Here is a 288,358-nt window from a genome sequence, read left to right on the forward strand (position 1 = left end):
GCCTGGATATATATACATATACATATAGCCAAAATATTGGAGGTTGCAGGAGGCAGAAATGGGTTTGGAACAGGAAATCAGTGCATGCTGAGAATTAACCCTGCGAGTCACAGACTCTGCTAGGGACCCCAAGACCTCCAGGACAAGACTTTCATCAGGTTAGAGTGGGTGGGGGCAGTATGGAGGTCAGGGAAGGGGACAGACTTTGAGGTCACACAGTGAGGAACCAGGCAGCCTGACTTAAAGACACCTGACATTTTCTCTAAAGAGAAAAACAGTTGGCAGAAGCTCTGGACGTCCCGGATGACGGGGACATCCCTGATGACGGCGGCTAGGCTCTAGAGCACTGCAGGCTTGAGAACAGGGCATTTGGCAGCCCCGAACCATCAGTCTACAGGAAAAGGTACCCTTATTTTTTTTAAATTTTATTTTATTAAATTTATTGGGGTGACAATTGTTAGTAAAATCACATAGATTACAGGTGTACAATTCTGTATTACATCATCTATAAATCCCACTGTGTGTTCATCACCCAGAGTCAGTTCTCCTTCCATCACCATATATTTGATCCCCCTTACCCTCATCTCCCACCCCCCACCCCCCTTACCCTCTGGTAACCAATAAACTATTGTCTGTGTCTATGAGTTTCTGTTTCTCATTTGTTTGTCTTGTTCTTTTGTTGTTTTTGGTTTATATACCACATATCAGTGAAATCACATGGTTCTCTGCTTTTTCTGTCTGACTTATTTCGCTCAGCATTACTCTCTCAAGGTCCATCCATGTTGTCACAAATGTTCCTATATCATCTTTTCTTACCGCCGAATAGTATTCCATTGTGTATATATACCACAACTTCTTTATCCATTCATCTATCGAAGGACATTTTGGTTGTTTCCATGTCTTGGCCACCGTAAACAAAGCTGCAATGAACATTGGAGCACACATGTCTTTATGTATAAATGTTTTCAGATTTTTTGGGTAGATACCCAGGAGAGGGATTGCTGGGTCACATGGTAATTCTATTCGTAATTTTTTGAGGAACCTCCACACTGCCTTCCGTAATGGCTGCACCAGTCTGCATTCCCACCAACAGTGTATGAGGGTTCCTTTTTCTCCACAGCCTCTCCAACACTTGTTACTATTTGTCTTGTTGATGATAGCCATTCTGACTGGGGTGAGGTGATATCTCATTGTGGTTTTGATTTGCATTTCTCTGATGATTAGTGATGTTGAGCATTTTTTCATATGTCTATTTGCCATTTGTATGTCCTCTTTGGAGAAATGTCTTTCCAGGTCCTCTGCCCATTTTTCAATTGGGTTGTTTGTTTTTTTGTTGTTGAGATGCATGAGTTCCTTGTATATTCTGGATACTAGCCCCTTATCGGAGGCACTGTTTGCAAAAACCTTCTCCCATTTAGTTGGTTGCCTCTTTATTTTGTCGATGGTTTCTTTTGCTATTCAGAAGCTTTTAAGTTTCATATAGTCCCATTCGTTTATTTTAGCTTTTACTTCCATTGCCTTTGGAGTCAAGTTCATAAAATGCTCTTTGAACCCAAGGTCCATAAGTTTAGTACCTATGTTTTCTTCTATGCAGTTTATTGTGTCAGGTCTTATGCTTAAGTCTTTGATCCATTTTGAATTAACTTTGGTACATGGTGACAAATAGCAGTCCAGTTTCATTCTTTTGCACGTGGCTCTCCAATTCTCCCAGCAGGAAAAGGTACCTTTATAACAGAGACTTTCAAATGCTTTTGACTGTGACCACAGTAAGAAACTCATCTTTACATCATGACCCAATTCACACATGCGTGTGAACGTGCTTGTATATGTGTGTGAAACTGAAGCAAGAATATCCTGAAGCAATATTTACCCTTGCTACCTAGGATGCACACTGATATTTTCATTCCACTTGTTTTCTTTTTGTAAATGTTAGACGTAACCCTTAAATTGATTTTATAAGCCACTAATGGGTCACACCCCACCGCTGCTGTAGAGATGTCAGCAGTGACTCTAGTGGCCCAGGCCTGCCTTTAGCCCCACTTCCATCTCCTCAGGCCCTCAGCCAGCCAGGCACAAGGGGTCTGAACACACACCAGTCCTGGGACAGAACTTTCTTTTCTCCATCTCAGCCCCTCTGGGCTCTCCCCTGGCCCGGGTCTGGCTCTAGTGTCCGTTTCCTCCCCTGGAAAGATCCCTGTACTCACCGAGGCAAGTGCCCACTATAGCATGTGGCCGAGAAGCCGCTGCTGCCCGAGCAGGAAGGAGGACGAGGACAGTCAAAGAGAAGTCTTGTCACTTCTGTGGGCAAGCCTGTCTGCTTTGTGACTGCACGAGCCAGTGGTTGCTAGGTTACCCCTTCCCCACAATTCCAGAACCACTCCCCAAAACCCCTCTCCTTACCCCCAACCAGCTCCTCTTACCCCTCCTGGAGGGGCAGGCAGGGCTCCCTGGAGACAGGCTCTCCCTCCAAGCTCCCTCCCTGCCTCCCATTCAGGGCTTTCAATGGGGAGCAAAGGAGGGTATGAGAGTCAGGGGCCAGTTTCAGACAGGCAGCGAGCAGCAGGCAGTGAGGGAAAAACTGGCAAAGAAGGTTGGTCGGGCTGGGTCCCATCTTTGTCAGCCCCCGCGGGCAGGAAGCCACCATGGAGCATCGTGGAGGGCTCTGCCTCTGGGCAGCCTGTTTCTGGGGATTGATTCATGGAGCGCTGTCTCTTAGAAGGAGGGGAGGGGGCCGCCAACATGACCCACAGCCTGCCTCCAGCCCTACTCTAGGTGATGGCTGGATGGGAAGATCCTGGGTTTTCACTGGGGCAGGGGATTCAAATGAATGCTGACATTCTCTAGATGTGTCCCCTTGGGTAAGTGGCCTGTACCGCCAGAGATGTGTAACAGTGGTAAGAATGCTTCGTTCAAATCCCAGATCTGCTAATTCCTAGCTTCAACCATGCACCTGATGCCTCTGAGCCCCAGTTCCTGTATCTCCGAAATGGAGATGATACTTGCCATTTAGTCTCACAGGATTGCTGGGAAGATTGAGTGACTTGATTTGGATGAAACTGTTTAGAACAGTGCGTGGCATCGAGTACAATCTCTTATTGTTATTACCTTCCCTGAGCCTGTAAAATGAGGTGCCCTCACTTACTACTGGGGTCCTTCTGAAGGACAAATGAGCTAATGGAAGTGAAGCACCTAGTCATATGCCTGGCACACGAAAGATGCTCCAAAATGATAATACTAATAATTATTACTGATATCTTGATGGAGGTAGGATTATCAAGAGGGATAGGTCCATAGCCTGAGAACTGCTTTGGGTAGTTAACTTTATTTGTCTGAGACTCAACATGGACACCTGTAAAATGGGGCTAAGGATGATGCTCTGTACACACAGCTGCAGTGAGATCAGGGCTGCGAGGGAGCTACCAGGTTCTGTAAGCTACGGAAAGGTTTGCACATAACGTGGTGCTTGATGCTGTCATGGAATGAGTCCTCTGGTCTCAAGACTGATGGGGGTGGGCCTATTCAAAGGTCTTCGTCCTCAGAACCCCTGGCTTCATATTAGTGGTATGATGCTTCTTGACACCGTGTCCTCCCTCTGGGGAGAAAGGAAAAGGAGGGCAGCTAGAGGCAAACCCAGTCCTTCACTGAGGGGTGAGGAGTCAAACCACGGTGGCGACTCACTGGGGAGTGGTCTGTGATCTTGGCCTTGCCCTAAATGCTTCTCCATCCATACATGTCAGAATGTTCCCCATTTAAGCTCTGGCTTCTCCTGGGCTTCTCAGCAGGAAGGAGGTGACCCCTTTGAAGCCATTCTGAAAACCCCTTTTTCCACGCTTCTGGGAATCCTGGTGACTATTATGATAAATAACACTATGTTTGAAAGAAGAGAGGGCTTTCTTCCCTCCTGACCAGCCCCTCCTGCTGCTTTGAGCTCACTTGGGGAGCTCCCACTGTTCCAGCTGACACAGCTGAGAGCAAAAGCCACTTTCACTTTCCCCATTGCACCTCTTAACCCTTCCACTATATTACTTAGACGGGACACCAGGTCTACGTGTGGGGGATACCTTAGGGAATGCCCTCGACAGTGGTTTGTAAAGTTTGTCAAAGAATTGCTGAGGATACCCTTTTGAAATCTTTTTTGGTGGAGCGTCAAAAAGAGCAGAGAGATTCGTTTGCCTGGAAATGATTTGAAGTACAGTCCTGCTGCCTGGGTCCCTCAGTTATAAGAGAAGCTATATAAAAAGTTATGGAGCACTTCCTGCGTGCCAGGCTCTGTGCTATGTTATCTCATTTAACCCTACAGACGAGGGAACTGATGATCAGAGAAGTCCTCAGTTATGTGTGTTGCAAATATGTTCTCATCTTTGTGGCTTGCTCTTCTGCATCCAAATGCAGTCTTTTGATGGAGAGAAATCCCTGCTTTTAACACAGCCCCATTTATTAATCTTGCCCTTAAAGATTAGTGGTGTTTGTGTCTTATTTAAGAGATCTTTGCTTACCCGAGGTTATCGCTTATATTATTTTGTAGAAGATTTACTGTTTTACTTGTCATATGTAGAAAGGATCAATCTGGAATTGATTTTTGTGTGTGGTGTAAAACGGGGGTCAAGAGCCATAGTTTTTTCTCATACAAATATCCATTTGACCCACTACCATTATTTAAAACTCTATCTGCATGCTGCTTCTCTGAAGGGTTATCTTAATCAAAATTCAGGAGTCCATATATGTGTGGGCCTGTCTCTGGACTCTCTGTGCTTTTCCAGTGCTCTTTTGTTTACCGTTCCACCAGTAACACACCATCTTAATAACTCTCATTTTAAAAACGTTTTGACATCAAGCGGTGTAAGACTTTGTCCAGAAAAACTCATTTTCTCCTCCACTATCAATATTTCTGACACCAGATACATGGGAGATTTTTCCATACCCAGCAATTCTCCATTTCACCAACTGGGTGTCCTATAAATTTAACTCAATTCTAACTCTATCTACCTGGAGATGGCATCACATCTCAGAGGTTAAGGGCCCAGTCCCACAAGACGGCCCCTACTTCAAACACCAGCTCTAAGTTCAGGTTGTCACCTGTACTTCTGACTGACCAGTTATAAATCAGGTTCCCATGGCCCCCTCCTCGGGTTCAATAATTTGCTAAAATGGCTCACAAAGCTCAGTTTGTTACAAAGGCTATAATAAAGGATACAGATGAAGAGGTACATAGGGCAAGGTCCAGAAAGGTCGCAAGTGCAAGAGCTTCTCTGTCCCTGTGGAACTGGGGTGCACTCTTCTAGCACATGGCTGCATTCACCAGTCTGAAAGCTCTCCAAGCCCCATCCTTCTGGGTTTTTATGTAGGCTTCATTATGTAGATGATGGATTAAATCATTGATCATTGGTTATTGATTCAACCTCCAGCCCCTCTCCCCTCCCTGGATGTGTGTGTGGGAGGGGGTTGAAAGGTTCCCCTGGCAACTAACTAAAAGCCACCTCATTAATGTAAATCCAGATATAGTTGAAAGGGGCTTATTATGAATAACAAAAGAGACATTTATCTCTCTAATCACTTAGGAAATTCCAAGGGTTTTAGGAGCTCTATGCTAGGAATAGGAATGAAGGCCAGCTATATATTTGTTATTGTAAAGCACAGACTTCCAGCTTTGTTTTTAAAGATTGTCTTTGTTATTCTAGTTGCTTTGTCTTTCCATATACATTTTAGAAAAACATCTGTATCTACAGAATTTTTTGCTGAGATTTTAATAGGAATCAAGTAAAACCTGGGTATCTATTTAAGGAGAATTGATATTTTTGCTATGTTGAGTCTTCTAGTCCATGAATATGGTATGTCTCTCCATATATTTAGATTTTCTTTGACTTCTTTTATCAGCATTATGCAATTTTTAGCATACGAACCCTGTACATGTTTTGTTAGATTTAAACCTAAGTATTTAAGGTTTTTTTTGAGCAATTGTGAATGGTTTTGTATTTTTAATTTCAGTGTTGATATGTGCATTACTGGTATATTGGTTTTTGTATGTTAGTTTTGCATCCTTCTACCTTGCTGAACTCACTTCTAGGAGATATGTTGTAGATTTCTTTGAATTTTCTATGTAGAAAATAATATCATCTATAAATAGGGACAGCTTCCTTCCTCCCTCCCTCCCTCCCTCCCCCCCTCCCTTCCTTTCTCTCTTTCTTTCCAGTCTTTCTCTCTTTTATTTCCTTTTCTTGTCTTGTTGCACTGGCTAGAACTTCTAATGCTATGTTGAATAAAGAGTGGTGAGAGAGGACATCCTTGCTTTGTTTCTGACCTTAGGGGACAAGCATACAGTCTTTAACCATTAAATATAATGTTAGTTGTAGGGTTTTTGCAGATGTCCTTTATCAAGTTGAGGGACTTCCCCTTTATTGTTACTTTTCTGAGAGTTTTTATCATAAATGTGTGTTGAATTTTGTCAAGTACTTTTTTTTTGCATCAATTGATATAATTTTTTCTTCTTTAGCTTGCTAACATGGTGGATTACATTGATTAATTTCGAATCTTGAAACAACCTTACATTTCTGGAATAAACCTCACTTGGTAATAGTGTATAATTCTTTTTATGTATTGCTGAATTATAATGTTTTGTTAAGAATTATTATATCCCTATTTTAGTCTGTAGTTTCTGTTTTTGTACTGTCATTGTTTGCTTTTGGTATCAGGTTAATACCAGCTTCATAAAATGAATTGGAAAGTGTTCTCTTCTATTTTTTGGAAAAGACTGTATGAAATTTATGTGATTTTTCTTTAAATGTTTGCTAGACTTTTCCAGTGAAACCATCTGGACCTGGAGATTTGGTTTTGGGGAGTTTCTAAATTATGAGGACAATTTCCTTAATACTTATAGGATTATACAAGTGATCCTTTTCATATTGGGTGAGTTGTAGTGGTTTGTGTTTTTAAGAAATCGGTCCATTTCTTCTAAATTTATGTGTGTAGAGTTTTCTCCCACTTATTTCAAATGTGCTCCTAATTGCTCATTGAGACATTTTTTTTTAATCATGAATGCTATAACATCTTTGTCAAATAATTATAACATCTCTGTCATTTTGCTGTTGGCATCTATTGTGATTTTCTGGGAATTTTTCCATGTCATCTGTATTTACAAATTTATACCATAGGCCATATGTCTGTATTATCTCTGGCGACTATAGTGATATCTTCCTTTTCATTGGGATATTGGACTAAATTTGTTCATTGATTCTTTCTCTCTCCTTGATTAATCTTACCAAGGGTTATTATTTTTATTAGATTTTTTTTCAAAGAAACAATTTTTAGTATTTTGGTCCTCTTATTTCCTTTCTTCCACTTTCTTTGGGTTTAAGTTGCTGTTTTCTAATAATTTCTTGAAATGGGTACTTAAGTCATGACTTTCAGTTTCCTTCTTTTCAAATATAATATACATTTAAGGCCATAGTAGCCGCATCCTACAAGTTTTTCAAATTTACATGAGATACATGCGACCTTTGTTTACCTTTAATTTGTGTTTCTTAAATGAGCGAGGTTGAACATCTTTTCGTTTGTTGAATTGCTGTTTGTATATATTTCTTGTGATCTCTGTTCATATCTTTTGCCCATTTTTCTGTTGGCTTGTTAGTCCTTATGGGCATATGAATTATATGTTAGATTATCCTTTTGTAATGTGAGTAATATAATTTTTTTTCCACATCATTGTTTTTCTTTTTACTTTGCCTATGCTGTAAACTCAGGTTTTAGATTCCTTTCCTGTTAAAATGCTGCTCTGTTGAGGGCTTCCCCATCTACTTTTGGAGTTCAGAGAGGGTAGCTCATTTTGACCCACTTTGCTTTATTGGGGCATGAAAATTTCTGTAGAACAGAGGCTAGAAACATAGGCTCTGAAGACACTCAGGCCTGCCATTCTTTAGATATATGACCTTGGATAACTTTTGATAACTTCTAAGCCTCAGTTTCCTCATCTGTAAAGTAGGAATAATAATTCTGCCAACCTTATGATGGTTAAATAAGATCGTACATATATATTAATCCAGCACAGTGCCTGGCCCATAATGAAGGCTTTGATGCATGGTATTATTTTTTATTTGTTTACCAAAATCAAGCAAACATTTATTGAATGGCTGCTGTATTATCCTGGTGCTGCTCCTCACCAGTGTAGAGGAGAAAATCCTATGATCACATGCCCCTTGGCTCACTGATGTCTTTTGTGTTTCATGCATGGAGCTCTGGATTGAGGCCAGTACCATTGGGTGCTTTGATGAAAGTTAGCTGCTCTGAGAGTTTGAGTCTCTGCCAGGCTCCTGGGTACACCTACCATGGCTTTGCCTGTGCCTCTATTGTCCCATAGTCTGTGTAACCAGTTTTCTGATGGTCTTTCAGAGAAGAGAAGAAGAAAGAAAGGGGGGTGACTAAAGACCCCATGTGGCCCACCCACCTGTCTCCCCTTGGATGATCAAAGTTACCTGGTTACATGTCATCTGAGAAGGAATCATAGCTCTGTAGCTGACAGGTATAGACTGGTCGACTAAGCCAGCACTCAAGAAGGTTGTCCAACTGGAAGAGCAGGCATCAGACAAGGGAAAAGAACCCTGGGTTCTCCAGGAAGGTCTACGGTATAGAACCAAACAAGCTTCCTACATTCATGACTTTTTGGCTTAAGCATCTCTTCTCTGACCCCCACCCCAATTTCTCCCCTCACACTCTTTTTTAACACCCAATCATTCTTACAAGTACATGTATCTCTCCTGCAAGCCTGTAAGCTCCAAGAGGTCAAAAGCTACACAGACTTGTTCATTACCAAGCACAGGGCCTTGCTCTGCATGGTGGTTACATGGGTGTGTTTGTTTTGTGCTAATTCATTGAGGTCCTGGTGCAATGCCTGGTGTCCAGTAAATAACCATTGAATGAATGAATGAATGAATGACGAGTCTTAGGTAGTTATCCAGGCCAGTCACCCACTACATGCCTAAATCCTCAAAATTCCTACCAAGTGTATGGCAGTCACCAACATAGCTCTAGTGGCAAAGCGCCCTCTACTGCCTAAGGCTGCCTGTTTGTTTTCTGTATAGTCTTGTTGGCTAGAAAGTTTTTCTTGGTATGGAGCCGAAATAAATCTCCTTGAGGCTTCCAGTCAGCATTCTTGTTCTATCCTTATGGTCAAATAAATCAAGCCTATGCCCTCTTTGTGATGACAACCCTTTAGACATTTGAAATCAGTTCTCATGTCTACCTCTTTTCCAAGCTAATCGCAAAATCATTGATTAGACACGTACTTGTTGAGTACCTACAACATGAAGTAGGCTAGAGAACACAGAGATGAAAAAACAATACCTGTCTTCAAGAGGTTACTGGTCTTGTGGGGATCCAAAGAAATCAAGATAGAATGTGGTAAGTGCCAGGGACGGTGGAGACCCAGGGGAAGGAGTGACCTAGCACAGCTGAGAGTCTTGGGGAAGGATCCACAAAGGAGTGGGCTCTAAGCAGACCAGGGAAGAGAGTATGTTCCAAGAAGAAGGGAAAGCACATGCAAAGGTCTGAGGATATAAGAGGCCATGCATGTTATGGGAGCGTAAGTAACTCCAAATGGCTGGGGAGACAGGAAGTCCCAGGTGGCTCAGAACACTTCAGTTTATGTCTGGTGTCCAGAAAATGTATTACATCCTCAGCCTCAAAAGTGTCCCAGGTTAGATGATAAATTATACGGTCACTCTAAGTAAGCCTGGGGCATAAAGTCTTAGGGTGCTGTGGAAATGGGAGAGATGAAGGTGGAGAGAGGCAGGGGCAGATCATGAGGAGCCTTGTGGGCCAAGTTCAAGAAGAGCATTCAGTTAACCAGGCTTTGTATGGTGTCTTCCCTTTGAGGTCATCTTCTTCAGATACAATCTAATTCATAGGTCAGTCATCTATTGATAGAGGATTGGTGCTATGGCTTATCATGTACAGAAGACTTACCAGGGAAGTGCTTTCCACATAGCCTGGGGAGCAGCCCAGACAATCTCTGCAGACCCTCATTCACGCGTGTCCTGTACTGTCTGCCACCAGGCCTTGGATTTGACTTGTTTTTACGGTTGTCAGGTTGTATCCTCAGACAACCTTGAGCAATCCCCTCGGGGCCTCCTGTTCCCAACTAGACACTTTGTAAAGCTTCACGTGGAGGAGGACAGCTGGGGTCAGGAGTAGGCCTACTAGTTATAAACAACTTGCTTTATAGGACTGGAATGACTTGTGTATTGGAGGGACTTGGGAGAATATTCAAATGAAGTGAGTTTAACAAGCTCTATGATGATGCGATAACCTGGGAATGTCGAGTTAGATGTTTGAATGGACAGCCAGTGGAAATGGTTTAAATATTTGAAATACTTGAATTACATTTAAAATATGTCTGAGTGAGTAGTTCCTCTCCAGGGCCCCCTACAACCTCTGTCCCTAAGTGGTAGGTGTTGGCTTGTACCCCAAAACTGAATGTGGCAGTCCCCTCAAACAAAGCCACAAGAACTAGATTCAGACTGCTTTTGCCCACCGGGAAGCCACTTGGCAATGGACCCTAGGGCTTCTGGAGGCTCCCCCATCCCAACCACTGCTCTGACTGCTCAGAGGAGACATGAGGCTGCTGAGGAATAGTCACGTCACCCTGCCCTTCCTGTTCCTCCTTTGTCAGCCTACTGCAGTTTGGGGCTAATTTGGGGCTCTAAGTGTATTGGTTTGCCAAGGCTGTTGTAATGAAGTACCATAAAGTAGGTAGCTTGAACTACAGCAAGGGACAGCCTCTCGGTTCTGGAGGCTAGGAGTCAGAGGTCAAGGTGTTGGCAGGACTGGTTCTTTCTGAGGGCTGAGAGGGAGAAGCTGTTCCATGCCTCTTCCCTAGACTGGTGGTTTCTTGGAAGTCTTTGGTGCTCTTTGACTTGTAAAAGCAACCCCCCATCTCTGCCTTCATCTTCGCATGGCTTTGTAAAGCTTCCCTGGAGGAGGGTAGCTGGGGTCAGAATGAGGGCTACTAGCTAGAATAAACAACTTCCTTGCTAGGACTGGAATGATTTATGTATTGGAGGGACTTCTCTCTGCGTTTCTGGCTGTGTCCAAATTTCCCCTTTTTACAAGGACAGCAGGTATACCGGATTAGGAGCCTGCTCTACTCCTGGATGGCCCCATCTTAACTAACTGTATCTCTAGTGACCCCATTTCCAAATAAGGCCACATTCTGAGATGCTGGGGGGTTAGCACTTCAACATAAGAATTGTTGGGGGACACAATTCAACCCATAACATGAGGGTAGATAGAAATAGCATCAGCGTGCATGCAACTGCTCTTTTGGTTAGTATTGCAACCAGCTCTACTTTTTGGGAAACGATCACGCCAGAAAGAATCCCATGATTAAAGCAGAGGTGTCCGAATCCTGCTATAACCAGTTAAAGGTACAGCCCACTAGGATGGGTTAGCTATGAACGTGACGTCTCCCCTGAGGCTCCTAGCTTGAAGGCACACACGAAAGCCTGCTAGCCAGGGTACAAGGTAGCCTGTGCTTCTGGGAATCTTGTTTTAATCTATTATCTCACTTTCCAAGAGTCCATCTTCTAAACATATGCCATTATTCTACCTTTGCACCAACTATCTTCATTCTTTGCCTAGATGAATATAAAAGCCTTGTAACTAGTCTGCCCACTTGGATCTTTTCCCAGCCATTCTCCATACTACACAGAGGGATTGTTTTATTAATGTGATACAATTGGCTCCTTGATGAAAACAAGCTCCATGGCTGCTTCTGCTCTTTGGATACAGATCAAAGTACTACATCCTGCAAGACCCTGAGGTCTCACACAGGAAGCTTACCATCTGCATCCAGTCCTTAGTTGCATTTGTTTAAAAAACAATTGAACTGGCAATGCTCTGTTTCTTGATCCGGGTGCTGAATACTGACGTTCACTCCGTGAATATTCATCAAGCTTGTCTATGGTATATTTCAGTATGAAAGAAAACTTCAAAACAATTGAATGAGTTGCCCAGAGTACCTTAATCATATTTCCGTTTCTGACCTTTTAGATCTCTTGACAATCACCATACAAGTAGAGTTATTTTTTCCCTCTATCTTGGGGAAAAAAGATGGCATTAACAAATTGGGGCGATTCAGCAAGTTATGTCACAGTCACAAGATAAATTATGCGGATTGCAACAGAAAAAACCACATGATTCTACAGTTTTTTGTTGTTGGTTTTTTTTTGCTCTTTTTTTGTCCAGAAATTATGCCGACTTGCTGTTTCCTGTGGCTAACTAAGAATAAAGAGGGATCCACATGTTGCCTCTGCCACTCAGTGCCCAGGTCAATAGGTGTGACTGGTGTCAGCACTCTGCGTCATTTCTGCTCTTGAGAGAACTTCATTCCTTTCTGAAGCAACAGCTGTCTTCTCAACAGAGCTTGGGCAAGCAGGAGGTTGTGGGCAACCCCTCTGTGTCTGCCCCAAGAAAACAGGAATTCTGACAAGCTTGGGTGTGTGAAAGAAAGGGAGAGTTCTCTGCTGATGGTCGAAAGCATGGTTGGCAATATCTGAAGGTTGCTCCTATGGGACAGTGACAAGACATTCACTGGGTTCTGTCTCTTGGGGTGCTAAAACTCTTCCCATTGTCTAACATAAAGAACTAAAGTAGTCCTAGCAAAGAGAATGAAAATAATCCCTGACTCTGGCAGGCTCCTAGGACATCACAATTTTAAACAATTTGAGAGATTTTACCAAAAAGTCTGGATTCTTGACTTGGTTTGAAAATTTGAAATGTGGGGCCTACCCCTCTCATTTCAATTCTATTTAAAATTGAAGCACCTGTGACATCCTGCCCCAGGCCTACACTTTCTATTTCCTACACTCCGCTCTGCTTCTGCTTCTTCTATAGCCCTTGGCACCTTCTAATTTACCATATAGTTTACTTAATACATTTATCTATCTCCTTCTACTCGAATATAAATTGTATGAGGGCAGGGATCTGTTTGCTCAGTGATACATCCCCCTCCCAGGATATTGCAACCTAGCATTCAAGAGTTGAATGAATGAATGAATGAATGAATGAGCCTGATGCTTGCATTCCCAAATGATAGCAGTCACATTACCTGCCTGGGCCCCTGAAGGACGTGCATTTGCACACCTGCCCTACGCATCTGTCCCTACTAACCTGCACTCCAGCTTCTCTCTCCCCTCCCCTTTACTCTTCTCTCTCAAGCCACACTGGCCTTTCTGTGCCGACCACTGGGCCTTGACATATACCGTTCCCTCAGCCAGAACACTCTTCCTGCCTCTCTCTGCCTGGTTGACTCCTGCTCATCCTGCACTCTCAGCTCAAACTGTCCTTGGTCTCTCTGCCTAGGTCACCTCCCCTGAGCATGGAGAACAACTGCTCTTAGCCTTTTCAAAACCTACTAGAGAAAATTCCTCTAATTATATTTTTAGAGACATAAAAGGTATTCATCCCCTTGTAGACATGAATGCCCACTCCTCCTACCCTGACCCCCAAGCTCAGGATAAAGGTGTGCCCAGCTATCTAAAGCCCAGCCTCTCTGAGTGAGTCAGTCCAGAAACCAGTTCTGCAGAGCCAGGCAAGGGATTGCCATGGGCCAAAGTTTGTAATTACGCCCTTGGTCCTCTGTTTACCCAGGACTTACATTGCACTGGGCCTTTTTATTGCATCCCATCTGTGTCAACACTTCTAGGGGAGGGAGTGAGGAAGCCTGGCCTCCTACAGGGTTCTGGCAACACCACTCATCTTCCAAGCAGAGCCAGGATGACGCCTTCCCCAACCAAATAATCTCGTGATAGAAGGCCCTTCCTGGGAACCTGGGGGCAGAGAGGTAAAGTTTCCAAACAGGCTTCTGAGAAGTATGACCCAAGTGGGGCATAGAGAAAGCTGGAGAGCAGCTTTTTCTCTATACCCAGTTTTGAGGTGAAGAAAGTGAGACCCAGAGAGGGTAAAGGGTACAAGAAAAAGCGACATAGTACATGAGTCCCAAAACCAGCACAAGAACCCATAGCTTTTCCTACATTTTCTGGGCCTGGGCTTTTGGGGCTGGAATGTCAGGAATTCTGGGTTTAGTCTGCACTGGCTGTGGGACCAAACATTGACATTGGTGAGAATGGATGGACTTTTACCTGAGGGGTGTACAAAATACAGATGTCTGGGCCACATTTCTCATTTACTAGGTCTGTAGGAGAGCACTGACGTGTGGATTTTGAAAAGCTCTTTGGAGATTCTGGTGCTCAATGCTAGATGGGACGTACAGGTCTGGATGACACTGAAGTCCCTTCTAGCTTGACAGATAGTCAGCTGCAGACGGTAAAATGAGGCGTGTGCTAGAGTGTGTTCTTAGTATTAGTCCACAACAGCAGGTCTCAGGGGGGCAGTTAGACTCCCTGGGAGGCATCCTGAAAATAGTTGAAGTTTTGGTTGTCATGACGATGGGAGTAGTTCCTCTGGCATTCAGTGATGGATGCTAGATGTCTGGTAATGCCGACATTGAAAGGGCAGCCCCTCATAATGAAGAATTGTCCTGAGTCCTGCACATCTTTGAATGTCCTGCCAGAACATTCATGTAGGTGAAAGGTCAGTTCATAGTTACACAAGTCAAAAACTCCATTTCACTTTACATACAAGAAGTAGATTTCTTTAAAAACATGGTTTTATTTATATACTCTTCCTGGAGTGCCACTACCATGTTGAAAGTTGCATGTCTAAAGTTGTCCTTCATTTTGTTTGGAATTTTATCAACTCTTAATCCACCATTTTGGAAAATCACGTCACCCATGGCAATACTGCTCACAAAGTAATTGTGTCACCAAGACAACACCTCTCTCCTGGGCTGCGTATGTAGCTTTCCCATTCATAGTGATTATATGTAAAGATCCTAATTTAGCCCTTATTTGAAAATGTCAAATATAAAGGAAAAGTGACAGCAATTTTCAAATATTGCCATCTCTTCAATCCATCGTAAGCTCATGCATCTGTCAACTTCATGTAAGATTTTATTTTCATGACTTTCACTTTTAAAGTTAGGACATTCTATTGCATTGTAAAAGAATTATACGTGTAGGTAGGTGCACTCCCTGTTTATAACAAATATATGTTGCAATTCCATAAACAGTGGGTGTTGGGTCTGGTTGGTTTGGGACTTACTGATTAGCAAACAACAAACCCTGCAGGAAACACAGTAGGTAGAGCTGTAGCTCTCAAACAAGTCTTGCAAAGGGCTAGGGTGCCTTAGATGGGGCAAGGGACGCATTGGAAGGATGAACCAACTTGTCAGAATCAGGTCCCAGAATCAGGGGAATGAAATCAGACCTACAGAAACAAGGTGAGAGGGCTAGGCTTGGGTGAGCAGGTCACAGAACCCAGCTTGGAATCTCATCTGAACTCACCTTGGACATGGGAGGAGGTTCTTGAGTGCCTACTGTACATTGGAACCTGTAATTGCCAGCACAGTCCTAGGGTGGATGCTCTTAGCCCTTGTTTTACAACCAAGGAGACCCAGGCTCTAACAGTTAAACTAACTTGCCTGAGGTCGCCTGATCTCTGAGTGGAGGCTTGTCCACCTGCCTTCAAAGCTGCTTTGTGGTCGCAGGCCCCAGCGGGGTTCCTTCTGGGCAAGAAAGTTTGTATTTGTTTGTTTTTTGATAAGCAGTGGCTCTCTGTTTTTGATGCTTTGCTAGGAGTGATTGTGCAGCCTGGATAGCAATGGGGGTTTCCTCGGGAAAGGTGGGGCTTCCTTGGGAAATAACCCTTGGTCTCTGAGGACTTGGCCACTCTGACCTTTGGCTGAGTTGGCACTGGAGACATACACCTCAGTGACACACTGCACCTTGCTATTCATCCCAGATGGCCACCTCAGGGCACACACTCCCTGCTGTGGGTGCTCCCATATCTGGCTGGCCCTCAGCTTCTTCTTTCCCGGGTGGCCAGTTCTACTGTGATCAACCCAGCCTGCTGCTGTTGGCTGGTTTCCTGCCCCTCTTGGGCAGAGCATTCTAGGCTCCATGAGTGGAAGTCCTGCAGGGGGCTTTCCTGTGGGCCATTCCTTTCCAGGAGGGGTTCAGAAGCTGCAACCCCACCTAAGATCTGCCCATAGCCCTGCCCTGAGGTGAACTTCCATGAAGGTCCCCAGTTGAGTAGGGGGTGTCACGGATAGGAATGGAGGCATGGGGGGTAGCGTGCTCGGGCTTTTTAAGAGTGTGCTCTCATGTATGGGGGAGGTGTGTTACTAACTCCACTCTGGATAGCTGCCATGTGAAGCAGAACAAGATTTGCCGGCATGAATTGTTTTAAAAATTGGTAGAAACAAGCACTGCAGTGAGACCCTTTCAGGCTAAATTAAAGAGGCCACATAGGGGAAAAAATTCCAGACCATCTTCCTCTGCCTGCCTCCCCTCACAACCCCCAAGCTTTCTGTCTTCAGCAGGAATTTCAGTCTCTCACTGGTTCCCCATAGGTATTCCAGTTCCTTCCAATCATTTGTTATCCTGGAATGCACCAAAGGCCAATTGGGGAGCATTAGTTCTCCTCATCCCCCGTGCCTTCTCTTCATCAGCTTCTTTAAACCATCTCAAACAAACACACAATCTTAATAAAAACACTGAGCTTTCTCTCTGAAAGCGGGGTGCCCAGGGAAATACTTCTCAGACTTTACAGTGTATAAATATTACCCAGGGATCTTGTTAAAACGTAGATTCAGATTTAGTAGGTCTGGAATGGGGCTCCAAGACCCCGCATTTCTAGCAAGCTCCCAGGTGATGCAGTACTGCTCCCCAGGAAACCACACTCTGAGCATGGAAGCCCAGGCAGCCCCGTCTCTGCCTCCTCTCAACCCGCTAAGCCCCTCCTTCTTAGAACTTCTGAAGTCCCTACTGCAGGAATCTCTGGGAGGACAGGGAAAGGATGTTGACACGTGCCCTCTCCTTAGCTAACACCTGCTTTTTCGAATCCCTCTTCTCTTTGAACTATATAAGTCTCTCTTTTATTTATAACCCCTTTGCTCTCTTCTCTCTTGCTTTCTCCCAAGGGCCCACCAATACAGCTAGGACATGTAAGACTCATAGGCAGTGGGAATTTTGTTTCATTTTGGTAAAATGTGATTCCTCTGTGAAGGCTGAAGTTTTCTCCCATAATCCTCGTGCATCCTTTGTCTCTGGCCACTTCTCTTCTAATCCCTGATCATGCTGCAGTCAGAGGGAGAGTGGGCCAAAGGAGCAGCGTAGCCTGAAGGCACACACACACCCCACATGGCTTCTGGGCTCTGCCAGAAACTGTCAGGAGTCACGTCGCTCTCTGGGCCTGGATTTCTTTATGCTTATACTATGGGGTTGAGCTGAAGGCCCCTCTGTGTCTAACATTCTTTGATTCTCATTAATCAACCAGCACATTTTAGGTTCTCTGTACAAAATCTGAAGCCTTAATTACCCACCCAAACTCCACCCCATCCTCCTGTGTGTCTTTGGGATGATCATTGACCTTCTCTGGGCCTTAGTGCCCTTGTTTACAAGTTGAGTGATGATGAGAGTCACCTGATCTGGGCAAGTTGGGACATAAATGGGGCCTTGGATATAAAGGTGCCTGACATAGTTCTTGGCAAAGTAAGTGTCTTAGTCAGCTTGGGTGCTATAACAAAATACCATAGACCGTGTGGCTTAAACAACAGACATTTATTCATCACCGTTCTGCAGCCTGGGAAGTCCGAGATCCAGGTGTTGGCAGATTTGGTTTTCAGTAAGGACCTCCTTCTGGCTTGCAAAGGGTCCCCATTTCATTGCATGCTCATGTGACTCCTCTGAGTGTGTGAGTGTGTGTGTGTGTGTGTGTGTGTGTGTGTGTGTGTGTGTGTGTGGAGAGAGAGAGAGAGAGAGCGAGAGAGCGCATGCGCTACTATGGTGTCTCTTCCTTTTCTTGTAAGGACACTAATCCCATTATGGGTGCACGATCTTCATGACCTCATCTAAATCTAATTACTTCCCAAAGACCCCACTATCATATTGGGAGTTAGGGCCTCACCATATGAATTTGAGGGAGGTGGGGGAGGGACAAACATTCAGTCCATCACAGGAAGGATTAGTCAGTGTGGCTGAATTGCTTCATTCATCTCGGAAGAATCAACAGACTGCCGGCCATGTGTTTGCAGCAGTGAAGTTGTATTGCAGAAATGTAGGGAGGACTCAGACATGGACCCTGCTCTCTAGTCAGCTGGCATAGAGATTCTAGATTAAAGGGGGGGAGGTGGCAGCTAACATGGAGACTAGGGAGAGCAGCGACTAGGAGCTGAAATAAAACTAAAGCAGAGGTGGAGGATGGAGAGTGGGGAGGACATGCCTGAAATCCCAACGTCTCTCTTGATGAGTAGGCATTGGCAGGTGGCCCCAGAATATTTTTTGACTCTTCAATACTGAGAATGCACGCCTTTGGAGGAACAGCAGTAAGAGGACTAAGAATATGGAATGTCAGTGCTTGGTTCTGGGGCTCTGGATAGAGATGTCTGGGACTTTTGATGGGGTGGGCGTGAGGGTGAGAAAGCCCAGAGATAAACTGCTTGACTCCTTCAGGGTCTTAAGCATTCTGGTGGGAAATTGGAAGGTGCCGAAGGAATTTCATCCTAGATAAGGATAATTGTGGTAGTAATGATGATACCCTAGGTAAGTGTCATGACAACATTTTGCAAGGGGATGGAATTGGTACCCTCATCAGTGTCACTTTTGTTAGGATTTCAAGATTCCATCTAGGTATCATTTTTGAAAAATCTATTGAAAACATTCTGTGTGCAGATCACCGGTCAGCTACATGTAACTACACCGCTTTCTGCTTGTACTGAATTAGTGACATGACGACACGGGCAAGTCATGAAAAATGTATTTGAGATTTATTTCACCTGAAAAGGAAGGGTGAGCTTTGTGATCTTGGTGGGCACTTTCACGTAAATTTATGAGATGATTCCCAACATTGTTCATGAAAATAAAGCAGTTTTGGTAGCATTTTTGCCCAACACCTTGTAGGGCTTCAGAACAAGTCACCCCAAGATGTGCCTCTGCGGTACGAGGATTATTTTGAGCTAAAAGCAACTGAGGCTCTGCAAGCTCAAGAGAAACATCTGCCCCTCCCCACCCCCACTATCTAAAAGAATTTAAATTAGGGGCCAGGCCCATGATAAGAGTTATCACCAGAAGTAACTTTTCCTGACCTACCTATATGGCAGGGCAAACTTCTAATTGCTGAACCTGTGCTCTCCCTGCAGTTACTTCCTGAAGCCCCCAGGTGGCTTACCTCAGCCTTAGCTCAGAATGTCACATATACCTCATTTCCCCCTTTCTGTCCCTGAACCTCTCATGAATGTGGGGATCCCCGACTCTCATGTGTGGGGGGTTCCCATGCATATGTATGTAACTGTATTTGATCATTTTCTCTTGCTAACCTGTCTCATATTTATTAGATTATTAGACCAGCTGAAAAAACTTTGAGGGTGGAAGAAAGTTTCTTCCTCCCCACAACCTGTAGTCTCTATTCTCCATTTTTGTGGGGGAAGGGGAGAGATGGGTGGTAGATCCATTAAGGGAATTTCCATGTGCCTTTTCTTTGGGCATCACTGTCCTTGATGGAAGTCTCCAGGTAAAAGACAAAGGACAAATCCGTGGGTCACTCATTAAAATCCCAAAGGCCTCCTCTAGAGTCCCATCTTGGGTAGTTTATTTAGATCAGTTTGTAGTGCTCTGCAGGCCAACTCTCTCAGGGGTTACAAGTGACCATGTGTGGCCAGTAAGTTGGTTTTTAAAAAGGCAGCCTCAAGCTGAAGCTGCTGTCTTGGGACGGCAGTTAAACCTTCCCAAGAAGGCCAGGGTGCCGGCCCCTGCCTGGCCAGCAGGCGACGCGCACGCGCCATGGACCCCAGGGAGAGGCGTGCGTGCGGCTGGCAGCGGGGCCGCGCACGCAGGGGCCTGGGAGCCATTTCCGGGCGGGGAGGGGCGGTACCTCCCGGGAGGGGCGGGGCCGCCCGCGGTCCGACCTCTAATCTCAGCCGCGGCAGCGGCAGGGGGAGCCCGATCCCCGCCACTCACTAGTGGGTCTTGTGGTGAAGAGGAGTCTGGCGGGGCGAGAGCGTCCGACGGGAGAAGCGGGGAAGCTGGTTCCGGGCTGAGGAGGTGGAGGGGGTCACGGCTACGGAGGAGGGCGGAGGGTCGGGGCTGGGGAGGAGGACGTCGGGTTTCGGGTGGGAGGAGAGTGGGGACTGAGTGGGGAGCGGGTCCTGGCGCGCGAAACGAGAGGAGGGTCCCGACTGGGGGCGGGAGGGTGGTCCTGGGTGGGAGGAGTGAGGAGAGGAGGAAGGGCCGGGCGGGACTGGGGGGCTAGCAGATGCGGGGCAAGATCGGGTTCGGGCAGAAGGTGGGGGCGCTGACCACTCGAGGTCTGAGTGAGTGCAAGGTTCGCGAGTGGATGGGGGTGGGGGGCGCCCGGGCCGAGAGGGAGCGGGATCTGAAACTCTACTCCCCGGACGGAGTAGCAGTGGGTTGGGGCCGGCAGGATTTGCTGATCCTTCCCCAAAGGGGGGGGAGGGATGAAGTCGAGAGCGAGGCCAGCCTGTTTCTAAAGGGAGCCCAGTGAAGGCTGGACCCTGGCAGTGGGCGGCCTTTAGCGTTCGATTCTCCGCGGGGTTGGATTGAATGGGCTGGGCTACGGGGCTCCAGGCCCTCGTCCGGGGAGGGTTGGGCGTCGCCGCTGGTATTCACCTGGGGGCATTGCTTTGTGGGAGGCTGGGTCTGGATTCATTCGGTCTGCTGTAGGAGGGAAGCGTAATGCCAGCAGGGTTCTGATTCGCTGGTTTGGGGTGCTGGGGGTGGGATGTGATAGCTGGGAGTGAAATCCGAGCTCTCAAAAGAGGGAGAGAACCATTTCTTGATTCTGTGGCGAATCTAGGCGGCCAACGCGATAGTTTTAGAAGAGAAGTAAACAAACCTGGTTCCGTTTTTCAGAGGGGAGGCCCTGAGAGTGCAGCTGGAAGTGGAAGATGCCCAGTACGGACCTTCTGATGTTGGTGAGTCTTTTCCACACATCCTCCGTGTTGTAAGGTACTTGTGCCTTAGGTTTTATTTTTAGTCCAAAGGATCTGAGTGTGTAGATTTCACCTCTGATGCTTGCCTGCTGAGCATTTCTGGCACCTTTACTTTGGGCTTAATGATTAAGAATGGATACATGAGTTAAATATATGAATATATGTGTTTAGTATACGTGAAGAAGAATCTTTTTCAAAATTATTGCAGTTGGTTTTAATCTCTCACTTCCCATACTACCTGAGCAGTTTTAAAACTTGTATTACATTTTGTCTGAGTCTATCATATTTTAGTTTATAAGTGTTTGTCTCCCAGACTAAATTCCCAGGAAGACAGATATCATGTTTTATTTGTATAGAGATGAACAAACATCTACCCTGGTGCTCGGTATATAGTAAGTGATTAACAAATGCTTGTTGAATTGAAGTAGTTTGAATTAAAGTTCTTTTGTTGTGCTGAGGAGTATACCTGCTTTGGTAGAGGCTGTTTTCCCCTCTCCTGCTGAGATCTTCCTGTGATATTTTTTTCAACCGAGCAGGGAGAATAGCATTTACTTGAGTGTTTACCAAAATGATGTTTTATTCTTGGGACATTTATGATTCCATAGAGGCACTTTCATGTGAGAATTGTGGGGAGCCCAGGGCTTTCAAATAGCTATATAAAAAAGTGTCCGCGTTTAGTTTTTTAGAAGTAACTTCTCTGAGTCTGATGTCTTCTTTGTGCAAAAACATTGATATAAAACCAATTTCTTTTCCTCCCTTTATCTCACTAGTCCAGAGAGTTGGTAGCTGTCACTGGGAAATTGGCAAAAACTAATAATAGTGAGGTTTTCTTATACTAGGTGCTGACTTCCTGCAGTGGCAAAACCTGTAAGGCCTGCGGGAGGGATAAAGATGGAAACTTAAGTTGTGATTAGTTCTGGTTTGAGGTGGGGAGCAAGGATGATTTTAGAGACACAGATAAATACTTGGTTTATCCACAGATCCTGATGAAGATTTTACCTACAATAGTGTCTTGCCTCAAATTTCATGTATTATCAATGGGTAATAAATTGCTTTATGTAATTTTTTTTTTTTAAAGATTTTATTGGGGAAGGGGAACAGGACTTTAGTGGGGAACAGTGTGGACTTCCAAGACTCCTTCCTAAGTGAAGCTGTTGTCCCCTCAATCCCAGCTGTGGAGGGCGCCACCCAGCCTCAAGTTGTTGTCCTTTCAGTCCTAGTTGCAGGGGGTGCTGCCCACCATCCCTTGAGGGACTTGAGGAATCGAATTGGCAACCTTGTGGTTGAGAGCCCACGCTCCAACCAACTGAGCCATCCAGGAGGCAGCTCAGCTCAAGGTACCCTATTCAATCTTAGTTGCAGGGGGCGGAGCCCACCATCCCTTGCGGGACTTTGAACCAGCAATCTGTGGTTGAGAGCCCACTGGCCCCCGTGGCAATCGAGCCGGCAGCCCCTGGAGTCAGGAGCACGGAGCTCCAACCACCTGAGCCACTGGGCCGGCCCTCGCTTTATGTAATTTTAAATTCTTACTACAAGAGTAATATGTTAGAAAAATAGGAAATTATAAATAAGCAAAAGGAAGCAACCCCCTAATAATTCCACTACTCAGGGATAACCACTGTTAGTACCTTGGAGGGTTAATGCAGAATGATTTGTAGCAATTGGCAATTTCCGTGTTCTCTAATAGATCAGTATGTTTCTATAAATTAAGATTTCAGTATGTAAATAGGATGGATATACCTCTGTGCCCTGAGATGTGCTTAGTACTTCTTGGGCTTGTGGGTTCCCTTTAACAGTCTGAGCAGTGAGTGCTTTAACTCAGTATTTCTCTAGCTGTTGCCACTACTTTTCACTTCCTCATTTGATTAGAATGTTTAGGGGTGTTGGCTTTTTGTTGGTGTAAGGAATTAATTCACATGGCAAAGAACTGGTCCTCGAGAATCATCCCTCTCTGAAGACACCATACATGTTGGTTGAGGTGCTTTCACTGGAAAAGTTGGCATTCCTTCCCAGACTGTATTGTGCTATTTGAGGCTAAATGGTAAAAAACCGGTGAACCAGAACTGGGTTTTCAGTGGGGGCACTCAACTGTTATGACCTGAGTTCAACGTATTTCTCTATCTAATTTATATGATGTGTAAGATATGTTCTTGGCCCTCGAACTGGGAAAAAAGAATCCCAGTGAATAAAAAAATAACTTCCATGCAGGGAAGTGTATAGTAGAGTTTCAAAATTAGAAGCAATCTTAGAAATCCTATGATGCAACTTCTTATTTATATTGTACATGAATGCTTTTTAGAGTATTTCTGATAAATGGATATCCAGCCATCCATTCTCTCTGCTGGGGGAATAAGATGGTCATAAGCTAAGACAAAATACAGGGTGGATTCAGGAATAGTAATATAATTCTGATAGCTAACATTTATTGAGCATATATTACATGTTAGGAGCAGAAATAGATACTCAACATACTCAGTTAATTTTCACAAAAATCCTTTGGAAAATATACTGGCATCCTCCTTTTATAGTTGAAAAACTAGACTTAGTTAGAGAGGGTACCACAGCCATGAAGTGGTGAAGCCACGTATTAACGATAGCTCTACCCTCTAGGGGACACTTTGGAAATGTGTGTTTGTATGTGTGCATATGTTTGTTTTCTATAGTCTTGTCTGAAAACATATTTTATTATACAAATCTTCTTGTTTATTTTCTTTTACATTGCACTTAGGGCATTATATTGAAATTTTAAGTTACGTCTATGGGTACAATATTATAATCTTTGAATTTCATTTTAGCATAATAAAGGGGCATTATAAAATATTATAAAAAGGGGGCATTGGGTTTGATAAGGTTGAAAACCACTTGTGTGGATGTTAAGAAAATAAAACTTGAAGATCCACTGGAGTCCATATGTGATAAACCTTGTGTTCCAGAATAAGGGGCTTGGGCTATCAGCCCTTAGTGTGATACTGCCCTTAATTTTGCCCTCATTTGATTAGGGTGGTTTGCCTGCCTTTTTCCATTTGCTCACACATGACATGTCATGGGCTGCAGTATTTTTCCACCAATGTCTCAGAGAGAATAAAATGAGTGCGTGCATTCATCTGAGAATTGCCATGCTTTCTGAGGGAATTCAAGTCAGGCAAGTTTTCATCACTCTTTCTCCACTTTGATAACCATTCTTTTCATCTGTAGTCTCTTCCTCCTTAAGCTGGGGTTGCAAGTGGCCCAATACTTGTAACTATTAAGAGGGTACTTTATAAAGCTCAGTCTACTCCTTAGGCAGCTTTTCTTTTTTTCCATCCAAATGAGGGAATCAAGGTTACCATTTGCACCATGGTAGGATGGTTGGGGTTTCAGTAATAATTGTTTATCTAGGGCTGAGGTTCTCCACCAGGGGTGATTTTGCCCCTCAGGGACATTTGGCAATGTCTGGAGATATTTTTGATTGCTACACTTGAGGAGTGCTACAGGTCAGGGATGCAATTAAACACTACCGGGCATGCAGTGTCCCACAATGAAGAATTTTCTGGCCTAAAATGGTAGTAGTGCCCAGGTTGAGAAACCCTGGTGTAGGGTTCCTTAACCTAGGAGTAGATAATGGTGTCTGTATAGCCCAGGCAGTCAGATGGGTGGTGGAATGAGTCTTTTCTTTGAGTTTAATGGGTCTGCTGTAGTGTTACTTGGGGTTATTTTGCCCATGGATCAAGTCCTGCTGCTTTGGCATATATATTGGAGAGTGTACAGCATGGTCTTCTAGTAGAGTAACATTCTTACTTTCCTTTGCAACATTTCTGCAGCACTTCTTGATTTGGACATGGTAAGCCTGTCTCCGTTTTGTTTTTCAGGTTCAAAACTTGAATCTTTCCAGATCTTAGAACTTTATCTTTGATCCCTGAATCTTTTTTAGGGATGCTTTCTTTATGAATCTCAGCTGGAATTTAAGCAGTAAACTGAAAGATCGACATGAAAAACTCACTTCTGTTGTTTGAATCTGGTGTCTTATTTGTAGGCTTGTCATTGGGACTGATAGGGCGTATAAAATTTTGTTAACAATTAGAGTGGCCATTGTAGGATAATCACTGTTTTTGGCATTGTTTCAATCTTATAAATAAAGCAAAACTATAATAACAAGTATGATAATTTCTGCAGCCTTTAGTCTGAAGGAAATGGGAGTTATAAATAGGTAACCCCCAAATCCCACTATTTGGCTTGGCTTTGCAGCAAGCAGCCTTTGTGTCAGAAATTTTTAGTAACATTTACCTTCTTAATTAGGCTTTGTCCAATCTAATATTGCATACAGTTTGAAAGTGGGAATCAGCCTGGGATTAAGAATTTTCCATAGGGAATTGATTTGTAGTGAATCAGTCCATATTTGGAAACGTACTGAAGAACCCAATTACTGAGAGAGAAACCAAGCTGTGGGGTAAGGGGAGATAGGAGCCATCTGGGAAGGCAGAAAGTGGTTTGTTGAGTTTATCGGTTATCTCCTGGCACACTCCAACGGTGTGATTGAGGAGATGCAGGGGCTCTTTACAAAGCTGGGTAGGGTTAAGGAAGACCAACGGGATGATGAAACATCTCAGGGCTAAGAGCCATTATCGCTCTTAGGCCTGAAGGAACCAGTAAGGGGAGTAATTTCTGGAACCTTGACAGAGCTTAGCTTAAGGAGAGGGTAACCTATAGAAACGTAGCCACTGCCAAGCAGTGGTCTAGCAGGAAGGGAATCAAGAGGAATAAATGCCTCAGACTCTTTCTTTTCCTACCCTCTGTTCTCATGCTAGAGCCTCTTATTGATCAAACCCAACTGGAAAGCAGAGGAAGAGGAAGCCTGGGTGATGATAATTCATAGGAGGTAGCCCCGTGAGACACACAGCAGAGGCAGAGAAGGTTGGTGGAGGCCCTAGAGGCGCGAAGGTCCTTCAGCATGCTGAAGTCAAGGTCACGTTGGTTCTGAAAGGCACAGCGAGAAGAGAGTATCTGAGCAGGTCTGGAATATTACAGAAAAGGAATGTTCTCACTGATAACAGAAGGCTCGCTTCAGAGGCAGTGTTGCCACAGCTTTGGCAAGCCCAGAGCTGCTTTGTTCCTGTTGTAGCCTCAGAATCATAATTGCCTTTAGAAACCCTGCAGTCCGGCTTCCCTTGCTGTGTGCGGTGGGGATCCCTGCTACAGTGCCCTGCCAGGAGTGGGTGTGGAATACTTTCTCAGGGAGTTCTTTCCATTGTTGGACAGCTTTAATTGTTAGAAAGTTTTTTTATTTGTCCAGATCACTGAATATATCAGTTCTGATTAGGTTTGGCTGTATGTAAAAGAGAAATTTAAAGTAATAGACATTTTTAAAACAGGAACATCTATTTGTCTGAAGTAAGCGAAATCCAGAGTAGGCAGTTTGTGACAGATATGGCCATTCCTAGGTCTTCGAGGACGTTCCACCACTCGTAGTGCATCCCCGCCTGGTCCAGGCTAGCTGCTTTGAGCTGGAGCTGTCAGGTTCATGTTTCATTCATCGCGAAGCGGAAAGAAAAGAAGGCAGGCTTGCCCCCCTTCTTAGCTAAAAATGTTTTCATATGAAATTATACAGAAAGTATATGAAGCACGTGTCTACATTTTAAAGAATAATAAAACAGTCACCTACCTACCACCCAGGGTAAGAAATAGAACATTTATCCCCCATCCCTTGTGCTCCACACATATTACATCTCCTTGCCTCCATTCTAGGGGTAACTGCTATCCTTTGTTGTTTGAAAAAAAATGTGTTACCACCTATGGATGCGACCCTAAATTTACTTTTATTTATTTTTAACTTGGTATAAATGGATTTGTATAGTTTTTTTGTGATTTTCCTATTGCTGAATATTTGTGAGATGCATTCGTGTTGCTGCATGTAGTTTAGTGTTTTCATTTTCATGGCAGTGTGGTGATGCACTATATGACTACCACGATTTATTTCTCCATTCCACTGATGGTGGACATTTGGGTTGTTCCGATTTTGAACATTACCCAGTATGAACTTCCTTGTATATGACAGGTGATCACAAATATAAGAATTTTTCTGGGGTTTATTCCTAGGAGTGGAATTGTTGGATTGTAAAGGGTGTCCATTCTTAACATTACTAGATAATGCCTAACTTTTCTAAATAGGTTGATGCAATTTATACTCCTAGCAACAGTATATGAGAGTTCTTGTTCCTACACAGCTGGACAAACTTGATATTTATAAGGCTTTTTATTTTTTGTCAGTTTGGTAGGAATGAAATCTAATTGCCCTGTGCATTTCCCTGATTACTGATGTGTCCTTTTAAACGTTTATTGACTATTTGGATTTCCAGTTTTGTGGGTTCCTCTTCAAGTCTTATGCCTTATCAAATATTTTTCTGTTTCTCCTGGTAGTTCTATTGAATTTTTTGTATATATTCTGAGATTTTGTTACTAGGTTCATACAGGTTTAAAATTGTTACATGTTACCTAGTAAGTTGTGCTTTTTATCTAATAATGGTTTTTGACTTAAAATAATACAGCTACATGAGCTTTTTGTTATGAAATAGTCCAACTAATTGTTTGATGAATGAATGACCTGCCTGTTACACAGGCAGAAACTGCAGAACAGTTCTAGCCCATTGTTCCAGGGCACTGTTATTATATGTGTCCTGTTATTCCATGAAGTGAATAAATCACTTTTGAATAAAAGAAAATAACATTTTTTTGAGGTATAACTTGTGTAAAGTAAAGGGCACAAATCTTAACTGTACGGGTCAGTAAATATTTGCATGTGGATATACGGTACCCAGTGCCCCAGTCAAGACTGAAAAATGCCGTGTCCCAGCAAGCTCCTCAGATCCCTCCCAATTGATAACCACCAAAAGTTACCAATCTCATTGTCAGCTAGTTTTGCTGATTTTTGAACTTTTTATAACTGGAAACATACAGTATATTTTTTATGTGACTGTCCCTTTTGTGTTCAACATTTTGTCTGTGAAATTCAGCCATGCTCTTACGTAGCAATAGTTTTTTAAATTATTGCAGTGTAGTTTTACAATGCATAAAATATCACAACTTATTCATTCTATAGTTGAACATTTCTGTTTCCAGTGTTTGGCTGTTGTGAAAGACACTCCTGCATTCTTGAACATGTCTTTTCGTAACTATAAACAGGATTGCTAGTCATAAGGCATACTGCCAGACAGGTTTCCAAGTGGTTGTACCAATTTACACTCATAGGGTTTTTAGCTTTGGGCAACAAATCTTAAATTTCTGCACACCAAACATGAGAGAGAGCTTTGAGAATTCTTTCCTGAAGTAGCACAGGCCCTTTTAAAATGTGAAATGACCTTTTTTCCTGTAATTTCCCCGGAGAGTAAGAACCTCCTGTATTCTTGTTTATCTAGTCTAAGCTATGAGGTCTAATAGAAAAATACAGTGACTGTTTAAATAAAAAAAAGTATTACAATGAGAGACACATTGCCCATTAATCCCCCTCAAAATGCTCCCCCTCACTTCAAACACACTTATCCCATCGTTCTTGCCACTCTCTGAAGCAGCTCTGGAAGCCCTCTTTTGTGAGTGTCTTTACTTCATCCTCCATCATGACAGCACTCCATGTCACATATTGCTTCTGGTATGGCAATTTCTGTCAAATAAAAACATTACGGTGTGTCCTCATCCACCTTATTCACTGGATGTGGCACCGTGTGGCTTCTGGCTCTTCCCCAAAGTCAAAGTGACCATGAAAGGTAAACCTTTGGAATAGATTCAGGACATGGAAGCAGCCACAACAGCGCAACTAAAGACACTCATGAAAGAGGATTTCCAGAACTGCGTCAGGAAGTGGCAAGAATGATGGGATAAGTGTGTTCCAAGCACGGGGGAGTATTTTGAGGGGGATTAATGGCAATGTGTCTTTTACTGTAATCAATTTCTTTTTAATTTAAACATTCACCGTATTTTTTTTATCATACCTCCTCACATTAATAAACGTTTGATGGAAACAAAGCAACCCTGGTTCTTTTTGAGTATTCTCAAGGCTCTGTTAAGGGCAGAATTTAGATTTGTAAAATGCCATTTTTAACAGTTAATTTCAAGACTAAAATCATAAATTTCTGGAACTCTTTGGAATCTAAGTAGGTATTGTGGTAAACTTACACTTTGCTCTCTGGAGACCCTCTCTGGAGAGTTTTTCCAAAAGCAATGCATTGATCGTATCTTGAGTTCCAATCTTAATGGTACTGAGTCTTTGACAGTTGAGGCAAATAGAAAATTCTGTTTTCAAACTCTTAATAGGAAGGAATCTCAGAAAACTATGAGAATGCCGTGGTGTACCTGCTCCTTGTAGCTAGGGTGGAAGAAAGCCTAGGATTACGTGTTAGAAATCTCCAACCCTTTTTGATCAACTCAAGATTTCAAATGGTTTCCCAAGAGTCATGGCTATAGCAGTCAACAGCAATCTATCTGGGTGACTGAAATCAGGTTTGTGATCTGTAATTTATAAGTAGGTAGCTGATGTACTCTGTTTTGTAGGTAGGTCAAGGGTCACTTACAGCCTTCTGATGGGATAGAGTTTTGAAGGTAGTATTGACTTAACACCTGTCTAACAAAACTCAGGAGCAGCTCCCACTTGACATGTATTTTATTACCATCATCTGTAAGAAAATACAACATAGGCATAAATCAAACTACTGAAAACCTCTCCCAGCTCTACCTTTGTGACTGGGACATTGCAAAGGTTGTTTCCCTCGCTGCTTATTGAAGAGGAAAGGAAAATGTTTCTCATCAGAGAATTCAGATTCATTAACTATTTAGTGTTTCTTATCTTACGCTGTCATTTCCTTGTTACCTTACCTCATTTAATATTCACAACAACCCTGTGAGTGGATGGTGTCTTTTATCTTGTGAACTTATTGTTGAATGATAACAATGGTATCTGTTTTTCCAGATGAGCAAAATCAGCTGCATAGAAGTTCCATAACTAGTGAAGGTCACACAGCTTCTAAAGGAGAGCTAAAATTAGACTCTCAGCCTTTGATTACCAGTCCAGACTTCCTCGGACACCACAGCTGCCTATAGAACAGCATTCACACTACTCAGAGTCCCCAGGAGTAGTGATGAGTTGTCAGTTCAGGACAATACTCAGAAATGACTGTCCTTTTCACGTATCCTGGGTAGTGGCTTGAGTATGTGCTTATGAATTGCCAGAGGAAAACATAGTGTGTTTAAAAAGTTTCATCATTTTAGCACTTAGTTATTCTGTGTATAGACTCCTCAAAATACATGCCTTTAAACAATAATCTAGACGCTCTTTGTCTAGATTATATATAATTGTGCTTCAGATTTCTACGTTATTAGATACTTTTGGTTGCTTTATTTGAGTCCAAAGCTTTACTTTCTGGAATTGCAAAGTTTCTGCTGTCTGGCCCATTTGGAAACTATTTTCAGAAAGGCATTTATTTATTTTTTTAAAGAAAGCCTGTGAATCCAAACAACCCTAGGTAGTTGGTATTCGCTGAGAGAATACTTGGTGCCCATAAATGGAATTGCTCCATCATAATGCTTTTGTTTTTTAAAGTATACAATTCAGTGTTTTTTAGTATATACACGGAGTTGTGCAACTGTCAACCACAGTCAATTTTAGAGCATTTTCAGAAGAAGCCCCATACTTACTAGCAGTCACTTCCTTATGTCCTCCCAATCCCCTAGCCCTTAGCAAACATTAAACAATTTTTGTCTATAGATTTCCTTATTCAGAACATTTCATATAACTGGAATCATAGAGTATGTGGTTTTTGTGATTGGCTTTTTAATCGTGTTTTCAAGGTTCATCCGTGTTGCAGCATACATCAGGACTTCCTTTCTTTTATTACAGTCATAAGGGTTTTCCTGGAGAATTTTAAGGAGTGGGTATATCCAGTAGTGTTTCTGTTTTGTTCTTACCTACACGGTACACGGAGCACAGGGATCTTGGGTTTACTTTACAAATAATAGAGCAGTTTGCCATACTAAGGCTACCTCTAGGATTCGTTTTAGGGAAGGGATTATTATGCGGAATACGGACCTCAATGACTGGCCTTCAGGATGTCTTGAACCTTTTTTAATTTACAAGATTTTATGTTTCCAAGCGTATTTTTTGGTGCGGACGTTTAGGGGATTGAGAAGATGTAGCTTTTGTTGAAAGATAATTTTCAAATAAAGGTAAAATCATGACAATCATACAGATTAAAACGTACACACATTAAAGATTTTGTTTTGCTCAGAGTGAGGAATCCAGGAAGATGTTATAATTGGTTTAAAGGAGATGTCCAAAGAACAGACACATTTATAGATCAGGAATATAAAATGAATATGAAATGCAGGCAACATTAGTTGTTTCCATAGTGGAGGAGGGACGTCATTTGAACCTCTACTGGACATGGCAGATTTTGCCTTTTTATAGGTGAAGATTAGTTTGTATTGCTATCGATTATAACTTTCAGAGTTGTAAAATAACTTCTGTATAATCATAATCAAATAACCCAGAGGAAGGTCCTAGATGAAGCATTATTTTCCATTGGAAGTGCACATTTTTTCTTGCACTTTCAACAGGTTATCAAAAAAGTCTGAAACTCTTCCAAACGTTAGTTTTAAATTTAGAGTCTTACTGCAGTTTTAAAAAATAGGTCCTTTTTGACTAGATTTTGAAGGTAGAATTTCCAAAGGGTGTTTATGTCAGTTGAGGGTCAGTCAGAGAACCAGGGATAGACAGGTCTGTAGTTTAGACTTTTGAACAGGGTTACATGTTAGAAATCGCCAGAGAAGTAGCCTTTGCAACTTACTTAGGTTACACTTCTCAGGATATATTCAATAGTTCTCATCTCTAATAGCAGCATGACTACTGAAGAAGAAATTTCTAGAAAATACTTATAATTTGGAAAGTCTACGTATCTTAACTCAGTGACAGAGGTAGATAATCCTATTAAGATAAGGATGGACAGCGAAAAGCTCAGATGACTTCTTCCCTAATTGTGGTATGCTCAGAAAAGTCAAGACAGAATTCTTTATGCGAGAAGAATATGGGATTATTTCCGCTAGACCTTGCTGACTATCCAAGGAGTTTTCATTTCTAGTCTTCAGTATAATGAACTTCTCTGTGCATATGCACAGTAAGTCATTTAGCAAGTTATTGTTAGAGACTCTGGGAGTTCATAGCAAATTTGGCAACATTACATGTTCAAGTTTACATAGTACTTTTCCCACACATCTTACCTATTTGCCTTAGGCTGAGAAAGTATTTACCAAGAAAACCCATAATTGCCCTTACTTCTACATCCCTCAGCCTGTTCCTCTGTTTATTGAACTTAGTTTTATGCTTTTTAGTCTTCTCTACTAGTTAAAGCTCCCCGTAGTGCCTTTCTTGACGTATTTCAGAAGAGAGGTGCTCACAGTTACTAGTTCACAAAATCAGCATCCGTCTTCACTTGATGCCTTGACCACAAGTAAATAAATAAAAAAATTTTTGATGATTGTTTGGCATAGTTTAGGACTGCCAGCTTTTATAAGCTCAGAAGCTTTGATTTTCCATGAGTGCACTCCCAATGACTGGAGGAGAATTGCATGTCTGTTTCCTTCCTGAAGCCAAAATTTTATCACCGTGATGCTAAGATGCTGTGCCTGAGTAGTCCAATGTCAAGTGTAGAGCAGTTAGACTGATCTGTGCTTCTGGAATACTACTGAGTGTGTGTATGTCTGACGCTTGAGACCTGGCTGGAAGGGAACTTGGGGACCGTTGAGCTTTTTGAGAGGAACTTCTCAGACACTGGAGCTCCTGACTCATGCAGTGGAATTTTGGGGAAGTAAATGGTTTGCTCTTTATCGTGCCTAAGAAGTGATGATTCATCCCTTCAAACATTTCTGTGTCATAGTCTCTACTGGTTGGTTGGAAGGCTGTCTGGTTTTGTTGCTCAATTCTTACTTCAGTGACCCAAGGGAGTTTTGCCTTTGGGCTTGTGATCTGTTTTTGCTGATGAACTTGAATGCCTTTTGGGGCTCTAACGACAATAGTGTTTTCTTACCTGTTTACTTTGTACTTTGAAGTTCTGCAGATTGTGATATGAAAGAAAATCAGATTCAATTCGCTTTGTTTTCTGTGTTTTCAGGGCAGAAGTAGAGTAAGAATAAATAATGAACTCTTTGGATCACTTCTGTGTTTTAACTTTACTCCCTAAGCTGAGTCTGAGTCTTTACAGTAAGGTAATGGGTGAGCTGCGTAAAACAGGTTTTTCTTTTCCTCAACAGCCCAGTCCTGCTTTAAAGGTCAGATTTCTGCCTCTTCTGGAAAAGCTGCGGGTTGAATCATGCAGTTGTGTTAGAGGTGAAGAAAGTGAAAGGAAGAGGAAAACAAACTCTTTTTTGCAGCATTGCAGGGGGGAAGATTTGGTTTTCATTAGTATCTGGCCAAAGGGTAAATATTAGCCAGGAACAATGAGTTGATCTCGTTGGTGGATGTGGCTGGGCCCTGAACATAACACTTCTAGGAAAGCTTGGCGATGTCTTTATCCCACCTGTCAAAGATGGACAGCCACTAAGTTAGGTGATTGGGTTTCAGTAGCATATTAAGTCAGCTATTGGGTGATTATAAAAGAAGGGGATGGTGAGAAAAGGGGGCACGTTATAATGTAGAGAAATGGTTCTTAACCAGGAAAGCCTAGCAGAATCACGTGGGGGCGCTTTTCCCAAAACATTTCTGCACTCCACTCCTTACTCACGGAACCTTTGGGTAGGGTATTCTCAGGAAAGCTCCTTGGATGATTTTGATGCACTCCACTGGTTTAATGGAAAGAGCGTTGAACAAGAAGTTAGATTCTGATGGAGACTGCGTCTCCTTTGAACCCAGGGAAGGCACATTTTAGTATTAGTCTTTGAGCCTCAGTTTCTTCATGATTGAAAAGGATTGGACCAGGTGGTCTCTACAGTTCCCTGGAACAGCAAGGTTTTACAATTTTGAAGACAACTCTCCTGTAGTACTTTGCAAACCAGTTCCTTTTCAGCCTTTCTTTTGGAAGCCGGTAATAGTGTATGTCTGTCTCCAGCTGAAAGAAGAATGAGGTTTGCAGTTTGAGAAATAGCATTGAATGGCAGTTCACACCCCAGAAGTGCTTGTCATTTGTAGGACAGTGTTCAGACAATTGGGCAATGTCGTCTTTCTTAGTTGGAAGAGTAGTGAACCTGTGGCTCTTAATTTGGCTCCTGGAATAAACTAGATGACATACTATGAGAATTGCCTGTTTTGAACCTGTTGGTGTTTTGATTGTTTGCGCCACTGATAGTTTGGTTCGGGAATCCTGGGCCGTGGAACATGTAGTGGGAAAAACAATGCATTTTGAACCAGAAGGTTTGAGTCCTGGCTCTGCCAAGTCTGGGCTGCGCGACCTTTGAGCATGAGTGTCTGTATCTGTGAAGAATGGAGAGTGGTCATGAACGGACGTTTAGCCTCCCTTTCAGCTCTGATGGCCTGTGATGTGATGTGTCTCGTGAGCTCATCGGAGGGGTGCCGATGTGTGCAGAGTCTGATTCTAGATAACTCTGCAGGCTTTGTGCCATGATAGAAGGATGAGCTCTATGTGAGGAAGTAACTTTTCCCAGAATCCTGCTTTTCAGGGACTCTCCAGTGCTGTTATTTGGCATTACTGTTTTGAATTTTTCCTGTATGAGTAACAGACTTACACTCGGAACCCAGGTGTGTGTTGTGGCCACCAGTCCACATCTCGCCAAACAGGAAGTTGGAGAGGTATGAGTTGTTATTGCAGCTGAAGGGAACTAGCTTGTGTGCACTGTACTTTTGACCACACGCCATTAGAAGACGTGGTGCTGTATAATACGCAGCTGCGCAAACTTACTACCTTTTCTTTGGCAGGGAATCTGTGTGTTGGTGGCAGTTCAGAAATTATTAGTAGAGTGGATCAGTTACAGAGGGAATGTTTTTCTTTGATATTGAGACTGCTTGTTTTTTAATGTGAGAGGAGCACGAAGGAGAAAGTACTTTGGGCTGCTTTGTTGGTTCCTCTGCTTGGCTTTACAGCTCTTTGGTAGTCTTGTTTTAGGTCTTACTCCTCCCGTTATGTTTAGATATTTATAATGTCTTGAAGCCCTGAGAGATGGCTCCAGACATCTTGTAATTCAGCTCTGAGTGTGAAATTCTGGATTTTCATCCCGACTGCCACTTACTGCTCAGTTTGCCGTGGAACTTGTCACTTAACCTTAACTTCAGTTTTTCCCACCTATAAAGGGAATGTTCATTCTTAACTAAGAACCTGGTGAGGTTATAAAAGTACAAAGAAAATAACGTGAAAGATGTTTCAAATTTCAAGCTTTGTAAATATTACCATGTATCCTCTAAAATAAAAAAGGCTTTTACGTTCTTCACCTTTTCCCGTGCATGTGTGTTGTGGACCCTTTGGCCTTCTCTTGCTCAGTGAGTTCTAGTCCCTCTGTAATACCAAGTGGTCACCTAATCTTGGAGCTTTAAAGGCAAGAGAGCATTTTAAGTGCAACAAACTGGTGAACTCTCATCTTCGGAAAACAGTGCCATGCATATTGTGGGCACTCAGGAAATAACTGTCAGTGACAGAAACCCTTAATTTCACTAAGCTTGTCGGTGGCAGTGGCAGCATTGTAGGCAGATCTCTTCTTAGCTCTAGGGGCTGCCTGAGTGGAGATGCCATTGTTCTTGAAGAAAACAAACACAGATGGTTAGCCCTTGTTACATAATGGAAAAAGGATTGTTAGGATTTGTATTAGCTCCAAGGAAAGGAGCACCGTCCAGTGTGGGGCTGGAAATGTCTGCCAGATGGCTTTCTCTGTTAGTGATCCTCGTTTTGAGACTGTTTCTTCTGGTATAAATTGGTCATTAAGAAATTTAATGGAGGAAAAATATCACCGCCTAACTGGCAGTTGGTGAAGTGCAATTCTAGTTCTCAAAGAAGTTTTTATTGGGGGCGGAGAGGAGGTGTGAAGAGTGCTGCTGTTGGGAGTTTGCTTACAGAATCTTGTTTTTGGAGTGATTTAGGGACTGAGTTTATTATTGCGGGTAGCTGTGGGCTAGCACCGACAGGAAAGGAACTTGGGACTGAAGAATTCTGAATCTCTGTTGACTTAGATACTTCTTCACATCATAATCCTGGCCTCGCAAAATTGTTAAGAGAATAAGTCATAAGTATAAAAAGCACTGAGATTGTATAAAGTGGGCAATAACCTTGGTGTTCACCCCCTTCACTGCAGTAGACACCCACATTCTACATTGAAGGAAGCCAGGAGTAAATTCACTCTGAGGCACTGGTTTGAAACCTGAAGGTCATGGTCCTTTTAGAAGGGCGCAGAATCAATTTAGTGGGGTCAAGTATTTGCAAAAAGGAGGAGGGACTAGAAAAGAAATATAAGTGCATCACAAGTAGTAAGGTGTCAAGTATCACTTTGGTAACTTTTGGTTTGGATTCATATCTTTCTGTTATGTTTACTAGATTGTGCTGTAAAATACGTTTCTATGGGACTGGGTTGGAGAAGTTGGAAACTCATGGGCCTAATGAGCTACATGCCTCAAATTGGCAGAATTTGTGGGCTTCGCTGTTGTGTTACATTCATGAAAGAGTCTTGGTCCCTTGGAGTGATTTGGGCACCAAAAGAGTTAGTTATGTTTCAAAATAGTTGGGTACCAAACCCCTATCAATTCTAGCAGCTGCCTTTTGTCTAATATTGATGAGGATTATTGAGTTTTGATGTCTTTTAGGCATCAGCTAACACCTAAAGCATTAGATTGGAAATGGAATGAACAAGAAGAGAAATGCTGGTAGTTTAGTCACCATTATTTGACAGTGGCTTCTTAAAGTAATTACTATTTTGAATCTTCATAATACTAAGGATAAGCTTGTTTTTTCATTTAGTAATATACTTTCAAAAGATTTATTGTATTCTTTACTAACATTTTGTATACATAATTGGGCAAAGTGTTTTGTTTTTTTGTTTTTTCTCTAGAGGAATACATTTCCAATTTCATAACAAAGTGTGAAGGAAGGAATGCTTTAATTGTAGAAATTTTACCAAGGGCTAGAGAGATAAACACCCACACACCTACAGACATATATACACAATTTATTTTGTGCCTATTATTCTGTGTCCCTTCTAGATAAAGAACTGGTGGCACAGATTGGTGCAGTAATTTGCCAGGAGTTACACAGTAAGCTACCGTGTTTCCCCAAAAATAAGACCTAGCCCGAAAATAAGCCCCAGTTAAGATCTCAGCCAGATGGACGCATTTAGTAAGTTATGACGATGTTCCAGAAGAAGATGACATGACTGTAATTGAATAAATGTGGATTGTTGTACATGAAAAAAATAAGACATCCCCTGAAAATAAGCCCTAATGGAGCAAAAATTAATATAAGACCCGGTCTTAGTTTTGGGAAAACACGTTAGTAGCCTTCAAAGGTGACTACTCATAGTTCTTATATTTTGAGAGACACAATATGTAGATTAAGTTGAAATAAACAGAAGCCTAAGTATTGTAATTATAAATATATATGCAGGTGTATGTAGACAAAAATGTATCACTGAACAAAAAGGCATGGTGGGAAATATAATTAAGTTCTTGTTCCGTCTCTATCTAGATGTTTATTAGGAGTCATGACCTAGTTATATAATTTAGTTTGTTATGAATTGTACCACATATTCAAAGTAGATTCTGCCAAGAACATAAATTGTGAAAAGAAAACTCTTAGGATGGCACTGTTAAGTGATTCTCTGCCTATGAACATTGAGAATGAAGAATTGGAAGAGTACTAAGTACTGAGTGAGTCAGAAGACTTGGGTTCCTCATCTTTGACACAAGCCTGTGTGTATAAGCTGAGGCAGGCCATTTCACTTTGGGGGCTCTGTAAAGTGAAAATGTGGGCTTGATTTCTGAAGTTCCCTTTAGCATTTAGGCTGTCTGTTTCCCATGGGCTGGTGTATTGCATCAGGACCCGGCCTGGGGTTTGTGCTGTTTGCAAGGCCCCAAGGAGCTGCTTCGTTCTTTTTTTCCAAGGAGATAACATACGTTACCCCACAGAGCCCTATAATGCAATGAGCTGTCAGCGTTGTCAGGTGCTGCTTCATTGGGGACTGAGCCTAGATTGTTTGTAGTAACCTTGGAGGACCTTGGAGGAACTAGTTCTGTGACCAAGTAGTTGCCTACTCAAAAAGCTTGCTGGGACCCATCTAAGTACAGTATCATTCTTTGGAGGAAGAGAATATAGAACTGTATCTCCTTAAGGAAATATTTTCAGGGACTTTGAACTCAAGGGCTCCCCTTATCTTCTTGAGGCAATTACCAAGAAAATACATTCTTGCTGAGTATAATTTTATAAATGTTAGCAAGGAGTGCCTTCATATCTTAATAGGCTTTTAAACAATGAGATTAGTTTGCCTTTGCTGATTCTTTGCTCTCTCCCTAATACTGGTTATATTACCTTTTGGTTCAGTGCTGTGAAGAGTGGACAATATCTACAGTCATCTTTTGACATTGGTAAAAGTAACCTCTGTTTTCTGGGTGAATTGGGAGTTAGAATCACCAGAGGAAGAGCTGATCTGAATGATTGTTCTGTCATCTCATTCATACACACTCCTTAACCATTTGGTTTGATCGCAACTTAAATGCTAGAAAATTCTTTATAATGATGGAAATCACGCCATATGTTTGATGATGGTAGATTCCTCTGGTCTTTCTTCAAGTCTTGACCAGCACTGCCACAGCCACGGCCACTGCCATGGCCACTGGTGTGCAGGGTTGAGGTTGTTGATAGCAACATGGGCTCTGGGGACTGGCCACCAAGCGCTAGGCAGGGGTTATAGATGAGCTGCGTTTCCATGAATAGCCCTCTAGGGAGCCCAGAGCTTGCCTAATGTTAATTACCTTATACGGCAGCCTAATTGCTAAGAGGATAAATGTTTTCAGCAAACATTTGCCGAGCACCTGTCCTCCTCCTAAACATTCATGCTCTTACTAGAACATTGCATGTAGATGTCCTACAGGAGCATAACTCAAACCAGTATCATTATCTTTTTCTCAGAACCTCTTCTGCCTTCTTCTGTTCACCTTCCTCTTCTGTTCTATTGTGATTAATTGTGACACCACTTACTTAGTCTTTCAAGCTTGAACTTGAAAATTTGGAATTATCTGTACTCTTCTGACTGCATACTTCCCATATCTAATAAGTTATCACACCCTGTTTATTCCACTCCCCAGAAAGTTTTCAAATCCATACTGCTTTTTGTCCCCAGTGTCATACTGCCTGAGGTCAACCCCTGTTTATTTCTCCCCTGGACTGTTTCAACAATCCTCTTAATTAAAATTTTTGTTTCTCATCTACGTCCTCCTTCTAGCCATCTCCCACCAATTTATCTTTAAAAACAAATGAAAAACCCACCCGTTTTGTTGTTGTTACTTTGCAATTTGCTTTTCTTTTTTTTAACTCAACATTATATTCTGGAAAATTTCCCATGTAGTTCATTTAGCTTTATATTCTTTTCAGTGCTGCATAGTATGGGTACATAAAATGTGTGTATTACAGTTTATGTAACCACTCCTCCATGGACATTTTTATTATTTATGTTTTTCTTTTGTTGATACAAAGAATACCGGAGTGAACATATCTCTGAACACACATGCAAGTATATAAATACCAAAAAGTGGAATTTCTGGGTCATTTAAAATACAAAGAACTCGGACAAACCACTTTTACAAAAAGTGCGTATTGATTGATATTCCCTATCTCCATGCTTTTTTTCTCAAGGACATTTTTAAGCTGGACTTAGTGAACTTCTCCCAGCCTCAGTGCTCTAACTGACGTATTTGCTCATTGACTTGATCACTGTCCATGTTTTTACTCAGTACAAATTGTGTGCTAAGCACTCCCCTGCCTGTTGAGACTTGGTACCGGTGAGACAGAGAAGGTCCCTGCCCTGGTCTAGCTTACCCTCTTACCACACAGAACTTTTTGCCATTCCCAGACTCTTTCTGTGCATTTGCAGCTACTTCTCTTGTCTTCCTGGAATGGCTCTTTTTCCTTTAACTTTTCTGCCTGGAGAATTTTCTTTGATCATTCTTTTACGCTTTTAACCAGCTTAGATTTTTCCTCTGTTGTATCTCCCTCATCTCCTCGTAGGTAGAGTTAGGCCTTTCTCACTGGTCTCTCTTAGCACTTCATTCACATCCTTTCTATAGCGTTGATCCTGAAGTGTTTTAATGATTTGTTCATACACGTGTGTCTGTGTATGCATGTGTGTGTAATGCATGCACACATACACACATAGACCTCTCCCATTAGATTATAAGCCCAGTACGGGCAAGAGCTTATGCGATTTACCTTAATGCTCCCCCTGCTTAATGTCTTAAACACTGGAGATGCTTAATAAATGTTGACTAAGTGAATGAATAACTAGCGCATGAAATTATTCTGTACAGGGCACTTTGGGGGCTTGTAAAGATGACTAAGATCTATCTTCAAGGACTAACCATGTGGGTAGGGAGATAAGACACAGATGAGTAGACTGCAAGGGGCATTGTGATAAGCTCCGAGCAGAGGTACAATGATTGCTTGAGCATTTAATAAGAGAGATGAATTCTCCTGAGTGGGGTATTCTGGTAGGTTATCAGAGGACAGGGTTTTTTTCTTACTGGTGCCAGATACTGTCAGGGACACACATAGTGATAAGATGTGGTCCCTGGCTTTAAGAGTTGTGTAGTTAAATATTAAATAGGGCCTTAGAGCAGTCATTGGCAGATCGGTCCTGCTGTGGCTTTTGTGCAGCCCAGGAGTTAAGAATGGTGTTTTACAATTTAAAGGTTGTTTTTATAAAAATAACATTTTGGATATGTGAAATTATATCAAATTTTAGTACCTATAACTACATTTTGTTGGAACACGGCCACTGTTTCTTTCCCCACTATCTGTGACTACGTTTATGCTGCAACAGCAGTTGAGTAGTTGTAATGGGGACTCTTTGGCCTAAAGTGTTTACTCTCTGGCCTTTTACAGAAACAGTCTGCTGACCCCTGGGTTAGAGGATGGGAAAGATTCGAATAAAGTCAGGGAGAAGAGAAAGACATATTGAGAGGTAGGGTTTCCGGGTGGGAATTCCTGCCCATTCTAGGGAATTTTTTTCCCACTTTCCCATTCCTGAATCTTAAGAAAAGTTGGTCGGGAAATGGGGAAAATTGGCTCCTTGAACCCAGATGATTGGTAGTATTGGCCGTCACGTTGTGGAAATGATTGATCGTGGAGAACGGAAAACAGATTGTATCTCGGGATTTGGGAACGGGAAAGCGAAAAAAATTCCCAAGAACGGTCCCGCCTGGAAACCCTATTGAGAGGCTTAGTTTGAGTTAAGAGAGTGCGACAGTGAATACTGTACATATAGAAGCTTTAGAGCTGAAATGATGTAGCTTAACCTTTTGTTTCACACAATAGGCAGATGATCAAAAATCTTGTCAAAGTCCACGTGACTCAGTAGGGGCAGTGTACCTGGAATGACTGGAACAGAAGCTTTGAGGACCTTAGAGGATGATGAGATTATTGCTGGGGTAGGCCTAGATCATGACCGTCCTTGCCCTAGAGAAATGAAATTTGGAGAATAAACTAAGAATGGACTTCATTCTCTCTCTGACTATAACATTTCTTTTATCTCTTATATTTCTAGAAGACCTTTGAGCCCTACTTCGAGATTTTGGAAGTATATTCTACAAAGGCCAAGAACTACGTAAATGGGCATTGCACCAACTATGAGCCCTGGCAGCTAATTGCATGGAGTGTCCTGTCGACGCTGCTGGTAGTCTGGGTATATGAATTTGTCTTCCAGCCAGAGAGTAAGTATACTGTCCCCTCTGTAAAGGTATAGTGGAGGTTCATTAGCTTTGGAACTCGTGGTTGACCGATTGGACTAATTTCTTGTCTTTTGGTTTCGTTCTGATTTTTAAAAATCTGTTTAAATGGAAGCGGGGACATTGTCTTCTGACTGGGAAAGTTATACTAGGACTCTTGTGTAACTACCTCTGCTTATGCAGATTTTTCTGGATTTGTAGCTTACATAAAAACTCCCAAGAAATTAGCCATTGTTAAGTATCCACTGATATCTCTGAGTGTGGCTTAAACCTTCTTCAGTTTTAGTTTCTTGCCTAGAACGTAATTGTGTCACCTGAAGTTCCCCAAGCAGGAATTTATTGTTTTCATTTCTGGCCATCCTTTCAAGATTATGTGAAATGGAAACAGCACTCACACAGTGATCATTTAAATGTCTGCCACGTGCCAGACACTGTGGTAGGCATCCTAGGATATCTATACAAGCAACAGAGGTCCCTGTCTTCTTGAAGTTGAACTTTCAATGTCAGGGGACAGTATACTTTGAGCTTTTTTGGTAGTGCCTCAGGGAGCTAGAGTGACATGGGGAAGAGGAGGCCACTTCTAAGAGTGCATTAGATGAGAAGTCTATTAGCAATCAGTTTGTAAATCCTCCATCCTTCCTAAGATCCTGCCCCCCCCCCCCCCACACACACACACATACCCAGTTGCATGTTACCTCCCTGTAAATTACTTTCCCTCCGCAGGCTGTGCTTGGTAAGTAAATGGTAGGAGTGGCGGTGGGTGTTCTGTAACACTCCCCTGTACCCCTTCCCTCTTCATTCTTACTAGTAGGGCATCCAACTTAACTTCCTTGGGATAAGAAACCCAATAACATTGAAGAGATTTGCTTGTCGTTTCTCATTTGTTTAAAATTTCCATAACTATTTGCTTCTCTGATAACATCTGTTTGAAGGATCTCTTTAACTGTTATTTTTTTTTCTGCTTTTCTTCCTCTTCCCCCAGGAAAGTTAACTTAGAAGCTAGATTCTATTTTATCTGTACCATCCAGATAGCCATCCAGCCATTCCAGTAACACTATGTAGTAAACATTGCACTTAATTAAAGTGGAAATGAGACATGACTGCCCCTGTCTAAATTTCAGTTCACTCCAGCTTCCAAAACCCTGTCCTCGGTTTCAGCTCTGAGTCTGCGCAGGATTTCCTCATTAACTCCAACAAATTAGACTAATTAACACTTCTGCTGCATCTGCTCTGTGGTTTAGAAATGGACACAACCCTTCTCTTTCTGCTCAGGCTTGTTCTTTTCCTGGGAAGCTTTAGATTCAATGCTGCCCACCATCCTCTCCTTCCAGGTGAAGTGACCTAATCCAGAGCACTCTAAGGCGTAGCAATAAATGCACTTTTTTTCATTCTGTATTTATTGTGATAAGATATATAACACAATTTACCATTTCACCCATTTTAAGTGTACAGGTCAGTGACATTAAGTACATTCCCATTGTTGTGCACCCACCACCACCATCCATCTCTGGAGCTTTTTCATCACCCTAAACTGAAACTCTGTACCCATTAAACAGTAAGTCCCCATTGCCCCCACCACCCCTCTCCCGACAGCCACCATTCTATGGACTTTTCCTTTTAAGGTAGTACATTTGTGAAACCAGGTTAAGGTTAGAGATCTTGAGATTTATATTTCATTGCTATGATTAGTATTAGCTTTAGGTGTTTACTTCTGTTTCCAGTTCTGCAGCCCGTGGTGCCCTTGTGCATTTTGCTCCATTGGTAGAAGCACAGCCCTCTTGGTCTGGTACTTAGACTGCCTTTCGTGTTCCAAAAAGAATGTGCTGGCCTCTGAGCATCCTATGGGAAAATTAATAGTAGCTGTGTGTAAATGGGATGTGCCTTCTAAATCTTTGTGAGCTGAACTCCAAGCCATTTCAGTTGTTTTCTTTCTAATAACATACAGTTTCTTATTACAAAAGTAGTACATGTTCATTATAGAAAGTCAGTCATATAGATAAGCCATAAGAACAAAATTAAAATTTTGCTACCTAGAGATAGCCACTATTTATGTGTCTGTATTCCTTTCTGTATCCTAATCAGACTGAACCATACCAAATGTAGTTTTTATAGGTCAAACATTGTTTCGTATAGTTTAACACATATATACACAACACACTCCTTATTTTGTAACTTCCAGCTTGAATTTTAGGCACATATAAAAATGTCTTCCCTCCAGACATTGGGGGTCATTTTGACAGAAGTGCCATTTTTTTCAGCACCTCCCTCATGTAGAGGTATTCTACATATCACTGAACAATTGAGTTACTTTTAGTATATTGCTCTAGAGGAGTCTAAAGTATGGACTAGTGATAAATTTTGCTGATTTTGAAACTGAATACTCTTCAGGGAAGATGATAATTCTGGAACACGGGATGATTCCAGGGTAAATAAGAACTGGAAAAAGCAGAAAGATGGGGATGGGAGGATGGGCAGGGGTGAGCTGCTCTGTAAGGTGTTCTTTCTTCCTTAATTCTGCTCTGCTCTGTATCAGCTCAAATCGTTACAACTTGGTGTTGGTTTTAACTGGTATTGTCCATTGTTCACAACAGAAATCAGTTACGTGGTAGGAGGGGATGATAAACTCGCCCAGTTTCCAGCCATAGCAAAACGCTTATGTTGCCTCCTCCTAATACAATGGGCATAATAATACCTGCCTTACCTTGTCATAGGGTAATATGAGGATCAAGTGGCATAATTTGAGAGGAATTTGTGAACAACATGCATTGTTGTTCTTACACTGGCATTTCCTGTTTGATTGCCTTAACACGTCCTAATTACTTTTCCTTCTGTACCTCTGGGAACTTTTACTTTTGAGATCATCTTTTTGGGTCATGACCACATGATCTTATCAGTTTTAATTTCTCCGTCTCTGATCCTGTATTCTGTTCTTTTAACCCTGTACAATTTTATCCCACCACTTTCACCAAATTAGTCTATTCTTTTGTCCTCTACCCGGTCACTTCTGGAGACCTGACTCAACTTGCTGATTTTTTTAGATCTCTTTCTACCTCATTAATTATTTCACCTATTAAATAAGAAAGTGGTTCTGAATCTTTACAGCTTTAACATTGTTAAAAACGCAGTTGACTCTTGAACAATATGGAGGTTAGGGGTGCTGACCACCAGCACAGTTGGAAATCCATGTATAACTTTTGACTCCCTCAAAACTTAACTGCAGTCCCTCGATATCCACAGGAGATTGGTTCCAGGACCCACCGCAGATTAGCAGAATCCGTGGGTGCTCAAGTCCCTATGTAAAATGGCATAGAATGATGTGTACAGTCGGTCCTCTTCATCTGCACATTCCCAACTGCAGATCAAAAATACTGTTTTTGATCCGCGGTTGGTTGAATCCGCTGATGCAAAAACCAGGTACATGGAAGGCTGTAGATTTATTGAAAAAAATTCGCGTATAAGCAGACCTATACAGCTCAAACCCATGTTGTTCAAGGGTCAACTTTAGTCAACTAATAGGCAGCTTAACTATCCAATACTACATTATACTCATTTGATGAACTGTTAAAATATGTGAGAAGAATGTACAATATTGTACATACTATGAGATCTCAGCTATGTATCACAGTGTGTAGAACATAAGGCTGAAAGGAAATACTCCAAAATTTAAACAAAAAAGTAAGCACAAACAAGTGGTTTCAATCCTTTTGTCTTTATATTCAGTCTGTCTTAGTTACCTTGTCTGTCCCAGACATTTACATTCTTGACTACAGGTGGGCACTGTCGGGTGAGATAGAAAGGCAGGGATGCAGCCTAAGCAAAAACCACCAGGAAAGATGCAAAGCATCATGTAATGAACACCAGCAGGAGGTGCAGACATGTTCTGGGGTTGTTTGGAGATGCTCCTGGTGGCCCGAGACATCGGATGCCCAGCTCTCCCAGGAATGCAGTAAAAATTCATACTCAGTTCAGGCCTTGGCTGAAAGCTAGGTCTTACACACATTTGGGATAGCTGGAAATTCCTGCTGTGTACCTGAAGCAGCGTGTAGCCCTGGGAGCCGAGGACTCAAAAAACAGAGACTTCATTTCAATCCCTGCTCCGTCACGGATTTGATCTGTGGTCTTGAACAAGTTATTAATGCTTTGGTCCTTTGTAGCCTTTGGATAGTATGTAGTACCTTCTATGCCAACCTCAAAATCTTGTTGTCAGTGTCAGTTGAAATATATTGAATGTGAATTCATTAAAGATGGAACAATCTATTTTGATGCCGTGCATTTATAATTATTGTAATTGACAGGATCAGAATTCCGTATTTGTCCAGTGGGCTGCCTGACTGACGGGCGTCTGATGGGTGTCCGTGATATTGAAGGCTTTTTTAGGTCCAGAAAGTGTTGTTAGGATGAGAGACCAGAGCCTAGATCCTGAAAAAAAGCACGGGTTGTTCATTTGTTTTGGGGGAGGGAAGAGAAATGTGGGGCATCTGGAAACCTTGGAGAGGTAAAGAACTCTGAAACACGTGTGCCATTTGACCTAGCAATTCTGTTTCTGGGAATTTATCCTGTAGGTATTCTTATGTATGCAGTATGGTGTGTGTTGCAAGATTATTTATTTCAGCATGGTTTGTAATTTCAAATATTAGGGACAACCTAAGTGTCAATCAGGAAAGGGCAGGTTAAATAGATTATGGTACATCCGTGTAATGAAATACTCTGTAGCTATAAAATGAATGAGGAAGCACTGATCTTTAAGAGAATATTCCTAAACAGAAAAGCAAGGTCTAGTACAGTGTTAGGGTATGCTACTTGTGCGTGAAAGGAGAGACAAATAAGAATAAATTTTTATTCTTGTGTATATGCATAAAGAGATTCTAGAAGGCTGTTACAGTAGTTAGTTTACCTGGGGGAAGGATGAGAGTCTGGGGCTAGATGAGAGAGAAACTTATAACTCTGTGTGTGTGTGTGTGTGTGTGTGTGTGTGTGTGTGTGTTTTACTTTTTGAACCATGATGTATTCTTTATTTTAAAAATTAAATTTAAAAGGTTTTTTGTTTGTTTGTTTGTTTGTTTGTTTGTTTTAAAGGAAAGAAACTCTACCTTTGTGATCTGAAAGCAATTGAGATTGCGGAGGACATTTTTGAATAGTTCATACATTATGACTAGCTTGTCACATCCGTGGATGTTTATTTGGTTAATAGAACCATTTGTTTCTTCTAGGTTTATGGTCAAGGTTTAAAAAGAGATGCTTTAAGCTCATCCGGAAGATGCCAATTATTGGTCGAAAGGTAAGTGGAACCTGTGTAGATCTGCTTCCTCTATCGCACCCCAATGGTGATATCGCTTTCTATTTACTGAACTCACTATTCTCAAGTCGTGTGTGTGTGTGTGTGTGTGTGTGTGTGTGTGTGTGTGTGTGTGTGATTTTTTTGTCCCCCACCTCCTAGGAACATTTGACAATGTTTGGAGACGTTTTTGGTTATCACAACTGGAGGGGAATGCTGTTGACATCTAGTGAATAGTGGCCAGGGATACTGCTAAACATCCTACAGTGTACAGGTGTGCCCCCTACAACAGAGAATTATCTGGCTCAATATGTCAGAAGCGCCAAGACTGAGAAACCTGACTTAAGGCTTTTTCCAACACAGGTGAGCAGAGGAGAAAGGAGATGTCTGTTAGAAAGAATTTGAAGTTAGAAAACCTGACAGAAGTAACACGGTGCTTTGGAGCAGTATTTGCCTGGGCTGAATTTAGATGTTTATCCAGGATAAACCATGTAAACCACGCTTACATGGCTTAGAACAGGGCTGGCAAACCTTTTCTGGGCAGGGCCGGATATGAAACATTTTAGGCCTTGTAGGCCATACCGTGTCTGTCACTCCTCAGCTCTGCCCTTGAGGAGGGATTGCAGAGATGGGACCATAGGTAAAGGAGTGAGCCTGGCTATGTTCCAGTGAAACTTTTTAATTAAAAATAGGTGTAGGCCAGATTTGGGCTGTAGTTTGCTGATCTCAGGTTTAGACACTTAGATAATAGAGCTATTCTCTTGCTCTTTGTACCTATCCATAGTCTAGTATGTTCCATTCACTGTATCCTCTGGACCCTCACCCATGCTGAGGATAAGACAGTCACCTCTGTACTCTTCCCACAGATTCTTTATCGCAGATGAAGATAAACAGGGCAGGCCCCACTGCAAGCTTTCAGGCAGCAAATGAGCCCTGGGTGTCTTCAGTTCCCCCAGTACCCTGCCCCACCCCTCAGCTTTCCTTCAAGCTTTTTTTTTTTTTTTTACTTTTGGCTTTCAATTCCCTTTCCCCTTTCCTGACCAAACCAGAAAAGATGTCAGTTATATTTCAGCCTTTAACTGAAATCCATTTAGACTACTGCGCTAATTCTCCCAAACTATGTATTTTTGGGTTCATTTCCTTTGGGGAAGTGGAAGTCATAACTGGGGTGGAGAAGAGGCGTGCATGAGAGTGGATAGGTAGGCTTTTATTTGACCCCAAATTATATTAAGCCCTAAAATGAAATCCTTATAGAGTAAGGGGTAGGGGATAGGGAAGATAGAAAGAATGGACCGGAGCACAGAGGATAATAGCATTTCCCCTTATCAGCCCCTGTATTTTTTCTGCCCTTATTCTTCACACTTTGCTCCTTCGATTTCAGATTTCGAGACAATGCTAGGGTTCCAGAACCCATTCTGTTCTCTTATTATAAAATAACAGAGTTGGAAGGGACTCAGAAACGATATAATCACCTTTAATTTTTTAGAAGCAGATTTTGAGGCTCAGCGACAAAAAGTTATTTGTTTTTGCGTGAGCATGTGTGCACTCCTCTCTCATTCATTCACTTACATTCACTTGTGCAGCCCTGCTCTCTTGAGCACTTGCTCAGTGTCAAGTACTATTCTGGGTGCTGGGGATGTAGTGGTGACCAAGACCAAGTACTTCCTCGGGGGCATTTAGATTTTAGTAGGACAGACAGAAAATGAACAACTAAACAAATACATAAGAATTTCATTTTGAAATAAATGCTGTGAAGAAATTAAAATGTGATAGAAGTGCCGAGGTGAGAATTAAGGGTGGGAAGTACTTGGCTCTGCTTTCTCAGAGCCCTCTCATTATCATTTTTTTCTGTTTTATTTTATTACAACAGCTCAGTCTGCATGGAAGCTCAGCTTTCCTAGTTTGTTCCTGTTGCATGGTCACCCTTTATGTAATGTAATTCTTTATTTACAACTTGGGAAATATCGTCACGCTCATCACATGCCCGGACATTGCCCAACAGTGTGGATTCTGCTACCTGCCAGGGCCTTCCCATGAGCCCGTTGGAAACATGTTTTAAAGGAGTGGCTTTCCCTGTGGTTTCACCGAGGGCCACATCTAAGATCCACAGCTAGAGATGAGAAACTAAATGTCTGGAGTGAGATCATGTGTAGATATCACTATAACACACACAAACTGACATGTAGCCACTCTTCCCCAAACCTAGCAGCCAAGCATCTCATTACAAATAGCAGCCCCGGCCACCCTACCTCCTTACTCTGCTGTTTCCACCCCCAGCACTTTTCATTACCTGACTTTTATTTTCTGTCTCTACTACTAAAGAAAAGCTTCATGAGAACAGGAATTGTTTTCACTGTGTACTGCCTCAGTTTGTGTTGTTCCCTATGTATTCCTGGCCCACAGGTGGTTCAACAAATATTTATTGAGTGAGTGAACGAAGGAAAGAAAATGCTTCAGAAGCTGTTGCTATGAGGCTGGAAAAGAAATAACTAGTTATTTCTCTGTGATAAATTATGTAGCAGAAAGGATCTTAGCTCCTCCTAGCACTTCAGGCTGTCTACAGCCTGCAGAGATAGAATGCAGTCTTCCTGGCACTTCCCAGGATGTGTCAAGCTTATATGTGGGGAGCCGTGCAGAGTCCTGATTCCTGCGCATGCTTTCGGAAGGAGCTCATCACTTGCACAGCACCAGAATCCCCTTTACTGCTGCTTGGCCTGTTTTCTGCCTGGCTATTGTTCATGGCTCTAGTGTGTGTCTCGTAGCACACACACTGTAACTGCTGCCAGGGCAGGAACAAAGTCCAAATACTGCCCTCAGAGCAATGCTGACATTAGCAAATCAAACCAAGTAAAGCAGTGGTGATCTCGACATGGCAGAGGAAAGGGCGGGGAAAATTGAGTGCATTTTTGACCTTTAGAGAGCAAGTTGACTTTTCAGACTTCTAAGAAAATGTTGCACATGCTGGGAAATAGCTGAACAGTCAAACTGTCACCATGTCTCTCTAAGGAAAAATACCACCCTTGTTCTGTCGCACTTGTACGGTGGTGCTCAGGCTTTGGCAGCCGACTTGGTGTCATAACTGGTTCGTCTACTGTCTGTACTGTATTCTTCCATTCTTTGTTAACTTTGTCTGTCTTATCTTTGTAGATCCAAGATGCATTGAACAAGGCCAAGGATGATATTAACAAGAACTTGTCATTTCTGAAAGTGGACAAAGAGTATGTGAAAGTTCTGCCCTCCCAAGGTCTGAGCTCGTCTGCAGTTCTGGAGAAGCTCAAGGAGTACAGCTCGATGGGTATGGTTCTCGGCAACACGCTACCTGCTTCATTACCTGGCTGGGCTGTCGTTTAATGTTTGTGGGGGTGAAGAACAGTCCGTCACTGGTACTCATACACTCTGCAGGGCCCACTTCCTGTCTCGAAGGCTGAATTTCATATTTTAAAAATTATATTTAGATTTATCCATCCTTCATTCATAAAGCAAACATATCTCAGACAGTAGAACTTGGTTCCATTTCCTTTGGTAAGGTTCCATTTCCTGAATAAAACAGATACATTTGTTTTCTAAAAAGAGAATATGTGTAATAAAAATGAAGCATAGCTCCATTACAGAAATTGTGAGATCCTGCATAAAGTCACAGAAGAAAATAAAATGTCACTATAATTACCTCATCAAAAGATAAACACAGATGATGACGTGTGTGTATTTGTGTGTGTATGTGTATCAGAATGTTAATAGTGTGTTGTATAATACACAAACACACACACACACACACACACACGTACACACGAAGGATAAATGCACCAAGTAGCTTAATGTTTAAAGAGTACAGCCCATGGAATCAGCCTGGATTCACATCCTGGTTTGTCCACTTAAAATATGACCTTGGGTGAGTTACGTAATTTCTCTATGCCTCAATTTTTGTCTCTCTACAATGAGGATAATAATAATACTTAACTTGAAAGGATGATTATAGAAATTAAATGAGATCATGCATGTAAATGTATAAGACCACGCATATAGTAAGTGCTCAATAAATGTTAACTATTAACACAGATGCATGTTTGTTACAGCTTAAGGTCATGTTACAAATATGTTTTTAAAGTAGGCTTTTTAGTTTAGCATAATTTCAGATTTATAGAAAATTTGCAAAGATAATACAGAGATTTCCCATATATCCCTTGCCCAGCTTCTGATATTGACATCTAAAATAACCATGGTACCTTTGTAAAAACTAAAACATTAACATTGGTGCAGCACTATTAACTGAAGCACAAATTCTTTTCCTATTTCACCAGTTTTTCCACTCATGTCCGTTTTTATGTTCTAGGATTCAACCTAGGATACTACGTTGCATTTCAACAGATGCATTTTAAAATGTCTGATTGACACGTGTTGAGTTTTTGACATTGGCTGGTACAAAGACACAGTCCAGGATTTTATAGGTGGTATACAGCAGGGATTAGTACTGAGACCTGTATGAAGGATTTCTGTGATTCTGAGTGCTGGCTTATGCCACCATGTTTCCTCCCCTTCCATTTTTAAGTCACTGTCCATTGCCATACTGTGTAGCACCAGTAAAAGAACAGGAAATGAAACCATGTATTCTACTTGTGAGAGTGGTGATCTCTGGTCTGAAGACATGCCTGGTACAGAGCAGTGTCCTCTCAGGAAAGAGGGAAAGTCAGCTGGCTGCAGGCCAGAGTTTGGCAGATTGTGAGAGATTGAGAGATGAGTCTGGATAGTCACTACTCAGTCCTGCTCTCTTGTTGGAGCTGAAGATCTTTGCTTTGCAGAGCCAGGGCTATAGTTTTCAGTCAGTGTGTTCCTGCATTTGCTTTCTCACTACCACTTTCATTAGGGCACAGCCACGTGGTAGCAAAAGGACCTGAGATACCCCCATTCTCAGATATGTTGGTGTAACATAGACTCTCAGACAGGAAGGAGAAAGTCTGACCTTACATTCCAGTCAGGAGCCTTTCCCCGGGGCTTTGTCCTGGTGCTGACAGTGTACCTGATCCGGAATGCTGCAGCGTATGTTGTTGGAAGCAGGTGACTAATTCTGTGTGGGTTTCCAGGCTCGTCTGAAGGAGGGGCCCCTGAGACTCCGATGTCTCGTTGTGGCTTGTCTAGTCATGGATTCGGTTCCCTGATTCCAGCCCTGATATTGAAATTTCACTTTTGTGTTGCTCTTCTCTGCCAACTCTGCTCATAACAATTCCCACACTAATTCTGACTGGATCGCAAGGGGGAGACGAAGGAAGCATTGCAAGAAAAAGGTCGAGCTACCATACAGAGAACAGGAAATGAGTATATAAATAGAGGGAAATTTTTCCGCTGTTAGCAGGCAGCTGGGGATGAGGACAGCATTATTATTGGACTGTCTTTATTCTATTTGGCTGCGGTGGGTACCTTTTCCATACTGTTGTTGATCGTAGTTGATCACCTCTCACCTTTATTTTGCTACAACAGCTCTATGGGAACGCCTTCTTTCTTGATGTAATATAAGGACGTCTTTGGATTTCCACTCAAACTTTTTTTTGTCTTTTGTATTCAGAGGGGTTTCTTCACATTTCTGCTATACTAGAACCTGCCTTCCCAAGTCTCTGCTCACTGACCCAGTGGCCTTAACTCTCTCTACAGATGTCATGTGGCAAGAAGGGCGAGCCTCCGGCGCGGTGTACAGCGGGGAGGAGAAGCTCACCGAGCTCCTCGTGAAGGTGAATGCGCAGTGCTCGAAGGGGGTGTGTGTGGTCTGTGCCAGTTTAGGGTACCTCGTTGTTTCTCCTTAACTTTTGTCATTTTAAAATTACTTAAGAAATGTTTACTGTTAAAATACAACTAAAGAAGCCTAGAAAGTTTCTCTTCAGCCAAGCAGCTGAATATGTGTAATAGTGTCAAAGACATCTTCCATCTGTAATAAGTTAAATACCACTTATGTTTCCAGGCTGTAGGCACCCTGTGTAGAAAGAAGGTTACCAGGGAAGATAGTCCCATCATTTGAGATTATTAATGATGAGACATATTTTGTTTGATAAGAGACAAGGGATAGAAACTTGGCCATCATTTCCTGTACTGCCTGAGTCTCAAATCAGATGATCTGAGAATGAGTGGGGGTCTCACTTGTAATTAAGATAACTCTCATTTTTTATTGATTTTAGAATTGCCTTTAGCACTTTTCATTTCTAGTCAAACTTATTTTTGGAGTCCCACTTTGTCATATAAAATTAGCATTGACTGATGGTCTCTGAAGTCTTTGTGTTCGATTATTATAATCATGAGACTGCTCATACCTTACTAACTATTCCAGGTCTTGCTCAGCTGTGTTTTGACTTAATGCTCCGATCTTACTTCTGTGCTTAAAAATCCTTCACTGGCTTCCCATTCATTATGTACGGGATAAAACGCAAGCTGCTTATTTGTGTACCAGAAAATACAAGTCCCTTCCTGACTCAGCTCCCACCTAATTTTTTTTTCAATCACTCCTATTATGACTTTCCCATGTAAACATTGATTTCCGTCTTTTCTCTTGACAGAGTACACCTTGCTGTTAGGTTGTTTTCCTTTCTCTCCTTCATTCCTCCCATTCTGAATGATGAATGTTCCATGAAGCAGACAACTCCAGACCACTCAGGATGTTCATTATTCCCTCTTTGAAGGCCCCTTCCCTCATGTACACACATCTGGCGTTGCACTTTCAATAGTGGCTTTGCCAGCCACTCTTCTAAGTGCTTTGCATGCGTTTGCTTATCGCTAGAACCCTTATCAGATCAGTGCCGTAATTATCTCCTGTAGCATATGAGGAAACAGCCTCAGAGAGGTCATTTGACCTAAGATTACACAGCTAGAAGTGACAGGCAAAGCTAAGACTTCAAACTGGATCTGATTAGCATTGTAGTCTGTGCTTTTAACCACATTTATACCTCTTTTCTTACCACCTTGTAAAATTTACTTGCATGTATGTCTCCACTACATTTTGATCTTCTTTAGGTTAGGGAACATATCTTACCCATTTTTCCAGATTCTAATGTTGTACCAAATACCTAGAAACTTTTGTTTAGTGTATGATGCTTTGTCCTATGCAGTGCAGTTGTCTTACTTCATACCTGCTTACATGTCTTTGCAGGCTTATGGAGATTTTGCATGGAGCAATCCGCTGCATCCAGATATCTTCCCAGGACTGCGGAAGATAGAGGCAGAGATTGTGAGGATAGCTTGTTCCCTGTTTAATGGGGGACCAGATTCCTGTGGATGTGTAAGTATATGCAAGTGGCGTCCTATATTTTTTTTTAGCTTAAAATGTAAGAGTTTATTCAAATCATTTTACTTTTTTTAATTACACAAGTGATATGTGATTATTGTAGAAAGATCCAGATTAATAGCAATTTTAAAATACTAGTAATTTTGTAATCCATATAGTATCAACATTTTGGCATATGTTCTTCTAGATATTTTTTTCTCTTTAATTTTTTATTTTGAAAAACTTTAAACCTACATAAAGTTGCTAGGATAGTTTAAACAACACCCTAGGGTCACTAAATGTAAATATTTTGCCACATCTCTCTTTGCTCCTTTCTTCCTGTCCCTCTCTGTCATCCCCTCATTCCCTACCCATTTATCTATATGATTCTGTCGAACCATCTCATAATTTGTTGATACACTTCTCACATTTTACTTGAGCTGGAAGTTTACTTTCCAATTTTGCTTTAAGTCAAATCTCATTTCAGTGGGTTTAAGAACAAAGAATAAAGAGCGAGGAAGGACATCATTGTATTTAAAGACACACAGGAGGAGTCCTTGTTTCAACTATTTCCAGTAGATGTTTGTTTGTTTCCCTAAACTGTGATTAATAAACTTCCGTTTAGAGTTGTTACTACAAACTGATACTGTCTTCTGTAGAAAAAAACTAAATCTTAGCTTATGTAGGATCGATAGATTTAACCCAGGATGCTGTAATGGTAACTAGAGGTGCTAACCCTATCAGATACTTTTATAATCGTTATAAAGTCCGCAAATTTATTGAAGGGTCTATCCAAAGTCAAAAATATTGTATAGTTACTTTTTTGTTTTTTCCAGTAAGCAGTGTTGGTTTACTCTTACGTCGGCACCATTTCAGATATTCAGTAGCTAACAAAACTGGTATTCCTGGCATTCATTTTCCAAAAATAATTCCAAATTGTTAAAAACTGAACCAACCATAATCTAGCAATTGGGTTCCTTGATGGCATTTAGATGAACGGGATGATAGAGACGGGAGATGATGATATACTTACAGCATATAGGTATTCTCCTGTGCCATTAGACTATGAACTTTTAAGAGACCACAACCACAAAACAGTTAAACACAAAACAGTTTGACTTTATCCAGTAAAGTTGAAGGTACACATTTTATGACGCTGAAATTCTTCTACTCAGGATATATCACAGAAAAACTAGTACATTTGTGTATCAGGACAGATGTGTATTCATAGCAACATTGTTCATGAGAGCTAAAAACTGGAAATAATTCAAATGTCTATCAACAGTAGGGTGGATAAATTGTAGAATATTATGTGTGCTTCAATCCGTCACGGTTGTTAGCCAGCTTAATGCCCAAATTTCCGTACTGGCCAGTGGGAGCTTCTTAATTTCGGCTCCTAGGTCCTTTAGTGTGACCCAGTGTAGTCTTTGAAAGGTTCCTTTCTTCCTCCTCCTCTTTTTTTTTTGACAAAATTTTTTTTATTTGATGAAATATCCTGTGTTTACCTCATACATTTTCTGTTCCAGACCCAGAATCAGCCATTTGTCCAAGGAGCCCTGGTTCATTTAAAACTGTGTAAAATAGTTACGCGGTTCCTAAGTCAAATTTATGGAACAAGACAGAAGAAACAAAATTAACCAGAAAAAATCCAGAGAGACAAAAAATAGAAAGACAAAAGAGAGGTTAAGAAACATAAAGGGTAGAGTGAGAAGGGCTAACACACATTTAATTGGTGTTTAAAGCAGTTAGAAAACATAGATAACCTATAAAGGTGTAACTATTAGAACAACTGACAGTCTCAACAGCAACAATGGTAGGGCAGTTGGAGGTAGATGGAAGACTGGCTATTAGTTGATAACTTGAAGCTGTGTAATAAATACAGGGGTTTTATTAATTTCCTCTTTAGTTGTGTCTAATCTACATTTAGTTTTTCTGTTGGGTTTTTAAATTTCATGTACTGTGTTTTTTTTTAAGAATTGTTTTTTTTTTTGTGTGTGTGTGTGTGTGTTTTAAAACCTGCTTGGTTGTTCTTTATTGTCCCTTTCTTTGGCTTATATTAGTATTTTGTTTATTTAAATATATTGCACATCATTATTTTATATTCTCTGTCTGACAGGTCCATTACTCATGAGCCTGACTTTTTTGTTTCTGCTGGTTTCACTCATATTGTCTTATATCCTTATAGTTGTGATTTTTTTTTTTTTTTTTTTAAACTGGGAGCCACTCATTTTCCTGGGAACTTAACCTTGAGACCTAGGTTGAAGTTAAGTTCTTCCAGAGAAGATTTGTAATTACTTCAGCCAGCTGTTGGGGAATTTCTGGGAAGTGCTACCACAGTGGAACCCGTTTAAGTACAAGTCTCAGCTTGTGGTTTTGTGCTACAGAGGTAATGTGAATTCAGACCACAAACTCACATAAAAGCTGTCCTGTTACACATTCTTGAGAGATCTTATTTTTCTTTACCTGAGCATCAGGGTTGAGAAAAGCAATTTTTCTTGCTGTCCCCTTTTGTGCCAGTGGGATTGATTTCTTGTACCACCCAGAATGTGGGTTTTCAGCCATCTACCATGAGACTCCTTACTTGGAGCAGGCCCTGAATTTATCTCCGGTTCATTTGTCAGAGCGGGAGTTTGAGATCTCTGGGGGTTGGTTGATAGCAGCCCTCAGAGTTAAAGCCAGCTTTGGCACTCTCTTACCTTGTAGGATCCTTGATTTTGCTTTGTTTTGGGGTTCAGTATATTGTTTTATGTTAGCTCAGTGGTGGAGGTAAAAAAATATTTGTTTCATCAGGAGTTTTAGTTGTTTCAGGTAGGAGGGTTGCCCACGGTACATAATCTGTATTTCTGGAAATAGAAGTTCTGTAATTGCTTTTATACTTGAAAACCTCTTTCCCCCTGAATCTTCTCGTTTTTCCTAGGTTACCCAGCTGCTCCCTTAAACAATGTGATTTCACAGATTGCCAACCATTCCTGTCATTCACTGAATGCTTTTTGGTTGTCTACAACTAGCCAGATGGACACAGTTCTCCAAGTGTGGCGTGACATTGATCTTTCAGTCTCTGTCTTATTTATATGGGTTCACTAAACTTACCTTAAACCTTTCCTCTAAGTCAGTCTTTTTATTCTCAGCAGTGTTGGTTCTGTTCCTTGTTGTTTCTAATTATTTATTAGTTCTGTATTGGTGTTGTTTGGTACTCTGTTTTTTTTTTGTTTTTTTTGAAGTTTGCAGTTTCATTTTGTTGTTTCATTGTCTAGTCTTTTAACTCTTGTTTTCTTGAATTCATGTTCTTGTGATATTGTCCTGTAGTGACGGTTATGAGGAATTTCCTTTAGTTCCTTGGGTGGTTACCTTCAGAGCTGGGCTTTTATTTTGCACACTACTTTTTTTCTTTGTGTATGTCTACATAGTTACCGTGCCCTTTTCTTTCCTCTTGGCTCATGTGTGGTGGCTCTCTCTAGACATTCTCTTTGTTCTTGTTCTTGATGCAGAGTGGATGATTTCTTGTCTGAGAGTGTTTGGTTGGGGGCAGGGCTCAGCTAAAGCTTTGTTCCACCTGTATTAGAATATATCTAGATCTCATCTTCTGAGATTTGTTAAAAGCTATCTACCAGAGTTCACTGTCTAGTTGGAAGAGAATAATATACGCTTTGGGCTTTGATTATTTATTGAACCCATCCTGTATCCCTGAAGTATATACTTTCAAGTGTCAGTCCAGATGTTCTCGCTCCCCATTTTGCTTGTTTCTCCTTAGCCATCACGTCCACCACTCACTGATCTAAAGATCAGGAAAGAAGGAGACCCCCTCCACTTGCTCCTTTGAAGATTTGGGGGGAGTTAATGAGAAGTCTCAGGATTTCGCTGACTCACCCGGACAGTTTCCAGGGCTTGGAACTATGTTTTGTTCTCTGCTATGGCTTGGAAACTTCTGTTTCTTTTGTTTTCATTGCCACTAGTTGAAGTTTATTGCATTAGATTATCTCTCTTTCCTTGTTTGGTAGCTGTTATTGCAGGTTTTTACTATTTTTTTCTTCATTCTTACTGGTTTGGGGGGAGAGAAAAATCTGTGAAGTAGTTTTAGTCTTCTGTCTTAATGCAGAAGTCCCATACGAGGGTGTTTCTGTTTGCTTTTGCATTGGTACATTTAAACATGTTGCTCTCGTTAGGATCTTTTTAAGTGGGTGTGTCAGGGATCTGGAGGACAGAGTCTAAGAGCCCCAGTCTCTTCTAATACTTAGACTTTTATAAGGTAACTAATTACTTCTGGGATGATTTGAGTTTCTCCCCAGTCTCTCTCTCTGTCTCTGTCTCTATCTCTATCTCTTTCTGTCTCTGAGTCTCTCTTGATGAGCTGCTTTTGGTGAAGAAAGTTCAGAGTTCAGAGGTGGGAAATATGAAGACAAAGCCAAATGGCTGTATTGTTTTCAGACTATTCCCAATTAAGGTATTAAACTCTTCTCGTTCTTTGTTCTTTAACCTTCAACTTTCTTTCCTTTTATTAACTTCATTTGCCTCAGAATGGATGCGAGGTGACTTCATATACCAAAAGTGATTAGGTTGCCAAGGAAAATAGTCTTGGCTTACGCAAATGCCGTTAGGGCCAAACACCATTTAAAACAAATTTCCAGATAGGTCATGGTCTTACTCTTGTTTTCTGACATTCCTATTACATAGCAGAGTGAGAGTTTTTATATATGTTGAAAGAAGTTGTCTAACATAACAGGTAGTTGTTGAGGGCTCTATTTTCTTACTTCACAACTAAATTTTTGTTTTTCTTTGGGTGTGGTGAAAGGAAATGGGAGAATAGCATATTTAAACACAGAATTTGGGGATCAGAAATAAAAATTAGAAGTAGAATTTACGTGTTCCTGCTTTTACAGTCAGAAGTACACTGGGGTTTGCCCAACAAACGTGTTGATTTGAGCACTTACTGTACTAAAAATAGGACATGTGAAGTGAGTGAGTGAGTAGGGTTTGGAAATATTTTTGCTGAGGTCATCATTGGACCTTAGTAAGAGATAGACGCCCCGGAGACTGGGGTTTGCTGGTTCTTTCCAGACTTCCTTCACAGTGCGTTTGGCTCCTCATGTGACAGTCTGAGGTTTTATGCTGGACCACAGAGCATGCTGCTGATTGCAGAGCTGACCTCAACTGTACGCTTCGTCTTCTCCAGCATAGAAATGCGGAGACCGACAAACAAGTGTTCTGTGCCCATGTGTAATGCCTTACTTTGTGGATGATGGTTCTATGTTTCACGAAGACTTCCTGAATCAAAAAATGACTAACTTTTCTCAGCTGATCTTCCATATAACTCTGGACCACTGGCATTTTGTAGCTAATGCTATTTTTGTCCTATATGTGGATATTAGGACATTTTAGTTTCTACCCTCTCTCGTTCCATCTCATATTAAGCTACACTAAATACGAAAATGTAGAAAATTTTACTTATCAACCAATGCTAGAGGGTGACATTGGGTGACTCACTTTAGTAGCCTAGGGGCTCAGTTTTCTCACCTGTAAAATGAAAAAACTATATAAGATTGGATGAATCTTCAGAAATGATAAATCTAAGAAAATACCTGCCTACCTCAGTGCTATGGCTTTTTTTCTGTTCATTTTTTTAAATTATTCATTCTTAGATGTTATCAAAAGATAGCTAGATGGGTTAGTAATCATAGTTTACTAAAAGTCAAATCAGGCATTAAGAAATGTTCATTGAGGGGCTGTTAGGTGTCAGCTACTGGACAGGTGCCACGAATATTGTCACGAAGAGACTGGTACTCACCGTCATGAGTTTGTAATCCAGTGAGGACAGTAGGATGAATGAACTAACCTCTGCATCTTTTTGTTTCAACTCTGGTAAAGAAATTGGCCTGTATCAATTTCAGAGGGGCTAGATCTAGCTTCAGGAAAACATTTTATTTCATTTAAAAAACTAGGATTTTTGTTTTCATTTCAGACAAGTAAGATAACAGACTCTAAGTAGAGGCTTCTGCTTTCTTTTTTCAAACTTGTCAGAAGCCACAGGGTCACTTGGGAATGCCTAAATCGGTCATCTGATGTATAGTTTACTCGACTTGTAACTTCACAACTTTACATTCTTCAGTGGGCATTGAACACTTAAATCAAAGTCAGTCTTGATGCTTTTGAATGGAATAAAATATCCTATCGCATCTGCAATGGGATGAATTAATATGGAAATGGATTGTGCACAGATCTGGGAAGGTGTGCATTTGTCCAGACAGTGCAGAGCGTCTGCTCATTCTTAGTTAGTAGGTTTTACTCTTCTCCTGATCCAAGATTGGGCTTAGCCAACAAAGTGAAATTTTCCTCTGGAAGACATAGCATTGTCTCCTCTGTGGCATGTGAGACCGTGTCTGTTTCTGCACCAGACACAGCGACATGAGGATGGGAAACACGTGATGATAGCTCTCTCACTCCCTTTCACAGATGGTGTCTCTTCTTTTTTACAGGTGACCTCTGGGGGGACAGAAAGCATACTGATGGCCTGCAAAGCTTACCGGGATCTGGCCTTAGACAATGGGATCAAAATTCCAGAAATGTATGTGTGAGTGGCTGGGTTCCCCGGCCGCCTTAGATTTGTATGTTTGGAATACGCTGAATGAGACAGCCTGACAATCTGTTTTCTGCGTCTTTTTTGGCAATTCCAGCCCTCTTTCCTCCTGTGCTGTGCCCTTGACCCATGACTTCATATTCAGCAAACTCCTGAGTGGATCAGCGAGTTAATTTTTAAGATCATTCCCTGCTCCCCGTCCCCCACACACACTTCCAGTTTATACGTGGTACATACTGCAAGTAAGAATGAGAACCTTTTTCTCAAAGTGACAGAGTGACAGGACTCTATCTTTGAATTCTGTGATATTATAAATTACTTTCAGCCTTTGTTTATCTTAATTCAGTGCAAGTTTGTTAACTATAACAGGCGGCCTTGGGGTGCTCCCTAAGAAAATTTCAACCTGAAGGTTGTTTTCTGGGAGGAAAAATTTTAAGAATCTTTTTTGAGATTTACCCACATTGCCACCCCATGGTCATAATTTTGATACTTGGTTGCATTTTTTTCTCTAGACCCTCCTTGTACAGTGTGTTTATAGGACGTTTGGGTGAATGTTTTTGCTGCAAGTGTTGGTGACTAAGGGTTTTGTTGCACATGCTCTCAAGCTATGATTCATACTTAGCCTAAGAAAATAAATCAGGTCGCCATCTTTCTTCATACCTAAATCTTTAGTGCTTGGTACTTATTAAGTAATAGATTTTTCTGCCTTAAAAGGGAACAGATTAATTATAAAAGTGGAGCAAATGAGTGATGTCTGGAAGCAAATAATTATGACTCAGTTTCCTTTTTCAGTACTATTTGAAATGCTGCTTCCAAGTGTGTAGTGAAAATGGGGACTTTTTAGTTTGTCACAGGATCATTGTCTTTCATAGATGGAGGGACCACTGAGCTGATGCTCAGCTGCTGCTTTAACATCCCTGCTAAGCAATCGTACGTTTTCTCCTTGAACATGTGTCATGTCAGGAAGCTTTCTCCCCACTGAGGTACCTACCCTGTCTTTGGATAGGCAGCCGCTAGAAGGCTCCACTTTATGTTGATCTGATCCAAGTTTCCTGTCCTTTTCACACGTCAGCCCTAATTTATGCTTTGGATCCCTTGATGTGCGATTATTTCCGAGTTCTTTCTGTTGCCAAAATAATCTCCTAAATAATAGGGAAGTTTCTCTAGAATATCAGTTGACCTCTTTTTGTGCTTAAAAAGTAAATATAAACACTTTTTAAAATTTGAGGAAAAATAATTAGAGCTTTACCCCTGATGAGTTAAGTTGGCTGCTAACTGTGCTCCCTCCAGAATCCCGTTTTGATCTGAATTTCATTGTTCTCTTCTTCCCTGTCACTTAGTGTGGCCCCTCAGAGTGCCCATGCTGCGTTTGACAAAGCCGCCCATTATTTTGGGATGAAGATTATACGAGTTCCACTGAACAAAATGATGGAGGTGGATGTTCGGGTGAGTTCTTCTGAAGGGCCATTTTCTGCCTTGGGCTGCGAGAAGCAGGAAGTACCACCTGATGGACTGGTTTTCTAGTGTTGTGTGCAAATAGGCTCGAAATGCCTTTGCTTGTAGCAGCCACAGTTGCAAAAACTACCACTGGCAGTGGTGATTGATTGCAGCTTCTTCAGTCTTTTCGTCGATTCATGAATTCTAATAGGAAGATGGTCTAGTTCCTAACGGGAGCCTTGAAAGACCTGGGCTTTGTTTCAGCGCCATCCCTTTCTTTTCTCTGTTTGTAAAATGAGCATGGACTAACTTGCCCCAGGACTCTCACTGTGGTTCTGACTGGCATGAATTAGTACCATTGCCATTAGAATAATTTTTTTTCCAGAGGTGAACTGTTCCCATTTATTCACACTAGCATTATTCCTCCCATCTTTATTGAGGTATTTATTAACTAACATATTAATTCATTGACAAATAAAAAGTTGTATATATTTAAGGTATAGAACTTAGTATTTTCTGTAAGTATACATTGTGAAATAATCACAATCAATGTTTTAACATACACATCAACCTCATATATCACTATTTTCTTTTTTCTTTTTTTTCATGGTTAAAATACTGAAGACCAGCCTCTAGATCTCTAAGCAAATTTCAAGTATACAATGCGGTATTAACCGTACTGGTTAAATAGTCCCATGGCAGTACGTTAGCTCTCCAGAACTTATCTTGCATAACGGAAACTTGGTACCTCTTGACCAGCGTGTCCGCCTTTCCCTCATGTTCTAGTTCTTGGCACCCGCCATTCTACTCTTGCTTTTATGAGTTTGACTGTTTTAGATTCCACATATAAATGAGATCATGCAATCTTTGTCTTTCTGTCCCTGGCTTATTTCACTTAGCATAATGTCCTCCAGGTTCATCCATGTTGTCACATGGCATTTCTTTTTAAGGCTGAATAATATTCCTTCAGTAATTATTTTTATGCCTCGCATTTGTGTAGAAGAAGTTTCCAGTTTTCGGAGTGCTGTCAACGTCACATTTGAGCCTTAGGACAGCCCAAGGAGGTTGTAGAAACTATTAGTATCACAGTAGTTCCCAGATGAGGAAACAAACAGTGCATTGGTTTCCTCAAGGTTTCTCTGTGGTCTGTGGGGCGGGACTCACATTCGGCTGTTTTGCCTCATGGCCCTGTATTCTTTTACCTCCACAGTGATTTTGCTGTTTTTGTGTTGTGCTCTCACTCTGTTCCTCAGATGGGCCCATCTGGCCTTGTTTGTATTCTGCCACCTTGTTTGGGAGGCGGTCTTCTCCCAGGTTGGAGAGGGGAAGGAGGGCACTAGTGGAGCCGGAATTCCAAGTTAGCAGTCTCGATTAATCTTGGCAGTGGGAGAGAGAAGTGCGGAGTGGATGCTCATTTTCCCTTCAACCTTAAACCCCTAGGCAATGAGAAGAGCCATCTCCAGGAACACCGCCATGCTCGTCTGCTCTACGCCCCAGTTTCCTCACGGGGTGATAGATCCTGTCCCTGAAGTGGCCAAGGTACGAGAGAGAAATGGACTCCTTGGCAGTCAAATTAAGGTTTTAAAATAGACCCTCATGGTGCAGTACCGGGTAAATAGGAGCGATTCTGAGTTTGGATTTTAGCACAGTAGTGATGGCTAGCTCTCATCAGCCGTGTTTGGAGCCCCTGATGGTTAGCTTCTGCTATGGGGGAGGAGTAATAGAAGGGAGAAGAAGGCTTTGTTTAAGTTGGATGTTCTAAAGTAGGGCTGACATCTTGATTCAGATAGGGACACGACCAGCATGTTGGAGCGTGTCTGCCAGCCTGGTCCTCAACATGCTGCCCCGTGGCACCCCTCCCCACGCCCCCACCCACGGTTACTAAAGCAGGACCTTTTCCTTTTCTCCAGAGGCCGCCACAGTCAGGGCTACTCATTTCCCGCTTAATTCTACAATGAGTTTGAGGCCCTGCCTATTTAAATATAAAATAGATCCCACATTTCAGATGAATTATTGTGAGGGCTGAGTACATTTGAAAGATGAGCTTTTTTTATTAGGAATGTCGAAAATAGCCTGTTTTTTAAAACATGGGAGACATAGTACGTAATGGCCTGGTGGTTACAGCCCACCTTCCCGACCATGCCTTGTGAAGTTCTTGTTCTAGGGCTACAAATGAAATTTCCCATGGTCTTTATTTTTTGGAACTAGCTGGCTGTCAGATACAAAATACCTCTTCATGTAGACGCTTGTCTGGGGGGCTTCCTCATCGTCTTCATGGAGAAAGCAGGGTACCCACTGGAGCAGCCATTTGACTTCCGGGTGAAAGGTGTGACCAGCATTTCAGCGGACACCCACAAGGTGAGCTAAGGAAGAGGCCAAATGTTAATCAAAGTAGACAGTGGATTATTTTGACGATTATCAGCAAAATAAATTGATTAAAGCATTAGCTTCCCCTTAAAATGTAAAGTTAAGTCTGGCTCTTTGTTCTCACCAGGGCGGCTGATTGAGGTGACAAGGTGTGTAATGATAGAGGTGCCAAGCAATAGTGGAAAGGAACCTGTTATCTTTGTGTCTTATGGCTGAGAGAATTTCTGTATGTAACTGGGACCTGCTAGTATAGTGACCCTTATAAAAATGAGTTCCCCAAAGCCTTGAGATTATTTGGGGGAGGGTGGAGGTGAGGTTGATACTGGTATTCCTGAGAGAGGAGGTATGTTAATGTTGCAGCCCCGATGCGATGGGGGCTCCTGCACCCAAATGGCAGGAGAGGAGATTCCTTTTGAAAAAGGGAAGAACTTAATTCAGGAATGCTCAGCCTGTAATGTTTGAAATGTCCATGCCTGTCACCTGCTGTGGACTGAGGCAAAGTCTACGTCAGTTTATTTTAAAGCTGGAGTAAGTAGCTTCTAGATTCTGAGCACCATAATGTTCTTAAAACGGAGGTCTAACACTAAGCAGAAAAAGATGAGAAGGGAGTCAGATCGTGATTTTAGTTGTTCCAAGTGGCTTGAATTCCATCCTTTCCTGGCTTCCAGTGGAAATTTATCTTTGCTTCCATCCTGACAGATACCCCTCCCTTAATGTTTTAAATCAGGAAAACCACACGCTAGGTGAGAGGGGAGGGAAACCGATTAACTGGAGAAGTAGGCACTCTTCTTCCTGGGCCTCAGACTCCTCATCCCTGAAACAGAATCATCCCGTCAGTTCCCTCTAGCCTTTATTTAACATTCTAAGAGTGAATTTTTAATGTGAGTGGGGAACATGTCATAGAGAAACTGACACGTGAAGGAGAAATTTGCACGATGCGCGTTTCGGGCCAGGACACTCACCTGTCTGCCTCTTCCCCCCAGTATGGCTACGCCCCCAAAGGCTCCTCCGTGGTGTTGTACAGTGACAAGAAGTACAGGAGCTATCAGTTCTTCGTCGATCCAGACTGGCAGGGTGGCATCTACGCTTCCCCGACCATCGCGGGCTCACGGCCCGGTGGCATTAGTGCAGCCTGCTGGGCCGCCCTGATGCACTTCGGTGAGAGCGGCTATGTTGAAGCTACCAAACAGATCATCAAAACTGCTCGCTTCCTCAAGTCCGAGTATGTGTGGGAGATTGGGATTCTGCCTTGTCTCTTGCTTTGTCTGCTGGTGGGCTCAGGGCACCTGCCCGGCCCAGCACCCGTAGCCACAGCCCATTTGCTGTCTCCTGAGAGACCAGGGGCCTAGGGCAGCAGGTTAGGACTGTGGTGCTGGCCTGGGAGGATAAATGCCCTTGCTCTGCTGTGACTTGGAGGGTCTCATCGGGCCTTCACCTGTAGGCCATCGTGTCTGCAAGGATGTCTTAACAACTGGCAGCTCTTACCAAGTGCTAACACACAGTTCAATGGTTAGGACAGTGGTTCTCAAACTTGACCGTGCGTCCTGATCACCTCGAGGGCTCGTTAAAATGCTGATTGCTGGGCCCCACTCCTAGAATTCTGATGCAGTAGATCTGGAGTGGGGGTCTGGGGGTTTGCGTTTCTGGGGTGCTCCCAGTGCATACTGATGCTGTCAGTCTAGGAATCACACTTGGAGCATCACTGGAACAAGAAAAGAATTGGGGGTGGGGGTGATGAAATCTCCTTATGACAAGGCTAGAACTGGGCTGCGTGCTTTGTCTAGCTTATCTATTCACGTATTACCCACTTGTTTCTCTGTGTGTCACCAGTAGTGGGGAGGCTTTTTCAGAATCTTGAAGGTGAATGGAAGTGACCATGGGCATGTCTCATTTGAAAAAGGCCGGCATATAGTTCTGATATTCCCATCTGTTGAGAACTGCTGTACCATTTCTCACTTTAGGGATTTCCTATATGGCTTTTTTTAAAAAAAAGGATGGAGGGATTATTTTTACAGTATTTTCTGTTTAAAGTACATCTTTTATGCCTCAGGTGCCCCTCCATGTCAAATCATAATTTGGAGTTGGGCAGACAGGTTAGGAAGCAGTGATTCTGAGTCATTGAGTCTACATGGGGTTTGGGCCTTTGAATATTTGTAATGTTTAGGAACCACCGATCTCACTCTAGCCACCTCATTTTAGAAGATGAAAGCACTAAAGCCCCAAAAGATCAGATTGTATTACAAGGGAGACATTGGTTGATCAACGAGAATTCATGATCAGAGGAATAGTTATGTCTGAATTTCCTTTTTGTTCCTTTTCTTGTTTGTTTTAAGACTGGAAAATATCAAAGGCATCTTTGTTTTTGGGGATCCTCAAGTGTCAGTCATTGCTCTGGGCTCCCATGATTTTGACATCTACCGACTATTTAACCTGATGACTGCAAAGGGGTGGAACTTGAACCAGCTGCAGTTCCCATCCAGGTAAGCTTGCAAAAGCATCTTTCCCTTCCTTTGTCCATGACTTTTGAAGAACTCGGATAACAAGGTGACCGAGTATGGTGATTGACTGCTCGATCCCAGCACTATAGTGGCAACTATAGTAGCTATAAGATTTCTGCCTTGGAGTTACTCAATATCAAAGCAGGACCATTAGCTTTAAACTCGGGCAAAATTAGGTGGCAGCCTCTTGAGATCAGGGGTCGGTCATAAGACCCTCTGCACCCCCCACCCCCCCGCTCCCCCATCTCCACTATCTTTCTAGGCTCCGTACTCTCCGATCCGTCTGTCCCGTCATCAGATTGGTCTTATAAACCGGCTCGTTACCGGAGTGACATTTAGCTTAAAACCTTCTAGAGGGCTTCTGGTCATTCAGGCCTGCTACTGTCTTCTTCAGTATGCTTTTCTCACCTGATATTCCACGATGCCTTTAAATAAACACTCGACCCCAATAGAAGAGGTCTCTTCAGTGTCCTTCATGTGTTGGCACCATTGGCAATCCCATCTGGACAGTTTTTTCTTCACAATCCCTCTGTACCCCAATCTACCCCAAGGGAAATGAGGGTTTCTTTTTCGCTCTGACATCCTTCAAGCCCCCGATGGCCTTATCCCCATGAGGGTTTGTCGTCTAAGATAAAAGCATCCCGCTGGTGGTCACATGGGTGAAGTACTTGGGGTGGACAGTTTTGGAGGGGAGGGGTGGGACAGAGCAGCCAGTTGTTCTCCTTCTGTCAGGAGGGTTCTCGATCACGCCGAGACGCCCTTTGCCAGCCCATGCTTCACAACCCGTGTATTTGAGAGCCTTGATTCCCAGGGTTGGGTACAGCGTAGATGACGTATTTGTCACAATAACATGAAAAAGCAGCCGATGAATTCCTGTGTTTGGAGCTGCTTTATTTTGGGGTTTTTTTTCTTCTTCTTCCAAGGTTCACCTCTCTTTGTCTCTCTCTTCTCCCATAGTATTCACTTCTGCGTCACGTTAGTACATACCCGGAAGCGAGTAGCCATACAGTTCCTAAAGGACGTCCGGGAATCTGTCACTCAGATCATGAAGAACCCTAAAGCAAAGACCACAGGGATGGTAGGCACATGTGGGGCTTTTCCTTCCTGTGGAAGTTTAAGTGTTGTTGGGAGGGGCAATTTGAAAGAATCAGATGGCCCTGAGTCTGTTCCTGCCTCTGCCCCTTCGCCACAAATCTGTTTCCTTAGTGAATTAGAGCGGACGATCTCTGCCTCACCCATTCCTAGAGTTTTTTAGTCTGGAATCAGATATACTATATATATGAAGCATCTTGTAAATTTGAAAGTGCTCCACAGGGCCAGGCAGTAGTAGTGTCTATTTGAAAAGAAAAATTTGACACAGTAAAGGCAATAAACCTGTTTTTGCTGGAATTTCCTACAGCAAATCCCAGAGGATAGTTCCTTTGGGCAGAAAGGCAGACTGGCAAGTACCTGTGAAAAACTGACCACGTCAGCTCTCCTTCTGATAGAATGGAGCCTGGGGTGGGAGTGGAGTGGAGGAGAGGAAGACACGTGGAGGGCAAGGACAGGGCAGAGGGAGGTCATTTCCACTCCTGTACCCCTCGTCACTAATACCGATTCTTTGACTGGATTTGTAGGGTGCTATCTACGGCATGGCCCAGACCACCGTCGACAGGAACCAGGTCGCAGAATTGTCCTCGGTCTTCTTGGACAGCCTTTTCAGCACAGACAGTGTACCTCAGGGCAGCCACATGAATGGTTCTCCAAAACCCCGCTGAGCCCGGACCTTTTGTAGCCCCGAGGGGCTTCTGGCCTTCAGAAGGTTCTCGGAGTGTGGAACAGGCCATCCACAGTTTCAGCATCTGGTCTTGCTCCACGGAGCACGATGAGACAGACCACAGGACAACTCGGTCCTCAGGATTGTCGTTCCTCCTTTCACCATCCTTTTGTGGTTTTCAGTACGAAGACCCCGAAGGATTCCATTACGTTATTATTTTGCCCTTGTTCTAAATGTTATCCTAGGAATTGTTTTAACCATTTCCTTCTCTAACCTCTCTAGCTTTCAACTTCACTTAATCCTTGTGTGGCAGCTCTGACCTGTCCTGATTCCTTAGGGAAGCTGGGACACAGTTTATGAAATAGAAAAAGGTTTTCTTTGTTGTCTCAGGCAGATTGGCTGATCAGATAGGAAGCATTCATGTAACAAGTTTCCCTGGGTGGGTGTTAGATATACTCTAAGCAGGAGGCTTTTTCAGCCCCTTGCTCTTTGAGTAGGTTAGTAGTCTCTCTTAGGGTCACTTTTGTTGCGGTTTGTTTGACTTTTCCAGGACACAGATTGACCAGGCCGTTGTTGCTCTTATGCAGGAATAGAGTGGTCTGTTTACCAAGGCCGGGTGTGGAGGGGTCCACTGTCCTCTTCTTGCATACAGTCCCCATTTGATTCTTGGCTGCCACCGTCTTTGGGGATTCTTATTTGAAATTATGCTCCCCTTGGAGCATAATTGTTACCATGGACCAGAAGGGAATGCGATTCCCAGAGGATCTAGGACTTTCTGGCCCTAGTATTCAGAGCACACTGAGCCCTCGCCTGGGCTGGTGATACCAGAAACCAGAGCCTCTTACTATACTTTTCTGAGTATCAGAGTAGGATGAGCACCCAGATTCAAAAAGTTGTCACCAAAAGTTGGTGGTGGTCCTCCCTTCCCACACTGCTTTAAGCCAGCATGTATGAAAATATGTTTGCTTGAAGGAACCACTCAAAGCACCTTCACAAGTTGCCTTGATTTACCCTAAGTGGTGCAAGGAGGGTGTGAGAGAGCTCCCAAGGCAAGGAAAATTTTCTCTCTCCATGAGTGTGTTCTTCCTGCCTCTCCCCCCTTTATTCAACTCCCAAAGGTACTATGGCAATTTAGCCTCAGGTACTGGATGCTTCTCAGCCCTGGCTAGGATGAGAGAAACATTTTGGAATGGGAAACATGATGGTAAGTTTCAGTCAGAGGCCAGGGCCTGGGTTTTCTGCATAAGACTAGTTGCTCAGGGTGGTGCAGGGACAAGACCAAACCCTGCGCCCACTCCCGACCCTCTTCTCCCCGCGTGGGGCCCAGATCTAGGTTGAGCCGCTGTCCTGCCCTGATGACGACATATCCTGCGTGTGCCTTTTTCCTCCGCAGGGAGCAGTGGGGGGCTATTCCTGACCCAGGCCCAGGGGATCAGCCCCTGAGGTTTTTATTTGAGTAGGGGGATACTTAGGGTAAGTCAGGAGAAACGCCTCTGTTCCATTACCCTTCTCAGGGACTCCTGAATATTAAGCCTCTTCAGGCTGGTATCCTCTCGCCTCCCTCACTGGGTATGGTGGGGGCCGGGAGAGCCAAGACGACCAGATTTTTCCCGAAGCTCCTTAACCACTTTTGTCTGAAATGTTTCTTAGCACTGTATTTGCTACATAAAACTGTGACTGGCCATGTCATTGCAGGGCTGGTGTGTGTGTATGTGTGTGTGTGTTTACTCCTGTCAATTGTGGGTTCCAAGAGTGGTTGGTGTGTGTGTGTGTGTGTTACAGGGGGAGGCTGAGAGCCTTTGGGCATGGGAATTATATGTTCCCTCCAGCTGCTTAACTGGTGGGCACCTCCTGAGGGGGGCTGTGGTCAGAGCTGTGCATGGATTGTCTCTTGCGTCTCCAGTGCAGTCATTATGTTGGAGGAAGTCTAGAGACCCAGAACCACCCAGCAGGCACCACTGTGGTTTGTCAGCTGCTAAAGTGGAGAAGCGTGTGTCCTACAGTGTTCTGTTGCTTCCAGCGTTGCCCAGGACCTTCCCCTGTGCTGTAACAACATTGCTGCCGGTTGGTGGTGGTGGGGACTGGTTTTCAAAGGGACCTACTGTAGCCACTTTAATTTATGATCATGAGCCTTAGTTTGACCTAACATTTGTGAGCTTTCCATTCTGTGTGTGTCTGCACGTAGTAACACCCAGTCTGGCAGAGGTGGGCTGAATATCTTAATGATATCATGTTAGCAGGTGTCCCATTGGCCTCTGCAAAACCTGTACTGTCTTGTTTCTGCATTAGAAGTAAGTAGTCACGTGAATATACTGCCGTGTCACTTTTAATATTACCAGTTTTATACTTGGAAAATGGTACTTGCCTCCTTTAAATCTTTTCTGTCTTTAACTACCCCATTCCCATCTCAATGCTCCCTTCCTAATTGCAGCAATAATATCTTAAAAAGCAATTAAGTAATTAAATGTCCCAAATCTTAATAGTTGTGGATGGTTGCATTCATTTGATTATTTAGGCCCACACGTGCGATCCCAAATGGGGTGCTGGCAGCTCTTGAACTGGCTGCTGGTGAGAGATCGCCCCCTTGTGGTGAAATGGTTGTGTGTGACCACTGCTCTTAGGGCCAATAGTGGGACAGGAGTGGGTGAGCCTGTCTCCTGCCCAATTCCCAGCGCTTTCGTAGCTCCACCACCACTGATGTCACACCTGTTTTAAGGAGGTCTGGAACTCAGGTCTTTAGTTCCCCAGGGGCAGGGCCCTGCCTTATGTTTTCTGTCATCTTCATCCTCCATTTCTGCTTCCACCTTAGTGATGATTGAGCCATCTGTGGTAGTTTCCAGCCAGCTGGGCAGTGTGGCTCTAACCAAAGGGCACTGACTTCAAACCCTGCATTTGTTTTGGGACCTGATAGAACCTCTCAGAGCATCTTCGCACCTGTTACTGCCTTTGTCTTGTTCCATTATGACTTAAGAAGTGAGGAGTCTTCCCAAAGGGTTATTCAGGTTCCAAAGGCTGTCCTTCAGGTAACCAAGCTTTTCATTCTCGCTTGCAGCCCATTCAGACTTGCCAGAATCAACCTGAAAAATGCAGTCTTTGCTATGGTTTTCTGCCAAATGACTTAGTTTCCTGAGCACTACTTGCTTTGGGATAAACCCTAGAGAAAGAGGGGCCAGGATATGCTTGGTTAGGAGGCCTGGCCCATCCAATAAATGGTGTCTGGATGCTTATATATGCTCCTTACCGCTGTGAGCCCCTTTACCTTCTCTGTGGGTTCTTGGCAGCGACAGACCACTTAGAGCTAGACCCCGTAGCAACAGAAGTAAAGATGGAAGCCTAATTTGATAGCCACCAGCTAGAGCCTGGGTAAGCAAGTCAGGTGTTAGAGAGCCTTTTCTTGGAGTCTTAATTGCTTTCATTTTTCTTGTGCTTTCGTCTTTTTTCATAATCTCTCAATATCCCCTATAATTTCAATTGTTTGAATTAATTTTAGAATAAACATTCATTTCTAAAAAGTGTGGCTTGTGTCTCTGTCCCATGTAAAGTTGCTTCATATAACTGTAGTGCCCTCTAGGTTGGCCTTTTTCAACCCTTGATCCACGAGAGTAAACAGTTACATAACACATAGTCCATACTTCCATGTCTGGTGGCTTCTGTGCCCTAAAACAGTCATCAGGTCAAAAGCACATTTAGGAAAATTGAAGTCAGAAGTGGAGCAGATGGGGCAGCACTCTGAATCTTGTTGGTTTTCATATTCAGCCTTCCTGAGAACTTGCTCCTCACATAGGTGGTGACAATCCTAACTGGCAGGTAGGGTGGAAGGGGTCCTGCTCTAGTCCCTCTTAACTACAAACAATATGCTTATTTCTCAGCCACCAACGTCTGCCCCTTTTCTGGCCTTGGTTACAGGACCAACTCATGCAGGGTGACTGGGGTATGACATTGCCAGATGCCAAGTGCCCCTGGCATTTGCAAGTCAGCTTAGTGGCCGGGCAGCTACAGATGAGGGGTCGTAAGTGAGCACTCTTGCATAATGGCATACCTGGAATGCTATCTGGCATGTACCCAGGGGAGAGATGACTGCTCTCCGTGTCCCCTTCTCCCAGCCCTGGCACGTCAGTGGGAATATTCTGTTCTCCAGAGTTACTGGGTTGGAGGACCGATCCGCGAATCGCCTCAACTGCTCGGATGGTAAATAGCTCATCGTCACCCTTACAGTGTAAAAGCAGGCAAACCTGGAGACTGGCTAAATTTGTGAGTGCACAAACCATCAGGATTAGAAATCGCCCCACCTGATGTAGACCAAGAAGGTAATATGGTCCCAGGCTGCCATCCTGGTCGTGGGTCTCACCATGCATGTAACACAGGTGCCCTGCACACTTTTATCTGTGTCCATCGGGCCCCCTCAGCCATCTGTGCCTCAAGAACGCTTTTCAGGTCTTTGAGGCACAAGTCAAATGAAGCCTCCAGGTTCACCCTTCTTAATCACGTCCTGTTCTCTTAGCTCATCTCTCATCCTTGCATCGAGCGTCAGTTCATCCTGCCTAGTAATAGTTAAGCGTTTTCCTCTTTAATTCCGCTAGATGATAATGTACTCCTTGAAGGCGGGTGGTCTGGTCCCTTTTCCCCCTAGTGCCTCGCAGAGTTAAGTGTTTTAAATGAGTGCTTTAAATGCCTGTTGACTCCAATTTGGATTGGCCAGTGGAAAAGAAGATTCTAGAGCCCAAAGCCAAGGAAACAGTTTTATTTGAGGAATAAAAGCACAAATGTTTATCACAGGATGGGGTTGGCTTTAGGGTTCTGGTGTCTAAGATAAGATTTTGTCTTGTCTTAGACACAGCTTCTATCACAGCTTCTTGGGAAACAGAAAAGCAGCAAGACACAGCCTGGGAAGGAAATCATTCACTGTTGCTGGGAAAGAAGAAGATCTTCAAATTAGTGTACATTTAACAGAGCCCCAAGGATGGAGAGTGTGGTGCGGGGAAAAGGTGTCCATTCCTGGTGTTGGCAGTGACGCTGGCATCTCTTTCCACAGCAAGGACTCACCCCTTAATGGAGGCAGCAGGGTGGACTTGGCCATTTTGACTGCAGCAGCATTTGGGGGCTTTCCCTGCTCCCTCTCTGGGTTTCCAGTTCAGTCACCCCTTTCCTTGAAGAATTCAAAGAGGACAGGCTGGGTCTATGTCATGGACACGGCTACTTGCTCAATGAAGCTGGCCAGGTTTATGTCCCGTTCTGAAAGGCCTGCACATTCGTGGGTGCTCAGGGTGATGTGGACCTGAAAGAGAAGCGGAGGCTCGGGGCCAGCTGGTTCCACCGACGTAACCAACCTGCAAGCAGGACAGGCACCAGCCGCTGGGCGCAGCCACACCCAGGGCTCCGGGATACAGGCACACCTCATTTCATTGCACTGTGCACATAGTGCAATTGAAAGTAAGACCCTCCACTAGCAAAAAGGCACGACCCACTAAGGCTCAGATGATAGCACTTTTTAGCAATATTCTCTCATTAAAGTATTATAGCACCATGTAAACATACCATGCGCGGGGAAACCAAAAAATATGTGTGACTGGCTGTACTGCGGGACTGGTTTTATTGTGGTGGTCTCTGAGGTATGCCTGTAATAGCCAGTCACTACAATCTCCCCGAGGGGCTGCCTTCCAGACATGTTTTCATAACAACAGTGCCAAACAGTCTTCTACTACATCTCCAAAAACGATGGTGACTTCAGCTATAGGGCAAATGAAATACCCAAACATTAAGAGCAATCCAAAAGCGAAAAGCGAGACCAAAACAAACTCCAACTCCTAAACACTGTCCATTTACAAATCACCTTATCCAGCCTTAATGTTTTTACAGAGTCCAGGATAGCTCTTGGCACACGGCAGGCATTTAATGGCTGTTTCAGTTGATCCAGCAGACAATCTGACTTGTTTGCTGTACGTGGCTATTCTCTGTTCAGTTTTATTACTTTTTCATTCTATACATCCAGAAAGAGTTAAATCATGTAGAGCTAGTAACGATGAATATGTCTGATTCCCAAGGCCTTTCCTTCCTTGGGTTTTGCCTTCTTGACGTCTACTTAATGTTTAACTACAATTTATCTCACAATGTTTTAATTTGCATTTTTTTTTTTATGTGAGACCTAATATTTTCCAAGGGTGTTTATGTTGATTGCAGGAAAGAGATGAATGGAGCAGGAAGAGTGGACAGTCAGCCCACAGGTGAGGAGGGCCCAAGGGAAACCCAAGGAAGGGGTGACATTCTCAGAACTTGGACGGAGCCCAGCCCAATGGGCACAGCTCACTCACCTTGTTGTACACGTTAAACCATTCGGGATGGTGGTCCAGTTTCTCAGCCTGCAGGGCCACTCTTGTCATGAAGCCAAAAGCCTATTTAGTGAAATGAGACCCAGGTTAGTGTTTTGAGAGAGACGGGTGGATACCTTTTTATGGCCAGTGGAAAGCCTTGATGCAGGAGGATGGACAGACATCCTGTAAGGAGACTCCTCTAGCTTTGCGCATTCCGCCTGGCCTCCTGCCACTGGTTCTGGGGCTGGAGTTTGAGGAGGATTTCTGGAGTAGGAAGAAAATCCTGTTACTGCCATCACTAACAAAGTGGAAACACCAGACAGGTTTAGTCTAGGTCAGTCTTTTCACTATCTACTAAAATGTCTTCAGAAGTACATCTGCTTCCTAGTCGAGCTGTCTCTAAGGATTGTTTCTCAAAGTTCCAGGTGTGGAGAACCCAAGACCCATCTCTTCTCTCCAGTCCCCAAGGATGACACGTCCAGAGAAAGCTGGGTTAGCGTAGCGTCTGAGTGTCTTGGCTAACAGGACTTTAAGGGAGAGAACAAGTTCTAGAATGGAAGCCCCTCAGGCCCAGTCTCAGAAAACTGCCCCCCCACCCCCCCGCCCCGGTGCCATACCCTGTTAAAGTCTTTGAAATGGAACTGCTTGAAGATGGCGTCTCGGCCTTCCACCTCGTTCCACCCCACAGCCCTCAGGTTTGGCAGCAGCTGGTCCCTCTCCTCAGCACTTAGCCTGTGTGCTTTGCCAGCCTAGGAGAGGGAAAAAACAGAAGCCCAAGGGCACTTCTTAGTACAGGACAAAAAAGAGGGCCCCAGACCTTTCGGGGAATTGAGCCAGCTGCCACTGGCTCCTCTGGACTGGGTGACAGTCAAAGGGCAGCTGGCCCAAAGCTATAGACTGGGAGGTGTGGAGGGTGGCGCCCTGCCCTGGCTCATGCACTGATAGGTTCTGAGATTTTACATTCCACTCAAAAGAACAAAATCCTGAGGTGTAATGCACCTCATCAGGACTGAGGAGCAGTCCTCCCCCACCGCTGCCCCCAAAGCCTTACAGAGCCCTCTCTCCCCAAAAGCTAGTTCTCTTACATGAATGCAATAAAAGTAAAACCAAGCCCAGCTGTGTATGTATTAAATATGTATTAAAGCACAACCTTTCAGAAAGAGTACCCCTGACTGTCCAAGCTTCGTTTCCTGTTAGGGACCTTATGCAGTCCACTCCTGTGTCCCTACCGCCACTCAGGGTCAGGTGTATTGAAGTGAGCTGAAGCCGGGGCGGGGGTGGGCGGGGAATGACCACTGCTCTCCCCCCTCGTCAGTGAGAGCACAGGCACTGTTCTCAAAGTGCGTCTGTGCCTCCTTGCGGGGACCAGCAAAGCACCCAGCACTTCAAACACGTTCCAGTCGACTCTTAGCCACACTGCAGTTGACAGCCCCTGGCACTACCTGCCGGTGGGTACTCCATGGTGCTCCCATGCAGCCTCTGGTTCTCAGATGCCAGACTTAGGCTTCTCAGATTTCCACCTTTCCTGTCAGCCTGGGAAGCCCAAGCCACAGAGCTCTGTTAAAAGTGGAAGCAACTTGGCCAAGGGTGACTGGCAAAGTAGTGCCCCATCTATTTTTTTTACCTATTGTGCAGAGTGCCCTCAGGGTAGTCCAAATTGGCACAATTCAGGCCATAAGAGGAACCATCAGAGAACAGAAGGAAGCAAAAGTCAGTCCCATCCTCTGGGAGGATCCAAGTGTAGGTACTTAAGGGTTGCCAGAACGAGGCTCCTGAAATACAACTACCCACGGACAGAAACTGTGGAGTGCTCCATTGAAGACGAATCGAGGTCTGGGGAGACGATGAGAAGGAGGTTAATTTAGTTTTTATGAGGCAGCCCGCAGACTGGGTGCCATGGGTTGAGTGGCCAGATCTGGTTCAAACCCAGTTCTGCCATGCTGCAGCCAGGTGGCCCAGGGCACTTGTCTCCCTTGGCTTCATGGTAAAAGGGGATAAGAAATTCCACTTCGCATCAGCAAGAGGAGCTCACGGGACACTTCAGTAAGGGAATGTTATCTGCATTTTTAAAAGGAGACTTCCTGGGACAAGTAGGCATATGGGCCTTGCAGGTTTCGGTAGAATTGGAAAAGCATTGCAGCATTCTGACAAGTCAATCTTTTTCTCCTTCCTGAAAACGTGTGTTCTCTCTGGAAGATCTGACTTGGTCTGTCTCCTCTCCTAGGCTCTCAAAGGCTAGAGATGTCAATAGAGATCTGTGTCACACGCCCAACCCCATCTCCATTCCAGAGCTGGCCTTTTCTCAGTGGCTGATAAGCCGGCTCCACGTATCCAGGCAACCAGATGACCAGATGTCAGCCAAGGAATAGAGCCCACTGTTTAGTCCTTTGGTTCGGAAAGGAGTGGGTGGGTACTGGTGAGCTCCTGAGAAGCCACCCTTTCTCTTTAGAATCTTCTGGAACCCCCCAGGTCTCTCTGCCTGGGGATGAACTGACAAGCCCCTCAGATCTAGGATCAGAGAGGGGGCAGGGGTGGTGTTTGCTTAGTAAATCACAGGTCAGGCCTGCCTGGCCTTGATCTCTGGGGGTGTGCATGGAGAGGTTACTGATTACCCACGCCCTGCATCTCAGGGCCTCAGGGCACCTGACAGCCAGCCTCACTCACCACCTCTTCTCCCTCTAAGCTACAGCCTTCAAAATGCCTTCCCAGATAGCACTGCAGTCTGGACTGCTCCTAATGCTTTTGGGCCAGAAATGGGCTGTTAGGTCAAGCTTCCCTGGGTCTAGCCTACCTCCCCAGCTGCCCCCAGGGCTCACCTTCACCTCTCTGGCTGAGGGCGGGTGTGTGCGGTGTTGAAGGACAGGGCCTTAAACCCTCTTCAGGGGCAGCTTAGCCTGGAGGACGGCTGATCCTGAGCAATCACGTCCCCACTGCTGGGCGCAGGCCTCAAACTAGGCGCCAGGAGCTGGCTCGGAGGCCGGGGACAGCACAGGGTGCACAGAGGGCTTAGCCAGCCGGTGCCCAGAAGTGCGATAAACAGGCACACAGACAACACACAGATTCACTCCCCGCCGCGGGCGCGCGCGCACACACAGGTTGACCCCCACCCTCAATACAGAACAGAACCGTACCACCGAGGGGTCATTATCTGCGGGCTCACTATGCTGTCCCTCACCATCCCAGGCCTTGGTCCCACCGCCCCATCTTCCCATAGGGAGTTCACTAAGCCCCGCCCAAATCATTGTGGCGCGGAGGGGACGAGGGCCTGGGAACCGGGGGCAAGCCTGGCTGTTACCTGGACTTGCCACCGCCCTCTCCCGGCCTCAGCTTCTCCTGGGGCACAACCTGGGGTGGGAACGGGGCGGAGACCCCGATTCTCCGAATCCCGCGCGCGCTAGTCTGAGAGGGGCTCGGAAGAACCCTCCCTCTCGCTCCCGCTTCACCCTACCCAGCCCTGCCCTTGCAGCCGGCCTGGCCTGAACCCCACATTGTCCCCTTCCTCTCCTGGGGACCCACTGTGCGCCCGTTCGTAACGGCTCTGCGGCGATCGCGCTGCGCGATCCCCCCTCACCATGTCGGGGCGCGGTGCGGACGCGGGCGAGCAGCAGGTGGCGGCGGAGAGGGCGAGCTCGGCGCTGGGTGCACTGAGCGGCCGTCGGGCGGGGCCGCGCTCGGGCCGCCCCGGGGCGGGGAGCGCGGCCGGGGTGGGGCTGCGCCTGTAATCATTAACTTGGGCGCTAGGCCGCTGTTCCCTTCCAGCACTTTCTTCGGTGCCCTTGTTATGGGGAGCTCAGGGGTTAAGTACGCGGGATCCAAATGCAGACATGCATTTGAATCGTGCTCTGCCACTTGCAGCTGTGTGACCCTGGGCGCGAGATTATCTGTGTTAAAAACACCTATTGAGGTATTATTGATCGTCAATAAACTGCACATATTTAAAGTGTACAATTGGATGCATTTTGACATATGTATGCCCCCCTGCAACCATTACCACCATCAAGATCATGAACTATCCCTCACCCTAAAGTTTCCATCTGCCTCCTCAGATAACCATTGGTCTGCTTCCATCACCATAGATTAGATTGCATTTTCTAGAATTCTATGTGAATGGAAATCGCTTAGTACATACTCTTTTCTGTGGTTTCTTTCACTCAGCATAATTACTTTTTGAGGTTGAGCCAGGTCGTTGCATGTGTCAATGGTTCTTTCATGGCTTAAGTAAAACTTATTTGATAGTATTACATTGTATTGGATATAACACATATCACAATTTGTTTATTCACTTGTTAATGGACATTGGGTGGTTCCCAGTTTTTAAGCTGCTATGAACTTCCCGTACAAGTCTTTGCGTGGATAGATGCTTTCATTTTTCTTGGGTATATAAATAACTAGGAGTAGCTGGGCCAGGTCACATGGTAGATGTGTGTTTCTAACTTCTTAGGAAACTGCCAAAGCGGTCATACCATTGTACATCCCCACCAGCCTTGGGTGGGAGTTCCAGTTCCCACCACTCTCACAGACACACCAATACTTGGTAGGGTCAGTCTTTTTAATTTTAGTCGTTTTCGTTGGTGTGTAGTGGTCTCATTGTAGTTTTATTTTGAATTTCCTTAATCAATGATGATATTAAACACCTTTTCATGTGCTTACTATTTGCCATTGGTAAATCTGGTAAATTGCCTGTTCAAATTTCCTGTCCACTTTTTAAAAATTGAGTGTTTTCATATTTTTTTTATCTTTTTATTCTTTTAAGATTTTTATTAAAATATAGCTAACATACAACGTTATATTAGTTTCAGGTCTACACCATAGTTATTCAACATTTGCATACCTAAAGAAGTGATCACCATGGTAAGTCCAACAACCTTCTGACACCGTACCACGCTATCACAATATTATTGACTATATTCCCTATGCTGTACATTACATCCCCATGACTTATTTGTTTTATACCTGGAAATTTGGACCACTTATTCCCCTTCACCTTTCCCCCCCTTTTTTAGTTTTTGAATTACAGTTGACATTCAATATTATTTTATATTAATTTCAGGTGTAAAGCATGGTGGTTAGACATTTGTGTAATTTAAGAAGTGATCCCCCTTGACTAGTACCCATCTAGCACTATGCTATGTATTATCATATTATTGACTATATTCCCTGTGCTTTACTTTACATCCCATGACTATTTTGTAACTACCAGTTTGTACCTTTTAATCCCTTTACGTTTTTCACCCTGTCCCCAACCCCGCTTCCATCTATCACCCCAACAAATCTAGTACCCATCTGACACCATAGATAGTTATTACAATGTTATTGACTATACTCCTTATGCTGTACCCTACATCCCCATAACTACTTTTTAACAGCCAATTGGTACTTTTTAATCCCTTCCCCTTTTTCACGCACACCCCCAACCCCCTTCCCATCTGGCGACTATCAAAATGTTTTCTGTATCATGAGTTTGTTTCTGTTTGTTTATTTTGTACTTTAGATTCCACATATTGTGAAATCTCATTGCATCTGTCTGACACTCCACTCAGCACAATTCCCTCCAGATCCATCTATGCCACTGCAGATGGCAAGAACCCGTTCCCTTCTCCAGCCAAGCAATATTCCACTGTATATATATGTACCACCTCCTCTTTATCCATTCTTCCATCTGTGGACACCCAGGCTGCCTCCACATCTTGCCCTCTGTAAACAATGCTGCAATGAACATACGGATGCATATGTCTCCTCGAAGTAGCTTTTTGGGTTTCTTTGGATAAATATCCTGAAGTCGGATTACTGGGTCCTTCATTGTCTCTTCTTATAGCCTTTGTTTTAAAGCCTATTTTGTCTGGTGTAAGTATTGCTACGCCAGCTTTTTGTTTTGCTTTTTTCATTTCCATTTTCATGAATACCTATTTCCATCTTTTCAGTTTCAGTTTATGTGTGTCTTTCAACCTGAAGTGAGTCTCTTGTAGGCAGCATATATAAGGCTCTTGTTTTCTTATCCATTCAGCCTTCCTGTGTCTTTTGAGTGGAACATTGAATCCATTTACATTGAAAGTAATTGTTGATAAATATGTAGCTATTGCCATTTTTATTATTCATAATTTATATATATATTTTTTTCATCTTATAGAAGTCCCTCTAACATTCCTTGTAACACTGGTTTGGTGGTGATGAACTCCTTTAGCTTTTTCTTGTCTGGGAAGTTCTTTATCTGTCCTTCAATTCTAAATGATAGGTTTGCTGGGTAGAGTAATCTTGGTTGTAGGTCCTTACTTTTCATCACATTGAATATTTTGTGCCAATCCCTCTGGCCTGCAAAGTTTCTGTTGAGAAATCAGCTGACAGTCTCATAAGTCACTAGTTGACTTTCTCTTTCTGCTTTTAGGATTCTCTCTCTGTCTTTAACCTTTGTCGTTCTAATTATACTGTACCTTGGTGTGGGCCTGTTCGGGTTCATCTTGTTTGGGACTCTCTGCGCTTCCTGGACTTGTATGTCTATTTTCTTCACCATGTTAGGAAAATTTTCAGTCATTATTTCTTCAAATATGGTCTCAATTCCTTGCTTTAGCTCTTCTTCTTCTGGTGCCCCTAATATGCAAATGTTGCTATGCTTGATTTTTTTGGATTCTTTTTGCTGTTCCAATTGGGTGTTTTCTGCTACCTTGTCTTCCGAATCACTGATTTGATCCTCTGCTTCATCTAGTCTGTTGGTGATTCCTTCTAGTACATTCTTCATTTCAGTTATTGTATTCTTCACTTCTGACTGGTTCTTTTTTTTATGGTTTCTATGTCTTTTTTTTTTATGTTTGCAATCTGTTTGTTGAAGTTCTCACTAAGTTCCTTGAGCATCGTTATAACCATTGTTTTGAACTCTATCTGGTAGGCTGCTTGTCTCCATTTTGATTAGTTCTTTCTCTGGAGTTTTCTCCTACTCTTTCATTTGGGATGTGTTCCTTTGTTTCCTCAGTTTGGCTGCTTCTCTTTGTTTGTTTCTATGTATTATGTAGATCTGCTATGTCCCCCAGTCTTGGCCAGGTGGCCTTGTGTAGTAGGTTTCCTGTGGGGCCCAGTGGCACAGTCTCCCTGGTCACCTGTACCAGGTGCTCCAAGAGGGTCCCTTGTGTGGGTTGTGTGTGCCCTCCTGTTATAGTTGAGGTTTGGTTGCTATTGGCATGCCAGTGGTTGGGATTGACCCTCAGGCTGATTGGGTGTGAAGTTTTGCCATGTCCACAGCTTACAGGCTGCTGTGGGTGGGGGTAGGCTTACCCCACTAAGTGGGATTCACCCTAGTGGGCTCTGGTACCTGTTGAGACCACCCTTTGGGTGTACCACTTGTGGGACTAAATGGGTGGTGTTCTGCTGTGGTCTGAAGCCAACCTCCAAATATGTTGGTTCTGGGGCTTCTTGTGAGGGGCTCCAATGTAGGCCCAGATCATCTACTGCCTGTGACCAGCTGAGGACTACTTGGTAAGAGCTACAAAGAGATCTGTGGGTTTTTGCTGCCTGTGATAACCCTGGAGATGCATGGGAGAGGTCATGCTTCTAACCAAGGATGTCTGCTACCAGTACCAGGCCTGGGGTAGCTCCACAAAATGTCAGGACACCCCGAGCCTGCTGCCACCTGCCAGCTCCTTTAAGGTTCAGTCACTGATAAAGCCTCAAGTGCTAATCAAGTTGGGTGAGGCAGGGTCTCAGGGACTCACAAGAGTGGAAAGAGTTGTGGTCACCAGGTTAGTGTAAATTCTGGTTTGGTGCCAGCGCTTAACCTGAAACTTCTCAGCAAAAGTCTCAGAGCAGGGCGGCCAATTGGCTCAGTTGGTTAGAGCACAGTGCTCATATCACCCAGCTCGCCGGTTCGATTCCCACATGTGCCAGTGAGCTACGCCCTCCACAACTAGATTGAAAACAACGACTTGACTTGGAGCTGATGGGTCCTGGAAAAATACACTGTTCCCCAATATTCCCCAATTAAAAATAAAATACTGTATTGTAATCATTAAAAAAAAAAGTCTCAGAGCACATTGAGGCCAATTGCTGCCTGCCCCGGGTCTGTCAGACTCTGATAGTTTTCCAAGAAAGAGTGCAATGTGGGTGCACTCTTGGAAAAAGTGTCTTCAGCATTGGGGGTGTTGGGTGGAGTGGGGTCCCAGCTGAGTCAGCAGGGTGGAACTGCCGAGCTCACCAGACCAATCAGATTCAGGTTTGGCCGTAAGCGTAGGGGGAGGGCTTAACACAGGAAAAATGGTTCCTGCCTGCTGGCTGCATGGGAGAAGGACCACACACAGGGAAAATGGTGATTGTTCTCCGGCCCTCAGCTCGAAGCCACGTATGTCTCAAACACCCCTGAGTTACTGTCTCTTCGCTGGAGCCCAAGGTGAGTGCCTGGGAGTGAGAAAGTTTGTGCATGGGCCCTTTAAGAGGACGCCTGGGTTTCCCAACACCTTCCATCTCATCCCACACAGATGGTCAGAATCCCCACTGTTTTTCACAGCCAGGTGTTGTAGTGGCTCCTTTTCCCCACGCGAGTATTCTGGGCTGGGGAGACTTGTGTGGGGCTGGGGTCCCTCCCTCCTCTGGGGGGAACCTCCACGGCCAAGATATCTCTCCTGATTCTCAACTGCCACACAGAGGTTTGGGGTTAGCTAGTTCTGCGTCTCCGCCCCTCTTGCCAGTCTTGACGTGGCTTCTTTATATCCTTAGTTATAAAACTACTGTTCAGACAGAATTCAGATGGTTCTCCAGGTTGATTGTTCTATAATTTAGCTGTAATTTTAATTTGTTCACAGAAGGAAGCAGGCACAGTGTTTATCTACTCTGCCATCTTGGATCTTCCCCCTCTTATTGGGTTCTCAGAGCTCTTTATTTTGGATACAAGCACCTTATCACATATATGATTTGCAAGTATCTCTTTGCATTCTCAGTCTTTCAAAGAGCAAACCTTAATTTTGATGAAACTCAATTCATCAAATATTTCTTTTATGGATTGATATTTTGGTGTTGTAACTAAGAAATCTTTGCCTGACCCAAGATCACAATGATTTCCTTTTATGTTTTCTTACTATGTTTTTTTCCTATATTTTATAGTTTTTGGTTTTACATTTAGGTCAATCCATATAGTTAATTTTTTACATGCTTTGAGTTATGGATCCAAATTAACTTTTTGCATAAATATTAAATTATTATTTTCTCTACTGAATTGCCCTTGTACTTTTATTTTAAAAATATCAGTGCACCGTGTATGTGTGGGTTTATTTGTGGATTCTCTATTCTGTTCTATTGATCTATTTCTCCATCTGATGTCTTGATTACTGTACATTTATAAGGCTGAAAGTCAGGTAATATAAGTCTTGTAACATTAAAACAACTTGTTTTTGTATTAGCCTTTATCCCTACATTCCACTTTTATTCCTCTCCTTCCAGTAATGACCTTTCTCATGTGTTAATATGTATTTTTTACACGTGTTCTTGCAAAAATATGTCATTGTTTCATCTCTATGTATTTTTATTTTTTTAATAAATGGTACTGTGTGCCATATCTCATTCCCTTTCTTTCAACACAGAAGTTAGTGGACAATTAATATTCATCCATATTGCTATATGTAGCCTTCCTCTGTAGCTTCTAACTCTCGCTTAGCATTCTGTGGTAAGAAGCCACTGTAATTTGTTGTTCTCCCAGTGATGGACATTTGGGTTTCTTCCAACTTCCCATACTATCACCACCACCACCCCAAGCACAACCCCAAGTGTGTGTGACACTTGCCCCCCCCCACCCCCACACACACACAAGTGATGCTACAGTGAACATCTCAACTCAGCTCCCTGACCTGTGGGAAGTTTCTTAAACAACTGTGATGATACAGGCATATCCTATAAATGCAGGAATTCCTTCATGGGTATGTATCCCTAAATAGTTCCAGACGCTGCTTAGAATGGCTGCACCAATCCTCATCTTACTTGCAATGTGTGAGGGTTCTTGTTTTCCTGTGTTCTTCACACATAGACAGCCACACTTGTCATTATCTAGCTTTTTAATATTTGCCCAGTTAATAGGTATAAAATGATAGCTCACTGTTTGACTTTACATTTTGCTGGTTACTAATCATCCTGAGCACCTCTTCATATGCTCCTTGGCATTTGGGACTTACTGTTTGTAAATTGCTTTTTAATATCCTTTGCAAATTTTTTAGAATTTACAGTGCTCTTTTTTATTAGGTTGGTGCAAAAGTAATTGCAGTTTAAAAGGTTACAAATAATTGCAAAAAACCACAATTACTTTTGCACCAACCTAATAGTTGACTTACAGGAGTTTATATCTAGACATTAATTGCTTGTCAGTTTTAGATATTACAAATATCTCCTTCCATTCAGCTATCTGTATGCTAACTTCTTTCATGGGGTCCTTTGTTGGTAGAAATCTTATATTTTAGTGTAATAAGATTTATTTTTTTCTCTACTTTGTAATTTAGTGCTGCTAAAGATTTATTTGATAAGTCCCTCCCACCCCTGTCACAAAAATATTCTCCCCTTTATTCTGCTAAATTTATAGTTAGATAAATTTAAGACTTATATGTGACAGGTTCCCCCAACCTCCCTTTTTTTAAAGATCTTTTTTTAAAAATTAGTTTCAGGTGTACAAAACAATGTAATAGACATTTATACCCCTCACAAAGTGATAACCCCCTCCCCCAATCTACTACCCCTCTGACATTGTATAATACATAGCCGTTACATTTCCACTGTCTCTATTCCTTATGCTGTACTCCACTTCCTGTGACTATATACATATATATATATATATATATATTAAATTATAATTGACATTCATTATTATTCAGCTTCAGCTTCAGGTGTATAGTGCAGAGGTCAGGCACCTATACCGTCCATGAAGTGGTCTCCTAATAAGACACGTGTCCATTGGATACCCTACAAAATCTTTACAACATTATTGATTATATTCCCCACACTGTCCTTCATATCCCTGTGGCTATATTGTGGTTACTGATTGTGCTTTCCAATCCCCTCACCTTCTCCCTCATCCCTACCCCCCCTCCCATCTAGCAACCCTCAGTTTTTCCTCTGTATCTCTGATACTGTTTCTGATTAGTCTGTTCATTTATTCTATTCTTTAGATTCCACATATAAGTGAGATCATATGGTATTTGTCTTTCTCCATCTGACTTATTTCAATTTACATAATATTCTCTAGGTCCATCCATGTTGTTGCAAATGATGATTTCTTTCTTCTTTATGGCTGCATAATACTCCTTTGTATAAACGTACCACAGTTTCTTAATCCAGTCGTCTACCAGTGGGCATTTTGGTTGTTTCCATGTCTTGGCTATTGTATATAGCACTGCAATAAACATAGGGATGCATACATTTTTCGAGTTAGTGTTTTGGATTTCTCTGGATAGATACCTAGGAGTGGAATTGCTGGGTCATAAGGTAGTTCAATTTCCAGTTTTTTGAGATACCTCCATACTGTTTTCCATAGTGGCTGCACCAATCTGCATTCCCACCAACAGTGCACAAGCATTCCCTTTTCTCCACATCCGCGCCAGCACTCGTTGTTTGTTGATTTATTGATGATAGCGATTCTGACTGGAGTGAGGTGGTATCTCATTGTGGTTTTTATTTGCATTTCTCTGATGGTTAGTGAGGTTGAGCATTTTTTCATATGTCTGTTTGCCATCTGTATGTCCTCTTCAGAAAAATGTCTCTTCATGTCCTCTGCCCATTTTTTAATTAGGTTGTTTGTTTTTTTGGTGTTGAGTTGAATGAGCTTTTTATAAATTTTGGATATTAACCCCTTATCAGATATATCATTGACAAATATCTTCTTCCATTCAGTAGGATGCCTTTTTATTTCATTGATAGTTTCTTTTGCTGTGAAAAAACTTTTTAGTTTGATGTAATCCCATATGTTTTTTTTTCTCTTACTTCCCTTGCCCGAGGGGATATATCAGTAAAAATATTACCAAGGGTAATGTCTGCAAACTTTCTTCCGATAGGAGTTTTATGGTTTCAGATCTTACATTTAAGTCTTTAAGCCATTTTGAATTTATTTTTATATATGGTGTAAGGAGGTGGTACAGTTTCAGTTTTTGCATGTGTCTGTCCCAGTTTCCCAGCACCATTTATTGAATAGATTGTCTTTACCCCAATGTAAACTCTTGCTTCCGTTGTCCTAGATTAAATGACCACATAGGAATGAATTCATTTCTGGGCTCTCTATTCTGTTTCATTGATCTATGTGTCTGTTTTTATGCCAGTACCATGCTGTTTTGATTACTATAGGCTTGTAGCATAATTTGATGTCAGGTATCGTGATACCTCTCACTTTGTTCTTATTTCTCAAGCTTGCTGAGGCTATCTGGGGTTTTTTATGGTTACATATAAATTTTAGGATTATATGTTCTATTTTTGTGAAAAATGTCCTTGGTAGTTTGATAGGAATTGAGTTGAATCTGTATGTTGCCTTTGGCAGTATTGACATTTTAACTGTATTATTTCTTCCTATCCATGAACATGGTATGTGTTTCCATCTATTTGTATCTTCTTTAATTTCTCTCTTCAGTGTCTAATAATTTTCTGAGTGCAGGTGTTTTACTTCTTTGGTTAAATTTATTCCTAAGTATTTCATAGTTTTTGAAGCAATTGTAAATGGGACTGTTTTCTTAATTTCTCCTTCTGATAGTTTATTATTGGTGTATACAAATGCAACTGATTTCTGAATATTAATTTTGTATTGTGATACTTTACTAAATTCATTTACCAGTTCTAATCGTTTTTTGGTTGAAAGGTCCCCTTTTGTATTCAGTGTTAGCCAAGATGTTAGCTGGTCTCCAAAGATGGCCCTCCAGGGCCGGCCCAGTGGCTCAGGCGGTTGGAGCTCCATGCTTCTAACTCCAAAGGCTGCTGGTTCGATTGCCACATGGGCCAGTGGGCTCCCACCACAAGGTTGCCAGTTCAACTCCTCGAATCCCGCAAGGGATGGTGGGCAGCGCCCCCTGCAATTAAGATTGAACACGGCACCTTGAGCTGAGCTGCCTCTTGGATGGCTCAGTTGGTTGGAGCACAGGCTCTCAACCACAAGGTTGCCAGTTCAATTCCTCGAGTCCCGCAAGGGATGGTGGGCTGCGCCCCCTGCAGCTGGCAACGGCAACTGGACTTGAGGCTGAATGGCACCCTTCATGACTGGGATTGAGGGAACGACAACTTGACTTGGAAAAAAAAAGTCCTGGAAGTGCACGCTGTTTCCCAATAAAGTCCTGTTTCCTTTCCCAATAAAATCTTAAAAAAAAAAAAAAAAAAAAAGATGGCCCTCCAGTGAACCTTGACTCCCAGTACTCAAGTTATGGCTTCTGCTAATCTGCCAGGCAAGGAAGTGGGGTTTCTTGGAGAACGTAGTCCTGCAGAGACCAGGCAACCCATGGAATGCTGAGAAATAGTACACTTTAATTTTTTTTTATAAGATTTTATTGGGGAAGGGGAATAAGACTTTATTGGGGAACAGTGTGTACTTCAGGCCTTTTTTTCCAAGTCAAGTTGTTGTCCTTTCAATCTTAGTTGTGGAGGGTGCAGGTCAGCTTCAAGTTGTTGTCCTTTCAGTCTTAGTTGTGGAGGGTGCAGCTCAGCTCCAAGTCCAGTTGCCGTTTCTAGTTGCAGGGGGCACAGCCCACCATCCCTTGCGGGACTCGAGGAATTGAACTGGCAACCTTGTGGTTGAGAGGACATGCTCCAACCAACTGAGCCATCCAGGAGCTCAGCGGCAGCTCAGCTCAAGGTGCCGTGTTCAATTTTAGTTGCAGGGGGAGCTGCCCACCATCCCTTGCGGAACTCGAGGAGTCAAACTGGCAACCTTGTGGTTGAGAGGACGTGCTCCAACCAACTGAGCCATCCGGGAGGCAGCTCAGCTCAAGGTGCTGTGTTCAATCTTAGTTTCAGGGGGCAGAGCCCACCATCCCTTGCGGGACTCCGGGAATTGAACTGGCAACCTTGTGGTTGAGAGCCCACTGGCCCATATGGGAATCGAACTGGCAGCCTTCGGAGTTAGGAGCATGGAGCTCTAACCGCCTGAGGCACCGGGCTGGCCCCAGTACACTTTAATTTTAAACCACCACATTTTGAGTTGGTTTGTTATGTGGCAATAGATAATAGGACAAACAGATTCCTGAACAAAAATTGGTACCTGGAAGTGGAGTGTTAAGACCAACTTAAAACATAGTATTAGCTTGCGAATGGTGGTGGGTAGCTGGTAGAAGACAGAAGTGTTTTAACATAGTAAGAAGGATTTCAGTCCAGGATGTAGAAAGCTGCAGAGTGTTGCTCCCGCACTGACAATGAGAAAAGCCTGGATATACTACAAAATCACCACCTTTCTTCATCTTGCCAATGCGCTGAGGTCACAGGGCAACCAACTAGCCTGAATTCGAAGGGAGGGAGGACTCTCCAAGAGAGACAAGATGTTCAGACTGGTTCACCTGCACCAGTGCTCAGGGAAGGAGGGGGAAGACACACAGAGCGGGTAAGAAGCAATCTAAATTGTTAACACATTGTTGGAAGCCAGGTGTGTGCTGGCACGTCAGTCTGGAATGGCTGGGAGCGTTTGCACATACCAACAGCTTTTATTTATGGACCTACAGTGAGTGCTCAGAAGAAAAGAGTGGGATAAGGGAGAGAGATGGGAATGAGATCCCCTCAGCCAAGAAGGGGTAGGCGGGGATTGGCTGCTGCTGCTGGAAAAGTGCCAAACCCCACCTTCCACTCTAGACCCTTGTCTTAAAGAAGCAAAAGCCCTAAGTCACTAGGAGAGGGCCAACAAAACCTGTCACTCCCAGGGCCCAGATCAAGACCCATCTTTTCTGGTAGGAGCAAAAAATCCCTCTGCCATGGGGGAGGTGTGGGAACCAGTTCTGGGTCAGGGAGCCTATACCAATATCATTAGAAGCCAGCTACCTCTGGGGAGGAGTGGGAAACTCCTTACAAGACCCCCCACAGATAGAAGGCAGTCTGGGCGATGGGCAGAAGCACTGAGCAAACTCCAGCAGAGAGCCCACCCCTCCACCACCTCCAACCTAGCATTTAGCTGCAACAATCGCAGTCTTTTTACCAACAGAGAAGGGCAAGAGTATGGAAGGACTGTAAAAACATTCCACCTGACAATACCATGTGCTGAGGAGGACGTGGGATCCCTGGAACTCTCATACATTGCTGGTGGAAAAACAGAATGGGTCAGCCCCTTGGAAAATAATTTGGCAATTTCTTTTGAAGTTAAACATACAATTATCTTATGAATCAGCAAGCCCACTCCAAGAGAAACGAAAGCATGTCCACACAAAAACCTGTATGCAAATATGTATGACAGCTGTGTTTGGAAATAATCAAAATATCCATCAATAGATGAATGAATAAACAAAGGTAGTCCATTCAGACACTGGAATACTACCCAGCAACATAAAGAAACGAACTGCTGACTCATGCAACAACATGGAGGAGTCTCAAAAGCACATGCCGAGTGACAAAAGCCACACTCAAAAGCTTTCCAAAAATGATTTTTTCAAAAAGATGAAATTGTCTGCTTATAAATATTACACATCTGATGATTGGAAGCATTTTCCAGAGTAGATATGGGTTCTGTACACATCGAGCTTTGTTTCTCCTCCATTACCCACCTGCTTCTCTGCCAGGGACCATAAGACATAGTCATACCCCTTCCAACTTCTTCTGACCCTGCACCTTTAGGTCACAATGCTGGGTGAGTCAGTACAGAGGGAGGTGGAACTATATCTGGAAGGGATTCTTATAACCACCATGGCTAGTAATAATTAACCTAGGCATGGATATGGCCAAGAATCACGTTCATGTATCCCTCTAAATCCAAATTAAGTATCCCCAACTCAGCGTGCCCGGAGCCTGATCCCCAAACTTGCCCAACAATTTACTCTAACAAACCAACCTGAGGGATGTGACGTAGGGAAAGATGGAGTGACATAAGACAAGGGTTTAACCTATTGCTGGCCAGGGACCCCACCCAGTTCCTGACCACCCTTTCTGTTTCTCTTTCCTCAGTACTTCATTTCTCTTCTTTCTCATGATCCTGAAGGATGAAAAATGGCACCTCTGAATCCCCTGGGCATCTGGCACTCTGCCCTGTACTTCATAGCCTCTCAGCAAATGTTTCCTAAATTCATGTACTGAGTTTTTTATTTTTCCTTTCTTTCTTTTTTTTGTGTGTGTGGCTGAGATGGCTACTGAACAAAATATATATTGTATTCTAGAAGTACTGTCTAACAGTGACAACTCTGAGACTTACATTTATGTAGCACTCATTTTTTTTTTTTCCAGATCCTAGGCTAAGGATCTAAAATGAAAAAAGCAAAAAAAAAAAAAAAAGCACAAAAAAATAACAACAAGGAAGCACCTTTTTCTAAATTATAGAAAGAACTCATGCTCATAGTAATAATGTTAAAAATAACAACAACAACAAAGAGCAGGATGAAATGATTGGGCACGAAATGTTAAAATAACCGCCTTCCCCACCCTGGTCTGCAGCCACCTCGTCACCACACAGACATGACCACAGGAATGGGACGCAGGCTGCTCTGAGGTCCAGCTGCTCCACTTGCCTAATTGTGGGATCTTGAGCCAGGTACTTAACCTGTTGGAGCTTCAATTTCCTCAACTGTAAAATGGGGATAATAGTTGCCTTGTAGGGTTTATGTAAGGACGAGATGTTCCATGTTAAGTGCTTGGGAGAGTTTCCATGTCTCTATTGCCTTCTAATATTTTGACAGTTGGTAAAAAGTGTTCAGATTATTCATTTCTCAGGAGTTTACTTTGGCTCATCTGGTGAAATACAACAACAACACTTATTTTATTTTTCAAGTGGATAAACGATCATTTCATACTATTTAATACCTTGACCTCCAGCCCCACGCTGAAGGTCACCTGCACACAGTTTCTCTTCCCACTTGATGCCCGCCTCTGCCTGAGGGCTGTCTCTGCCCACAGAAATGAGCTCTGTTCCAGACGGACTGCAAGTGAGAGGGAGTTAATAGTCCACACTCAACCAGTAGAGCTGGGCTTAGCGGATAAATATCTGCTTCCTTGCCCCTTGTGGAATGATTCTGGAGTGTTCTACACAGCCCCCAGCCCTGGGGGACCAGCTGCGCTGCTCTCAGTGACGGCTTGCTCACTAACACACATGTTCTTGGCTTTCCTCTCACTAACCTGTCTGCTATCTTCCTCTATTTTTCTTAATTCAGGCTGTCTTTTTCTTGTTGATTTATAGGATAATAGCCCCTCATTTATTCCATATGTGTAAGTATTTTCTTTGAATCTCATTTGCCTCTTAGCTTAGTGGCATAGGGACATGTTTAATTTATAGATGGTCAAATACGTCTGCCTTTTCCTTTATGGTTTCCGGATTCCATGTCTTGCTTAGAAAGGACTTCCTCACCCCAAGGTGAAAAAAGATTGGTGTCTATTGCCTTCTAATACTTTGACAGTTGGTAAAAAAGTTCCGATTATTACTTGCTCTGGAATTTACTTTTGGACATCATATGCGATAAAACAGCAACAGTTGGCATTTTATTTTCCAAGTGGATAGACAGTCATCCCACACTACTTTAAAAAACACCTTGGCTAGTCCATCTTTCCCCCTCCAATCTGAGTGCCACTTTTGTATTACGCCAAATTCCCATAATCCCCATGGCTTGCTTTCTACGTTCTTTGTTCTGTCCCTTTGATCCATCAACTCCACCCTGCTTTAATTACTCTAGCTTTATAGTGTGTTTTAATACCTGGTAGGTCAAGTCTCATCTCATTTGTCTTCTTTTTCAAAATGTTCTTGGCTATTCTTGCTTGTTTACTCTTTCAGGTGAGCTTTGAAATCAGCTTGTCAAGTTCTATAAAAACCTCTTTAGGATTCTGATTGGGAATGCATTGAATTTATAGATGTAATTTGGGAGGAATTGACACCTTTGCATTATTGAGTCTTCCCAGCGTGGGGCATGATATATCACTCCATTTATTCAGGCCTCCTTTATGTCCTTCAGCGAAGTTTTGTTTATTGTGTTCCTCACACAGGACCTGGACATTTCTCATTAAGTCGATTCTTTTATAGTCTAGGTTGGCCATGGTGAATGGAATATTTTCCCCATCACATTTCTAATTGGCTATTGCTGAATATATAGGAGAGGTGTGAATTTTGATGGTACTTCGTCTCCAGTCACGTTGATAAACTCTCTATTCAGTTCTAATATTTTCCATGGATTAGAAGAACTTTGAATCAGCCATGCCTGTCCCACAGAGGATGGGCCCCCCCCTCAAAAGCAGGGAGCTCTGCGATCCCTGGGAGGCAGGAGGTGATTGCACCGACCCCGGTAAGCCTGCTGTAGGACTGCTGCGTGGGGCTGAGCTTTTGACCAGATGGTCCTTTGATTCCTTCCAAGTAGAAGCTTCTACAAGTTCATAATTCTGGTTCCTGTGTCGGTTTTCATGCACTTTCTCCCCAATTGCGTGTAGTCAAGGGCAACTGCCCTTCCCTCCTTTCCTTCCTCATCTGTACTTGTTTAACTTCCACATGCCAAGTGCTGTGCCAAGTGCCAGGAAGGCAGGAAAAGAGAGCTATTGAGATGATAGTTGCAGGTATAAATGCTTCACATCTTTGGGATGAAATAGTGTCCCTTAAAATATTCTCAAATTAAATTAGAATGTGGTAGAGACCCTCCCCCCAAAATGGCTGGACGGGCAATATATATTCTGGGGGTTCATCCTCCACCCCACCTTCCTAGGCAGTTCATGAACCTCCAAAGTTTGCACAGTCCCACAGGAAGGCTTCCCATTTCAGTGAGGCAAGAGTCCTGCTTCTGCGCCTGGATGCTGTCCTACGTTTCCCACAGAGCGTGCCCCTGCTGGGCCCTGGCCTTTGCTCTGCTGCCGATGCTTCTGCTCCAGCAACCAGCCTTCTCTGAGGCTGCCCCAAAGGAGAGACCCTTTCCCCCGGCAACCAACGCTGCTTCTCCCAGGTCCTTGCAGCAGTCTCCAAGGGCTCGTGGCCCCAGAGCCGGCGGTGAAACTGCCCACCTCTGGCCCTCTTCCGTGTCCCCCAATCCCAGACTGCTGCTTCCCTCCTCCACTCCCAACACAAATGGCTCTTTCCCACCCGCCTTTTCCAAAAGTACCATGATCACCGATACCAAGGGTCTGGAGCAGTGGTTCTCACCCAGGGTGGTGGTGATGGCAGTGATTTTGTCCCCCAGGGGACAGTTGGTCTTTCACCATCACGTCCCCGGGGCTTAACTCAGTGCCTGGCTCAGACAGACACTCACTAAATGTTATTGAATGAAACGAGGCCTGAAAGACAGCTTAAGACCCACTCAAGGGCCCTGAGAACACTAGACGGTGGCCACTGGTTTTCAGGAGGAGGTATCTCCTGAGGGGGAATGCCTCCAGTCACAGGGCACTTACTGCCTTAAGTCCACTGCATTCTGGGACGGCTCTGGCCATCTGCACAGAAGTTCTAGGTGATGGGTGAGGGGTAGGTCAGACACATACAGCTGTCTGAAGACCACGTGTGACGGGTGGCTACCGTATCAGACAGCAGAGCTCTGGACATTAGAAATAGAAAATTCTAGTTTCTTCCTTAGAGGAGCAAAAATGACCATCTCTACCTTTCTCATGAGTCAGGCTTCCTTCCCAAGGATAGAAGGGAAATTTGGCAACAGTGGAAGAAACCAAACACACAAGTGCAGTTCTTAATGGGTCTCTGCCATACCGAGACCCAATGTCTTCTCTCAAGGACCCTCTAGTCTAGGGAAGGAGATGGGCACAGTACTGTTAACCTAAAAATAAAAGGCCTTTCAAAGTGAGAGGCAACAAGCATTTATTTGAGATAAAAAAAAGAATAGCTATTGGGGAACCACTGATTCCGGCAAAAACCCAAATAGCGTTTGGACGAGGAGACAAAGGCAAGGGGTATTTATGAGAAAGGAAAGGGGAACAATGACATCAATAGAAGGAAGGCATTTCTACTGGTGCAGATAAGCTAGCACAGTGATGCTAATTCTAAAGAATGTTTTTAATTTTCAGTCTGGAAGTCCTCAGTCCAGTAGTTATAATATCTGCTTTCTTGTTATTCTTGCAAACAGTTGTTTAGGACGCAGTGTTGCTTTAGGCCCAGTCCAAAGGTTATTTTGCACTGTTTTGACATTCCAAAGGTTTGAGATATGCAAGGCAATGCCTTTGGGATCGCAGCTCTGGCTGCATTTTAAAGTGGCTCCATTTGTTATTATTATTATTTTTTACACCACTGATACAGGTGACAAATGCTATCATAGAGGCATGTGGCTGGGCTGTAACAGTGTGACACAGAGTAAATCTACATTCAGAGGACAGTGGTGTCCACAAGGAGGGGATGTTTGGTGTATGCTTTGAAGATTCACTAGCTGGCCAGACAGAAACAGGGTGCATGTGTGGGGGTATGAGCACTCCAGGCAGAGAGGGGGTCTGAGCAAAGGTCGAGTGGCCTGAGTGAGGAGGCCTGTTCCTAAGGCCTCAGTGGGCTGCCATGGCAGCCTTGTCAGAGCTGGGCCTGGAGGGGTCGGGAGAGGCTGATGATGACAGGCTCTGCATGTTTCTGGGGCAAGCTTCCCCTAGTGAGCCTAGTTCGGAGCTCTGCCTAATAGCCTGGGTGAGAGGATGGGGAAATGGTGGACTTGGATGGAGGTATGCCCAGAGGGATCCAGTTTTGCTTCCAGCCTTCCCTGCAATGCATCTTTCCACCAACAGGGGGCAGGGCAACCTCAGGAAACGATACCCATTTTTGGGACTTAGGCTGCCAGATGGAGTCCTGTGTTAGGTGAGACCTTGTAATACTCAGTGGATATTTCCTGAGCTTCAGGCTTCGTGCTGGGCTCTGGGAAGTGACACTGACTGGAGAGTCTGGTTGCACGGCAGTCCCGGATTTCGAGCGTCAGGTATAAGGGTAGGGTTGCTGGGACCGTGAGAGGTACGGTGGGGCTGTGGGCTCGGCTCACAGAGGCCCCCCACCCCGTGGTGCTAAGGAGCTCCATCCTGGGGAAGCACGAGCAGACAGAGTTCTTTAAAAAGAAAAAAACCCAAACACACTGTTCATTGTTCATTTGAAAATTTTCAAATGTACACCAAAGTATGCCGTATAACGAACCCGTGTGCCCGCCAGCTATGACCCGATTCTGCAGTGTTTTCACCCATTCTCCCTCTACAGTTTAAAAACTTCTTATTACAGATTTCACACACACACACACACGCACACACACACACACACACGCACACACACACGCACGCACACATACACGCACTCACACACACACACACGTGCACACACGCACACACACACAAGTCGGAAGCTATATAATGACCCTCACAGACCCACCACTTAGCTCGACAGTGAACAATTTGCCAAGTTTGTGTCAGCTTCAGCCTGACCCCTCCTCTCGCCCTCAGATTATTTGGAAGCAAGTCACATGTCAGTTCATATATAAATATTTTAAGATGTAGCTCGAAAAGTTAGGGACTCTTAAAAACACACGCAATCACATTAGCATGAGCACCTGAACAAAGTTAGCAGCTCTTCTTTGATTTCAACCCATATCCAGGACTGACAGGTTCTTAAGCCCAGGAATGTCGGGATCAGATTAGCATTTCAGGAAGGCCACCTAGGCAGAGGAAGAAATGGAGGGGCCAGGCTTTGGGAGAAGAGTAGCCAGAACTTGAACTTGGCTAAGGCAGAGCTGTGAAGGCAGGAGCAAAGCTTCCCAAGTGCCAGACATGACACACCTCGTCTTAATGAAACCTCACAAAGGTCCTGTGAAGGAGGCTTTGTTATGTCCCTGTTTACAGCTGAGACTGGCCCCGAGGTGGAATTGCTCAGAGAGACATACCGTGTTTCCCCGAAAATAAGACCCAGCCAGACCATCAGCTCTAATGCGTCTTTTGGAGCAAAAATTAATATAAGACCCGGTCTTATATTGTGTTATAATATTGTATTGTATTATATTTGTATTGTATTATATTTGTATTGTATTGTATCTTGTATTGTATTATAATTGTATTATAATACAATACAATACCAAGTCTTATATTAATTGCTCCAAAAGACACATTAGTGCTGATGGTCCTGCTGGGTCTTATTTTCGGGGAAACACAGTAGCTGCTTTTGGTTGATCTTGTAATATGCCTATAGAAACTGATTGAACTTTCCCCATCCTTCACTTCCCTGCTCCCTACCCCACCAAATCTCCTGTGTGTGACAGAGGAATCAGAACGGGTGACAGAGGGCTGGCAAGTGCTCGTCATGTCTCACTGGAGCCTCCCTGTTCCCAGGCAGCAGGCCTGGGAAGGGTTTGCCGTTTAGGCCAGTAACATAGACCTTCTACTTGTTCAAATTACAGGTCAGGAGCTGGGCATGGAGGAGGGAGCTTCTGGGCTGGGAGTCAGTGAGCCCACAGCCCAGCTCAGGCCCAGTTTGGGTGATGTGGTAAAGGTTTGGGGCTCTTTCTGGGCCCCAGTTTCTCCAGCTGTGCAACGAGGTGGCAGTATCTGCCTCATGGAGTGGCTGTGAGTCTCCAGGGAGATCCTCTTTGCAAACTCACTGGGCAGCTCTGAAATGCTGTGCCTGGACATGGGGAGAATCACGGCTGAGATCAAATCCGTTCTTCCTTCTCCCCCCAACGTTGGGCCACATCCCCCTGGAGATCCTCTATAGTGGCCCTCTGGGGCATGTTTCTCAGGAGGAGGCTTTGGGGTCCTCCTCTCCGCATTAGCTCCCTCTCCTCATCTTTCTCAATAATGAATCACTCTTCCCCTCCAGCCCCGCCCATGGAACAGTTCCCTCTAGTCCCAGGCCTGCCCTGCCTCCGCTGCCTCCGAGGCGAGCCCATCCGTTTTCATTAACCAGGGATTTTGGCTGCCAGCACGGCCTGGAGCTGAGGCCTGGGAGGAGCCTGCCCTCCCCGTCTGAGCCTCCCCAGGCCTAGGAACCCTGGGCTGGAGCTCTGAGACCAGTAGCTTGGAAGGAAGATGAACACATCCTAATTGGTGTCTCTCTGTAGCCCAGTGACCTGGGCAGGCTGGGCGATCAATGTTTATTGACGTCTGAATCAGGCTCCTGTACACCAAAACCAGCTGGAGCGGTGGCGGCTGCTCCTTCAGGAGCTTTGGTTGTGGCTGCCCTGGGGCCAGAGGGACTTTCAGGGAGGACATTAGCGTAGTCCTTTATTCGACAGATGAGTAGACAGATGACCCAAGGTGAGGGTCTTGCCCAAGGTCACTGCCAGCTGTGGCATGGTGGGCCAGGGCCCTGGTTTCCTGCCTTACCCCTGGGTCCTTCCTTGGGCAGAAGGCCACCTAGACATGCGAGGGGCTGGGCAGGGCTGTCCCCACCCCCACCCCTTACCCAAAGGTCCCAGAGGGGCTCTGCTGGGCTGGACCTGCTGGCAGACCTCAGGCTCTTAGAGACCTCAGCAACCTGAGAACCAGAGGGAAGCTTAGGGCTCGCCCAGCCCAGTCCCATCCTCATCTGGCAATTGTGGAAATGGAGGTACGGGAGGGGCACCATCTGCCCTGTCACTCAGTCACTGAGGAGCTCCTGTCAGTCCAGGTCACCTGTTGTTCCTCACCCTCCTTCAGGACCGCCCATGAGCCAAGGGAGGGAGACGCTCCCCCTGCTGCTCCTGGCTCTGTCCCCTACCCTGGCCCCTGCCGGAAGGACTAACAGGACAGGGCCTTCCTCCTTCTGTCGTATTAGACCGACCTCAGTGCTTCTCCCACAGGAGCCTCCACAGCTTAGCTAGTGCTGCCCTGGTTGGGGCCCTGGAGTCCGGACACCTGCATTTGAGTTCTCTCCCTGCTCATTACTGTGTGATCGTGAGTAAGTCACTTTACTTCTCTGAGGCTCCATGTCCTCACCTGCTCAATGGTAACGATTCCATCCGTCCCGTCTTCGTCAAATGTGGTTAAATCTGAAAGAAAACACTGGACAAGTGTCAGGAGTGGGCCTGTCCTGAGATGGCCAGAGAGAGGCCAAGAGAATCAGTGAGTGTCCAGAACATGTGTGGGTCCTTCCTGGGCCCCAGAAGGCTTGACTACTGACTCCAAATCTCTTGCTGATTTGCTGTGTGGCCCTGGGCAAGTGGTCTAACCTCTCTGTGCCTCATAAAAACATGGAGATAAATGCTTCTCCATGCTGTGGTATTGACCTCCTGCAATAAGGGGAAGCTAAATGGAAAAGCTTTAAGATCCTTGGAAGAAAGGCTGTCTATAAACGTAAGGGATTATTAACAACATCCAATAATCATGCTGCCTACTAACAAAAGTAATGACACCCTAAGTTTGTGCAGGGAAACCAGCCCTGTCAGCACGGGGCTGCCCCTAGCTGGGCTTCCTCTCAGGCTCTGAGGGCTAATAACCCTCCATGTTTGTTAATATGGGGCTTTGCCTCTGCAAACCAACCACTAATTAGTTCCTGCATGGGTGTGCCCAGGAGGTAGGCAGGAAGGACATGGGGTGATGAGACAACTGAAGCTGAGAAGGGGGGTCTACCTGGCCACCCAGCCGGTTTGGGGTGGGGCTGGGCTGGGAACAGAAAGCTCTCCTGGTTCTCAGCACCTACTTCAGCTGCTGTGAGCAGGGGGGCAGGTAGCTTGCCCTCTTTGGGCCTCAGTTTCCCTACCAGAGCTGCCAGTGCAGGAAGGTGGTGCAGTGTCATGGGATGTGTGGCCAGATCACACTTGTTCGCTTGTTCACCCACCCTTTCCTCCTGCCGTCCTTGATGCTGGGTGCTGGCACAGGTGGGGCACTCAGTGTGCCCCTGTGTCTTTAATCCTGAGCCTAGGGAAGCCCACGGCGTCCCCTGTGTTGTGAAATTCCCTTGTGGTGCCCAGGAGTCGTCAGTAGGCCTGTCAGGGACTCTGAGCCTCAGTTTCCTCACCTGTACAGTGGGACTGTAATCCCCACCCTGCCAGGTCCGGGTGCCCAGACCCCAGGCTCAGTCAACCAGCTGAGCATGGCGTGGGTGGGGGTTATTTTCTGGAAGCCGTTCCAGGCCCTGGGCCGGCCTGAAGGATGGTCCTCAGCCTGGCGTCACTGCCTGGGTGGGGAGAGATGTAGCCGCCCCTGTGCAGTCCCTGTTCTCCTCCTCGCTGAGGCCTGCGGGACGGTCCTCCTGCCCCCTAGCTCCTTTACCTCCATCTCTTTAAACGACTGCTCTCATTCTGTCTCCCTTTCACCACACAACCTATTTTTAACTTTGGTGTTGGGGGAGGGGAGGACAGGCGCCGGGTGTTGGTTTTTCCTTTGTCTCATTTATTTCTGCCGGCCCTCCTCTGGGGAATCGCTAGTCCATTCTGCCCACCCTGCAGCCCTCCTGTCCCACCTTTCCTCCCCTGCTCCTCTCATCTTCCTGCTTGCGGCTCTCTGTCCTCGTCCCTCGTCTCCTTCTCTCACTGCTGCCCTCTCCTAGGTGCTGCGCCTCCCCCACCCCCACTATCCCTGTCCGGAATGGTTTCACTCTGTGGTAGTCGTCCTTCTTGACCACTGGTGGCTAATCTAGTGGACTCTCTGTGGTCGCAGTGACCACTCCCTTCTCTGGAAGCCTGACCTTTTCTTGGTGTCTGAGACGTGGACCTCTTCTGGGTCTCCTCCCTTCTTTCTAGACGAGCCTTTGTGGTGCCCCTCCATCTCTCCCATTGGTACTGGTGAAAGCCCCGGAAGCAGGCAGCTCTGGGGTGTCGGCCCCGCCCCCTTCCACCTTCTTTGGCTACCAACATGCGGATTTTCTCTCCCCTTCATTCTTCAGAGGTATTTCTTGGCGGACCCAGATCCCAGGGGCTCCAGCACCACCCAGAGAGCACTTGTAGGTGTGTGTGTGGTGGGAGATGCTGCCTGGAGGTGGGTGGAACCGCCCTCAGCAGCACCTCCTAGTCTAGAATTTCGGGGGTTCCAGGGGACATTCTGGGAAAGCCTGAGCGCCCACCGTCAGCCTGGGCCTACTCAGCTTCCCTAATGGCAAACGTGTGCTTGTCTGGGCCCCTGCCTGGGACCTCTGCTGGCCAAAGCTCCACCTTGGTTTTCCTGGATCCTCACCTCCCTGAACTTCTTGGTCCTTCGTGGGATTGACAGGATGCTAGGGCAGGAGGGCTTTTGGAGATTCTCTGGCTCTACCATTTAAACTTACAGAGAAGCCCAGAGAGGTTAAGCAACTTGCTTGAAGCCACAAAGTAGGTTTGAAGCAGGCTAGGCCAGGACAATGGCTTTGTGATGGCCTTTCCTGGGTTCTTCTCACCTGGCTGAGGCCTCACATCAAATCAAAGAGCTCTGGCTCCAAGGCCCATGAGTTCTGCAGGGGTGGACCGTGGGACCTCTCCAACCCAAGGCTCTAGACTCCTCTGTCCGACTCTGCTGGGGTCTCCCCAGCCTGGTCCTAATCTGCCCGTCCAGCTCTGCTAATGCTCCCCGTTCGCGTAGGCCCACCTCAAACCTTGACTCCCTTCCTCCTGCCTGGAGGGCCCTCTCCTCTTGCTGGTGGGGCAGCCATCTCTGCAAAGCCTTCCCTGACTCCACCCCGCGAGGCTGCCTTCTGACCTCGTCCTCGCCTTTGACTTCTCGTTTGGTGCCTGTTGTGGGGTGGCCCTTGGTCTTGGGGAGCATGTCCCCACCTCAGGACTAGTTCATACGCACCTTGAGGGATGGATTCCCAACACGGGCTGCACTGCTAGCCTAGGTCACCCAGCTTTCTGGGCTCTGTGCAACGGAGATAAAAAAGCCCATGGGTTTTGGTATCAGGCAGACTTGGGTTTGAACTGCAGCCTGGCTGGGGTAGTCTCTCTGTGCCTCCGTTTCCTTGCATGTAAAATGAGATGATTAAAAGCTACCGTGGATATTTAAGGATGACTTGGGATAACATATGGAAAGTGCCTGGGACAGGACATGCATGAATCAGCAGCTTTCACTGACCGTCTGAGCTGCCTCTGCCCTCCCCTCCTTGCTGGAGAGTCTGGCTCAGGGCTGAGCAGCTGGGAGATGTTTAAAACCCAGGTGTTGAAATGTGGGGAAATAGTGGGAGGAGGCTGCCTGGGCGGTCTCTGTGGGGAGACAGGGAGAGTTTTTGTCAGCTCACAACTGCGCTCAGAAACACTGATTCAGCACTCACTTCCCAGTGGGAAACTCTGCAGGGCTGGGAGGCTGGGGGTGCAGAGAGGAGGGGGGAGGCGGTGGGGGGAATGAGGGAAAGAAGACAGAGACAAAGAGGGATAGAGACGGAAGGAGAGGAGATCAGACATACACAAAGAGACCTGAAGGAGAGACTATGGAGAATGAAACAGACAAAAAGAGGGAAATTCAGAGAGTTTAGAGAAGTAGACAGCAAGTTTAGGAAATGGGGGTGGGGGGAGAGCAAGAGAGTGAGAGTGAGAGTGAGAGGTATGCAGGCCAGGCCCCCTGTGTCCTGACTTGAGTGACTCTGCAGGGCAAGTGGGGAAACTTACTTTTGAGTGAGGGACTTTGGGACTGTCGTTTGCTTGGTCAAAGGCCATGCCCACTTGTCACCCTCCTGAGTGACGACAAGAGGACCTGCAGCTCACAGCCAGCAGGCGAGGAGTGGGCTGTGGCCTCACTTATGGGGGCTCTGAGGACCCTCGATCTCCATGACAAGCAGGGCTGCCAGCCCCTGAGGGGGACCATCCCTGCTGGGGCCGTGTCCACTGGCATTCAGAGAACATCTCAGATGCTGGAGCCCTGGTGGCAGGGCCCAGAAGGGCAGGGCAGGGACATTTGTGAACTTGCATTCAGGTCAATAGGCCTTGAGCTAATGAAGTAGCAGGAGGAGGGTATGTGACCAAATGTCTGAGCGTCTCTGGGATGTCCCCTCATCATGCCACTGCTTTGGTTTGGATGCCTCCAGGGTCAGGCAGCTCCCCACCCTGAGAAAGTCTGCTCCGTTGCTCAGTCTTTGCCAGCCTGACACTTTCACTCGGGCCTTGGCCGTGGTGTGTGTGAGTGTGTGTGTGTGTGTGTGTACACATGCGCTCACACGTGTGCTGGGGTAAGCTGTAAGCCACATGTGAGGCCACAGCGTTGCCTGTAGGGAGAGAATTCTAGAAAGTTTTCTCTGCACCCTGAAAGGGAGTAAAGGTGTTTCTCTTTGAGTCCCTTATTTGCTTTCAGGCCCTACTTCCCCAGAGACTTCTGATGAATTCATTCATACTGAGATGCTAGGAAATTACTTTATAACTTTCTCTAAAGAGAGCAGTTTTTAATCCAAATCACTTATGGTGGAATGACAGGCAGCAGGGAGCTGGCAGGAAGAGATTTAGAGGGGAGGGAACTCTCTCTGCCTCCCATTCCCCACTAGAATCTCTTTGTCTTGTCTTAATTGGAGGTTCTTGGCAGATGGGGGCCATTTCCTCTGTGTTACCCCCAATCAGGGGTCAGTGACACCCCCCAACCCCACCTTGCCTATGAGTGACGGGGATGGAACAGTAAATACAGCCTTTGTACCCATGAGCCTCATCACCAAGCAAGACCCAACTAAGGTATGAGTCCTGGCTGTGAGTGGCTTGCTGTGCAACCTTGGGTAAGTCATTGCCCTCTCTGGGCCTCCATTACCCATCTGGGAAAGGTAAGGTTTGGCCCATATGGTCCTTGAGGTGTCCCCCAGCTGTGTTGGTCTGAGGTCCTGGGCCTTTGACCCTCCTCAGGTTGCCCATCAGCACCCGGGCTAGACTCGGAGGGCAGCAGGACAAGGCCGATGGACACCAGATGACCCAGTGGCCCGAGGCCAGCCAGACAGCTGGACTCCTCCATCTGGAGATAATGGGAGAATTCTTATTGCTGGACGCCTGTAGACTCTCTTGTCCAGCTCCCTCGGTGACAAGTGGAGAAACCAAGGCCCGGGTAGAGGGATGGCTTGCCGGAGTCCCTCAGCAGGTTATCATTAGGTAGGAACTATAGACAGGTCTCCTGACATTCTGTGCAGCTGTTTGGGTCTTGGGGGGGAAATCCTGGTGGGCTCCCTTGTAAAGGTGAGAGCTAAAGTAGGCTCTGAAGGGAAGTGTGAGTGGAGAATTGCCTTCCAGGGAGGAGACTCCAGGGCACAGAAAGGGGTTAGATTGTGCACCTGTCCTTGGCCTGTGTGCCTCCTGCATCCTGGAGCTCTCGAAGCCTGGGCACGGGCCAGTGTCTGAGCTGGCTGATCTTCACTTGGTCCCTGTTGTGCAGTGATGGAGGACACCTCTCTCTGTGGCATGGGGTACCCCTGGGCAAGTGGCTGGACTGGGCTGGACATGGCTATAAATCACCCACGAAGTTGAGCTGACAGAGATGGTTTATGCATCCCAGGCACCTACTCTGCAACCCAGCATGGGCAGAACGAGGTTGCAGATTTTCTTGTCACCTGGGAGGTTAATGGGTATGGCCAGAGCCACCTTGCTCACCTCAGGCCACTCCAGGTCTTCCCCAGGCTGTGGAGAGAATGCAGAAGGCGACGGGGCTATAGGCTCAATCAACCAACTTGTGGAGAAGAGGGGGCTAGCCTCTGGCTTTGGGGACCCCTCCCACGTTCCACTCTGCCTCCCTCTCCTCCCCTTCACATCCCTCCCCTCTGGCCGCTGACCCCACTGTCCTGGAATATGCTGTGTGGATTTTCCTCTCCAGATCTCTACTCACACTGCTCCTGCCACCAGAAACACCCTCTCCTTTCTCTTCAACTATCCAGTTTCTTCTTTTAAAGCCAAGGTGAAGATTTCTGTCCCCCAGGAAGCCTCCTGAGACCTCTGGGGGCAGGGGAGCCCCATTTTGCTTGCTAATTCCAGAGATCAGGCTGGGGGACACCTGGAGCACAGTGACAGAAGGACCAGGGAGGCTGCATCCAGCTCAGCTGGAAAGAATGGCATGATTGATTAGTGATGTCTGCCAGGGTCACGGAAGGGGAGACTGTAGTGCCTTATGTTTGCCTTCCCTGCTGAGGCATCTGGGCTATGTGGCCATGTATCTTAACATCTTTATGTGGGTTGATGCTAAACTTCTCTCATTTCTTTATCCCTTGTCTGCTGAGGGGAGACATAGCCTCCTGATGACGGGCACCCTGTCCATGTTTCCTCTGTGCCCCTCATGACACTGGGCATGTGTGAAGCCTAGTCAGATGGAGGGGCAGTGGGTAAAATGCTGTCACTTTCCCTGGAGTTTGGAACCTGGGTCATAGGGCTTCAGAATCATTTACGGAGGAGGGAACTGGGGGACCCAAAGGGAAGCATTTCCTCAAGGTCCCGAGGGAGTGAGTCCTGGGAAGGTCTCTCCAGGGGACTAGAGGTGGCTGTGTTGCTCAAGGGCATTTTTTAGACCAGAGGAGCAGAGCCAGCATCCAGCCTGGCATCAAGCATCCCTATGCTGCCTCCCTATATCCTCTGGCCCCACAAAGGCTCCTGGTTTTCCCATCTGAGGCTCTGAGAGCATTCATTAATGCATCATCCTCCCACACGTGGGATCCATATCTGTCATTACCTCCATTTTACAGATGGGAAAACGGAGGGAGCTCAGGGATCCTGGGGCTCACCCAGCAGGTATCTCTGGCTCTGAACATAGGATGTCGCAGCTCAGGCCTAGCTCTAGGCTTGTCGAAGAGTCAGGTCTCCCCTTATAGACCCTGGTGCAGAGAGCATCTAAGCTAGAAAGTCATTTACACATTATCTATTCTGAGCCTTTTGTGATCCAGAGGCCATAGAAAGGGCCAGGGGCTGGCCCCAGGCCACACAGCCTACCCAGCGGACAAGCTTCCGGTTAACCAGGTCTCCCAAAAAATGCAGAACAGAGGGTGAGCTGGGCTGCTTTTCTGGGCCCTTGTGGGGCCCCACCCTGAAGAAAGGGACCCTGCAGGACTTCTATTCTGGTAGCCTGCCCTGGCCAGCATGGCCCTAGTACATGCCTTTCTTTTCCACCAAATCAGACATTTTGACTTCCCACCCATCCTGTGAGAGGAAGGAAAGCAAGACCACAGAGTGGGAGGCTGTGCAGTGTGAGGGCCCTGGTACAGGCCTGGGGACCTGCAGGAGGAGCTGCAGGCTGATGGGGGAGGCTTGGAAGTTTCCCCTTGAGCCCCAGCTGCCTCCTTCCCAAAATGAAGTGGGATCAGGGCATCAGTACAGTCTGTCCAGCTTCAAGTTCTCACTATGGTGTAAATGACTGATAGTAAAACATTTCCTGAAGCCATGTTGGCAGGAAGCGGGAAGGAGAGCCTGAAGATGGGAACAGGACAACAGGGGTGCTGCAGATAGAGTCATGGTGTGGTCTAGAGAAGGGGTCTGGGGGTCGGGACACCCAGCCTGCTTCGGAGCCCCTGCCAGGTTGGCTTTCCTCTTCTCTCTCCTTCCCCTCTGTCTCTCCTTCTCCCCTCCTTTTGTTTTCCTGCTGCAGCTGTTAATTCAGCCCCCTCTGCATGGAGCACCGTAAAGAGTTGGCCCTCAGCCAGATTTGCATTGGTGGTTTATTGATTTAATTAAGCCAGGGCTGTGAACAGTGCCCCCTCCTTGGTGTGAGGGGCTGGGCCGGGCATTCAAAGGGCAGCTGGCTAGCATTAAGGACCCAGGAGGTGCTGACATGGGGGCCCCCTGTTTCAGGGATCTGTGGTTCCTGTGACCTTCATCCTTCCGTCTCTCTTGGACTCTATCAGAAGTGACATTGCAAGTGGCAGTGACAGCTTAATTAAGCCCGGAGCCTCTGCCAGGGAGAGGGGGCTTCAGGGGACTGTGGGCACAGGGAAACCTGGCCCTGCTCGCCTGGAACCCACCTCAGCAACACCTCCTCCTACAGGTGCATGCCCCCCTCGCCCCCCCAAGCCGCGGTGCTCAGGGAAGGCTGTCCTTTTGTCCTTAACAACAGAGCCGCAGTTGAGGAGGCCTGTGGCGTGCTCTCCGTGCCCACTCTTGCCTGGCATCTCCAGATGCCATCGTGGAGCCGGCAGTTGCTGTGTCTGCAGAAGAGGCAGGGGTGACTTTGGGTAATCGCTGCACACTCCCTGCCCCCTCCAAGACCAGGGAGAACTGTCCTGGGAGATAGAGATTTGGGCTACGTACCACCCTATGGGCTGTGTGGCCTGCCTCCCAGCTGCCCTCTCTGGTCTTTCTGGATATCAGTAAGGGTTGGGTCAGCACCAAGTTCCCTTCTAGTTCCACAGTTGGTTGCTGGTTCCTCTCCTGCCCGGGGGGAGATGTTCTTATGCTATGGAGAGCTAGGCACTGGGCTGGGGGGATTCTCACACCTCTAGGGTCAGCCAGGCTTCACGTCAGCTCTGCAAAGAGGGCAATCTCATCTCTACCTTAGAAATGAGCAACTCAGAGAATTTGAGTGACCTGCCTCAGGTCACACAGCTCTTAAGTGGCAAAGTTTGGTTTGAGCCCAGCTGGTTCTAGGAGAGTTGACAGTGGTGTTGATGGAGTTCTCTGGTTTCCTCCCCACAATAGCAGCACATCAGCCTCTCCAGTCAGCCACAAGGCACCTCCCTCCTCCCCAGAGCTAAGAAAGAAAGAAAGAAAGAAAGAGAGACAGAGAGAGGGGGTGGGGGGGAAGGAAAAGGAAAAAGAAAAAAGAAAAGGTTTGCCTCCAGGGTAATGAAGATGACCTGGGGGGATGACAGGCAGTCTTTGGCCCCATCTTTTGGAGAGGAGATTGGACGCCCAGGTTAGTGGTGCTGAGCTGGAGTTGACCACACTTCCCACAGGGAGCCAGGAGGCTGGGCGAGGAGGGTGTAACACTGCAGACGGGCTCGGTGCAGGGGACATACCTTGGTGGCTCAGTGCCCGACAGAGCTGGCAAAGTCCGTGAGGCCCATTGCCCAGATGAGAACACTGAAGCCCAGTGTCACAGAGTCTGGGTGGGGGTCTCTCTGGGAGAGTCCAGCCTGGCCTTCTGCTGACCCTCGCCCCTTTACACTCCTAGCTGCCTGGACTCAGGTGGAACTGCTCTGGTGCAGGAGGACAGGGACCTGCCCCACAAACTTGTCAGCAGCATCTATCTTGTAAGTTCACAGCTGCTGGCAAACATCTGCTGTCGCCCACTTCCGCACCACTTGCCTCTGCGCCTGTCCCTGCCCCTGCCCCCACCCCACCTCATCCTCTCTCTCTCTCTCTCTCTCTCTCTCCTCCTTACTGATCCTTTTCCCTCCTTCTCTCGTTCTCTGGGCCTCTCAGAATTTGTCGTCTGTGCCCCATCCACTGGGCAGTACCAACCCTCCATGCCCAGGACCCAGGGCAGTTGACAGGCTGTGCTTAGGGTCTGCACTCTGGGCCTTTGCCATCCCTGGCTGACCGCTGTGAGCACCCATCCCCTCATCTGTATATGGGAGTACCAGTCCTCCCCTTCGAGGACCATTGTGGGGGGAGTAAGGGCCTAGGACAGGGCTTGGCAACTTCCAATCTCCCTCTGTTCCATATCCATGTTCAGAATTACTGCCACCCTCATCCAACCCACCCCTTCCCAACCTGTATGCGCCCAGGGCTCCTGGGCAGCCCCGAGAAGGTATAGATTCCCAATTTTCCCAACGTGCTTCTGCCCAGGTGGCTTCACCCATGCTGCATCCCTTCCAAGTTTTCCCTGCCAAATGGTCATCCACCTCTGGTGTGTCATGATTAATAACAGGGTGGGGTGACAGATTGGGGTCCTGGTACTATCATTCAGCTCTCAAAGCCTTAGTTTGCACATCTGTAAAATTGGAAAAATAGGCCTCCTTCACAGGCTTGATGAGCGAGCTCGTGGAAATCCTTCGGCACAGGGCCTTCCACAGGTGACAGAGGGCTCAACAAATGGGGCTGCCTATTCTGGTTGAACCCTGCCGGGCTCAGGAGCTCACCCCTCTGGGGCTGCTCAGTGTTGGGACGGAATCGCAGGGGTGCCCATTCTAGATGACACCTTGGAGTGTCACTTCCTCCCCTTCTCTCACCTCCCCGAAGCCTCCCCCACCTGCCCACACCCCTGACACGTTCCTCCGGTTTCCTGTAGCGTCACTGGCTGAGCCCACACCTGGCACCTGTTTCCTGCTGGTTTGCTCATTCTCTCTCACCTGGGATGTTGCAAAGCCTCCGAGTGAGCAGTTGTCTTGCCCCTCCGTTGCCCTCTCCACTCCATGTTCCGTCTTCTCTGAAGGGATTACAAACGTGTATTTGTTGAAGTATTTCTTAGTATAAAGTGCTGAAATCTTAGGTGTGTAGGTCAATGGATTTCTACATGGATATCCACCCATGTAAATGCCTCATGGATCAAGACACAGAACAATTCCCACAGTCCAGGAGATTCCCTTGTGCCCCTTTCCAGTCAATAATCTCCCCGAGGTAACTGCTCTTCAGACTTTAATTCCCAAAGTTAATTTCATCTACCTTTGAGCTTCATTTAAGTGGAGGCAAACAGCATACGAGTATATTCATTTCTGCTGCCTTGTTCATTGAGCATCATGTCTTTGAGAATCATCCACACATTTGCATGGGTCGGTCGTTTGTTATTTTTCAGTGCTGTGGAGTATTTCATGGAAAGAATGGTTTATTTATCCACTCGACAGTAGCTGGGCATTAGAGTTCTTTTCAGTTTGGGGTTCTTATGAAGAAAGCTGTGATGACCGTTTTTGTACATGTCTTTTGGTGATCATTGGCTTTCATTTCTCGTGGGATAACACCTGTGAGCGGAATGTCGGCATCACAACACAGGCATGTGTTGAGTTTCAGTAAATGCTGGGAAACAGTTTCCCAAGTGGCTGAACCAATTAACACTCGCACCAGTAACGTGCGAGACGGCTGGTAGCTCCACAGTCTCGTCAACACTGGGACTCGGCATTGCTTCTTGATTTTAGTCCTGTGGTGAGAGTCTAATGGTATCTCATTGGGGTTTTCATTTGCGTTTGTTTCCGTAGCAACTGGTGATGCTGAGAACTTGTCACAAGCTTATTGGACAGCTGGAGATCATCTTTCGTAGAGTGCGCATTCAGGCCTTGTGCCACTGCCTTTTATTAGGTTGCCTGTTTTCTTCTTGATTTGGGGTAGTTTTTCTTTTTTCCCTTTTTACATATTCTGAATTCGATTCATCTCTTGATGTATGGGTAGTGTGTGTGTGTGTGTGTGTGTGTGTGTGTGTGTGTGTGTGTGTTTAATCTTTGTCACTCACTTTCCAACCCTCTCACTGCCTAAATGGACAGTAAGGTTTCCCACCCTGGGGCTTTGAACACGGGTGCCCTCTGGCAGGTGGCATCTCCCTCTCTTCTCCATTTCACCAGGGTTTGCTTTTCAAGACCAAAATCAAACTCCACCTTCCCTCCTGCTTCCTGCTGCGTTAGTAGTATTCCGTGTGTCTTGCATGTGTCAGAGCACTCCTAGCCCACTGGGTGCAATAAACGTATGCTGAGGGGGCACCTCGGCTTCTGAAAGCACCTCTGGGGAAGATGGCCTCTTCTTTGTCACAGCTTCCCTGTACCTCACACACTGCTGGTTCTCAACCCACTCTTGTGGTGGATTTTCAAAGGTAGGGTTGAGGCGTGGCCCAGCTTGCTTGGGAGAGTCCCAATTTACACCTACTGATACAGCATGACTATTTATAGCCCCTCCTGGAGGCCCTGAGGGGAGGGAAGCAGGAGAGGGTGCCAGGGAGCTCATTGGAAAGAGAGCATTCATTTCAGGGACAGACCTGGGTCCACAGCTGACCCGCCTCCAACATGCTGTGCTCTCCTCTCTAATGCCTCAGTTTCCTCTTCTGTAAAATGGAGACACTAAATCTTTCTTCACCCACATCTCACTCACCAGGTGTTATAAGGAAAAATGAGATAGCAGAGGAGCATGTGACAGAAGCGTGAGGCAGATACACAAAGAAGCCACTCCTGTCCACTGGGGAGCCTCTGCCTGGGGTGGGGGTGGTGGTCGGGGAGAAGTCAGGCACACTTGCCCCGCTAGGTCCAGTATGAGAACAGAGGGCCCCGGGAGAGGGGCACTGAGGATGCTCAGAGGAGGGAGCTGCATGTCCCCATGGGGGAAACCTGGCTGAATGCTAACATCTGCTAAACCCGGGTGGTGGCTAAATGTCCTTTTCCGCATGTTCAAAATATTTCATAATTTAACATGTTTTAATTAAGAAGTAAAAGTGTAGATTGGGCTCTTCTGATGCTCCCAGTTACCTGTGAGGAGTCACCCTCCGGTTGCTCCTTCAGGCATCCTGTACGATCCGGCTGGGCCCTGTGGAGGGCTGACCCTGGGCTGCACGGAGGACTCAGCGTTGACAAAGGACGACACACGACCAGCTGGCTGGGGACAGGTGTGCAAAGGATGGAGGAAGAGTGACTCAGTGCCTGGGGCTTTGCTGGGGGTGGGTGCCAGGCCTGGGCAGGGGGTGGAAGTGGGGAGTGATGACAGTGAGCGTGCTGACTTCCAGAGGTGACACTGGCCTCCTCAGCGCCCTCATGGTACAGATGGGGAAACTGACACCCAGAGGGCAGAAAAACAGGACTCCGTCAAAGTCATGCAGAAAATTCTTGAGGCCAGATCTCCCCACTGATTTCACTTCCCACTTGTCCCATGCTGGCCAGGGGACGGCAAGCACTTTTCTGGGTTCCCTTCATATTTCAGAAGCCTGAAGCTGCCTAGTTAACCCCCGTGCTTGGGCTGATGTCTGCGTCTCGGACCTGGGCTCCAAGCATGGAGTCCTGGGGCGTCCCCAGAAACTCCCTGAAGGCTGAGTGGGCAGCTCTGGTGCTGAGCTGGCTTACCTGGCTCATTGAGTCAATTATGTGCATCTCTTTCCAACTCTAAGTTCGGTGACTGGAAGTTGGTAGCCTGAAATCTGCCCGGTGGGAGTATTTACACCACAGAAATGAGAAAAAGCCACAAAGCAGAGCTTTTCCCTGGACCCAGAGTGTTGAATCTTTACTAGCACACCAGTGGCTGGGTCCCATCCCCCTTCAATCACAGAAGCTCAACCTCATCTGTTTTATGTGTTGGGTTCTTGGGGGATTTTATTTGAAGGAGTGTTCTACTGCTTGAAAATTATTGAAAAATTATTGTTTGGGACCAATCTATTTGTTTCAATCTATCTCGGGTGTACCAAGTCATCAAACCTATGTCTTGTGGACTCACCCGGCCTTACCTTTGTGATCTGGGCTATCCTGAGCTGACAGGAATTCCACGTGAACCCAAGTATTCTAGGCTACCTGGGCTCTGGGCTAACCTTGGCTAACGTGTGTGTTCTGGATTAATGGGTGAGTCTGGGCTAATCTCTGAGCTAGTCCTAGGCTAGCCGGGGCTAATGTACCCATCCTGAGATAATGTGTAGATTCCGGACTACACTAGGCCCCTGTTCTAGGCTGATCTGAAAGACCTGGGGAGCTCCCCTGCCCCTCCCCAGGAGAGAAGGACATGGAGGAGAGCTCTGGTCTTAGCGCCCTCCTAGTTCTTCAGTGGTAGGTGGTAGGAAAGACGCCCTCAGTTCCCTTCTGATTAGCGAGAACAGCCAGAAGCTACCAGACAACTGGGAGCTCCTTCAGGAGCAAGCACCTCGGACGGTCTCAGTGCGTTCGCAGCCAGCCTCCTCCTGGGCTCAGGGAGGAGGAGGACCCAACCAGCTCTTGCCCGGGTCAGGCAGGGCTGGGCTGGGCAGGTGAGGGGCAAGGGGGTCACTGTGGATTCTGGGGCAGAGCCCAGACAGGAGGAAGGCTCCCTGCCCTTCCTGATTCTTCCTGCAGAAGGGAGGCGGGCGCTTGTGTAAGATTTGGCTCCACACCCAGCCCTACCAGACCTGGCCTTCGTACACATCCCCGTGCCGGCCAACGTCACCCCCATCCATCCATGTGTTTGGGGGATGGAGGATCATCTACCTACCTGGCAGATGAGGCAACTGAGGCGCTGAGAGATGAAGGGCCACGATGGAAGTCCTGGTGCCCCAGCTCTGATGCCAGCGCTTCCCAGACTCCATGTCAGCTCTCAGAATCGCCATCCGAGTGCCCTCCTCTGCCCTTGGTCCATCATCTGCTGCCTCCCCAGGGGGCACTGAGGCAAGAACTACTGTATCCCCCACTGCTCCTAACCCCTGGTAGCCTCCCCTCTGCCCAGACGCCTGATTTCTTGGGGATCTGCTGGGCCTGCTGGGGAAAGTGTTCCCTCCAAAATGTGTGCCTTGTGGGAGCAGCCACAGCGTGATGGATGGATGCAGGGGCCGTGGCATTACTAGCCTCATTCCCACTGAGATGGCCAGTGCTGACCTCAATGTCCTGCCTGTAGCCTCAGTTAGGGACACTCCCCAGGCCCCTTCCCCATCTGGCCACATCTGGCCTTCCCATCTTGCTCTGCCCCCAGCAGTCAAACCTGACTCACTCCATCTGTCTTTTAGTACCAGTTCCTGAGCCTCTCCTGATGGAAGGTGCTGAGCATGCCAGGCAGGTGCATCCCTGTCTTCCTGCAACTTGCTCCTCCTGAACCTGGCAAACGTTACTCCTGCCATCCTCTCTATGTGCAAGACTCTCTCCCCATCCCCTCTTCCAGGGAGTCCTCCCTGATTCCCTATAATCCCCTGGGACACCCCAGACCCCTTGAAACCTGCTCCCTCACTCTCTGGGTGCCCTTGTAGCAACCCCAGACCACTTTAGTGCACGTGAGAGATGGGCCCACTTCTGCCTAGCAGGACAGCTGGGGCCTTTGATCCATCCCGCCTCTGGGAAGGCCAGCGCTGCCATCAAGGCCAGAGCAACGGCCCTTCTCTTGTGTTGTCTGGGCTGGCTGGGGCTGACACAGGGGTCTCTATACCCACCATGTGGACAGCATGGGGTGGCACTTGGGGACTCTGAGCCTCGGGTTTATGGGTGGGCTTTGGGATTTTTGCACCCAAGTCACCAGTCTGACTTAATGTTTCTGTTTCTGGTGTCTCACATGCCTCTCATTGTGCCTGTCTGGCCAGAATTCGGGATGGATGGGTAAGATGTATGGAAGGACCCAGGGTCCTGAAGGATGGGCCTGTTGTAGTCCCTTCTACACCCAGAGGAGGGGCTCCTAGGGACCTCAGATAAAACCCTGACCGCTTCCTAGGGCTGCAAGGATGGAAGGCTCTGTCCCTGCCTGACCCTTCAGTCTCAGCTCCCACTGCACGCCCACCTGTGGGCCCCTCCTGCACCCCCAGGCTGCTCCCAGTACTGCCCTCTCCCTGAGTCTTTTCCCTCCACCTCTCCTACCCCCACCCTCTCTTCATCCAGGTAACCCAGACACATCTTTGAGAGCGCTGATTGCATGCCCCTTCCTCAGGGGAGGCTTTTCTGCGCCTCAGACCACGTTGGTTCCACCTGCTGTTTGCTTTTGTGACTCCCTCCACTTCTGCTGTGTAGCAGCAATCTTGATTCCAGTGAAATAATGAGCTGTGTCTCGTTGGCTGTTCAATATCCGCCTCCATACACAGTCCCCTCCCCTGCCATGGAAGCTACACCACAGTAGGTGCCTGTCCATGAATGAATGAATGAATGAATGAATGAATGAATGAATGAATGAATGCATGAGACGAGACTGCAAGGGGTGACAAGAGTGGAAGCAGGAAGGCCAACCAGGAGGCCTGTGTAGTCGTCCAGTGGGGTGGCAGTGGGCTGGGTGGCCTTACATGGTGAACATGGATGGTTGGCCCTTTTCGGGCTAGGGGTCAGTGGTGGGGCTGGTGAGAATTGGTGAAATTTCAGGCTGATATTGAAGGCAGCACCAAAAGGCTATTCTGGTGGATTGGATGTGGGATGTGTGAGAAAGAGATTTTTGGCCTGAACAAATGGAGAGGTGGAGAGGCCACTGAGCTGGGAAGTGTGGGAGGAGCAGGTTTTGGAGGGCAGCCGGGGTCTCAGATCCACCCATTTTCAGTGTGAGTCTCCTCATGGCGCCAAGTAGAGGTGTCTGGTGGACTGTGGCAGGTGTGCATCTGGAGTTCAGGGGAGAGACTTGCGCCAGAGGATACATTTTGGGGTCAGTGGTGGATAGATGGGGTTTAAAGGTCTGAAAATAGATGGGCTTATCAGGGCCATGCATGTGGGCAAAGCAGTTCTCAAGGCCGGCTCCCCAGGCCCACTGACTTTAGGAGTCCAGGGCACAAGGAGATGGGAGCAGCCTCAGGGCAGATCAAGGGCAGGAGGCACAGTGGCCCCAGAGCTTGAGGGGCCTGGTGGGAAGGAGGGTTCTGGAAGGTTCCAGAAGAAAGTCTGGGAAATGAAATTTGGGTTGTATGGTAGAGGGCTCTGAACGTCAGCACAGAGAGGACTTGTTTCATCCCAGGGCAATAGGGAACTACTGAAGGTTGGTGAGCAAAAGACAGACATGACAGGGCGGGCCTCAGGGGCCCCCTGGCTATGAATAGAATAGAGGGGGGCCTGGAGGTGGGGACTAGGCTACGCCATGCTGGGGTCTAGACATGGATTTAGGGTTTTGGGTGCCCTTTGGTTTCAGTTTCCTATCCTGTCAAGTGGGTAACAATCCTAACCTTGCATAAGGAGGCTGTTTTGTGGGGGCACTGACCTGCCCCATCTTCTCTTGGAGCCACAGGATGCCATTCTGATACAGGCCGCTAGGTGGCAGCCATCCCCCAGCAGCCCTACCCATAGCCCCAGACAGGGCTCCAGAATTTCCCACGAGGGGACGAGGTTCAGTGCTGCCCCATCACAACCTGCAGTTTCTTGGTGGAATCTTCTTTCCTTATCCACCCACTAGGTCCAGTCTAGGCAGAGATCTCAGGGACCTCAGGCCCCAGAAGGGAGGCCATGAATGAGAAACTCACCATACACACTGCCTCTGTGGGGACCTCCTTCTGGGGCAGGTCTGTGCCAGGCATGGGGCACAGGGGACACCCTGTGTAGGGTTACTAGATATGGCAGTAAATATAATGTTGGGGATATAATTATGCTAACAATTATTCATCATTAATGTGAAATTCAATTTTATCTGGCAACCCTGACCCTGTGGTGTTTGCCCTCATGGGGTGCAAGAGCAGTCCCTCACACATCTGCATTGAACACAAGGTGCGGGTCCAGGCTGTCGGGGCTGAGGGCTGGACCCAGTTCCCCTGGACACTGTCCGTCCATCCATCCGTCCGTCCGTCCTTCCATCTGTCCGATTCACTCCCTGAGGACTAGCTAGGCTCTGTAGAGACCACCAGTCACTGTCCTCACATTCTCACGCTTCCAGGTCCAGCTCACCTGGCTTCTCTCTGGAGCCTTTGCAGAGCCTGGTAGGAGAGCCAGATGGAATCCACAGCTCCTTCTGCTCTGAGGGCTGTGCCCACCATGGTGCTTTGTGGTGGATACATACAGTCTACTCACTCCCTTGCTGGGCCAGGGGTGCCCAGAGGGCCAGGGTGGCTCAGTGTCCCCAAGAGTGTCAGCAATTGCACCTTTACCAGGTAGTTGTCTGCATGAGCGGGAGCAGGAAGGGCAGGGAAGAGGAAGAGAGAAACAAGGGCTGAGAGAGAACGGCACTGTGGGCAAGGTCCAGAGGAGAGGGCTCTCCATGTGGAGACATCACCCGTCTTTCCTCACCTGCTCAGGGCACGTGGGGCTCAGGACCCAGAAGGCCAGCTCAGGGATGCCTTCTGGAGACCAGCTAGCCTCATCTCTAACTCCCCAGATACTAGACTTGGAAACTGAGCCCCTGAGAGTGACAGTGAATGACCCAAGGACACACAGTATTCTACTCTCTGTGTGAGCATATTGCCCTGTGTCCTCCAGGCTCTGGTCTGCCTTCGCTCTGTGAGGCACCTCGTGTCCCGCAGGGTCCTCAGCAGGTCCTAAACTGGGCTATCTGCAGTGCTGCAGCCTGATACAGCCCTGGGCCTGAAGATACGGCCTCATCTGCCCTCTTCTCCAGGTAGAAGATTCATGAGGCAGGTGAGTTCTTTTAAAGGAACCTGCAGTCTTTTTATCACCTTGATGGCTACAATGGGTTTTGTTTCTGGGAGTTATCTGTAAGACTTTAATTAAATCAGGAACTCAGGCCCCGCCAGCTTCCTCGCTGCTTATCAGCTTCTTAAGGCCGTGATTCATTACCCAGGATTATTTTTTTTCATCCCTGAAATAATCTTTAAGGGCCTTCTATCAGGGAGATTAAAGCCATAAGTCATACATGCCCACGTGGACGCTTTGTTTTCTCTGCACAGGGGTGGTGCAGAGCCACTGCGCTGCTCTGGCCTCCTTGCCAGCCAGTCGCCACTCGCCACTCGCCACTCTGGCCCTCTGCTGCCTGGGCTTGGAGGAGGAGCCAGTCTTCAGGCAGGACTCCTGGCTGGGCGGAGCTTTGGCTAGAGCTGTGGGTGCTGGAGTAGCCTGGGTGAGTGGGGCGTGGGAGAGAAGGAACCCAGCGTCAGGTTTCTCCTTTCACCAGAGACACCTGATGTCCTGGATTAGCAAGACCAGGCCTGTCACATACCCTCCCTCCACGCTCACCAAAAAAAAAAGTACAAATACAAAAGGAAAGGGGGCGGGGGAGAGAGAGAGACAGACAGAGACTCAGCTCCCCACTAGAACTGCTACTTGGTTTTTCTGTTATGCTTCCTTTGCTTTATGGTTTTGTCCCTTCCTGCATTTTCAGGTGTTTATTGGCCCCTACTCTGGGTCACTCTCTATTCTGGGTGCCAGGCAGAGCAAGACAGACAAGACGACTTTTAGGATCACAGACAAGTGGTGAGCAATGATACCACTTTTATTTCTCTCTCTCCCATTTTTTTTTTTATCTCTGCCTCCCCCTCTCTGTCCCTCTGTATTTCACTGGGTCTCAAATTAGAGAAGCAAGGCCTTCTATTTCAATGGGAGGTGGGATTGCTTATTGGAGATAGTGGCTTTGAATTGTTCACTGTGAATCTCCCCGGGGCCAGATTCCTTGGGTGCAGGGTGGTGTCAATCCAGGCACCCAAACCCTTGAGGATTAATGAAGCCCCCAGTTCAGCCTCTAATGGGGACAAGGATGAGCAGGGACAGGAGTGTGGCCTGCCCAGGGGAGGCAGCAACGGGGATTCAGGTCAGGCTGCAGAGAGCTTGGGCCTGGAGCGTAACGTGCCCTGCTCTGGCTCCTAAGCACTAAACCCTACACCTCAAGTGCCTGTCTCATCTCTTTTTGGGGTGAAATAGGAGGTGCTGTGACTCAGCTCTTGACTTGACTCTTTCCAACTACACCCTGTGCTCACTGCCACAGTGCCCGTGGCTTTGGAGATGTCACTGTGTTTGTGCCATGTTGCTTTGCATCATAGGTGCTGATAGGGCCAGCAGGCTCCCTCGGATTGCGGCTGATGTGTGTACATGGGGGGCAGTCAGGGGATGTCGTCGGGGAAGGCTCATGGGGAGGTCCCAGGTGAGTCTGAACTGGGCCTCCGCATTGCACTGCACGTATGGGATGGTGAGGCCAGGAGCTGTCCCAGGCACCCATGGGCATGAGTTGATCTGCAAGGGGAGTGAGTATGGGAAGAAGAAATTGCACGCGTGGTTGTGGGGGGACAGAGATAGGGTAAAGGGATCCTGGGAGCTGAGAACCTGGAGTGAGATTTGGCCCCTGTCCCCTAGCGTGGCGCCTGCAGATGACTCTGCACCAGCACATGCCTTTCCTTCCTTTTCTTGAATGCGTCTTCTTCTTTTCCACCTCTGTGCCTTCGCACAGGCTGTTTCCTGACTCCCTCCACCCCTACATCGCCTGGAGTCGTCCCTCGTCTCAGCTTATACCACATTGCCCCATGAGGCCAGGTCCCTATCCATGCCCTCCCAGGACCGTGCACGATTCCTGGAGTTGATTTGGGCAGTGACTTGGTGGGACAGACTCACCTTCAGGGCTGTCAGCGCCCAGGTCAGGGCTGTAGCTTTGGGTCACGGCTGGGTCCCTCTGCCTGGCAGGAAGCAGACACTCAATGAAAAATCGAGTTCAGACAAGGATGATGGGCCGCAGTGAAGGGACTGGAGACGTGGCGCTCCCAAGAGGGCCTGCTTCACGTCCCTGGTCCCCGAGCATGGCCCAGACCTGGGGAGACACGCACCCTCCAACCCTCTGTGTCTGCCAGAGCAGAGGAGCAGCCAGATTGGCCCCAGGAAAGGATCGGGACTCTCACCCCAACTCCTTTCTCATGGGGCCACAGGAGTAGACTGGGCCCAAAGCTATGGGGGAGACACGTTCTGTTCCCGGGCCTCCAGATCTTCCTGTGGTGGGCGGGACTATGGTTACGCAGGTGAGGTGGTGCTACCTGCGGGCTGGCACAACTGTGACCTCCTTTACAGCACAGGCTGGCCAGGCCAGCAGATATTTATACTTGTATTGATTTGTGTCACACACGATGACTTCGTTTTCTGAAACAAAACTCAGAAATACATTCAGAATTTTTCAAATCCAGGTCAGGCTGAATTTTTGTAACATCTGCTCGAGAGAGAGAGAGAGAGAGAGAGAGAGAGAGAGAGAGAGAGAGAGAGAGAGAGAGAGAGAGAGAGAGAGAACATGCATGTGCGTACGAAAAGCCCCTGGACTTTATTGAGTTTTGGAGGCTATGGGCTGACCTATGGTTCATCCAGGAGCTGGGGGTGAAAGCCGACCACAGAGAGGAAATTAACTTGTGATGTCTGAGAGGGCAAAGGTCTTTCCTTACACCAAGAGCTCCTGCTTATTGAGCACTCAGCATGCCTTCTGTGGAAAGTGTTATGTGTACATTGCTTCTGACCCTTGCAACAACCTTGTATGTGTGTGGAGGTCATTGTTACTCTCCCATTTTACAGATGAAGGAGCAAAGGCCAGGGTGCTTCATTCACTCAGTCATGTATTCATCAAAATCTTTATGGTTGGGCCCACTGTGTGCTGGGCCTGTGTGGGGAAGAGAGGGAGCCAGCCAGAAACTCACCCCAGCTGGGGTTATACCAGGTCTTTTGCTCTGTTGCACGCTTTTCCTTGCCCTGCATTCTCCTGTTCGGAGGTGGGCACCTTACCAGTGCTTGGTAAGAGCCAGAAGATGGACTGAGTTAACAAACCAAGGAGATGACAATGCGGGGGATGGGATCCTGGGGGCCGAGCTGGACCCACGCTTGGAGGCAGAGCCACTTGGGCTGCCCTGAGATGCTTGGAATCCAGCCTGATCTGGTCCCAACCCTGAGCCATCTCTTGCAGGCTCCACCCAACAAAATCGGTTTCATATCTGCGACCCCACTGTACTCCGTGATTCTAGGAGGGAGGTGCTTTTATTCTCTCTCCCATTGTCAGCTGATGAGACTGAGCTGTGACTTTCTCTGCCCTGTGGGGGTTTCTGTGCCAACATTTGGCCAAAGCGTCCTTGACCTGGGCAGGAAAGCAAAGGCAGCAGAGGCGTGTAGCTGGGAGAGCAAGCTTTGGGAGTCATTGTCTAGGCGTTGAAGCCTCAGCTGTTCTGAGCCTCTGTTTCCTCATCTGTACATGAGCTAATGAGAGCTCCTTCCCATAGTTCTTGCGAGGGCGAAGTGAGATGGTGTGTGTAAAGCCCTGGTACGACACCAGCGCGGCGTGGGTCTGGGTAAAAGGTGACAGCGAGGAGAAGAGTGAACTGGGGGAGACACGACCTCTCCCTTTCTCCAGAAAAGAACCTAAGAAGCATGGGGAAAGGGCCCTGACAGCTTTGGGTCCCATTTTTCCCACCTTAGAGGCAGAGGCCTCTGGCGTCACGTGCTAGACCAGGAGTTAGGGAGGAGGGTGTGTGACCTCAGTCGGGTCACCTCCTTCAGCCTTACTTTCCTGCTTTATGAAATGGGACAAGCTGAGCTGCTGTTGTCCGCCATTCCAGGGCCTCCCAGCACTCGGACAATGTCATAGAAGTGAAAGCTCTCTGAAAAGTTCCCGGCAATGCTCAAGTCAGAGCAAGACTAGCATTTCCAGGACTATTAGTAATTTACTCTGTTTTACTTCTCAAGTGATAAAGAAGAAACTCCTGCCAGAGGAAGCATCCAGCCTGAAATGATTCATCTCCTCTCTGTGAGGTCCTTGCAGGCTCTACGGCATCATTGCAATTGCCTCTGCACTTCAGGTCCCTCTGCGCCAAGGATCTGCTCTTTGGTTGTCCTTTGCCCTTTGAGACCCTGGAATCCAGTGCAATGGCTCCTGGAAGCCGTGATGCTGCCACCTTGCTGGGTGACTGCTCTAACCTCAGAGCTTTTGTCAAATGGCTGGGGTTGTTGGGAGGGTCCATGGATGGACATAAGGGCTGGTAGGCAGCGCACAGTGGGTGCTTAAGAAATAGCACGTTCCCCCCTTTTTTAACTCCCCCGTCCAAAGCCTTCCCCTTTTCGAATATCAGCCTCCTTATCTGTAGGATGAGGGGGTCAGAATTTGAAAGGATGGCAAAGCATGAGACCGTACTTTGGGGTCACCCCACACTCCCCAAGGCCAATGGCAGACATCACTAATCACCTGGAAGCAGCATCGGGATCCTTCTTAACCCAAGATCTAGGGAAGCTCAATTAATCAGTTCATGGAGGTCTTGAACTTCTAACAGATGAGATTCTAAGGGCCAGAACAGTCTAGATGTTGGAAGGCTCAAGGATTCTACGTGGGGAGAGGATCGAAAGCTTACTGTGTGAGAAGTGGAAGAAGAGGGGGAAGAGGAGGAGAAGGGGGAGGAGGAAGACGATAATCACCACAGATGCATAAGCCTTGTTTCCAGAGCATCCCTGTCATGCGGGGTGTCAGGCGGGGTCTCTGCTCCCGCTCCCCACATAAGAACGCAGGACATGGCGAGGCCAAAAAGGAACACCCACGGAGCCATAGGTAGGGGAGTCATACCACTATACTCTCACTGGAGGCTGGATCCACACTGTCCGCAAACCGCCATCCACGCTTGCCAGCCCAGCCGCCATCTTCTTGCTAGCCCCCGTTCTTCCTCTTCTCTGCTAGCGTAGCCACAGCAGTTATACTAGTGGCCAATGGCTCACTGGTTACAGCTGACGGCCAACCAGCCACAGCTGATGGCCATGCAATCACAGTTGATGGCCATTTACTACCTGAGCCAACACCTGTCTATGTGAGGCCGAGAGCCTGGAAACTGCTTTTTGGGGTTCTGTCCCTACACTCCCTCTGTGCCAGGCCTCGAGCCGGGGTACATACCTGTGATTTTACTAATCCTCACAGCCACCTGCATTCCCATGTTATTCCCAGGCATCCCACCTGCCTGGCAGGGAAGGCGGGAGCCTGAAACACCGTGGCTGGGTCGCCAAAGGTTGCACAGCCAGACAGGAGCCAAACTGGGAGGACCCCCATCTGCTCCTGCTGGATTTACCCAGGCCATTAGCCAGGACCCTGCCATCCAATGAATTCTATAATTTGTAAACGCAGCTGAGTGGCTTTTACAGAGGAATGTCGGGAAGTGATTAAAAAAAAAAAAATCTCCTATAGATGTACAGAGCAGCTGAGTGCCAGCATCTTGCCCCCCTCCTGCTTTCTCCAGGAGCCACATGTGATAGAGAGGAGGCCCAAGAAGGTTTTTGTGGCTGACAGCCAGGCCTTTCCTCGGCTTTTACAAAGCAGGTTTACAGCGTGGAGGAGACTGGGATGCAGGGCAGGAGGGGGAGGGCTCCTCTGTCTAGGGCTCAGGCAGGAGTAAGACAGACTGGCAGGTGAAGCCTGCAGAGGACAGCCCTGCCCTTCTTGCAGGGGCTGCATGCCCACCTACCCATACCTGGGGCCGCTGAGGGCTGGGGGCATCGCAGGAGCGGGGCCAGAAACCCCTGTCTGTGTCCTGGTTTTCCTGCAGACATGCAGTGTGACCTGAGACAAGTTACTCCCCCGCTCTGGGCCTCGGTTTTCCTCAGTGGCTGGCCCTTCTTACAAGAGGCTGGATTAGGGCAGTGGTTCTCAACCCTGATGGAGCATCAGGACAGACGAGGGTGCTCTGAACAAAAGCTCTGCCCACCCTGACCCTCAGGGATCTGAGGCCGGATGTGGGTGGGGCCTGGTGAGGGTTCCACTGTGCCCTTGATGGGCAGCCTGGAGGATGTCTGGGGGCTGTGGCCCAGGGGGCTGTGAGTACAGGGGACTGCGGGGCCGTCTGGGTGCCACCCCAACACGTCTGGCTCCCAGAGTCACCTGTGACCCAGGTATAGTGGGGGCAGGGAGGTGTGTTCAGCCCTCTGGGTGCATTGTGACAGACACAGAAGTGTGCTCAGCATCAAAGGCTGTCAGCTGAGTGTGTGGCAGCACGGGGGGGGGGGGGGGGGGGGGGAGGGGGGCGGGGGGGCGAGGGGGGTAGGGATCGGGAACCAGCTCCTTTTCCTCTTTCCCCAAGTTGAATCCACTGCCAAGTCCCACAGGGTTTACCTCCTAGGTAGTCTCGAGTCTGTACTTCTCTCCATGACTTCTGTCATGACCCTTCTCTTGGCACTGTGACCTCTCTCTGGATGCTCGCAGTTGCCCCCCCTGACCCTACCTTTATCCCTGCCTCCCCGTGTTGTCTTTTTTCCCCTACAGTGGCCAGAGTGAGTGTTTTCCTCCAAACCAGGTCCTGTCAAACCCCAAAGTTTTCTGTTGCTTTGAAGGTGCTCTCCCCACCCACCCTGCCTCCAAGCCCCCACGGTTCTCCCTTCCCTTGAGGCCTCTCTTTCCCCTTTACCTGATTTAGGGAGACACTGAGCCCAGAGATGCTACGAGGGCCTCACGGCCTCCAGACCTCCCCTCATCTCCAAAAGTGCAGTTTGTGACACTGTGTTGTATGTGCAGGAGACTGGCAGCCCCGTGAGGTCACGGATGGTACTTGTCTGATGCAGCTCTGTATCCCAGCGTCCAGAACAGGCTCAGCACACAGTAGGTGCTCAGTTAACATGTGAGATTGCAGAAGGAGGCAGCTGCGGTGAGGGGACTTGCAGACAGAGAGGCTGGCTGTCACCGGGAGCCCTGGGCGAGTGTGGAGCAGAGAGGGGTGTGAGGACAGCGGAGGGTAGTGGGCTGTGACATGCACCCTGCAGGCCACTGTCTGCTTGTCATCAGCACCTCCAGGCTGAACAAAGAGGAGGGGCCTTGAAATCGCTTGCTGGAGAAGACATGCCCAAGGTGCCCCAGGGAGTGTGATCTCAGTCTTCAAGTGTCTGAAGAGCAGTGACCTGGAAGAAAGAGGAGGCTTGCATGTCCTGGATGCTCTTGGGGTGGGATAAAGGCAGAGGAAGGGGCAGGGTAGAAGCAGCCGCAGGAAGGCAGCTGTCAGCCTGCTCTAAGAACTTTCTAGCACTTAGACGTGCTCCATAACAAACAAGCTGCCTAACTGTGGTGGTGAGCTCCCGGGAGGTGGGGGCATTCAAGCAGAGGCTGGTAAGAATGAGCTGCGGAGGGAGGCAGGGAAGCTGGATGGTCTCTAAGACTTTTCCTCACCGTCTTGGGTTCAAGCCTGACCCCGACATCCAGGGAGACCACCGGGAGAGTCTGCCAGGGGGTTAGAGTAAGGTGCCCAATTGTCCTGGTTTGCTCCGGACAAAGGGGTTTCCCAGGATGTGGGATGTCAGTTTGAGAACTAGGAAAGTCTTGGGCAAACTGGGATGAGATGGTCGTCCTACTAAAGAGTGTCTTGTAGGAATGTACCCCTCCCAAGCTAATATGGCTCTGGTCCTCTCAATGAACTCCAAGGCTGGCAGACATGCTCTAGAAGCACCCCGTCCCTGGGAATGTAGCCTGCCTGGCTGGGAGAAGCAGACATGGGGCCCCTGGGCCAGGAATTCTCCTGATGTTAGGCCCGGCCAGGCCAGCTAGAGGCCTTTCTCACTTGCTTCCCTTCTCTGGGAACATGAGTGCAATAGGTGATTGGAGAGGCAGTGCCTATAGTTTTCTATCACCCTCTGACATAGAAGCCTCAACCCTGCTTTCTTCTCCCTGGCACAAGGCCAGCTTCTAGCCTGTTCTTACTGCTTATGGGGGCAGGGTGGGGAGGGGGCAGAGGTGGCAGGAAGGAGAGCCCTCTTTCTTGGGTAGGTAGGCAGAGGAACAAGGAGACAGCCCTCCACCAGTTCCCCACGTGTTGCCTGCCCCAGCCAGGCCCAGCTGTGCTTTGTCACCCCGCCTGCTTCTTCCCGCCTCAGCTTCCCCACTCTTTAGCACGGAGGGATGGAGAGGGCTGATGAGTGGGGTGTGCCAAAGTGGGAGGCTCGTCCTGCTCAAGGCTGCTCTTCACAGTGAAAGGGCAGACAGAGTGTGGAAGCCCCTGCACCCCTTTGAAGCACAGGCATCGGTCCTCACAGGGGCATGGCTGGGCTCCCAAGGTTCATCACTGTTGGTTTTCAGCCTCAGGTGCTGTCTGTCACTCAGCAGAGCTGGGGCTGGGGTGAGGGGCAGATGGCCCAAGGAAAGCACAGCATCAAGCTTAGGAGCCAGGAAACTCAGGTCCTGTTCCACCCGTACCGCTATCCTTGGGCAAACCACAGCCCCTCTCTGAGCCGCGGGGTCCTCACAGGCCCTCCCTTCCTGCCATTTGCTGTGTGGCTCAGATGGCAGAATGTGTAGCTCTGACATCTCAGACAAAAGCAGGGGCTGACTCTTCCCATGAAAACCCTAACACAGGGCTAGTTCTTGCTCAGTTTACCAAGGGACCGGGCCTCCAGTCTTGCTATTTTTCATATACTCCCTGAGCAATATACACATTTCCTCATGACTTCTACAGCCCAGTGTGCACATGTGCAAACGCACCCCCCCCACACCTTCATCCACACATACACACCTTCAAACATCCCATGCACCTCATGCCCCCCATGCCTTCACATCCTCAAGCACACACGTACACACACCTCTACTTCCAGAAAATTGCTGGAGAGGCTTGCCCTGGAGCCCTGGCAAGACTCCGAGACTTTGGGGAGCAGCAGGTGGGGGAGGCAGGTCAGCTGGGCACCGGTGCTATAGGTGAGGAGCTGAGAGGATCCTTCCAGCCTCGGCCCCAGGCAGTCACCTGCCTTCTCCTCCTGCACAGCTTGGTTCTGGGTAGTGACTCAGTGCTCCCTGCTCCACATCCCTGACACTGAGCTTTCGGCCTGTATAAAATGCAGGAGGAAATGAGGTGGAGAGAGTGGAGGTGATTGGCCCAAGGTCACGCAGAAACCAGGAAGAAACCAGATCTCCCCAGAGAGGCTGTGAGATGCACTAGAAACAGCGAGCCTCCATCCGGAGCCGGCTTTGTGCCTGCCCTGCCTGGCCCTTTCCACCCTTGGCCTCAGCCACCCTTGCTGGGCCTTGGTTCCCTCCTTTGCCAACAATGGAGCCTGGCCGAGCCATGCCTCTCAGCCTTTTCCCACACCCCCAGAGATTTCTTCAGCTTTACCCCCAGCTGGCCCATACGCCTGTGTTGTACTTGGGTGTGGGCTGGGCGGGCTCCTGGGTACGGGGACCAGAAGGTAATCCTGACTGGCCCTCCCCGAGAGTCCCCATGCTGCATGGCCCCCCAACGCCCGTCTCGTCTCCTTGGGCAGCCTGTCTCCTCAGTTCTCTTCCCCCACAGAGGGCCTGGGTCACAGAGGGAGGAAGCCACCATGAGGCACTCAGGGCCCCAGAGGGCCATGGCACAAAAAGGTTTCACAGGAACCTGTAGGAAGAAGGCTTTTCTTCCTCCTGAAGCACTAGAATATTTTATTCATGAAGGCCATAAGATATAGGGGCTCACTGGCAGGAAAGTCAGGTGGAGCCAGGGGCCTGCCGCTCAGGGGAGGGGGCCTGCCTTCCTCCCCTGCACCGTCTCCTGGGTCTGCCTCTCCCTCTGTTTCCTGCTCATCCTCCTCGCTCTGGACTCTGGCTCTAGTTCTGACCATGTCCTCCGTCCAAATCCCAAAGAGGCCTGTCTGACGGCCTCCACCCCACTGGGCAGAGCCCTTGCTGCCAGGCCACATGCTCTGCCCCAGGCTGCCTGGGGGGTCACGTGTTCATCCTGGTCCAATCAGCACTGTCTGGAGGGTGTGGTAGGACCATTACAGCTAGATGGGCCATGGGCCTGGCAAGGACTCTGAGTGACGGCCGTACATGGGGACATTGTGCAAGGCTTCCAGGAAGAGGGCAGTCAGGGGTTGATCGTGAAGGAGAGACAGGGTTTCAAAGAGCGGTGCTCATTCTGTTCATGGCTCAGGGGTTGCTAGACATGTAGATTGGAGAATGGCCTGCCTAGAGGGTCTTTGTAACCATGGCATGCATTAGAGTGAGTGCAGGGTGAGAAGGGGTTGAGGGTACAAATAAATCAGCGGGAGGTCTGCACTGAAGAGTGGAATGGGAGCCAGAGCTACCGCCTGGGAGAAGAGTCACTTGGGAGTTAAAGGAAGATTGGAATAGACTGTGCTTCCCCAAAGCAAAGAGGGGTGTCTGGCAACATCAGCTTCTATAAGGGGCCCAGGGTGACAAATGGGAGGCTGGTCGTGAGCCTGGTCAAGCAGCTTCTGTGGTGTGTGTGTGCATGGCACAATTGCAGGGGTGAGGAGTGAGGGGAAAGTGAGGTGTGGAGACAGCAGGCTGAGACTTCTTTGAGGGGTCATGGGGGAGAAGGGCCCTACCCCCGCATGCTTTGTGTACCTGTGATGAATGACAGTGGAGCTGCTCAGCCTGGCTCTCCTGGGGGACGCAGCAGGGGCAACACAGGAGCCAACAATGTGAGCAGCTGCTACCACAGCTCCCGTGCAAGGTCACGCTGTGTTAACAGGTGACATCTGTCCTACTCTGCTCAGACCATGGCCCAAGAGACATGGTCTTGGACAGGCATCAATAAATTGCCATGTGTCTCCTGGAGAGGAGTGGGTGGTGCTGGGCCACAAGAACCAGGCCAGGGGCAGGGTGACTGAAAGAATTCTGGAGTTGGACTTGGAGGGAATATGCTGGTTGTTCTTAAATGTCTGAAGTTCTGTCCCTAGAAAGAAGAATTCTACTTGCCCTGGGTGACTCCTGAAGACAGAGCTAGCTCCAGAGATGGGGAGGCACAAGAGGCAACTTTCAGCTCAAATGAGGAGAAGTTTCTAGGTCACTGCTGACCCCCATGGCTGTTTGAGGTGCAGGGACAGGTGAGAGAGCCCTCTCACTGGCAGTCATGCAAGCAAAAAATGGTGCTTTGTCACAGGTCTTGCATATCCAAGGTACCCAAAGCACATATGGTCCCAAGGACACCCAACAAATGTGTGACACGATCCCTACTCTTGGAGGCTGATGGTAGTATCTGGGAAACTTGACTCAAACAAAGCACACAGAGGGAACTACGGCAGGGGAACAAGGCGTCCTAGGGCAGTTCCACCTTTCTGGAAGAGCTTGGGCCCAGTTGAAGCTACCCTGCAGTGGCACAGGCTGTTTCGGGGACAACGAGCAGCCTGTCCTTGGAGGAATACAACTGAGACCAGATAACCTTGAGCAGGGGTGCAGGAAAAAGGATTCCAGCGTTTGGTATGAGGAGGGGTTGGGTGTGAACAAATGACCTCTGCGATTCCTTCGAGTCCAGAGTTCCTTGGCAGAGAAAAACCCGCAGAACTCTTAGCGGCACACAAGGTTACTGAGGACGGAGCAGAGATCCCAATATAGCTGGCAGGAGGAAGGTGGCAGCGGGCGAGGGAAAGTAGGTCCCCTGAACAAATGAGGTGGGGCACGAAATTAACGAGGCTGGAAAAGGCTGAGCTCAGGGACTCATTTTTAAAAACTGTCTTTTAGCAAGAAAAACGAGGAAAAGAAATGTGGGCAATGGTGGTATATAATGGAGATTGTGAATTCATCTATCGAGTGCCAGCCAATTGGTCAGGGAGAGGGGTCTCATGGAGGGCAAGGAAGAGATGCAGATGAGTGGGTCTGAGGTGACCCCTACAAGTCATGCAGAGCAGAGAGGAGATGGTGATAGAATGTAGGTGACAGCAAGGGGGGTGACCACCTCCTGCCCACACCTGGAAGGCTCTCTATGCTGGCCTGTTAGCTGGGCCATTCTGTCCCCTGCCTGCCCTTACGCACTGTCCCTGACTAGCTTATACACTAACTTATCCTACCCCCGGCCTCCGATCACACTTCTCTTCCCCCAGCATGCCACTTTTCTCCTCTCCAATAGGGCTCTTGTCCTAGATGACCTCCAAGTGTCCTTCTGCTCAGACACTCTGTGGCCCCTTGAATGGTGAGCATAGAGGCTGCCTGAATCAGCCCAAGGATGATTGGTTGCCTTCACCCATGTCTGTCTGGGAAGAGTAGATGCTGGTGCTTGGGTGCCTCCAGGCCTTGCTCACCCTGCTCTGCCCCAGGGCAGTTGGCCGTGTCCGTGCCTGCTCCCTTGGCCTGGCCTGGGGCTCCCTGAGGAAAGAGGCTCTGATGCATTCCATTCTGATCTGACACCATGGGCAGAGGGCATGCTGGCTGGCTGGCTGGGTGGGTGGTGGAAAGCGGCGTGGGTGGGTAGATGAATGGATGGTTGGATGGATGGATGGATCTATTCTATCTGACCACTTGTATGTCATCCAGCAAAGGGCATAGGTGGATGTGGTAGAACAATTTTGTCCTTCACTGGGTAGGGAAGGTGGAGGAAGAGGAGAAGGGGGAGACAGAAGAGATACGGGAAGAGACAGAAGAGGAATCTGATGCTTCAAGCTCAGACCTGAGATGTTGGGTCACTGAAGAAGAAGACGCCCTTTCTGCCCCTCCCAGGGCAAGGCCCCTTGGCTCTCGCCATTGGCTTTTGCCAGGAGGCGACTGAGCTCTAGGAGCAGAGGCCAAGAGGGGACCTAACTGTGAGACTTTTAGGTGGGGCTCTCAGCCAGGGGTTCCCCAGATCTGGTGGTGGTGGTGGGGATGGCTCAGGGAGTCCGTCTGGAGTCAGAAGAGGTGGTAGGGCCTGCATCTGAAACTCTGAGCTTCTGTGCTGCTGCCTGTGTGGGGATTGCTGCCACCAGCCTGTGCTTCAGCCCAGAGGAGAGGCCCTTGAAGCCCTGGGGGGCAGAGTCGTCTCAAGTCCCAAGCACCCTGCTCTTGTGGCTCCAGCAGGCTCCAAAGCCCCAAAAGCTCCACAGCCCAACACTGCTGTGGCCGTGGGTCTTGGTGTGAGGCAGCTCAGAGCTGAACTGTGCCCCTCCAGGTACTGGCGCCCACCTCAGCTCAGGCTTAGGAAGATGGGGAGAGAGCTGGAACCCAGGAACTGGGGTGCGAGGCCCCAAATGAGTTCTCACCCACAGGGCCCTGGCTGCAGAGGCCCTGCCCAAGCACCCAGCCTGCCTCTGCTCGGGCCTCTGGGATGCTGCATTTGCACGCCCACTTTGGAAAAGCCTAAATGGTGTCATGGCCAGGCCTTGAGTGTCCCCACACCCTGCCCCACCCACCCAGTCAGAGCCGCTGGTCCCACCCTCATGGTGTAGACCAGGCCTGGAGGCCCAGAGAGGGGAGGGGAATTATCCAAGTTCACACAGCACAGGAGAGGGGCAGGAAGGACAAACAGAGCCGCTACTATCTTGAGTTTTTTTCAAGGCAGTGCCATGGCTCTCCTGGGACAGCCTCACTTCTCTAAAACCCCGTCCCCTTCCTCTTTAGGCAATCCCCACGAGCCACTCTCTTCTCCAAGTATAGGTGGGAGCGTGGGGTGGGGGTTGGTTAGGATGATGCTGAGCTAAATCGTGCCAATTGCCAGTGTCCCCCAGGCTTGGTCAGGAGGCAGTTTGAGAATGTAGGACAGACAGGTCTCTGCTCCTACTGTGCTGGCCCTCAAGAAACTCAGCTTCCTAGAAGCCCCTGACACATCCTCCTCCTACCTAGGCTGTGGAGGTGGAAGTGGTGGGGGCAGAAAGGACCCTTGGAGGCTGCCTCTTATCTGGCCAGGGTTCCCAGGAGCCCAGGCTGTCCTACCTGCTGTGCTGTGACCTGGGGAGGGTCCTCCGGCTCCCTCTCCCAGCCCTGCCAGCCGGGCTCGCTCTTCCTAGCCCGCTCTGTGGTCCTGCCCAGGCGACAAGACCCTGGAAGAGGGGCAGCCAGTTGAACTCCTCAGGAACTGTCAGCAGGGCCCCAGAGGACAGGGGACGGGAGGTACCACAGAGGCTACAGAGCCCCTCCTCCAGGAAGGAAGATGGGAACCTGGGGGGTCTTGGGGAGCCTGAGATCCAGCAGCCATTTCACACTTTGCCTGTTAATTACCAGATTGATTTCAGATCGCAGTCTCCAGGAGGACCCAAAAATCAATCCCCTCCCCTCCCTTCTTCCCTGCTCCGACTCAGGAGTTATTCTTAAAGCCGCAGCAGCTCTCCCAGCTGCTTTGCTAAACCTCTTGTTGGAGAATAGGCTTCGGGTTCCAAAGCCTGCCCAGGGCCCTCTGTGGGCTGAAGGGAAGTGTGATTGGAGGGTTAGTTATTAAGACGGCTCTTATTCCCAGATCTCCCTCCTACCAAGATGCCCTGACGTTCGTAATTCCACCATTAGGAAGTCATTCCTTTGGATGTCTACTATCCCAGCTTCCACCATATGGAGGCACAGGAGAAGGGACACTTGTTAGGGCTGTCATGTTCCAGTTCCCTGTGAATGGAGGCACTGGAGGTCTCGGGACATCAGGGGAGCCCTGTGTGAGGGCTGGGGAGGAGGGGAAGTTCCAGGGCTAGGGCAAGGGGAGCGACAGCCTCGGCTGACTGGGTCCTCAGTTCACTTTCCCAAGGCGCTCTGATGGAAAGCCCAGAGAAGGCTGCACTCAGGCCTGGACCCTGCTGATGGCCGCAGGTAGAGGGGGTCACCAGGAACCAGGCGAGTACAGGCGACTGGGGACAGATGGATGTGCCAAGGAGGCGCATTTCAACTTGGGAGGAGAACCCTTCCTCAGATGGAGCCATGTCACGATGTCTGCCGTGGGTGGAGTAGTGCTCCATCCCTTGAAGCATACAAGCCGACGTTGAGGACCAGCTAAAGAGGAGGCTGTGGAGGGGTTTGGGTGAGGAACGTCAGGTACCCTGAATTCACTTCCCACTCTGGAGGCTGTGTCTCAGGGACTCTGGGCTGGAAAGCTGGGGGAATTACCAATGGCTGAGCACCCACTGTGTCCCCAGCCCTGAGCCAAGAACAAGCACAGTCTCTAACGTCACTGCAGCCTTGTGAGGGCACTATGAACTCCATTTCCTAGACAGGGACCCTGCAGCGCACAAGGTTGGATGACTCGTCCAAGGTCCGCGAGCTGCTCACACACAACTGCGACGCAACTATGGGTCCTGCTGCTTCCAGGCAGAAGGGTCCAGGCTCTGACTGGAATTGCTTCACGTTTGAGGAGGCTTCTAGGAAGTCAGGAGAGCTGGAGTGGGTGTATGTGGAGGGTGGGCCCTGAGGAAAGGGGACCCTGAGCTCCGGCACCCCGGACGCCAAGGAGGCAAGGCAGTAGGTTTCTATGCCCCGTTGATGTAGCAGGCCAGGTAGACGCAGCCCTGGGCCTTCCTGGCGTCCTGCCGGGGCTCAGAGCCCTGCGGTGGGAGTGGGCCGGTGGCAGTTCCTCTGTGTTCCCAGCCGGCTTCTGCTCACAGCTACTCCTTCATGGCTTTAGAAATGCGGTCTCTGAGCAGGGTCACTGTGGGGCAACCTTGTACTTGGGGACATGATGACATTGTTGCTCAGCCCCTCCCCACGTGCACCTGACGACTAACGCAGCGCTCTGTGTTCCCACAGCCACCAAGGGCCTCTTTCCTCGTAGCATCACAGACGGAAAGAGAGATCCGGGGGCCTCCCCTCACCCCGTGCCCATTGCAGGAGGGCTCCCTGAGGTCAGCTTCCCCCCATCCCACTCCACGTTCTCCTTTCGTGATGTTTCATCACTTTGCCAGCCTGGGGTGTGTGTGTGTGTGCGTGCGCGTTTGGGGAGGAAATGAAGCAGTAACTGAAATGTTTCATGCAGTTTCCTGAAAAAAAACTCTTACCTGTGCCCAGCCTGGAATCCCCAGGAGAGCGGGGGCCATGTCTGCTTTGACTCCCCACAGTGGGCCTGGCATGTGGTGGGTACTCAGTAAATATGTGGTGAGTGAATGAATGGCTGAGTGACTAAGTTAGAACTCCTGCTCCCCTGGCTCAGAAAGCGAGGACAGTGAACTCTTTGTCCTCCCGGAGAGAGACTGTCTCAGTCCTTGCTCGGCCACAGCTGGGCTGTGTGGCCCTTGGTGAGTTGGTTGATGTCTCTGTGCTTAGATCCCTGGGAATGGCGCTAACGGTGGAGAATGACTAATGCCATGCAAGTGTTGGGAGGGATAGAGTGGGTAGGAGGGTGCTGCCTTTGGTGGAAGGTGCCTGCAGTGTGAACCGCAGGGGCCGTGGGGGCTTGTCGGCTTCCCCCCAGGAGACGCTGACACAGGGGAGGGTGCAGGGTGGTCCTGCGGGACTGGGGAGGAGGACGTCGCAGGTCTGGCACAAAGACCGAGGGTACCAGAGCGGGCTGGATTGGGGGCTTGGCTAAGGGTTGGGGTCAGGGGCTGGCTCTGGTGATAGCTGGGGGCTCACACTGGATCCTGAATGAAAACCTTGGTTAGGGCCCAGGCGGAGCTGGGCCGAGTTCTCAGACAGGATGAGGGTGGGGTCGGCATGTGTCTGCTCCCAGGACTTCAACCCAGGGCTGCATCACAGGCTCCCTCAGGTGAGGGTCAGCCTGGGGCTCCGGGAAATTTCCTCTGATGGGAGTCAGTGGGAACAGCTGTGCTGTCCTGGCCTCATTTGCTGTAAGTACCACTCAGCTGAGAGGATACTGGAGGCTTTCTGAGGGTGCCGAACTTAGAGATATCCTCCTTGTCCCAAAGTGTCCTCGAGGAACCTCAGGGCTGCCCAGAGACTCACGGACCATTTTCCTCTATGTGTGTGGTGAGGGGGCGTTCAGGAGAATGCCCAGCTAACGCTGACTCCCTAGTGACCGAAGGGGGTGTCATCTTCATTTCTCACATGTGTACAGCACCTTATAGTTCATAAAACCCCTGCCTATCAATAAACAGGCATGGCAAGAGATGACGCCCATTTTATAGATGAGGAAAACAGAGGTCCAGGAAAGCTAAAAAGCTTGCCAATGACCACGCAGGAGGTAGAGGCAAGGAGGCAAAGTTGGGAAAAGTCTCTGACCCCACCTGGTGAGCCACCACATAGCTGCCTGACTGCTGTCCAGTACTGGGTGCCCCCATCCCCAGGCACACACACCCATGGCACCCCTGCCCATTGATGCTCTCCAAGCCAAGCCAAGCCTTCCCTGCAGCCATTGCCAAGTCTGTCCAAGTTGCGTCAGTCATCAGCAAGTCACATGGCTGACATCACGACCACATAAAATTAATTTATTTAGTGAAGGAAGGTGTTAATTAAGAGTTCTCATTTATTATGTCTTTGCAGACAGCTCTCGGGGGCTTCTGAGTTGTCAGTGCTGGTGACAGCAAAAGCTAATGGTATCACAAGTTATTAATAGGATGATTTTAGAAGGGGAGGGGCAGGAGCTAGGGAGAAGGCTGGGAGAGGGGAGAGGAGGGTCCCCTACTTCCTTTTCCATTAGTGGGCTCCCTCTGCAGTCAATACCATTGCAGACCTTCTCTGGGGATCTGGGGTTCTCTGCTAGGCCCTGTTGTGTTCAGATATGTTGGTGGAGACACACTTACACTGAGAAGGTGTGTGGATTGTGGTTCTGGGAGGAGTCAGTCCCACATGACCAGTGCCCATTCCCACCCCACAGCAGCCCATGTTCCCACGTGCCCAGTATCTGCCTTGAGGAGTGTTTGTTCTCACACAAGGGGGGTTTTCTTTGCTTGCTTGGCCCTTTCTCCCAACCCTGAGCATCTTGGGGTCCAGAGAGTGACTAAGTCAGCTCTGGATCCCCAAAACCTAGCACAGAGCCTGGGGCACGGTGCGAGGTCAGTAGACATTTGTAGGATGAATGGGGGGTTATTCTGTCCCCAACCAGTCTCCTTGAGGTCCAGGGAGGAGACTGTGGGAGAGACACTGCCCCAGCCCCCCAGCCCCTCGTGGGTCCCTCAACCTTGCAGCCCACACCTGGAGACAGGATAGACTTTTACTGCTGAAGGTGGGGGCACATGTGCAGGTATGGGCAGCCAGGTATGGGTGAGGCTTGCCAGGGCTGTAGTAGTGGTTGGGGAGCCTTTGGTGAACTCTGCACAAGGACCCACCGTGGGGACCGACACAAGTCCCCTCTAACACCCGGTGTGTTCCGTGTCTCCCATAGGCCACACAATCACTTCTGGAGAGCACCACCTACGTTCACGGCATGCGCTGGGCTCTTTTGTGGTTATCATTGAATGCTTGCAGAGCCCCTGGGAGGGAGCTGGTCATCTTCTCCCCTCTTACAGTTGGGAAAACTGAAGTTCACATGGGGAAACAGGGGCTGCATACCTTGCTCCAGGTCCCAGGTGGGTCTAAATCTAAAGGGGTGCTCTTTCCAGAACATCAGGCCTTCTCCATAGATCGCCTGGCTGGGAGCGTACAGGTGCGACTGTAGTTTAGATGTTGGCTGACTGACCAGGGCAGAAGGGAAGCGGGACATAGCCCCCCACATGACTCACTGGGCCCAGCTATTGGATGACGGGAGAGTGGCAGGGACACGCTAGAAGACCATCACAGAACCACCCACAGCCTGCACCAGGGGGTCCAGAAGCTGCAGCCTGAACTGTCTCCTCCCCGATCTTCCTCCTCTTCTCTCACAGGCAACTGTCATCATTCAGCACACATTTAGTAGGAGGCTGGCCTGACAGCTAAAGAGGAGTGAGACCAGCCCTCACTCTTAAGGAGCTCAGCACTTAGGGAAGAGGTGGCCTCATAGATAGAGAAGCCCCTCCATGAAGCACAAGCTCAGTCCGTGAGGCTCCCTGGGCAGGAGGGGTCCCTTCCCTGAAGGAGGTGCTCGGGAAGGACTTCCCCAGGGGAAGTGACCCTTGAGCGTAGTCTGGAAAGAGTCATAGATGTTCACCAGGTAGAGGGGTGGGCCTGTGCGGTAGGCCTGGCAGGTGGAGGAAGCTGTGTGGGCGGGCCTGGAGTGTGAAACTACCTTACACTGAAGCCCAATGGGACTGTGGCCCTGGAGGGAGTCACACATGACCAGTGGGAAGAGGGGTGCATTTTTCGCCAACTTAGAGACTCTGGGTATCATCTGGAGGGCACTGGGGAGCCATCAGGAGATTTGAACAGGAAAATGGCATTTGCACCCTGATTGGATCACCCTGCCGCTTTCCTGCTTGGGCTACTGAGGACACGGCTGAAAGGGGGATGATTCCTCCAGAAGCCGAGCCTGAAATGTATGTAAGTGTGGGAACACTAGTGGGGAAAGAAAGGCAATGGGGCCATTATCAAGCCAGTTATCACAGGGGGTGAGCCCTGCTGGGAGCTCTGAGAGCGGGAGTAGAATAGGCTCTGGTGCTGAACCACCCGCGAGTGAGGGAGCTAGGGTGTTTGTCCACCAACTCCCGTTAGCCCTCAGTTGAAGGCTGCTCCCAGGAGGTGTTAATTCATTGGCATTTCTGGTCTTCCCTACAAAGTCAGCAACGGGGACACCAGCAGTCAGAAAAAAATCCTCAGGCAAACAAAGGAAGGTGCTGGCCGTTGGGCCAGGGTGCTGTCGTGGTAAGGGTGGGGGGATATGAACGGAGCACCGACAGCGTCTGCGGCAGTGACTAAGCAGGAAGAGCTTCCCAGAAAGGAGAGCAGAGGTCAGTTCCCATTAAGCCTCCATCATCGACCACCTGGTTGAACAGACCCTGGGGTCAGCTGCTGTCCGTGTGCCTCAACCTGGGAGCTGGACCTCAAGACGGGAGGGAGGGAAATACAGATCTGAGGTCAAGTGCTGATTGCTACTTACAAACTGTCCTTGGGCAAATTACTTAACACCCTTGAACTTCATTCTTCTGCTCTGAAAAAGGGGAAATAATAGTACCTAGACCGTGGGATTGTTGTTATCAATAAGCAAACTAACACATGGGAAATGTTTAGCTCAGTGCCTTGACTATGTTATGTGCCCAATAAATGTTTAGTATAATTATTATTCCAGTGATATATACAAAAGAGAGAAGCAACACATAGGCTTACAGAAAACACACACATCTTACCAGCCCAGAGTAATTTTCAGTGGCCCATGGTGTCCTTGAGAGTTAAAGGACAGACTGGTAACATTTCTGGACTTCGTGAGCTCAAATCGAACCACCGACAAGTGACTTTATATATCTCTTCGCGTAGATACTGCCTGTGACAATAACTTCTTTGTCTATGACACCTGTCTCCCCAAGGTCTCAAAGATCAGCTTCAGACATTGTCTTGTCATCATTTTACCATCCTCAGACTGTCCCTGATTCAGATTTTGAAGATGTGGAGCAGAGGAAGGGACACTAGGCAAGGACTCTGGATTCTAAATCAGGCTCCAGAATGCACGTCAGATTCCTCATATGGAATGTGGGGATACAACCACATCATCTCTGTCTCCTCCTAGGATTGTTTGCGAATCCAATACAATCATGGGGGGGAGGGGGGACCATCATGAATGTGGAACTACTTTGAAAACTGTAAATCACCATCCAAAGTCTTCACCAGTGGCAAAGAGCTGGGGCTAGAGCCAGGTGACTTGATTCCTGGCCCCATGGCTCTTTCCAAGGGTCTAAGTAATTGTGGCCACTGGAGAAGCCATAGATGTCATTATGTCACATCAAGGATGACTCAGCTGGGCCTCTGGGGTAGGCAGCCTGAGAAGAAGAAAGGGTACCTGGGGAACTCTGGTCCTTGGAAGGGAGGTTCTCAGCTGGCTCCTGGGAGGTGGCAGAGGCAGAGGCAGAGGCAGAGGAGCACGGGATTGGCAGATGTAAAACCAGGAGGTGGGTGGTCATCTGAGAAGCATTCTAACCAGTTGGGGACAGGTTTCCTTATTTCCTTATGGATACAGGGGCATTTAAGCATGTAGCTAAAGAACCTATCCACATCCAGTCGGTGAAGCCTGGGAAGCCGACCAGGTTGGCAATACCAGTGGTCTGCGGAGGCCATATAGCTTCCACTTACCCCTCACTATAGACTGACCCACTCTAGGATCAGTTTGGATCTAGCTCTTGATTCCAGCCAGAGTGAATCCAGACCTATCCCATCCCCACGGGGCTTGGTATTCGTCAATGCAAAGTCAGACTGGGCTGGAGGCCCAGGAAAAGGGACCTCTGCTCACAACAGAGATCTGGATCTGGAACCTCATAACTCAGGGAACCATTTTCAGTGTTGCCCAGAGAAGAAAAATCATGGCCCTAATTGGGCAGAGACAGGAAAGAGTGCATAGCCCAGCTTGGGATGTCTGGGTGGGATGTATTTTCTCGAAGAGGGAGGCCAACAATTTCCCACAATGCCATTGTCACCCAGTGTGAGCTCCCTCGGCTCCATAAAATGTACCAAAATGGACAAATCCCCACATCCTTCCTGGACCGCCTTTAAAGCAATGGCCCTTGTGGGGCTGGTTTCTACCTTGGGGGGCATTTCTTTGTGACTTCTTGATTGGAGAGATCCAAGATATAGATCTTAAGTGCTATTTAGAACCCTTCAGCTGCCCAGGAAAGTCCTTCACTGGGGATCCCAGGTCTCAGACAAAATTAGTTCAGGGCCATGGAAGGCAGTATTGAGAAGTTCTTGTTTAGGTTCAAGTGCTAGTTTCAATTTTAATCTATTTTCTGGGACCCAGTAAAACTGGTTCGCTGGGGCCTCATTTCATTTTTCAAAGCAAAAACTTAATTGATAAAGGATTGGTTTAGTTTGTGGTTTAACTAGAAATCTTTAGATTTTTGGCTTTTCCAGTTTTCCTTCAATGGCTCACATTCACTGAATCCAAAATATGCTTTGTTAACTAAGATATTTTGAGGTGGCAAGTTCAGAAAGACAAAGGTCATGACAGCCAGAGATTGGGGGCAGGGAAACCTGGGAGAGGAGATTCAGGAATTTAGTAGGAGAGGCAAACAAAGTATTGGTAAGAGACAGTGAAAGCTGGGTCATCCAGCGGGCGGGAGGAAGGGAGAGGTGAGAGTCAAGAGGAAAAAGAGAAAAGAAAGGGAAGAGCAGAAAAGAGAAAGGAGGGAGATACCTGAGTAAGAGGCGGGGACAAAACATGAGAGAGAGGGAGGTAGATGAGGAAGCTGAGGCAGGGGAGGTGAGGTGGATGGAAATTGGGAGCAGAGTGGAGACCCCAAGCTCTGGAGTCCTTTCCTCCACTAAGCATCTGTACAGCAGATAGATACAGTACAGCTGGGCTTTTTTCTCTTCTTAATTGACATCTTTGAATCTGTCCCTGCTTGACAAATCAGGCCATTTATTATTAGTGATGACAGGGATAAATATCACAGGCATTCATTTTACATCTGGGCCCCCTGATAATAGAAATCAACACACCAACTCCTCTCCGCGTTGCTCCCTCAGCCCCTCCCTAAGGCTTCCCAGCAGGGAAACTGGGTGGCGGGAGCTGTCCTTGGCTTGTGTGGTGCTGAAAGTACCTACAAACCCCCTTGGAGTGGAAGCTGCGTAGGTAGGAACTGTCCATGACCTGAGTGGTGCTGAAAGCCACGACACCACACCCTATCTCAGGCTCCAAGCGGGAAGCTTTGTGGCTCTGATCTGTACACAACCTGTGTACAGTTGAAAGCATCTACTGGCCCCAGAGGGAACAGAGATCCCAGGACTGGAGTAGCAGAAGTACCACTGCATAGAACACAATTACTCAGCCATGGAGTGAAGAGAGGCTTAAATTTACTGTACCTGACCCTGATTCTAAAAACCCTGCATGACTTTAGGCATTTCCCTTCCCCTTTCTGGGTCTCAGGCTTCCCACCTGCAACATGAAGCATTGGATTAGATGTTCTCTGAGGGCCCTCCCATCTCTAGCCCTTTCTGTTACCAAAAGGCTTTTATAGATTCTCTCTGCTTATAGGATCAAGTTCTAAATTCCTTAACCAGGCCCTGAAGACCCTCTGATCCCTCTCCACTTCCTCACACTATCCTCATCCAGCCAGAAGAAGCTTCTCTCCAGTCCCAGACACATTCTTATTTTTCTCCCCTAAGACTTTCCCCCACCTTCTCACTGCCTGACTCTCCTCTGACTCTCTTCATTTCTAATCTCTTAGAAAGCTGATTGTCTGGGCCCCTCCTTGAACAACAATGGTTTTATACTCAGTGTGATTCCAGCTTCTTGTGCCAGTGTTTTGAGAGCAGGCCTAAGTCTTATATGTCTTTGCAGGGTTGGGTGGTGCTGACTCAGGGCTCAGTGGCTTGCCAGTTTCTCACGACTGCATGTATGGGACATGGGATTGTACTGTGGTATTTTGACCCATCTAGCTCTTATAATACAACCACTTTTGGCTCTTTCAAGATTATCAGTAAAGGAAGAATTACTTCAAGAGGAGCTGAGCTGAGGCTTGTGGCCCCTTCTCTGAGACGGAATCCTTTTGGGGCTCCCACTCCATGATGGAATTGGTGGCCATCATCACATTCATGTAGACACAGAGCCCTGCCTCGCTTCCCTTTGGAGTGTCTGAGACAGGCCAGATGGGTATATACGCTTCCATCTCCCTGTTTCCTCAGAGCCTCTGTGAGTTGATCCAACACCCACATTGTATAGTCACCTGGCTTCCTCAGCTTCAATTTTAGGGACCTTTCAGGGAGCTTCCCATCCACTCACCCTCTTGGAGCTCAGACTGCTCTCTGGAGAGCTTTCTCTCTGGACCTCAACCTTAGAAGATCCAACGTGATTTTATTAATGGACACGGAAGAGTTTCCTGCACATTGTTACAATTCAGATGAGTTGCTTCTCCCTCTGCTCTCTGAACTGCATTTATTGGAGTGAACAAGGAAGTGGGGGAGGCGGTAACTTTATTTTCTCTATTAAACCCATAGGGAACTCAAAATGGCTCAGAGGTGGGTGTTACCTGTCCCCTCTCTATCTCAGCAGGGACGGCAGGATCATTTCTTGGGGGCCTAGAAGAATCCTTGGGCAGAAACTTCTCTCCTTCCTGGGCCTGTTATCAGCCCAGACACCGAGGCATACCTTGGCTTCAACTCTGCCCTCTGCCCACTGCTTGGTAGAGCTCCTGAAGCCATAGCTGCTAACTAGAAGTTCCAAAATGGGGAGCATTTTTCAAGAAGTGGTTTAAAGAGTGAGAGCCACATTTATTAACTGCTTTGGTTGTGGCTCACAAACCTGAGCCATGCACTCAGGTCCTACAGACGGTGAGGGCTACAGAGCACTTCCTTTCCCCCAGATACACTGGGATCTTCTTATAACCCCAGAGTTCTCCCATGAAACCTCATAATATCAGCGATCAAAGGGCGTGGAGGTGATCTAGCTTCTAGATCAACTCCTTCATTTCAAGGCTTAGGAAGGGGAAACCAGTTGCCTGGGGTCACACTGCAGAGAAAGGAGCATTTCCATCTTGGCTCCAGCCTCCTGCTCTTCCTCCTGCTACTAGAGGTGTTTGCATCGTGGCAGACTTGTGGAGGCAGAAGTACCTCAGTAACACCTCTAATGGTGGGACTCCAGGAATGGTGATGGGTGGTGAGGGAGCTGTCAGGGATGTATTCCAGAGGGGCTGGTGCCTCCTGCCTTGCAGAGAAGGTGTGTGACCTCAGATGAGAGAACTGCACAGGGAGCAGAGCTTCAGGATGGCCCTCTAGAGACTGCCCTTAGGGCTCTGAGCCCTCCCAGGCTAATGGCAGTGGGAGGGTTTCAACTGTCTCTGCACCAGGGGACGATGGCTCAGGAGGAGCTAATGAAGCTGTATTCCTACAGACACGTTGAGACAGTGACAGATGGCTCGTGGGGAGAAGGCAGGTGTTGGCACATGGCCCATTGGGTAAGGTAGAGAACAGCATGTCCCTCAATATGACTGTGGGTCACGGTGGCTGCTGGGCCCCCAGGGAGGGAGTGTGTAAGTTATAGGGTGCAGTGACAAAGATCTCAGGGAGAGCCAGTGCCTCCCTAGCCCCCTTTATGTGACAGGCAGATGGAATATCAAAGTTAGGAAGGATATAGCAAGCATATAGTCCAGCCCGCTCATTGTCTAAGAGGAGATGTACAGGCCCAGAGAGGGGTAGTAAATTAACCAAGGTCACACAGTAAGCTGGGAAAGAGATTCCTGAAAAGGTCCTAAGTGGTCCAGGAGAGGGAGAAGAAAAAGATGTGTATCATTGTATCACTGTCCTCACCTGTTTGGGGGGTGGGGAAGGGTATGGTTCCAACTTCTTGCCTAGCATTCAAGGCCTTGACATTCTGTCCGCACCTTCTCTTCCTCTCTGCTCTGCCTCCCAGGCTATCTGCCTACCTCCCCCAACTTCAGCCTTAGTTCACGCCCCATCAGGGCAGTCTGTCTTCCAAGCCTCTTCCTGATAATCCTTAGGAAGCATTAGCCCAGAACCCCTTTATAGTCACATACTCTGCTCAGCATTTTAAACTAACGCCTGCACAAGGTTCCCACCTACATGGTGTTCCATCAATCCCCTCTATCACTATTTGGGGAGAATCCCCCCAAAGCACTTTCTATTCCATGGCAGCCATTCCTGAAGTTATTGGAAGTGCCTCTACTAGAGATGTCAGAACACTGTTTTCCTTGTGTGGGGGAAGAAGTTGGGACCAAGAGGGAGAGAGGGATAGAAGGAGAAAAGGGCAAGCGAGTTCCTGGTCTCTCTAGAGCAGTTTCGTCCCAGTCCTGCACTCTGAGATCTGCACGGCCCACTGGTCTGGGTGGTCAGTCTGGCCGAGGGTGGGCCTGTGGGATTTGGCAGAAGAGGCCCCTGATGTGGTTGCCCCCTTCACCTCTGTTAGGGGTGCCTAACCATTCAAAGTGCTCTTGTGGTCATTACTAGCTCACCTGACAGGTGCTGTCTCAGCCCTGGGAGGTGGGCTAGGAATTATTAGCTCAATTGCCCAGATGAGAACACTGAAGTCCAGGGAGGGAAATGACTAGTCCAGGGGGATAAGTGGGTTAGTGGCATTGATTCACTTATTCATAGAATAAATATTTATTGAGCACCTACTATGGACAAGCCCTGTGCTAGGTGCTGGGAATATGAAAGGGAACACAGCAGACATGGTCCCTGCCTTCTAGGGCCTTGCAGAGACCCGGTTCCTGCATTGCTGGGTCTCTGGCCTCTGGAGGGACAAGCATTGATAAGAGCACTGTGTTGAGAGCCTGGCCCTGAAACTCAACGTCTAGATTTCTACTTCAGAGCTTTCCTCCTCCTCCTGGGACTTTCTCTCGAACTCATCTACAGCATCCTGTAGGACTTCACCACAACTTCGCTGCTCTGGAGTGTCCTTTGACCCCTTCCCAGGGCTCTGTCTTCAGCTCCCCACCTGCCCAAGCACTACGATCCATGATTGACCATCAGCATGAAATAAAATGGAAGAGCAGAGAGGAAAATTTTGACCCCGACAGCCTCTTGCATAAGGGATGGGAAGTAAAGGCCCTCACTTCCCTCCAATTTCCTGCTGCCTCCGGCAGATAAATGGAGACCTCCAGCCAATACAGGGTCAGATCTCCTAGGGTTTGGGAAATGGAAGAGCCCTTGTCTGGGTGCCACCGAAACCGCCTCTCTCCCACCCTTACTTTGTCCTCCTCATCTTCAGCCCACCAAAGGCAAATTTGTCTTGCAAAGTGGCATCATTATAAACGCATCAGCCTCCTCTGGACGTCTGCACCCATTCCCGTCAGCCTATCCAGGCTCAATTACATCTGAGGCTGTCTGGGGTAATTAAGTGACATTAGGACACAACCCCCGCTGTAATGCAGTGTTCAAAGCCCTGGGCTCCTGAGTCCTGGGAGGCGGCAGCCACCAAGACCGCCGTCTGCCTAATGCACCGCGCTGTGATTGCGGCTAATTACTCCAAAGACAGGCCTCATTAGTGGTGAATTCGGTCTGGAAGGTGGGGTGCAGGCTGCCTCCCCCTCCTTCCCTGACCCACCAGGTCACAGCTTGGCTTCCCCTCGCCCTCTGCAGGCCCAGCTTGTCTTGTTCTGCTATTCCGGTGGGATTAGAATTGGGTAAAGGCACTCCCAAAAGAGGGCTCCAGGGACCTTTAAGAACTTTCTGACTGCTTTATTCGATGAGTAGGACCTGGGCCTTAGAGTGGGTTACTAACTTGCCCAAGGTCACACAGCACAAGCGATATGTGCCATTTCTCCTAACCTGCTAGGCTTGGAGAGGTGGGGATGGACCAAACAGAACTATGCATGACCAGGACCCATTTGGATCCAGAGCCTGTGGAAGAAAGGGCTCAGGAGTTCCCAGGACAATAGCAGAATGACTGCATTCTCCAAGAGGCCATGTTTTCCCTATCACTAGGCCTTTGTGACCCTTTTGCCTGGAATACTCTTCTCGTGATGCCCTCCACCTTTTACCTTGAGTCTGCTGACTGCTTTTACCTTCATATCTCACTTCCTCCAGGAAGCTCCCTAAACCTGAGCCTGACTTTAGTGTGCCTTGTACACACTCCCAGGATTCTCTCTACTTCCCTATCTCAGTGTGCTTCCCTCTGAATTGCCAATGCCTAATCGCTTGTGCACACCACACATGGCTATAAATCCACGAGGGGCAAGAACTGAGACTTTCTTGTGTGTGTTGGTCTCCCCCAGTGCCCAGCACACTGCCTAGCTCACAGATGGTCTCCGATAAGAATTAGTAAAAAGAAACTTAATGATTGATGGCTGCTGTATATTGACTAGCATGGCAATAACTGTCAGTGATCCCCATCCCTGGAGGTTTCTCATACTTCCCAACCTCTCTTACCATGACATGGCCCCCTCATACGACACGCTCCAACCAATGTAATGTGAGAAGAAGGGACATGCAGACTTCAGGGATAAGGCGAATCAATCTCTGGGGTCCCTTCCCCGAACTCTTTTCCCCTGTCGGCCACTTGGATGTGACCAGGATAATCTTGGAGCTACAAGCTGGTGGAACCACGTGGTGGAAGGAACCTGGATCTATGTGTCACTGCGTGGACCAAAGATATCCAGGAAAGCATCTGACTTGGATCAGATTTTGTATAAATGAGAAGTAAACATTCACTGTGTAAAGCCACTGAGATCTGGGGGCTGTTGGTTAGAGCAGCTGGTGAGAATCACTCTGGCTGATAGAAAGAGGTTGAACTTGGTAGGATGCAAACAGCGAATGACTTTTTTCCCAATCCCTGCCTTTCAACTTGCTCCTATCAAAGCTCCTTTCCCCGTTTCTTGATGACATCCATAGTTTTGGGTCACTATTGGTATTAATAAGAACCTTTTTAGTAATTAGGGTACACTCTCAGGGCCAGGCCAATTTCAGTCAAAGTTTCAGTCTCAGATTCTATTTAAAATTTCTCCCCCTCAGCTAAGGTCTGACCCATGACTTGGTGACTAAGAATGGAGACAGAGTCTGTTCTTTTTGTTTCTTTCACTTTCTGACTGTCCTCCTGCTGCTGGATCCTCAGGGTCAGGGAGGAGGAGGTAGAGGAATAAGAGGAAAAGGGACCTGGCCCTATGGTCACCCATTGCTGGTGACCTGGGTGTTGGGTTCTCAGAAGCTGGTGTTGGGGGCAGTGCTTTTGTGGGTCCTTTGGAGGTTCCAGTGGGCTTCCATGCTGCAGACCTCCCTGACGTGGGTGATGCAGGATGCAATTTTGGGTGGCCTCTTGTTATACCTTCCTTCTCCTCCCACCCCCATTTCTGCAACCAGTGGTTTGTCCCAAGCTCATCAGAACGTCACGCACACTTAATACAACAAATGGGAGTGCAGGCTGCCCACCAGTGCCTGGGAAGTAACAAATCCAAAAATGCTTGTAATGGTCTCTCTCTCCTTAGGGGCCCTGTGGAAGGAGGGAAGGGGTTTGAAAAACACATGGGGCTTGGAGTTCTGATGGCTACGGATTCACAACACTGAAGCCAAGGGGGATATTTTGTGTCACAAAAGAATTCTTGTAGGATTTGCTAACTTGGAGGTTGGTTAGGCAGAGCGGTCAGAGTGAGATAAATTAAAGCAATTCTCTGTAGCGTTTGCAGGCCATAGAGTCCCTGGAGAATATGAAAGCTTCTCCCTAGAAAGATGCATGAGAAGGCGTTGACCCTCCGTTGCTGGCTTTAAAGATGGAAGAAGGGGGCCATGAGCCAAGGAATGCAGGCGGCCTCTGGAAGGTGAAAGTAGCTGGCAAGGAAACGGGGACCTCAATTCTACCACCACATGGAACTGAGTGTTGCCTACAAGCTGAAGGCTCTTTGGGGCAGATACATCCCTAGAACCTTGAGAAAGGAACACAGCTCAGCTAACGCCTTGATTTTGGTTTTGTGGATCTGAGAGCAGAGAGCCAGCTAAGTCATGTTGTGCCTTGACTTCTGACCTACAGAAGTGAGATAAAAAATGGCTGTGATCTCAAGCCACTAAATTGTGATATTTGTTATAGTAGCAGCAGAAAACGAATACGTCATCTGTGGTGGATTAAATATGGCTACATCGTCTTTGACCCTCTTCCTAGTGACCAGTCGGCGTGTTTCCCCTCCCTTGAATCTTGCTTGGCCTGTGAATGCTTTGACTCAGGAGGGCAGCAGAAGGAGTGAGCCAGATCCAGGTTAAGTCTTTAAAAGCGCCGGCAGCTCCCATCTTGGTTTCTTAGAGCCATGAGCTGCCACGTAAGAAATTTGACCATGCCAAGGCTGCCATGTTGTAAGAAAGCCCAAGCTAGCCATATAAAGAGGCCACAGGGGGTTCGAGAGATGCCTGGCCATTTCTACCTCACAGCCATTTAGGTCATCCAGGTGAGGCCACAGCCATCATGGAGAAAAGACAAATCATCCTTATGATACCCTGCTTGAATCTCTGATGCACAGAATAGTGAGACATAATAATAATAATAATAATAATAATAATAATAATAACTTGTTGCACTTAAGTCATTAAGTTGTGCAATAGTTTGTTACGTGGAAATAGATCACTGGACAGCCATCTGTGACGGTTCCAACTCCCAAGAATCTCTCTTTCCTTTCAACACCTGGAGCGTGAGTGCTGCACATTCTGGATTCCAAACACTATGTCAGTATGGCTGTGCCATGAGGGGCCGGTGTAGCGGTTGGCATATTTCCCATACTCTGAAGGTCCACCCTGCTTGGCAGGTTTCACTGGACCCCTGGAAGCCCATCAGGTAGGAACTCAGGGTCTTCTGAGCCCGCATCGGCAAGTCAGTATCTGTTAGACCCATGACGTCTGCTCTGTACTCACGCTGCTGGCCCAGGGATGTTCCCACACATCACGCTGACAGACATTTCTCTCCAGACTCCTGGTACCACCAGAAGGAAAGCTGCCCCTCTTGGTGGCAGCTCCGTCGGAGGGAAACACTCATCTCTCTGGACAAACCCACAGACTGCTTTAGTGACATCCTTGACAAGTGAAAGGGGCCTCTCTTCCCTGCTCTCATCTCCCATGAGGTCACCCCACCCACCCTAGAGAACAGAAGGAAAGCTCTTCCCACCAGCCATGGGCCACCCCCTAAAGCTCGGCAACACTCCTACTCCTACTTCAGGCTGCTCCCAGGGAGTACCGGAGCACTTTGTGCAAACTGAGTAATAGGTTGCACCAAACCCAAAGGCAACCACCGGGCTTTCTGATCAAGTGTGTTGTTGTCTTCTTAAGAGGACCAAGGACAGAGGCCATGCCCTAGACTTCACTGTCCCAAGGGAACCCAGAATGAGGCTGGACATTAGTGAAGCACCCACTAATGATGAAGGCCAGTCAGTACCCCTGAAATGAAATTGTGAGTCCGGATGTCAGAGGTTGGAGGACCCTTTCAAAACCTTTCTCAGGGACCTTTGGTTAAACAGATCTTATTTGATGCTGCTGTTCTTGCAGCTGGGGGCGGATCCAGGAGTGCTGTTCCCTTTGTCGTTCCATCACCCTCGCAGCATCTCTGAGGCAGCTCCAGGGAATCCCAGGGTCCGGAGAGCAGTTTGAAAGGCAGGGATGCATTCATCCACCCCCATGACTTTATAGCAGAAGAACAAAGGGTCAGAGAGTCTATGGCTTACCTAGGATCATATAGCTAATGAAAATTTTGGGACTAGAACCTCATGTCTTAGCTCCTGGCAGTTTCTTCCACATTCCACTGCCCCAGAATCACAGAACCACGATGTGGAAGGGGGTAGAGGGATCTCTGGGTCAACACCCCTGGGATACAGGAATCCTTTTGGTAGGCCCTCTGACAAGTAGGACAGCATCCACTTGCATACATCCAGGAAAGGGTTGCTCACTACTTCCAAGGCAGTCCATTGAATGGTGAGACTGTTCTAATTCTTAGAATACTGTCTTATGTGGAGAGGGAGGGAGCAGATGAGGAGAGGGCTTCCAGCTCACTTGGCCACTGCCATTTCTAGTTTCACTTTCTTATCTTCACCCCTTCCAGAGAGCATGTCAGTCTTAGGAAAGTGAAGGACATTGATGGAGGGGGAGGGAAGCCAACGCCATGGATTCAAGAGGAAGGAGAGCTTTAGGACCCTCCAGGGGCAGAGCTTAGCATCACTTACCAATCAGGGTTTCCTATACCCAGGGGTGGGCTCAATAGACAGACAACTAAAAAGACAAGGAATAGAGACATCTTGGAACGATGCAGCACCATGCTGTAGAAAGAATGTCATCTTGAAAATCTGAACACCTTGTTCACAAATCTTGTTCCTGTGTGTCCTTAGGAAATCTACTCAACCTCTCTGAGGTTCAGATTCCACATTTATAAAATGAATTTAATGACAGCCACCCTACCCACTGCAGACAAAGGGAGACATAGTGGCTGTGGGGGTGCATTTTAAGTAGTGACACCAGCGCTGGTCCTCCCTACAGTACTAACTCTGTGACAGGCAGCAAGTGTGTAGTTGGCCTTTGGAGGTTGTTGACAACTAGCAGGAATAAAGACCATCTACTCCATCCTTCCTCCTTCTCTTTCACGTTACATCTGAGGAAAGTGGGTTCTAGAGAGAAGTCTTCTCTGAGGTAACTGCTTAGGACCATTGCCATGGGTTGGGGCACATCCCCAACTTGAGGCTGACTTTGACCTAGAGCAGCTCCTTTCACTTTGTGACTTGATGGGGACCACAAGTCCTTGAATTTTCAAAATGTCTCCCCTCTCCCTAGATTACCAAGGAGCAGAGATTCCCACATAGCTCGTATCTTGGGGTTAGAGCATCATTCCAGAAATCTCCGTGAAAAGGCAACAACATCACGAGCAAGACCACACCTAGGGACTCTTAGCAGGAACTAACTGATCGGGTTTTATATATATATATATATATATATATATATATATATATATATATATATATATATATATATATATATATATATATACTTCTTCAAGGTTCTAAATACTTGACCTCCAGGACAGGTATGTTTTGAAGAGTATAGAAGACAGAATGGTCCAACACCTACTGGTTTTCACTAATGCATCTTACCAAAGCCCTGCCACTGGTCCCTGTGATACCTAGTACCCTCCATCCTTGGGCAACCCCTCTCCCATTTCACCCTCAGCTGCCAGGTGTGTCTGTTTAAGGCAGACACCTTAGGAAGCAGAGGCGGCCTCACTGGAAGGAGATAGGAGCCCAGCCCTGTGCAATTTGAAGGGGCCAGTCTGGGAGGATTACGACAAATTTCCCAAGGCAGTTGGAGCAGCACACATGTAATCACTCTCTACTTTCCCTGGGGCTGAGCCTGGTTCGGTTGTCATAACAGTAAGTAAGGAACAGGGAACTAGTCACATGTGGTCTTGCGGGCCACTGTGGGCCCCCACAAGACTTCTCCCTCAGGGGCAACTCTCCAATCCAATTCCACCCACTGAACCAACGCCACCAAGCTCAGCTTCCTCCATTTGCAGCTCATGATGGCTTAACTCCCTGTTCCACACTCAAACCCACCCATTTTATCCACCCCACCCCAACTTAACCTCATTGGAAGTAATGGAGTCTACCCAATGCCCTCCCCAATGGGCATTGTGGTTGGTTAAGTAGCTTGTACCCTGCACAAAGGTCCCGGCCAAGAACCCTGGAAGGGTCTGTGTGGAGGGGCACCAAGACACTGTTGCCCCTGTGCTGGGGAAGTTTTGTCCCTTAGGGGGTATGGAAAAGACAATAGGGGTTTAGTAACCCCTGCAGACACACTCACATACACAACGCACCTCCCTCCACCTACTGTCTCCATTAGGTTGGGGGGATAGTCAGATACCTGTGAGGGGTCCATGCTTGCCTTATATGGTGTTTCCAATTCACTGGGTCCTTCATGCGAGTCCTCTTGTTTGAATCTTTCACTAAACCTGAGGGGTTTAACCCATTTTACTGATGAGGGGATAGGGGCTCCACTGTGTGAGGTCCCATAGGGAATTAGGGCAGAGCTAGGAGCAGAACACAGACCTCGTGACTCCCGAGCCTGTACAGACTGCCCGCTCCCTCCCCCTGTCCTGGGTACAGAGAGCCCCTGCGAGACTGTCCGTGGATATTGTGGGTTACAATTATTGTTTGTCTTGGGTGAGAGTGGCTGTGGGCAGTCAGCGTCACCAGGGAAACCATGCTAAATGTTCTTTCTCTTCTCTGTCCTTCCTCTCACCTGCCCCACAACTCCCTTGCTTCCCCTGTGCTCTGGGCCTGTGCCAAGCTGGGATGACTCGGAGCGAGTCCTTTTCCTCTCTGCGCCCCAGTTTCCTCATCTGTGAATGGGGTGGTACTGAAGGCTAAGTGGAGTGACAGATGCGAGATGGCTGGCACATAGTAGGTGCTCAATAAATGTGGGTGTATTAGAAAAGCCCAAGGTATCTCGCCTGGCAGCGTGGGTGAGGCTGGGATGGGGTCAGTAGCTCCTCCCCCAGGCAGCAATTTTCCAATGCATTTCCCAAGACCCACAATCACCTGGGAAAATCTCCGGTCCTGCTGTTTTCTGGCCGGCTCACTTGCTGCTTCCACCTCCTGCCTCACAGTGTCCTCTGGCCTTATGGAGCCTGAGGGTCATCCTGTCCACCTTCTAGGTTCTAGTGAGACCCAGCCCTAAGTCAGCAAGGGCAGGGAGGTGTGGTCCTCAGGGCTATGACCTCCTACGGGGCTATGTTATCACCCTAGGGAACCCCTGTCTTCCTCTGATGGGTTGATGTTCAACCCTCCTCTCTCTGGGACTCAGTTTCCCCATCTGTATAATGATGGGATTGCTCCTTCTAACTTGCATATGCCACAGGTACCTGTGGTTCTTCTCAATCATCACCACCAGACTAAAATAGTTCAGAGTCTTTGGCTTTCCCCTTGAGCGAGGGCTGGGCTGAGTCAGCCCCACTCTCTGCCCTGTAAGCGAGCCCCACCCCGCATCCCCGCCAGCCTGTATTGTGCTGCTTTGGCCTCTCTGAGCTTCACTTCCTTGTCTGTCAAATGGGAATAATGATGTACACTCTGCCCACCACATAAGATCAAGCCCGTAAGGTGAGTAAAGCTTGTTGGAGACGGAAATATCAGAAACAGCTGATTATCAACCTTTAGTTCATGGGGGCATGAGGGTAGGCGGTGGTGAGAGCGTTGGAGGCTGAGCCACGATGCCTGGATTCCTAGACCACTCTTCACTCCCAGATGGGTGCTTTAGCCAAACAATTATTCATACAGTAATCACTTATTGAGCACCTACTGTGTGCCAAGCCCTGCTCCAGTTATTCAAGGTACAGTAGTAAGTAGGACGGGCCCAGCCATCTTGCAGCTGCCCATCTAGACTGAGCTGATGCTGGAGCTGAATGGGGTGCGGGTTGGTGTGTGCGATGGGGTGTGGTGAGGCTCCAGGGATGCCCTCCCTAAAAGACAAAATCCCCCGAGGCCCCCTCCCCAGGGAACCAGGGAGTTAAGGCAGTCAGAGACCTTGCCCTCAAGGGTTTCTAACTGCTCCGCAGAGCCCTGGAAACTATGGGGAAAGTAGGGGGCACAGCCAAGGGCCTCCGGGCCTCCCACGCCTACCCCAGACATGTGTCTTGGGTACTCATTCTACATACTCTTTTACCGAGTGAACTCTGCAGTTATGGGAAGCCGGAGAAGTATTGCTCAAGTCCAACCCTCCTCAGTGTGCAGATGGGAAACTTGGGACCCTGAGGATTTGCCCAAAGTTGCCCCAGCTGAGGGCTCTTCCCACAGCATTTCCAGGCCCCCTTTTGGGGCCTGCAACCTCCAACCCCACCTCTGAGTCTGACCCCAAGTCAGCCTGAGTACCCCAGACCCTAATGGACACCTCTCCCTGACAGCCTCACACTGTCAATTGATTAATAACGACATATTTGAGACGGGAGCACAAATTAATTTCTGAATCGTGCCATTAGTGAGTAATTAATTTTTTTGCTCTGGGAAACGAAGATATCCCTGACGAGCATGTTATCTAAATCTATAAAAGGAGAGAAACGCTGAACAGGCGACTCCATTAATGCAAACATTGATTCCCACCCCCCTCTCCCCCCATTTCTCCCTCTCTTGTGTGAGGACTCTCCCTCCCTCCCTTATCCCTTCACTATTTTTTTTGAGGGGGCAGGGACGCAGCACGTATTTTACCAAAGAGGGGTGGGGCCCTTGGAGAGAGAGTGGACTGCCTCTCAATACCTTCAGTGGTAATCAAAAGAGCATGTGTGCTCACTGCAGCCAAATAATGTCCTTATTGGACGCTGTGAAGGATACGGTTGCTGTGGAAACACAGGATCTTGACCCTTCAGGTTTGGATGCCAAACCTGGACCGTGCATTTTTCTGCAAGCTGATGGAGGCTTGGGGGTGCTGGGAGAAGAGAGGTGACCAAGCTCCGAGGTTATGCTGTGGTCTTCCATACTGGCCCCTACTTTAGACGGTGGTTGCCTCCTTTAGAACGTCCTCCAAGATTCACCCTTCTCCATGTGTCACCCACTTGTCCCCTGCCTTCACCCCACCTTCTAGCCAGCATGTTTCCCAGCTGGCCTGACTCTGGGGCCCCCACATGGCCTCCTTTACATACTTCCTGGACTGTCTGGGTTTTTTATCTGTGCTCTAACATTCCTAGCTGTGTGACTCTAGGCAAATTACTTAGCCTCTCTGTGCCCCATTTCTTTCTCTCTAAAAAGGATACTAGTTATCCCACTTTTAGACTGATTATAAGAATTTTATGAGATAATGACTATAAAGTGCTTAGCACAGTGTATAACCTGGGATAACGGTCGATCAGTTGAGAGATATCATTACCATGGAACTGGGGGCTGAGGGTCTGTGAGGGGCAGGAGCAAACCTGGAGTCAGATCTGATTTGGGTCAGTGGCCTGCCTCTGGCAGCTGTGTGCCTGGGCAAGTCACAATCTCTCTGGCCCTTGCTTTGTCTTTTATGATGCCACCTGTCCAGGCAGCATGACCATGCCTTCTGCTCTGGCAGGGCAGTCCCTGTTTGCACCTATTGTCCTGGCATACTTTTTAACAGTGCACAGAAAGGACACTTGTTACCCCCAAGGGGGTGCTGGGTGCCAGGCTCAGAGGGGACCCTAGGCTACCTGTCTCCTGCTATCGATCTTGGTGCCGTCTCAGCTGGTCCAGGTTGGGCCTAGCATTCACCTCATTAGCTCATATTCCAGGCCCCCGGGGGCAACCTCGTGCAGGCCTCTGCTCTGACGTCAGAGACAAAGGGACAGAAGGCAAGACAAAGGCTGCTGGCCCCATGCCTGGCTCCAGCCCCAGCTCTGGTGGGGTAGCCCCTCTGACCCAGCATAGCCCCAATTAGTGCACTGGGAGAGAGGCGTGGCGGCGGCCTCAAGGCCATGGCTTCCTGGAGCCCCCTAGACACTTGGCTGCTTTCAGGTCCTGGCATCAGCCCTGACCCGGCTGTGCCCAAGTCTCTGCCCTGTGCCCCAGCTCATTAGTGCCTTTTGGACCAATGGTATTCAGTTGTACGTGGCCTGTGACAATTTATCATCTGGCCACCTGCAGACGTGCCTCCTCTTAAGGCTGCATGCAGGATATTTGATGATCTGACAGCCACAAGCTACTCGGGTTCCTTATCTGTAAAATGGGTAAAATTCTCTCTACCTGGCTGTTGTTAGATCAAACTTAACGATATAGGAGAAACCTATATAGAAACCTAGTACCGCGTGTGCCCTGTGAGGTGGGTCCCACGGAGTGACTTCCAAAGCAGGTGTCTGTGAAGCCAGACCTGAGTCTTGTGCTGGTTTCTTATTAGATGTTTGATTTCCGTAATGATGGTCAGGTTTCCATGGGAACAACAAAACTCCACTCCATGTGTGTGGGCAGAGGTCACTCTCAGAGATCCAGGAAGCCGACGTAGTTGTCTTGGCTCTGGGAGACTTTAGGCCAAGTGCCTCAGTTTCCCCATTTGTCAGAGACATGCTGATGCCGGCTCTGCCTCTCTCAGGTTCGTGTACGTTAAGTAGCTGGACAAAAGATAGGGTTGCCCGTGTGCACAGCTGAGATGAGCAAGGAGAACGAGCAAGTGCTCCTGGGTTTGGAGCCCAGCTTTGCTCTGTTTTGGCATCGGGGACCTGGCCAAGTCCTTTCACCCTCTGCACCTCGGTTTCCTCTTTGGCCAAAGGGCACTGTCATATTGATCCTGCAGGCTGTGAGCATAAGCAGTAACATGTTTGAAGTGCCTGGTTCACAGTGAAACTCAAAAAGCATAGCTATTGCTATAGGCATTGTTTTTCACACTGACAAGGTTAAAACGTTACCCAAATGAGGGACATTATTTGACATTATTTTTATTTTCATGAAAGAGCTGTGTGCATCTCCGGGCTGATTTGGGTTTGGTGCCCTGGGATGGAAGCACAGAACTTGGTCCTAAACCTGGCCCTGGGCTTTAAGTCCCCTCATGGTGTCCTGCATCTCTACGTGTGGCAAAGAGGCTGGAGTTCAAGGTGATGAGGCCGTAGAGAGAAGCAGGGAGATGAGCGTGTGGCTGCCTGTGGCTTCATGTTCCCTTCCCCACACCCACGCGTAGTTTTCCCCAGGACACTGGCCACAGCTCCAGGAGTGAGCAGGTGAGCTGGGTGGGTCCACTGCCTCAGGTCAGGCATTATTTTCTTTGTTGCTATCAGGCAGAACCAAGTTTCAGTTTCTGGGGGCAGTGGTTCTCCAGGGATTCTTGAGGTCCTGGGAATTTTCCCAAGGGACACATTGAATTCTCAGCTGTGAGCCCACATAGTCCCCAGATCCTCACAAGTCCCCTCTCCAGGGGCCCAGGGTGGGACGAGAAGTGGGCAGGGGCGGAATGGGGGTCCGAGACCTGTCATCCATCCAAGGTGTGAGTGCAGGCCCTGGGGCTAACCAAGTTGCTCACAAGGGGATTACAAACAGGGGTGCTTAGAGTCACTAGTGTTAACGGCTGGGCTGGTAGGGGCAGGGGCAGGTTGAGAGGGGTCAAGAGTCAAAGTATCTCAATGACTGCTCCTCCTCTCTCTAATTTCTACCCTTCCCTAGGAAAGCAAAGTCCTGGAGCTGGAAGCTCGTAGCAGGCCAGGGGAGAAAGGCCTGGAGGAACCAGGCCTTGAGCCCCCAGGCTGAGCAGCCTTGGCAAGTCTAGTGCACTGTCCAATGGAGTGACACCCATGGATTGACACCCAAAGGGGCTGAGGCAGCTGGAATCTGTGGGGCAGAGAACTAGAGACAAGGAAGCTATGCACAGAAAGAGCTTTGGAAACCTGCATAGGAATCCCCTCGATTCTGTTGCTAAATCCTAAAATGTTCCGATTTAGGATGAGGTCAGGAAAGAATGGCCAGGAAGCTATAAGCTGAACAATTCCCAAAGCTTATACAGGCTGGGACATTTATGTTCTGACCAGTAGAGTCTCCCAGGAGTGCTATGCCTTGGTACCTAACAGGCCTGCACAAGCTCAGAGTAAAGCGTACTCTAAATTCACCTTCACTGAACTTGGAAACAAGACTAAGTATCAAACTGATCTACAAGTAATCTAACTGCATACAAAAACAAAGTCCAACAGTTTTTAAAGGACTCCTGCAAGTTGAACCCTCTCCAACATGAAATTCACAGCATCCAGCATCCAATAAAAACGCTACTTGACCTGGATTGAGAACATTCCCAACTCATTTCATAAGGACAGTATTATCCTGGTACCAAAACAGATAAATGCATTAAAATATCCCAAAAAAATATTAGACAGATATCCCTCATGAACATAGATGCAAAAATCCTTACAGAATTTTAGAAAATTGATTGTGAAACTATATTAAACAGTGAATATATCATGAGCAAGTAAAACTTACTCTAAAAATGCAAGATTGGTTGAACACTTGAAAATGAATCAATGTAATTCACCAATCAAGGGACTAAACTAGAAAATCCACACGACCATCTCAATAGATACAGAAAAAAACATTTGACAAAATTCAGTTTTCAACCATGCGAAATATTCTTAGAAACCTAGGAGTAGAAGAGAACGTCCTCAAGTTCATAAAGGACTAATATCATAATGAATGGTGAGAGACTGAACGCTCTCCCATACGGTCAGGACAAGGCAAGATTGTGCAGTCATACCACTTCTTTTCAACATTACATTAGAAGATTCAGCCAGGGCAATTAGGCAAGAAAAGGAAACAAAAGCACCCATATTAGAAAGAAAAAGAAGGTCTTTATTTGAAGATGGCATAATTGTCTACATACAAAATCCCAACAAAATGTACTAAAAAGATATTAGAACTAACACGAATTTAGCAAGGTGGCAGCATAAAAGGTCAATATATAAAAATCAATTGTATTTCTTCATATTAGCAATGAATGACCAGAAATTGTAATTTTAAAGAATCCATTTATAATAGCATAAAAACAAAATATTTGGAGATTAACAAAATATATGCAATATTTATATGCCCAAAGCTATAAAATTGATGAGAAAGATCAAATAAGACTTAAATAAATAGATATAACATGTTCATGGATCAGAAGACTCAATATTGTTAAGAGGTTGATTCACCCAAAATAATCTATAGATTTAATAGAATTCTAATAAAAACTGTAGCATACTTTCTTATAAATACTGACAGGAGAATTCTTCAATGTATGTGGAAATATAAAGAGCTTAGAATAGCCAAGACTGTTTTGAAAAAGAACAAAGTTGGATGACTCACTCAACCATTTTCAAAACTTACCAAATAACTGCCATACTCAAGTCATATAAATAATGAAACAAAATAGAGAGACCAGAATTAGACCCACACATATGTGGTCAATTGATTTTTTAAAATAGAGCAGAAGCTTTAAATTTTAATCAAGTCCAGCTTAACAAGTCTTTTTTCATGGATTGTGCCAATTGATTACTGACAAGAGTGCCAGGTAATTTGATGGAGAAAAGGGTCTTTGGTGGAGTGTCAGGAAGGCAGAGGACCAATTTTCCTGTAGAATTGGGACCTGTGCTGTCCCCTGAGGGGCTCAGTTTCTCTGTCTTTAAAATGGCATTCTCCACCCTGGGTCTTGGGCCCTAACTTGGGCAACGGTCTACTCTCCACATTTTCTCTCTTCCAGAAATCTTCTCTCCCAGCTTATTCGCTGCTGGATTGGCGGTAAAGGAGGAGTGTGAAGGAAGAATTTCTCCTGATCTGAGCCAGCCTGTTTCTTAGTCCCTGCGGTGCAAGCCTGAGGCTGACAGTAAGAGGCAGTGACACGGCCTGGCTCCCTCATGGGTTTCATCCTCAGATCCTTGAACCCCACCTCCAATACTGGGGCAGGGAGGCTGTGCCCTGGGAGGATTAACCTAGTGGAGTAGTGGAGACGGTTTAAGAACCAATTGTGCACATGTCTTCCCCACACTGTGTTCAGTCATGTCAGGTTGGCAGCTTGAAATCAGCTGTGGTGGGAGGATTTACACCATGGAAATTGGCAAACCCTCCAAATCAGGGCATTTCCATCCCTGCCACCCAATGCTGGTTGTTAAACATCAGTAACACTGGTCCCAGAGAGTAGGAGCAGCTATGCAGTATTTCTAGCCACCAGGTGATTTGCCAGGCAAACATCTGCCCATCTGAGGCTGGGAGGCCTGCATCGGCTGGCTTCCTGGAACAAACAATTTCAGGGTAGACTGGTTTGCATGTGGGGAGCCATCGCAGGTCCAGGGAAAGGTGGAGGCTTTCCTGGCACCTCCTCAGTCTTTGGAACATTCTCCACCCCCCAGTCCCAGGGCATTCTCACACAGCCTTTGGACAGCTGGAGGGAGTTGGGTGTATGCAGTATGTCCCTTTAACATTTGGAAACATGAAAGCCTCAGATGTCAGGTGATTTGCCTGACATAATTCAATTCAATTTTCTAAAACCACCACCCAGCTGAAGCAATTGTACATGACCAACACCCCAGAAGTTCCCCTCCTGCTTCCTCGCTGACATTTCCCTCCCCACAAGTAAGCCTTTATCCTGACTTCTACCACCTTAGTTTAGTTTAGTCTGATTCAGAACTTTATGTCATTGAAATCATATAACATGTTCTAATCTATGTCTTTCTCCTTTCACCCAGCATTATGTTTGTGAGACTTGTGTGTAAAGCATGTAGCACGAGTTCGTTCATTTTCACTGCTGTATGGTACTCCACAATGCATCCGTCCTTCTGTTCAGGGACATGAGACTTGTTTCCAGTTTTTGGCTATTGCAGATTATTGCTCAGAACATACTAGGACATAGATTTTGGAGACCATATGCCTGCATTTGTGCTGGGCATGTACCTATGAGTGGCATCACTAGGTATGGGGTTCATTTAGTGCAATTTTGATGCAACAGATAGTTTTTGAGTCTCTTGGTGTGTGAGTTCCTGACTGAGTCTCCCTGGACTGGATAAGTCTTCTCTATCAAGGAGCTCCCAGCCTGGGATGTTTGTCTGTGTGGGGAGGTGGTGTTGGGAGCAGACATATTCAGCAAAAACCATGTTGAAATGGACGTGCAGACAAAGAGGAAAGAATGAGGGCCCTGGGGTGGAGGTCACAGTGCAGGGACAGCCTGCTGTGTGGCGATCTGTGTGGGAAAATGGGCAAGTCTGGAGGCAGCAGCATTTGAAGGGCTTGGGAGAGAGTTGGGTCCACAGAAATGGAAGGTGGGGCTTCTAGGCAGAGGACTTCAGGGCAAAGGTGTGTAGGCAGGTAAACAGAGAATTTGGGGAAAGGGAGTGTTCCCTTCTTGCTGGAGAGCTGGGTCTGGGTGACCACGAAGGCGCTGAGCGCAAGCCCAGGAGTATGGACCTTTGTCCCTGGGGCCCTGGGAAACCACTGAAGGCCTCAGATAGGGGCAGCCTTTGAGGGAGGGATTGTGAGAGTATATGTGTGTGGAGGGTGCTGGATTCAAGGAGTAGTACCAGCAAAGTTTGAATTTGGGAGTGGAGGGAGTGGGGAGTGTTGCATGGGAAACAAGAGTGATCAGAGGAAGGTCTGTAGAGCTTGGACCTCATAAGAAGGCCTGCAGGAGGGAGAAATCCTGGATGGGGCTGGGAGGCTCTCCGTCCAAATCTCCCTCTTCAGAGCCCCTTCTCTGTAGGGGGACAGAGGAGCTTGTAGCAGGCTGGTCCCTGGACAGAGGAGCTGGAGGAGGCTGCCCCTCCCATCCCTCCTGCAGTCTCCATGGGGTAGGAGGAGGGAGGGATTGTACGTAGCATCCAGCTTCCCTCTGATGTCCCATTCAACGTTCAGTCTGGCATATCTTTGCTTATTGTCCCTTCTCTAAGGAAGCAAGCCCTGCAGGCCCACTGCAGAGGTGTGTAGACTGAGGCAAAAACCATGAGGGAGGGGTCTGATAAATTTGTCAGGAATTGGGAGGCTGGGTCTCAGTTCCCCCCACCTTCCCACCATGCTCAGGGCCTCTTTCACATGGAAAAGGAGAAGCAAGTAGGAAAAAGAGAGCAGAAAGATGAACCCCCCTCCTCTCCGACAGCTTTGTGAAGGCCCTGCCCCTCCCTCCATCCTGAGGCCTGAGAGCTCCCTGCAGGCAGCACAGCCTTTGTCTCCATGAGAACCCAGGCTCCACGAGGGGCCACTTCTTCTGGATGAACTGGGGGAAGAGGAACTGGGGAGCCAGCCTGCATTTGGGATCTGGAAGCTGGCCCGGCCCCAGCTCCTCCTCCCCCTTTCTGGCTGATCCTGGGGGGTCCCTCTCTCCTGGGCCTCAGGTCTCCATGTACAAAGCGGCACTAGCCAATCCCCGCCTCTTGGCCTCCTGCAGGCCCTACCACGGCCTCCCTCCCTCGCAGGATGGGCTGAGGGATGATTAAAGGGAAGATGGATGGGAGAAGCCTGGAGGAGCCAGGAGCGCAAGACACGTGTGGGGGAAATGAGAAGTCACCCCCTCTTGAGCACGTGATCCAGCAGCCTCACGATTTATTACAGGCATTATTATTAACGACATTAATAATGATGCCGACAACACCAGCCGCTGCTCGTACTAGGCTTTTGTTTTCATTTGAAACACACTTCCTCCGTGATTCTCACCCCTCTTAGTGAGTGCGAGATTTTACATCTTGGTGTGAAGTGGAGAAACTGAGGCAGAGAGCCGCTGTGTGACTGATTAGCCAAGGTCAATGAGTAAGTCAGCTCTGCCAGTTCCTGGCTTGAGATTTTTACCCCCAGACCAGGCTGTTCCTTCTCACTCCCTCTCATGTGATTCTGGCCCCATAACCCTTCCCTGTGTGTCCCATCAGTATCTGGACTTACCCTAACGAGCCCTGGACTGGCACCGACAGACATGAGTTGAAGCCACCTTCTCCACCTGCTGGCTATGTGGCCTTGGGCAAATTGTGCTCCCCCACCCCCACCCCCAGCCTCAGTTTCCCCATCTGCCACATTGTCTTCCCAGGGTCATGGTGAGGGTTAAGAACTTTGGTGGAAATATCAACTGAGGGTCTGGACATTTTCCCAGCTGCTGAGCTGCACCCACGAGTCTCCCTCAGGCCAGTGGGGTGAAGGACTGTATTCTCACTCAGGCTGGGCTGGATAGTCACCTGTGGCCTCCAGGGTCCATTTTCCAAAAGCTGCCCTTTGTGTGCATGCGCGCATGTGTGTGCATGTGAACTGTCTGGCCGAGGCCAGTGGTGAAGGCTCCTGAAAGATCCCCAAGTGACAGCAGTATGACAGGTTGCCCATGGTAGGGGCTGTCGCCTGCTCCCTATTCCCCACCACAAGCTGAGTAATGAGTAAAGCAAAGGCTGACCCTCTCCTCTGCAGCCTCCCTGGTCCCCAGCCCACGTGCTGAGCTGCTTTTAGCTCCGTGGGGCTCCAGGAAGAAGGAGGTGTGTCCCCACAGTAGGCACCTGAGCAGGACTCGACCCCTCGGCTGGCCCACCTGAGCAAGTGAGAATCACAGAACGCAGCTCCGGGTCTCTACCCCCTTGACCACATTTCCTCCCATCCCTTCTCCATCCGGAGCCTGCTCGCTAGGGCACCTGCTCCTGCCCGCAGCCCCTCAGCGGCTGCCTCCCCACGTGCTCCTGCCAGCCCCTCAGCCAATCTGGTTCCTCTCTCCCTTTTGTTGGGCTGTGCACCAGCCCCTGGCTTGGGAGGGCCTGGGATATCCCATGCTCCCTCCTGCCACAGGGCCTTTGACATGACTTTTCCTTTGCAGAATATCTTTCTTCTCTCCCCAAATTTCATCCATTACCCCCTTCGTCTTCATATTTCATCACAAATGTCACTTCAGGCAAACTTTCCCTGTGCCTTCATGCTTCCCATTTCATGTTCTGATAGCTCTCGTGCTTCTTTAGGGCCCTTATCCAAATTTGTGCACATCTGGTTATTTGTTTAGGACCATTTCTTTAGTGCCCGGCTCCCTCTAGAGTGTCCGCACCGTGAGGGCTCACCGGCTCTGCTCATTGTTAAACACCAGCGTCTAGCGCAGTGCCTCGCACAAAGTGGGGACTCTTTGGTCTCCCGGCAAAGGATCATGAAAGAATCTGCTGTGTGTCACCACTTCCGTTCTTCCGCTTGGAAATCAAGGCCTAATGAGGGGATATCACTTGGCCAAAATCCCGTTTATTGGAACCAGAATATCACAGTGTTAGTTGCCACCTGGTTCTACCCTCTACTTGGGGGCAGGGTCCCCACCCACAGGCACCGATCTCTGCTTGTATGTTCCCAAAGACAGGAATTTACTTCCTTAAAGGCAACAAGGGAAGCTGCTGGAGGTCCTGATGTCCCTGCATCAGTCTATGAGGCCTGGATGTCCCTAAAGCCTCTCCTGTCCTTTGTGCTGGGTTTGGGGGATTTCCTGTGCAGGAAAACTGTGCAACAAGCATTCTGGCCAGCCGCTGCCTGACCAAGATTCCATGCACCCATCTCCAAGCTTAGCACGGCCGGGAACTCGCTCTCTTCCTAATCCCTATGTGTCTTTCAAGGGTGGTTCAGGCCCTGCCTCCTCCAAGAAGCCCACAGGGCCAGTTCTCTCCTGCAGCCTAAGCAGTCTGGGGATCTCCCTATGCCTTCGAGAATGAGGGAAGCAGAAGGACATGTAGGGACCTGCTTATCTAACCCCTCATTTGATGTATGGATTTACAGAAAGGGGGGGGGTGACCTGCCAAAGACACCCAACTAATTACCTGCTGATTTGGGATGATACAATTTAAAAATTTTTGTGTTTTAAATGTGATTTTCTTTGTTTGTTTTACCATCTTTGAGGATGAGAGAAAATGAGTCACCCGAAGAAATGTGGTAATGGACATCGAAAAACGTTTCTTTAAAAGAATGCATCCCTTTGGCCCTAAGGATGCAATCTGAAGGGGGTGAAAAGATTGATGTACAAGGACGCTCATTACAGCCTTGTTTATGAGAGCAAAAACTGGAAATAGCTTAAAGGTCCAACACAGAGATTGGTTAAATAAATTATGGTGCATTCATGTGATGGAATACCATACAGCCATTAAAAATGATGGCCCTGTAAAATAATATTTAACGACGTGGGGAAATGTTCGCAAGACATTTTTGAAGGGGAAAAAAAACCAGGTTGCAAAACAGCATGCTTCATATGCCTCCGACTTTGCTAAAACAATTATTGAAAAACAAAGCCCAGGGTCCCTGAGGTTATTTATGATATTGTTTCACTGCTTCCAAGACACCAGCCTCATTAATTCCTGTTGCAGTGGGGCTCAGCAGAAAGCATGGGAATTTAGTGTCTGAAGGCCTGATTCTGAGTCTAGCTGGTGCCATTTATTAACTGGGCGACCTTGGAGCTGTGGGCCTCACTTTTTCTCATCTGTAAAATGGGGATAAGAGTCCTCCATCAGAATGATGTGGAAAGGATTTCAAAGATAATGTGTGCATGTGTGAGAAGACTTGGTAAACTGTACAGAGCTCGACTGATACTGGATAATGGGTATATTAGTCCCTATTGAAACTGATGACTCCATGAAGGTCATATGAGGTAACATTCCTTCCTGTCACTCTGCCTTCTACATTGATATGCACAGGAGTGTGGGGTGACCCAGCCACTGAAACCCCAGGCCTGCCCCTCTACTCTTTCTGGGCATCTCTGCCTGCCCCGGGGCTGAGTTTGCCATCACCTGTGGAAAGAGGGAATGCAGCTGTGGATGACGTTGAGTGCATCCTTCTCCACTCGTTGGGCCATGAGCGGTGGGGTCTTGTTGGGGAAGTAGTTGCCTGCCACCTGTGGGGACCTTGGGCCAGGCTCAGGCTGGGCTGCCCTGTCCTGCCGGCTGCAGTGCAGGATGCCCCCCACACTTCCCATCCGAGTCAGAGAAGGGACGTGACCTGCCTGAATCCAGGTCTGACTCTTCCCGCCGGCCCTCCCCCGCTAGGCCCTCAGCCAGGGAGGGAGCCACAGGCAGCTCAGGCAGAAACTCAGGTTTCTTGGAGGCACTCGCAGGGCAGACCTGGTGCATTTAGATTTTCTTTCTAGCGTTCATTCTCTTCCTACATACCATTTGTATGCTTCCACTCTTTGCTGGCCCCAGACTACAGGCTAGAATTGTTTGTTTGTTAATGTGTTTGTTTGTTTGAGGATGGAAAGATAAGATCGTTCAGGTGCACGGGAAGATAATAATCAGGGGGCCCAGTGCGGTGAAAGGATCTGTGGAAGGTGCTGTGGGCCCTGCCCAGGGCCCCTTGGTCCAGAGGCGCACCTGTTCCCCAGCTGCTGTCCTGAGACCAGCGCTCACAACTCCAGAGCCTTCCGTGGGCCAGTCAGAGCTGCTGACAGAGCTGGGAAGGTAACAGCCCGTCCTCCTCCCAGTGTCTCTGTCCAGTGACTTCCTCATGGCGGGACAGAAGCCTGGCCCCTGCCTCAGGCAGGACAACTTTGCTGTGCAATGATTTACTCTCCAGAGCCTCCTAGTAAAGCCAAGCCAGACCTTCCCTGAGATTCCTCCCTCTCCTTCCTATCCTGTTCCAACCCCATGTGGGCTTTCCAGGAGAAGCACCCCTTTCATAGTCTAGTATCCACTGAATCCCTGCCCCAGGCTGTTTGGTGGGAAGCTGGCATGAGACAGAAGGGGTTCGGGACATGCTGTGTCTAAATATATCTAAATATGTCTAAATATAACCCATGCAAACACTACCGGAAGCTCTGTGCTTCAATAGCACAGTCTCCAAGCATATTGTTTTTGGAGAGAGAAAATAACTTGAAAGTATCCGAAAGCCTAGTAAAGACTTGGATTGGAAGCGGAACCTAGACATTCTCTGGTGGAATAAGCCTGGCTGGAGCTAACATACATTCACGGCAGATGCCCATGGCATCTGAAGCAGAAGCAGTTTATATGCTGCTACTCTGTGCTGGCTCTAGACTTCAGGCAGGAATTGTTTTGGTTTTTGGTGGGAGAATGGAAAGAGAAGATCTTACAGGCCCATAGGGAGAAAATAATAAGGGGCCCAGTGTGGTGAAAAGATGCCGGTGTGTAGGTGTGTGTGTGCGACACCCAGAAAAAACACCACGCAAACTCTGGCATGGTGGGTCCAGGTGGCACCGATTGGACTCCAGCCCTGTGGGAGCCGATGTTCAGTGAATAGAAGTTGGCCCTGTCCTATAAATAGGTCAAAAAATGTTATCTCTGATAATCTCTCATTATGGGCAAGGCCACTAATTCAATTTCTTCTAGGTAGTTAAGTGGGGGGCAGAAATTTCTCTTGAGCCCACAAGGTCTTGGTTGTCTTTAGCTCAAGCAACGTACGTAACACAGAGGCACATCTTGGGGTGACTCATCCTGAGCCCTGACACACCTATAAACTCGAAAGTCATAATGCTGTTATGATTCCTTTTTAACAGATGAGAAAACTGAGGCTCCAAAGAGCTTTGTCCTGCCTGAGGTCAGAACATGCAGTCGGGAAGTGGCCTGCATGAGTTGGGGTGGACGGCTGGTCTGGCTGTGCTCAGCTGTCAATCACAGCAGTTAGCCTCACCCGGATCTAGGCTGTTGGGGTCCTGGGCAGTGGAGGAGCTGGGTTATTTCATCGCTCCTTCAGCAAGAGTTTGAGGGTTGTGACTCAGCTGCACCGGCCCTGTGTTTGCTTTTCTCCATGTCAGACTGACCGCATTTTTTCTTGTCGTGAACTGTTGGATCAAACTGTGACTCAGCGGCTGAGGAGCAGAATCATATGAAACTAAATATGCTGCCCTTGCTCATGGAACAGGCTGGAGGTGGGGGGGGGGGCAGGTGACTTGGGCATCAGTCAGAATGAACAAAGAGCTCACAGTGGTGTTGGGTGGGATGAATGCTGGACATTATTGTAAGATGGAGGCAGAAGGATGCAGGAGAGGGGGGAAGGTGCGAGAGTTTGGAAAGCCCAAGGCTCAGAGGGCAGTAATGCTCCTCATAGACCTGCCTGTCTTACCTCCAGATTCAGAGAGGCCTGAAAGCCGTGCCCTCCTTGCGGTGGCATTCTCCCAATCTCCCAATCTCCCAGGCTCCCCATCTGGCCCCAACACCCCCATCAATCATTGGGTAAAAGTCCCTGGCTTTCTTGCATAAGCAATAGACACTTTGTGGGAAATTACCTAAAGTTATAATTCAATTACACAATAATTACATTGGGATGGCTCTGTAACTACAGCATTAATTAACTTTGATGGCGCCCATAAATTATGCAGGGATTGATGATGGGGAGAGGGTGGGTGCTGTCCAGTGGGTGGGAAGGTAGGCTGAGAAACCTCTAGTAGCCCTGGAGTCAGGAGGCCCCTGGGGGATGATGGCAGAGGGGAGAAATGTCCCCAGCCTACTCCACTACTCCCCAAAACATAGTTTCAGGGCTAAGCACCATCCTCAAGGTCAGGCACCTCAAACTTGTTCCCTGTATGTGTGCTTGACCCCTCACACTGGGATGCGAAGAGCTCGAGCATACAAAAGCCACGCTAAGGCAGCACCACATGGCATAGGCACAAGCATGGACTTTGGGACTTTGGCCAAGGCGCCCGGCTTCCCTGAACTTCAGCCGTGCCATCTGGAAAGGGGCAGGGACATCTGCCTCCTATGACGCTGTGAGACAGAGACACGACATAGATGTACAGCCTCTAGCCCACTGCCAGCCAGTAGGTACATAATGCCGTTTCCCTGAAAATAAGACCTAGCTGGTCAATCAGCTCTAATGCGTCTTTTGGAGCAAAACTTAATATAAGAACCGGTCTTATTTTATATCATATTATATTGTATTATATTATATTATATTATATTATATTATATTATATTATATTATATTATATTATATTATTATATTATATTATAATATTATAAAAGACCCAGTCTTATATTATAGTAAAATAAGACTGGATCTTATATTAATTTTTGCTCTAAAAGATGTATTAGAGCTGATGGTCCGGCTAGGTCTTATTTTCGGGGAAACAGGGTGTGTACCTATAATGTGAGCCACCAACATACTTTTATATTTTCTAGTGGCCACATTATGCAAGTAAAAAGAAACAGGTGAAATTAATTTTAATGCTATGTTTTATTAAGTCTAGTATATTCACAATATTATTTCAAAATGTAATCAATATAAAGTATTAATGAGATATTTTACATGCTTTTTTTTTTAATACTAAGTCTTCAAAATCTGGAATGTCATTTGCATTCACTAAACAGGTCCCAGTCACGTGCTCAGTAGCTGCACGGAGCTGGGGGCTGCTGTACTGGGCCTCGGAGATGAGCACATGTTTGGCAAACATTCGCCACTCAGCACATGGCCGTCCCCTTCCCTCACTGCCGAAGCCTCCAAAGCCTGCCCTCCCATCGTCCCCCCTTCTTCTCTGCAACAGTCTTTTACATGGTGAGGGCAGGTGTCACCCAAGCCTTCTAGAGACTCAGAGTCTTGTTGGTTGAGAACACCAACCAATCAAGTCTCGTCTTCCAAACTTTCAAAACACCTTCTGAATCCGACTACTTCTCACCACCACCTCTACTTCCATGATCCAGGCTACCACAAGAAACATGCAGAATACCCCGCAGGCAGATTATCCCCTGAGTGGATGGGACCCTGGCACATCTATCCGTTGGCTCTGTCTTCCTTGGTCCAAGGTGGTTCTGAGGGTGTTCATTCATTCCCCTGCTCTTTTGAGCTCAGTTCTCATGAGGGTAAAGGGGAACCCGTGGGGAGGGATGAGGGGATGAGCCATGTGTGCTTGGCGGGGTGGGGGGGTGGAGGGGGGGCTGTCAGCAAGAGGCCCACCAGCTGCAGCTGAAACCAGAGGTGAGTCAGGCGCCGTGACAGCGATGGAGGGAGTGGGGTGTCTGCCACACCTTTTCAAAATGCTTCAGAGGATTTTGGTCGTACTTAGAATAAAATTCAGCCTCTTTAGGGGGACCTTCAAGACTCTGCCTGACTTGGTCCCTAACCACCTTCTCTACCTTGGCCCTTCCCACTCTCCCCACAGCCCCTACTCTCTAGCTTTGTTTATCTTCTATCCGTTTCTTGAAAATGCCAAGCCCTGTCCTTCCTTAAGACCCTGCATTTGCTGCTCTGTTGGCCGGGAGTGCTTTTCCCCAGATCCTTGCACCTGGCTCCTCCGCCTTCAGATGTCCCGTAAGTGTCATCACCTCAGAGAGGACTTCCCTGACCTTCCTGGTTAAAAGCTGTCCTACATCCCCCACGTAGCCACTGTCTTTCATATCATTCGCCTTTCACTTCTTCACAGCTCTTAATAATTCCTGAAATTATCTTATTCTGCTGTTAAAAGAAATATAACCCTCACTAGACTCTAAACCCTATGAGGGCATGACCCTTGTTCCGATTCCACGGGTGTCCTCCCAGCACCTAGAGAAGTGCCTGCCTGTTACTCAGAAGGTGCTCAGGAAATGTATGTCAACTGTTTGAGTGACCGAAGTCCTGCCTTCTCCTGGGCACTCCGTCATGGCTGTCTTCTGGGTAGTGTGTCTGCCTCCCAGGCAGAGGAGAGCCTGAGAGGGGAGTCTGTCTCTTCCCTGCTCCGTGCACCATGCCTCTTTTCATGCAACCTGAGGTCCTGCAGGATTTTTAGGCTACACATCATGTTGAGGACTGACAGTAACTGAGGCTGGCTATCATTTCTTCCTAGTCTCGGCCTGGTGTTGATGTTGCAGAGGTTGAGGGTAATGAGGAGAGGGCAGGAGATACGGAGATGAGGGTAGCCCACAGACTGGGTGGGGAGAGAAGAGGGACGGGGCACAGTTTCCTGAGAGCCAGTCTGTGAGTGGGGCAAGAAGTTCTGGGGCCATTGGAGAGTGTTGGGGGGCTCGTGGAGCCAGCTCCCTTCTGCGCTGCAGAGGTCAGCTCCTTCTTCCTCCTCTGCTCCCCCTCTATGAGAACAGTCTCTGTCTTCCCTCAGTGAGCCATTTAGGGCTGAACTTGGCACCCCCTTTGAGTTCCCCCAAAGAATCCCACATCCAAGGGCATCAACGAGCAACATGGACCTGGCGATGTTATGGGCGTGACAGCAGTCAGTCCCATGGACTCACTGGCATGACTACATAGCGACAGTGAGGGTTGGCATTTGGAGCAGCTGGTTCTCTCCCTCCCAGCAGGTGGGGTGTGAATTTGTACAACTACGTCAGACACTGTTTTTCAGTGTCTCCTAAAGCTGAGCGTAGGCATTTTGTGATCCAGCAATTCCATCCTGCGTATAGTATACCCAACAGAAATGTGTATGTCTTTTCAACAAAAGCACATTCAGAGTAGCACTATACACAGTAGTCAAAAATAAAACCACCCAAATGTCTTCCAAGTAGCCTAGGGAAGTAAATGGTGGACTGTCCACCCAATGGAACACTCTGCAGCAAAGAGAATGGACAAGGTATAGATAAGTGTAACCACATGGCTGAATCTCTGAGATAAAATGTGGAGTGCGAGAAGCCAGACACACAAGTACCTTTGTGTGATTCAACGTACGGGATGGTGAAAACAGTGAAAAACAGTCTAGGACTAAAAGTCAGGACAATGATTACTTGGTGGGCAGGGAGCAAACTGAGGGGGCTGGAGGGGCTTCTGTGTGCTTGTGGGGTTGTGTATCTTGCTCTGGAAACTCCTCTACAGTATCTTCACTGTGTGAGGGTCCATTGGACTATAACCATATGATTTACGTGCTTTCTCATTATATGTTACACTTCAATAGAAATGTAAATGAAAGTCCCACTCGCTAAGTCTTCTCTCCCCAAAAGCCTTCCTCTGTCTTGGCACTTCTGGGTCCCATCGCTTGCTTTTGTCTCCTCTTTCCCCATCCAAGGTCAGCCCCCCAAGCTTCCTCAATACAAGCCTGCCCCTCCCTCCACAGATGCCCCAGGACCTGACATTTCCTACCTTAATCATGTAGAGCTTTGTAGCCCATTCCAGCTCCTGCCCCTGACCTCACACCCTCAGCTCCGTCACCAGGCTCAACACACCAGGGGGCACAGTGGATGGGACCCAGGCTCTGTGGGAAGGCAATTCTGGCACCACAATTTGTGACAGTAACCTGTTCTTCCGGACCTCATTTCTCTCCCCAAGGGCAGACCAGCATATTTTTTCCAAAAAATTCTGGTGCTGTCCCCAAGAGAGATTCCCAGGGAGACTGCTGAGAGAGTAAAAGTGTCTCCTCCTCATTCTCTTGTTTTACAGAAGGGTAGCCGGAGGCCCAGAGAGAGGGGAGGCCTCTGCACTGGCAGAAATGGGACCAGAGCCAGGGACTCCTCACCCTCCCACCCAGTGCTGCCTTCTCTCCAGAGCCTGGGCCTAGGGTGGGGCCATACTAGGTTTGTGGACTGTGCTGCTACTTCCCCAGGCTTTGCATACAGGGCAGGAAGTGCCTAGCACCCCCACCTGGGGCTAATTTGTTTGAGGAGCAGGGCCTGCAGACACACACTGGAAACCTCAGACAATACAGACACATGCGCAGACAGGGGAGCTGAGGAAAGGCAGCATGCCAGACGTGGGGCATCTCAGATGCCAGGCCCATTCATTCAGCCCTCTGAGCCCTGAAAAGTGCCCACGCTGCAGGTAGACATCCTCTTTTACAATCTTCAGTCTCCTTCCTCCCCATCCCACAGCAAGGGGATCTCCTGGACCTCACTGGTCCAGGACTGGAAAGAAATCAAGAGAAGAGGAAATGAAATTAGGCAGCACACATGTTAGCCTTGGGATTAAAATGGGCCCTTCTTCTTCTTAGCCTCTCATCACTGATTGCTAAATTCTGTGAGCCTTCAGCAGTGGTGTGCTGCTAAATATTTAACAACCAGCTCTCCCAGAAAAAAAAAGGGGGGGGAAGTGATCTGGGGGTGAAAGAAAGAAAAAAGCCCTGCTAGGTACTGTTTGCTGATTTCCATGGTGTAAATATCTCACTGTGGCCCATTTCTAGCTACCAACCAAAGGTTCAAAATTCCTGAAAATTTAACAGTCGGCTGGAGCTGATTACGCAGGAAGTTCTGGTGAGGGGAACTGGACTTTTAACACAAGCTAGCAGGGGGGTAAAACATGCGGCTGTTGCAAGGTGACAGTCTCTTAGTTCCTAGGTCACATGGTGGGTCCCTTTGCTTCGAGGGCATTTTGGCTAATTTTGCCTGAGTATGAAAGAGTTGCCAGTAGGGCTGAATTAAGAGCATGGAATATTCTTGTTAAGAAAACGTGCCAGCAGAACTAGAGAGCTAAAGGAACCCTAGTAATTGTCACATTACAAATCCCTCCCTCCTTTTAAGATATTAAAAGTGACAGTGATTTTTCACGTTACAGAATGTATCTGTCATGCAGGGGACCCTGCTCGCTGCTCCATTTGTCGTGCAGGGAGGCCTGCTGGGTCTCTGCTCCCGCTCCCCACACAAGAACGCAGGACATGGCGAGGCCGAAAAGGAACACCCACGGAGCCATAGGTAGGGGAGTCATACCACTTTATTCTCTCTGGCGGCACTATACTCTCACTGGAGGCTGGATCCACACTGTCCGCAAACTGCCATCCACACTTGCCAGCCCAGCCGCCATCTTCTTGCTAGCCCCCATTCTCTCTCTCTCTCCTAGCGTAGCCACAGCAGTTATATTAGTGGCCAATGGCTCACTGGTTACAGCTGACGGCCAACTAGCCACAGCTGATGGCCATGCAATCACAGTTGGCCATTTACTACCTGAGCCAGGCACCTGTCTATGTGAGGCCGAGAGCCTGGAAACTACTCTCTGGGGCTCCGCCCCCACAGTATCACATTGACAAAGCACTTTCACATGAATTATCCTGTTGGATCCCCAACAAAGCACTGGAGCAAGACTATTCCCTCTTGATGGGTAATGCAGGAAGATCACACAATTTATCATCAACACCAGAACTGTTTTGAGACAGGTGTGGGTGAGTACATATTATGCTAGTACAATAGGAGTGAACTGTGTCCTTCTCATGCATTCTACAGGTGAGGTTAGCTAGCTTGCTCAAGGTCGCAGGACAGGGTACTGCTCTGGGCTTCACAGAGGGAAAACGACCTCAGGGTGACTAGGGTAGGTTGCGTGTCTCCCTGGATCTAAATACTTATCAGCATTTCACTTATAAGGGCACTTTGCCCCAAGCAGCATTCAGCTCTTTGAGCCTTTCCTGAGAACCAATCCTGAAAGTGGGACAGAGTGCGTCTGGTAGGCTGGCAGCAACCTTGTACAGTGGGCACAGGGAGGGGAAGGCAGACTTCACCAGCTCATCATTCTCTCTCTGCATTGAGAAGTTTCATCCACAGACTCTGGTGCCCAAACAGAGGAGCCCTGACTTTGGAAAGCTTGCTGGGCATGCACAGGTTGAAGCAGGAGGGGACAGGGAGAAGCTGCTCGTGCCTTTCCTGTTCTCTCTATCCGACCCCATTCTTGGTTACTACATGCAGCCTGGCCACCTGGTTTGTAATGGGAGAAGCTGCCCCAGGAAGCAGCCTCTCCTAAGCTATGTTTGCTTCCTGCTTTGTGCTGGGTGAAGAGGAGGGCATGTCCTTTCCATGGCCAGGAATTGACCATCTCTGTCAGGCCACGCTGTACATCCCAGTTTTGGAAACCAGTCCTCGTTCTGAAGGACCACATCAGCCATGAGCTCCCAGCACCTCCTCAAGGAAGCCTTCCTAGACCCTTGCCCAATAAAGCCCCTTCCCTGAGATCTCAAAATCTTGGTTGTGCCTTGTTATTAGGTTGGAGTATGTACATGCCTCTCTGTTCTGCTAACTGGTGAACCTCTCTGCAGACAGCCCCTCTATCTTGCTTAATTCTTGCGCCTCCAAGAGCCTATCAGAGGTGCTCAGCAAATATACAGAAAGCAGGGCCAGCCGGGTGGCTCAGGCGGTTAGAGCTCATGCTCCTAACTCCAAAGGCTGACGGTTCGATTGCCACATGGGCCAGTGGGCTCTCAACCACAAGGTTACCGGTTCGATTCCTCGAGTCCCACAAGGGATGGTGGGCTCTGCCCCCTGCAACTAAGATTGAACACAGCACCTTGAGCTGAGCTGCCTCTGGATGGCTCAGTTGGTTGGAGCGTGACCTCTCAACCACAAGGTTGCTGGTTCGACTCCCGCAAGGGATGGTGGGCTGTGCCCCCTGCAACTAGAAAACGGCAACTGGACCTGGAGCTGAGCTGCGCCCTCCACAACTAAGACTGAAAGGACAACAACTTGACTTGGAAAAAAGGCCTGGAAGTACACACTGTTCCCCAATAAAGTCCTGTTCCCCTTCCCCAATAAAATCTTTAAAATATATATATATATATATACAGAAAGCAGGTAGGTAGAGCAAGCCTAGGAGTTGTTGTGGCACAGGCCTGGTATCTGCCACCTTTACTAATAGTGAATTTATTCAGCTTGTACTGTATTCCAGACATGGTCTTAAGACCTGCCATGTATTCTCAGTTAATCTCACAATGACCCGTAGTACCTAGAGCAGTAGCTACTATTTCCCCCCAAGTGTCAGATGGGGAAACTGAGGCTCAAGCTTGGGAAAGAAGCTAATAATTTAAGGGCATAGGATGCAGAGCCAGACAGCTTGGGTCTATAGTCTGACTGTATCACCTTGGGCAATTAACCTCTCTGTGCCTCAGGTTCCCCATGAGTCAAATGGAACGACTCATAATTCCTTTCCCATTCCCAGAGGAAGCCTGGCCTCTCCCAGGGTGTTTGGGAGGATCAAAGGGGATAATGGCTGTGGATGCTCTCGGTAAATCACAGGATGTTGTACAAATGTCAGGCATTAATACGTGTTGACTCGAACGCCTTCTCTCACAGTCCCTCTGCACTTCAGAAGTCATGGTGCTTCCAAAAACCAATCCCCTGGGATAACAACTGGCATTTCCTAATCCCCTGCAAGCATGGAGGCAATTTGATGTCCACAAAAGACATCTTCGGAGAATTCAATGACCTGATTAAAAAGCAAGTTGTGGGGGCAGGTGCCTATCTCGTAAGAAACATTGCCAAGGCCCTGTCTTCAGTAAGACTTCCCAAGAGGGACTTTTTTTGGCCTTTTTTTCTCGGAAAAATATTTTAAATGTACTATGTAATGGAAAGATTAGAAAACGCTGATTTGCATACACACGAACATTACCAACATCCTATAGTCCCACTAGCCAGAAAGAATTGTTCTGATTTCCAAGTGAAGCTTCTGGGCTCTTACGATACTGGATAGAGCAAGGCATACCGGAAATCCTGGGTCATAACCCCCCACGCTCACCCCATGTAGTTCCTGACCAACAGAGTGTGTCTGAGAACGGTTGGATAGGACTCCAAATGGTGCTCTATTTATAAATGTATTAATAGATGCAGAACTCCGGTAAGGGTTAGGATGGAGAACCTAGGCCTGGAAGACTTTAAGGGGCTTTCTGCCCCTGCCCCCCAAATCTGAGATGGCTGCCTTTTCAGGTCAGGACCCGTGGCAGGCGTGGAGGGAGAAGGACAGAGGGGGCCTCACAGAAGTACTTGTGGCTTTTCAGTGCAGTGAACTTGCCTTCCAGTGGAGGTGTCCCTCAAATTTCCTGGACTTGGACTATTCCTTTAAGGGGTATAAGAGAGGAAAGGGGGTGGGAGGAGGGCCCAAAACATGGGAAAAGGTTGGCGCTCTCTTCCCAGCAATTACCATCATTAACGTTTGGTGGATAGACATCCAAAGCCTATTTTAATTATTTTTTTGACAAAGATATATTTCTACATCATTTTGTCTTTTAAATCTTAATTGATTTTATTTTTAATGGTTCATATATGCACATGATAAGTCATTCAAACACTACAAAAGAGGATTTAATGGAAAATAAATTTCCCTCCCATCCCTGTCTCCCTACCCCTCGTCCTCCTCCCAAAGGACCCACCATTTTTACCAGTTTTTTGAGTCTTTCTAAAGCTGGTCTGAACATATACATGCATCATTCTTCATGGCTCACGGTATTCCAGTGTCGCAAGTCCCATGCTTCATTTGACTATTTCTTTATCGTCAGACAATAAGGCACAGATTAATAACCTCCGAGCAGCATTTAGAGAAACATCCTTGAGACATTTCTTTGGATAAATACATCATTATAAGATCACTGGGTTAAAAAGTGTGTATATTTTAAAGGTTTTCAGATTTTCCTGTTCAATTGCTTTCCGGAAGGGTATGCCAGTGTTTGCTTGTACCCACAATGTACCATCACAGGGTTCTCTTCTGAAACTCAACATTGGATTTAGAGAATCTGTGCCAATTTGCGAGGTGACAAATTGCATCTTATTCTTATTTGAATTTACATTTCTTGAATTAAAAATTTTTTTTCCTCCTAATTTATTGGCCTTTTGAATCTGCAAATTCCATTTGATTTTTTCCCAATGATTTGAAGAGTTCTTTATATTAAGACTATTAACCCTTTATCTCTTGTGTACGTTGCAAATATTTCCCCCAGTTTGTCATCTACCTTTTCACTTTATTACAGTGCTCTTGGGAGAATGTAATAAGATTTCTGGGTATATTATATCTGATATAAAGTGGTACTTGCCCTTTCCTTGAGTAGTCAACAAGAAAAATCAAATTGAAGGGATAGATTTAATGCTGACTTAGAAAGCACTTCAGCTGCAGGACTTTTCAAACTCTAAAGAGAGTGACCCTGGACCATTCACAGTCTCTCTCTGGGCTTGTTAGGTTAGGGCTGGTGAGAGGCAAGAGGGAGTGAGGTCAGACCGCCGACTGGGGTCCCCAACCGTGGCCCCCTCACTCCTGATGGTTCCTTCCTGAATGGCTTGTCTTCAGATTATGCATGAAGAGCATTTAGCCCAACGTCTGGCTCATACTATGCACTTAATAAATAGTAGTTGTTGTTGAGTCCTCCATTCACTTGATAAATATTTCTTTAGTTCCATTTATGTGCCAGGCACTGTTCTAGGTCTTTAGGACCCTGGAGTGGACAAGCCAGACACCAGTCCCCGTGGTCTGGTGTAGCTGACACAGTAGAGAGGGAGAGAATTGTTACTGCTCTCTGTTGTTGAACTGGATGGGGATGGATCAGTTTTGGAACGGAATTTAGAGGTCACTGAGTTTAATCTTGTGGGCCAGATGGGGAAACTGAGGCCCAGTGACCAAGTGACTTGCCAAGGTTGCAGAGCCAGTCAGTAGTGCAGATAGAACTAGAACTGAGGTCAATAAAAGTCAAGAGTACCTTCCAGGCACTATTTTTTATAGAAACATGCGTATCATTATGAATTAAACCACCTGATAGCCACCTCCCTTGGTGGGGAGCGATGGTCAGATGACAGCTGGCTGGGGATGTCAGATGGAGGGTCCCGTACTGTAGGGGCTGTGAGGCAGAGGGGGGGAGGAGGACAGAGACAGACCCCGACTTCCCTGAATTCAAAGGGTATCTGCCCAGCCACTCTCCTCCTTTTGGAGGCTGAGAGAGAGTGTGGCAGGGCTAAAGCATGGGACAGGATGAACTGCCAGGACCCAGCTCTATCGGAGACAGTTGGACCAGGGACCATGGAGACCAGCTCGGCTGTATCCTGCTGCAAGATTTGGGGCATGTTACCTGCCTCTGTCAAGCTGGATGTATCCTGCAGATCTGGTCTTCTCTGCCCTCGTTACTCTTCAGATGGGCCGCTGGCGTTTAGTGCCACAGGACACCACTCTGTGGGGGGTCCTTGGCCCCTCACTCTTTAGGACACTCAGAGGCAGAGGGCTAGAGCCCCTTCCCAGGTGGACGGGGAATTTGGACACCCAGGCTAAGTTCCTGGATTGCATCCTGGGGGCAGCTGGTAACGGGATGGGTCCTGGCAGTTACTTGATGAATATACTGAGTAATCCATTAATAAGATAATGATAACAATGTTCAATAAGGAGTCTCAGCTCACAGGGATATGAACGTGAAACGGTTTAATTTTTTCCCTAATAACTCACTGTGCTCTGAATACCCCGCCCGGAGTAGCGAGCTCCATTAACCGTGTCCTCCTGACTTGTTTGTTAAGTAGTCTCATTCCTGGTCTTCACAAGCTGCTTCTGTTCATTTAAAACCTGCAGGCTCCCATTTGATGCAATACTTGTCTTCCTCCTTATCTTTGTCATCTGGGAGGGACAATACCCTCTTCTTTTAGATTCCAGTCTCCCCTGACATTGGTGGGGGCGGCGGACGGGGAGGGCAGGCATGTCTTGGAGGAGCTGGGGCCCCACCACCCAGGTTCTCTGGCTTCAGAATGTGGGTCCTTTTTGCCCTGCCTTGTCAGCCATGGGCCTTGAACATTATTCTCTAGACAACAGGACACCCCCATCTCCTCTCTCCATCCTGTTATAATAAGAATAACTATCATTTATTGAGTGTCTACTCAGAGCGCGTCACTGGTCATGCCTGAGCGCTTATGTTGGCACCAACCCCCTGAGTGACCGTGTTCATACCCATTCACAGCTGAGAAAATGGAGGCTTAGGGAGGGGCAGGAACTTGCCCACGGCCACTCAGAAGCAGGACTTATACCCAAGTCTGTCACCTCCGAGGCCCATGCTCTATGAGCCTGAGAGGCTCCGGGTGGCTGGTTCCTGATGTTGTAGGAGAGCTCGTTAAGGTTGGGGTCTCCCAGGGGCCGTGCTTGGCCCCCAGTGCCCTCAGTTCCCAAGAGGGAAGGATGTTGGGTTAGGACTCATTCTACTTCGAAACACCACAGTAGAAATCAGGCTCTCTGGGTTCTGGGCCAGAGATGCCACGGGCACATTTAGTCTAGAATGAGAGAGAATTTTTTGATCCACGGTTCATTATATTTGAGGAAGGGGGTGCTGTGGGCTTTTGGGGCTACAAGATGTCCTGGGATCCTCACTGTTCCCCCTCCCCAGCCAGGAACTCCCAGCGTGGCCCAGGCCTGAGAGGGCCCGTGAGTCAGTGGACAGAGGAAAAGGAATGAGGGTGTGGGAAGAGCAGAAGCAGTCCAGGCATCCTCCTTGGGCCTGTGCCGTCCTGACAGCCTTCCTCCCAGTGAGCTGTGGACTCGCTCCATTAGCGCAGGGTTAATTCCTATCAATGGGACAGGTCTGCTTTGGCAGGTGGGAAAGCCTTTCTGGGCGTTTCCTGGCCTTACTAGCAGCTCTAGGCCAGGCTTCATTGGTTGTGATGAGATAGGTAGAGCAGGACCAGTTTTCAAAGGCAGACACAAGTCCCTCCCCATGGGCTTCACTGTTACCCCTGCTCCTGCCCCAGGGCTCGCACAGCTCCTCCGGGCACCCCACTCCCAAGTAACTCTTGGGGCTTCTTTGCACAAAGGTGTCATGGTGACAGGGGTGGATGCCCCAGGAAGGCCTGGGGTTCAGGCTGAGGTTGCTTGGCAGGCCGTTAGCCTTTGCCCACACGAAAAACATCTAGTGAGTTCTGCCTCCACACCCTAAAGCAGGCACCTGTGTCGCACAACTCAGTGCACTCAGCCACACCTTTACTCCAGCCACTGCTGGGGTGATCTGTTCTGCACAGGTTTGACCTCTCGCTCAGGTACAACCCGACAATGACTCCTTATCCTGGGTGTGAGTAATGCTCATTTGCCGTGACATGGGACACCTGCAGGAATTCATGTGGCACTCCTGCATGTGCAACCGGAAGTGTGTGTGTGTGTGTGTGTGTGTGTGTGTGTGTGTGTGTAGAGGGCAGTTAGTGCCTGTAGGGCAACCCTTGAACGCTGGGAGCTGATGAATAAATCTTCCCTGTGTTTATTGCACTCTAGGACAACTCTGAACTCTTTCATAAAGTGCTCATATGGAGCCCCAGTTACCTGTAGCAGTTGCCAAGTGGATAATATACCATAGTATTAGCTCCCCATCTCTATTTTGCTCACTCTGTCCCTCTCACCTGCTCCCTGGGTTTACCTTCCTTCAAAACCACCTCCAAGCAAGCCTTTTCCCAGGCTCTGTTCCCAGGAGAACCCAGGCTAAGTATCGGACCAGCCTTAGAAAGCCAACCAGCCCCGAGGGAGGAACATGGAGCTGGGTCACTTGTCAGTGAGACAGCCACCAGGAACTCATGGCTGGGGGTCAGTGGGGTGGTGACTGCCCGTGGCTTCACAATACTGAGACACACAAGGAACTTAGCTGACAAGTGGCTCAATCTCCCACTGCACCAACGAACGCACCTCTCTCAACTCAGACTTACACTCACATATGGAGTCCTCTAAGACAAATGGATACAGCAAGAAAAACTTGGGATCAGTGTCATAGGTCGGAGCTAGCCCCGCACCACAGGCCCACGCAGGAGCCTGAAGGACGACAGTGTGGAGGGCCAACCCTCCCGTGGGCACCTCTGCAGGCAGTGCACTTGGCCATCCACTCTGTGGGAGGAAGACAGACTGAGGCACATGTGTACACAGACTCTGGGGCAGCGGCAAACAGCTTAGCTGGTTGGTCAAGGTCAGGGGAAGTACAAGCTTGGATGATTGGATACCAGGAAGTCTGGGGAAAAGGCTATGGATGGGCCTACGGGAACGAGTGCAAAGTGTGTGGAACTTTGTGTCTCACATGTGTGTCTGTCATCGTGGGGTCCCTGACAACCCAGGGGACAAGATGACTCATCCTGTGGATAAACCTCTCAGCTTAGCCACTCCAGGAGGGATTACTAATTTTAGGGATAGAATTGGAGCTAAGAGCTTGGTTTGGGGGATTCTGGGGACCTGGGAGACTAGACTAGATGCTTTTCCCTGGGAATCGGAGGGGGGAGAGTGAACGCAGTCAATCCCTAGACACTTCTCTCCCCAACTCACTAATTCCACCTCAGTAGTAGGCCCAGCCCCAGCGGACTCGTTTGGCTCCGGCTTTGGGGGAGCTCTTTTAGCCAACATGAACCTTACTGTGCCAGCCCAGACTCCACCGGCACAAGCAAATTCCAGGCAGCCCTCAGTGACCTTTCCTGGACCATATGTTGTTCCTTCATTCATTCATTTATGCATTCAACAGAAACTATCAAGCCTCATGTGCCAGGCCCTGTGGGAAGTCTCTGAGCATGTGGCATTGAATGAAAATGGTCCCAACCCTGCCCTTACAAAGATGACAGTCTTTGGGGGAGAGGTAGGCTTTCATCTAAGGATCACAGAAATAAATACACAATTACACCTGCAGTGAGGGCTAGGAAGGAGAATTACATGATGCTCTGAGGGCAGAAAATACACACGATTTCCCTAGACTGAGAGGTCAGGGAGGGCTCCCTGAGGAGGTGAGACCTCAATCCCCTGCTGAGGGATGGATAGGAGTTACCCAAGGGAGTGGTGGGGGAGGTGAGAGGAGAGGTGTCAGTTCTAGGCAATCGCATTGCTGGGTGTGCTCCGTCTCAGAGCTGCCTCACCCTCTCCCAGGTCTGCATCCTACTAGAAAACCGGGCTCAGAGAGATTGACAGAGGGGCCACAGTGACATGGCTGGGGATGGAAGTCACCAACAGCCACTGCCAGAGAAGTAAACTTTCTTTTATAGTAAAGGTCATGGAAACAGAGACCCAGTGACATAAAGCTGAGGGTAATGCAGCATTAGGGTTTCCAGGAGGGAATTCCCGCCTGTTCTCAGGAGTTTTTTTTCGCTTTTCCGTTCCTGAATCCCAAGAAAAGTTGGTTGGGAAATCAGGAAAATCGGCTCCTTGAACCCAGGTGGTTGGTAGTATCAGCCGTCACTTTGTGGAAATGATTCATCGTGGAGAAGAGAAAACAGTTGATATCTCGGGATTTGGGAAAGCGGAAAAAAATTCCTGAGAACGGGCAGGGATTCCCGCCTGGAAACCCTATGCAGCATACTCCCAGAAAGAGAGACCTGAGTTGTCCACACAGACTGTTGCCACATGGGGGAGGTTCTCCAGGTGTGAGGAGCACCTTTGCCATTCTGGATTCTCCTACTTCCTGATTATTCTGAAGACTTTTCCCCGGGGCCTGACTACTTAGCGGGTACCAGTCATCTCCCACCCTTCCCTGACCATTTTCCAGGCGCGTCCGTCAGAGAGTGCAAGCTACGTCCTCCCACAGAAAAGGCAGGAGCTGGGCTTCGTCCCCGAGCCCAGCTGGTTCCTAAGCCTGTGGTTGTCTCCTGTGTTAGGCTGTGTTTTCTGTCCTCTAGGTCCCTGCCCTGTGCATGACGAGGAGACTGTCAGCAAGGGCTCGAAGGAGTGGGACGTGCCATCCTCAGGTCTTGCCTCCGCTACCCAGTGACTGTGTGACCGGAGCCAGTCTCTGCCTCTGTTATGCCCCCTCCCAGGAGGCATTCTTGTGGTTTCCTTTTTCACTGAAGTCTGTGCATCCTTAAGTCTGAAAGGCAGAGAGAGGAGACGGGCAGGGCCGTGTGCACAGGAACAGGTGAGGTCCTCACAGTGCAGGCTGACCCTTCTGCTGGCCTGTGTGGCAGTCGTCCTGTGTCCGCAGCCAGGGGGCCCATCTTGGGGAGGGAAGTCCTGCCGCTTCCCCAGCAGCCCTAGACTGCGCACCTGTCACAGCCAGACCATGCTTCCTCAGGCAATGTTCACCCCCTTCTCAAACCGCTGGGCTGCCCCACCCTGCCTGGGAAGGGTCAGGAAGGGAAATGAAAAGCAGGGTTTCTCTTTGTGCTTTCTCTCGATCCTGAGAAAAACTTCAAGCCAGGAGATGGAGAGAGGGCCTCCTCTCCCCTTCTGCGAGCCAAAGGCTCAGGATGTTTTGCCCATCATCCCTGTCCCGGCTCACCCACGGAGCCTTGGCTGCCCTCTCCCGTGGGGCAGATGGGCGGAAGGCCTGGGGTCTCAGTATGAGATTGATTGGCAGCTGCCCAGTCCTACTTTTGCCCTCACTCTGATATTCATCCAAGGCCTGTGGCTGTGGTCCTGTTTCTCTCGACAGGAAAGCGGATGCTCCTGGCAGGAAACCCTCTTTTGTGAAAATGGGGAAACTGAGGCCTCTAGGGGGCGGGCAATGTGGCAGCAGAGCCCAGATAAGGGACAGCACTGGCCTGGGAGTCAGAAGACGCGTCATGTGCTGCCTTCCTGTCTGGGCCTCAATTTTCCCCATCTCTGCAATGGAGATGGTTGTCTCTATTCTAAGATGTGAGAAGGGCCTGAGGTCTGATGTTTTTGTTGCACAATCTCAGCAATCCATCAGGCGCTGTACTGACGGAAGCCCGACAAAGGTCTGGACCCTCAGAACAGTGCTTTTTCCTCTGCACTGGAGGCCTGAGCCCAGGAGATGAGGAATGGGTGAGGAAGGAGGAAGAGGCAGGTGATGGAAACCAGCCCTGGGAGACTTGACCTCCAGGGGAAGGGCATACATAGTTCCCCATGTAATTCTCCAAGTGACAGAGGCCTCGGGAAGGTGCCTTCACAGGGCAGGGCAGAGACAGGGGTAGGTGAGGCTGGAGCCAGCTGAGTCCCCTTGGTAGCACTGGAGACTCCTCCTGGCCAGAGCCCCAGATGTGTGCCCGAGTGAGACTGATCCGTTGGCCTGTCCACAGCCTCCCAGACTCGTGCTCACTAAGTAAACGCCGGCACATCTGCTCATTCCTCACCTTCTCTAATTAGCTCATCTCTCTCCTGGCTCTCTGTGTCTTCACCTTGCTGCCCTAGGCTCATTGGGAGGTTATTTTTACACTTCCCAGCAAGCACCCCGGCTGGTCAGTGGGGACCAGTGCAGTCCAGGCAGAGGGAGAGTGAAGACTGGGTTTGATGGAGGCCTGGAGGTCCACAGCCTGCCTGGCGGCACTTCTGACCACGCCTCACCCTTCTGTAGTGGGAACTCCCAACCACACCCTTGGGAGTTGAAAGGCTGAGGGCAGAGTGTTGCAAAGAGCAGTTCAGTTAGTATTTATTAATCATTGATTATGCACAGGCACTGGCGATACTTCCCAAATGCCCTTGGAAGATGCCCTGTCTCCTGGGAGCACAGACATTAAAGGAGAACTGGAAGTGCAAGAGAGATGTTCTCCGGGGTCAGTGGAGGACGGGGCAGAGGGATTTTCCCTAGTCTGGGGACTTGGGAAAGCTCCCTAAGGACAAGGCACATGGGCAGAGCCTGCAAGGATGAAGGAGCAATACCAAGCAGAGACCTGAGCTCCACAGCCCAGCGACCTTGGGCAAGCTACTTCTCCCGTCTGGTTTCAGTCCCGTGACACTGAAAAGCAGACAAATGCTGACTCTCTGAACTGAGCCCCTGGGTCTCCGTCATCTGTGCTGGGATTGTAGGCGGGATGGAACAGGCTGTGAGTGAGCAAATAAGTCGGGGAGAGCTGCAGGTAGAGAGGAGATGCAGGTGGCCCATGTGTGACATGCTCCTGGGGCTTCACTTTCCTGCTCTCTGAAGCCAGTCGCATGGTCTCTACCACTCCCTCCAGACGGAGCAGAGCATCTGACCTGTTTGGGTGAGATGGGGTTGTGAGGTTCACTTTATCATCACCCCGTCTCACACATGCAGAAACAGGGGGAGTCAGCGAGGCTCAGACACCTGCCTGAAGCCACACAGCTTGGGCAGGGCCAGAGCTGGGATGCTACCCTGATTCGTCTGACTTCAAAGTCTCTGCTCTCTGCATCCCCTGCCTAGAGAACAGGGGCCCCTCCTATAGGAGACACTCAGCACACATCCTGGCCAGGGGAGGGCCAGCCCTCTTCTCTCTGCTGGCCATTGTTCTCCAGAAAATTAAGTCATTCCGCTGGGCCTCTTAAGCTGGCTGTTCCCAAGGCCTGAGCCAGACTGCAGCTGGAAGTCTGTTATTATTCATTGAATCTCTCCAGGGTGGCTGGGGACCCGCCTTTTAATTGTCTCATCTCTGTCCATCCTTTTATTGAGAGAGAGACTAAGAGGTGAGAATAATCAGTTATCTCGTTGCAGATCGGAGTCTAGAGAAGGAAGCTCCTCAGCCGGGGCCTCCCTCCACCCACGGAGGGAGGGCTCTGGCTGGGGGAGGAGGAGGCTCATTTCTTCACCTCCCACTATCCATATGCCGAACTCATTCCCACTGGCTTGAGGAGGAAGATTGCCCATGGCATTTGGGGTCCAAATGATGTGAGCTAGGGATTGACGCATTTGGGAATGGCAAGTAGGCAGGTGCAAAATGGAGATCAGAAGACACTGACGTGTGGGCCCAAATCTCACTCTCTACTTTTCCCTGCCCCCAGAGAGTATAGAGAACATAGCACTGTTATTTAGAGGTTATTCTGCCATTCATCTACCCATCCATGTACCCATCCACCTACCCATTCAGCAATCCATCCACCCATCCATTCAATGGTCTAGAGAGAGACTGGCACTTGTCGAGCATATTATACTTTTCAAAGCATCTTCCTTTCTCTTTTCTCATTAGAGCTTCACAGTTGTTTGTTTCCATTTGACAGATGGGAAAACCGAGGCCCAGAGGGGTAGAGACTTGCTCAAGGGCAGATAGGGCAGAGCAATTTTCAGGATGGAGGCTCAGCAGGAAGATTCCAGGTGGAGTCACTCACAACGGCCTGGACCAAGGGACAAGAGGCGGTTGAAGTCCAGTCCACGCTCTGCTCACCAAGTGGCAAGGAGCTGTGTGGGCTTAGAGGAAGGGGAGCCTTCTTCTTGGCACAAAGCTACCATCGTGCTTGCCAAGCTATGGTCCCAGCTGAACCGCCTCTTTGAATTCTCATGAAGAACCTGAGCTGGCTGCTCCACAGCTGGAAGAGCACCTTGGAGAGGAGGGGCCAGGAGACTGGCTGAGGAGGGAGGCCTCTCCCTCTACCAGTGCTCAGGGAGGGAGCTGATGCCCACGGCATCATGATTTAGCCAGCCCCGAGAGGGCACAGCTTCTCCCTCCCTCTAGCCACCAACCTCATGCCAAACGGGTTGTTTGTACTGGAGCTTCTAGTTGGCCACTGATGGTCATATGCTCCTTGGCGACTGCCAGCCATTTGGAAGACTTTGGTTGGTAATTTTATTTTATGGTGCTAGTGTTTTGTTTTGATTTGGTTTTTGATCAACTTTTTGGAAATAAGATTTATGTACAATAAAATGCACCCATAAAAACGTAGACTTCTATGAGTTTTGACAAATGTGTATACTCAGGGAATGACTACCAACCACAGTCGAGACATAGAATGTTTCTCTTACCCCAGAAAGTTCCCTCCTGCCCTTTGTAGTCAGTCTCCCCCACACTAGCCTGGCCCCCAAAAGCAACCTCTGATCTACTTTCTGTCATGAGTGACTAGTTTTCCCTTTTCTAGGATTTCATGTAAATGACATCATGCAGTGTGTACTCTTTCATGTCTGGATTCTTTCACTAAGCATAGTATTCTTGAGACGAATCCTCCTCGGTTCGTGTATCAGTAGTTTCATAATAGTCCATTGCATGGATGTACTACAATGCATTGATTCCTTCATCTTTTGATGGACATTTGGGTGTTTTTAGGCTTTGACCATTGTAAACAAAGCTATTGTATGCGTTTGGGTACAAGTCTTTGTGTAGCCATATGTTTTCCTTTCTCTTGGCTAACACATAGGAGTGGAATTGCTGGGTCAAGGACAGTTACATGTTTTGACTTATAAGAAATTGTCACACTTTTTGTGAAGAGGTTGTACCATTTCTCACATTCACCGGCAACGTGAGAGAGTTCTGGTTGACCTACATCTTTGCCAACGCAAAATGTATTGTCAGCCTTTTTCACGGAGCCCTTCTGGTCTATGTATAGTGATGTCTCATTGTGGTTTTCATTTAGGGGCCTATTTTGAGGACCCACTCTTTGCCTTGCCTGATTCTCCCTCTGGACTGTGAGATCCTGCAGAACACAGGCGGACTCTCTAGTGTCACCTATGAGCCCAGCAGACAGCTGGGCCCAAAGTGGGAATTGAATCAGTGTTGTGTAAACATAACCAGGAGCATAGCTGGGATTTTTCTGAAGAGAGACAGGCACAGACAGGCTTTCTGAGCTTTGGTCTCCTCATCTCGCAAATGGGCACCATTGCTACCCTGCTTGGTCCTCAGGGTAGTTTTCAGTTAAGATTTTAGTGAGTGAGCTGAAAGGGGCTCCATCACTTTGGGGACGACCGGTACTAGCACGAGTGGGGTTCACAGTGAGCTGATGCCTGTTATCTCCTCCTTTCCACGCCACGTCCACTGTGCAAATGTGGAAGCGGAGGCCCAGCCAGGCAGAGCGGCACCAGGTCTGCGTGCCTCTAAAACCTACACTCAAAGCTGTAATATGAGCCGCTGTGCTGCACAGCCCCCCGAGACCAGGCTGGGGCTCACTGTCGTCATGGTAAGCAGTCAGAACGTTGCTGGGATGTGCACAGGCCCGTGTTCCTGCCGCCCCTCCCAGCAGCTCTTCTGGCAGCTCCGGTCCCTGGGGCTCGACGCCACGCTGTCACTCCATTATCCTAAGTGGCCTCCCTGGATCCCATTACTTCACTGCTGTTATTATTTATTCATCGACGGAGGCCTCAGCCTGTGGATGGGCACTTACCTTGATGTCCCTGACAGCGGGTCAGGAGCCCCACTCAGGACGTATTAATCACCAGCCGTGCTGGCGGGAAGCCTGCGTCCCCTGAGAGAGGAGATCACGTTGCAGACGCAGAGGGCCTGTCAGCACACCCATTTGCCCATGGAGGAATCCGCCATCTGGCGTTTTGGAGCTGGAGGAGCCTTAGAGAGCATCTGTGTAGGCAGGGAAACTGAGGCTCAGAGAGGCAAGGGCCTTCCCCAAGGTTCCCCATCTCACTGAAATGCTATCTGGGACTCTCTCCCTCTACAAGTGCACAGTGATAATAACTCCATTTACGGGGAAAGGGCTTTGCTGTTGTATCTAGTCTGCTAGTTGATGCTGATAACAACGCCTCAAGATCAATAAGGACTTTTAATCAGATAGATGATAGATAGATGATAGATAGATAGATAGATAGATAGATAGATAGATAGATAGATAGATAGAAACTGAAGCTCACAGAAATTAAGTGACCTGCTGAATGTCACTGAAAGCTGAAATTGCGACCCAGGCATCCTCACCCAAGTCCAGTGCTCTGCCTCAGGCCAGGAAATGTGGAATGTGAAACTTGGTCCTTCTCTTTCCTTCTGAGCCTCTGTGAACAAAAGGGGTCTCTGGTTGTCTGGGATAGGATCTCCCCTGGGAGGCTAGGAAGGGTTCCTGCCCTGCCCTGCTCACCGCTGGGCTCTTGTTCTGTTATCTCCCAGCTCACAGGACAAGGTGGCTCATGGGCTACTGGCTGGACACCTGGTGGACACACTGGTATGAAGCCTGGAATTGGAGACAAGCCTGAAAACAAGTACAGACAGCATTTACCACCAAACACAGAGCTGCCTTGGAGTTTGTGGCATTGTCAGGGGGCAGTGCCAGTGTCAGGGAGCTCTGGGTAGCCCCAGGCTTTCAGAGAAAGTCTCCCCTGAGCCCCTGGACGCAGAATCTTGCCCTGTCTAAGTCCCTCTGGCCCTGAATGAGAGTCTGGAGACATAACAGATGGAGCTCAGCTCGTCAGCCCATGCCCCTGCTGGAAAGCCTTCCGTGGCTCCTCATTACCCTCTGAGAGAGGGGTAGCAGGAGCTGGTAGGTTGTGGCCAGCTTCCACTCGGCCTAGAACATGCTCTGAAGAGTCTTTTTTATAATACCAATTTTGCAAGCAATGAAACTGAGACTCAGACAGGAGAGGTAACTGATTTAAGGCCATACTGCTAGGAAGTGTCGGAGCCAGGATTCACACCCATGCATTTGAGCCCAGACTCCTAGCTCTTAACCTAACTGAAGAAAGGTGTGTAGGAGAAGGGACAGCTATGTCCAGAGTAGCTCCAAGGACAAAGCTAAGAGCACAGGAGGGAAATTATAAGGAATCGGACCTCAGCTCAAGTTAAATAAGACCTCCTGTACTGAGCAGTCCAGGATAAAATAGGTGCTTGCCAGGGAGGTGGGAAGGAGCTTCCCAGTCACGGCAGGTATGCAAGTGGGTAACTGTCAGCCATCTGCTAGAAGTGCTGTGGAGACCCTCTGCCCTGACGTAGTAGACTGCTCATCCAAACTCAACTGGAGGGTTTATTGGGCAGACTTCCTGGGAAGCAGCCCAGCTGGCTTCTAGAATCACCCCTCCCATCACTGCCCCCAGAGTTCCCACCACCTGCCAGCTCTTTTGTACATTCCCCTCTCAACACACAGCCAGCACACACTGGAACTCCCTCGTCAGACCTGGGAAAGGAGGAAGGAGATTGCTCTGGACATGGTTCCCCTCCCACTCGGCCATTCACACCCCTCTCTGACCCCTGGAGGCAGCCAGCACCCACCCATTCAATAAATGCTGACTGAGCAGTGACAGACTATTCAACATGGGGCTAGGCTATGGGGGTTACAGCCCTGATACAGAGACCGGGGGAGGGGAGATCCCTGGGTACCAGTCACCTTGCTTTAAAGCCAGCTTCCCACCATGAGAAGAGCATCACACAGCAGCACCCACCATACCCCCTTCCCATGTGCCATATGTCCCCTCACGCCTTGCGACAACCCTAGGAAGTAGGTGCTATTATGATTAGTCCCACTTAACAGATGAGAAAACTAAGGCTGTCACTGGCCCAAACCAATTCCTAAGGGATGGGAGCTAGGATCTAACTCCAGGCAGTAGGAGCTCAGAGCCTGAACCCTTAGCCACCACCTTAGCCTGCCAGGCCGCGTGAGTTTGAGGTTTGGGTGTAGGCAGGAGACAGCAGTGAAGTGACAGGTGCCCAAGGAGGCCAAGTCTCTTCGGGGCCACAGACCTCAGGGTCTCCTGGAAGAAGTGGAGCTAAGCAGTCCTTCCAGAACCTTCCGAGGCACAGTGCAGTCATGAAACTAGCATCCACTCAGATGGCCCAGCATCATCCTTGCCTCTTACTTGCTGTCTGAACTTGGACGAATCACTTTGCTTCTCTGAGCCCCAGGTTCATACTCAGAACAATGCCTACCTCCTGGTTACCGGGAGGACAAAGTGAGACTAAATAACAACTTCATGACTACGGGAGAGACAGAGGAGGTGTGGCTCTCATTTCAGGCCATGATCCCCACCCAGGGGCCTTCATCTTCTCTGTCCTCCCAGCTCCTGCCACGTTGAGGGGCAGGGCCCAGGCTGGGCTCAGTGGCTGTGCCTGGGGATAGGTAGCACATTTGGATGATTTTTACTGGAACCAGTTATTTTCTGCTGATCTAGGTCAGCTCAGCCAGGGGGCAGTGTAAGCTGCCTTTCAGTCCAGCCACTAAAAGCAGGTGGTCTGGCCTGTTGTAGGGCGAAGGACCTGAGATACCCAGCCTGGGCTTGGAGCTGGAGGGCGTCTGGCTTGAAACTTTGCATCCTGGGTCCTGGTTGCCCAGAGAGGAAAGGTCCCGAGGGGGACCCTGAGACAGTGGTTGCAAAGCTAAGGGCAGAGCCTTTGGGTCTCCTGACTCCGTGTGGACACAATCCCACGGCTCGGATGCAGGCTTGCTGGGTGGCCTTCATGAGCCCCTTCCCCATTCTGGACCTTGGACACCTGATGCCACCATGGTGAAGGCTGAGGAGAGCGAGGGGCAGTGGAGTTGTCCCTGCTTGGAGTGAAGCCAGTGGGCGCTTCATTTCTGTGGCCTCAGCCCTGGGCGAGTGGGCTGGGAACTCAGGCCATTTTCAGGGGCTCTGGGAGGGCCTAGCCCTGCCTCATCCTGGCACTTGAGACTTCCAGCAGTCCGGGCCTGGCCTTTCCTGCCCCTGACCCACCTGGACCACTGCTCAGGCTGCTGTCTTACCTGCGGTGCTTTCCTCACTCGTGCTTGGAAGAGGGGCCCAGGAGGCCCACACCAGCCAAGGTAACCTGGTTCCTATCTGCCATCATCTTCTGAATGGTTCCTCTGTCTCATCCTATCTTCCCAACTAGAATGTGAGCTCCTTGGGGGCAAGAGGGGAACAGAAGCCGGATGTCTTGAGGCCCAAGTTCCAATCCCAACTCCTCCTCTCAGCAGCTGTATGATATCGAGCATGTCACTTAATCTAAGTGTGAGTTCCATCGATAACGTGGGGATAGGAGCTGCTTTGCTCCCTTTGCTGGGCTATTGTGGGGCTCAAATAAAAGAAGCCTGAGACTGACTTTACCTGGAGCCCTCAGTGGGCCCAGTCTGAGAGACAGAGGTGAGTTGGGTGCAGCTCCTGGTCTCGAGGAGCTTGCTCTGGGTGGGGAAGATGGAGCCACTCTCAGTGGGAGCTGTGGAGAGCCTGGTGTGGGGAGAGTTATCTAAGTGAGAGTGTCAGGGAAGGCTTCCTGGAAGAGGCATGAGCAGGACAGGTGGGCAAGGTCATGGTTGGGCATGTGCGGGGCTGGCAGGGATGCCAATAGGAAGAGCTGTGTCCACAGAGTGTCAGCACTCAGGCTACACAATTGTGACCCCCAAATCAGCAAGTACTCCAACGAAACAACCTAGTTCCCACTCTCCTGGAGCTTACAGTGTGGTGGGGAAGACGGACATTAATCAAATAGTCACCAAACAATATACTGTTTTCGGGGGTAGGGCATTCTATTAAAGGGAAGGACAATGCTTTCATGAGGGCACTGTCTGAGCTCTTTGTGTGTGTTACCTCATTTAATCCTGACTCAGGCAGACACTGTTAGTGTCCCCATCTATGGAAGAGGAAACCAAAGACCAGAGAGGGGAAGTGACTTGTCCACAGTTGTACAGCGGGCAGGCAGCAGAGCAGGATTTGAACCCAGGCTGTCTGGCTCCAGAACCCCCACTTTCTGTAACTGCTAAGGCACCTGCCTCTGGTGTGCCTAGTACAGGCTAATCTCTTCCTGGTGTTTCTGGCCCCCCTGCCCCCGCCCTTCTGACCACCAGGATGACGCAGCAGAACAGTCAGTTTTGGAACAACTCAGGGCAGAAGCAGCAGATTGCAAGTGCAGCTGGAAAGCTTTGCTAGATGGCCCCTCACCCTCTCCCCAGACTCCAGGAACAGTCTTCATGCCTGGCAAAGGAGGGAAGGAGAGGGAAAGAGTGAGACAGGGGAGTGAGAAGCTGGTGGGTCCCTGAACACGGGCCCAGCAGCTGCTTCCCTGTCTCCCCGATCCCCATCTCGTGTGGACTTCCAGGGTGAAGGGATCTACACCCACACCACCCCCAATTAGAGGAACCCCCAAGTTTCTCTGTGCCCAGCATCACATGGGAGCAGAAGGGCTGCCTATGTGGGTTCTCACCAGGGCTGTGTGGGGAGTAACAGGGGACCTGGAAGGGCCCGTGGGGTCAGGCTGATGCTGCTGTGATGACTGTTGGGGGGATGGTGGGGGCTGAGATGGGACTGGAATGAGGCTGTGTCAGGCTTACCAATGGCAGTCCCTTCCTGACACTGACGCATTGGGTCTCCACCCTCCACCCCTCCATACCCAGGCCCTTCCTGGATTGTAACAAAACACTGGAGATCCTGAATTGCCTTAGATTACATTTCAGCCTCTTAGAACAAAGGGGTCTTAGAGTAGAAATTAAGCTCAGTTACAGGAAAATACAGTCACTTTTTTGTGTGTGCCCCTGATTTTATTGACTCAGAATCACTGTGAAGGAAATATATGGGACACTGTGAACCTGACCTTGGTGGGGAAGTCAGGGAAGGCTTCCTGGAGGAAATGACATTTGGGCTGAGTTCTGAAGGACGACTAGAAAAAAAGAGTGAAGGGAAGAAGGTTCTGGGCAGAGGGAGCAGCATGTGCAGGGGCCCGGTGGCAGGAGAAAGCTTGGTGGGCTGTGGGAACAATGCTCCCACCACGTGCCCAGTGCCTGTTTATCCTGCCAGGAGCCAGGACTACAGTCAGTGTAGCTCCTGGGAATGAATGTGAGGACCCGGGGAAGCGGGTTTTCACAAAATCCCCGTCCCTGGTCTTTGAGCTGCTCAGACTTCCTTTCTGTTCATTCTGGGACTCCTGACTCCTGCACCAGACTCAGAACATAAAGCAGCAGAGGAGGCTCCTCAGGCAACGCACTTATTGTCCTGCTGGGGAAACCAGTCAGAGAAGACCAGCAACTTGCCAAAGACAGCCCAGCCCATGCCGCAGACCAACTGATACAGAGCTGAAGCCCTGCCCTGGAGGAACAAGCCTCCTGTCACCAGAGAAGGGAACAGGGCACAGCTGATCCTCCTCCCTCTCTTGGGCGTGAGAAGTTTCTAGTGGTCAGAGTTAGGAGGATGTGGTAGCAGCGCCCTGCGGGGAGGTGGGCCAGCAAGAACTCACTAACTGTGCTGGTCACAATGCCGCAACCACACAGTGACTGTTTCAACAGCCAAGAGAGCCCAAAGAGTGCGTGATGCTGGCTCCCCCAGGAGAACCCCAGCCTAGGCCTGGGCCCCCTGGCTTTCAGCAGACTCTGACCCTCTGGGGTTATGCAGGGCAGAGAAATGCTCCAGCTCACCAGGAGACGAGTAGCTCAGGAGCCCAGACCACCAGGATGGCTCCGCCTGTGTGAGACGAACCAGCCTGCCTCCTCTGCCAGCCCCTCTGCCCTCCTGTGGCCACATGGAGCTGGTGGCCTAACCAAGGGGAGAGGGGTGGGGGCGGGGACAGGAGTCTCAGCCCCCTGGGCTTGCCAGGTAATTATGCATTAGGAGCTAATATTAATAAAGGCTCCAGGAAAGGGGTTTTATTTCTAGACCTCACCACCAGATTATTGCACATGAGGGAAATATCTGGCCCCCAAACTGTCTCCATCCCTCACCCTTTGTCTCTAAGCAATCTGCTGCTTTTATTAATTCTGACTGGATTTTCCCAGGCTAGGGTTCTGGGGGAGGCATGAGGGGAAGACGTACAGGGATAGGTGGAACACAGCAATTTGGCTCAGACTTTGGGAAAGATGGAAATGCAAATACAGGGCACATGCCTCATACCACTCTTTCCTCAACTCCACCCACCTACACAGCCCCAGTAAGTCCCTGGGGTGCAGCCCAGAGCCCCACCTGCTACCTCTGGAAATGACACCTTCAACCCCCTCATTTCCTCTCCCTCCTCCCTGCTGGCTCAGCTTCCCCCTTCTTTCTCATCCCTTCCTCCTCTAAGAATCAAACTCCGACTTTCCTTTCCTACCTGACCTCACCCTGTGGCTCCAACTCCTTGAGTTACTTAGAGTGACACCAAAATTCAACCTGTAGGAATTTTTGCCCCCAAAGTGAATGAAGTACAAGGAATATTGGAAAAATAAATAAATATCCATCAAGACAAGCTTGTTTGCTAAATTATGGTACAACCATACACTGGAACACTCTATATGTCACAAACTGGAATAATCTACAAGGTATATAGGGGAGAGAGAAAAAACAAGGTGCCGAACAGCAAGCAAAGTGTGCTACCTTTTGTGTACAAATACAAACACACACACACACACACACACACACACGCATTCTTGTATATGCATAGAATGTGACCTCTTCAATATAAGTTCACTGTGGAGACAAAAGATGTTTGTAGAAAATGCTTGTCGCAGAGTCTCCTACATAATAAAGGCTCAGTTAATGCTTGCTGTCCCGACCAGTCCACATCTGATTCCAAAGTTCCTTCCCATTCTATCTCGATGGCTCCCTGGAAAGGGCATTTGCATGGACTTGAGAAGATTGTGGGTTATAAGGGAGAGGGGGCCAGGATATGTTTCAGTGGGGCAGTAGGAGGAGGGCTGATGCTAATGAGGGGCTCTGGCTGCAGCCTGGGATGGCACTCACTTCTCCAAAGGCCTCAGGACACAGACAAAGGAACTAGCTCAGAGCCTGACGCATAGTAGGTGTTTGTAGCAAGAAAGAGGGAATACTGTGCGTGCTACTTATTATAAATTATTTTTACAATGATGCAAATGGAGGCATGTCAGGCCATGTGACTCACCACAGATCCACCCTGAACCTACTAGGGACTGTGGGTTCTAGATTAAAAGAGGCCCTCATCTGGGTTCTGTCCCCTAAAGAGCCTGTTATATATATGTAAATGAGCCAAAAAGGACCACTGTGTATTGGCCCCTGGGTTATTTCTTCACTGCAGGTGGAGAGCTGCTATCTCAAAAGCCTCACAGTGCTGAACTCAAATTGTTACATATCCAATCGTTTAAAAAATAGCTCAACTAAGCAGACTTTTAACTAGTGATGTCCTGCCTACATAGCTTTGCCACCCCCGCACAAACCTCACCCCACATTTTCTGGCCATTGATAAGATAGAGCTTTGCGGTCATAAGCCCTAAGCCACTGCTGCCCTTTGGGGCTTCCTTCTGACTCCGAGACTGCTTATGTGCTATAGAATGACAGCACCTAGACACAGAAGCCCTCCAGTTCCCCTTTCTCCCTGAGAGTTCCCTGTCCTCCTCTTTAGATGGCGGTCCCCAAGCCAGGAGCTCTGGCTGGTCTCACGCTGTGAACACTTTCCTTCTAATCAACCCCATCTAAGCACCACGTGATGACGCTTATTGTGTGTTACTGCCTCTTATGGTTACACACTTGTGATGGCTAATTTTATGTATTAACCTCGCTGTGCCAAAGGATGCCCAGATAGCTGGTCAAACACCATCTGTGAGGGTGTTTTGGAAGACATTAGCATTTGAATGAAGATGCCCTCAGCAATGTGGGTTGTTGCATCATGCAATCTTTCAGGGCCTAACTAGAACAAAAAGGCAGAAAAAGTGCAAATTCTCTCTCTCCTCTTGAGTTAGGACATCCATTTTTCCTGCCCTTGGACCTTGGAGTGCTTGGTTCTTAGGCCTGCGGATTTTGGAAATGACACTAGCAGGCCCCCAGTTCTCAGGCCTTCAGACTCAAACTGAATTATACCAACTTTCCTGGTTTTCCAGCTTGCAGACGGCAGATCATGTTACTTCTCGGCCTCCATAACCGCGTGAGCCAATTCCTATAATAAATTTCCTCATATATATATATATATATATATATATATATATATATATATATATATATATATATCTTATTGGTTCTGTTTCTCTGGAGAACCCTGACTAATACAATCTTTTCTTTCCCCTTATCAGCCCCCAAATCCCTCAAAACCTTGACAGTCCCTTAGCCTGAGGCCAAGAGCCAGGAAAATACAGACAGGCCTCTTCCCAAGCTGCCTGGTCTGCCAAGACGGAAAAGGAGAAAGGGAAGGAAAGAGGCAGGGGGTAGAGACAAACCCCAGACACTCCTGACTCACCACCTGTCCTCAGGGAAATAGTGGCCCCGGCGTGGGAAGCGGTCGCTACTGAAGAGGCTGTGGCAGATCTGTGCTGTTCTTCCCAGCGAAGAGGAGAGATGGCGCAAAGAGGAGGGATAGACGACCAGCACAGGGAGAGAAGCAGGGCATTCTCTACTCATATGTGCGCCTGGGAACAGTGTGACGTTACTGGACAAGCTGGACGTACGCATTCCCAATGGCCACCTGTCCCGCAGAGGAGCTCGCACACACACGCACCAAGAGAAATTGATAAGAATGAGTATAGCAGCAAGCAACAACCCATCAAACAAAACCCCTAAATAGCAACAACTGGAAATAATCTAAGTGTCCATTTTCAGCATGTGTCAATCAATTATGGTATAGGCACACATGCTGACTGGAGTGGAATACTATACAGCAGTGAAAATGAAGGCGCTGTAAATCTAGAAAATAAAACATGGGGCAGAAAAAAAGCATTGCAGAAGAATATAGGCAGCATGAACTCATTGATATGAAGAACAACAGCAGGCAAATTAAACACAACGGCTTAGGTGAAACCACAAAGAAAAGACAAGGATGACGAACCAGACTGGAGACAGTATTTTCCTCTGGCTGGGGGCAAGGGGAGCAGTGGGGGCGGAGCACGCAGGGACCATCTAAGGTCACGCTTCTCAGACATTCATGTGCACCCGTCACCTTGGGGTATTGCTAGTAACCCATTCTCATTCAGAGGGTCTCTGGTGGGGGCTGAGAGTCTGCATTTCCTACAAGCTCCAGGTGAGGCTGATACTTCAGGTAGTGAGGCTAAGCCAAGATACTCTGATGGCCTCGCATAGCGACACTAGACCCTGCCACACACCAGAATCCCTCAGGGGGCTTCTCAAAAGCACTGATGACAGAATATAAATCGGCACAGCCGTTATGAAAAACAGTATGGAGGCTCCTCAAAACACTAAAAATAGAACTACCATACGATTCAGCAATCCCACTTCTGGGGATGTGTAAAAGAAATGCAATCAGCATCTCCAAGAGAGTTCCGCACTCCCAAGTAGCAATATTCACGATAGCTAAGATATGAAAACAATCTAAGTGTCTGTTGACAGATGAATGGATAAAGAAGATGTGGTGTATACATCCAGCCTTTAACAAGAAGGAAATCTTGCCATTTGCCACAACACAGATGACCCTTGAGGACCTTATACTAAGTAAAATAAGCCAGACACAGAAAGACAAATGATGCCTGATCTCATTTACACGTGGAATCTAAAAAAGTTGAACTCATAGAAACAGTGAGTAGAATGGTGGTTGCCAGAGGCTGGGGAGGGGGAAAAGGGAGACATTTGTCAAAGGCACTGAGCTTCGGTTATGCAAGATTAACAACTTCCGGAGATCTACAGCATGGTAACCATAATTAATAATACTGTATCGCATACTTGAAATTTGCTTAGAGAGTAGATCCTAAGTGTTCTCACCACAAAAAAATGAGAACTATCTTAGGTGATAGATATGGTAATTATACGGATTGTGGTAATCATTTCATAATGTATATGTACATAACATTGTATACCTTAAATATATGCATTTTTTAAATTCGTCACTTGTACCTCAGTAAGGCTGGGAAAAATAAAGGCACTGCTGCCAGGCCCCACCCAGATCAGTGAGATGAGCATCTCTGGGGGTGGAGCCCGGGCATAGTCGTTGGTCGAAAGCTCCCTGGGCAGCTATATTGCACAGCATGTGGAAGGCCGCTAGTCCAGCTCTGGATCTGAGTGGTGGCCCACAGGTGTTTGTTTTATTTCCATTCTTTGGGCTTTTCATGTGAGTTATCTATATTCCGTTACATGTCTGAGGCATACAAAACCTAAAATTAAAAAAGAGCGTGAGGTAAAAAAAAGCTGAGCTGAGAGACGAGGACTCAGGGAAGAGAGAGCAAAGAACCCAACAGGTTTCCTGAAAATGATTTCCTCCCTCAAGCAGGAAGCCTGTCAGCCCTTCGGGCCTGTCAGTCAACACAGCTGGCTGCTTGGTGTTGCTGGTCAGCCAGTCAGCCGGCTGTCAGTGCTGGGGTCAGCCAGGCAGCCACAGTTATTAAACAGTGGGTCAGTCCATCAAGCCAGTGAGTCTGTCTGGCTGTCACTGAGTGGGCCTATGTGCTTTCAATCGGCCAGTGAATTGGGCTGTTAGTACGGTGGTGAGTGAGTGAGTGAGTCAATGTTTTAGTTATTGCTGTCAGATGGTCAGTTTATTACCAGTACTAGGTGAACCTGGCTGTCAATCATTCGTTGGGTCTCCCACCTGTTGACGTGAGGGTTGGTGTGAAAGGCATGTCAGGACATGGAGTGGTCAGTCCTCAGCATGTCAGTTGGTAAATCGGTCAGTTAGTTGGCCAGGCATAATGTCAATGAGAGAGAGAGAGTCTGTCAGTCAAACAGTCATAAGTTAGTCAGTGATGAAAACAGTCAGCCAGGCAACTAGTCTGTCAGATAGATATTCTCTGTCAGCCAGTTAGTTGGGGAGACAATCTTCATCCCGAAACCCAGGAGTCTGTCAGTCTGACAAGTTAAATGGTAAGTTGGTCAGTCCTGGGTCAGTGAAATAGTCAGTCAGGCAACGCGTGAGTCTATTGTTAGATGCTGTATATATCAGTCGATTAATTGATCAGTCACCAAGTTGGTGTTTTAGTCACTGAGTTAGTGAAACAATTTTCAGTCAATCAAACCATATGCCTTCATTCGCTCACTACACTGGCCAACCCGAGTCTGTCAGTCAGATGCTCACTGTGTATGTCATCCAGTTAGGTGGCCAGCTCCTGGTCAGTCATCAAGATAGTGAGTGACACATCTGATTGACACATCTGATTAACACATCTGTCAGTCAGACACTCACTGTGTCTGTCAGTCACTGCATGGGTCGGTTGGTCAGTCAGGTGGCTGGTGAGTTAGGCAGCCTGCCACTGAGCCTGCTCCACTGAAAGCTGTGCAGACTTGGGAAGAACACGGAGGCACTGCTCAAAGGCAAGCTTCTGTTACTATTATTAGCTGAGAAACCTCCCAAGTCTCCGGAAAGTGGAAAAGGCCGTCGATAGGCCGCCCTCTCTTCCCCCCCTCCCCACTTCTCTCTCCATTAATGAGGTTCCTGCCACAGAGAAGGGACGCTTCCCGGAGGCCGGAATTGGAGGAGGGGGCAGGTGGTTGGTGAATTGTTCCAGTCAATCCTAGGCCTGCCTGGTCAGCAGCCCTGCTATGACCACTGGATGGGGGTGGGGTGTGAGAGGGGTGTTCTGACCAAAGAGCCCCTTTCCCTGGCCTGGCCTCTGCCTTCCCTTGGGGCCTCCATGTCCTCCCAGCCACACCCAGAAGGCTGAGCTGCCCCCTTTAGACAAGCAGGGCAGTGGCAGAGGTACGTAGTTATAGCGGGCCTGAGGGAACATGGATTTTATGTCAGCTCTTGCTTTTTAAATGCTGTGACTCAAAAGGAAAAAGAAAAATAATACAGTTGCTTTCATTTCATGAAAGTTGCATTTACATTATCTCATTTAACCTTCACAACCATCCAGCACGGCGCTGTTATCCCCTTTATAGAGGAGGGTATGAGGTTGGAAGAAGCAAGTGTTGGCCTAAGGTCAATCCCAACCAGGTGTGTCCGGTTCCAGAGTCCACACTCTTCGCTTTACCAGGCTGCCTCTCTGGTGCTGGCTGGGGCTTTCTGTTCCGAGTTTCACCCTCTGCTTCTTTTCCACGGGGCTGCAGAGGAGATTTTTGAGTCTCGAGTGCTCTTATGCTCTCTACTAGAAAGCAGCTCTCTCGTGGACTTACACTTGGGACCCGATATGCCTGGGGCCAGTCTGGGAGAGACAGTAGCGGTTGGATAGCAGCAGTCCTCAGCCTTGAGTCTGCAGTAATTGGCCACTCTTTTATAGGTTCTGGATTTATGGATCTGGAAGGAAGCTTGGAGCTTATCTGGTCTGTATCTAGTCTCATTGGAGGCAGAATCCCTCCTGCAGCCATGTAGTCAGCATCCCATCTGAGCTTACACACTCCCAGTGACAGGAAGCTCACTACCTCTCTAAGGAGTCTTTTCTATTGTGGGACAGGTTCAGTCCTTGGAATGTCTGCCCATGCCATAAACTCAAATCTTTAGGACTCAGTTCTGCATTCTGGTGCCACCCAGATGAAGCCTCATGCTTCTCAAGAGGACTGACTCTGCTACCCAGACTTGGGGAAAGACAACAGGATTCCCTGTTAGTTCAAGACTTTAATTCTTTGTGAACGAATGGCCAGAATGCTGGCAAACAGTGGAACGGGTAATGCTCTTGGGTCAGTGTGGTAGACTGATTGCATTAATGGCCTCAGTTTGTCACACCTCGCTGTATCCACAGCTGTGAGCACTGCTCACCAACACTGACTTGCTCTGGCCAATGCAGTAGTAGAAAACTACTACTCAACAGGCAAGCAGAGGCCGGTTAAGGTGTCTGGGCGTTTCCACTTCCTCTCTTGGACTCCTGCCACCTCTGCAAGAACAATCCCAGGCCAGCCTGCTAGAGGGATGTAAGAGACACACGGAACAGAGCCCAGCTGTCCTAGCTGAGGTCATCCTACAGTAGCCAGTCCCAGCAAATCCTCCAGCTTACTCCAGACAGCTGACTGAGCCTAGGCCACGTCAGTCAAGCCTAGTTAAGATCAGCCAAACCTCCCAGCTGACCCACAGACTCATGATAAATAATCGTTTTGTTTGAAGCTACTAAATTTGGGGGTGTTTTATTTATTACACAGCAATAGCTAATGAATAGAGTCAGCGATGCACAATTGTCCAAGTTTCAGTCCTGCCTCCCCACACTCTCCTGGCAGTGTGTCTTCAAATAAATTATATAATCTCTGTGAGTCTCAGTGTTCTCATCCATTAAGTGAGCTCTAACCCCTGTTCTTCCTCCTTCAAAGGAGACAGTCAAAACAGATCATAGATAGGGAAATGCATTGCTAACTGTGAAGAGCACAGGGAAGGGCTTTGGCTCAGGAGGGTCCTACGGGTTGGCTGGATGGCTAGTGCCCCCATGGCTGCATGTCAGCGCTCAGCTAAGCAGAGGGCACTGCAGTATATTAACCCAGCTCACCTCCCTGTTCAGAAGCAGGCCTGGCAGGCTGAGTGATGGAGCCAGCTGAAGACTTATTTACAAACACAGCCCTTTTGCCTTCACTTCCTCAGTTAAGCCCCATTGGAGGCAAATAAATGAGAATCAATAGGCCAGTTATTAAACCGTAAATATCCCTCCCCTTGGGCTCTTGGGCCAAAAGCTCTGAGCCTCTCAGCTGAAGAGGGTGCCAAGCGTGCCTCACATGGGGCCTGCGTTAGCCTCCAGCCCAGCCAGCCATTCCAGAGCAGAGGAGCGACTGCTGTGACCCTTCTGGGTAGGAAAGAGGTCTGATCTGTACAGAGCCACATTAAAGGAGCCCTCAAACCCCACACGATATCTATAGATTAGAAGGGGGACAGCCACATGAGTAAGGCCCAAATCCTTCTCCTACCTATGTTGAGACCCAAAATGCTGGAGTTCAAAATGGACTGTGAAATCTTCTATCCTGCACCTACATATCCTATGGAGGGAGGGCAACTCAGGCCCTCAAAGACTGAGTGACTCATCCAATGACTCATGCCCCGAAAGGGACAGAACGCAGACTCGAACCCAGATGTGTGACTTCTGGTCTGTGCCATCATCTAAGATAGGAAACGAATTACAGTGTGGATTTAGGCTTGGTGGACAATAACATTGGGAAGGGACATAGGTTATGAGGCAGCTGATGGGGGCCAGGGAGACAGGAGTGGGCAACCCCATCACTTTCTCAGGTCCCTGAGTGTCCCCATTTGATCATCTGTGCTGTGGGCCAGATTACTCAGAAAGCTGCTCAGAGAAGTTGCGGGTAGATGGAGGGAAGTACAGAGGATGTGAGAGGGGAGCAGGGGCTGGTGAACTTGGAAAGTTTTGTAGTTTGGTGCAAGAGAAAACAGGATACACACACAGCAGTTGGGGGGCACTGGCAGGCTTCCAGCACTCCTTGATTGAGAGCATCAGGGGAGTTTCATGGAGGATGCTGCGTTTGAGCTGAGCCATGGAGGATGAGTAGGACTTATACTCAATTGTACCCTTTACACATGAGAAAGGAGTAAAGGGCAATCCAGGAGGAAGGGCCAGAATAAATAAAGGCCTCCATGGTGACAGTGGTGAGGATGATGATGGTGATGATGGTGGTGATGGTGGTGATGATGGTGGTGATGGTGGTGATGGTGATGATGGTGGTGATGGTGGTGATGATGGTGGTGATGGTGGTGATGATGATGGTGATGATGGTGATGATGGTGATGATGATGGTGATGATGGTGGTGATGGTGGTGATGATGGTGGTGATGATGGTGATGATGGTGATGATGGTGATGATGGTGATGATGGTGGTAGTGATAGTTGGCACTTTTTAAAGGACTTTCTGTGTGCCATATTCTGTACTAGGAACTTTACATCCTCTACATTATTAAATTTACACAGCAACCCTCTTAGGCACCTGGGTCTGTGTAAGCTCAGAGATGCCAGGCTTTTTCCATATATGTAAAGAGGTGTGGTGGGTGATTGGGAGGTGGTGGCCAGCTCTTGGGAGAGTCTTGAACACTAAGCTTAGGCACTGGGACTCTATCCTGAGGGCAATGAGGAGCTACAGAAGGCTTTTCAGCAGGATACTCTCATCAGAGCTGGTTACCCTCTGTTTTGTTGCCAGGCTGTCAGTCAGGGCTGGAGGAACTCAGAGGGTATCATGCAGCGTCTCAGCTCCCACTCCCCGCACAAGAATGCAGGACGTGGTGAGGCCAAAAAGGAACACCCACGGAGCCATGGATAGGGGGGTTCACACCACTATATTCTCGCTGGCGCTGGGTTGGAGACACGGGAAGCAGGAGCCGCACAATCAGCATCCTGCTGTCCTCTTCTCTGCCAACCAATCAACCCACCAACTTGCGTAGCCACAGCAGTTATATTAGTGGCTAATGGCTAACTGGTAACAGCTGATGGTCACCCAGCCACAGCGATGGCCATCCGATTACAGCTGATGGCCATCTAATAACTGAGCCAGCACCTTTCCACGTGAGGCCGAGAGCCTGAAAACTGCTCTCTGAGACTCTGTCCCCACAGAGGGACAAGATCCCCATTAACTGGGGCTCAGGGGCTTCCTGGAAGATGTGGCCTTTTGTAGGATTCTGAATCTCCCCACCTGGTGTGGCTCTTTTTGGCAGCTCTGGCCCTGCTGAGCCCTTGGCCTCTCCCTCCAGTCTGCCTTGTAGCACTGGGTGCCTTGGATTTATTTCTTGTGTGAGAGAGGATTCTGTCATAGCCTCCTGTTCTACATTCACATTATGGTGTCTAGCCACCCACTCTGGGAGCCACCTCCTCCTGGAAGCTTGGGGAGGGGAACACAGTGGTGGGTAGAGCATAGCAAGCAGCCCTTCTCAGCCTCATCAGGCTTTGAGGAGGTCCAAATTCCCAGGGGCAGGAGTTCTCCACCCACCCACCCCCACCGCCCCTAGACTGCATAGTAGAATCACAGGGAGAACATTTCAAACTACCAGCACTAATTAATTAAACCCTGGTCCCTGGAGAGAGCCCCAGGCATGACTCTATAGCCATTTACTGTCCAGGTGATTCCATTTTAGAGCCAGGGTTGGAAACCAGTGAGAATTGTACCCCAGGCCAACTCTGCATCCCATTTGTTCACAGATGACCTCAGAGCCACTTCTCTGGCTCTTGGGGACAGCTGGCATTGTCTGGGCTGGACTGGCTCAACTTTGCCTTATGGTGGTCCTATAGGAAGGCACCCCTCACCTTTCCAATGTCAGCTCACACCACCTTCAGCGTCTTTGTAGTGGATTTGTCTCTGAAGTCAGGCTGGGCCCTGAGGCGGGAAAGCCAGTGAACAAAATGGGCTCAGGCAGAAGGTCCCTTCCCAGCTGATCCCTACCGCCTCCCAACAGAACCTCCCATGGATCCCAGGATAATGCTGACTCCTCCTTTACATCCAAGTCCAATCCCGCTTCTCCCGCTCCCTGAGGACCGTGGGGTCTCCCATGTGTAAGACAGCGGGGGAGGAACAGAGCACCAACATGCTTCTCACGCTACACGGCCACAGGCAACCGCTCTGGGTCTCAGTTCTCCCGTTGGTGAAACAGAGTGAGTGGTTATCACAAGGTACCGAGAGGCCTAGATGATCCACACAAGCCCTTAGAAGAGTGACTGACACATAGGACGTGATCAGGGTGAGCGGTTATTTTTATCTGTATTCTGCCCGTGACCTTCCTGCACACAGATGCTTGCCCAAGGTGGGTTGCATTGAACAGGAGTGGCCACTAGTGTGTCTTTCGTGCTCCAGATCTGAACTCTCTTTCTGTATTTGGAGGATTTCCCACTCCTGGTGGAAGGCAGAGCCTACTTGTTGTTACAGAAGCTGAAAATCCTAGCTTCCTGCTTTCCCAGCCTCTCTTGCAGCTCAGGTGCAGACCCATTAGCTGAGGTCTGCCAGTTAGGCGGGCTATGACACGCATGAGCAGGACTCTGGGAACACGATTCTGGTGATGGGTAGGGGCCTCGGGGCAGCTCAATGACGGTCCAAGGCAGTGCAGGATGTGAGCAGCAATGCACAGTGCTGTGGTCCAAGAGACAGAGCATTGGGTGGCCTACTGGGCTCTGTGGCAGTGCCCTCCCCATACTGGTTTGGTGATGTCTTAGTTTGGATTGCAGTTTGGGCGCTGTGTTTTCCAGCCCTTCCCAGTGATTCTGTGGTGCTCAGTGTCCATTCAATTGATACTATTTCTGCTCAATCGGTGTGTATTTCTGCTGCTTGCCTCTAGGACCCCAACTGTATACAGAGAAGGGTGGAGTTTCTATTGGACCCGTTGTCAGGCTCAGATATTGGTGAGATTCCGGGCTGGGCCCCAAGGTGCTAAGATGCTGCACAGGAAAGCCAGAGTCAGGATTTGCACCACTATGTGCAAGCACCCCGCCTGCAGACACCCAGGCCCCTGGCCTTGGCTTTCAGCATTTCCAGTAGAAGAGCTCATTGGACGGCCCCTCCAGAGGACTGGACACAGGGTCCGAGGGGAACCAGGTGCAAATTCCAACAGGGAGGAGGGTGCTTATGATGAAAAATGCCCCACTTCCAGGGAGGAAGCCACAGCTCATTCTCACCTGCAGACGCAAAGGCCTCAGGAAAAGTCAACTGACCCGGAAATGGGGTTCTCAGCTGAACTCTGGACAGAGGCCACGTCACCACATAATAGTGCTTCGAACTTCTCACATTTACCCTGAACTCTAGAGTCTCGCCTTTTTATCTCATTTTTGCCCATCCCACGGAGGGGGAAACGGGCTCAGAGGCTCACACCAGCTTTCCCAAGGTCCCACAGCAATGAGAAGGACAGGCCAGTCTCCACTGCAGATGTCACAATATCCAAGCTGAAAGAGACCTTTGAGGATACTGAGAGCCAAGAGGGGGTGGCCAAGGGAGTCCCTCACGATGAGGCAGATTTTGAACTTGCACTAAACACAAACATAAACACTTCCTTATGACCTTGGGATAGAGTACCCTGCCATGGAAGGGAGTGAGGTCCCTGCTAGTGGAGGTGTGCAAGAAGAGGTAGGGACCAGTAAGTGGGGATGTACTGTGGGGGCAAGGACTCCCACACTTATTAGGGGGGCTTCTATCTCGTGGGGGCATGTGGCTCACTATAAATGGGGGTGGGAGCTCCTGGAAAGGTGCTGGTTCTTTTGGGGTCTCCATTGTCCCTCTGTTTTGAGCCAATTTGGCCCAAGAGGACTGAGACATGCACATAAAGTAACCCTGATGTCCTTTGTCACATTGGAGGTCTCAAGCTGCTTCAAAAGGCACAGCAGAGTCCCCAGAGTCATAGAGACTCTGTCTTCCGACACACAGGTATACAAATGGAGAAACTGAGACATAGCAGGGGGAAGGGAGGGACCCCAACCTGGCCAGAAGCAGAGACAGAATGAGAACCCAAGTGTCTGGCATTCAGTCTACAGCTCTGGTTCTCTGTGTGGGGTCCCTGACCAGCAGCCTCAGCATCCCTGGGAAACTTGTGAAAAAAGCAAATTCTCAGGCCGCCCTGACTCTGAAACTCCTGGGGAGGGCCGTGGTCTGGGTTTTATCAAGCACGCCAAGGGCGTCTGACGCACACCAGTTGAAAACCGCGGACATTAGTGATGTTTGTATTATAGCACTAACTGACGTGAGGCCTATGGTGGGATGTCCTTCCTGTGATGTCCCTAGCCTTATCCCACTTTCTAAACCGTGAAAAAAAAGTGGTCCTCCCTGGCTTACGTTTTATCCAAATGGGGTTAATGCCCCCAGCTCAGAGATGGAGAATGACCCAGCAAGGTCACACAGTCACACGAGGGCCAGTCTGGGATAAGAACTCCCAGCTCCCAAGGTTTCAGGCTGGGAAAGAGTGGATCTCTTGTAACTGATTCCTGCTGCCCCACCCCACGTGACATCATAGGGCCTCACCCCACCCGTACAGAGGACCCTGGGCCACAATTCTGCCTGTCCTGGCCAGCAACAGGCTTTTCTACAAGAGGCCTCGCTGCTCCGGGCAGTGTGGGCTGGATTGGTTTATTTATTGCTGTCATTAATTAGTTTTGTTGGGGATGAAAGACAGGTCCCCGGAGAAGACCAGTGCATTAAAGCCCATTATTCCATCATTGCTCTGGACTCATCGGCCAAAAACACAGCCCCTCTCTGCTGTCAGTCCAGCACAATTAATTAGCCCACAGCCCAGGAGGCAGCCCTCGTGCCTCCTACCCCCACCCCCGGCCAGGAGGGCTCTGTTCTGGTATGTTCTCCAGGGTTTCTCTGCCCCAATTCTAATGGGGGGCAGGGGCTGTTGGGCAGCCCCTCCTGGGGAGCAGCTGCAGTAGCTGGAATGTAGCAGGGAAGTGGGGATTCCCGGCCCTGTTGCACACTTACCCCAACGAGGCTGCTACTGAATGCATGGTATGAAGTGTGGACACCCGGCTAAGTGCTTTAAGCACATATTTAATTCTCACAAATGTCCTGGGAGGCACATTTTAATTTGCCAGATGAAGAAACTGAGGCTCTGCTAGGGGGAGTGACATGCCCAGAGATCACAGCACAAATCTACAGAGCAGGATTTCAACCTGCATCTAACCCTGGAGCCCAGGTTAGCCCCTTTTCTCAATGAGGCTTTTCATTGTGACGCACAAAGCTGGTGGCCCAGCCCCACGAGAGGGAAAGGAAGTTAAGTGTGTGTTGGGTGGGGGGGAGCACGGAGGGAAGTAGAGAGGATGGGCTCTGTGATATTGTTGAAAGGGCCTTTACTGGGCGTGGAATCAGAAACCCCCAGGCCACTTATGAACTGAGCGTCCTTACGCCGGCTCTCAGTTTCCCCTTCCGTGAAAAGATTGGGTCCAACAGTTAAGTTCTCTAGAGAGGCAGTATTGCCTAGTGGTTCAGGTGATGTTTGGGGTTTTACTTATCTCTCTGAGCCTCAGTTTCCTCAACTGAAAACTGGGGATAGTGATAAAACCAGCGTCATGGGGCCAAGGTAAGGATGAAATGAGATACATGCATGAAAGGCCTTAGCACCGTGTCTGACACAGCTTGATAAGCGTTTGCAACAGTGACAATGATGATTGGAAAGGACTAAGTCTCAGACCCACTGCGCCATGGGTCTTGACCAAGTTAAAGCAGTAATTACAGAATCACTCTGTGCTGTGTGCACGTTACGGCTAATGACCGTGGGAGGGAAAGACATAGCTGAGACTCCAGAAGGTTGAGCGTCCTGTTTGCTCAGGACTGATGCTAGGCCTGGTTGTGCCTTCCTTTTGCTGCAAGCTGCTCAAGTTACCTCTCCCCCCAGTCCTCAACCTTCTCATCTGTAACATGAGCAGGTGGTTAGGTCAAGCCGGGCACTGTCCCCTCCACTTTGGCGGGAGCTGCCTCTCCTGAAATCCATCACTGCCCCGCAGCATGGCTGACTCAGGCTTCCCCCAATGGTGGGCCAGGCTGCCTGCCCGAGGGTGTGAAAAAGTTAATTAAACCCTCAAGAAGCCATTTGTTAAGAGGGGAGTGATGGTATATTCAATACCAGCCAAGGGTTGGTGCAAAGTAATGAGTCTTTCTTTAGCGGTGACTAATGTTTCCCTCCCATCACCAGCCCCCCCAACTCTGAACGATGGTCCCAGGGACGCCCATGGCTCATCTTAATGGCCTGGACGCTGGCTGGTCTCTCTTCAGCAATCATCACTTCCAACGTCGGCTTCTCTCTGTTCCTGTCCTGCTCCTAGGCCCTAACTGTTCTCCAGGCAGGGTCTGAGGCCCCCATGAGCCCTGTCTGTCTCGCTATCCCCTCAGTATTTGTTCCTTCTCTCTCCCCCAGCCTCTGAAGAAAGCCGAGGGCCACTGTGTCATATACCCACACCACACGTATTGTAGGAGTCAGCAGCCCTGCCATGTAGGAGGTCTAGAAATACTTTGGAAGGGGGAAGACGAAGAGGATGGGGAGGTGACGGGCCACTGCTGGCCTCTGAGGGGAAGTGACTGGCCAAGAGACAGGAGGCTGCTCAAGGTCAGCTTGGGCCAGTCTGCTTCAGCTCCTCATCAACTCACCTACTGTCCGTCACACCCACGTGCCCACCCTGCAGAGGGCAGCCTGCCTTACACAGGACAGCAGGTGTCCTAGGAGGTGTAGCAGCCAGGCACTGAGCAGTCTAGCTCTGGGACCCAGAATATGGCTGACTACCTTGACTTCTTGGCTTTATTTCTCTCCCTGAGCTTTATTTCTCCCCGACTTCTTCTGTGAAAGATGGGGCTGGTTCTACCCTGTTCCCCAAATGGGCTCTGGGGACAAAGGAGATCTTAACAGTGTCCCTGGGGAGGGTGGAATTGCACCCAGTTCAGTGCCCTCGTCTTGTGCACCCCTACTTCCAGGGGCACCTTCTCTGTGCAGCTGCCCAGGAGGGGATTCTCTCTTATCCTGCAGCCCATCCTGAGCCGCCATCCGTCTGTCTGTCAGTCTCTCTGTGGGCACCCAACACTTCATACAAAATTCTGTCATTCATAGGCAGAGAATGATCACAGCTGAGAAGTGGGAGCCCTGGGGCCCTCCCCTCACCAGGTGGGGCCTGGCTTTGTCCCCCTTTGTGCTGGTACAAAAGGAAGCTGGGCAGGCGAGGGAAGGGGTCTGGGCCCTAGCAGGTGTCTGTCGCTGTCCTGGCAGCCAGTATAGGGAGATGTGGGAAGGGCGGGGATGGCGTCATTCACCAGCCACGCTGGGGACAAGGCACCTTGATTAGGCCCCCAAGATAATCGCTGCACACCTGGGCTGGCACCCCAGACTCCCCCACCCCCGCCCTCGCAGTCGTCCCTTTGTCTGTCTGGGAAGTCTCCAGCCTCAAAGCCTGAGATTGCATCTGATAGACCAGGCTGAAGCCAGGAGCTGAAACCCGAGATGATGGGGGTGGGGATGGGGTTCCTGGGATGGGGGGTAGACAGACAAGCCTCTCCTCTAGCCAGGAGAATGGGGGCATCCTTGCAGATAGAAGGCCCAGTCCCCTACTTCTCTGGGCCAAATAGTGACCAGCTAGTCAGGAGCAGAGAGGACCAGTGTGGGGAGAGGAGGGAAAATGGTTAGGATGTGTGCCTGTGCATGTGTGTGTGCGCGTGAATGTATGTGAGAGGGTGAGTGACTGTGAATGTGTAAATGTGTGGCTTGCACAGGGATATGTGCACATGGCCAGGGTGGGATGGAACAGACGGACAGTTGGATGACCCCCTCCGGCCCCCAGCCGTCCGCTGCCACCCTCGTGGACAGGCCCATGCACTGTATCTGTCTTCTGGAGGGCGCTCTTTGGTCCAGGAGTGTGCTTGTCCCTTGAGAGGAGCAGGACAGACATTCCCTGGAGCTGACAATCCTCCAGCAACGAGGGACAGGAACAGATGGTTAAATACCTGGGCATTCTCGGCCCTGGAGGACGGGAGCATTCTGAAGTGTGTGCTATCCAGTCTTCCAGAAGAATCTGTGTTGGAGTGCACCCCCGTTGCTTCCCACAGGAACCCACTCAGGAATACACTCCCATTGCTCTTCCTCGACTCCCGGCCTCACACCCCCTTCCCCCCCCAAGTTTCCTGGAGTCACCTCCCAAATCAACTACTTGCCCCAATTTCTTATCTCAGGGCTGCTTGTATGAGGACTCAAATTAAGACAGGGTGGTAATGGGGGCCATGTTGGGTCCTGTTGGAGTGCGCTGCATGGGGTGAGAGGCCGGGAAGGGCCGAGAAACAAGCTGCACAGCTTCCTGAGCACAGAGGGGTCACAGACGGAGGCCCAGCCTAGGTCAGGCTCCCCCTCAGAGCAGCGGGTGCAGGGATGGGAGCCTCACCCTCCTGGGCATGCACTCGGAGCCCACACTGAGCAATGCCTGGGGGTCATGGGCACTCGTGATTGGGGGACTTCCTGTATATCTACAGGTGGGTGTGGACAGCTGTGAATGTGGGTAGATGGGCTGTCTGTATATATGTAAATGAGGGAGGCTGCACATAACCCTGTGCTCATGTGCGTGTGTGTGCGTGCATATTATGTGTGCCCATATAAACTCAGAATCAAGGGGCTTCTGGCCTTGCGATCTGGCTCACTGGCCCTGCCCTGCTGGCTACCCATAGACCCCAGAGGTGGCCAGTGGCAGAGGAGGGCATGGCACCTTAAGGTGGAGGCCAGAGCTGACCCAATGGGGACAGGAGCACTCCAGCCTCCTAAACACCAAGTGGGGCCTTGGGGGCAACGTGAGTGTGGAGTGTTGCAGAGTGACAGGTTGTCATGGGGCTCCCTGCTCTGCCCTCAGTATGGGGTAGGCCAAGCCAAGGTATAGTTAACATTCTGTTGGTTGGGGATGGCGTTTCTCACTCGGCCCCAGGCCCAGGAGCTGCAGAGCCAGGTTGCTAGGAGAAGCACAATTTCCATCGCTGCCCGCTGCCTTTCATGGCCCCCCCACCACCACTTCATCTGCGTCACTCAGCCATACCAGATGCCCTGATTTCTCTCTAAACATGAAACAATGAGCTTGGCTGTGTGTTAGAGGGTAGGGAGTGCTTACTGCTCATCTCAGGGGCTGACAAGTGGCCAGTTTTTTCCAGAGTGAGTGGTCATCTCCAGGGGCAGGCCCAGGGAGTCCCAGCATCCATAGGTCAACTCCCTTATCCTGGGGAGCACCGAGTTTAAAATATAAATTTCCACTTGTGCAATGGCCTGTCTCACATAGGGCTCAGAAGGGACGATGAGGCTCAGAGAGGGAAAGGCACTTCCCCAGGGTCACACTGGGAAGCAAACAAGGGCAAGGATTAGAACCAGAGCTCCTGGATCCTGTATTTGCCTTGCAACACTGCTCTTCGGGAGGAATTTCACACTTTTGTGGCCCCTTTGGCCGTTGCTCAGATCTTCCTACACTCACTGGGAGCTAAGGGAGGGGCAAGCTACCTGCTAACATAGCTCCAATGAGTGACTTCAACCAGTCGTCCCAGCCATTCTGGCAAAGCCCTATCTGAAACCAGCAGCCTCCGTCCTGGCAGGATGGTGACACTTCTCCAACAGGCTCGGTTACACCAGTCGTGCCTGGCTCCCCGCTGCCACCAGCCCTCCTGTACTGGGTTGAATAGTGTTTCCTCAAAATTCATGTCCACCCAGCACCTGGGAAAGTGACCTTATTTGGAAATAGGGTCTTTACAGATATAATCCATTAAAATGGGGTTATACTGGATTAGGGCGGGCCCTAATCCAATGGCTAATGTCCTTATACGAAGACGGAAATTTGGTTGGAGCAGAGACATACAAGGAGACCTCATGTGACTATGGAGGCAGAGATTGGAGTGATGTGCCTACAAGCCAAGCCCCTGAAGCATTGCCAGCAAACCATCCACAGACAGAGGAGACCAGGCAGGGTCCTCACAGAAGCCTTCGAAGGGAGCATGGCCCTGCTGATACCTGGATTGCAGATTCCTGGCTGCCAGGACTGTGAGAGGATACATTGCTGTAGTTTTAAGCCACCGGTGGGTAGTAGTTTGCTCTGGCAGCCCCAGCACACTAACAGGCCTCCTCTCTGCATCGTCAGCCCCTTTCTATCCTTCCCACCCAGGCATTCCTGCCCTCAAGCGGGAGGAGGTTAAGCTATGCCAGCCCCTCACTGCAGACTTGACATTAAGTTCCCTGTCTGCTATTTCCTTTGCCTTGAACTTTACTTCTAACCCCTCCCAGCCTCACTGCCTGCTGCTCTGAGCTTGGGACCCAGAACTCCTGGGGGACCCTCTCCCACTCCAGCTCCCTGTATGTCCTGGTTGCCCCTCCTTATCTGGCTGCGTCACACCCACGCTCCAAAACTCTGGATCTTCTTCTCCAGCAGCTGCCCTGGCCATTTGGCGTCACCTGGCCCTTCAGCCTGGGCTACGAACCCCTTGTTTGCATGACCCTAGGGAGTACTGGTTCCCAGCTTGTCACATGTGGCATCGTCACAGTGACACTGGGTGGAACGCCCCGTGGGCAGAGAGAAAGCTCATCACATAAGAGGACCTGGTGATTATACAGCCCTTTCCTTTAGAGATGAGGAAACGGAGGCCCAGAAAGCAGAAGTAACCTGCCCCGAGTCATACACACACCAGGACCCAGGCTGAGTTTCTTCCGCTGTTGAAACAGTACCCAGGGATGGTCCTTTCGGTTCCCCTGAGAGAGAAAGGAGCCACTTCCTGGGCTCCTGAGGACTTCCTGAACTTCAGGTCTTTGCTCCTGATGGAGAAGCCACGGTGTGCTGGTCAGACTCTGGGGGGAGGACCATGCCCCCTGCAAGACTGGAGGCTCAGGAAAGGAGGAGTCCTCCTTGGGACAGACAGACTCTGGGGTGCTCCCTGGGGCCAGCCTGGTTGGCTGTGGGGACTTCCTCTTCCACTGCCAAAGCTTCCCCAGGCTTACGCAGACCTGGAGCTGATTAAAGGCACAGAAAGAGCCAAACAGTCACAGGTTCAGATTTGGGCTTGGACACATCATTTAGCCTCGCTGAGCCTGAGTTTGCCCCGCTACCAAGACTGAGGATTAAAATGTGGCACCTGGAGAGCCGGAAACACCTACGGGCTAATTCACATTCTTTTCAAAAGCTTCCCTTTCGTGTCCACTAGCCTCGCAATCCTGCCTACTCCCAACGTGACTTGGGGCCTCCCCAGCTCCCCTGGGGAAGAGTGGAGGGGCTGGGACTGCAGGTGGATTGGGCCCCTCCTGGGCCAGGCGCACATCAAGTGGAACCCCTTTTCAGTCCTCACAACACAACTGTGAGGCAGAGACCGTAACAGTGAAGGAAACTGAAGCCCAGTGTTTCACTCACTTGGCCAATGAAGAAGAGCAGCATGGGGGCGGGGACGGGGACAGGGGCGGGGGGGGGGGGGGGGGCAGGGCTGAAATGATTGGTGGGACCAGCAGGCTTTAACTCTCTGCCTTAGTTTATGTCTTCCTGCTCCCTGCCAAGTTTGTCTCAGGCTTAGCCTAGCTGTGGTGACATGAGAGTCCTGAGATCATGCACCATGGAGGTGATTCACCGCCGTGTGGTCTGAGACCCCTCACAGGTCACAGCACTGCCACACAGCACTGTCAGCCACCCCACACTCATCTGGGATCTCAGAACAGCTGGGGACCCCAAGGCCCAGGCCCAAAGAATAATCACCCTGCTGGAGCCTGGACCCGGAGAAGGACCACCTGGAGTAAGTTCTCCAGGCCAGCACACGGGTGCTGGAAGAATGTGTCACCGTGTACCGTGCTGAAGACCATAAATTTCACCTGTCCCTGTGTAGGAAGGATGGGGTGTCGGGGAGATGAAGGGCCTGTCCCACTGTCCACCTAGATGGCTCTGCCAGGCCAGGCAATTTTGCTGATGTCACCTCCCTGGAGATATTAAATATTGATAATGCAATAAATTTCCCTGTACCTTCTACAACTCATGTCTTCGTGTGTGCTGAAAGGAAAACAAGTAGACTGAGATGTCTCCATTTAAGCTGATGGGCTCCATTCTCCCGGCACTCTGGGACTTGTGGCCTTCTTGTGCTGGAAGGGGCTTAGAGAGGTCATCTGGTCCATCCCCCTGCTGTCGGGCCCTCGCCTGAGATGAGCATTCTCTGTGGAAGGAGAAATCTGGTGAGCACATGACGATGATCAAACATCCTTTTTCTTAGGAAGTTCTTTGGTTCTTACTGGGATCCGTATTAAGCAGGAGGCTGACAGGTGAGCCCCATATCTTGACAGGAACTTTATTTCTGGAGGGGCTCAGAGGTCTCACTCTGACCCACTTCTGATGGCTCACTTGCTGTGTGATCTTAGACAAGTTATACTGGGCCCGAACCTCAGTGTCTTCATCCATAAAATGGGACCATAATCTCTGGCCACACTAATTCCCAGGACTATTGGGAGTGGGGCTTCCATTGCCCAGATGCACAGCTTGGTAAGTGGAGGGAGGATGCCTGGGTCAGGTGTGCCCTGCGGTAAACAGCTTGATCCAACCAGACAATACATGTAGAAGGGTTTTGCAAATGTAAATTGCTTTGTAAATGAAAGTGTTGTGTAAACGTTAGAAATCATGATATGCTTCAAAATTTAGCATCTTCAGACATCCTTACAAGGGGGAGTGTTCCTAAATTGTTCTTTTATCCCCAGTCCTGGAGGCTCCTGCACAGGTCTGTCGGGCAGGACCAGGAGGCCCCTCCCCGCCCCTGAGTGGGAACTGTGCCCTCCCCTCCCACTCCTCTCCTCCCTCAGGCTTCCAGCCAGGTCCAGGCGCCTGATTAAAAAAGCTCTGGAGTGAGTAGCTTATCAGTTACATGGAATCAATAGGCGTTTTCTTTATATTTTTCAATTAAAAGAGCTGATAGAGAAAAGAGAAAAACTCAAGTGTCCTGGTCATCAATAGCTGTCGAGATGAGGGAAAGTGCAGGGTCAGTGCGCTGGGCCATTTGTCAATGCCAAGTTCTGTCCACCTGGCCTGCTTTCTGCATCACCTACACGCACCCAGAAGAGGGACCAGGAGACAGTGAATCTTCCCACAGTTTCCTTAGACTTTTTGGCTGTGGGAACACTGTCTCCTGAGCCTTAATTTTTCAGAAAATAAGCAAAATTAGATTGGTGCTGCAGTAAGAAATTCCTGCAGTCGGTGATGGATTGATGGGATGGCCATTCACTACTGAGATCATCAGGGACCTACAGATGGGGTGGGGGACTCTGAAGGTTGTTTTGGGGAAAATACTCGCCCACTATTCTCATAGCCAGTGAGAAAATACAAAGAGAAAATGGGCCAGGAGGCAGCAAGCAGGATGCGGGGCAGATAGGAGGAGGCATTTGGAGACACGCATGGGTTGTGAGAAGGCTGATTTGCTACTCACCAGGGATTTCTGCTTCCAGAGATACCCAGGTTGCTGAGCTCCCTTCAGCCTTGTGGTCTGTCAATGGCAGGAGGACAGTCCCTTCCTCATATGAATCTGTTGATGTCCCTCCTTGACTCCTTCACCAGGAAGCCTGTGTACCTCTTCCCCAGCTGCTGCCAGTGTTGGCTGCTAATGGCCTCTCCCCCACCCCCCAATATATCCACCTGGGCCAGCCCTCAGCCCATGGCTAACATATGGGGATCCAAAGAATCAATGTTGCCTAAAGGTGGCGCATTATTCTCCAGAAGCCACACCCCTTCTCCGGTGGGGTAAGATGAGGCTAGACTTCCACTGGACTCACACTCTTGCCTAGTTTTTCTTCTTGCCCTAATATGTGTTGTGGGGCTCCCCTAAGAGCATTCCCTAATCTAGAAGGTGCATAGGAAACCCTGACTCAGTCTCTGCTTGCTTCTGGAAGAACTTGACCCTTTCAATTCATTCATTCAGGAGGCATTTATTGAGCATCTACTACATGCCAGGCACTGGGCTGGGCCCCGGCGATACATACATGACCAGAACTGATTCGCTTCTAGTGGCAGAGGAAGGCAAGAAACAGATAAACAAATAAGTCAATGAGTTCGATGTGAGTGAGGAAAAGAAAAGGAATGATGTTTTGGGGTGATCACTTTGTGAGGTGTAAATGTCTAATCATTATGTTGTTTTCGTATACCTGAAACTAATAAGAAAAAAAGAAAAGGAATGATGTGCTAGAGAGCAGGGGGCTGGCGTGGCTACTGTAGATTAGGTGGCCAGGGAAGAGCTCTCTAGCTTGGTGACATGAGTGTATGGACTTGAATGACAAAGAGCCAGCCATGTGAAGACCGCAGTAGAAGGGGGTCCAGACAGAGAGCCAGTAAGTGCAGAGATCCTAGAGCTGGAGTGAGCCTGGGTCTGAGACCCCCAAAAGACTGGTGTGCCTGGAGCTTCGTGAGTGGGGAATGAGGGCAGGGAGGCAGGGAGGCCGAAGGTGACCTCGTCCGCCATCAGCCATGGCAAAGGTTTTGCTCTAAAGGCAATAGGGACCTCGGAAGGTTTTAGGCAATAAAGTGATAGAATCCATTTATATTTTTACAGGATCGCCCTGGTGGTCCTAGGCAGATGGGAAGGAAGGGGGGCTGTGGGAGCTGTAACAGATACTTTTAGTGCCTCCGCCACTCCCTACAGCCCACTGGTGATTCCAGCTGCAGCTGATGAGCCGAGGACAGACCCCTCCAAATGCTTGCCTCTCCTCCCTACTTTTGTTCTGCGGGCCTTTTGGGGAAGCCCGAAGACCTCACTCAGCCTGCCTAGGACAGCCTGGGAGTAGGAGAGGGCAGGCAGGGAGTTCGGTGCCGGGGTGGGGAGCGGCTAATTCTCGAATTCCTTGGCTACGGCCACCCAGCAACAATGCTGTGTCTGCCTCCTTTGATAACCTGGTCTCTTGGAGGAAACAGTTTGGGCTTCTATAAGCACTGCCCAGGGAAATGAAGGCAGAGCAGGCCTCTTCACATCCAGGAGCCAGGAAGGGGCTGGAGAAGACAGCTGCCACCCCTTCCTGGGATTGTGGAGCTGCCAAAGGGTATGATGGGAACGGGGGAGGCAAGAGGCCACTGTGTCCCTGGCTCTGTATTTGTTTGTCCTCCCTACCCCCTGGAAACAGCCTCTGGATAACCTGGCCAACAGCACAGAAGATCCAATTGGGGACACCCAGGCACCTGAGAAAGTGCTGGGGGCAAGGGATCCATGGGGAGGAAATGAGCTGGGACCGAATGTTCTAAAGAAGGGGCGATACTCTTGGGTCCAGGAGAGCCCCGGTGGACAGTCACCCAGGAGGAGCTGCCTTGAAAGGAAAGACCCAGCACTCCCTTCAGCTTCACAATCTGTAAGACTTTGGAGAGGGGGACAAGCCAGTGGGTATTTTGCTCTCCTCTCTCTTCCTGCAGCATTTATTAAATTCCTGCTGCATACAAAGCATCCTGCTAAGCCCTGTAGACATGACAGGGGTGAGGACAGACAAAACATCTGCCTTCGTGGTATGCACAGCCTGGGATGACAGGCTCAGAACAAGGAATTGTATGAGAGCAGGATGGAGCTCTCTAACTAGGTAACAAGAGTGTGTGCTGCGGGATGTGAGACCCACAGAAAAGGGAAGACTGAGGCCGTCCCTGGCTTTTGTGACTATAGAGAAAAAGACTTTCTATTAAAATTGGGGTGCTCAACGCAAACCTCAATAGAAGTTGCCTGGCACCCAGCCCTGCCCTTGAGGTGCCAGTGGTCCTGGGGAGAGAGGCATGGGCCAGCGTGGATCACACTGTCTTCAGAGGCAACTCACTGAAGCCCTCCCAGGGAGATGGCGCTGGCTAGGTGTGCACAGGTGGGCAGAAGGAGATGCGCATGGATGGGGAGGGGAGATCCAGGAGGAGGGAACTGTGTGAACCAGGCTCCGCTCTGAGAAATGGTTGGTCCCTGGAAGAGTGCTGGCCAACAGCATCCTGGAGAAGGTGCGTACTCTATACAAGGGCTTTGAATAAGTACCATGTGCCCAGTCCTCTCCTAAGTGCTGGGGCACAGATGGCGTGATACCCATCCTCCCCTCAAGGGACTGTCCATCCAGTGGAGGAGGCCATGGGACCCACCACACCAGGCACATAATAGGTGCTCAGCAAACATTGGCTACTGAACCAAAGCAGAAATATGCTGCTGTTAACTTTGAAGGAGTCCAGAGAAGAATGGCCCCAGCAGCGTAGGGGTGGGAGTGACGTCGGGAGCCTTCCTAGAGGAGGTGGGTCTGGAGATGGGCTTGGAAGGATTCAGCCGAATGATGCGATCTGGGGAGGGGAAAGGGCAGCAGCTTGGGCTTGTACATTCCCACGCTGCGGAGAGCGTCACTGAGGTTGCAGAACCGGGAGTTCCAGAGCCACGGGCGTGTGTGAGAGGATGTGGTTGTGTGAATTTGTGTGTGCTTTGTGTTAATGTGTAAGTGTGTGAGTGTGTGTAAGTGTGAAACTGGTAAGGTGTGAGCAAGAGCAAATGTGAGTATGTGTGTGTGAGACTGAGTGTGAATGAGTGTGATGTGTGAGAGACCACAAGAGAATTTGAATTAGTGAGATTGTGTGTGAGTGTGAATGCACGTGTGTATGTGTGAGTGTGAGAAGCTGTGAATGTGTGACCGTGTGTATTTGAGTGTGAGTGTGTGTGAGTGTGCGTTGCACACAGCCTTCAGCCCCAGCTGTGCTGTTTTTTGTAATCTCTATGATTTGTTGGATTTCAGCTGAGCAGTCAAACCTTCACCAGACATAAAGAAAATGAATTTCATACCCTGGGGACACTGTGTCCAACCCAGATGGACAAGTGCACAACGTGGTCAGTGGTTACAGAGCAGCAGACGTGAGGCCTTTGCTCATTAGAAGGATGGCTCCTCTGGGGAGTGCCTGGCGGGGACCTAGGAGCCCACTGTGTGAACTTGGCCTGGTCCCCGACCCTCTCTGGGCTTGGCCCTTGCCCAAGTGATTAAATGACACAGAGTAACATGACTGACAGGAGAGACTGGAACCATGGGAGGGGGCTTTCCCAGACCTGCACCTCGGCTTTCAGCTCTCTCCAGAAAGGCACACACACGGCCACAGGCTGCATATCGCCTGGGGAGTGCCCGGAGCCCATCGTAAAGACCTGCTCTAGTAGTCTATTTGGGGCCAGAAGTGTCAGTAGAAGAAAGAGCATGAGCTTTGGAGCCAGATATTCCTGGTTCAGACCCCAGGGCTGCCACTTACGGCAATGGTAATTCTGAGCCTTGGGCAAATGCCTGGCTGAAGTGTCCTCCCCACTCAGTGCTCTGTCGATCATGCCCAAGGTCTCTCTCCAAAGGGTTCTTCTCTAGCGGAACAGTACCGTGGATGGGGGGGGTGTTGGGGGCATGTGGGGCTCTGTGTAGGGACGACCTTTGAAAAATTTAGGATGAAAACACATATGAATGGAGCAAAGATAGTCTTTTCAACAAATAGTGCTGGGACAACTGAATATCCACCTCCAGGCCAAATAATGAATCTATACACAGGCATTACACCCTTCACAAAAATTAACAGAAAATTGATCATAGACCTAAATGTAAAATGCAAAACTACAAAACTCCCAGAAGATAACATAGGAGAAAATCTAGATGACCACGCGTATGGCGATGACTTTTTAGATACAACCCCAAAGGCACGACCCCTCAAAGAAAGAATTGATAAGCTGGACTTCATTAAAATTAAAAAAATTCTGCTTTATGAAAGGCGGTGTCAAGAGAATGAGAAGAAAAACCACTGACTGGGAGAAAATATTTGCAAAAGATTCATCTGATAAAGGACCATTGTCCAAAACATACAAAGAACTCTTCAAACTCAACAAGAAAACAAACAACATGATTCAAAAAGGGGGCAAAACAACTGAATAGTCACATCACCACAGAAATATATAAATAGCAAAAAATACCCATATGAAAAGATGTTTAACATGTTCCATATGTCATTACAGAATTGCAAATTAAAACATGATACCACTACAAACCTATCAGAACGGCCAAAATCTAGAACACTCACAACTCCAAATGCAGGAGAGGATTGGGAACAATAGGAACTCTCATTCATTGCTCATGGGAATGCAAATTGGTACAGTCACCCTGGGAGACAGTTTGGTAGTTTCTTACAAAACTAAACACACTTTCACCATTTAATCCAGCAATCGTACTCTTTGGTATTTACCCAATGGGGTTGAAAATTAATGCCCACACAAAAACCTGCACGCAGATGTTTGTAACAGCTTTGCTCCTAAGGCCCAAACCCAGAAGCAATCAAGATGTCCTTCGGTAGGTGAGTAGCTAAACTGTGGTACATCCAGACAATGGAATATTATTCAACACTAAGAAGAAAGCAACTATCAAGCTATGAAAAAACATGGAAGAAACATAAGATTCATATTACTAAGTGAAAGAGCCAATCTGAAAAGACTACATACTGTATCATTCCAACTAGATGACATTCTGGAAGAGGCGAAACTGTGGTGACAGTGAAAGGACCAGTGGTTGCCAGGTGCTGGGGGAGGAGGATGAATAGGGAGAGCACAGAGGACGTTTAGGGCAGTGAAATTATTTTGCATGACACTATGATGGTACATACGTGTTATTACACATTTGTCAAAGCCCACAGACAACACCAACAGTGTATCCTAATGTACACTGTGGAAGTTGGTTGGTGATACGTTAACATGGGTTCATTGATTGTAACAAATGTGCCACTCTCGTACGAAATTTTCATAGTGGGGAAGCTGAGGGGTGAGGGGTGTATGGGAAATTTCTATACTTCTGCTCAATTTTGCCGTGAACGTAAAACTGGTCTAAAAAAGGTCTATTTTTTTAAAAAAATGTAAATGACAAATACTTAAATTTTGCTCCTGTTTGAATCTTAAATCCATGCCACATGACCCCTATGGTTTTCTCACTGCCTGATCAGTAAGTGTGGCTGTTGTTATTACCAGCCGTCACTGAGTACTGGTCAGGTGCTATGCTAAAAGCTTGACTCTGATGATCTCATTTGACCCCATGTCAACCCCCTGAGGTAGGAACTGGTACCCCACTTTACAGATGAAACAACTGAGGCCCAGGGACATGAGCCGACTTGCCCATCACGCAGGTAATTGGTGATGGAGCCGGTTTTGAACCAAGGACCTTCTGGAGCAGGATCGGCCTGGACTCTTCCTGTTGTGTAAAGAAAACAGTAAAAATTCATAATGATTATCATGACATTTTCCCCTCATTCTCTCATGTGTTTTGTTGTTTCCATTCTACATGTGGGAAGCCACCCAGAGCGGTGCAGCACCTTCCTCGCCTTAGGTCCTTTGCAATTACACTCTCATTTCCGGGGGGCTCTCTCCCTAGTGTCCGGAGTCTCTTAGGCTCCACAGGAGTGAAAGAAAATGTCAAGAATATTACATTTATAATTGAATAAAACCCGAGAAGAATCATTAAACCACAATTTAATATTTCCCAAATGGTTCACCGACATTTGAAGCCGCGTCAGACACGTTGGCTTGCACACCCTGAGTGCAGATAAAAAGTAGGTGTCGGGAAGCCGGCCGGAGAGCGGGCCCGATGGCATTAGAACACCAGCTCTGCGGATCTGAACCCAGAGCAACAGCCCTCAGCCGCATGATGACCTTCACAGTCATTCTACAGATGAGGTTCCGGTGAGACTTGGAGGTCCAGGTTTGTTCCAGAAACACATAGAATCACAAATGGATGCGGACCGCTGGTTATACTGGATGCCACCTCATTTCCAGATCTCAAGTTCCAGAGGCTTTCTCCTTGTAAACATTGACTTCAAAAATGTGTGCCTCCCGAGCACCTATTTCTCGGTTTCTAAATACCATTTTCCAATAAAAGAGAGCAGGATCCTTGGAGAAATGGTTGATTCTAGGGCTGGGCAGAGGAAATACGATGTAACCCTTGTGGTACCAGAAAGTAAAGTAGTGCCAAACACACACACAAAAAAACAAAAACCACATGGTGGGCTTATATCTAAAAAAATTATTGGGACCATATCAGAAAACAGAGGAGTCAGCCTGCAAGAGCTTGCAGTAGCCAAAGCTGGAACAACGTGAGCGCCAAGAATATTGAATTCCGACTGATAAAGTGGAAGGGATCAAGGAAGTAGCAAATCACCATTAGAACATCAAGGTGGGAATTGCTGCAGGCTGGACCTACCCGTGGATGCTAAAATCAGTGGGCAAAATTTTAAGGAGAAACAGGACACTTACAGAGCCTCCAAGTATCTCCCCTTCCCCAAATGCATGAATTACTATGGTGGTTTTAACATACGTCCACAAATGCATAGCTGTGCAGGAGGTTTGATAGCCTGCTTTGTTAATAACAACACATTGTGAGAGACCCAGAAGATGTATCACAAACATTTGCCAGGAACTTAAGTGGAGAGGGGATCTCCCAGACCTGGGCTCTTCCCTGCACCCTGTGTGCAAGTTCTGTGACCTTCTCCCCACACTCCCAACATTGCCCCTGCAACAGAGGACGAGAAGCCCCCTCCTCCATCTCAGCCAAAGCCCAGGAGAGGCTGTCTGGAAGCTGTCCAGAGGCCTCCCAGAAAGAACTCCAAACTAGAAGCCAGGAGACCTGGGTTCCAATCCAGACGATGTGGCCCTAGGCAAATCATGCATTGTCTCTGAGCCTGTTTCTTCATCTGAGAAATGGGGAGAAGATTCCTGGCTATGCCTCTCTCCCAGGACTCCAGGAGCATTCTGAGGCTGCCCACGGGGTGGGCAGGGGAGCTGCACCAGCTCTGCATTCAAGCACCAGGGTTCAAATCCCAGTCTGCTCCTTCTTGCCTGGGCAACCTTGGTCAAATGGTTTAACCTCCCCGGGCCTCAGTTTCCTCACCTAAAAATGGGGCTGATATCAGTACCATCCTCATGGTGCCGCTGTGAGGCGTCTATGAAAGGTGCTGAGCACAGTGCGTGATACAGAGTCTCAACTGGAGGCCGCTGCAGTGATTGCTAGTTTGCGTGTTTACCAAATACACTCGAGCAAGCCTGGGGGCTTCCCAGTGCTACTGTGTGGTACCCCAGATGCCAGTGGTGGCAGGCAGCCCTTCATTCTCCTCCTTGCAACCAGCTCCAGTTGGCACAGGCAGTGATCTCCTAACTCTGACGACCAACTCCCAGATGTCCAGCGTCTCCTGGCCCAAGACCCAGCTCTTGTGGGCATCTGCCTGGGGCAGAACGGTGGCTGGCCAGAGAACAGGCCTATGGGAGCCATGCTTCAGGCGGCTGGGGAGGGGGCAGGGCCAGGGGAGCGACAGGCCACCCTCAAACCTCCTCCAGCCTCCCTGCAGATGTCACAGGCTTAGCAGGGGCTGCTTGACACATGTCGGATAAAATAAGAAAAAATAAATAACAATGTTTGTAAGAAGATTAGCAAGAAAGCAGCAAAATTTCTCTAGGGAGTCTCCTTGGCTGCCTCTCAGAGTGACAGCTCCCATCGCCTTATCAGAGACATAATGAGTTGCCAGGATTTGGGGTCATTAAAAATCCTCCCCGGCTGGGCCCCCTCCCTCGCCTGTCGCCTTTGATGGTGGAGTCCGGGGGCCTGGTGACTGCATGGGTCTCCTACCCCCACGGTGCTGTCTGCCCGCCGCTGTTCCTGTTAGCCAGGGGACAGAGGTGAGACGGTGGGGCCCAACCTGGCGGAAGTAATGCAACATGACGGCCCAATTTGTGCCAGCGGCCCCTCGGGCAGAGGACCCATCTCCCCAGTGTGGATTAGTCTCTGTTTTATCTCAACTGCCTTCAGAGACAAAAGGGGCAGTGTGTAGGCGTGTTATACAAGGAGGCATCCACAGCGTTGTGAGGGGAGGAGCCCCGCCTGCCATCTCATCCAACACCTCCCTTTGCACGCAGGGAAACTGAGGTTCAGGGAGGGGCAGAGAGATCAGAGGTCGCAGCATGGTGGTGGCAGAGCCAGGCTTTGAACCCAGGTCTCCAGACTCCCAGCCCAATCTTGGATGTGTTTAGTGGGTTACTGCCTTCCTATAGAAAGAGCAGAGGGGAGGAGGGACGATAGGAACATACAGACAATTTGGTTCAGGGACCACAGATGTATATGAATCTCACAATACGCAAATCACTGGGAGAGACACAGGGAACTCAGAAGCCAGGGAGACACCAGTCTGGGCCCCCAGTCCAGCAGGAGCCATGGATGCAGAAGCCAGTGCCCACAGGTCAGCATCTGTCACACACACACGCATCCTACACATCCTGACCGTTCCGAGATCCCTGTCAGAGCCACAGAAAAAGTGCTCCGCCTTTCATCGCCTCCCTCTTTGTCAGAAACGTATCTTCAAGGAACTCAAAGCACTTGTAACTATAGTAATTTTCTCAGCCACTCATGGCTTCCATTCCCTTGAGGGATGGGGAGCTTGAAAGAGGGAGGGTTACCCTTGTGCTTCAATTCAGGAAACTGAGGCTGGGAGTAGCCCACAGGGTAGCCCCGCTCATGGCCTTACTGTCCATATGGTGCCTCTGTGCTCTGGGCAGATACAGCCCCACGCTGAAGAGTGTGGCTTGGTGAGCAGAGTGAGGCTGGCTCCCAGTCCCACGGTCACCCCCTCAGCCAGGGAGCCTTGGGCAGTAAACAACCTGCCCAGCGGTATGTGGCAGCCCTCCTATCACATCTAAATGCCTAAGATAGCACTGAGGTCTCTCTCGGCTAGACCTCCAGCAAAATGGCAAAGCCAGGAGGCTCCTCCCTATTCTGGGGAGAGCACCTAACCTCTTCAAGCATCAGTGCCTCATCTGTAAACAGGGTTGATAAGCGTCCATGAAGTAATTACCATGTTTCTCTGAAAATACGACGTAGCCAGACCATCAGCTCTAATGCGTCTTTTGGAGCAAAAATTAATATAAGACCCGGTATTCTATTCTATTCTATTCTATTCTATTCTATTCTATTCTATTCTATTCTATTCTATTCTATTCTATTCTATTCAAGACCCAGTCTTATAGTAAGTATTTTACTATAATATAAGACCTGGTTTCATAATATAATATAATATAATATAATATAATATAATATAATATAATATAATATAATATAATATATAATATAATATAATATAATATAATATAATATAATATTAATATAGTATAATGCCGGGTCTTATATTAATTTTTGCTCCAAAAGACGCATTAGAGCTGATGGTCTGCCTACATCTTATTTTCGGGGAAACATGGTGGGCCGATTTGATGAGATACTAGATGTCACTGTATTTTGTGTTACATAAATATTAACTTTGGTTATTAATAAGGTTGCTGTGTTCTGCCGTACACTCATGCCCAATTTCTCAGTCCTGTACCAGCCACACCCCAGGGTGTGTCCACGAGCTTTCCATCCAGAGAGATCCCAACCCAGCACAGGTCTTACGGGTCGCCTAGTTCATAGAAGCCAGGGCTGGAAGCTCCCATGTCATCCCCTTCCCTGGCCCTCACCTGAGGAAGGACGGGAGAAGGTCCTTTTCATAGGCAGGAAAGTCATGTCCCATCAGGTCAGCAGTCCCGGCCTCAAATCTACCACCCGTCACCTCTCAGATTTTGCCGCCATGCCGTCTCAGCTATTTCAGCCAGGAGGGGTATTACGTCATAGGGGAGCGTTAGTGCAACCCTTCCTTTCTGAGTTGAGATAATGAGAAGCAGAGCAGAGGACCAAGCATGCCGGTCCCACCGCAGAGCCCTAACCCCAAGCACTGCTTTCTGCATGTCCAGGAGCTTCTCACGAGAGGCCAGGGGAGGTGCAACTTTCCTCAGCAGGAATCTGCCTGTTTGGATGTCTTCTGGTCTGATTTCAGAGCCTCTGGGGGTCTCTGTTTACCTTAGCTCAACCCTGAGGCATTGGGGACTCAGAGTGCTCCTAGAGACTCAATCCTGGGTGGCAAGTATGGGCTCCGAACAGGCATGCAAGCTCCAGAGCAGGGTCTCTATCAGTGCAGCCTCTTCCTTACAGCCCCACCGGGATGGCCCATACAAGACAGGTCCCTGATGAGGCCATATATTTCACAGAACTGTGAATTCCAGGACTGACAGATGGAGGCTCCTCTTTGCGGCTGTGGCTCACAACGCCTGGATCCCCGGTGGCCTGGGACAACTAGCCGGGCCTTCGGCCCCTGTGCTGGCCCCCTACTGGGTCTCCATCAGCCAGGAGGAGTTTCAGTGCCCCACTCGCCAGCAATAGACGAAATAGCAGTTTGCACATAATTTACTTTTGGAAAATAAATTAAAGTTGATTCAAGGCTGCCCCTGTAATGCTGCTTCTCTCAATTGCTTGCATCCCAGTACTGAAGCGGGAGACCCTGGTAATAGCAATAATAAATAATAACTAGTATTTCACAGGGCACTTGCTATGTGCTCTATCGGCAGGACCCTTATTATTCCTCTAACAACTGAGGGGCAGGGACTACTGTTAGCCCCATTCCTTGAATGGGAACACTGAGGCTCAGAGACACTGTGCTTGCCTATGCTCGAGCAGCTGGTATGGGTTTGAACCCAGACCAGTTTGACCTCAGGTTCTGCGAGTCAGCTACTGAGTGGAGGCCAGCCGACCCCAGGAGCTGTTCCCGACCTGCCCCCATGGGCCATGCTGCACTTGGAAGGTCACCACTGTCTGTGAGTCTGGATAGAAGGGAGGGTGAGAATAAACCTGGCTCTCCTGTGGTTCTGTGGGCAGCGCCAGAGTCCCAGGAGCCCCTCCATGGCGGAGCCTCCCTCCTGCCACAGCCTTTCCCTCCTCGAGCCCCTCCAATACAGTCTTCCTTCCCTCTTCTTCCCTCATGACGTGATGAGTCACGTCCTGCACCATGGGGTTTCAGTATCTGCTCCTGAGAGGCCAGCTGACAAGTTCTGTTCTCTGTTTGGGGAGCCAAAGCTCATTAACTACAAAACAACGCAGCCCAAATTCTAGCTGCTGCCGTCCAATGGGGCAGGGTGTTCAGAAGGCCCGGGCTGCACCACCCTCGTCCTCCTACCCCCACCAGGGCTCAGAGCACTTTCGTCCTCAGGGCCCTATCGGAATTGCTTGTTCTGATGTACACGGGAAACTGAGGCTGCTCTTCCTGCAGGAGTGCCTCCTCCTCTTGGAGAGCCCCAGAGAGGCCTCTGGCCCTCCATGTCTCTGAGGCCTGAGGAGGGGAGAGAGGAAATAGAGTTGAGAAGCATTTGTTTCTCCTAAACAAAGCAACTCATTTCTTTAGGCAAATGAGCTGGGGAGGGAAGGATATGGCTGGAGACCAACAGTGATTAATTAGAAAGGAAATGAGTGGTCGGCAGAGATGGCTGAGGGGCGGGGCATGGCAAGGGGCTTGGCAGGCAGGTGAGGGGTGAGGCAGGCGAGGGTGCGTTCAGGGCAGGACAGGAGCCCTGAGCAGGCACGGGTTTTGCCCAAAGTGGACAGGAGTGGGAGTGGGGGAGGTGGGCTGGAAGTGAGGGCACACTGTTCTGTCTCCAGGAGTTTACAGCCCCCTAGGGAAGGGGGACATGAGCTGAGGGCACAGACGAGGGAGGTTGTAAGGGAGGAGGCAGGAGGCCATGCGGGGAAACAGGGGGTTGTCCGTCTGGCTTTCCCAAGGAGTCAACCCAAGAGTGTGTCTTCCAGGACATCTGCTTGCTGCCCACCCTATGCTCAGGCACTCTGCAGCCTCTCAGATCCGGTTTCATCCTGTCGCTCCCTCACCATCACATCTAGCTTTGCCCCGTTCAACACCTTCAAACTGGTCTAACCCTGTCTCAGTCCCTCACGGCTAGATCCATGGACAAATTATATTAAAAGGATAATGAGTCATACGTCAGTCACATCAGGATGAAATAGGAACACAGGATAAACATTTTGTTGGGGCGATGGGTTCTTGCGGGCCAAAAATAAAGGCCTTGGCTGCTCGCAGGCCATGCAAGAGATTCAACCAGAGTCTTGGGTGCTGCTCCCAGCTCTGACTCTGCTTGGGTACATGTCACAAAATGCCAGAGCATAGGGATCATCGAGTTTAATGTCTCAGAGGTAGACCAAGGGCCAGAGAAGGGCTGTGACTTGTCCCCAGCCACACCCATTTGTGGTAGGGATGGAACCAGATTGGTCTCCTGATTCCTGCCAGGGCTCTTCTCGTGTTCTAAGTGTCTCCTTCAGAAAATGATGACAGCCGATGGACTTCTCAGCCCCTTTCCCTTTAGAGTCTCCTACCTCCCTTTGCCAGTTCTCCTGGGGGCCTTGGTTATTGCATCTGTCCAATGGGTGTCCATAGTGAGTGCCCCTTACAGCACGTCCCCTTTGACTCCAACTCAATTTTCCACCCTCATTCCCAACTCCAGCTGCAGTGGGTTTTTCTCCAGTCCTTTGTGGTGCCAAGGGTTAAATCCCTCAGCTCCTCCCTCACTCCCCACTAATGACAGGCTTTTTTCCACATGATTGTGGGGCACTGGCTAAGAATAGAGTTTGCCGCTCTTGGGCTCTGCTTGGAAAAGCTGCCATAACACAGGGTATTGTGTCTGTTGCTCCTCAGCGCTCCAGGCCCAGGACCCTGGGGCCTCTTCCTCAGCCCCAACAGACGGGGTGGCTGAGGGCCATACCCTTCTAGCCCCTTTCTGCGGCCCAAGAGGAGGAGGCAAGGGGAATTCACTGCCCTGATAAAGTCTGTGGCTCAGACTTTATTTCACAGACACTGTTGTTCCCCAGGGCCCCTCTGGGGTGCCAGGCCCACCTGCTACCCTGTGCAAAAGGTCTTCACCTCAACCCGTTTCACAGCTGGGCGACTGAGACAGACAAGGAAAGGGGATTGCTTGGCTCCCACCGATGCTAAGTGCAGGAGCCAGGATTGGGCCCCAGAGCCAGTTCCTTTCTTGGAGATGACACTTCAGAATGACACAAGGTCTCTTGTCCCCACTCGCTCCACTCAGTTTCAGCCTTCTTCCTGCCTTTTCCACCCTAGCCCCTGCCCTTGACGCCCACATAAAGGACAGGTTTGATGTCAGGGACAAAGAAACATTGTCTGATGCTCATCATGATAGTGGTGGTGGTTGTGTGTGTTAGAGGCCATTAGGAGCACGGACTCTAGCGCCAGGTTGCCTGCGTGTGAATCTGGGCTCTACCACTTACAGCTGTATGAGCCTGGGTGAGTGATTTTAACCACGCTCTGCCTCAATGTACATATCTGTAAAAATGGGAACAACAGAGGTCGCCGGGATGAACAGGACTATCACACTTGAAATGCCTTAGATCAGTACCTGGCACGTGGTCAGGGCCCCAGAACTCTATGCTCTGTTATTGACTGCCTGGCAGGATGAGGGCGCAGGATGTGAGGTCCCTGTGTGGTTGTGGTACGCAGAGAGGGGACCTCGCTATAAGCAAAAATGCCTTCTTCCCTGAGCATCCCGGATACCTGGGTAGTATCACCCTGCAGCGTGTGTGTGTGTGTGCGTGTGTGTGTGTGTCACATCCGATCCCACTCCTCCACTATAGCCAATTCATAAGTCCCCTCCACAAAGCCTCTAACCTCTGTTCCCTTAGGCCTTGCTTGTCTGCCTCCAGTGACAAGAAATGTGTTCCCTCCAAAGGCAGCCTGTCACCTTATAAGAAGTTCTGACTGAGAATGAACTTCCCCCAGCCTTCCCCTCCTCCCTTCACCTTGGAGGCCCCAGATCAATACAAAAAGAATGGAAAGAATGGAGGGGCCTGGCTATAGCCCCCTCCATCTCCAGGGAACCTGTCTGGGATGACCCCAGCCCACGGAGTTGTGCCCCTCTTCTGTCTACCTCTTCCATTTATAACATTTCTATTTATTATCAAGCCTCTTATCATATGGGTCCTGTTTCTGCAGCTAGACAGGGAGCCTCATGAAGACAGAGGCTGTTTTCTTTGTCACACCTTGATTCTAAATGCGGTGATAAAGTCCTTAGAGCAGTGCCTGACCCATGTAAGTAGATGTTAGCTATCATAGCAAAAAATGCTGCTATACTTATTACCTTCATGCTCTCCGTCACCATCACCATCATCATCTACCCATGGCATAAAGGAGCGCCACACAGGGACCTCACATGTGGTGCCCTCATCCTGCCACGTGAACCATAATAGAGTGACGAGTTATGGGGCTCTCACCACATGCCAGGTACTGTCTTAAGTATTTTACATGCGATAACCTAATTAATCCTCAAAATCTATAATGCTCCCATTTTACAGATGAGCAGACTAAGGCAGAGCAGTAAAATAGTTCATTCAAGTTTGCAAATAAGTGGCCAAGCCAGGATTCAAGCCCAGGCAGCCTGTCACTAGTCTGTGCTCTTAAGTTGCACTACCTCAAGTGCTCAGTGAGAAAGGTTTGACTTTTGGGGGTCCCCGGATAAGCAAATAGAGAGGGGTGTCCTTGGGACCCATTCTCTGATTCTGAACCTCTCTGGGCTGGACCGGGAGTTCAGCTGTCATTGGCACTTCCCCCTGTCCTCACTCCTGGTAGAAGTCCTTGTAGTTCAAAGTGAGCCCCTTAAACAGGGTGATTTTGTCATGCATTCCCTGTCTTCCTGGGGCAGGATGAGAGCGAGTGCAATGATAGGAGCGCATCACTGTCACTTCTAGGTGTGGGAGATTCAGACCTTCCCAGAGAAAGCAGAAGCAGCCAGCTCTGGAAACATGTTCTCCCACCACGGAGTGACAATGAGCACAGCACCCGTCAGCCGGTCAGCCGGCCCACCCTCCCAGAACGAGCGAGCGCGCGCACACACACGCACGCAAGCACGCACGTGCACATGCTATTAAAGTCGTATTTTTGGTTGCTGGGAAGGAGCGCTTGTCATTTCCTCTGCCCTAGGCAACCCGCTGGCCTAGCTCCCTTTTTACTTCCCGCCCCACCATGGAGCTCCATCCGTTTGTATTTATATAGATAAATCGGCCGGGCTAATTAAAGTTCTCTCGCTGGAGAATGAGGGAATTAATAATAATAAAAAAAAAATCTTGGAATGGAGCCGACCAACAGCTGGGGCACTCCGAGCCAAAGCCAGAACCCAAAGCACGGTAAAGGAGACCAGAGGGTCCAGTAGGCAGGGCTACATGAGCCCACCCCCACCCTTCCCCAGGGGGAGCCAAGGGGCACTTTGGAGCCCCAGGAAGGAGGGAGCTGGCAAGAGCCCCACTCACTGTGTGTTTTGTGCTATGATGCCACATACGTGCCCTCTCTTACCTCAGGATATATAGCACTAAGCTCTGGTGACAGGCTGCCCAGGTTTGAATCCTGGCTCTGCCACTTATAGCTGTCAACCTTGGGCAAATTATTTTGCAGCTCTGTGCCTCAGTTTACTAACTATAAAATGGGAGCATCATAAGTTTTGAGAATTAACAGGGTTATCACACTTACATTGTTAGGGACTACCTGGCGCGTGATCAGTGCCCCTTAACTCTTTGCTCTATTATTGCTTGCCTGGTAGAACAACGGTTCAGGATGTAAGGTCCCTGTGAAATTGTGGTGCACAGAGCCGGGGCCCCACCATGAACAAAAAAGCCTCCTTCCCTGCTCTTCCTGGATAACTGGTAAGTACCAGCTGTAGGCTGTCCTGTCAGGCTTCCACCTCAATACAATCTGGACCAGAGACTCAGGGGCTACCTTTCCTAGGATGGCCCCAGCTGAGCCTCCAGGATGGGCTGTTCCTCCTGCTAACGAGATAGCTGCCCCAATCCCTGCCTGAGGCTCAGCACTTGCCTGAGAGATAAGTTCTGACTAAGCCTTGCAGCTGGGGGTCCTATCGCCAGGCTCTCCAGGACAGAACTGGCCTAGGGCTGTTTGCATTGTGCCCCATCCTACCTCCCAGAAGCTTTCCCACCACTCTGGCCTCAAAGACCCCTAATGTCCTCACTGCCCTTGGGCTCAGCTGGGAGAACAGGACACCAACTCCTCCTGTAGGGGAAGGCAGTCGAGCAATTATAGCCCTACCATGTCTCCCTTTCCGTTTTCCTGAACCTCTGTCTGCAGAAGGCAGGGAGTCCATAGGGCCAGGAGACTTGGATGGTACCTGCTCTGTGACCAACAGGCTGTGTGACCTGGGTCATGTCCAGCCCGGTCCACATATACAGACTTCCAACTCAGCCCTCCAGGATTCCAAACAGAGCCCCCAAAGAGCACAGAGGGAAAAGCCACCCCAGCAGGCCTGGACCTATTTGCTCAGAGGAGCCGATTGGTTCTGGGAAGACTTAGCTCCGTGAAGTCTTGGACTTGAGCTTAGATTTCTCCTAAAGCTCCCAGAGGCCTCCTCGGCTCCAGAGGAGGAGGATGGTGTAGGCTAAGTTCCTGGTCCCCCAGGTGGGCATCTGGCCTCCTCCACCAAAGCCCAGCCCCCCAGAGGGAGCATACACCCTCCCCAGCAGTCAGCAGTGACCAGTCTCCTTAAGCTGTCCTTTTTCCGGTCAGGCAGGTTTCAGCTCAAATGTCCCCTCTTCTGAGATACTGTCCCTGATCACCCGGTCAGAACCAGCAATCCTCTGCTCATTTCTCAATGCCATTTGGTTTTTGTTTTGCCTTCATAGCATTCATCTTTATCTGAAATCTTCTCTATTTGTTTACAATAATTTTTGTCTGTTTCTTCCAACCAGAAAGAAAGCTCCTTATTTGTTCATGGCATATCTCCAGCACCCGGCCCATGTTGAACAGTTTTTAAATGAGTAAGTAAATGACTGAGTGAGTGGATATCTGGATGAGCCCCCTGAGGTGATGTCCCCAACGCAGCCTGCAGAGGAAGAGAAGATCAAGTGAGGGGGGCTGAGGCTGGGGCACCCTGAGGAAACAGCTGGGCCCGTTGGAGGCAGAGGTCCTGGGGTTGGCGTCTCCTGTTTATCAGCACATGTAGGCAACGGTCTGGCCCCCTGAGCAAATAGGGGAGCAGAGTGAGGGCAGTCGGAGGAGGAAGGATGAGCCAGATATAACTTAGGGACAATGAAAAAGCAAGGGCCACAGGAAGAAAGCGGAGGGGGAGAGGAAAGCTCTCACAATACACAGGACTATCACTCACTGGCAGGATAGCCCCCACCCAGGTGTCTCTCCACGGTTGGCTCATCCTTCCGGGTCTCTGTCAGCACAGTGACGCCAGGAAAGCCCCTCCAGGCCACTCCTGGAAACCTCAGGGCGGGTGGAGCGCATCTGGGCCTCCCATCATTGTGCCTGGGCCAGAAGGTGAGACATAGAGAAGGCCAGGGACTTGCCCGAGGTCACAGAGCAGAAATGGCCAGAACCTAGGTCCCCTGGCTGCCCGAGCAAGGCTCCTCCCATTCCCCAGGCCATTGCAGGGGTGTGCACATCAACACCGTCACCCACCCCACCCCCCTCGCTCACCATCAGCCCCCGCAGAGCTCCACTTGGGCGTCAGCCACCTATTTCTAGGCAGCACTTGCTGTCCAGGACCTGGTGTCTGAGTGTCAAAGCCTAAAAATAAAAAGACAGATTGTCCACTTCGGCTGTAATTACTGCCTAAAAAGACCCAGTGGGGAGAAAAAGAGAGAGAGGGGAGGAATAAAGGAAAAACTCTCACAGCCGAGCATCCATCACAGGCAAACAGGCACGAGGAGGGAGAGTCTGCAGGCATATCAGGGGGGCTCTCAGGCCTCCTGCCCCCCAGCCCTTCCTCTCAGCTCACGGAGCAGTCAGGCCCCAGACCCTTCAGACTAGATGGAGACAATCCAGGCATGTGGGGGACCTGGGCCAGCTCAGCTGCCCCTGCTATAACCATCACCAAATGGCAGCCTTCCTTTGGGACACCATTTTCTCACAAGTACAGTGGGATCATTCATTCACTCAACAAACATGCACTGAGTGGAAATGTGCATGGAAACAAGCTCGGCAAACCTGTTCTCATGGAAGGCACTCCGTGCATGTGGGAAGTAGGATTATGTCCCCAGTGACTGGGGGGAGCTCCTTCGGACGGGGGGGTCAGGGCAGGCCTGAGAAACTGGCAGAGGAAATCCCTGAGCAGAAATGAATGAGACATCTTCAGGGGATGGAAGAAGGCCTCTGTGTCTGGAGCGCCATGAGCTAGTGGGGCGAGGGAGGCAGGCCTCGGCCAGAGGCGGGGAGCCTTGCAAGCCACAGTGAGGAGTTTGGATTTTGTCCTGGATGCAGCGGGAAGCCACTGGGGCATGTTCAGGATGGGGGGTGATGTCCCTGACTCAAGTTTTACAACGATGACTGGCCGCTGTGTGAACGGATGGAAGCAGAGGAACCATGAGGGGGTTATTCCAACAGTCAGGAGGGGAGATAACCACCGCCTAAGCTAGGACAAGGGCCGTGGCAGTGGGGATGGTTTGGGATGGGATTCAAGAGTTGAGCCATGTCCTGTGATGGACTGGAGGCAGCGGGGAGAGAGAGGCAGGAATGGAAGAGAACCCCAGGTGTCTGGGCTGAGCCGTGGAGTAGGTGGTAGTGCCATTTCCCAAAAGGAGAAGACCCTTTTTTGAGTGGTGATGGCTGCGTTAAGAGTTCTGTTTTGATCCTGATGATTTCAGACGCCCGCATGGTGCCATCTCCCTGGTGACGACACCAGGGAGTCCACGAAGGAAACTGAGGAGGCAGTCAGGATGGAGGGGAACCATGTGGGGGGAGGGGAGAAAGAGACACTCTCCAAAAGAGAAACCGTCCCCACTCAGGGAGTCGCTCTCTGGATGAACCCGCTGCTCCTGGACATCCAGGAAGATGAAGGCAGTAGTGGGACCACGGCTTGGTAACTGCCAGTCAGTGGAGATCTTGACAAGAGCCAACATCTCGCTGCAGGGGAGAGGAGAGAATGGAATGCGGACGGTAGAGACGGAGGCTGGAGACAACTGTGTGGCACGCTCTGCTCTTCAGAGAGCTGATGGAGAGTGTGGGGTCATTGAAGACTTGTTAGGTGGGAGAATCGGAGCACATCCGAAGGCCAATGGGAATGATCCAATAGCGAGAGACTGATGGTGCCAGAGAGAGAGGGTGGGACTGGAGGTGGCAGCTGTGAGCACCAGGGAGCTAGGAAAGGTGGACAACTAAAGCACCATGGCCACGAAGGGTGGAGAGGAGTGTCTTTCTTGGGCTGGCAGAGCTATGTGGCACTGACTGTGGCATGTCCTCCAGGGGAAGGTGGCTGACGGGGGACTGAGGGTGGCACAGATGCAGGCTGTCCTGCTTGTTCTCTGGATCCAGAAGCCACAGGTCTAGTTATAGACACAGCTTGCTTCTCTGAGGGCTGAGGGGTAGGAACCAAGAGGGACAGCAGAGCCTGGGTCGGGGAGGGCAGAGGCAAGATGCCCTAGGGCCAGGTGGTCCAGGGCCCAGGTGAGAGGCAGCCCACCTCTTACCCTGTGACCCGTGGGAGGTGCACTGGGCTTGTTTGTCCTGACCCATCCTTCTGCTTCTTTGGGCTTTGCTCTGTGTTGCAGGGGGACTGGCCTCAGCGGGCTGTCTCCTCAGACCGCAGCTCAGCTGCCTTCTGACCAGGGGGTGCGATGGGAGGCAGTGGTGGAAGCTGAGGACAGGAGGAAGGGAAAACCCAGGGCATAGCTCCCCTCCCTGTCTGCCTTGGACAGAGTCTCTGCTCAGCTGTCTCCTCGGCGACTCCAGCTCCCACAGGACACATCCATGACACTCCAGCTGCTCCCGGGACCCCTCTAGTCTAGGGTGACTGCAGCCTCCCGCCATCACTGCTCCCTGCACTGCTGCACCATCCGTTTGGCTTCTCAGCTCCCCCACCACCTGTGAAAGCAATTCCCTGCACTTAATCCCTCTGTTGTAGATACTTGAGGACCCTTCTCTTTTCCTAGCGAGAGCCTGCCTGCGATGGAAGTGGCTTGGCTTCTCAGAGCTTCTCACCTGTGAAATGCAGACAATGTCTCCCTCAGATCTATCACGAGGATTAAGTGAGGTGATGAAATAAACCTTCAGCACTGGGCCTGACACACGCAGAGCCGCGACAAGTGGGTGCAGGAGGAAGACAGAAGCTCAGCGCTCCTTCATTCTACACAGCTGCGTGCCGTGGACACCCCGACATCCACACCTGGCTCCTGGCTTACGGGCCTTGGCACCTGGGGCCACAGGCAGACACAGAGCATCCATGTAGGTATGTGGGAACTGGGCTGTGGCCGGCACGAGGGTCCTAACTTAGTCTGCAGGCTGGGTGGGTGGGGGGACTTCCAGAAGAGGCCACATCCGAGCTGACCATGTGATGAGAGGATAGCTTAGGGCTCCTGGAGAGCAGGGAGCACGCATCCTGTCCACTACCCCCATGGCCTGGCACAGCGCGATAACACTAACAAATAGCAGAGGACAAATGGATGGTTGCCAGGTGGGAGGGGGTGGAGGAGCAGGGTGAGAAAGGCGAAGGGATTAAGAAGTACAAATTGGCAGTTACAAAATAGTCATGGGGATGTAAAGAAAAGCAGAGGGAATCTAGCTAATGATATGGTAATAACTGTATGCTGTCAGGTGAGTGCCAGGCTTATCAGGGAGATTACTTCATAAGCTATATAAATGTCTAACCATATGCTGTACACCTAAAGCTAATATAACATTGAATGTCAACTGCAATTGGAACATTAAAATTAAAAAAAATATATATTAACGAGTAACAATACACATGGCCACCCCTCACCCAGCGCTTTCCCCAGGCCCAATACAGGGCGAAGTGCTCCGCCTGCACCCCTTCCCGTCCTCACAGCTCCTCTGGGAGGGTTCTCCTGCTGTCCCTCTTCTCCATTTGACTAGATGGGAAACTAGGTGCTCAGAACTGTGGCAGCCAGGCGTGGGGTTCAGAGGCAGATGAGAGATCCAGGGAGAATTTGCCTCAGGCACAGTAGACTCCTTTGCTGAAATAGCATCAAAGCAAGGTGGGAATTGATTATAATGAAAGCAAGGGGGACCACCTCCCACTATTTCCAGCCCTCTTATGTGCTAAGTACCCCTCTAAGTTCTCTGCACAGGGTGTCTCATTTAACCCTCACAGTGCCCCGTGAGCAAGTCCGATTATTAGCCCCATTTTACAGATGAGGAAATGGAGGCTCTGCGAGGTGAAATAATTTGGCTGAAACTATACAGCAAGTAAGTGACACAGCCAGATTCCAACTCACATCTGCTGGACTCTGTAACCACCACACCGTGTGGCTGGCCACTGGGGAGCCCAGGCTGGGGGCTGCAAATACTGCTGGGTCCTCATTTTCTTTCTCAAGAGCCACTTTTTACAAGGACCTGCTCTGTGCCTAACACCAGACCCTGGACATACAGCAAGGAATAAAATCCAGTCCCAAGTCCCAAGAGGCATTAGAGTCTCAGGGACAAGGCCAGATAGGCTTGTCTTTGGATAAAGAACCATGTGGTTAACCTTTAACTTGTCACTTAATTGGTCCCTCCCCTCCCCCATCTGAGAAATGGGCCTCAGAGGCTTGAGCTAATGAGCTAATGGCTGGGACCAGGCTCTGAGAAGTGTGATAAGTGCCTCAAGTGCAAGGCCACATTAAAGCCATTACCTGCCAGCTGGGTGTTACTCTGCAAGTAAACTCCCAGTGACCACAGATGGGCACCCCACCTCCAAGGACGGTGGCTGCAGGAAGGGGCAGCCCCCTTTTAAAGTAGCCCTCACTGTGGGGGCGTGCCTCCCTGACATGTCTCAGGTAAACATCCCCCACCTCCAGCCCCCAGCACCAGGGCGGGTGGTATGTCTCTGCTCAGGCCACCATCCTGGCGTTTCACTAATGCCCTCTAATGGGCCCATTTAGCAGCCCTGTCCCCCCGTCACGCAGCAGCTAATTGCTCCTGCTCCTCTAGCCCCACAACGGCCCTGCATTCAGCCTTATTAACTGGCGCAGCAGATGTGGCAATGCCACCCAGTCCGCTCCAGTCCCCCAGCCTCTCTAAGCCCCCATGGTGCCACGTTCTTGCTGTTGTTTCCAGAGTCCCCTCAGGTGCCCTGTGCTGAGCAAGTTCAAGGAGCAGGAAAGGAAGCCATATCGGGATGGAGGCAATAGGCCCAGGGTGGTTGCCAGGAAGGGGTAAGGGGAGAAGTCTCAGAGGCCCTGAAGGGGAATGAAGGTCAAGTCCTGGCCCCAGGCTCTGTCTTACTGCAGGGTAACCCTCAGCCGACTCTGGGACAAGGATCTGAGCATAAGCTGTGATTTAGGAGACGACCCCAGGAAACACTGTGAGAAAGGACAGAGGGGAGGCAGGAAGGGGAGGAGAACTGTAAAAAATTGGATGAGGGAGCTGGTTATTGCTGACAACTGGAGCTGCTCCACGGGGTCCCTCTGACCTGTGCGGAATGGACCTGGATTTTCTCACAGGAGTGAGGAAGCTGGAATGTTTATCCCAGGGTCTCTCTTGGAGTGTGGAGGCTCCCGTCCTTCTGGCCCGACCCCTGTCAGGAGACTCAAGGAGTTAACTGCATGGATGACGACTAACGGCTGGGACGGTTCTGCTACAGGCCCCCAAAACAATGGTCCTCACGCAGGAGGGAGGAAGTGGGCTCAGTGCTGACTGCTGGGTAGTCGCTGGGCTTGCAGGAACCAGCCAGCCCTGCTGTCTGGCTGCGACAGGATAATCCCAGCACCCCAGTCCAGGGAGATGTTGGAGCCCTGAGCACCAGGCTGCTCTCAGCCCTGGGTCTCCCTTCAGGCTGATCTGTCTGCTGAGCAATACCCTCCCCAGACCCCTCCCGTGGGAATTCATGGGTGCCCCGGGCTCAGTTCCACCCTGTGTCCTCACAGCGTCAGGGATAAGGCTCGATAGGATGCTCTGGAGTCAGAGGACCTGAGGAGCCATCTGGCAGGGGAAGCAGAGGCCCGGGAGCTGCCCCCACGCCCATTAGGACCATCCAGGAGCCCACCTGTATTAGGAACGCTGTCTTGGTCACTGCTTGAGCCCTGACTCGGGGCTCGCTCGGGTTTGTTGTCTGACTGCATGGATCCCAAGAGTCCTCAGGCTCCCTCTCTTTCTGCTCACCCCACATGGTGCTTTTCCTCGGGGTTCTGGGCTGAACTTTCTCTTCTCGCGGTCTCTCGCCATCTTCCTGGGCGGGGTCTTCTACTTGCAAGACTTCACTGTCCATTATTATGCCGATGCTTTCGAAGGGCCCTCCTCAACAATACCCTGCCAACCACGGATGAAGTTCAAGCTCCTCGCTGTGGCCTGCAGGTTGCTGTAGTCTCATCACCTCCTACCTCTCACCAAACAGCACATCTTTTTCTGTTTTTCTCTGAACGGGCAGGGCTTCCTCTCAACTATGGGCCTTTGCATCCTTTCCTGCGAATGCCTGGGCTTCCTAACAACTCCCAGATTCGAATGTACAGTCAGACTCGAGCAAGTGTGGAAGAGCTGTTAAGATGTGTGTTTAACGAGTGAATGTTACGTTGAATGAGAGCGTGAAAGAGACGGCCCCATCTAGTAGTTAAGCACACAGGCTCCAGACTGAGACAGACGGGGATGCCAACAGGACGGATCTAGGCCCTCCCTTACCAGCTGTGCCAACCCGGACAAGTCGCCTCTCTGAGCCTCCATTGCCTCATGTAAGATAGGACAGAATGTTCCCCTTTGGGGGTGCTTGTGAGGATTAAATGAGGTCATCTGGCTCAGCTGGCAGCATGTGGGCACAGTCAGGCCGAGTTAATAGCAGCTGTGATGAGCATCCTCTTCCTGGCCCAGGCCCCCTCCCGGGCAGGCCAGGGGGACGCTGCCACCAGCCTTTGGCCTCCTTTCCCCCCTCAGCCTGGCCAACTCCTTCCATCCCAGCAGGTTGGTGGATGACTGTCATGTGGCTTCACCATGAGGACAGCAGGGAGGACCAAGTGTCCTCGATGCCTCACACATAGAGAGGGGCAGCAGGGCCTAGGGGAAGGCAGGCTGAGCACCGAGCGCCTCTGCCTGACGCCACCGGCAGGCTGCACAGATTCCCGACACACGATGCAAGGCAAGGAGTGCACGCTGGGGCGTCTTCCTATGTTGTGCTGATGTGTCTGACAGTGACAGTCCTGGGGCAGGAGCTGATGCATCCTGACAACCTGGGAGCATGTGACGGTTTGCCAGCTCCTGGAGGTTCCCCGTGGGACAAGAGGGCTTGAGTGTTGGCTGGGTGGGGACTCTCCAGGAGGGGCCAGGATCTGCTGCCCCCCTTACCCTCTACCTCTGTCCCTGGGATAGCCACTGTGCCAGGCCAGCCCTCAGGACTTGGCTCTGAGCAAACCTGAAGGGCCCTGCGATCGCTTGCCTCACCCCCACACACCGCAGAGCCCAGAGACATAAGAGATTGGCCTGGTCATTCTACAAGGTCATAGACTAGCCCAGGCCTTCAGAGTCCTCAGCCATCAGGAGCAGCCTAAGTGTCCCAGGCTGGCCCTACCCCTAGGGTCCCCTAAGCCCATCGGCTTTCCACTGCATCCTGTTCTAATGACCCAATCTAGTGACAGGATCACCCCACTTGAAGAATCCAGGGGACAGGGCAGGGCTCCAACCAGCAAAAACACCCCCATCACCCCCTCCAGCAGACCTCTCCAAAACTCTCCTCCCTGACGGCCAAGGCAGGGCTCTGTCCCCAGGGCCACATCCTCAGGTCTTACTGGGAAGAGCCTGATAAGGGCCCTAAGCAAGTCCCCATTCAGGAGGCCAGGTGGTGTCATGTGGCCATAAGAGCCCACCCTGCTCCCAGCCCTGGCCTGAGCAGGGCTGTTCTCCTTCATGTGCGTTGGTCCCCTCCTCCTCCCCTTCCTCACGTCCCTCTGAGGCAGACCTTGTCTCTTTATGCATCAATTATTCATTTGCTCCAGCTACATCAAGCCTCCATCGGTCTGCTGGCTCCTTTGTCATTCTCCCTAGGGTGGAGATGGGGGAAGCAGTGGGTGGGATTGGAAGAGGTGGAGTACACAGTCTGAGAAGAATCGGGACTCCTTCTGCCCTGCAGATGCCCAAGTGCACAAAGCCTGAACTGGACAACCCTCCAAGAGCATCAGATCTAATGGGTGGGGAAACTGAGGCCCAGGGAGGGGAAGGTGCTTGCTACGGGCACACAGTGGTCTGTGCTCAGCTGATCCCAGGACACTTCAGTCAGCCGTGTGGTTCTGACCCTCTCTTTTCTGCTTGACACCCCCGTCCCGCTGCTCCAAAGGACCCAAATACACCCAGGGGAGGTCCTATGAGTCATGAGAGGTCAAATGGGGTTTCCAAAGTCACAAAGAAAGCAGAGATTGCACTCTGTTGCCCAAGAAACAGCCCACCCACCAGACCAGTGTTTCCCAATCCTATTCATGTTAACATAAACATGTTTTGGGGACCCTTGGCCCCCCCAAACTCCTCTGGTCAAAAAATACTCAAACGATATACCCATCTCACAGAGCCACAATATACCTCATGGTGTATAAAGGCTCTGAGAAGGTCTGCAGGGGAGAAACCTGTGCAACTGTGACTGACCTAGGATGCCCCAAATTATTTGATGGCAGAATGGTCGGGACTCAGGCCTCAGGCCTCACTTGGTTTTGTGGTACCTGTACAGGGACAAGCTGAGATCCCTACCTCACCCTACCCCTCCACACACACACACAGCTGGTAAGTGGGAAGATAAAGGAGATGCCTGTGTAATCACCCAAAAGGGAGAAAAGCTGGGAGTATGAGACTGGCCTACCCGGTGATGTTCTCCCTAGCTGTGGGGCTTGAGTAAGTCACTCAACTCAACAGGCAGGGTGATGGGGTGAAAAGTTCTGGGGTTTGAACCCCACAAACCTGGTTGTGTCCCTATGAATAGTTACCACACATTAAGTCATCCTAAATGCCCATCCCACACAATCCCTATTTTTTCCTTCAGCTGGGGAAAGTGAGGCTCAGCAAGAATTAGGCCCTTGCCCCATGTCACACACATCCCGAGAACCTCAGTGGTGCAGCTCCTAAGCCCACACTGTCAACCATTATGCCGCGCGGCCTCTAGGCATAAATCAGTACATCTTTCTAGGCCTCAGTGGCCCCATCTGTCAATGGGGGAAGTAGGGATACTTCTTTCTCAGGCTGGTTATAAAGAAAATACCCCCACGTGGTGCCTGATACATAACAGGAGGCCAGTCAATGGTGGATTTCTTTCATCCTTCTTTTGCATCCTACCCTTAAAAATACAATGAAGCCTTTACCCCTTGTCTTCTCCAACAAAATGGACTGAGCTTCTTAGGGTCCCACTGTCAAGGGCACTGCGATATGTGAAAGGAGAGAAGGCTCAGGAGGAGGTGGATTCTGTCCCCAGGTCTGCAGGCTGCGGGCCTACCTTCCTGTTGCTGAGGGCTGCCCCAGGTGAGGCCTGGCTCTAAAACACACTTTCAAGGTCCCTTTCTCCTCTCCATTTGTAAAATCAAGTTTTGAAATGTGAGTGGTCAGATTGCACTAAATATCACTGGAATCCACAGCACGTAATGGTTTATAAATTGGGACTCATAATTCAACTGGTGCCTGGGTCTCTGGCTCTCTCCCTGCCACCAGCTCTCCAGCCCTGCAGCCTGCCTGAGTCCCTGGTGAAGTAATGAATCGGGAATAAGGGACACCCTGCTAACTAAATTCCACTTGTCGGCTTTAAGCTTTCATGCTGTGTGTTCACACAAATATCACAAGGCATATATATAGAACATATATATATATATATATGTATGTATATTGTACATACACATATATATTTGTACATATATTCATATATATAAATAAACTCCCCTGCTGATATGCAGTTCCCTCAGGACAGGAAAACCTTTTTTGACAAGAGCTTCATTTTTCCAGCCTTATAGAGATTTCGGCAGGTTAACTCCCCTTTCCTTCCTCCCCAGCAGCCCACCCCCAAATTTAGGGCTTTGCTATGGTTGAATCCAGGCGTCCTTCCACAGTGCAATCGGAGATACTCATATTAGCGCTGATAAGGACCTTCCCCAGGCAAGTGACAGTGCCCCCGAGTGACAGCCTGAGCACGGGCAGGGTGAGCTCGAGGGTCGTCTAGTCCTTCTGTCCTAGCCACTCTGTGATGCTTCCAAGGGACCAAAATTGAGCTGATGGGTCAGAAGCAGAAGCCAAGACCTCGCAGAGCCAGGCTGCCTGAGGAGTGGCCATGCAAAGTGCATTAGCTCCAGAGCCCCAGATGAACCCCTGTCGTGGGTAAATCTGAGACTCAATCTGGTATGGGTGTGACTTGGCCCTTCATGAGCGGTCCCTCACCATAGATAGATTCTAGGGCAAGTTGGCTGCTACTGAATCGGGTATTTTGGTTTTCCTTTTGCATTTAGCTATAAAACCAGCGCCTCTCAAATTGTTTGATCCAATGAACTGTTTGTATGTAGGTGTGGGGGGACTTCTTGGCTGGGGGAGCAGCGAGGAGCCTAGATATTTGTCACTCACCCGCTTTGTGACCGTAGTAAAGTGGTTTACCCTCTTCGAGCCTCCATTTCCTTGTGTAATAGAGAGGGCACTCACAACCTGCCAGAGGGTAGCTGTGTGGGTGCCACGTGGGGGTGCCAAGCACAGAGCCCTCAGAAGGAGAGCGCCAGCGTCACGGGATCTAACATCCAGCAGTAAGGCCTGCGGGAGGGGGGCAGCAGGCCCAGCCTGGCTCATCAATCCCGCCAGCATGAAGAACAGCCCTGCCTAGGCGGTGGGGAGGGAATGAGTCTGCGTTCATTCTGGGTAATGAAAAGTGTCATCAGTAAATGAAGAATCTCCTAATTACCCAAACGTCCCTAGGAGGATTTGTGAGGCCACCGGCTGTAGCTGAAGTGCTAGCGCTGAGGGGCAGGGCAGGAGAGGGTGGCAGGCTGGGTTTGCGGGCCAGGGGCTCTGTGTCACACGGAGCAGACGCTAACCCCTGCGGACAGAGCCACTGCCCCTATAAAGAGCCACAAGCCAGTGGCCCAGGGCTAGAGCTGGGTGCCTAGGGTACATCAGTTGTAAAATGGAGAATGGACCCCAGGCAAGGCTGGGCTGGGGTCTCAGGACTGCGGAGCTTTCTCTGTCTCCACAGAACAAGCTGACCCTAAGCATCATCTTTTTCTTTCTGAGCCTCAGTTTCCCTGGGCATAATGATGACAACTACCCTTGTCAGTGAGAGGTGTGGCCCAGGGCCCAAAGAGACATGGATGGGAAATGTACTTGCCAGACAGCAGAGGGCCCATGTTGCTGTCACACAGCTGGGACCGGTGGGTGGCAGCCACTCCATATCACCCACTAGTCAGATGCGACTCAAACGCAATCACATTAACTCTGCTATTGGCAGGGGACTCTGTTTTTCCCAGGAGGGCTTTCGAATTTTCGGGACCACATCTGAAGTCCCCTCTGAACCTCACGAGCCCCTGCAGAGCCAAGCTGGGGCCACCCATGTCCTGTGTTCTGACTTTGGTTTTTGACTAGTATTTCTCCAAAGGGCCTCTGTAAGGAACGGGGTGGAGAGGGATACTGGTGGAGGTTTTCTGTGTGAGGGTTCCCTTGAAAACATTTAGCTGTGGGGCCATTTTAAGACATTATTATTAAACAATATCTTCTCTTATAATCGTCATTATCATTGTCACTATTTGACAGGTGAGACTAAAGCACACAAACTCAATGACTCACCCAAGGTCACATAGCAGTACCCATGTCTCTGACTCCCCTTCTGAGTCCTATGACCTTGACCTTCCAGATCTACCATCAGTGTCTTCTCTCTCCTCTCCTATGGATGTCAGAGTAGAGAATGTTCACTGACATACCCTTCTCCCATTTTATGGATGGGGAAACCGAGGCACAGAGGAGGACTCTCCTAGGTGAGACGTGGGCTGAGATGGGGCCTGAGCCTCTGTGGTCACTCCTCCTCTGTGCACCCATGCCTAGTGATCTCCCCATCCAGTGCCCTGCCCTGCTCCCCCAGCTCCATCTCTCCTGCCCGGGTGAGGTAGTCCAGAAGACCCAGTGCAGAGAAAGAGTGATGACAAACGACTGCCTGGGAGAGATAATCCACTATTAAAACACGCCTGCTGTTCTAATTATAAAGGAGACCAAATTGGGTTTAAATTGGAATTAATTGGATGCCCCCTTATCCACGCCATCTATCTTGTACTCACCAGCCCTTCTGGACGGGTGGGATGGAAGAAAGCGGAATCTCATCTTCTCCCCCACTGAACACACATCCCTGAAGACAACCCGAGCAAGCCCCCAGCCCCTAATCCCTTTAAACGTTTCAAGGAGCACAGACAATGGGAGCTGGGGTGCCTGGGGCCCTACTGTGCCTACCTCACCAGCGTGAGATGAAAGGGGATTAGGTAACTCTGGGAGGCAGTGTGGGGGGGTCACACCCCAAAGGACCAAGACTGAAGGAAGCAGGCGGCCCTGGGTCAGCTCCGAAATGCGCGCGCTGGAGTGTTATAATGGGCTGGGAGATGACAGATCTGTACACAAAACAAGACCAGCCTGGGAGGCAGTTGGGGCGGGTGGGGGCTTTGCTGAGGCGTCCTCAGGTTGGAAGACCTTGATGGAAAGGGAAATGGGGTCATCTAGCAAGCCAAATATGGGTCCAAGGCCAGCTGTGCTGAGTCTACAGTAAACTGTTGGCTTATTGTAGGGGAAAGATAAGGAATACCCCATCCGGAAGCCATTGTTACCCTGTGGTCCTTGGCAGTGCCCTCTCCCTGTGCTATTGTGGAATTTCCACTGCGTGGGATGCCCGAGGTCTTTTGCCATTCCCCCTTGGTCAGCCAAAGCACTGGTTATTCTGCTGGGGTCTCCAACTGGTGGCCGATGGGCTAGATTTCATTTGGCCTGCCATGTTGTGTTTTGTTTTTGTCTTAAGTGCCCTTGGCTATTTGGAGGACTGTCTCCATTTCTCCATGCCCATTTTTCCTAATTTCATCTTGCACCTGGCCTGCTTCCCTCATTTACATTACCTACCTGGCTCCATCAGGCATGTGAGTGTGCTCCCTGCAGGCTCATCCAAACATGTGCTGTGCCTGATTTGACCCCTCCACTGCCCCTCCCCCCAGACCACAGCTCAACCTCCTCACTCCCCCCACCTTTGCTGTAATATATCTGCCTGCTTCCTGCACCCATGTACCAAATCCCAGTGATCCTTTAAGGCCCATTTCTGGTCCTATCAGTCTTATCGTGGTTTCTTCTTTATATCCCCAGTTATAGGACTTCTGTTCAGCTAGACTTCAGATGGTTCTCCAGGTTGATTGTTCTACAATTTAGTTGTAATTTTCATGTGGCCATGGGAGGAGACAAGCACAGCATTTATCTGCTGTGCCAACTTGGATCCTCTCCTCCAGCAAATTCTTTTTGAGACTCTATCATTTTTTGGGCTTGGTATGAAGAGTCTGGGACAGAAACACGAGGCCTCCAAAATACTGTCCCACTGCTCAGAGAGGACAGAGAAGCTGGGTGGTGTGAGGTTGTGGACCTCTGGGATCCCGGAGATGCCCAGAGGTCAGTAAAGCCTCCAGCGAAGAAGGACCATTTGAGCTGGGCATGGAAGCCTGAGGAGGAGTCTGCCAGCTAGAGGAATGAAGGTAATGAGGATGAGTGTGCAGTTTATACAAAAGCGCAGAGGAGGGACTTCTCGTGGTGACTGATGAGAGACCATGACAAGGAGCTCAGTCTTGACGACTGAGTATAATGAGGTGCTCCCCAACTGGTGTGGAGAGTCCTTTAGCAGGTTTAATGTGTTGCTGGGATTCAGAGAGGAGCGTGTGCTCAAAGTTTGCAGCGGTGGGTTGGAAAGAAGTGAATGAACACACTCACTTCGGAACTAGCCTTGGTGACTCAAAAGCTGTGGGGGTGAGATGGATGGAAGAATCGAAGATGAGTCAGAGGACTTTAGCTCAGGCAACCAAGTGGACGGGGTATACTCAGCATTTGGCTCAAGAAAATGAATAAAATCAGCCATGCTTCATACTGGGCACGCAGACACTGCCTCCCCCAACCACGTCTCAGTATTTTCCCCAGACACACTGATACTGTAAACGGTGCAGATAGGGTAGGGGTCTCAACCCTCCCCCAACTTCCCAGAAGGAAAATTTTAATCTTTGGAAACGTAACGGAATTGCCAAAAGTTCAAGAATCAGCCGCATACATTGGGAAATGAGAGATATGATTCTTGGTCTTCTACAACATTAAAAAAAATTTCATTAAAATGAGTAAATAATAAAAAGTATGAGTCCTGGGAAAGGTTGGATAGTTAAAGGAGAAACCAATCACCTTTGAGCCGAAGGATACTTCAGCACCGCGGACAGCGACACACCAGGGAAGTTGGGGGAAAAACAACAGTTATAAAGGGCAGTGGGGCTTGAAGAGATCTGTGAACCACCTATCACTGTGTTCAAATGTAACAGGTTGAGTCATTAGGAATTCAATATTGTCGGTGCTTTAATATTATTCTCTCCATCCTTGGAAGAGGATGACCTTGAAGGCAGAAAGCTTGCCCCAGTGCTACATAGGAGGGGAGAAACTAACCACTGTATTTCTGTACCACTCACCAACCCTGAGTAAAGGAAAACAAGCTCCTTTGAGGCTCCAGGTTTGGGGTGTGACTCTTGGGATCACAAGACCTTTTGATCAGGAAGAGGAGTGGGAAGGAAGGAAGACTGTGCTGGAAATGAGAAGGGCAGAATGACTGGCACCTGAGTGTTATTGAGCCTCTGTAGCTTGTGAAGAGAGCAGTGTTTCCAGATTCCCAGGAAGGGAAGGCATTTGGATCTGAGCCTGTTCCCAGGAAGCTGGACCCCCGGTGGATTGGCTGTGTGGGCGGCTGTGAGACCTGGTCACTGAATGGCAAGGTGAAGGTCCTTATGTGGCCAGCTGGCAGGGAAGGTGTGGAACCTTTATTAGAGCCATGAATCTTGGAATGGTGGACACCCAGTGAAGGATAAGAACGGAGGAATGGGGTGGTGACTCCCTGCAAGTGTCTCTAGCAAGCAATGACACCTGTTCTGCTTTTGGGGGACTCTGTAAGCCTGGGGCATTTGTTCAGACTGAGACTTAGGGGGATGCTGGAAAGTCAGATGTTGGTTGGTGGGTGCTGAAGCCAGGTCTAATTTATTCAGAAGGCTAAAGAAATGTGGTATTATGTATACCTTGAGCATTATGGAATAATTATGCTTTCATTTATTCATTCATTCATTTACTCAACAAATATTGAATGCCTGCAATGTGTGCCTTGCACTGGGTGTGGCTTTGAGGATAACTAGTGAAAAAAAATAACAGCCTCTGTCCTCCTGGGGCTTATCATCTAATGAGGGAGACAGACATTAGTTGATTAGTAACACAAATAAAAGGAAAGCTGTAAGCCTAACACACATTTCAGAGAAGGAAAGTTACCCCAAAGGTATGCTAGAAGAATGCTCAATTCCGGGGTGGGGGGTGGAGGGGTGTTACCTTGTCTGCAGGTAAAGGAGGTCCCTGAGAAAATGATGCCTGAGCAGAGAGGTGATGAATAGACTGGAGTCATCTGGAAGAGGAGACGGGAGGGAAGAGAGTTCCAAGAAGCACTGGCATGTGCCAAAGTCCCGAGGCGGGAGGAATTCCAGACAGGGGAGGACACGAAAAAGTCAGTGAGGCTGGGTGGAGAGTGGAAAGGCGGGTGAGAGAAAATGAGGCTGGAGCGTCAGGTAGGGACCACACTTTTCAGACTCTTGTCAGTCACAGAAAGAGAGTTTTCATTAGCACAAGAACACTGAGGAGCTATTAAGAGGTTTCAAAGGTGGGTGGGAGAGGGGCCTGGCATCAGGATCAAATTTGCATTTTGGAAAGTTTACTTTTTTCACCTGGGTTCCCCTCAAATGCAGGACCTGAAGTAAGGACTCCTGCGTAGGCAGTTTGTTTGGAAGGTGATCCTAGGTATCAAGGCTGAAAGACCAGGGAGAGTGAAAGAGGGTAGTGTAAAAAGTCACCACAAAGGTGCATTGCTGAGTTGATCCTGAGCGTGGGAAACCAGGGCTGATGCTACTGGGACCTCCTGAAGGGGGACCTGGAAGGCCTCTAGGGATTTTCCATGTGCTGGTCCACAGGGAGGAGCATTTCCACATTGACTCCTGTTCACCCACTGGCCCAGGGAGTGTTGACCGTCCCCTGCCGGGCTTCCAGGCTTCAGGCTGCGCATGCTGTATGCCACGCAGACCCTGCTAGTGTCTCACACTGTGGCATCAGAGATGCCCTGGTACAGAAGGCGAAAATCCCACGTCGTGCACTGTGGGGGCAGAGCCCCAGAAGGTAGTTTCCAGGCTCTCGGCCTCACATGGACGGGTGCTGGCTCAGGTGGTAAATGGCCAACTGTGATTGCATGGCCATCAGCTGTGGCTGGTTGGCCGTCAGCTGTGGCCAGTGAGCCATTGGCCACTAGTATAGCTGCTGTGGCTGTGCTAGGAGAGAGAAGAGAGAGGAGAGAGAAGGAGAGAGAAGAATGGGGCTAGCAAGAAGATGGCGGCTGGGCTGGCAAGCGTGGATGGCGGTTTGCGGACAGTGTGGATCCAGCCTCCAGTGAGAGTATAGTGCCGCCAGAGAGAATATAGTGGTGTGACTCCCCTACCTATGGCTCCGTGGGTGTTCCTTTTTGGCCTCACCATATCCTGCGTTATGTGGGGAGCGGGACCAGAGACCCTGCAGGCCTCCCCGCACGACAAATGGCGCAGCGAGCAGGGTCTCCCGCACGACAAATGGCGCAGTGAGCAGGGTCTCCCGCACGACAAATGGCGCAGCGAGCAGGGTCTCCCGCATGACATGCACCTAAGCTAAGGCACTCTCAGCAGAAACCATCAGGGAACTGTGACTGCAATTGTGGTTCACATCAGAGGAAGGCTGAGAGGACGTTCAGCTGGCACCTGCAGCCTCTGAAGCATTCCCCTGGCTGCAGAGGCTATTGCAGGTGAGGGAGGAGGGTGGTTTGGACCACAGACGAAGGTGGTGGCAATGCAGATAAAAGTGACTTAGGGAAAAGCGAAGATGGAAGACTTGGGCTCCACTTTGGAAGTGGAGCCAACAGCACTGGCTGATGGGCTGGCTGTGGAAGGGCGTGAAGGAAAAGTGGAATCAGGAATGATTCATGGGTTTTCAGCCCAGGCCACTGAGTGGATGGTAGAAACCCTGCTTGTAGAGTCTTCACATAAAGGTGTGAGAAGGAGTGGCTGCTGAGGCAGGAGATACATGGAAACCAAGAGAAGAAGAGCTCCAAAGACAGTGGTTAACTGCTGAGTATGATGATGTGGTAGCTTGAACAGTGCCCCTCCCCCCAACAAGATATCCATACCCTACTCTCTGGAACTTGTGATTGTTAACTTCTATGGCAAAAAAAGGACTTTGCAGATGAGATTAAATCATGAACTCTTCCCTGTGCCAGAGTGAGTGCCAGCGGTGTCTCCAGACATCCCAGAAATAGCACTTAGTGCCAGGGGGTTGCAACGAATGCAAGGCAAGTTAACTTGATACTGCAGATGTAGAAATGCATGCCAGAAGAGCGTTCATACAGGTAGAGGGAATTAACAACAGGGTCCAAAGGGACAACATTGGTATATTGACAGAGGAAAATGATTGCAGGGAGTAGTCGCTGCATATGCCCGGGGACTCACGTGGCACATGGTAGAACCATAGGAGCCAAAGAACAAACATGTGGCAGATTGTACACTGTTGGACTAGCCACTCATGCAGCAGGAATGAGGTTCTGGCTGCCAGCACCAGGTAGAGGCCTGCCAGCACGCAGGCTCCAAGAGCTCAGGGCTGCTTTAATCCTGCCTCACACCTGAATCCTCCCTCTGCAGAGGAAGCTGGAATTGAAAGGACCCATCCTGTCTGTGGAACCACTACCATGTACCTGAGCAGAACAGCCCCCCGCTCAGAGGGGTCAGCTGTCCCGGGAACCTATAACTAGGGGATCAAGGAGATTCAAGGGCTCCTGATGCCTGGGGGCTTGAGGCCCCAGGAATATACACTCCATCGCAGTCTCCCACAAACTGTCCTTGTTTGCAACTTTTCCCTACCACTTAGCACACCCAGGAGGGGGCTCCTTGCTTGCGCTTATCCACCTTCAGGAAGAGGGGAAATGTGAAAGGGGGACCACATGACCATGAGGCCACTAGGATTTGCTGAGCACTGACTGTGGTTGTGGGCCGGAGCTGGGACCTCGGGAGGCGCATGTGTGCCATGAATGGAAACCATCAGGTCATGTGGTGGGGAGGGGGGGCAGGGAGAGGTGTGGCAGTGTTGGCCACCAGCCCACAGCTTCCAAGGTGATTTCACACCTGCCTTTTCCTTTTCTCTACATGTCAGGTACGCTGAGCAGGAATTCTCCTTATTCTCATTTTATAGATGAGAACACTAAAGCTCAAGGAAGGGAAGTGACCTGCCCAGAGTGTCTGGTTCTTGAACACCCTCCCCCAGCCCAGCATTCTTCTCTTCGTAGCTTGCTGCCTCTACAGAGAAACCGGACATGGTTTCTGGCCTTGTCTTCTCCTCCAGCCTCCAAAATTTTGGAAAGCCCTCTCCGGGGGTACTTCTCAAACTTCAAAAGGCAGATTCGGATTCAGGGGTCTCTGGTGGGCCCTGAGAGTCACATTTCTATCAAGCTCCTAGGTGATGCAAATGCTGCTGATCCATGGGCCCCACTCTGAGTAGCCAAGCTCCACTCCACTGTATCAATCCTAGTCTATCCATCCCATCACAGGTAAATTCTGCCTTGGGACCTGAAGATTGGAAGGGGAGTTTGGAGGTAGTCAAGTTCACCCATCATGATAACTGAGCCCATCATTCTGCTCTTGTCCCCACCCACCTGTTAGAGGGTCACAGATTGTCTCTGAGGCTGCTCTGACCCCTCGATTTTCTCTGCCTCCGTTAACAGTCAATTCTCAAATATTCCTTAATCCTGATGCAAGGGAAAGACCTCCTGGGTCCAAGAAGACATGGTTTGTAGGGTTTGATCTGCCACAACCCCACCCAGCAGTGTTATTCATGAATTCATTCACCCACTCAAATGTTTTTCTCTATGAAGCTAATCACATGGGTTTCCCTTTTTAGTTTATTAAACTAGTGAAATACACGGATTTTTGAATGTTAAGACAACCTTGCGTTCTTGAGATAAACTCCACTTAGTGGTGATGCATTCACTTTTTCAAATATTGCTAAAACATTTTGTTAAGGTATTTTGCTTTTTGTTGATAATGGGGTATTGAACTATGGCTTTCCTTTCTTACAGTGTCTTGGTTTGGGTATCAGGGTAATGCTTGCCTCATAAAAGGAATTGGAAAGGGTTCCCTCTTCTTATAGTCTGTGGAAGAGTTTCTGTAGAATTCATATTACTTTTTTTCCTTAAATGTTTGATATAACTATCCTTTAAGCCATCTGAGGTCTGGAACTTCCTTTAGGGGAATGTTTTTAACTACAGAATTAATTTTAAATATAGATGTTCCTCTAAGATCAGGAATAAAACAAGGGTGTCCACTTTCGCCACTTGTTTTCAACATTGCAGTGAAGGTTCTAGCCAGGAAAATTAGGCCATGAAAAGAAATAAAATGCATCTAGATAGGACAGGAAGATGTAAAACTATCGCTCTTTACAGATGACATGATCTTATATAAGGGAAACACTGAAGAATCCACACACACACACACACACACACACACACACACATACACACACACACACAATCAGAGCTAATACATGCCTTGAGCAAAAATGGTTACAAGATCTATATACACAAATCAATTGTATTTCTGTGTACTAGAAAAGAATGATCGGCAAGTGAAATTAAGAAAACAATTCCATTTACAATAGTATCAAAAAGAATAAAGTACTTAGGAATAAATTTAGCCAAAGAAGTACAAGACTTGCACACTGAAAATGACAAAACACTGTTGAAAGAAATTAAAGAAGACCTAAATAAATGGAAAGATATCCTGTGTTCATAGATTAGAAGACTTAATGTTGTTAGGATGGCAACGCTGTCCAAATTGATCTATCGATTCAATACAATTTCTATCAAAATTCAAACTGCTTTTTTTTTTTTTTTTTTACAGAAATGAACGAGCAGATCTAAAATGTACATGGAAATGTAAGGGACCCAGAATAATCAAAATGAAGTTGGCAAAGAAGAACAAAGTTGGAGGACTCACACTTTCTGGTTTCAAGAATTTCTGCAGAACTACAGTAACTAAGACAGCATTGTGCTGGCATAAGGACAGACAGACAGATCAATGGAATATAATTGAGAGTCCAGAAATAAACCCATACAGCTATGGCCAATCAATTTCCAACAAGGTGACAAACACCATTCAATGGGGAAAGAATAGCCTTTTCAAATGGTGCTAGAACAACTGAATAGCCGCATGCAGAATAATGAATTGACCCCATCTCACACCATACACAAAAATTAACTCAAAATACATCAAAGACCTAAATGTAACACCTAAAACTATAAGACTTTTTGAAGGAAACATAGGTGAAAGTCTTCTTGACCTTGGACTAGGCAATGGTTTCTTAGCTATGACACCAAAACCACAAAAATAGATAAATTGGACTTTATTAAAGAAAAAATAGATAAATTGGACTTTATTGAAATTAAAAGCCATTGTGCATCAAAAAACCACTATCAAGAAAGTGAAAAGACAACCCATAGAATGGGAGGAATATTTGCAAATTATATATCTGATAAGGGCCTATTATCCAGAATATATAAAGAACTATTACAACCCAACAATAAAAAGACAAATAATCCAATTTTTTAAATGGACAAAAATTTGAATAGACATTTCTCCAAAGATATACAAATGGTCGATAAGCATATGAAAAGATGCTCAACATCATTAGTTATTGAGGAAATGCAAATGAAACCATAATATGATAGAACTCCACACCCACTAGGATGGCTATTAAAGAAAAAAATAAATAAATAAAAGAACAAGTCTTGATAAGGATGTAGAGAAACTAGAACCCTCATACATTGCTGGTGGGAATGTGAAATGGTGCAGCCACTGTGGAAACTGTTTGATGGTTCCTCAAAAAGTTAAAAATGGGTTACCATGAGACCCAACAATCCCACTTCTAGGTACATAACCAAGAGAAGTGAAAACATACATTCATACAAAAACTTACAAAGGAGTGTTCATAGAAACATTATTCGTAATAGTCAAAAAGTAGAAACAACCTAAATGTCCATCAACATATGTGGTATGTCTATACAATGGAATATTATTCAGCCATAAAAAGAATGAAGTACTGATACAGGGTAAAACTTGGGTGAATCTTGAAAACTCATGCTAAGTCAAACAAGCCACGGAACTACCTTATGACTCAGCAATTCCACTCACTCCTGGGTATTGATCCAAAGAAATCCAAAACATTAATTCGAAAAAATATATGCACCCCTATGTTTATTGCAGCACTATTCATAATAGCCAAGATATGGAAACAACCAAAATGCCCATCAATAGATGATTGGATAAAGAAATTGGTACATTTATACAATGGAGTATTACTCTGCTGTAAAAAAAGAATGAAATCTTACCATTTGCACAACATGGATGGACCTAGAGAACATTATGCTTAGTGAAATAAGACAGACTGATAAAGACAAATGCCATATATATATATATATGTATGTATATATGTGTATATATATGTATGTATATGGAATATAAAGAACAGAATAAATGAGCAAACAAAACAAATAGACACAGAGAAAAAACTGATGGCTGCTAGATGGGAGGGGGCTTGGGGGTTGGGGGAGAAGATGAGGGATTAGACAGTAGTCACAAATTAGTCACAGGGATGTGAAATACAGCATGAGGAATATAATCAATAATGTTGTACAGATTATATCGGGTGCCAGGTGGGTACTGGGCTTATCAGGGGGATCACTTCATAGATTGTATAGATGCCTCACCACTGAGCTGTACACCTGTGCTGATGTAGAAGAATATTGAATGTCAAATTTATATATATAATGCATTCACAGGAGGTAAAGTACAGCATAAGGAATATAATCAATGGTACAGTAACAGCTATACACGATATCAGAGGGGTAGTAGACTTGGGGGTTATCACTTTCTGAGGGGTGTAAATATCTAACCATTTTGTTTTGTACACCTGAAATTAATCTTTAAAAAATAATGAAATAAAATACAAAAGAAGCCAGACACAAAAGGTTATATATTGTATGATTCCATTATATGGAATGTCCAGAATAGGCAACTCCACAGAGATAGAAAGTCGATTAGTGGTGTCAGGGGGTGGGGAAAGGAGGAATGAGGAATGATTATTAATGGGCACAGGGTTTCTTTTTAGGGTGATGAAAATGTGGAATTAGAGGTGACAGTCGCACAACCTTGTGAATATGCTAATAACGACTGAATTGTACACTTTGAGATGGTGAATTTAATGTTATGTAAAATTTTATGTCATGTGAATTACATCTCAATTAAAAAATAGATAAAGAGCAATATAAATTTTATTTTTTCTAGAGAGAATCTAGTCTGTGCATTTTAAGAATTTTGTCTATTTCATCTAAATTGTCCAATATATTGGCCAAAGTTTGTTTATAATATCCTCATATTATCCTTTTAACATCTATAGAATCAATGCTGATGGTTCCTCTTTTATTCTTTATTTTGGTAATTTGTGTCTTCTCTCTCTCCCTCTGTTATTTTTTTCCTGATTAGTGTGGTTAGAGGTTTGTCAATTTTATTGATATTTTCAGAGAAACAGCTTTTGAAGTCTCTCTCTCTCTCTCTGTCTCTCTCTCTCTGTCTCTCTCTCTCCTTCTTCCTTCCTCCCTCCACCTCACACCTCTTTCTATTAAAAAAAAATTCTCCTTGTTATCATTTATTTTCTCCTGGTTACTTTAATTTGGTCTTCTTTTTCTAGTTTCTTGAGACAAAACTTAAAATATGGATTTAAGACCTTTCTTCTTTTTCCAATACAATCATTTAATGCTATAAATGTCCCTTTAAGCACTGCTTGAGATGCACCCCCAGACATTTTGATATGTTTTAATTGTATGTTAAATCAGTGCAAAATATCTTTGTATTTCCCTTGTGATTTCTTCTTTGACCTATTGTTTATTTAAAGATAAGTCATTTAATTACCAAATATTTAGGGATTTTCCCAGATATCTTCCTGTTATTGATTTCAAATTTATTTCTGTTGTGTTCAGAGAACATGCTTTGTATAATTCCAATCTTCTTAATTTTGTTTTATGGTCCAGAATATGCTCTGCCTTGGCAAGTGTTCCGTGAGCACTTGAAAAGAATGTACATTCTGCTGCTTTTGGGTGGAGTGTCCCATAAATGTCAATTAGGTTAAGTTGATTGATAGTGTTGTTAAAATCTTTTCTGTTCTTCCTGACTTTTTGTGTACTTGTTCTGTCAATTATTGAGAGAGGAATGCTGAAATCTCCAACTATAACTGTTGATTTGTCTATTTCTTTTTTTAGTTCTATTTGGTTTTGTTTTATATATTTTGAAGCTCTGATGTTCAGTGCATACACATTTACCATTATAATGTCCTTTTGATTAATTGATCCATTTATCATGATGAAACATTTCTCTTTATCCCTGGTATTATTTCTTGTTCTGAAGTCTACTTTGTATGATTTAATCATTCTAGATTTTTTAAGGGGGGAATTAAGGTTTGCATTGTATACATTTGTCCTTTTTTTTTTTTTTAGTTTGAACCCATCTGTATCTTCATATATTTTTTTAAAAAGTTTTTTAATAAATGACATACAAGGTCTGACAATTAAGTTCGTGAACTCATCCTAGAAAAAGTGCTACATTCCTCATTGCTATGTATCACTATGGTCACCTTCAAAGTGCTTCCCTTGGGAAGCTATGCACTGATGCCAGCATTTAATCCACGCTTCAAAGCAATTTTGGAACTCTTTTTCTGGAATGGCCATCAGAGCTATAGCCGTATTGCCCTTGATGTCCTGAATGTCATCAAAATGTCTTCCTTCCAATATTGCCTTTATCTTCAGGTAAAGAAAGAAGTCATTGGGGGCCAGATAAGTTGAGTAAGGAGGTTTTTTCAATACAGTTATTTGTTTACTGGCTAAAAACTCCCTCACAGACAGTGCCATATAAGCTGGTGCATTGTCGTGATGCAAGAGCCATGAATTGTTGGCGAAAAGTTCAGGTCGTCTAACTTTTTCACGCAGCCTTTTCAGCACTTCCAAATAGTAAGCTTGGCTAACTGTTTGTCCAGTTGGTACAAATTCATAATGAATAATCCCTCTGATAGCAAAAAGGTTAGCAATATTGTTTTGACTCTTGGTTTGGACTGACAGAACTTTTTTGGTCATGAAGAATTGGCTGAGTTCACTGTGCATTTTGATGCTTTGTTTCAGGGTCGTATTGGTATACCCATGTTCCATCACCAATGATAACACAGCCCAAAACATCATCCTGCCTCTCCAAAAGGTCTTGGGAAACTTAGACTCTCCTTTGCTTTTGTTCATTGGTGAGCTCTTTTGGGACCATTTTTGCACACACCTTTCTCATGCCAAGATTTTCACTTAAGATTTTCCTAATTGTTCCTGTATCGATGTTTACTTGGTCTGCTATGCTTCTCACAGTCAGCTGATGATTTTGATGCACAAGTCGATGAATTTTTGCAATGGTTTCGTCAGTTCTGCTCATCACTGGCTGCCCTGACTTCTTTTCATCAGTGACGCGTTCTCTCCCCTCAGAAAAACATTTAATCCATTTGTACACTGCTGTTTTCTTCATGGCATTATCCCCATAAACTTCAACTAACATGTCCCTGATTTCACTTCCCCTCTTGCCAAGTTTAACAAGAAATGTTTGTTCGTTGCTCTAATTCAAGCTCAGACATTCTCGCAACAGCACACAAAAACATGCAACAGTAATGAACACCACTCAGTAAGACACTGTCACACATAGACATGAACACAGCTGTGAGACACTGATGGACCAAGGTTAGGACACCTTACCGAGCTGTTTGTACAGTGCTGCCAGTGTAAGCGCCCGATGCCAAGTTCACGAACCTAATTGTCAGACCTCATATGGCACATATAGGTCAATCCTGCCAATTTTATTTCTTTAGGGTCTGGATACCTTGGCCCTATGTGTACTTTTTTTTCCTGGTTGTCTTTTAACTTATACCCAAGTTGGACATCTGCCCCCTTGGGCTGGAAGGAGTGAGTTGGCCTCTGGCTAGAGCTCCAGGTTAGGCCTTAAGGGGATACACTCGAATGTGTCTTATCCCACTTGTCAGCCATGGGAAAGGAGACCCCAGTCACCACGGCTGCCTCACCTTCTTCACACAGTGTTGTCTCTGGGGCAGCCTGCAGCTCAGAGCAGTCCTGAGCAGGCCTAGTTTTATCTCAGTGCCTGACGTGGAAGATATGCTCTCCACGTGTGAGCTCTTTGCTTTCCGTAGTACTTTCTTCTAAGGAACAACAGAAAGACAGGGTTGTCACAGGTAGCAAGTCTGAAGGCCTCTCCATTGCCTCCTGCTTTCCTGGCATAAAAATCACCTAGGAACCTGACAGACACTATCTCAGCCAAGTAATTAAGGTCAACATTAAGATCATTAATTGTGTTGATAGTATAGACCAGTATCAATTTCCTAGGGCTGCTGTTACAAAGTGCCAAACACTGGGTAGCTTGAAACAGCAGAAATGTATGTATTGTGTCATAGTCTGGATGCTAGAAGTTTGAAATCAAGGTGCTGACAGGGCCGTGCTAGGGGAGAACCCTTCCTAGCCTCTTCTAGCTTCTGCTGCTTGCCACAAGTCTTGGTGTTCCTTGGCTTACAGATGCATCACTCACATCCTTCAGCCATCCTCTCCCTGTGTATCTTCACAAATCTCTTCCTTCTGTGTATGTGTGTCTCTGTGTCTAAAGTTCTCCTTTTTATAAGGGCATCAGTCATACTGGATTAGAGCCCATCCTAATGACTTCATTTTAACCTGATTATCTCTGTGAAGACCTTATTTCTAAATAAGGTCACATTGTAAGGTACTAGGGGATAGGATGTCAACATATCTTTTGAGGGGACACAACTCAACCCATAATAATATCATTGATGTGCTGTGATGAAAATCACATTTTACCTCTATGGTTTTCCCATAATCCATAACCCCAGGATTACCAGGAGAAAAACATCAGACAAATTCTTATAGAGAAAATACAAAGGGATCTTATACAATACCTGGCCAATTCTCCTGACCAATGTCAAGGTCATCAAAAATAAGGAAACTGCTGAGGAACCTAAGGTGACATGATAGCTAAATGTAATGCGGTTGTCTGGATGGGATCCTGGAACATAAAAATAACACTAGTAAAAACTAAGGGAATCTAAACAAACAATAGACTTCAGTTAATAATAATGTATCAATATTGGTTTATTAATAGTAATAAATATATCATAATTATGTAAAATTATAACGGGCAATTGGATGTAGGGGACATGGAAACTCTCTGTACTATCATCTCAATTTTTATGCAAACCTATAACCGTTATAAAAAAACAAAGTCTATTTTTAAAAAAGGGAATTGGACAGCATTTGGTAACATATCAGAATTTGTGGAACACTGCTAAAGCGGTGCTTGGGACATTTATAACAACAATCACCCATATTAGAAAAGGAGAAAATTCTCAAAGCAATAACTTCATCTTCCACCTTAAGACACTAGAAAAAGAAGAGCAAATAAAATCCAAAGTAGGCTGAAAAAAGAATACAAGAAAGATTAGAGTGTAAATGAATGAAACAGAAAACAGAAAATAATAGAAAATGTTGATGAAACTAAAAGTGGATTCTTTTAGGAGATCAATAAAATTGCTAAATTCTGCAAGACTAATCAGGAAAAAAAGAGAGTACACAAATGACCAATGTCAGTAATCAGAGAAGTGAAATCACTACAAATTCTAAAGGGAGTAAAAGGGTAATAAAGGAATGTTATTTTTAAAAACAACTTTATGCCAACAAATTCAAGAACTTAGATAAAATGGATAAATTCCTCGAAAGACAAAGTACTATAATTCACTCAAGAACAAACAGATATCCTGAATCACCTTATATCTATGAAATAAATTGAATTCCTTCCCATAAAGATAACTCCATGCTCAGATGGCTTCACTGGTGAATTCTACCAAGCATTTATGAACAAAATAATATCAATTCTACAGAAACTCTTCCAGAAAATAGAAGAGGAGGAAACAGTCCCTAATTCCTTTTATGAGATGAGTATTACCCTGATACCCAAATCAAAGACATTATAATAAAGGAAGCCTGTAGTCTAATAATCCACATCAATAAAAAGCAAAATACCTTAACAAAATGTTAGTGAAGTGAATCTAGCAATATATGAAAAAGGTAGTATACCATGACTAGTGGAGTTTATCCCACAAATGCAAGGTTGTTTTAACATTCAAAACTCAGTGTATTTCACCAGCTCAGTGGACTAAACAAATCACATGATCATCTTAACAGACATAAAAAAGGCATTTGAGAAAGTTGAATATTCATTTCTAAGTCTTAAAAGAAAATTCTCAGCAAATTAGGAATAGAAGGGAATTTCTTCAACCTGAAAAGACAGACACCTATGAAAAACTTAGAGCTAACATCACATTTAACGGCAAAAGACTGAATGTTTCATCGCTAATATTGAAACCAGGGCATTTCCACTCTCACCACTTCCATTGGACATTGTAATGGAGGCCCTAGCCAGTGAAAGCAGGCAAGAAAGAAAAAGCATATAGATTAGAAAGGAAAAATGAAAATCATCTTCTTCACAGATGACATGATTGTGTCTAGGTAGAAAATCCTCTGAGATTAAAAAAAGTGACTAGTATTTATATGTGACATAGTGACAGAATATAAAAATCTATTGAATTTCTGTATATTAGGAATGAACAATTGGAAATTCAAATTTTTAAATACCATTTACAATAGCAAGAATATATTAAATACTTTGGAATATATTTGCAATTCCTGTACACTAGAAACTACAATCTATAGCTCAGAAAAATTAAAGAAGACCTAAATGATGGCGAGACATACTATGACCATGAGTCAGAAGACTCAGTCTCATTAAGACATCAACTCTCCCCAAATTGTTTTATTTGTTGCATGAAATCCCAATCAAGAAACCATCAGGCTTTTTTTTTTTAATAGAAATTGACAATTTGATTCTAAATTTTATATGGACATGTAAAGGACCTCAAAAAGCAAAAAACTTTGAAAAAAAGAACAAAGTTGGAGGTCTCACATTAAAATTAAAGTAACTCTGATTTCCAGACTTTCTTTAAAACTGTAATAATCGTAACACTATGGAATTGGCTTAAAGACAGACAATAGTTGAATATAACAGAAGAGTCCAAAAATAGAACCACACATATATGGGTAATTGATTTTTTACCAGAGCACAAAGGCATTTTACTAGAGAATGGATATTCTTTTTAACAAATGGTATTGGAACAACTGTATACAAAAAAAAAAAAAAGAAACAACTTTGAACCTTATCATATAATATACAAATATCATATACCAAAATTAACTCAAAATGAATCATATACTTAAAGGTAAAACCCAAAACTATAGAACTTACAGCAGAAAACTTAGAAGAAACTTTTTGTTACCTTCAGTTAGGCAAAGATTTGCTAGACATGACACCAAAAGCATGATCCATAGAAGAACAAACTGATGAATTGCACTTCATTAAAATTTAAAATGTCTGTCCTTCAAAAAATGCTCTTAAGAAGGTGAATATACAAGGCACAGACTTGGAGAAAATATAATCCAGCTATTTTACTATTAGGTGTTTGCCCAAGATATTGCGTACTCGTATGTCCATATAAAGACTTGTACATAAATATCTATAGCAGATTTGTAACTGTCCCAAGTGGAAATGATTCAAATGTCCAAATATCCATCGACAGGTGAATGGATCAACAAATTGTGGTATACTCAAATAATGGAATACTATTCAGCAATAAAAAGGTATACAAGCCAATCACAAAAGAATACATACTATGTGATCCAATATTGATAAAACTCTAGAAACTTCCAACTAATCTATGGTGACATAAAGCAGACCAGTGTTTACTTGGTAGAGGTAGAGGGTGTGGGGAGATGTTGAAAGGAAGGATTACAAAGAATCATAAGGAAGATTTTTAAGGTAATGAATATGTTGAGTTTCTTATTTGTGGTGATAAGTTTCACTGGTGTATACAAGTGTAAAAACTTATCAAATATTTTAAATATGTGTAGTGTATGTTAATTATACTTCAATTAAGCTGTATTTTGTCAATTATATTTTAAAGAAATAAAGAACTATTTTTAAAACAACTTTTATATTTCTTCGCATTTCTATATTTCTACCACTCTTGATTCCTCTGTCTATCCAAATTTCTACCTGGTATTATTTCCTTCTTGAACAATTTGAGCATCTCTCTCATTTCTGGTCTATTTCTAGTGTTTGATTTTTCACCTGAAATGGGTCTTATTTTCCCGCTTCTTTGCATACCTGGCAGAACATGGCCCCCAAGAAGATTCTATGCTGTAGTTGTTAGGCACGGCAGGAGGAATGAGTCATGGGAGACCAAAATTGGTCTATTGGAATTGATTTGGCATGTTTGAGCTGCGGGAGGTCAGGCTAGAAAAGACCATAACCTCCCCGAGAAAAAAGGGATATGGAATTTTATAGGAGGGGTAAACGAGGTTGTACCCCTTCAATGCTTCAGGGGGTTTTCATTGCATTGTCTCTAGCAACAAAGGGTTTTGGGGCATGACCAAGCCCTCCGGCTCCACACTGTGGCCCCCAGGCCTCCATCTGGACTACCCAGGCCCTCCCAGGCCCGCTGATCACAAGCCCCTAGGAGACAAACAAAGTACAAAGCAGGACAGAATAAGATGGTTTCTACATTCCAACACAAGCCAGCAGGTACGAGGTACAAAGCAAGACATGATGGCTTTTAAGATAAGATGGTTCCTGTTACTGGCCTAAATATGGCCTAACAGTAGTGCAGGGAGCTGTGGATATATTAACTTACAGGGGGAAAAGGTACTTTGAAGATGTAATTAAGTTTACTAATCATTTGATCATAAAATAGGGAGATTATTCTGGATTATCTGGGTGAGGCCAACATAATCACACGAGTCCTTAAAAGCAGAGGTAGAAAAAGAAGTCAGGGAGATTCAAAGCATAAGTAAAACTTGATGCACCATTGCTGGTTTGAAGAAAGAGGTGGCATCATGAGAAGGAATGTGGAAAGCTTCATGGGGCTGAGGGCAGCCCCTAGATGACAGCCAACATAGAAACCGGGATCTCAGTCCTACAACCACAGGAACTGAGGTTAAGCTGCAAAGACAATCCCAAGATCCAGAAAAGCACCTAGCAAACTGACACCTTGATTTCAGCCTTGTGAGACCATAAGCAGAGTACCCAGGTGAGCTATGCTATGTCTGGACTTCTGACCCACTACGTATGTAGTAATTTATTATGGCAGCACTAGAAAAGACACCTGGTAAATTTTGGTTGGGTACCAGCCATTGTGAATTGTACCTTTTTGGGTGCTGGATATTTATGTATGCCCATAAAGAGTCTTAAGTCTTGCTCCAGGATATAACTTGAAAATAGTTGGATCCTTTCAAGGCTTGTTATTTTATCTTTTTTAGGGTGATTCTAGAGCACACTTTATTCTGAAGCTAATTTAGTCCTACTCGTGAGGCCATTCCTTGCTGGGAAGTCTAACTGATGTCTTCTGTATTCCAAGGTTTTGCCACTCTGACCGAGGTGAACAAGAACAATTCCCAGCCCCGTTTGAGCTCTGGAAATTGTTCCGTCTATTGCTTTCAAGTGGTTCTTTCTCTGGTGGTTTTCTTTCACTTATGCTCAGATGAGTTCTTCTCCAAAGACCTAAGAAAACCCCTCTGCAATGCTCTGGAGCTCTTTCTTTGCAGCTCTCCCCTCTCCAGTACTCTGCCCCACAAATTCTAGCCACCTTGGTCTCTCTCAAGTTCAATCTCGGCGTCCTCCACTCATAGTGGTGGTTGATGCAATTATAGGACTCACCTTGTTTGCTTCCTTTCTCTAAGCAATTACAGTCTTGTTCTGCCTATTGTTCAATGTATGAAAACCATCATCTCCTGTATTTTGTCCAGATTTCTAGTTATTTAAGATGGAAAGGTAAATTCAGTTCGTATTACTCCCTTATAGCGAGAAACAGAAGTCTCTGGGGGAGCTTGTAAATATCGAAGTCTAGCTCTCATCCCAGGATGCCCTGGGGGCAGACCTAGGCATTTTTAAAAGCTCCCTTAGTGGTTCTAATATGTAGTCAGGGTTGAGAACCATTGACCTGGATGATCTATAAAAATACTTATTAATAGAAAGTATCTGCCATTTGGTGAGTACTTCCCATGTCCCAGGCATTCTGCTTTGTATTTAACTCACCTATCTCACCTAGTCCTCTCAACAACCCTGTGAAATGGGTATTATTAGCCTTATCCTACGGATGAGGAGACTGAGGCTCAGGGAGGTCAGTGACCTGCCCCAAGTCACACCACCAGTAAGTGGAAGAGCTGGAAGGTGAAAGCGCCGGCCTGACTCCAAAGGTTCTTCCCACTCTGTGGCTCTGCCATGTCTTTCTGATCCGATCATCAGAGTCTGGGCGGCCTCATGCTGGGTTCTATGGGGGTTGGGCACATCCATGGGCCAGGTTGCCCTGGACAGGACCTGGGCTCTGCCCTTGACTTTCTGGCGGCCCCACTGAAGGGCTGAGGGCTAAGGGGGCCCTTCTCACCTTCTCCTCAGCTCAGAGGCCCTCTTGACATTTCAGCTCCCATCTCTGCTCCTACTTGAAGCTGTTAAGAAAAACACTGTTGAACTCTTGGACTCCCCACCCCCTCCCTAAAGATGGGGAAGCATCGGTTGCTACGGAGATGGCACAGCTGGAGCTATTTGGTAGGGGCAGATTGGCAAGAATGGCTGCCCTGGTCCTCCATTCCACTCCCACTTTGCGCCAGGGGGTCTGGATGTGACAGGAGAGGGCAGTAGTCTCAGAAGAAAGTCATAGAGCTGGCAGGATCCTTAGAGACTCTTTGTCCAATGCTTTCACTAAGCAAATGGTGGTGCTGGGCCCAGAGGTAAAAGGACTATCCCAAAGTCATTCAGAAACTTGGAGGGAAGGGATAGCCAAGTTCTTTAGTCACCTGCCCACCTCTCCTAGGACCAGAAGACTGCTAAGGGAACTCCAGCTGCTCCTAGCATCCTCTCAGGTGAAAGGTCAGCCAGGAGGTGTTAAGTGACCCACTCAGTACCCCTCAGTAGGCTGAAGCAGAGCTGAGGGGCTGCTGCTCAGAAGGGTTGAAGGGCAGCTCCATCCTGGCTCATCCGCTCTTTCAGGGGCCTTGATTGAACCATGTGGTTCCCTTGGAAACAGAGCCGACTCGTCTCCTGGGGTCAGCAGCGCTTAATCTGCAGTTAGTGCAATTTTGATGCTAGTGGGGGAAGGGATCCTGAACTCTCCTCCACATTCCTGCACCATCCCCTATGCGCGCTGCTTTCTGAGCGCACACACATTTTCCCTCCTCGTTCTCACACTCAGCTTCCCTACAAGTGGGGACTCACACACGGACACACACACACACACTTTCTACCAAGCTCAGACAGCTTGTAATGACTGTTTTCTAACCCCCAACTGAAAAGGAACAATCGCTTTCCGACCAATTACCCGCCCCTCTTTGTGCCCTGAGGTTGCCCAAGAACCAGAGTTGGAAGCCCTTTCGAATGCTATCTCTGTAGCCTCACAATCAGATTAGGAGTGGGATGGGGAAGCCAGCCGGATGATCCATTTTCCTTGCCCCTCTACCTCCTAAGAGACTTCCACGTGCGCAGGGAAAGCCAAGGGTGTGTGGGGACATGGCTTTGGACAACAATGAAGTCTTCAATAAGCCACATAATAATTCTTCAGCATAGACTGCTCCTGGGCGAGGAGCTGGCCTCCTGTCTAATCCCTGCTGTGGCTGCCGAGCACCCTGCACCCAAGGGGTCTGTGCTGAATAAAGATATCATGGAAAACATCCCACGGCCTGAGTCTGACCCATGAAAACAGTTGATAGCAAGGAAGACGAGGAGAGGCTTTGAAAATGTCCATTAAGGTTTACTAGAGACCCGGGCAGAGGATGGAGGAAGAGACACAGCCAACACCAGGAAACAAAGTTTGGAATGAACTTGTCGTTTGGAGGATAGTGCCCTGCATGAGGATACATTGAGAGGTGCAGGGGAACCCCACCAAAACAATACAAAGTCAGAATAAAGGGAACAACAGGACTTGGCACCACATCCAGAGATGAAGTCCCTGGAAGGTCCGGGTGATACAGAATTAAACCAGGACAGAGAAAGAAGGAGCCTCAAGTCCTGTCCGGTGCCCTTCATCAAGGACAATCATCGAGAGCCTGACACGGAGGCTCTTGCTGAACTCTTGGGTGGCAGGGACTGCAAGAGACAAGGCAGTCATTTTTTAAAATTATAAAATAAATGCATGCACTTGGTAAAGAAATCAAAACTATATGCAAAGATGTAATACAAAGATCAAAATTTCTCGCCCTCTCTCCAAACCCTAGACTTACTCTCTAGAGGTATTTGTAGTTTCTTACATATCTTTCAAGATGTTTTTATGAATATAAGTACAATTTTTTTAACACAAATAGAAGCACACTGCCAGACAGTTCTGTACCTTTTATCCAACTTGATGTGTCAGAGCGCTTTCCATATCAGCCCAGGTTGGTCTATTTCATTCTTTCTAACGGCTGAGGAGTGGTTCCTTTTATAGGTGTATTAGTGTGCCCAGCCAAAGTAGTGACAAATCTTTAGTTTGTTTCTAGTGCTTTTACCATTTTGCAATGAATATTCTAGTACATATATGTTTGAGTTATGCGATCAAATCCCTAAAGGCAAAGATAAGCGTTTAAATTTTTCATAAATATTACTAAACTACCCTTCAAATATATTGCAGCAATTTATACTTTCACCAACTATATATGCAAGTGCCCATTTCTCCATATCCTGGCTAGCATTCGGTTTTATCAAATTTTAATTTTTGCTGATCTGATAATATATAGATTTAATCTCATTGTTTTGCATTAATCGTAAAAGATGGGGCATATATTCATATGCTTATGTGCCTGTTGTATTTCTTATTTCTATAAACTGCCTACTCGGATTCATATCCCCTACTCATTTTTCTATTCTTTTTCTTATTGATCTTTAAGACCTGCTTGTCTGATAGAAAAATTAATCTTGTATCATAGTTGAGGCAAACATTTTTATAATCAGCTTTTTTTTTTTTGGAGAGGTATTTTTTCCATAGATATGTTTTTAAATGTTTATATAGCCAAACGCAGGGTTTTTTCCTTAATGATTTCTGGGCAGCTAGCAGCTTTAAACAAGTTTGCCTTCCAGTGTGAACAAGTGACACTTGAAGCTTCTTTAAGAACTAGTAGGTATGTTGGCAGAATCTGAAACAGCAATTTCTAAAAAATCATGAAAAACAAAAGAGGGGCAAAAGGAGGTCCATACACGTCCCCGTTTTACAAAGGAGAGAAAGACAAACTCCAGAAATGTAGACAATTTAATTTTATGCTAGTTCTGAAGTAAAATTATAGAACAGGTCACTAAGCAGGGAGTTCGGGAAAAATTACCAATGGGCACGTGGGCATCAGGAGCTGGCATAGAGTCCCCAGGAAGGGGTCAGACCAAACCCACAGTCCCCACTTGTGCTCCGGTCCTGGACAGATGAGGCAGAACTTTGCTGTGGGCCGAGCACTTCTGGGTTTCAGGAGGGGATTTCATAAAGACCTCCCTGGGGACGGGGTGCTAGCCAGACCCACAGCTGATTGAACAGCCATGTCTAAAGAGACTAAATAGTGAATCAGTACCAAATAGGAGCGCTCGCTAGAGGCTACAGGGCTTTCTCTGAACTTGACCATGTCTAGTTTAATGCTTTTATCGGTGGCTTGGACGAAGGCACAGAAGGTCACTTATCAGGTTTACAGAGGACACAGGCTGGGAGAGAAAGCTACTATAACAGGATGTTGGAATCAAGACACAACAAGATATAGATGGCTTGAAACAGGTTTAAGAGGGGTAAATGTAAAATCTTGCACTTTTGAGGGGGTGGGTATGAAAACAGAGCTTAGGAGAGATATGAATTGCAAGCAGTCGTTTATGTGAACAAAACTGGGCTGATTCCAGATGTGCCTGGTGGTGGAAGCAAAGTCGTATGACCCTCCAGAGACTAACCTCGTCATGAGGAATGGCTCCAAGAGAAGGATGTTCACCTGGAGAAGACCTGAGGGGACATGCTACTGATGCTAACGGTGGCAAGGCCATCCTGAGAACAGAGAGCAGATGGATGCCTTTTGGCTCCAGCTGGCTGAAGGAGCTCCAGCTGGTACAATTACAAGGAGAGAAACTGGGGCTCACAGACAAGAATTTCCTAAACAGCAGACTGCCCAGGAGACAGAGCTCCATGCCAGGCTGGGAGCTGCCTGGCCACCTTCTGGCCCAGGTGCCAGGCTGGAACAGACAGATCACTTTGCGGTAGCTTTGGATTCCATCAAAGTTCAAGACAAGACCCGGCTCCCCTCCCTGCCAGCTTGGTGCCCCGAATCACCTATGTACAAATCCTGGACCCCCTATCATGCTTCTTGGACACGTCCTCTCCTGCTTACCCCCAGACTTGAGAGTCCCAAACACACTTTGGGGCCTGGTACTAGCCTAGTCTCAGAGAAGAGGTCCCAGGACCCAGTAACTGGTCTCATTTTCAGGAACCCTCCAAACCCCTTAGGCAGAGCCTAGCTTGGGGAGGCCTTGAGATGGAGCTGATTGGGAGAGGAGTTGACTTCAGAAAAATCTTGATCTTCTGTCCCTTTAGGGCACCACTTTCTATGGCTAGAAGCCACTTCAATCATGTGACACACCCAGGGTCATAGAATGAGCTAATATCCAGGGTACATCATGACCTGTGCAACCTTCTGGGCCTTTATCCAAGCCACTGATAAAAGCATTAAACAAGACATGGTCAAGTTCAGAGAAAGCCCTGTAGCCTCTGCAGAGCGCTCCTGTTAGTTTGTCACAGGGACCACATACTACACACCTCCAGGCGTAGGCATGACTATGGCTCAGTCCACCCTGCCAGCCTTAGGCTTCTAGATACCCACAACCCTCAGGAATATGTTTGAGGGTGTGGTCAGCCAGGAAGGTCCTGTTTGCCCAGCCTGCTTCTGTCCCTCCATTCAATACGTCCAACACACACCACCTCCAGCCACTTCCTGTTACACAGTCACTTCCTGCCACACACTCAGCACCCCAGAATGCCCTCTCAGTGGAGGGGCAGCCCAGCTACCTCCTCTCCCACCACCATTTCCACCCTCCGCTAGCAGCTGCTTCCTGCTTCCTTCCCTCCCTTCCATCCTCCCTCTTGGTCACTCTCCCATTGGCCCCAGGTCTGCTCCCAGCTCTGAAGTCACTTCCCAATGCCCTTGCCCCACCTGTCTGCTGCGGGGAGGGGGATTGAGGACCATTTTCCAGGTTCTTCTCTGACTCCTTTGTCTCTGACTTTCAGAACCTCAGCTTTCACCGTACGCAATGAAGATGGTCTTTCAGATTCCTCCTGCATCTAAGAGCCTAGCATTTTATAACATTCTGCAAATCCAAAATGCAGTAGCAAATGGTTTTTACTTAGGAAGTGCTTATCACCTGCCAGGCTTTGTGCATCAAAAGCAGTATCTCCTCGTTTATACCTCCAGAACCCCTGAGAGGTGGCAGTATTAGCCGCCCTTTTGCCCAAGGAGAGCCTGAGGCAGCACTGAGAGGTTTTGTAACTTGCCTGAGAGGGGTGAGCTGGCCCCAGAGAGCCAGGGTGGTAGCCAGCTGGTGGGGTGGATCTGGTCCTCACCCCGCACTCCCATGTGCCAGCAGGATGCAGGCTGCCAGAAAATTCCAGAGTTCGAGTTTCTAACTTATTTGTGCTGACCAGGATTTGGGGCCTAGACTATCCAGGAAAACTTTTCTGCCCTGAAAGCCCCAAGCTGAGAACAGCCGATATCCCCCCACTCCACTGTCAGGGAAGCCACCAGGGAACCCCCCAAAGCCATTGCCCACCCCAATTTTTTCCAAGGCCAGGATAACGGGAGATAGCATTCCAGTGCAATAGGAAAGATTTGGGTTAGATGAGAAGGTTCGTTAAAATATGACTTTTCGGGGGCCGGCCCGGTGGCTCAGGCGGTTAGGGCTCCATGCTCCTAACTCCGAAGGCTGCCGGTTTGATTCCCTCATGGGCCAGTGGACTCTCAACCACAAGGTTGCCAGTTCGATTCCTCAACTCCCGCAAGGGATGGTGGGCTGCGCCCCCTGCAACTAGCAACGGCAACTGGACCTGGAGCTGAGCTGCGCCCTCCACAATTAAGATTGAAAGGACAACAACTTGACTTGGAAAAAAGGCCTGGAAGTACACACTGTTCCCCAATAAAGTCCTGTTCCCCTTATCCCCCCCCCCCCCGCCAAAAAAAAAAAAGATTACATTATAAAAATATATATATATATGACTTTTCATTTCTGTCCAAGTTAAAAAAATCAAACAAGGCCAATAGGCTTTAATGAGAACAGTCTCCTTCCTTAAGACCCACCCCTCAGTCTAGCTGCCCAGAGGCAGAACATTTAACGTTCTTAGTTGTTCCTTCAGGTAGTTTTTTCATCTTTATAAATGATATGCTTTGCTGATATTTCTTACTCACTGATTTTAGCCATTTCTATTGACTTGGAAGGAGGGTTTCTGTCAGGATCTGCACAAGTGCCCCAGGAGGGGCAGGAGAAGAAGAATGCCTTTTCCTGGAAGACAGGGATTGAGGGGCCAGGGTTTAGGGACAGGGGATGGCCCTTTTGTATGAAAGATAGAGGGATGCTGAGAGGCAGGGGACAGCCAAGGAGACTGCAGTTTAACCCTCCAAGTTCAAGGCACCCCACGGTTCCAGGACTCAAGGAGAAAGTCTCCTCTCAGCTCCCCATTCCCACCCCAGGCATGCCTGGGACATACTTGCTCCGCCCACTCCCACCTGGAGCCCCACCTCTGCTTCTTAGCCCCGTGTCTAAATGTAACTTGTCCCTCAAGACCTAGCTCAGTGCTTCCTCCTCCAGGAAGCCTTCTTGGCCTCCCTGCTTTTCCTTTTTCTTGAGTTTCTGAAAGCTGGGCCATTGGAACAGCACAGCTCATACTGTGTTCTCTGCCAACTCAGGGTGCATATCTGGCCTCTCCGGTCAGATATCAAGGCCCAAGGAAGCAGGGGCCTGTCTGCCGGCTCACTGGCTTCCCCAGCCCTGAGCTTTACCCCTGGCCCGAATCAGGGCTCAGTACATGGGGTTGTGGTGATTATGACCGGTTCTGCTGGAGGCTCCGCAGCAGGAAGGAAGTGAGCCAACTAAATCCTAGGTGAGACCACAGCTCTGCTGCCGGAGGTTCTGAAAAGAATCAAATGCTTAAATCGCCTTTACAGTTTACAAGCACTTTTATAACCACCCTATGCATTATGCATTACCAACTTTCCAACGTGAAGGCTGGATTACATGAGGTTGAGGCGCTTTCCAGAAGTCTCCCAGCTGGGAGGAGCAGAGTCAGCCTAGAAATGCAGGTCTTTAAACTCATTCCTCTGTCCCAGGGCCCTGTCCAAGCCAGCCCCACGCAGAAGTGGGTGTTGGGCAGAGGTCGCTCAGTGCAGCTGCCAATTCAGGCAGGAGAGGACGTCACCTGGCCTCCAGACTGACGTGAGACAAGGGCCAGCTGCTTCCTCCTCACTCACTTGGAGCTCTGTCAGCTGTCCCCTGCATGGTCACATAGCTTTCATCGCCAGACCCTTGTCCCTGAGATCCGGGCCAGGCCTAGCTCACCTGTGAGAAACACCCTCCCAAGTACCCACCTCTCAGGGACACATCTTAAATATTAAATCAGAGTCTGTCAGACACAGAAAGGTCTTCATAGATGGGGAAACTGAGGCTACGGTGGAGCAGCAGCTTGCCCAATACCAAACTGCCAGTTGGTGGTGGAGTTAGGAAAACTTGGGCTCCTGACTCCCTGCTGAAGGGTTAGTCCTACCCTTGCAGACCCTGACCAATGGCACGAAGGGAGAGGGGAGTGGTGTGCAAATGAGGGGAAGAGAGTATAGCATGTGCTCCTGGGTGGTGGGAGACACATGTGCCCAGAGCCCAGTGTGTGTGTGTCACTGTATCTGTATATTTGTTTCTCTTCGCTATAAGACAAACATCAGAATACACAAATGCCTGCAAGTTTACTATTGCCTTGACCAAAGCAAGTTACAGGAGAATCTATAACCCCATTTAATTACACACACACACACAAACACACACACACACAAACACAATTATCTTAGATCAAGCTGCGGTAACAAAATACCACAGATGTGGGGCGGAGTGGGGGGTGCTTAAACAATAGAAATTAATTTTCTCACCATTCCAGAGTCTGGGAAGTCCAAGATATCAAGACTCTGGCCAGTTCAGTCTGTGATGATGCCTCTCTTCCCGGCTGGCAGCTGGTTGCTTTCTCCGTATATCCACGGCCTCTCCTCACTGTGTGCAAGAGTGGGGTGCAGGGGGGAGACACAAGCTCTCCAGTGTCTCTTCTTAGAGAGACATGAATCCTATAGGATTAAGGCCCCACACGTACGACTTCATTTAACATTAATTACCTCCTAGAGGCCCTATATCCAGATATAATCACATTGGGGGTCAGGGCTACAACATATGAATTTGGGGTGGGGACACATCCAGTCCATAAAAAAATATGTAACTAATATGTATGACTGTGAATGTGTGTGTGTGTGTGTGTGTGTGTGTGAATGTGGTATTGAATCAACTGCTCCCTTTATTTTTGCATTGTTTCATCTGTGACAACAATATATTTGTTGTAAATAGTACAACTTTTAAGAAAAAACAAATCAACCACAAAGAAGCAGGAAGGGAGAGGGAGAGAGAACAGTCTTACCAGCCTTCTTGTCTGCAGGCTCAGTGACAGCGATTGCAGCCATCTGTCTCAAAAGTGAAAATTCAGCCAAACATCCAGATATTTCCAAACAACCATTGCACAGAGGGCACACCAAACATCAGTGGCCCAAAATACCCCCATCCCATGGCTGGAGTCCTGTCACCCTCCACCTGTCCTCTATCATTTTCTGTGACAAGAACTTGGGTGGGAGGCTCCACGTGGGTCCCGAGAGCTGCAGGTCTGGGAGGGATTAGCAAAGATGGCACTGCCCTGCCTCCTTTCAACTGTCTGGTTATCCCGTGGCCCTTTCCCTGCCCTGCTCTGCCTCCAGGTTCAATGAGGCAAGGACAATTTAGTCTAGTTCTTGGCCCATTCTCTGGAGGCCCGGGCAGCAGCAGGCAGACGTTTGGAGCAAGAACATCCAGAGGCACGAAAGAAAATCAATGTCCCATTTGTCCAAGGACTCGGACCTTCCATGTCTTCGAGATGAACCGTTGCCACCACCATACCCGAAGGTACCGAAGGGAAACTGGAGGCTTAGAGAGAAAATCCACTTACCATGACAGAGCCTGACCGTCCCCACCCCCATCCTGCTCTGCCATGAGCCGTCTCTTGGCTCTAGGGAGGGCACCCCCCACCCTCACAGAGCCTGAACATGAGGGTGACACGGGCTCTCCCTTCCCCACCCCCAGCGGCTCCTGATAAGCTTGGCAGCTGGAGTCCCAGGGAGCGGCTGAGTCCGTCACCAGGGTCAAAGACGGGGCCTGGGGTATGTGTTAAAACAAGAAAACCAATCAGAGCTGAAAATGAAAGGCAGTGGAGGTGTGAAGTGAGGCTGGAGACTGCCAGACGGGACGCGGGTGGCTGGCAGGCCGTGTGACCACTGCCGACACACCTGCCCCCCTCAGTACGGGTCCTCCACGGTGCCCGGCCACTCCGGGAGGCACATGGGCAGTGGGAACCACGGGCCTGCCTCTCTCAGCCCAGCCGCAGGCCGAAGTGACAAGGAGATGTGGGAGAAAGAATCTCCATATTTACAGTCTGTCAATCCTCAAGGCCTGTCGAAGTCAGTGCACAGATATCCCGTTGTGACACCCAGGACGAGCCAATCCTCTGCCATCAGGAGGGTCTGGGGTCCTCGGAGGACAGATCCCAGTGGCATCTGGATTCCAGGCTCCAAAGCCCCTCCCTCCCTGTCAGAGCTGGGGGGTGGGTATTGTGGAGGTGCCAGGTCCAGAAACAGGGGTTTAATGATGACCAAGCATGTGTCCTGGGCCTGGTCCACTCACCATTTCATTGAATCCTGTGTCCCACATGTGAGAAAGACACTTTTTGTGCCTACAGACTGAAACTCCAGGTGCTGAAATGACGTGCCCAAGGTCACAGGGCTGTGGAGAGGCATCGCCATGAGTGGACAGCTGGGGGTTGCTGAGAATAGACTATCCCTGCTAAAGCGGCTAGTCTCATCTGGGCTGTGACCACAGTCCAAGCCTTTTTGAGGTGTCTAAGGCCCCCATGTTTGGTCCCTGGGGCAGGCCCAATCACAGTGCTCATTCATCAAATATTATGGAGCGCCTACTGTGTGTTGGGTCCATGGCCACAGTGAAGCCAGCAGACTCCTGCCCTCATGGACTTTACCACCCAGAAGAGGGCAAAGACCTTCCTCCTAATGTCCCCTCCTTACTGATCACTCAGGAGGGGACCCTGTGCTAGGAGACAGATCTTTGGCCCCAGTTGGATTGCTACTTGTCTGAGCTCCCATTTTACAGAACGGGAAGGTGAGGTCAGCTGTCACACAAAGGTGGGTGGCGGAGTGAGGACAGCCAGCCTTCTGCGGCCTCCTAGCATGACTCCCTCCAAGCCCTCCTTGCCCATGAAGTAATAGTGGCCCTGCTCCCAGTAGATTGCGGCTGATGGGTGAGGTCACCATTTGGGGCAGCTAGGAAACAGCCCGGCAGGCAACAAAGTACAAGGAGGATGGGTAGGATGGCAGGCTGGTGCTGGAAGGGCAGGCTGTGAGCCTGGGTGGTGCGTGGAGCTGGAAATGAAGGGAGAGGACAGAGTGAGGCATGAAGAAAGCATACTCTGCCAGGAGGCTCAGCGCCAGGCACTGGCTGGGGGGCCACCAAGAATGGGGCTGGATTTGAGGGACCCTGGGGACACCAGGCTGGCCCAGCAGGATGCCCGTCTTCAGGCCAGGGAGCTGTGCTGCGCTCTAGGCCCTCATCCTCACTTTGTTCTTCAGACAAGAGAACAGAGCTAGACGCACAGTCAGGCTGACAAGGTGACTGCCTGCTCTTAGAGAAAAAAAGAGGCTAGCCAGGCTGAGCTCCCACTTCCCCCTCTGCCTGGCCACCTCAGCTGACAAGCCCAATTGCTCTGCTGGCCTTGGGCACCCAGCAAAGCCCGGGAGAGGACCGGCAGCCACTCTATTAACACACAATCCGGTAGCCCAGCAGCTGCTGACACTGGGGTTAATTAAATCTATCTCCCCATCAATTCTCATTCAAGTACTATCGACAGCCATTAGATGGGTGACAGAGTGACAAGGAAACAGTAATAGACTTGTCTTAACCCTCACTCTGTGGGGAGAGGGGACTCCACTCTAGGGTCTCCCAGGAGAATCCCAGCCTCCTGCTGAAATCCTGGCCCCCTGCCAGGTAGAGCTCAGCTCAGCAGAGAGGCTGTCCCCACCCCTACACACACCTGGCCACCAGCCAGGCTCACTTCACCCTTTGTCCACTTTGCAAATTCTTCCTGGGCATCTCCTCTGTGCTAAACCAACAGGTAGAGCAGACCATGGCAGGACTTGGTTGCCTTCTCTGCACCTGACCCAGCCCTTCCTCTGTCAAGTCAAGTGTCCCCAGCTGAAGCCTCAGGCCAATATTATTTTTTTATAATATTGGGGGAAAAGTATTCACCTGTGGTGGTTAATTTTGTGTCAACTTGACTGGGCTAAAGCATGCCTGTGTAAATGCCCCTAAAACATTTCTGTATGTCTGTGGGGGTGTCTCCAGAAGAGATTAGCATTTGAATCGGTATCCTGAGTAAAGAGTCACCCTCACCAATGCCAGCGGGCATCATTCAGTCTCCTGAGGGCCTAAATAGAACAAAAAAGCAGAAAAAGGGCAAATTTGCTCTCTGCTTGTCCCAGGACATCCATCTCTCCCCTTCCTTGGACAATGGCCCTCCTGGAATCTCCAGTTGGCACATCATGGGACTTTTCAGCCTGCATTGACCTGTGGGTCAATCCCTCATAATAAATGTCTCGGTATATACATCCTATTGGTTCCATTTTTCTAGAGAACCCTAATGCCTTAGAACTAGACAGTCTGAGATCAAATCTTGGCTCTATCACTTCCCAACTGTATAAACTTAAGTAAACTGCTTCACCTCTCTGGGCCTCAGTTTCTCATTGTTAAAATAATAGTCTCTTCCATGGTGTTATCGTGAGGACTGAATGAGTTAATGCACGCGAAGTACTTAGGAGCGTCCTAAGTGTGGGATAAATGTTAGCAGTCATCCTGGTGTCCTTTTCCTGATTAGCCCCCACCCCCAGGAGTCACCAAACTAGGCATGGAAGACACTTGGGAGCAGCTCTCCCAGGACTGGGGACAGAGAGGAGACAAGGTATCTGCCAGTCCACCAATTTTCCTCAGTCTGAAGGAGGGGATTGAGAATCGCCCCACATTTTACACCCAGCACATACCAGGCACTGCTGCTCCTGTCTGCTTGGTATCTGAGCTGCCTTGGAGTTCCAGGCAGAGGGAACAGTCCAACGAGGCATGAAAGCGTGAGAGCAGTTTCTGGAAGCAGCTGCAGTTACTGGAGATAAGCGGGGCCTCACTGAACAGAGCAGCTGAATTTCCACTAAGAGTCGTGGGCTCTGTGGGGGAAAACCATGTTGGTGAGTACTTAGGGCAATTGCACTTGAAATATGGAGAATGGAGGGGAAGGCGATGGAAATGGAAGCCCAGAGATCAATTAGGGAGCTCTTGCCATAATCTAGGGTAGACATAAGAGAGTCAGGGGCAGATAGAGAGTTTACGTATGACTGTCTCCACTTCTGGGTCTATAAGCATGGAAAAAATCATCTTATTCAACGTTCTATCTTCTAGCCTTACCTCCAAGCCGAACACATCAAATTTACACCAGCTATTCAATTCAGTCAGTTCCTTTTTTATCCCACCTAGCACTGCGGCCATCCAGAACAGGAGTGATTGAATGCACCCACATCTCACCTAAGTAGGTGCTCAGTAAGTTTGAGAGAATAAACAGAGTGCGGAAGGCAAGGCTTGTGGGGGTTCTGGTGTTCACAGGAGGGAGGGAGGGAGGGAGGGAGGGAGGGAGGGAGGGAGGGAGGGAGGGAGGGAGGGCACTGGAAAAGGGTACTGGATTCTTGCTGCCAAAGCTGCTCAGAACATGCGTGCAGAACATCTTAAATGTTATTGCACAATAGTTATATCGATCAGAACAGACTCTGATTTAAGCAGAAGAGGAATGTATTGGAGTCTGCAGCCCACATAATTACTTAAGGTCAGAGAACAGGCTCAGCCAGAAGCACCCTCTCATCACCAACACCAACACCAAAATCACCACCTGAACTTCTTCAAGATCTCGCTGATGCCACCTCCAAGCATGACCTGGAAGATTAGCTGCTGGAAGATTATCTGAGACGGCAAGTTTAACATAATCTCATTTCTACGATAGGAAGACACTGACACATATGAAGCGGAAATACCTAGATAGAGGGAGGATTTAAGTTCACAGCAAAAAGCATGACATCCTAGGTATTCACTAAGTCCTCCCCTTTTACTACCTAACATCAGTACCCTCCCCTTCCCATACTTCAAGAACACAGGATGCAATTAGTACTTTGATACCCATGCCCAACCACCCTCCCCCAAGAACACTCAAGTTAGCTACATTCTGCCGCAATCCTGTAGAAGGTGATAACCATTCTTTTTTTACCCCAATCCTGTCATGATCTTGGCACCTACAGAGTGAACGTGCAAACAGTCTCCATCATACCTTATATAAAAGAAGTAGATAGTAGCCACTGCAAGGAGAACAAATACAGACCATTGTTGAGGACCTGTTGTAACAGTTATAAGGCCATGGTTATCTGTGGCTCCTCTTCCACAACAAACTCCATTGTTCCCTTTCCCTTAATCTAAGACTTCAGCTAACTGGGTTATTTAAATGCTGAAATGATCCAACTTTCATTACTGAGATAAGTAAACCCTTGGTAGCATAAGGCTGCTATCAGCTACTATCCTGCCCTAGTATTAGGGGTTTTGTCAGGGGTTCCCTTGACTATATCTATACTTCCTCTGCCTCTCTTACATAGGGTGATTTTGTTTTGACATAATCGATAACCCCAGCCAACATTGTAACCCCACCTCTTTATTTGCCTGTTCCAAATAGCAGGGAAATGACTAGAGGTTGTCTCTACTTCTAGTTCAGCGATAAAATTATATTCCTTGGTAGAATAATTCCTGATATAATTACTAAGGCCTCTAAATTAGCAGAGCCCAGAAACCCAGGAAAGAGAATCAAGGTTTATGAGTAGGGCCCTTTGATGTGACAGGGAGAGGTGCCACGTTCATTTCCACCATTCAGTATCTGGGTCCAAGCCATCTGGCTACGAGGAAAACACCATTACCTCAGTTTAAGTGATGGTGTTAGCACACATACCACACCCTCTACTACGGTATTCTAACCTTCCACGGCAGGAATCCCAGGTGACAACATGAAAGAAGTTTCCACCACCCTCCAAGACCAGCCGATTCTGGGAGATGGAGTGCATGCTAGTGCAAGGGGATTCCATGGGCTCCATCCAGCCTATTGATTTGCGCTAAGAAGTGAGTTCCTTCATCAGATACAGTGCTGAGTGTTACATTCAAATTCATGGATAGTTTTACCTATGCATGGATACTTGCTGGGTACGGAAAGGTATTTTAGTAACTGCATGATAGGACTCCAATGAAGGGAACCCACCATCGGGTAGCTGGCTGCTCTCCCATGTTTAAGGCGCTTTATCAGGGGCCCAGGGTCAATGTTTCTGGCAAGAGGGTCTCTCAGCAGCTGTCAGTTCAGCCAGTGTGAGAAGTTCAAGTTGGTCTCATGCATGGCCTTGATCTTGTCCCCATAGCACTTTATTCATGAGTCCATGAAGCAAGCACTGGGGTACCTGGGGAAGGGGACTGACCAATCGAAGGACAGACCACTTAGCTTATCTAATTGAGAGCCCTCTCTGGATTGTGGCCTTTGCACATGCTCACAGGGGATAACACCACAGGTTGGGTCCATTCTAAGAATCCCACCTCTATATTTCCTCCTTAAGCCTCCTTGTCACTAATCATATAATCTTGTTCCTTCTAAGTTTATGACTAACCAGTCACAGCCCTAACTTCTGACAACAGATCTATGTAGAATTTCACTTTAGACCATGTGCCCTTCTAGGCAAAAGATAACAAAATGACCTGCCCAAAGTCCTCTCTGTTACGAAGAGTTCGTTCCCTGTGGTCCTTCAAGGTCACCTTGAGTGGGGCTAGAATGTCATAGCAGTCTATATCCAGCTGATACCAGCATATTGTCTAGAACTATTTATAAGTGTCTAGGGTTTTCTCCATGAGTCATAGGTGGCAGGTTTAGTGATGCTGTTAACCAACTGCTCATGCAATTTACATGTGTTCTTAGAACCGACTTGAGCCCTCGCGCTTACATTAGTCTTCCATTTGATGGACCACTGGGCATGCCCGGTGATGCCTGGGTGCTTCAACTAACACCTGGTCGGTTTAGGCCGTATTCACTTTCTCCCAGGATCAAGTGGCAAGTCAAGCAGCATTTCAAGAGCTACCTGCAGATAGCAGCCTGGCTTTGCCCTAAAACCCTCGGGACTTCTATGGAGAGTCTCCTAGAGGGATTACCAAAAGTTCCATATAGCATCCCAATTACTATAGACACTTGGACACAAACTTCCTTTGGGTCGTGGGAACCAAGGGGTAGAGCTGCCTGGCTACATCCTATTTTGGCACCTCCTCTTGCTCTGAGCACCACTCAAAGCCAGCCTTTTATGTCACCACTGAAGCTGGAGCACGGATGGCACATGCTGTCCCATCCGGTGTTGTGCTTCTTACCCACCAGTGGATAGAAGGAAGGCCCAGCAGCAGTGTGTCCACTAAAATGTGGCTTTGGGTAACAAACCACTCCCTTTCGACAGCAAGAAACGCGTGATGAGTGAAGACTGAACTGGTGTGGTCACTGGACAACTTTAAGGACATTTTGTTCTCGGCGACAGTTTGTTTCCTCGTGCCACAGGCTGCGTGAGTCTCAGACCTTCAGACCAGCTAGATTATTGCCACTTTATCCCCAACCAGGCTAGTAGGCTAGTCCATTTCTCCCAAGGTCAGTTCCTTACAGCCAGCCCAACTTGTGATTTTCTCAGGCAGGGTTCTTGGTCACAGGCCACAGAAACGGATTCTGGCCAATGTAAGCAGAAAAGGGAACGCGTGATGAAGCCCGGAGGAGCTCTCAGAATTCTCAGGAGGGCTCGAGTCTGGGCCTCCAAGGCCACACGGCAGACCTGTCTCTCTGGTAAGGACAGCTCAGTCCCCAGCACTGAGCACGAGGTGTTGCAGCCAACACTGCTGATGGGACACAGATGTGGCCCTTTCCAGTGCTGCCTGGAGCTTGACCTTGTTGCAACTGTCACAGTCAGCAGAAAGAAGGTTATCATCCAAAGGCCTGGAATCGCTGCCTTAGTGGCTTCTATTCCAAATCCAGGGAGGGTACATCTAGTCCATGGAGCCTGGGTCACATGTCTACGTTCTACCTGCAAGAGAGGTTCGGGGAGGGGTTATCTAAATTTTAGTTCCATAGTGGCAAGTGGGTGCTGCTTCCCACGAGGACTAAAAGGGTAGCGATTCCCCCGACCATGGGCAGAGGGACCCAGAACCAGGCAATCAAAGGTGGCAGGCACAGCTATATTCACCCACGTTACCGCACTTGCCTAGGTCTGGCTCTTACCTGTCCGTGCAGCAGGAAACCCCTGCTGTCTCTTCTGCCACTTCCAAGGGAGGGCACAGTCCAGTCTTCAAGCAGATACTGCCCTTGGGAATACCTTTGCTCATAGAGCCACTGAGGGAACATCCCTGAGGCCAAACCATGGCCACCGTGAGAAGGCCCGCTGCTGTGCCAGGCCCTGGGCTGCAAGGCCACCACCAGGTGCCAGGGAAGTACCTGCTTCTGAGCCAAAGACAGTGATGAGGGAGAAAAGCAGAAGAAAATCCTTTTCACAGCCATGTTAGGATGACACCCAGGGGTCCAAACTGCAATGTTCAGCCCCCCACCCCCACCCCACCCTTTGCAACCACAGCTCTCTCAGTTCCATCTGTAATCCTCTTGCCACAGGCCGCACATGCTAGTCCAACAGGGGTAGGTGATGTCTGCTACTCCAGGTCCTGTCTCTCCCCACCCCCAGACAATGGGCTCTATTGTAAACCTCTTTCAGCTGGAAGCGACGGTATGAGGGCGCATGTCCCCCAGGCAGGCCTTCATGCGTGGGGTGTGGGTGACACATGTAGTCCAGCCCCATCTCCTCCTTAGTCTTGGTCTCTAGCGGACACACCTGTGCTACCTTTTCTGTCCTTCGCATTGCATTGACCCGCATCTTCATTCCATGCTTCTCCGAGTGTCCTGGAACCTCTAGATGTAAAGCAGAGATCAGAGACTGGTCCTGGGCGTGGAGCCCAAGTCTCCCACAGGCTGGTGTGTGTGCAGAGGTTGTCCTTCCACATTTTCAGCACAAGGTTCCAGCCCTAGTGACACCACTGGGTCCTGTGGAGGCAGGGACTCCAGCTACTGACCCAGCCACCTTGAAGGGGCTGCGTGGTGCCCTTGGAACCTCCCATATAGAGAATGGGAGACGGTATACACAGAAACCCAAATCCCAATGCGGATCTGGGGGAGTGTTTACCTGAATAGATGTCCATGAGCTGTAACAAGAATACAGGAAAAGGTCTGGGCCAGAGGGGAGAAGCTATTTCCGATGAATGTGAATAAGAGACCTCTTGGCTGAAGTCTTGTTTTAGCACCAGGTTCATGATCGACATGAGGCAACGGCAGATTCTCAAAGGGAAGAGGGGCCAAGCATGTAACACAGGTCGGGCCCACTCTCGGGCTGCAAGTCCTGTGAGCAGAGGTGGCTTGGCCTTCTCAGCATGTCTCCCCAGGGCCAAAGAACCTCAGCCATCTTGTGGACCAGCCTGGTCAGATGGGTACAAAGTTCACCCAGGTTCTACTTGCCAGTTTGTCCTAGACTCTGCCAGAAGGATAAGTCAGGAGCCACTTGCAAGAAGGCTGGTGCTCCCAGGGGGGAAAAATTGATAGATTCCTATTTCTCATGTGTCAGTTTCATGCCTGCTGGGAAGACTTTGGACCACTCCATAGCAATGACTATTGAGGAATCGACCAGTCATGTGTCTAGCTCAGTGTCCTGACATGATGACGACCAGCTGCAGGGCCACCACTGGTCAAAGTGATGCACTGTTTTGCCTGCATATGGACCAAGGGCCTCCATGCAAACCCAGTGGTCTCCAGTTTCAATTCCAGCTCAGCCCCTAGTACAAGCTCTGGTTTAAACAAGGACATAGACTGTTACCTTGAAATACCCTCACAAAACGTCTGGAAAATTCTACCTCTGGTAGCTTCTCATAGCTGCAATGCTTCAGGCCAGATTAGTCTACCTAGTGATCTTTGCTTGGCTCTGAGGAATGTCCATGAATTGGGGGGGTAGACAAGCCTAGGATGACACACTGCCTTCCACCATCCTGGTCAGCATCCTCAGGTCCGGATGCTGCAAAGGGTTGGTTCTCTCTCCTCCAATCTCTTGCCTCCTGTCTACCCCTCCCCCCCACAACGCCCACCTGCACCCCCCATCGCTCTAAAAGTTCATGTTGTAGAAGGGAGCAAGTACCCTTGTGTTTGAGGGGTATTGCACTTGTGGCCTCAGCCTGATCTTGGATGGGGCTGAAGCCAGGTGAGAATGGTGGCTTGGATAGACTTCACTTAGAACTGCCTTCTGCTAGCAACACAGGACCTGCTCTAGACCCATGCTGCTATAACTTCACTGGATGCAGAGCAGCCTCTGTTTGGCAATAGCACTGTGATCTCCCTGAGGGGAGGTGGAGAGGTTGAGAGGCCACAGCCCCCAGCCGAAATGCCCCAAGCCTTCTTTGTATAGACAAGGGTGGGTCTGGCTCTGGGAGCCTGCTTCTACCTCCTGGAATATTGCATTTCAGTGCTTGGAAAAGCATGACTGGGCCAATACTTCAACAAATCTCTGGGCTGGGGACCATGACATGCCTAGACAGACCCAGTTGTCCCACAGTCTTGTTTATAAGCCCTCTGGCTGAAGCCCTCCAAGCCTCGTTTAAGTCTAGCAACCATGGTTCATGCTACAATTCTATACCCTGCATTCTATTCTATGGTAGGCTAGACCTCAGATTTATGTACAGAACTTAGAACTTTTGATATGCTAGTGTCCTACAGGCCTCTCCCTGCCCCTTCTCCAACTTCACCCTTTGTGAACAAATTCCGCCATCCTCAGAAATGCTGCCTGGGCCCAGACAGTCGGATCCCACAAGATACCCTGCTCTTCCTTCTGCTTGTCACTCACACTCAGCTGATGCCCTGTGCTTGCGTTGTTGTTTCTCCCGGAGCCTTAGCACATCTCAGAGCTAAGATCAGAAGTCTGCAGAGATCCTGTCTTTCCAGAACTCTCCAGACCTATAACACTTGTTTCCTGGGGATGCCAGTTCAGAAGGTGGTAGACAAACAAGCTTCTACCTGGAAATAGATACACGCCCAGCACTCCCTGTGCTCCCAGCCTCTGTTCTCTATTATACATCCAAGACCACTCCTTTGAGGCTACAGAAAGGGTGGGGAAGACACAAGACACAAAGGGATGCAAATCTGTCCCACCCCCCACTCTATCCTCATGCATAATGTGCTAAAGATACCTCTAGAGCCTTGGCTAAGACCAGCCAGCACACCAGCCCAGCACCCTCTGCATCTGGTCTCCGTCCTTCCTGGCCAGCCCAAGCCAAAGGCCCAGCTGTCGGGGCATCAGGCACTGCTTCACCCAGTGTCACTAGAAAGATTCACATACCACTTAAGAGATCCAGTGCTCCCAGCAAGGGTACAACTTGCATTCTCTCCCTGCAAACTTAGGAGACCTCAGTCTCACTCCTTGATAGAAGCGAAGACTGTCTAGATATGAAACTGGTACATTTGACTTGATGCCCACGAACATAGTCCCTAGTTCAAGGAGGAGTCCTGAGGTCTAGACCATCACAGGACAGGTGCTGGCAGCAAAGCCAGAGGGGTGGGCTGCGAGCAAGGGGGCCAAAGAAGCCTGAGTGGGCAGCAGTTAGACCAAAAAAAGTGCAGAGGCCTCAGAAACAGCAAGTAGGTCATAGTCAGGAGCCTAGACACCAAGCTGCAGACAGAGAGCCATCAGACAAGTCTGAGGACCTAAAGAGAAGGAGCATGAAAGAAAAATGAAGGAGTCCTGGTGAATACACCTCCGGCGCAGCAGGGCGTCAGCATGGACCCTGGGATAGAGAGAATGCTGACGTATACAAAGGTAGCTGAAGGCTTGATCCCAGGACCAGGCTTCCTACCCGAGGCAGGCGGGGGAGCCAAGAATCCTGAGGCCATCCTGGGATGAACCTTTAACCACCTGAGGGCAGGTTCAAGGGGAAACACTTAGGGGAGAGAATGGAGGGGAAACAGTGAGGCTGAATGGAAAACCTAAGCTACATGTTCCCTCTGAGGGGGAACGCTGCCACATACAATAGGCATTTGTTGAGAATACACAGCCCTCTGAGCCAATACAAGCCTAAATATTCCTGCTTCTAATCAGAAGCTCAGCTGGCGGCGGCCGGCACTGAACAGCAAGCCCCAGCCCTGAAAGCAGCTGTACAGCGCGCCAGCAGGCCCACGTTCTGCCTGAGGCCTCCGCTAAGAGAAAGATGTTCTTCCCTAGGGAGAAATGCAATTCTGATTCAGAGGTGGAGTTGCTGGGTAAACCTCCCATGCTAAGTTTAGGCTTTACCTGGCACATACCTCTGTTACAGCTCAGAGCTGTCACACGCCACCCATGATCTGTCACTCATTACACTGAGCTCCCAAAAGGCAGACACTCTCTATACCCAAGGCCATGACGGAGCCAACATCCAATTGCCATATACAGAATTACTATGGAAGGTAGACCCCCAGAAAGTGTTTCAGGTTCAAAAGACAAACGGAACCCTAGGTGCTGTGTTTTAGGATAGCAAACTTGGAAGTTCTGTGGGACAGACAGTTTAAGGAGCTTTCCTAAGTGACCTTGGCGATTGATTTGAAGCAGAGTCAGGCAGACTAGAACAGCTCGTAGGAATAACCATGGCAGGATAGTAGTGACCAAGGCCATGGGCTGATTCTGGTCTCTAGCCAAGTGAAGACTAAATGTTTATCTACTGTGACCTTCTAGAATCTCCCTAGTCAAGGAGAACCCTTGAGGTCTCAGCAGCAATGATATTAAGGCACTTTGGTCTCCTCATGATTTCTCCTGACTCCCAAACATGCCAAATTGACTAGTTTGTATTGTACATATAAAGCCATGTGACACATGCCAGGGTCCTCCTACATAAAAGTTCCAGAGCAACCCCTGGGCCATGAGTTATTAGGAGAGACGGTCTGGGAAGAATTAAGGCAGGAAGGAGAGATGCTTGGACAAGTAAGTCTGGCCAGGAGGTGGCCAAGACAAGTTCTAGCCACATTTATTCCTACCATCCAGAACCTGGCCCACCTGAGAAGGGTGAAGAGGGGGAAACTGGGACCAAACTGGACAGATTTAGACTTCAGATGCCTCATCCTCCAGATTGTGAACAAACCGCAACAGAAAAAAATTAGGGCTCAGCTGCAGGAGAGGCAAAACAGAGCTTTGAAGAGAGGGGACCAGACCAGCTGGGATCAGAAAGGACCTGCGCAGGCCAGACCCCGCGCCTGGTAGAGCCAGGAGGCAACACACAAGCAGGCAGAGAGCCCCAGGGCCAAGGGCCACAGCCACCATTGCCCTTGTCTCCACGGTTGGCAGGAACAGAGGTCCCAGGTAGAAAGGAAAGTGAACAGGTTCAAGAGGACGAGGAAGAAGGTCCTGAAGACAAGGCCCCACATACAGTATTGAGCAGGCCAGGAGCCCGGATGCTCACAGTTGGGGTCCCCAGATGCCACTGCCTGCTGCAGTTGACTCTGAAGGGAGAGGGGAAATGAGTAAGAAAAGTTCTAAGAACCACAACTGGAGTGAGACTCTGCTTTCCATCCAGATTCTAGAACAAGCAAATTCTCCCCACACCTTGGCTCTCAGGGAGGTACCACCCACCTGGGAGGTGAACTGAAGGAAGGCATCCGAGATGGCTCCTGGAGCCATTCCCAGACATCCACCTGGGTCCTGGGCTCCAGGCATCCACTGAGGCAGATCCCAGAAAGATTCCACAGAGTAACGTCAGCAGCCAGCATGAACACAGTGACAGAAAATAGACGATAGAAACAGAACTGAAAGTCTAATGCAAACTCTTCCTTTCTCTCGGGAGCCTTGCCCTATCAGATATCTTTCTTTCCTATCTTCAATGTACCTGCCCCTGGATGCTATTCATCTATAGTTACTAACACAGAGTTTAGTGTCTCTAGAATTGAAGAAAAAGAGAGGCTCCATCTCTCTGCAACCTACAACCTTTTCCAGTTGACGCTTCCTTACTTTTCACAGCTAAGCAGACCACACTCTCCATCTCAACACTTTATCTGCCCAATCTGACAGCCCTAGCTTACACATATACAAGAAACAACACAACTGTCAGGCTGGCTGAAGAGTTCTTTGATGAGAGAGAGCAGTTCTTGGCCTCCCAGGGGCCAGGAGGGATGCCAAAGGTGGCCTCACATGTGTGGGTTTTTACCTGTCTCCTTTCATACTAGAGAGACCAGGACAAAAGGACCTTCTGGGGCCGCAACATTCAAGAACTGCCCTGAACATAGGTGGACACAAAGATAAGTCACCCTCAGGGCAAAACCTATCTTCTCGTCTGGGAGGATCTGCTTCTCAGCGGCATCCATGACTGAAGCTGTCATCCCCAAAACATCAGAACTTGAAGACCGTCAGGAGGGCCAGCCTCAGACACCCCAATGGGTACAGTCAGGGCATCAGCCCAACATGAGCTGCAGAGGGTCTGAAAAAGCTTCTGGGAGACTGCCTCCTGGAATTGGCCTGACCCAGGTTTTGGTGGGATTCTCATCATAGGAAGTCTGCACTGAGCATATAGCTGCCTTCACCTGGAGGGCAGAGGCCTTCCTACCACACCTGCTGTATCTGCTGGCAGAGGTAGTGTCTCAGCACAATGCTCACACACATTTAGGAGTGTTCACTAACACGGCCAGCTGTAAGCTCCTGTCTACGTCAGAGTCGCTGCTTTCCCCAGGACAGCACCCTTGGGAACCTCTCAGTGAGAATATAGACGTAAAAAGAGCTGAAGTGCTCTTTAATAAAGAGAAGCTGCTAGAAGTCAACTAGGTCTTCACCACCAGGTCCCTGCTAGTGAATAGTAACGCTGAGCAATCGCGCTGTTGGAACAAAGGAATCGCCACGTGAAACAGCTACTGCTCATCCAAGAGGACGGGAAAGATTGTGAAAAGGTGGGTACCCAGGAGAACAAAGACGCAGTTCTTTCTGCAGGTGTATCAAACCTTCTACTGGGAGCCAATGTTGTTTCTAAGAAATACAGCGCCCTGAATCTAGGCAAGACCTGTCCATTTCTGTAAAGATAATTAGTAAATGGAGATAGAACACTGGATATTAGTATAACGCCAAAGTGACAACACTTTGAATTCCTTCCTCATGACAAGAGATGAGAGATAGACTATGTGTGATTGAAGGATCAAATTGTTGCCACTCTAATCCAGTAGAAATCTTATCACTATTGATATCTTCTGATCTGATACAACACAGAGTATTAGCATTATCTGTAATAGGTTCAAGTTCAATATTTCCAGCTAGACTACATCAAGCATGTAGATGCAAATTCTAGATCCCAGGACATACTCGTATAAAGCATAGAGGGACAAGTTAGACAACACTAAAAAGCAGTAACTGAATCAATCTAGAAGGTGTGACACTCTGCAGAACCAATTAACCAGGTCTCTTATACAACAATATCAAAAGGGACGGTGCTAGATTGAAACTAGATATAACGAGACAGGGCATGGACCTGGATTGAGAACTGTTGGCACTGGATTGAGACTACAGAGAACATTTTGAAGTCACATGGAAAAGTCTGAGATATGAATTAAGTGAATGAACGCTTACGGATCTGAAAAGACAGATCAAAAGCCGAGAAAACAGGTTATAAGATACTATATGCAGTTTGGTCTCATTTCACATGTAGAAAAACATCTGGAAGGATAAACACTAGACTATTGCAGTAGTGATCGCTGGTGATCAGAACACGACATTTTTGCTTGTCTATTTTCTACAAATAATATGCTACTTCTATTTTTAAAAATGAAGTTATTGTAACTACAGAAGAATCTGGGAAAGCAGGGTGCATGTTATTTGACTAAAGCTGAAGACTTGACATTAAGTCCTCAGAAAAGATCCCACAAGTTCGGATTCTGGAGATGTCTGCATGACTGTGATGAACTTACTAGGTTCTCTGGAGATAATGCTGGAAGCGTTTCCTAGCAAGACGACCCCAAACAGCCCCAGTCAGGCTGACGTGGACACACCAGCTCTGCTGACAGGAAGCTTATCATGGTGAGCAGGTGCCTCCTCGGCCTGTGTAAGGAGTTAGAAGACAGCCTTCTTTCCAAGCCTGAGTATATCCTAAGCCATTCTAAAAGGTGTAATGCCTATCAGAGCGTTTTGTGGCAGAATGACTCATTAACTGTTACGGAGTGTCAGATTCGGTTCCCAGCCAGAAAAGCCATGGGCCCTTTGCACTTATAAACATGGATGCAAAAGACTGAAACATGAGCTAACTGAATCCAATAGTGTATTTAAAAGGACATGATCCAAGCAGGTTTTATCCCAGGAAAAAAGTTCAAATTCAGAAAAGTCTAGTATTTTACCATATTAGTATACAGAC

General features: G+C 48.2%; 2 protein-coding genes across 3 annotated transcripts; one reads left to right on the forward strand and one right to left on the reverse strand.

Annotated features, from left to right (window-relative positions):
* The first annotated feature begins 20,007 nt into the window (after positions 1-20,007).
* On the forward strand, positions 20,008-71,557 carry SGPL1 (sphingosine-1-phosphate lyase 1). 2 transcript variants are annotated; one of them, XM_019712448.3, is made up of 15 exons: positions 20,008-20,147; positions 20,976-21,037; positions 41,753-41,918; positions 47,144-47,211; positions 50,356-50,503; positions 52,852-52,928; positions 54,335-54,463; positions 60,919-61,007; positions 62,360-62,465; positions 63,897-63,995; positions 64,665-64,814; positions 65,807-66,045; positions 67,157-67,303; positions 68,279-68,399; positions 68,938-71,557. In XM_019712448.3, exons 2-15 carry the CDS (start codon positions 21,011-21,013, stop codon positions 69,076-69,078), a joined length of 1,707 nt encoding a protein of 568 aa, XP_019568007.3. In that variant the 5' UTR covers positions 20,008-20,147; positions 20,976-21,010; the 3' UTR covers positions 69,079-71,557. The 2 variants fall into 2 exon arrangements, with proteins under 2 accessions (XP_019568007.3, XP_019568008.3); XM_019712449.3 differs by lacking the exon at positions 20,008-20,147 and having other exon boundaries at positions 20,865-21,037.
* Positions 71,558-73,802: 2,245 nt separating this feature from the next.
* PCBD1 (pterin-4 alpha-carbinolamine dehydratase 1) lies at positions 73,803-163,953 on the reverse strand. Its single transcript, XM_019712464.3, has 8 exons — positions 163,769-163,953; positions 119,199-119,260; positions 99,335-99,387; positions 98,823-98,894; positions 78,957-79,160; positions 76,003-76,134; positions 75,386-75,466; positions 73,803-74,352 (listed from the first exon to the last, which is right to left on the reverse strand). Exons 1-8 carry the CDS (start codon positions 163,951-163,953, stop codon positions 74,254-74,256), a joined length of 888 nt encoding a protein of 295 aa, XP_019568023.2. The 3' UTR covers positions 73,803-74,253.
* Between the last annotated feature and the right edge of the window lie 124,405 nt (positions 163,954-288,358).

Source organism: Rhinolophus sinicus, chromosome 15 (assembly GCF_057876585.1).
Source record: "Rhinolophus sinicus isolate RSI-liver-muscle chromosome 15, RSI-T2T, whole genome shotgun sequence".
Classification (NCBI taxonomy): domain Eukaryota; kingdom Metazoa; phylum Chordata; class Mammalia; order Chiroptera; family Rhinolophidae; genus Rhinolophus; species Rhinolophus sinicus.

Coding starts and splice junctions, on each gene's coding strand:
- SGPL1 (XM_019712448.3), top strand. CDS start 21,011: ATGCCCAGTACGGACCTTCTGATGTTG. Junction 52,929..54,334: donor TCACCGAGCTCCTCGTGAAG/GTGAATGCGCAG, acceptor ATGTCTTTGCAG/GCTTATGGAGATTTTGCATG. Junction 64,815..65,806: donor TTTCAGCGGACACCCACAAG/GTGAGCTAAGGA, acceptor TCTTCCCCCCAG/TATGGCTACGCCCCCAAAGG.
- PCBD1 (XM_019712464.3), bottom strand. CDS start 163,953: ATGGGAAGTGTGGGGGGCATCCTGCACTGCAGCCGGCAGGACAGGGCA. Junction 76,135..78,956: donor CCGCACCGCGCCCCGACATG/GTGAGGGGGGAT, acceptor TCCCTCTCCTAG/GCTGGCAAAGCACACAGGCT. Junction 75,467..76,002: donor ATTTCAAAGACTTTAACAGG/GTATGGCACCGG, acceptor TTCACTAAATAG/GCTTTTGGCTTCATGACAAG.